The sequence below is a fragment of the Cololabis saira genome, chromosome 13 (assembly GCF_033807715.1).
Source record: "Cololabis saira isolate AMF1-May2022 chromosome 13, fColSai1.1, whole genome shotgun sequence".
NCBI classification, from domain to species: Eukaryota; Metazoa; Chordata; class Actinopteri; order Beloniformes; family Belonidae; genus Cololabis; species Cololabis saira.
In genome coordinates this window covers 38,874,016-39,098,608 of record NC_084599.1, presented here as the reverse complement: position 1 = coordinate 39,098,608, position 224,593 = coordinate 38,874,016, and the positions used below count along the sequence as shown (strand labels likewise).

At 43.2% G+C, this 224,593-nt stretch overlaps 3 protein-coding genes across 7 annotated transcripts; 2 read left to right on the top strand and 1 right to left on the bottom strand.

Annotated features, from left to right (window-relative positions):
• Positions 1–3,085: 3,085 nt before the first annotated feature.
• Positions 3,086–6,163, bottom strand: LOC133457907 (uncharacterized). Its single transcript, XM_061737287.1, has 4 exons — positions 6,078–6,163; positions 4,744–4,837; positions 4,425–4,512; positions 3,086–3,600 (listed from the first exon to the last, which is right to left on the bottom strand). The coding sequence occupies exons 1-4, from the start codon at positions 6,130–6,132 to the stop codon at positions 3,232–3,234; spliced, it is 606 nt and encodes a 201-aa protein (XP_061593271.1). The 5' UTR covers positions 6,133–6,163; the 3' UTR covers positions 3,086–3,231.
• Positions 6,164–14,924: 8,761 nt separating this feature from the next.
• Positions 14,925–55,367, top strand: ptbp1b (polypyrimidine tract binding protein 1b). 5 transcript variants are annotated; one of them, XM_061738863.1, is made up of 15 exons: positions 14,925–14,970; positions 19,726–19,759; positions 34,186–34,246; positions 35,516–35,688; positions 37,149–37,295; positions 37,415–37,543; positions 39,426–39,536; positions 39,620–39,794; positions 41,701–41,778; positions 41,870–41,994; positions 43,993–44,026; positions 46,516–46,608; positions 48,429–48,645; positions 48,755–48,832; positions 49,976–55,367. In XM_061738863.1, exons 1-15 carry the CDS (start codon positions 14,963–14,965, stop codon positions 50,106–50,108), a joined length of 1,596 nt encoding a protein of 531 aa, XP_061594847.1. In that variant the 5' UTR covers positions 14,925–14,962; the 3' UTR covers positions 50,109–55,367. The 5 variants fall into 5 exon arrangements, with proteins under 5 accessions (XP_061594847.1, XP_061594849.1, XP_061594848.1 ...); XM_061738864.1 differs by having other exon boundaries at positions 14,938–14,970; positions 19,729–19,759; XM_061738862.1 differs by lacking the exon at positions 14,925–14,970 and adding an exon at positions 18,332–18,406.
• A 21,524-nt stretch (positions 55,368–76,891) lies between these two features.
• Positions 76,892–208,659, top strand: LOC133457906 (ephrin-A2-like). The gene is made up of 4 exons (XM_061737286.1): positions 76,892–77,688; positions 178,181–178,473; positions 207,809–207,874; positions 208,232–208,659. The coding sequence occupies exons 1-4, from the start codon at positions 77,525–77,527 to the stop codon at positions 208,351–208,353; spliced, it is 645 nt and encodes a 214-aa protein (XP_061593270.1). The 5' UTR covers positions 76,892–77,524; the 3' UTR covers positions 208,354–208,659.
• The last annotated feature ends 15,934 nt before the right edge of the window (positions 208,660–224,593 follow it).

Below are 224,593 nucleotides of genomic sequence, written 5' to 3'. Positions count from 1 at the left end.
ATCTATACATTAGTTTTCGCAACAGAGCATGAAAAGTGTTTATACGCATTTGACAGAATAACTCACTCGCACTACACCACCTGGGTTTTCCCATCAAAATACGTAGGCAATCATTATAGGCAACCTGCAGTTTGCGGATGCTCGCCTTTTTGAACTTAACCCACAAGGGGGCAGTGTAGAGTGGGGTACAGTATGCTCTGAAGAGATTCATTTTAACTTCATCAGAACACCAGGAAAATTTACTTTTCAGCACATTTGCTTGTGTATATAAAACACGCCGTTGCCTATACATATCCTCATCATCCGAAAAATCATCAGTGATGATGTGGCCCAAATACTTGGCAGTGTGACAAAAAGGTAACACATTCCCTGACAAATAAAATGATGGGAACACCAGTTCCTTATCACCATTGGTTCTAAAAATCATAACAGAGCTCTTTTTAGCATTATAGCTAACCAGTGGTGGACAGTAACGCAGTAAATTTACTTGAGTACTGTACTTAAGTACATATCCAGAGGATTTGTACTTTACTTGAGTACTAGATTTATTTGGTACTTATTACTCTTACTTGAATACATTTCCAAGACAAATATTTTTACTTTTACTCGAGTAAATTTCTAGGAAGGCTGAAAAGTACTCGTTACTTTCAGGTCTGCTCTTTTTTCTTCTTCCCTAAAATCCTATTGGACACAAGCTGTTTTTGTCAAAGGAGGAGACCTATCCAAGTGCACGCTCTCCACTGGGATGTACGTAAAGCGGAAATACGTCAAGCCTCCTCAAAACGATACCGCCAAAGTAGCCTGCGTTTGTCAAGACAGAGCTGCAACAAGTCAAGACAGAGCCGCAACAATGGCTACGCCTGCGTCAGGAGAAGAAAGACAATCCGCTGAGTCGTCTGAGTCTGATAATGAGCCGGACTCGGAGCAGGGACTTTCACAAAATCCTTGGCCGTATCTTAACTCAATGTTTGAGTTCGACCGAGTAAAAAACGAGGTATTTTCAAATGTTTATTGTGTCTGCCGAAGCAGAACTACCTCTCTGCTTTCAACAACTCAACATCGAATTCTCAGAAACAAGAGTTAAAAGATCCTTAAATTAATTTAGAAAAAATATAGTAATTTACTGATGTGGAAAATAAGAAATGTACTCTTACTCTTACTCTTACTTAAAGTAAATTTAAAAGCATTTACTTTTGGATACTTAAGTACCTTTAAAAGCAAGTACTTTTCTACTCTTACTCAAATAATATTTTGACTGAGCTACTTTTACTTGTAACGGAGTAAATTTTGACCAGTAGTATTTGTACTCTTACTCAAGTACTGGGGTCGAGTACTCTGTCCACCTCTGTAGCTAACATTGAATTCCCCCCCATATTCAGAACATATATTGAGCAGCTCCTGAAACCCAGCACTAGAAGGCGAAATGATTGCCAGATCATCCGCATACATAAGATGATTAATAATAGTATTTCCTATCACACAACCTGTTTTACAGCTTTTCAACTGGTCTGATAGAGCATCCATATGCACATTAAATACAGGGGGAAAGTAAGCCGCCCTGACGGACTCCATTACTCACCCCAAATGGAGCAGAGACTACATTCCCCCATTTTATTTGCATGCACTGATTGGCATACCAAAAAACCAGAATCCTAAGGATACTGTCAGGCACGGTATTATTAGGCACGGTACTATTATTCCTATTTAAATTGTTTTGTAGACAGATTTGTTTGTTGAAATAATTTGTGATGGGATTTCTTTTATGTAAATATAGTCAGGGGGCAAACCCTAAGATTGATAACTATGCTCACGCTTCTGGGTAAAGTTTGACAACCTTATTTTTTTGTTAGAAGGAACCCCTAGGAGGAATAATAGGGGTTTTGTCATCTTGGATTTTTTTGCTGATGACCACTGGAGGCGCTGTAACATTCAAATACTCAATTCATGCATATGGTCACAATAATGGTCAAAATGTACAGTTTATATGCAAAATCTTCAATGTTCAAGATTTTATATTTAGGGAAATGGATAAAACATCAATTGAAAAACGTTTTTTTTTTTTTAAATTGTATTGCTATATTTTGTCCAATATTGGTTAAAAAATGACTTTTTTATAGGCGTTTTTAACACACACATAATACGCAGGTTTTTTTTTTTTTTACAGTGAAACACATTTTCTATGAAATCCTGTGTCAAAAACGTCTATAAAAAAGTGATATTTTGTATCCAATATTGGCTAAAATATTACAATATGATTCATAAAGGCTTTTTCAGTATTGTTTTATCTATTTCCTTAGATATACAATGTTTTAATCTTGACAATTATGCATACCAATTGTACACGTTGACCAAAACTGACCATATGCCTGAATTGAGAACTTGAATATTCTAGCGCCTCTAGTGGTCACCAGCTAAAAAATTCAAGATGACAACACCCCTAAAATTCCTTCTATAGATTTGTTCTAACAAAAAAAATAGGTTGTCAAACTTTACCCAGACATGTGAGCTAAAGTCTTAACGGAGGCTCTTTTCTAAAGTTGCCCCTTGACTAATAAGGTTGTGAAGTAGTATTTTGTATGCCTGGTCTCTTATTCTCGCCTCTTTCTGAAAAAAATCTCAGTGACATGGCAGCCGTCGATTGAGTCAGCCCTGCAAACCCAGTTGATGGACGATGCGGTGGACAGTGGAGACATGCACCCCCAAACACTCTGGAGATGATGTCCCACTGCCAGCAGAAGACACCAGGTCATTGTGGCCTCCCATCAAGCCCATCAAGCCCAGCAGCACTGTCAGGGACTCCTGCTCAGCAACAACATTCAGATTATATTAATTTTCTTTATATATTATTTTTTGTATTTGTATTTATTCATTTATATTTGTTTTTTTTTTTTGTTGTAAATAGTTGTTTTAATAGTACTTTTGTAAATAGTTGTGAATGTTCAGACAAATCTAATCAAACAAAGTAAATCTATTGTTAATTGTAAATAGTTGGTCTCTACTGTTGTGCTTTATCTGTAAATAGTAAAAAATAAAGTGTACAATTATATTTTTAACAACAATATTTTTATTCAATTTCTTCTCAATAAACACAGTAAACTTCTCTTAAATGTATTAGGTAATAACTTAAATTGGAAAAATAAAATTCTTATATAAAAACTATGTACAAAATTAACATGTAAAAAGTAAACAGTATGATTAACAAATTAACAAAAAAATTTACATTTACAACAACTATTTATCTACAAATCTCTCGAGCAGGGAAAAGAGTCTGTCCATCCTTTCCCTGCTCTCCTGCGCTCTCCTCTCTTCTGTTTCCCTCTGGAACCTCATGTCCTCTTTGAGTAGATGTAACAGTTCATCCTCTCTATCTCTCCTTCTCTTCCTCCCTGCTGCTGCTGCTGGCATTGGCCGGCTCTCATCCTCTTCCTCTTCCTCTTCCTCCTCCTGGTCACCCACCGCTGCACTTGGCCCCGGTGTGTCCTCAGGGATGGAGGCAATTAGGAAAAGGGGGGCCACAGGGGGGGCCACAGAAGGCCTCTGTCTCAATAACTCATCCATGAGGTCAAACCAGGGCCAAGACCCTGGACACTTCTTGCAATCCTAATATGGAGAACAACATCATCATGTGAACAGCAGCAAAACTTTTCAGCAAAGTGTTTATTAAGGCCCCGTTTACACGGAGCAAAAACGGAGGCGTTTTCATGCGTTTTGGCCGTTCGTTTACACGAAAACGGAGCTCAAAGTCACCAAAAACTATCATTTCTGAAAACTCCGGCCAAAGTGGAGATTTTCAAAAACTCTGTTTTCACGTTTGCGTCTAAACAGAGGAAAACGGAGATTTAGGCTTCAGGACGTCACATTATGCAACAGAAACTCACCAGCGTCATGTGTGCGACCTGTGTTTACAATTTGTTTGGCCACCGTCAATATTTTCTTGTATTTTACCTGTTTTATATTCTAAAGTCACACTTAAAAGTAACTCCACTTCTCTGTCACTCCAAACGAAAGACTCTCGTTCCGTCTTGGAAGTAAAGCCTGAATTATGGTCCCGCGTTAAATCGATGCAGAGCCTACGGCGTAAGGTACGCGGCGATGCGCGCCGTACGGTGTGCGTCGACGCGTACCTTACGCCGTAAGCTCTGCGTTGGTGTAACGCGGAACCATAAATCAGCCTTAACTGGAAGTTACACGTGTCATTTGTTGATGTTTTTTTCCAGGATTCTGATTGGCTGGCATGACGTTAATAGCGTATTTATGCGGATCCGTGTAAACGAAGAGATTTTGAAAACGATCTCGTGTAAACGATGGAATTTTTCAAAACGTAGAGGGGGAAATATCCATTTTTGTAAATACCCATGTGTAAACGGGGGCCTTACTTGCATGGGTAAAACAAATAATTAAATTTCCAGATCACATGTACATACTTTATATTTTTTTTTCAGGTTGTCCCACTTCTTCTTTGCCTGCGGGGTAGTCACCTTCTCCTGCAGGCCCATTTTCTCCAGAATAGTCCTCAACACAGAGAGAAACGAGAACATAAGGGAAACACAAATCAATCATGTTAACACAAGGACACAAATATTGGAAAAGGTGACAGCAAGACAGACACAAAATCCCCCAAATAATCATTGGATGCGTTTTTTTCTCTACTGGATTGTCTTTTTATTTTAGCCTTTGTATAGGATTCGGGCTAATTAAACTAACTTTTAAATACAAGATGTAAATATTTGTTTATTGTCTTACCTCCATGCCACACTGGCACTGTTCTTTGCCCCTGTGAACATGTTCTCATGCTCTGTTCTGAGCCTGATGAAATTCTCTGTATGCTCCTTGCTCCCTAAAACAAAATTGAAATGTTCAGGTTTTGTTGTTGTTTCATGTCAACAGACAAGATGGTTCTTCAACAGCAAAATAATACTAATAATCCTCAGGTTAGTACGACGGAGTACTAGGGCCAAACTAATACAAAAACATTTTTGAAATTACGAGAATAAAGTCATAATATGATGAGAATAAAGTCGTAAAATTACGAGAATAAAGTCGTAATAGAATAAAGTCGTAATATAATGAGAATAAAGTCGTAAAATTACGAGAATGAAGTCCTAATAGAATAAAGTCCTAATAGAATAAAGTCGTAATATTATGAGAATAAAGTCGTAACATTACGATAATAAAATCGTAACATTACGATAATAAAATCGTAACATTACGAGAAAAAAGTCATCATATTACGATTTACGAGAATAAAGTCGTAATATTACAAGAATAAAGTCATAATATAATGAGAAAAAAGTCGTAAAATTACGAGAATAAAGTCATAATATTGAGAGAATAAAGTCGTAATCGAATATAGTCGTAATATTATGAGAATAAAGTCGTAATAGAATAAAGTCGTAATATTACGAGAATAAAGTCGTAATAGAATAAAGTCGTAATATTACAAGAATAAAGTGTTAATTTATGAGAACTCTTAACAGGAAGAGTGTGTTAAAATGTTGAATATTGAGCATCTTGTGAAGTTATATTTATATATTTATAATATATTTAATATTACGACTTTATTCTCGTAATATTACGACTTTAAATTCTCAAAATATTACGACTTTATTCTTGCAACATTATGAGTTTATTCTCATAATTTTACGACTTTATTCTCATATTATTATGACTTTATTTTCGTAATTTCCTTTTTTTTTTTCTTAGTTTGGCCCTAGTTATAATAATACTACCTAATACTCCGTCGTACGTTAGCAATGTAATCAATACAAACATTTTACTGGACTTAGAGATACTCAACAGTCAACCAGGGTTCACAACCTAAATTTATTCATCTTGGTCCATTTATGTACGTAATATTAAGGATAAAAAATAATAAAAGTCCACAGTAACGATAAAATATATGTCAATCTCTTAAATGCTGTGAGGAATGTGGAGGCAGCAGAGCCTCTCAACTAGTTAGATGGTTATCAGCAACACTAACGCCACGTGTTTGAACTGATTTTTTTATGTTTTAAAGTCCCTTAGACTTTAATATATCTACCGTTACCTATTGGAGCGATGTGAAACCCAATACTTACATTTAAAAGTATCATTTTCTCCGCTTCTCCCGTTTCCCGCTTCTCCGTCCGCCATTGTAGCTGTGTCCCAATTCAGGGGCTGCTCCTTCGAGGGCTGGATTTGAAGCATGGATGTATTATGATTTGAAGGCCGATTACGTCACAGCGGCGCGCCGAAGGCTGTCCCGTTTCGAAGACTCCTTTTTTTTTTTTTTTAACAAACTTTATTCAACATTTCAAAAGTACAAAATTCCTTTGAGGAAACATTAGTTTGCAACTGAAACATAAGTTCACAACGATTTTATTAATAGATCCATGTTCACAACACACAAGCGAATATGTATATTCAGTACTCGAGTTGAGGGGGGAATGAGGGGGGAATGAGGGGGGATGGCATCCCCCCTGAAATAAAAACGGTCAAAATCATCCCCCCTGTAAAACTGCCATCTCCCCTTTCCATCCCTTATTTCATTTCATCAATGAATGTGGTTTTACTGCTATTTCAACATTTAGAGTCATCACCAGAAAAATAACTTATTTGACAATTTTCCCCTGTTTCAAGTAAATTTTCACTTGAAATAAGTAGGAAAAATCTGCCAATGGGACAAGATTTATCTTCTCATTACAAGCAATAAAATCTTGTTCCACATGCAGATTTTATTTACTTATTTTAAGTGAAAATCTACTTGAAACAGGTGAAAATTGTTGTTTTTTTTCCAGTGATGAGTCTTGTTTTTAAGTGTAATGAGATTTTTTTACTAAAATGAGACATTTTAACTAGAAATAAGACAAATATTCTAGTTCATATTTTTAGTTTTTGCAGTGATCCATTTTACTTATCCTGTGAAGGACAGAGGCATATTGATAAGTTCAGAAAACTGTTTTTTATTGTTGTGTTTTGATGTATTTGATGTAAGCCCAGTGGATATTTAAAGCTTACAGAAGGCTGCATTTAACTGCTGTATTTCTGCAGGTGTTTTGGTCAGTGCTATTATTTGTAATATATTATATTATTTGTAATCAGCACAAATTATCTGTCCCCATATGATAAAATCCACCATCCCCCCTGATTTTTTTTTTACAACTCGAGTACTGTGTATATCTATACATTTTTTTCCAAGATAATCTTCTAGATTAAATAAAAAAAATAAAATAAAATAAAATATAATAATCACAAAATAAAATAATCACAGGGGTTGACATTTCAACAAAAGTGTTTAAGCGTAGCAAAATCTGTAAATTAAAGAGCAAGAGACTTTAACATGGTTTCATATAAATCATGTATAGACTGATTTTCTTTTGATAGTACCTTTATAGATGTTATATCATTTTTTATTTCGTTTTTAAAACATACTATGGAGGGTTTGCTGTTTTTCCATTTATTTTTATGTATATGATATTTACCCAAAATGGGAATTATGTTCACCATCTTGGAGACCTTCTTTGGCATACCATCCATATAAATTATGACCTGAAGCTTGCTAAACAAACAGTTGTTGATCCCAATATTTAACCACCGATAAACATCTTGCCAAAAAAGCTTTGTGACCGAACAAGAAAAGAATAAGTGTTCAATTGTTTCGCGTTCTGTTTTACAAAATACACACGGATCTACTTCAAAATTGAACCTTCTCCTTAGGGTTTCAGCAGCAGGATAAATATTGTTTATTATTTTAAACTGAATTTCTTTTGCTTTGGGTGAAATTGGCCATTTAATGTAGCTGCTGTATGTCTTTGTTAATGTTACTTCATTATCTGTTACCTTTATTTTTGTTGATTTTTTGATATCATTATAGCTTTTCTTTAAACACATTTCCAAGTATTTTGTTATTACACTTTCTTTCACTCAATTTCAATTCACCGACTTTTAAATCAGGCACTTTGACAATCATATTTGAGTATGTAAGAATATTTTTTATCATGTATTTAAAGGGAAGTGGAATAGCTCTACAGATTTGATTGAATTCTCTAAAAGAGAATTTTAAACTAAACTTTTTACAAATATATTAAATTGCAATAAATTGCCATTTACATCCAACAAGTCAGTAACATATAGGACTTTTTTATCATACCATTCTTGTTTAAATAAGGTCTTCCTGTTAATAGTGATGGTTCTAATTTCAAAGGCTCCTTCAAATGCAGCCCACAAATGCAGCCTTCTTTTCCCGCTGTTTGAAGGATCCATCGGTTGTATCCTCCGCGGTCCACCATATCCCAAGATTCATTACGCACAGTCAGAAAAATATTTATTTCCAGAAAAATATTTTCAGATTCAAATTTTTTCAGAAAAATATATTATTTCCGCCGGCGCCGGCGGACACGCTTCTCTTCCTCCTCCGACAAAATTTCATTTCATTTTTATTTATTCCATATCATGGAAATAGTTCACATATGTTCCATTCCATGATGGAAATGGAAATGGAAATGGAAATGGAAATGGAAAATGAAAAACAAAAAAAACAAAAACAAAACTTCTGGCTCCATTTCTTTTTTTTTTGGTTCTTTCTTTCTTTACTATCGTGTTTCTTTCTTTCTGTCTATCTTGCTGTCTGTCTATCTTGCTGTCTGTCTATCTTTCTTTCTTTCTACCGTACTTTGTTTAGTAACGTAGGACAAGGGCGGGAACAGCTGGTGACGCAACCAGGAAATCCCCCACAGGCTAGACCGTCTCATTCATGGATGTATTAAATAACGGTCTCATTTCACTAGCGTCCGTCCAGCCTTCGGTATGGCCTTCGCGGTCTTCGAAGGCGTGGCCTACGAAGACCACGTCCTCAGAAGGACGAAGCCCCTGAATTGGGACACACCTATTGTTAAATATTTTTCTGACTGTGCGCAATGAATCTTGGGATATGGTGGGCCGCGGAGGATACAACCGATGGATCCTTCAAACAGCGGGAAAAGAAGGCTGCCTTCGTGGGCTGCATTTGAAGGAGCCTTCGAAATGGGACAGCCTTTGGCGCGCCGCTGTGACGTAATCGGCCTTCAAATCCAGCCCCCTGAATAGGGCTTGGTCGTCTTGACGTCATCACCTGGCAGAGCCATCCTGTTGGATGCTACCTTAGCTGCTCTTCAGGCCACTGAGCACTGTGTACAGACGTGCTCCCTCTTCGTTTTGTCTTAGCCTACCGGTACTTGTAATCGTTACTTTCCGTTATTCTGTAAACCATGGTAACCCGTTGCTGTGTTGTGGGGTGCAGCCACATAACAGACGTGGGGAAAAGATCGCTAATGGTTTAACTTTTCACCGCTTTCCTGCTCGGAGGCAGAACCACGGAAGCCAAGTATCTGAGATAACAGAGTAAAAGAGTCGTCGGCTTGATTGGATCGCAGCTGTAAGACGACCAAACATAACCTTCCACAGTAAACCACAAACAAACACTCACACAGACCGGGGTCGGATCATTCACACAGGTTTTATTCCCCACTTCTCCAGCTAAATGCAGTTGCTGGCAAGCTCTCTGCGCTGCGATTAACCCCAATCTTCAGATAAAACTAGTTTATTGAGGAAAAAATATTAACTCTATTTGCAGAGGAAAAAAATAATCCCACAAGGAAAACAAAAATATTGCTCATGCCTTGGAGCCTCTTCCGCATAATGTAGCGGTCAAAAAAGAAAAGAAAAAAGTAAGAGTAATACAAAACATGTACTGTATGTTGTACTATTATACTAATTTATTGAAACACATGGCGAGTCAAACATTTACCAAAGCAGCTGACAAACACTCGCAAACAAGGTAGCCGAAGACGTGGGTTGTGCAGAACTGCGGTAGTTAGTCCTTACTAAAGAGTGGAGCTCCGACGAGGAGCTCCATTCTTTAGTAGGGATTTCATGTGGATCCAAACCGTTAATAATCATTATTTTCTCCATATACCGCTCCCTGGCTTCCTTGTTTAAGGTATCCCGGTAAATTCCAGTTGCTTTTCGGCATTTTAACATCTTTTTTTGCGTTCCGTCTGTTCACTTGGTGCTACTACACTGCTACTACACTGCTGTTTGTTTACACTCACGAGGCTGCCAACATGGCCGCCGCGTCCCAGAATGCACCTTGGTGACCAAGCCCTACTGGGACACCCCTATAGAGTAGGTAGATATAGGATTATAGAGTACTGACTTGCACTGGACGAGGATGTGTCTCACTGTTTCTCTGCCTCCACACTCACATTTACCATCCGGGTGTTTCCCAATCAGAGCCAGCCCACTCCTCAGCCCACAATGCCCAAGCCTCAACCTGGAAATAACAACTGAGTCTTTCCTTTTACAGTTAAAGGTGCATTTTCCTTTTTCCACTGAGCTCTGTATAGCAAAATAAGACTTCCCTTTCTTTTCAGTTCCCCATGCCCTCTGCCACATTTCTTTTGTTGACTTATTTATGATTTCAGTGTATTCTGACAATCCATATTGTAAAGTGATTTCTATACTTTCCTCCTGTACTGCCTTTTTTGCCAACTCATCTGCCACCTCATTACCCTCCACACCCATATGCGCTGAAAACCCACCTCACACCCTGCTCTGTGAATTCTGTACAAGCTCTGGAAGATTTCTGACAGTAAGTCAGGTCTAGACTTGGATTTGGTTTCTTTTATTGTTGTTAATACTGCTGCTGAATCACTGCATATAATTGATTGCCCTTGTTTGTTATCCTCAACCCACCTAAGTGCCCATAATACTGCCATCATTTCTGCTGTGAATACTGACATGTGATCTGAAATCCTACATCCCTTTTTAAATCTTAATTTAGGTATAAAAACACCAAATGCCACTAACCCGCTCCCTGGGTCCTTTGACCCATCAGTGTATATTTGCAAATAGTCTCCCCATTCCTGTTGCAGGCGACTATTAACTTCCCTTATTATATCCCCTGATATATTTTTCTTGCCTTCATTCAGTATGTGCAGGTCAACCTGGGGATCTGGAATCAACCACGGTGATACTACTGACCAGCATATTGGAGGGCACAAATCAAGACAGGCAACACCAATTTTCTCCATAATAGATTTTAATGTTTCTCCAAAGTTTGTTTTAACCTTTCTTGCTATTCCCATACATTCCCAATGATGGTTCAGCAATCTTTTTGTAGGAAATGTTTCATTCTGCCCTTTTACTTTCATTAAATACTTCAGACCAAGTTTTTGTCTCCTGATTCTTCTTCTTCTTCTCAGTTTTATTGGCGGATCGCAAACAACTTTAAGGTGCATACCACCACCTACTGTACAAGAGTGTGTAAAATCATTTCATTTAGCCTGTTTTAAATTCTATTTATCAGCCTAGTGTCTTTTAAGAAATTAATTAGTGCATTTTTGGTGATTTCGACCCCCTCTTCCTATGTTCCCAGTATTCCCCTCAAATTCCACTCACGTCCTGCCTCTCCCACTTTTTCCTGTAGCCTTTCTCTTTCTATTTCATACCTGTTACAATACATTAGAATATGTTCACTGTTTTCTTTTACTCCACAGTTCTCACACTTATTACTATCCCTTTTTCCCATAACATACAAGGTGCCATTTAATCCTATGTGATCCAGTCTGAGTCTTGTTATGACTATTTCCTCCCTTCTGTTCCTTTCTGTATAATTCTTTGTTATGATAGACTTTTGTATTTTGTGATATCCCTGTCCTTTCTGATCTTCCTCCCACCTTTTCTGCCATATTTCCATTTCTTTCTTCTTTATTACTGCTTTACCTTCTCCTTTTCCTAGTGGAACTGGTATTGTTATTTCCTTTTGCAGAGCCATTTTTGCTAATTTATCAGCACCCTCATTCCCTGTTACTCCCTCATGTGCTGGTACCCAACAGAACTGTACATCTATGCCACATCTGTGTATTCTGAATAAACTATGATAAATATCTATGAGTAAGTCTTCTCTGCAAAGGAAAACATATGTCATTGATTTTGGAATTGTACCTACTCTCATGTCTTTTGGATTGATCTAAATAATTTCATAAATAACCAAATTGACTATTCTTGTAAATTGAACATCCAACATGTTTTATTTGGTCTGTCACAAAATGAGGAAATAAGTTCAGATAAATTATATGTTATCAACTTTCTAATACTATTTGCTAAATTTCATATTCATTGTACCAAATTTGCACACCAATGCCCGAATTTTATAGTATTTAAAGCACTTTTTTCATCCTATTTAAAATCTTTGAAAGAAAGTATGAATCCTAAAGCCAGCAAAACTAGAAGACTGTGTGAAGAATACAATTTAATATAAATCTTGTATCTCGAGCTTCTTTATTTTCTTTATTTTTATTTTTTGTTCTTTTACTTTATTGTTTTTCATGGATATGTAAATTTGAAATGTGAAATATTCTATATTTGTGTATCTACATTTTGTCCTACAGTGATGTAACATTTTCCTGTGCATATATTTCAATTAAAAAAAAAAAAGTCTTCTCTGCAAGTTGTTATTGATTGTATACTTCAGGACTAACCTCTTCCATCCACTGTAATCCAATAAAGACTGCCACCATTTCTGCTGTATATACTGATACGATTAGATAATATTTTGGAGATATTTACATCGATGCACCGTTTCCTGCTTCTTCTTCTTGAGTTTTATTGAGGACCCATTACCGCCACCTAGTGGTTTAAACTCCACATAACATTTAAAATACATTAAATAATTTAGTTGTAAGTAAAGTTGTAAATTGTGTATTCCCTTAGAAGGGGGTCTCTATTATTGATCACCTTTAGCTTTGATTATAGCACATATTGGCTCACTGTGGAAGCTTGAACATAAACTTATGTAATGACAGAACATTTATTATCTTCCAGGGGTGCACTTTTGTCTCTGCCAAGATCTTGTTAACTGTAGAATAAGATGACTGTCGTCAGTGTTTCTTCACCAGTCCACCCCTCAGACTTCCAGTGGGGGTGACATCTGGCATACGTGGTTTACGATCCGCATGTGGACATGATGTACTTTTGTTTCCCGAACACCACTCTTTCATAACAAGAGCCTGATGAATCCTGACAAGGTCGTATGCTGGCAAGGCAAGTTTATTTGTTTAGCACAATTCAACACAAGGTAATTCAAAGTGCTTTACATCAACATTAAAAGCGGCAAGACACAATTAAACAGTAAATAACAAATAAAATGAAATAAAATGATAAGAAAAGAGGTAAAATAATAAGAAGCACAAGTTGTTAAAAAGTAAGGGCAGTAGAGTACAGCAGGTAAGTATTTAATTTAAGAGTACGCCTCAGTAAACTAATGTTTTTAGGCCTGATTTGAAGGATCTACAGTTGGAGCAGACCTCAGGTCTACAGGAAGTTTGTTCCACCGGTGAGGAGCAGAATAACTGAACAACAAATCATACCTGAATCACCTGACCTTCTTTGCTCCAAAGTTTCTGAACAATCAGGAATTTTATAAATATAAACAAGGACGATTCTGTTATTATCATTCAACAAATCCACTTACAATAAACCTTCTGTCTGCTGAATTATTTGTGTGAGCAGCTGAACCATCCTCCAGCACACACAGTCACTTCCTGAAAAGCAACGCAGTGAGGAATAATTTATCAGGATGTTACGTGACACGAGTCCATCTGAGGAAAAAACAAAAAAACAGCTTCTGAGAGGGAAATGGAGCAGTGGAAGAGCTCAATGGGAATCATTGTTATACCGCCGGTTGATTTTGATATTAACATATGTATTTATTTTTTAATCAGGTAGAAATACAGAAAATACAGTATGCGTGTGTGTATGTATGTATATGTGTAGGTATGTATGTCAGAATCAGAATCAGAATCAGAATCATCTTTATTGGCCAGGTTCGAACATTGTCCAACAAGGAATTTGACTCTGGTAATTTTGCTCTTTAGGCAGTAAATAAACAAATGTGGTACTTGTTGACATATATATAAATAAACAACTAAGGTGCAGCAGTTTTAGGTAGAGAAAAATGACAGCTCTGAATAAAATAACATATGTTCTTATTTATATACTGTATGGAATGATATTTAGTAATCACATGTGGAATATGCTGTATGTTTGGGTACAGTTATTTTGTTTATACCCCGCAACTTCTCATATAGATTTATTTATGTATTTTGTTTCATTCACTAAATCCTAAATGCACTAGTTCATAAAAGCTAACTTTTTTTTGTGAAAAGGGTAGGCGTCATAAGCTTAGGCTTCAGTCTACACCTTTTGGTCCTTGGTTTTTTCAGTTAAAATTGTATATATATTATATATTTTTTTGTTTTACACTGACGATTTAAACGTGTACCTTGGCTTATTTGTGTTGTGGGAATTGTAAGGACCAATAAACCAAACTAAACTAAAAAAAAATGAATTAAACTTAGCCTGCCAGTATGCCAGTTTTAAAGTTATAAATTATAGCTCAGATTTAATCTTTTCTGCTCAGTTTTTCCATTTTTTTTTAACTGGAGTGTCGTTTAAAGACTTTAGAGGTATGATGTTGAACCTGGTACAAAAGGATCCAATCTCCACGTTACAATGTCAAACTTTACAGCAGTGGGATCCAGTAGTTTAACAAACGGGGCAGAATATTTATTTTGTCCACATTGGCCTCGATACAGAACATATCAAAACATCTCTTCAGAAAACGTGTGTGTGACGTCACGCAGGTTTGTCCGGTAATTTACGATCTTTGTTCGAGGCAGCGTTGCTCCGTCGGCTCGGGACAACGCCCACTTGGTATGAGTGAAAAACCTCTACATCTTCCCAGATTGTCGCGGTGCATCTTCTGTATAGACGATCTTCGGCGTGGAATCCCAGGTCTTTGTTGATACGCTGCAGCCAATCAGCGGCCGGAACGCTGACGGACGTGTCGATCCGACCAATCAGAGCGCGCCTCTGCGGACGAACGCCATTTTGTGGGTTTATGAGCCGCGGAGGGACCTGTTGCTCCGCAGTTCCGTGTTGTGCAATGGACGGGTGAGTTCTCCCGTCTAACCCTCTAAACACACGCTTTCCGACCGGTCCACATGCGTGTTAGAGCCGCAAACCCAGGCCATGCCCCCCTCCCCGTGAAGATCCAGCGGGTTTGCTGCTGCCAACGCTGCTCTCGGTGAAGTTTTAATGCTCGTGTCGGAGCCCGGAAGCTGAACTAGCCGCGTTAGCTGAAGGTTAGCCTCCGAAAAAAGGCCGTTTTTCTGCGGCCAAAACTCGGATTAAACGCCTCGTCCGCGAGGTTAGGCTTTATCATTTCCTCCCCAGGGAAGTGGGGAGGGAAAGGCGGCTGGTATCGTGCTGTGTGAGTGAGTTTTAGGGGGAGAAAGAAGAGCTGAGCGCTTGTTCTCACGCCCACTGCGGCGTGTTGTCACCTTTTATAAGCTGCACTTTCTGCACTTTCTGGGGTTGCTGGTGCAAAATCCCTGCAACTTTTCGATGGGTTAATGGTGCCGAATTGTATATTGGATTCAAAATATCAATTTTAATGCGTTTGCTGCTCGTTTTATTGTTTTTTTGTCTGAGCAAAAGGAAGAAACTTGAAAATTGTGGTATTTTCCTACGGAGTTCTGTTTCCTCAACGGAAATGCCTTGCGTGTAATCCGGGCTGCTCCTCGATTGAAACCACCTTCTGATTTATTTACTTCCCTTCCGCGGGATTTGCCGAGATCAATAAGATAAATACATTACAGGACTGTCTCAGAAAATTAAAATATTGTGATTTTCATTACAAATCAACTGAAATATTGCAAACCTTTTATTATTTTAATATTGCTGATCATGGCTTACAGCTTAAGAAAACTCAAATGTCCTATCTCAAAAAATTTGAATATTCTGGGAATCTTAATCTTAAACTGTAAGCCATAATCAGCAATATTAAAATAATAAAAGGCTTGCAATATTTCAGTTGATTTGTAATGAATCCAGAATGTATGACATTTTAGTTTTTTTTTAATTGCATTACAGAAAATAAATAACTTTATCACAATATTCTAATTATCTGAGACAGTCCTGTATTTTAAACCAACGTGTCGAGTTGAAACACATGGAAGATATCTTTAAAACGTTTTTCATCCAGAGCTTTTCTCTTAACATTGCACTTATGTGATGCAACTAGTGGTTAAACTTTATAAAACCCAGCCTGACTTGATTATATTAAAAATTATAGAGATCTAAGTCACATTAAACGCAGTTGATTTTTCCAGGGGGATTTTCAGCAAAAAAGGCAGGAAACATCAGCTGGATATTGAAGCCATCTGTTGATGTGATCACAGATAAACTGCTGAAGACGAACCACCACGTTTACTTCACCTTGATTAAAGTGTTACTTGATCCGGTCAGTGAATAATCTGTCAGGAGACATGTGAGGGTTTTGTGCCTCGTCAGGTCTCACGGATGCCCCGAGGGGTCCTGCAGCTCCGCAGCCCGACCAGCCGGTTTCTCACCAAGTTTGGTAGCGTGAGACTTTTGTTCGACGTTCTCACATGGGAAGCATGAATGTACTCTAACAGATTGCTGCATTTTCCCTCTTCTTGTGGAGGTGATGCTCTGTCGTTCTTGTCCGCCACATTGCGCAGCTCCAGATGTGCTGGGCGGGTGCTGTGGTTTTACACCCAGATTTTGACGAATGCGGGTTGTTTTCCTTGCCAGTCGATGATTTGAAACATTTTGAATGTTCTTGACTTTTTAGCAGAACTGTATCTTGAATGAAGAGATTGATTCCCATCGTTTGTCAGAGCTGCAGCACACGAAGCCTCTCGCGTGCCTTTGCCTGCTTGTACCAGGGATTTGTTGTCTTGGTGGTGTTGGACGTCTCTCCCGTTTGCTATTATCAAAGGTCAGGGTGGATCTGCGCTGGCGGGAGGCGGAGCCTGTTTTCAGCTTGCAGTCGTGAGTGATGTGTTCAGATCCAGCGAGACGTGTACATCCCTCCGGCACGTGGTGAATGCAACCAGAACCTTTTAGATCCACGGGAACAAAGTTGCTGGGGAAGGTTTTACATTCCTGCCTCAGAGCGAGGAACCTGCCCTCACACCTGGTCACGAATTGCGTGTGAGAAGAGCCTAAAATGAGCCTGGGGTCTCCGTTAGAGACGGGGGAGAACCTCCGTTGGCTGAGGAGGGAGAGTAGTGTTCCTCCACGTTAAAGAGTCGGCTACGGGGGTTCGGGCATCGGGTTAGGGAGGTGTCTCAGGCATCTCCGCGTGGGAGGAAGCTCGAGGCAGACCCAGGACGCTAGAGAGATTATATTTCTCACCTCTCCTCCCGGAAGAGCTGGAGGAGGTCTGGAGGTCTGCCTGGACTGCTGCCCCCGTGACCTGAACCGAGATAAGAGCAGGACCATGGATGGTTTTCCTGCCATTTAAAGGAGATAATAAATCCCCCCACCCACCCGATTCACCCTTCAAAAAAACCAAACAACTAACATGAGTTCTTTATACAATATTGGATGTATTTATGATCAAAAGAGCTACATTTTGAGCCATGGCTTCACAGCTTTGTCCAGAGCAGCAGGATTAGGGAGTCAGACACAACATGACAACGCCCCCTTTCTACTGCAGGTCAGGCTTTATATGTTTTATAAGTATGAAATCTGGTTTAAGGTTACGGTCCTCATGACCTCCAACACATACACAAATGAAATACTTTTCATTCATTTACTTTTCCTCTATTTATTTTAGGGCTGGGCGATTTTGGACAAAAATAAAATCCTGATTTTTTTATTTATTTATTTATTTATTTTTTTTTCTCTGAAAAACCGATTGTCGATTTTTTTTTTTTTTTTTTTGGTAAAACTACAAAAGACATTGGAATAAATTGTTTCAAATATTTTATCTTTATTTTTAAAGAAAAATAGCAAACACATTTCCCTATTGGGAATGAAGTGCAATTGAAAGATACTGTAAATCCTCCTTGAGTTTAGTAAAGTGACATTTACAATTTTCTTGACCAAACAAAGATGACTAGACAGGCTCTGTCTGTAATGCAGCCAGCTGCAAAAAAGGAAAATCGAATTTTCCGATTTTCCATTTTTTAACATCGATTGTGATTAATAAATCCGATTTTAGATTTAAAATCGATTAATCGCACAGCCCTAATTTATTTCATTTAAATTGGATTTTAAAAGCTGAAAATGCCTTTTTTTTGCGCACAAGTCTTCCCTCCAAAAGACATTATGAAAGCAGGATTTAAATACTTTATTATTTATTTCAGACTACAAGGTCCATATTGACAAAGATGATACAACAGAAGTACAAAACATAAAATAAATTAATTATTAATTAATAATTAATTTACATTTAATTCATTAAATGTTTTCAGAAAATGTAATAAAGTCAGCAGTCACACAGCCGTGTTTCATACTGGCGGTCTGAAGAGGCTGAAATGTTGGACGGTTTCGGGATTGTTTTCGTTGACTCTCGGTAAGAAATATTCCCCATTTTTCATCTTAAATTTCAAGAGACGTGTAGAACCAGGAATTTTTATAGTTTATGATCTGGAATTTGTGGTTTTCATAATAATTTGAGCAATAATATTGTTCAATAGTGGTCTGAGACTAGTTAATAAATCTCCTGGGATGAATGTGACATATTTGGGTCGAAGGTACGATGAGACGGCTCCCTGTTCAACGGCGTCTTCACCGCTCTGTCCAAAGCAGCTGGTTTTAGGGGCGGGACGTTCTTTTGGAGGGCGTTTCCTCTCTGGACTGCTGACAGACCGTGAAATAACGCGTCAAACCCTCTGTGATGGCATCCGCAGGTTTACCGATGGATCTGTTTCTGGGCCTCTGGATGATGCCGTATTGGGTGGAGTTGACTCCGCCCACTCTGCTGGTGAATCCAAAAAGTGACAAGTGACGGGGAAAAGAAAGATAGAAATAATTAAATTTTTCAATTTTATTTGTATAGCGTCTAATAAAACAGATGTTGTCTCTAGACGCTTTCCAGAACATGACCCCCGAGCAAATACAAGGTATTATTGTCTGTAGGGTCTTGATTCACTTCATTCACTAAATAAAACCTCCAATTAGATGTAATTTATTGCTCATGATTTTAACAAAGTTAAGGATGTGGGCCGTAACTATGGAGACAAACTGTGTTTGTACCAGACTGTAAATGTGTTTATTTCTGCTGTAAAGATGGACATTTGAACCTGGAGGTGAATTCACTGTTGGATCCAGACCCTGGTGGTCGGTAGAGGAACTGCAACGTTAGAAATCCCAGTGAAGCCTCTTTCAACATGGTGTTGTATTTTTAATGTTACGTTTTTATTCATTTAAAAAAAATAATAAGTTAAATTGTGATTTCAGGTGATTTTTATTTTCAAATGGCAATTTAAAGATGGAAGCTTTTAGTTTTTTTCCATCTTGTTGAGCTAAAAGTCAGAAGAGCATATTTCTTAATGTTGCCTATTTTTTAAATGTCAGAGTTAGCTTTTATTCAGGAGTATGCGTTTGTGAGAAATCGTGCCGTGGCTCATCGTGAAAGTGTCCTGTCTGCCGGCGGGATCATGTGACCGGAGCACCCAGGAAGTGGTGCAGGTCTGGGAGCTTGTCCGCTGCAGCCCTGCTTTGTTTGACCATCTGTAGATCTTTGTCCTCCGCTGGGTTCCTCTCGCCTCTCCCTCCATCTCCTCAAACATCTCTTTAACCTCGTTATTTTCTCCTCTTTCTTTTTTTTTTGATGTTGTCTTTGAGTTTATTCCTCCTTGCTGCTTCTAACACGCTCTCTTTTCTTCACAGCAGTGTCCACCACGATATAACAGTTGGTACTAAGGTAGGCACCTCTGCTTCGTCTCCTTTCCCCTCATCCTCCTCCTCCACCTCCTCTTTTTTTTCTGACTGGTTTGTTGCTTTGTTTGCTGCTGTGACCATCGCTGAGCGTGTCCGACAGACAGAGACGCTGCCATCTGGGAGCAATTCAGGGCTCCCTGATGAAATCGCTCTGTGCCGAAGGCCCAAACTCCAGCACTAATTTGTCTTTGAATCACATTCCACAATGAGTCTGAGGATAATCACATTATTCAACAACAGGCCCAATAGACTCTTAAAGAGGCATGCCGCTGCTTTTACGCCGCCCAGGCCAACGTGCAGAAATCCTGAGCCCGTCTGCTTTAAAACGACTAACCGTTCGGAGATCCAAACGGTCCTAAACGTCCACTTCTGGAGTTAATTCAGGGTTTCCAACGTCATGAAAAACACGCAGAGTGACCCGGAGAAGCCGGGAGGACGGGTCGAGTCCGTGGAGAGCTCTGCAGTGGACCCGCCGGCCGTCCGCTAGCTTCGGGTTTGCAGCACGTTTTCTGCAGCTGTTTGAGGGAGAACAACAACTCTGGAGCTCGATGGGTTCAGCATTTATTTGCAAATGCTGGTTCTGTAAATATTTGTTGCATTCTTGAACGTGTTGGAGCCGTTAAACATGCAGAGAAGTTATTGATTGATTACAGCTGTACATCCCTGATGAGTCATTCACTTGATCAGCAGTTTGACTTTGCTTTTGTTTGAATTAGAATAGATTTGAACACAACTGCTAAATATCTATTTCTACAACAGATTCCCAATTCTTCTTTGTTGCTTCACAAGGCGGTAAACCTGCTGCTGCCGTAGGGTTTCCTGGGTCAGTTAGGGCTGCAGCTATCGAATATTTTAGTAATCGAGTATTCTACTGAAAATTCCATCGATTAATCGGATAAAACATATTTTTGTTTAGTCAAAGAGCAATTATAAATATACATAAGATGTTAGATGTTAATTGACATTACTAAGACTAAATTATATAATCCAGTAGGTTCGTGGCTGTGCATTTAAAAACCCTGAACTTACACCAGTTGACCAAATTCACTGCCTTCACTCATAAAACTAAGGATCTTACCAAGAAATTTTCTTATTTCTAACCTAAAAATGCCATTGCACCTGATAACACACATAACTTAGGTGTTTTTCCCACGTGTTTCAATTGAACTTTCATTTGTGCCAAGCAAATTTTAAGTTCTAGTTAAGTTTTAAGTTAAAGTCTTGATAAGATTTTGAGTTTTGGCAGTGTTCAAAATAAAATGATGAGACCTGCTGTATTGGAGCACATTAGCCACCAGCGCTACTTGATGATTTATCCATCAATGACTACAGAGCTACAGTTGAAAACTACCCAGTTAACTTTATTGCGTTTTTATTTTTCACCCTCATCACTCTCCAGCTCTGTTTTTTACAGATTAAATGCGTTAGCCGCATCGACAGTAGTCATAATTAATAGAAACCTCGCCCTCCACAGGGCTAACGTTATGTTAGCAAGGTACCGTAACGTAAATCTCATTAATTAGGGCTACGTTAAATTAATTTTATCTTTTCTCGGGTGACGGTCCTCCGCTCTCGGAGTAACCAGGGTGTTGGTGGAGATGCTGCAGCATTGAGGACGTACTGTTGTGGTATCAGCTCTGTCTTACAGTGAAACATGCAACAGTGTTCACTTGGTTTTTTTATTTTGGATCCCCATTAGCGGACGCAAAACGCCAGCTAGTCTTCCTGGGGTCTATGAAGTCTAGCTTGAAACGCTCCCACGCTTTTGACATTTTCTGCCTATTCTTTTAGTTAAAACTAAACATATCCGCCGCCTCTTTCTTCTTTTGCGTGCGTGACGTCAGCGCGTTGTGCCGCATTAAACGTAGTCCGGGCGAAATACCTGCTTTTAGCTGCAAAATTAAACGATTCCTCGAGGCAGAGAAAATTCCTTGATCATTTTTTGTAATCTAATTATTCGAGGAATCGTTTCAGCCCTAGTCAGAATAACCCCTTCCTCTCCTCCCCTTGGCCCTGATTGGACACCAGCCCTCCTGCTCTGTGATTGGCCGGTGCCGTGTTTGTCGTGGTTTGGGCGTCAGGCCGGCCTCGGCCTTCGTCTCTATTTTCGGGGCACCAGGGCCGTGGACGATGTCGTGACCTTATGTGATGGACCACTAACGAATTGGGAAAGATTTATCTAGAATTCGTGACGTTTCTGGTTTTGTTGGCTGCTGCGTGGATTGGGTGCAGATGTTTTCACCGTGACTCTTTAACCGCAGGGTCTCCAGATGTGAACCTGGAGGCGAGGCTTAGTCTTGAGTCTTGAACCCTGCAGCTTTATGAAACAATGCTGCTAATTTACATATTTTTACGGGCTAACGAGCTTCACGCCAAGGAAAACGTTTATCCTCGTCACATCCGACCAGTATATTCACCGATCAGGTCACAGTGGACCAATGAAACCCATATGTACAAACATGTCTTTCTTTTTAAATATAGTGGGTGTGGCTTATATTGGCGAGCACTCAATAGTCTGGGTATTATGGTATTCTGAGTGTGAACGGGTTGTCTTCCCGATGTGCAGGTTGCAGTACGGCCCCCTCAGCCCGCTGCAGCTTCACACATCAAACACACCAGGTCCGTACTTGTTTGGAAACGATGAGTTCTGTCCTCCGTAAACAGTGTTTTGCTCTCAGGCAGCCGAGGCGGCCGCCTCACATTTTTCTGTGCAGATAAAACTCCCAACACGTCGCACCATCTTTGTTTACGGCGTTCCCACCCTCACCCATGGTCACCAGCTGCGACCGAGCGAAGGAGACGGAGGATACGAGCGGCCCACGGCAGGGCGGCTGGGGGGGTTTAGTCGGGCCGGAGAGGCGTGGGGTCGAGTCCCTGCCCCTCCACACTGAAAAAAATAAATCTAAGCGCATGTAAATTAGGGCTGTTCGATTAATCGATTTTAAATCGTAATCGCGAGATAAAACTTTATATTTTATTATATTTTTTAAAACTTTTTTTCAACTTATTTTACAGAGTTTTGCACTTTATTCATTCATTTTTGGTTTAATAAGAGCAAAGTTTGCACTTAAAGCCCAATGGGGCAAATGTTCAATAAAAAAACAGCATATTTGAAATAATTTCTTTGCCTTTTGTCAATTCACAAAATAATCGTAATCGGATTTTGAGAGAAAAAAATCGAGATTTTATTTTTGGGCAAAATCGAACAGCCCTAATGTAAATATAACATATTTAAATCTGTGATATTAACAATTAAAAATGAAGTTTGTTGCTTTACATGAATACATCTAGTGTTGAACTTAATCTGCATTGGTTCAAAAAACAAGACATTGCGCATTTTTTCCTTAACCAGCAGTATTTCTGTAATCCCAGGCAATCTTTTAATTTACACACAAACAACAAGCAATGATCTATTTACTTTTAACAATTTTAATCTATTGGGCAGATTGACCAGCGTTTAGATGAAACATGCTTTATTTGTTTAAGTAGAACACCACAGTAAAATCTTGATCTACTTTTAAAAATTAAGGCAACTTTTTCGCATGAGATTTTTATGTAGATCAAGAAAGACTAGTCTTTGTATAAACGACTCAATTTTTAGTATGTACAAAATTAATTTGCAAGTAAAGTCAACTTAATTTTGATAAATAAAGTTAACTTAACACAATTAAGTTGACTTGCAAAATGTATTTACATACAAAAAATTAAGTAGTTTATACAAAGACTAGTCTTTCTTGATCTACATAATAATCTCATGCAAAAAGTTTCCTTAATTTTTTTTTTTAAGTAGATCAAGCAGAATATTTGTAACAGTGCAGAGGAGCCAGCTGAGGCGCTCCATCTCGTGAGGAAGGCTCGTCTCTAACCAGAGGACGTTCCAGAGGCCGGTCCAGAACATGCTGGAGAGACCGCATCCCTCCACCGTAAACATCTTCTGCTTCTGGAGGATCTGGAGGAGGTGTCTGGGGGGGCGGGGCCGAGACTGCCGCCCCCGCAGCTCAAACCTCGATTATAGAGACGGATATTTCAACATGGGGAAAATGAGTTTTTCCTGGTTTAACCGCGAACACGAAGCTGGTTGCCATGGTAACCACATGCATTCAGGTGGTGATGCGTAAATGTGTGAACGGGCGCACAAAGGTCACCAAACCTGGATACACGTTGCTGCACCTGTGCAGCTCTTCCACCTCTGGTGGGCGTGTGTGATGACCGCTCGGCGCGTTGAAGCGTTCAGATTAAACGCTTCGTCTCATTCATTAAGTCGGTGTAACGTTTCCATGTGAGTCCCAGCAGCCTCGCCTCACATTCCTCAGCTCTCCTCCGCTGTAATCATGTTTGGTATGTGTCCGGCGGCAGAATGGTGAATGCCGCCGCCGGTTTCAGGACAAAAACTAGAATCTGAGCCAAAACCACATGAAGGCAGAGAGCGGCTGTGATCAGAGAGCAGGAAGTGATGGGAGGGGAGTGGGGGGGGCGGTGATGTCCTCTGATGATCACAGCTCTCCCGTTTCCTCCTCCGGCCTCTGGTGAGTCATCTGAAACCACGCTGACCGTCGGGGCTGGCTCCCGTGGACGAGGCAGATGCGCCTCAGATAGTCGGAGCTGGAGGTTTTGGCCCGCGCTGCTCTGGAAGTTTCCCAGGCCCGAATCGATGTGGAAAATTGGGCTGGAAAACCCTCTTAAATGCATAAAATGAGAGCAGCAGGTGCGTAATGATGCCACGCTGCGCCCATCGGTGCCGCGCCAAGTCTTTTCCAGGAAACGATAATTCAACTCGGAGCAGATGACTGCAAATTAAAGGTTGTTTAAAGGAAAAGATTGATTGTCTGACGAGCTTCTCGTCCTTCCACCGCCGTTGGTGGAGGAATGATAATCTATAGTGTCACATAGCAGGGATGGGCGATATTTTACCGATATACCGTCCAAAAAATTCTCCACGGTAAGAATGTGTCATCTCGCGGTAAAAATGATAGAAAGATATGAGCCAGAAAGAAAGAAATGAGCCTGAAAGAAAGAAAGAAAGAAAGAAAGAAAGAAGGATAAATTCTCATTGACGTTTTGGCGGAAGGCAGATCTGAGAGCGAGGAGCTTGAGTCATTACAGTTTTGCAGTACAGGTGTACTAATTTAATTGGTTTTTATTAATTCAATTTAATTGGTGTAGTTTAGTAGCATTTAGTATCTTTTAGAGAAGTGTTTTGGGGGCTCCAAAGACTGAATGTGGTGATGGATTTATAGTTACAAAGGTGGAGTTGAATTGGTATTTTTTTAATCGTCATTTTTATCGTTATCGGGATAAATGCCAGAAATTATCGTGATACATTTTTTTTTAGTCCACACCGCCCATCCCCAGTGTCACAACTAAAATGGCGCCTAGCAGGAGCGCTGCAGGGCTCGGACCCACGGTCTCTGGTACAGAGGTAGACCCGGGGTCCTGCAGCTGATCCATGATGGAGGACCCCCGGGGCCGGCAGGAGCGCTGGTGAATGACTGGTGTTGGTTTCACAGTGAAAACAGACCAAGATCAACGGTGCCGGGAGAGAGAACTCGCCTGAAGTGAGTGAATGTGACGAGTGCTGCTTCTCCCTTCACGAGTCCAGGGTCGCCAGCGTGTCTGAGGATCGTGATTTGGTTGGAAGCTTCACGGGCAGCAGATGGTTCTGACCCGTAACCAGGACACGTGCTGCACCTGCTCAAGCCGGGCAAGTGTTTGGGTCTGGGTCGGCACCGATGACCTGCTGTACAGAAGCGTAGTGCCTGAAACAAGGGGATGATTGGTAGGGGTGTAACAATATATCATGCCACGAAATTTTGCTATACAAAAACGTCACAATACGTCGTGGAGGTGACAAACTATATCGCAATATTGGATTATTAATATTAATCTATTGTGTTGACTAGTATAATAAACACAGGGACAACTTCTGCTGAGTTCCAGTTACTTTAATGTCCCTCAACAGTGTAGGATTTTAGAACATCAACACAGCACCTAGTGCCGTACTGTGGCGTATCACTCCGCCCAATCTAAAACAGACTAATCACTACAGATAAACTGACTAGTGTAATTATAATCCCTGATTTACATCAGAATATAAAGAATATATTTATAAAATAATGAACCCTGAATTACCAAAATAACCTTCTTAACAAAAATAAATCTCCTCTTACACTTATAAGGTGAGCCTGAATCAATCTTTTTTATGATGTAAAATTGTATGTATTTATTTACTTTTATTTATTTCATTTTAGTTGTTAAATTTCTGGAAAAGAAAAAAGTAAAATCATACATGAGAGAAACTATTCAGTTTGTGGTAAAATATCTTTACTTGTATGAAACTGAAGATCATAATGCAAACCTGAAATTTACTTTTAGTTCAGTTTGTGGAAAATGTTTGGCCTGGCTTTCTCTTTAAAACTTAAACAGTTATAAAGCATTACAAACTGTAACAATAGGGCAAACGTACAGCATTGTTTTGTATTTTGTGTCTTTCAAATAAAAGACCATTTTTTTCCAGTCATATGTTCCTCATTGAAGGTTGTTAAAAAAAATACTGCTATAATATCGTATCGTTATCGTGACCTCAATATCGTGTATCATACCGTATCGTGAGATTAGTGTATCGTTACACCCCTAATGCTTGGACACATCGCAGTCAGACGTCACGGCCGTTCAGACGTGCCAGAGCTCTGGAAAACGAGGTGGGGGGGCAGATCTCCGCCAGACTTTCTCAGTCAAGATCTTCCCTTTTCAGGTTTCAAAGATTCAAGGCCTTTTTCCAGAAGTACATGCAGTATTTTCAGATCAGCACAAGGTTCTCGAGCTGGGAACACAAACTGCTGCTGAACAAGGCCAAGCGTGGGGGGGGGGTGCAGGTGAAAAACAGAACATCAGTTAGTACGGTTACCTGCACTAACAGAAAGTGGAATTGTTGTCTTAATCCGACCGATATCGAAGTTTTAAAAGCCGTGTATAAACCTTAGCCGGCTGTAGTGGAACCGAGCTGAAGCTCTTGAGATGGAGCTTTTAGTGCCAGATAATGCGTCCTAATCCGAGTTATTCCAGCATGTATACAAACCCACGCTTAGCCGAGCTACTGACCGCCCCTGGTCCCCCTTCCAGAGGTGACGACGCCCTGAAAGCCAGAATATCAACACGGTAGAGGAACAACGACAACAAAGAAGGTACTGGAAGAACTCAAAAGTGTGTGGCACGGAGTGGAATGCACTTCAATCAATAATCGATCATCTTCTCGTACATGTTTACTTGGATTTCTCTAAACCTCCAGTTTAATCCTGAGTTAGATTGTTGCCAACAGCTGGATTTAGATGGGCATGAAACCACACGGACTGAAACTCAAAGCAGAGCTTGAAATGGAAAATGTCGGGGAAACTGTTTTTTAAAGGGGGAAAAAAAGCCTGCATGTGTGAAGGATAATGAACTGATGAGGTGGGAAGAAGTGTATTTTAGAGTCTCTGAGGAGGAAGGAAGGACTTTGTTTCGTTGGTCGGTGGAAGAACTGTCCAGAAAACCTTTACCGTGTCAAAATCTAGAGTACACATGATGAGACGGGGGATGACCAGTGACCTTTAGGGTCTCGGGTGTAAATGACTGGATGGACTTGCGTGTCTGCTCCACAAATACAGGTTTAAACTCGCCACGCCCGAACACGACCCAGAAACACCAGCGCCGTTTCGTGACCCAAGATCATCTAACACGGCGGAGGAAACCAAGGCCGTGCAGACGTCAGTAAGACGAGTCAGGCTGGAAAGAACTGGCCTTTATTTCCTTCCTACTGGAACGGTCACGCCCTCTCGTGTCAGTCAGTCAGATGTCTTAACAAACTGATATTAATTCATGCTGATTCTGATCAAACCCGCCCCGGCCTCCAACTGCTGCTGCAGTTGTAAACATCTCCCTGAACCCCCCTTCCTGCTGCCATCAAACTCTTAAGTTACTTTCCTAACTTTAAACGTTTGTTCTTTCATATTCAACCGAGTTTTTAGGAAATCTTTGCAGCATTATGATGATTTTTAACCTCTAATCCGGTTTATTCTGGTCATAGGAGAACAGTCTGGATGAGCCGGCTCCGGCCGGGTTGTCGGTCGGTCATCTGAGCGCCGGCGAGCAGAAATGCAGCTCTTTTGTGTCGTCCAGCGCCGGAGGGAGGGAGGGGTCAGTCGGCCGGTCAGCAGCTGTCAAACGCAGGCAGAGATGGAGGTGGAGATAGAGCGGCAGGGCGGGGAGGGTTGGAGCGCCCGGTGGCACTCGGCTTTCTGCCGCCTCCATTATTCATGCCGGGATCGGTAAGGAGACCCGAGCTGCTTTGTCCCGGTGAAAAATGACGCCGGCTCGGGTTCCACGCGACAGAAACCGCGGCGGCTGAACGTGAGACGCAGCTGTGGAAACGTGCAAACGTGTGAACGTCAGCCCGGCTGCTGCCGGCGCCCCCTGCTGTCTCCACCTGAACGAGACTCAACTCTTCAAATCAGCCTGAAAGTTATTGCAGGCAGGGGCGAAAATCCCGGGGGGGACAGGGGGGGACAAGTCCCCCCCATTAGTAAAGCTGTCCCCCCCCCTAGAATAATTTGAGACAGAATTAATAATTTTGGAACAATGCAGTAGTATTTAGTAGTGATGCACCAACATGAAAATTGTGGCCGAAACCGAAATCGAAAATAATAATAAACAGTAAAATCTCATTACACTTAAAACAAGAGTCATCACCAGAAAAATAACTTGACAATTTTCACCTGTTTCAAGTAAATTTTCACTTGAAATAAGTAGAAGAATCTGCCAGTGCGACAAGATTTATCTTCTTATTACAAGCAAAAAAATCTTGTTCCACTGGCAGATTTTTCTACTTATTTTAAGTGAAAATCTACTTGAAACAGGTGAAAATTGTTGTTTTTTTCCAGTGATGAGTCTTGTTTTATGAGATTTTTTACTAAAAATGAGACAATTTAACTTGAAATAAGACAAATATTCTTGTTAAGATTTTGGGTTTTTGCAGTGTATTATTGCCACCTTCCACCTTATACCATTGTTTTGTATTGCTCTAAGAAAGGTCTTCTGCCTGTTTGCGAGATAGAGATGAAAATTTCAAAATGCTGTATTAAAGGAAGGCTAAAACTTTTATTCCTTGTCCCCCCCTGGATTTATTCTCTAAAATTTTACTGTTTATTGTCCCCCCCAACTATGAAATGGGATTTTCGCCCCTGATTGCAGGTTCACTCTTTAAAATCAGGTTTTCAGATGGTTCATAGTTTTAAAGAATCAACTTTATTATTATTAATGGATGTAAAGACTGAATGACACCGCCGAAGCCTCCCACAACTATCCGGGGTCTGCTTGACTTCTCCTGCACGTTGAAGTCGTAAAATAACAATATTTGATTATGACGAAGCCCGAGAGCGCCAGACGCTGCAGCCGAGTCGAGGAGAGTCCAGACCGCCGGACTCGGCTTATCAGTCTCGCCGCTGCAGCGACTCGGCCTCCCAGCGTCCCCCTACATCAAGCAGATTTGATTATAATTACACTATTGAATAAATATTAATGTCATTCATCCTCGTGGCTCGCCGGGTGGCTTCAGCTGCACCGCCGCCGATATTAAAAGCCGCTGGTAGCAAATAAATACCCAATATCTTCCAGAAAATGTTAAGAAACATCAATCCTAGGTCTATTAAAAGGTCAACAGGAAGCTCCTCTCCCTTATTTTATCATTTGAATATCTAAGTACTGATCCAGTTCTACGGAAGAAATTATCCTTTTTGTACAAACACAAAGCTAAAATGACCCGTATAAGAAGAACTGGACAATCTCCTGTGATGTCAAATGTAATTTTAAAGCCTCTTTTTTCAGTTTTATCTCGTACCGCACAGTGGCATGCTGGGAAACGCAGAACCAACGCTAATTCATGTTAAACGTAGATGAGCCAATGGCTGTTCCACAGGGACCACAACTTGGACATCTGTAGATTTCAGATCCTGAGCTCTCACCTGTTTTTTTTTTTTTTAAGTTTATGCTGCAAAATTTAAATATAAATGATGTCTGTATCCAGAGAACATGGACTTTATTTTATTTCCAAAATACAAACAAAACGGAGCTTAAACGTCTGATCGGATTAAATTGCCGAGTTAATGTCCAGCAGATCAACAAGGACGTCGACATAAAATAAATCTAATCAACAACAGTTTCAACTCTGCTGACGTTACATAAACTTATTTAATCAGTTGTTTTGTGGACCCAGGCTTTGTCTCCGAGAAGTTGATGCCCACGTTAGCTCATCTTATCTCCACCAGCCCCATGAGTCTCCGTCTGCCGCTGAGCAGCTGCGTAATCTGAGTTATTACTTTACATGAGCTGTTGTGGAGCGAGCAGTGCAGGTTCCTCATAACTTCAGACCTCGTGAGAGGTGGCGACCTCGTAAAGCTGTAAACAATTCTGGTGGCTTTAACTAAGGGGGGCGGGGCTTACAGATGGGTCTGCTGCATCTGCTAGTAGGTCCTTTTTATATACCCCTTTTCCACCAAACTGGTTCCAGGGCTGGTTCTGGACCAGTGCTGAGTTTGATTTGATTGAATTGTTTATTTCGAACACATAAGGAAAAAAATATAAAATTTTAAAACAAATTCAAAACATACAGGAAAAAAAGCAACAACAAAAACGTAATACTAACAGGGGAAAAAAAAAACAGTGTCCGAAAAGGAGCAGGTAGAAGTAAAACTTATTTAACCCTGGCCCTTTGTTACCTCTATTATAAATTAAACATAAATATTAATAATAAAAAGCTGCTAATTTACCTATTAGGCTACAGATTTTCCCATTGGTTGAGCCTTTGCACCAAACCAGCTAACAAACACAATCTTTCCTTAACATAACTCCTCCTCAATCAAATAACTTCCTAGAACTTCCTTTTTGTACCGTTTTTTTTAAATTGATTTATATTTGTACAAACCGGGCTTTCTGTTTCCACTGACAAAGAACTGGCTCCGGGCCAGAAGAACCGGTTCCAAAGCAGCTCCAACTCTTTGCTGGGTTTAGAGGAAAGAACCGCTTTCGTCGGCGGAGGAGCTGGAGTTATTAAGACCAACGGCAACAGCAAGACTGGGAGACGGAGACATTTTCAAATCAGAATGAATCTGGATGCAGCAAAGCATCATGGGAGGAGGAGGAGACAACCTGTCTTTTAGAGATGTGTCCACGGAGGAGCTACGTGGACCAAGTCCTGTTAGAGCAGATACCTGGTTGTTGCTGCAACTTTCACGCAAACGCAGCAACGTAATTGACGTTTGCAGCTACGTAATGACATGGCTCCCCTTAGCACCCGAGCTGTGGAAAACAAACCGGTTCTCAGCTGGTTCCTAGTTGAACGAGTTTTGAACCAGAAGCAGCACTGAAACCGGTTTGGTGGAAAAGGGGAATTAGACTCCAAGTGGGGTCGGCCCGGCTCCCTTAGACCAGGTTATATATATATATATATATATAATATAAAATAAAAAAATCTGTATCTGTGACGGCTGTCCCCACTTTGGGAAGAATAAAGGGTCATCTCATCTGCTCCTCTCTGATTGGTCCAGAAAGGTAACGAATGACAGCAGAGTGAGCGGGGAGCACTGGGTTTATTGACATTGATTGTAAATCCATGGCAATTGGAAAAAAATTTACCACCATTAATTGCTGTTTTTTATTTATGTATACTGATGCAACACATCTCATGTTGCGATGATGCAGGGTTGCATCAGGAGGCAGTCTGGATGTTTTTATTTCCATTGGTGGGAAAATGTTTGAAATCCTTTATAGTTAAGGTGCAGGGATTAGTTTTAGATACTGGTGAGGGGAAGCATCTCTGACTCCATCGTCACAGTATTTATTTATTTAATTGCTTTTAAATCTATCTGATCCCGAGGCGGTCGGTCCGTCCACCACCTCCAGACGTCCGGTGAGTTGATCTCTTATCGTGACGCCGACCTGCACACGGCAGCTTGGGTTTCCTGCTCGCGTTGCCATGGTGACCCCCAGCGGTCGGGGCTGAGCCGCCTCGGAGAGAACGTTACCTCTCTGAGCCGCTAATCCTGCTGCAGGATACAGGCCGCTGCTCGAGTTACCGTTGAGTTTCCAGATGAGGAAAATGGAAATGTGTATCCGTCCACAACCCGCAATGCACTGGTCAGCAGTCTGGAGGCCGCTGAGCTACATGTGTAGGACTACACGTGTATTTGGGTTGCTTCGTTCCCCACCCTCATACCCAGGGTTCCTTTGGTCAGACTCTGTTACTGCTAGGCCTGTGTTGAAAAGATCGATTCTCCGATTTTAAATCGATTCTCATATTAATTCCTAAAAATCGATTCATATGTCTAAAGATCGATTTTAAAAAAAAAAAAAAAAAAAAAAAAAAAGTTTCCATCATTACATTACAACTTTTGGTACTTTTTTGTTTATGCCCAAAAAAGGAATATTTTGTTGGACACGAGAATAACTGGTGCCATGTTTTTGCCTTTAATTATGTTTAAAGGTATGAAAACATTAAAGTTTTCAGTTATAATTGCATCAATCAATCAATCAATCAATGACTTTATTTGTCCCCAAGGGGGCGATTAGTTTCGCGACAAGAGAAGCAAAATTGTCTATATTTCTTTGCTTTATATACTGTCTTGGGGTTACATTTGCATAAATGTTAAAAACCAAATTCTCATAAATGGGGAAAAATTAAAACCGATTTCATCCGTCTCTGTTTCCTCCCTGGATCTGTTTGGTAATTCTGCCCCACGATGTTTCTGAAAGCAGTTCTATCAGCATTTTGGGAGCTGATTGGTCCTTACAGCATCATTAGCTGCAATACTTGCTGTTTAATCTCAATATAATACTAGTAGTAATATGTTGCATAACTACAGTCATATAATTCATGCAACAGCTCAAAAAACTGTTTTCTTAACAGTAACCCAAATCAATATCGGATCAAAATGGATCGAATCAAAGCGTGATAATCGATTCTGAATCGGAATCGATTCTTGACATTTGAAATCGATCCCCAGCCCTAGTTACTGCTGGTGTAAAACCACCCTGAAGGTCCCACCTCAGCCCCCAGGTTCAGGTCTGAACTTTGACCCAGTCCAAAACCACAATTCTTTTATTTTCCGTTGGTCTTTTCCTGTCATGTGACTCAGTTTTGGTCTTTACCTGTCAGACAGATGTCCTCATATTTGTCTCTCGAAGACTCTGGTCTACAATCCAGACCATTATCCCTCCACCACCGTGCTTGACAGTGGGTACAAGGTGTTTCTGCTCAAACGTTGTTTTTTTTTATCCAAACGTGTTTCTGGACGTGGTTCCAGAAGTCTGCTGGTTTGTTCAGGTGCAGGTTTGTGAACATCTTCCCAATGAACCTTCCTGGTCCCGTCTTCTTCTGCTGTCATGGACCTTAACATCTAAGTGAGGCCTGCAGACTCTTGGGATTTATTTATTTACTGTGCATCCTTGACCATCGCAATACAAATTATTAATCTTGGAAACTGTTGTACTTCCTTTTTAAAAAGCACAGTGTCCACCAGGGGGCACTGTTCCATTAATAACTTATCTAGCGTCTTCTGTTCAGTATTAATGTTAATACTGGAAATTGTTTTCTAAAACATTTAGTCTCAGCATGTGATAAACTGCAGTCAGAGGCTTTTATTGTGAAAGCGTATCGCAGGGCTTTTTTTCATCATGCATGTTCACATGAAGTGGATCGGGTTTACGTCGTTCAGTGGGAGAGGAGATCCAGTGTGGACGGATCCGTCTGTTTCTCTGCATCTGGTTTTCATCGAGCTCCCCGGCTCAGGAATTCAGGCCGGCTCCCCACCGAGGGGCGAGGGAGGGACGGAGGACGGTTCGCAGGCTGCAGCTGATGTTCATGTTGAGTGTGACATAACCGTGTTGTTTTTGTTGTATCAGCTTTCCTTCCAGGGAAGGGTGTTGCAGTGTCATTTAGATTTACATGGAAGCATGACGACGCCGAACAGCGGCGACTCTTTAGTGACATCTAGTGGTGGGAGAGAGGGCTCAGCGTTGGTGTTCACCCTGATACCTGTCTGATTAATGACTCATGCAATTAACCAATTAGTGAAGTCAGTCATTTCTCTGACTCTGAGATTGGTTTGACAACCGGTCCAGGCGGGATATAGTTTTATTCACGAAGTGAGGCGCATCGGTGGGGCGTCGGCAGTCATGTGGTCCGTTGTGGCGCGAAGACTTTTGTTGTGATTTGGCGCGATGCAATTAAACTAAACTGAAGGAATCCTCCTTCCTCACGACACTTTTCTCGTTTCCTCTCTGCTGGTTTTTGTCTTTCTTTCAGCACAAATGCTCCACGTTAACTGTCCGAGGGGAGTCTTAGTTCCTGTTTTTTGATTATCTGTTTTTCTTCTTCCCCAGAGAGGATCTGACGAGCTTGTCTCCAGCGTCTCCAGCGGCCCGTATATCATGAGCACCACAGGTCAGAACCAGAATAACTTCTCCTTATTTACTTACTGAACAGACTGTTCATGTTCGGCTGCATTCATTTAAGACTGTTTAGTCATTTTGAAAACGTGGTGATTTCTCATCAACCAGGATGCTTAAGAATGAATTAAGATCCAATGACTATGAATATTGAGAGATACTGGCTAGAGATATTCTGCTCACCTCCACACCTCGGGCTCCGAAACCCGGCTTGTTTGTGCAACCGAGGTCAAGTATTACATTTTTTGAGACAGGTTTACAAGAACACTAAAATAACTTGCCTCTCAACCACACTACAATTATGTGCACAGAATCTGATAATCTTACCTTTGTTGACACTGAAATGCTGTGGACATTCCTATGTACAGGACTGTCTCAGAAAATTAGAATATTGTGCCTTTCTGTAATGCAATTACAAAAACGTCATACATTCTGGATTCATTACAAATCAACTGAAATATTGCAAGCCTTTTATTATTTTAATATTGCTGATCATGGTTTACAGCTTAAGAAAACTCAAATATCCTATCTCAAAAAATTAGAATATTCTGGGAATCTTAATCTTAGGCTGTAAGCCATAATCAGCAATATTAAAATAATAAAAGGCTTAAAATATTTCAGTTGATTTGTAATGAATCCAGAATGTATGACATTTTTGTTTTTTTAATTGCATTACAGAAAATAAAGAACTTTATCACAATATTCAAATTTTCTGAGACAGTCCTGTAATTCCTATAATGAAAACGCAAAGGGGAATTAAAGCACATTTATTTATTTTAAATATTTTCAGTTTATATACCCATTGATTGTCTTGAACTGAAATATTAACATTTTCTTTTAATTTGAGACAATAAAATCGCAGTTACGAATCTGTCGCAACACGTAACTAAGCCCGTCCTGCTCCTCCTTTAGGAAAATAAATTTTTCTATCCCATTTTTAGAGATATTTAAACGAAGTCTTCACTTTTTTGGCCAGAAATGTCTTCTCTCTCGTTACATCCATCCATCTCTGATTTGTTGTTCAGAGTTTGCTCCCGTTGTTGCCGCTAACCTCGCGGGAACTGCCACCCAGGCTACAGCAAGCAGCAGTTCTCGCGAGGCTAGTCACAATTCAGTTCACTGTTTAAAAATGATTATATTATAAAACGGGAAATTTACAGGAGGATGGCGGGAAAGAGGTAAAATATAGTTTCCTGGTCAAAACGGGAGACTTGACGGGTATACAAACCTGCTCCTAAATCCTTCTGTTTCCTTGCTTGTTCAGCCAATGGCAACGACAGCAAGAAGTTCAAAGGTGACATAAGGGGTCCCAGCGTGCCATCCAGGGTCCTCCACATCCGCAAGCTCCCCATCGACATCACAGAGGCCGAAGTGATCAGTCTGGGCCTGCCCTTCGGAGACGTCACCAACCTGTTGATGCTCAAAGCCAAGAACCAGGTACGACCTCCACCCGCCTGCCCGTTTCCTCCTTCCACACATACGTTATTCATGAGGGTAACGAGGGCCGATCTGATCTCATGTTGGAGGTCCAAATACCTTCTTCTTTTAGCTTTCTCTCTTTTTTTAAATCTCTTATTTGGAAAAGCCTTGATTTTACAGATGCAGATTTACATAGCGTCAACATCACTTAAATTAAGTTAACATAACATTTGCATGACATTTTGTAGAACTTCTGATGTCCAATTTGCCTCCTGGCTCTTCCCAGAATTTTCTTTTGTAAAATATTTACATGGAAAGCTTCTCATCTAAAATATTACACACAGAAGATTACACACAAAGCAGAATGAGTAAAGATCGTACTGTAGATTATATCATATTATAAAAACACATTTTGATCCCACTCCTTATTTTTGTCAAGTTAGCAAAAGTCAGACCTAATGGGTTTTATTAAGGCTGGGGATCGATTCAAATGTCAAGATTCCGATTCTTAAGATTCAGAATCGATTATCAAGATTTGATTGATTCCGATATTGATTTTGGTTCATGTTATTAAAACTGTTTTTTGAGCTGTTGCATGAATTATATGACTGTAGTTATGCAAAATATTACTACTAGTATTATATTGAGATTCAACAGCAAGTATTGCAGCTAATGATGCTGTAAGGACCAATCAGCTCCCAGAATGCTGATAGAACTGCTTTCAGAAACATCGTGGGTCAGAATTACCAAACAGATCCAGGGAGGAAACAGACGGATGAAATCGGTTTTATTTTTTCCCACATTCCGTTTTTATTTGTTCCATCTTCGGTCTATTTTGGTTTTTAATTTTTGAGCATTTGGTTTTTAGCATTTTTTGCAAATGTAACCCCAAGACAGTATATAAAGTAATGAAATATAGACAATTTATGCAATTATAACCTAACACTTTAATGTTTTCATACCTTTAAACATATTTAAAGGCAAAAACATGGCACCAGTTATTCTCGTGTCCAACAAAACATTCCTTTTTTGGGGATAAACAAAAAAATAACCAACAGTTGTAATGTTATGATGAAAAAAAACCAAAACATAATTAAATAAAAGAAAGAAACCCCCCCCCCCCCCAAAAAAAAAAAAAAAAAATTAAAAAAAATCGATCTTTAGACATATGAATTGATTTTTAGGAATTAATATGAGAATCAATTTAGAATTGGGAAATCGATTTTTTTCAACACAGGCCTAGGTTTTATGTAATCATTCCACTTAGACCACATCTGGTAAAATTTGTCCTTCTCGATTTTTAGAGAGAGTGACTCTTTTAGCTTTCATGAAACATGTTCAGTCTTGGGCAGTTTGGGGAAACTGGACCTTCACGCTGCCCGTGGCAGTGAACTCTGTTTCTGGGTAGCTAATGCAGAAGTGAACTTTGATTCTGCTCAGAGTTTAAAGAGTTAAGTTGTGGACGTTTGTGTCGTCAGGCCTTCTTGGAGATGAACTCGGAGGAAGCGGCTCAGAACATGGTGGGGTATTACTCCACGGTGATGCCCGTCATCAGACACCAACCCGTCTACGTCCAGTTCTCCAACCACAAGGAGCTCAAGACGGACAACTCCCCCAACCAGGAGGTAGCAGCTACACACACACACACACACACACACACACACACACACACACACACACACACACACACACACGTAAACGTAGGCTGGTCCAGCCCTCACCTCCGTGTCTCTGTCTCCCCCAGAGAGCCCAGGCAGCTCTCCGGGCCCTCAGCTCGTCTCACATGGACATGGCGGTGCCGGCTCCCAGCTCAGTGCTGCGGGTCGTGGTGGAGAACCTGATCTACCACGTCGGGCTGGACGCGCTCTGCCAGGTAACATCTGCGGTGTAACTGCATACTACGGTAAACTATACTACAATAATGGCGTTTTTCCACTAGCACCTACTCAGCCCGACTCCACTCGCCTTCCCTCGTTTCTTTTCAATAGCCAGATCAGAAGTAGGAGGTTAAAGAGAAGCTGCTGTGATGTATTTGATTGTGTGATCTAAACGGAGAAGACAACAACACTAAAGATGTAGAACCTGGAGGAGATGATAGATGTGCTGCTGGGTTTGTGGCTTGTGTTCGATATAAAGTTTAAAAAAATGAGAGTGAGAGAAGCTTAAGCGGCGACGCTTTTTAATTTTTTTTAGTTTGGCTCGGCGCTGCTGAAAAGTCAGTCGCGAGCAGCTATGAAGTGACAGAGCTCTTGGTGGATCTGGTCGTTCCTTGTCTAGACCCTCCAGGAATCCGCGATTCCGTGATCGCAGAATTTTTCGCGGATTTCACGGCTGTCCGTGGATTTACAGACCTTCCGTGGATTTCAATGTCTGGTGCAGAAAAATCACTTTTACTGGGGTTAATATTGCATATGTCCGCGCTGACTATGTGAATTATGCGGGGCTCGCTTGATTTCACCGCATCATCGCCGACATTTTCGCATAAAGTTTGGAAAAAGGGGGGAGTGTTGTGAGTGACATGTCGGACCCGCCCGGGGACCTCCGCACCCCTCACAGAAACCGCCACCCCCCCAAACAGCAGCTCTCACCCGCGGGGGTGAGAGGAAAAAGAGAGACGTCTCCGCCGAGCCCCCCGCTTGCGCGGGGGTGCGGCCGCCGGGGGACTCAGGATCCGCGCTGACCGCGTACCACTGCGCCTGCGAGGGCCGGCGGAGGCGGGCGGACGCGTGGGGTGACGGAGCTCTGTCTCGTCCCCTCGTCGCGCCGGTGCGCCCGGCAATCACCCGAGCACTGAGCCGCGGGCTGGAGGGAGAGAGACTGCCGGCCCCCGGGCTGCGACCGCCCCTCTCCTCTCCTCTCCACCTGCTCTCCTTTTTTTTTTTTTTCTCTTACGACCTCAGATCAGACGAGACAGCCCGCTGAATTTAAGAGGGAAGAGCCGAATCCGCAACTTCCTGCATATTTAGCATATTTTGCAACTTTCCGCATATTCCACGAGTTCCCGCATATTCCGCAATTTCACCGCATAAAAGCACATAAAAAACCTGCACATTTAATCGCATAATCAATGATTTTAGCCCGCAAAATCAAGGATTTTAGCCCGCAAAATCAAGGATTTTAGCCCGCAAAATAAAGGATTTTAGCCCGCGGAATCAAGGATTTTTGCCCGCGTTTTTCTGGAGGGTCTACTTATCGCCCGTCTAGATCCCTTTTTAATTCTCTCCTCAGCCACCAGGTTTATGAACATCTGCACCTCAGAGTTGGATCACCAAACAGACTTCTGCTGCCGTTGCTAACGGAATAAAATGAACAAGAAGCAACAAGAGTTGCTCTTTCGCTGATTTCCGCCTCCTGACTCAGACGTCTGACTCCAACCCCCGACCAATCGGTGGCCTGTAGTGTGATTACATCAGATTCAGCCGCTTAGAACCTCTGCAGAATAGATACAGAAACTCGGCACGTTAGACCCCTAGTGGGAAAGAACCGAGGCGAGTCGGGCTGAGTAGGTACTAGTGGAAAAGCGCCATAACTGTACTTCCTGATACTATAGTATAACTGTACTATTAAAGTCTACCCTCGGAGGTACGTTTAAAACTATTTCACAAATACGTCACCTGGAGAAGATTTGGCCCAGTTTTTGTGCGATTGATGACCTGTTTCGTTTGTCGGGACATCCCAGATACGAGTACCGGGGCCACTGTTATAAAATTAAATATAAACCAACAGCAGCCGTCACAGCCTTGTTTCCCTCCCAGATCTTCTCAAAGTTCGGGACGGTGCTGAGGATCATCGTCTTCACCAAGAACAGCCAGTTCCAGGCGCTGCTGCAGTACGCAGACGGGGCATCGGCCCAGGCGGCCAAACTGGTGAGCAGAGCCGGACCCGCCGAACCTCCCGGAGTCCTCCTGGGGAGCAGGACCCGGTGTCCTGACGCTGTGCTGTGTTTCAGTCTCTGGACGGGCAGAACATCTACAACGGCTGCTGCACCCTGAGGATCAGCTTCTCCAAGCTCAACAGCCTCAACGTCAAGTACAACAACGAGAAGAGCCGGGACTTCACCCGGCCGGACCTGCCCTCCGGGGACAACCAGCACCTGGACCACCAGGCCATGGCCGCCGCCTTCAGTGAGTTCTGCTGAGACACGGCCGCGTCGTGGACGCACGCGCTGGTCCAGGCTAACGCCTGCTTGAAACATGTCTTTTATTAGATTTTCCAAATAATACCCAATGATACAAAAACCCCATTTGGCAGCACAACACAAAAACAAGACAAGGGAGAGGACATTAACAAAATGAAAACAAGCTCGTAACAGAAATCATAATAACAATAACAAAATAAATAGAAAACATTTATAAAATAAAAATAAAAGACATAGTAAGTTAAAATGTAAGTATTAGTGCTGTCAGGCGATTTAAAAAAGTTAATCTAATTAATTACAGGATTTATAATGAATTAATCTAATTAATCACATTTTAATCTCACATTTGCTAAAGGTCCCCAAATAAAGAATTCGAATTCTAGGACATTACAAAATTGCAGTGCATGACTAATCAATTGAATAAACTGAGAAGAGAAGATTTGAAATCCACATTTTTATTGATTAAGTGTTTTTCATAAAAGAAAAAGCTCAAGCACATCAGAAAACCAATTAGGCCAGGTGCATTATTCAAAAATGCAATACAAATGCAGTTAAATAAATAACATTCAGAAATAAAATAAGGCTGAGTCTCAAATAGGCACTTAAGCAGACTCTTAATTCAAAATGAAAACTAAAGCTGACTCAGTACAGCGATTCAAGCACTAGTAGCTGTAACGTTTACAGTGGAACTTGTCCGGACATGTTTAGCGTTTAAATGATAATTCAGGCTGGAGCAGCTCCGGTGGTAGGAACATTCATTTTTACAAAATGTACAAATCACCGTGTTCTTGTTGATAGTCCGGTTTTCTTTTTTTTAATAAATAAACTTGCCGTTCAAAGGCCCTAGCAAAGATTTGCTGGCCTCGCTCCCCTGAGTCGCGTCCAGGTCTGTCACTGCTTTGTTTGTTTGACTAGCAACGCAGAAGTGACCTGCCAAGTGGCCTACGGGTCCCTCAATGGGCCAAATTTCAAATACTCGTGCATTTTGCCACTCGCAATTAATTGCATACATTTTCATAATGCATTAATTAGCAGTGTAATTAATTAATCTAATTAACTCGCTAAACTGACAAACCTAATATAAAGTATAAATTATCTCCACGATGCCTCTTCAGGTCACCTCACCGTATATTCATGCTTACAAGGCCTCATCAATATCACCATTTTTAAGAAAAACTAAGAACTTTCCCCATATATCATCAAATTCAAAGGGCTTTTTCTTGAAACAGTAGGTGAGGTTTTCTAGAGACAGGCATGATGTTAGATGTCTCAGCCAGAGGCCTAAAGTTGGACCCTTAACATTTTTCCAGCACAAGGCTATTGATCGTCCAGCTTGTAGTAAGCATAAGTCAACCATTTTTTTTTTCTCTTATTGGACAAAGCGCAATTGTCCGGGTAGCAACTCAAAACACAGAATTTAGGGCTTAGAGGAAGCGGGGTGGAAATAATTTGTGAGATATATTGCGTCACCATCCATTTTTTTTACATTCCCATAGACAGTGATTATAAAGTACTTTGATAATCATTGCATTTAGGCAAGGCAACTTTATTTGTATAGCACAATTCAACACAAGGTAACTCAAAGTGCTTTACATCAACATTAAAAGTGGCAAGACACAATTAAACAGTAAATACATAAAATGATAAGAAAAGAGTAAGGGCAGTAGAGTACAGCAGGTACATCTCATTCTTAAAATGGCAAGAATTACGTTTCTATACGGTCAAAACGTACCATGACCGGGTTAAATACAGTATTACAAAAGTAATCTGTAACAATTTGTACGGTGAATTAAACCAATTTGACAATTCTATGCCACAATGGCTGTTTCCAGGTCTTGTTTCACACAACTGACGAGCATTTATAGCAGACTAACGCGGTGCTTCTCCTGCAGCTCCAGGCCTCATCTCGGCTGCCCCGTACCCCGGAGCCACGCACGCCTTCCCACAGGCCTTCACCATCCAGCACGCAGGTGAGTCCTAGCTGGGACCGGCGGACCCGACGCACGTCCTCGCTTTCACCTGTAAATAACTCTGTTGTCATGGATACCCCCCCCCCTCCAGGCCTGACGGTCCCACAAATCCCCGGAGGCCTGGCGTCCCTGGCCCTCCCCGCCGCCGCCAGGATGGGTTTCCCCGCCATCCCGGCGGGTCACTGCGTCCTGCTGGTCAGCAACCTCAACCCCGAGGTGAGTCCTCGTGATCAATCGCTCCGATCGTCGTCTAATCAAACCTGTGCACCAGTCCGACTTCAGAATTACTTTTGTGTTTCACAAATCACACACAGACGGGGTTCATGTGTCAGTGGGGGGGTCAGGAGGTCAAACTTTCATTCAGGAATTTAAATTATCTCAGCATCTCGACAATCCGTCTATTTAAATCCATGACTGCGTTTCCATGGACACCAATACTTGATCAGATCAACCTGATGTTCTGATTCTGAAACGACGATGTGAACCGCGACCTCCGCTTTTGGTCTGAGGAGGAAACGTCTGCCGTGATCTCCTCAAACAGGGATGGTGACGTCTTTAAATGGCAGTGAATTTAGTTTGAGGCTCCGTCAGTAAATGATTTCATTAAATTTGTTTGAACTTTTTAGATGTCAGTTATTTAGCCCAAATGTGTCACGGCCTGCGGTACGTCAGCCTTTAAGATTAAAGTATTGATCCGGTTATTTGTGGATGTGATGTTCCATATCTGTACCGTAAAACACCAAACAAAGGCCTGGATGTTCATTTGCTCAAATCAACAGGTGTTTATTTGGGACCTGCCTTTTATTAATTGTGTGGCCATTTAACCCAAATCTTATTGTGCGTCTTCGATCTAGCCGTGATTTAATTTAAGCGGCTTCTCGTTGTCAGCTATGGTCCGATACAACTCTTTTCCTGTTACTCGTATAATCTTCCGCGACTCGCGCTGGTGTCTGGCTCGCTTGTGAAGTATCCAGGCTAAAGAAAAAAGGAGAGGAAAAGAAGTGAGTGACGAGCTAGAGGCTACGAGTTCACCTCGTTTCCCCACCTTTTGTTTTACACCAGCCACTCAACTTCATAACACGTCATCAGTGAGGTCTCTCTAAGATTAAATAGTCACACACTTTTCAATTCCCTTTAAGGTTATTTGTTTAGTTCAGCTATATTTTACGGTGGCCGAGACCCGCCATTGCTGAAAATTAAAGAAATGCTGCAAATAAAAATAAACGCTGCTGCAAATAAAATAAACACTTTGCAAGTAAAATAAACGCTGCAAATAAAATCAAAGGCCGCTTCAAATAAAAGAAACGCTGCAAATATAAAGAAACGCCGCTGCAAATAAAAGAAAAACGACGCAAATAACAAAGCCACAACGGAAGTGAATTACCGGGGACTATTTTTGCTGATGCACCAGTGTTTTTTACGTGAGAGGAGGAGAAGAAGAAGACAAAGAGGACGTAAGATAAAAGGAATAAATAAGAAGAGAATTTGCGTTGTTTTTTTTATTTTATTTGCAGCGGGGTTTCTTTATATTTGCAGCATTTCTTTTATTTGCAGCGGCGTTTCTTTTTGTTTGCAGCGTTACTTTTATTTTCAGCAATGGCGGGTCTCGGCCACCGTAATATTTGCGTACGGTAGAACGTTTCTGTAAACGCGTCTCCTCCGGCGGCGGCATGATGATGAGCGAGAAAGGCCAGAACGCGATCTGAAGCACTCGGGGGTTTGAGGACCGATGCTCTGATTATTCTAAATTCTGGAAAGAACGGCAGACGTGAAACGAGTCAGTTATGCTCTTTAACCTGATTAAAAGGAGAGAACTTTAAAATGAAGTCTGGTAAACACTTTTAATCAGAATATTCTCTTAACTAGATTCAGGTCAAGATTATTGGCGTCCATGAAAACGGAGTCTTTCAGCTTTATTACTTTATATTTTATTTATTCATGTCAAATTTTCACATGAAACTCGCCTCCCCCCCTGTACCTACACACACACACACACACCTGTACAGTCATGATTAGAATAATCTTGTCATTTTGACCTTAATTTGACCCCTCTTCTCCAAAGGTAATTAACCTTCTGATTGACCCCTCACCTGTCTTTTTATTTTTGTTTTCCTTTGATTTGTTGCCATGGAAACGCCTCGGACCCTCCACCTGTCCTGCCCTCCCACCTTTACCTGTCCTGTCCCTCCGCTGCCTTCTCTGCTGTCTTTAAAGAGAGTTACGCCCCACTGCCTATTTATTCTCTTCGGTATGTTGTCACTAGCTTCTTATTTTGAATTATGAGTACTACCTGGTTGTTCTGAGTTTTGATTTTGATTTTATTTTTGACTTTGTCTGTTTTTTGTTATTTTTCTTCCTTCATTTGTTCTGTATGAGAAACGCGTGTCTGCTTGTTGTGTTGGGTTTGGATTTGAGTTTATTGGCAGTAAGTGCAGCTCTTCCTCAGAGTTAAAGATGCTCCAACTCCAGGTTCTGATTGTGTGATGAGTTCAGGTACCCGGGCTCCGGAGTCCTGCTCCAATAACAGGAATACTTTTATTCATCGTGTTTTAAAATGACAAACTAGGTCATTTTTACTATAAAATCAACACCAGGGAAAGAATAGCTATTAAATAAAGAGCAGTTCCAGATGTTGTGGTCTGCAGACTCCAACATCTGGTCGTCCACAGTGACGACTTTCACAGTTTTGAATGTTCAAATCTGTTTAGACTCCGGTACAGGACCAGCTTTGGTCTCCATCTTTGGATTTCTCATCATGTCCCGCAGGTGAAGATTAGATCAATGAACTTTACATAATTTAATTTGGAAAACTGTAACTTCAGATCTATTCTCAGCTACCCAACGTGAGATTTAAAGCTAGAACGTTCCATAGATCCATAATCTGAGATGAACTCACGATACGAGTGGAGATTAATGTTAACTATCAGACACGAAGGTTGTTGGAGGTGAAACACATTGCAGTCCATCCTCTCTGGAAACTTGCAATCAGCATGACGAGTCCTCCAGACACCCCGTCTGGTTATTTTTTTTGTTGATTTAGTATCAACAGAAGGGCTGCAACTAACGACTATTTTAATAGTCGACTAGTCACCGACTATTGAAACGATTAGTCGACTAATCGGATTATTAGTCTTTTTTTTTTAAATTTAGCATGAGGTTGCTTTTAAATATGTGGCAAATGGTAATAAACACCAGAAAGATGGTACTAGAGCCCTGATATAGCAGGACTGTTTTCTTCATCCTGCTCCCGCATCCGCAAAACTCTGAGAATTCATGCCGCACAATAATAGAGATGCATTGATTTAGTGTCTTCTCCCGTCCCGCAAGAGAAATGTCCAGACAAATCTATCTGATTTAATGTTAACATGATCATTGTGGAGTTTGATGGATAATTGAGAGTTCATAGGTATCATAGGTACCTGACTGAAAGTTAGAAGCAAATCCATCATCGTCATCGTCACACAAGCTTTTTCCCCTTTCGCGCAGCATTAATTATGATTTGAGATTTTAACAACGAGAGTAGCTGTGAGTGGCTCAAATAATACTAATAAATAACATGAAATAAACAAAGTTAACGAATTAATTTAACAAATGAAAATAGGCTTAATATCTTACCAAGGCGAGTCCGTTTCGTTCAACAGTCCGACGTGCTTTCTCTTCAAATGCATTACCGACTTTTGAAGTTTTATTCCCCGCAGCTGCAGAGACGCAATCGTGCATGCGCGACTCTCGGCAGAGATTGTATTAAAGTGAGACGCCTCACTCTGTTGGAAAAACACGTTTGTCGACAATGGAATTCATTGTCGACAATTTAGATTATCGATTTTTGTCGACAACATCGACGAATCGTTGCAGCCCTAATCCTCTAAGTTCCTCTGTGGAGCTGGAAGCTGCAGGAGTCTGAATTCTGGTCCCTGAGGAACTGATGCTCAGCAGCCATTGGGTATCATTGGTGTTTGGGGGGCAGGGCTTACTGAGGTCATTTAAGGTGAGCAGCAGCGTGGAGCCAAACGTGGACCGCTAACAATCTGTCGGCTGGTTCTGGTGCCGTGTCTTGTTGAAAACCGTCACCAGGTTTCTGATGCAAGTGTAGGACGTTACAGGAGGTTCGAGCCTCATTGAACTCTGGGGGAGCTGCGTTTATTGTGCGAGCGTGTGTGTGTGTGTGTGTGTTTGTGTGCGTGTGTGTGTATTTAAAAAAAAAAAAGAAAATGTAACTAATGTCAATGAGAATCTTATTTTTTATTTTTTAAGTTTGCATGCTAAGTTTCTTTTAGTTTGCATGTCTAAGTGCTGAATCAGCTGCTCTTATTTATTTTATTTCCCCCAACTCCCATAATTCATAGCACCCACATGGTGTAATCTGCCATTTTTAATTTTCTCTGACCCTTAACCTCAATTTCCTCACTTGCATTACCTTGCATTTCTGCCCAAAATTAAATGAACTTTAAATTAAATTTGGATCCCATGGCTGACGGCAGTATCGCACCGAAGCTCCTCCCCTCACATGCCGGTTATTTGGCAATTCACTCAAAGTCACCTCATAATTATTCCTCTAATGTTACAAATCAGAGCATGGGTCAGTGTTGTGGCAGGCTGCAGTCAGATCTGCTTCATTCGCAGCTATTTGTTGGATTTATGAGAGTAGCTTCACATTTAGACGAGTGTGTGTTTTGCATGAGCCGCTCTGCAACATCCGTTTCACCTGCTCTCTTTTATTTCTCACTGTGTGTAAAGGTGTCTATGGAGACGTAATGAGAGTGAAGATTCTGTTCAACAAGAAGGAAAACGCTCTGGTTCAGATGAGCGACAGCACTCAAGCTCAGCTAGGTAACAGCCCGCACGTGCTCAGTGCGGTCCTCCGGTGTCGCTCTGTCAGAATGAAAGCCCTCATGAGTAGGACCACCGACACACACTTTTCTACGAACGTCTACACGTGTTTAACATTTACTCCTTCAGAGCATTTGGTTTCCACACGTCTGTCGCTGATGAGCCAAAATGTCCGAACTACTTCCACGGCGGTTCGTGTTCCTCTAACACAGCGGCGACGGGTTTCCCTCGTAAATACAGCACAAAGTGCAGATTAAAACATCAGAGATGATATACAGTAAAAATAATATGTAGACAATTTTCGAACCAGATAAAGATACCAGGACGACTGGTGACTGTGTTCACGTAGGCACTGAGAGTGATTGGTTTTTATAGCCTTCGGATTGAGGCGATTACTGATCATTAATCCTCCTTTCTTCTTCTCCTTGTTTAATTGAAGCACGTTTTGTTTGCAGTCATTTGGTGAGAGTTCTGGATAGATCTGGGTGTCATCTGCATAAACCATGACGAGTAAATCCAGTGTGTGTAGTGTTGGGGATTAAGGAAGAGGGGGGTCCAAGAATGGATCTTTGTGGGACTCCATATGTCATGATGGTTCTTATAACCTGAATAATAAGCAAATCTCACGGTGTGCCTTCTGTCCTCTTACCCCTGGGTCCCACTGGGGGCAGATGTACCGTTAGACGGCTGGAAAGCACGACAGCAACCTCTCTCGTCAGTGAGTGGTCCCACCAGAGCCACCACTGCATGAGAAGCGAGCAAATTTTCAAAATAAGACACATTAGCATCTCTGACTTGTACATCGACTTCACGTTGTCCTGCGGAAGACGTGGGTCAACTATTCAGAGGGCTTTTGGAGGAATTTGAAGAACTCCCATACGGGGAGAGGTTCAAGATTCCCATTTTATTTTACCCTCTTTATCTGTATCTTCAGAGAGAGGAAGACCTGGGAGTTATGTATTTAAACAAGCAAGCTTCCACTTGATTCTCTATAGGGCTGGGGATCGATTCAAATGTCAAGATTCGATTACGATTCTAAAGATTCAGAATCGATTATCAATATTTGATTCGATCCGATTCCGATATTGATTTGGGTTACTGTTCTTAAAACTGTTTTTTGAGCTGAACAGATCCAGGGCAGCAAACGGAGGCCGTATGAAATCGGTTTTATTTTTTCCCACATTCCGTTTCCCTATTTTGGTTCCTATTTCAGTTTTTAATTTTTGAGAATTTGGTTTTTAGCATTTTATGCAAATGTAACGCCAAGACAGTATATAAAGTAATGAAATATAGACAATTTATGCAATTATAACTGAAAACTGTAATATTTTCATACCTTATTCTCGTGTCCAACAAAACATTCCTTTTTTGGGCATAAACAAAAAAAATATCAAAAGTTGTAATGTGATGATGAAAAAAGAAAAAGAAAAAAATCGATCTTTAGACATACAAATCGATTTTTAGGAATTAATATGAGAATCGATTTTGAATCAGAAAATCAAATTTTTTCAACACAGGCCTAATTCTCTAGTAATAAACTCCTTATGCCATGGAACCCCCCCAAAGCTGGCAAGCACTTCTGGAGTCAGTATAGTAAAACTGGTCCGTGGCGCTCCCGGTCCCAGTGGGACCTTGTGGTCAGGGTGAGTCACATTAAGGTGTCCTGTGGTAATAAACATTATTTCGTTGTCCTGGAAGTATTGGTGATGTTTTGGCTCATCCTTGTACTTGATTCATCTTTACGCTCATGGGGGGTGGTTAGCTTGTACGATCTCTTAAGCTTGGCAGAACGTTGAGAAGCATTTCTGCTCGTGTTGCAGCCATGAGTCACCTCAACGGCCAGCGGCTGCACGGGAAGTCTCTTCGCATCACGTTGTCCAAACACACGAGTGTCCAGCTGCCCCGCGAAGGCCACGAGGACCAAGGTCTGACCAAAGACTACAGCAACTCGCCCCTGCACCGCTTCAAGAAGCCAGGCTCCAAAAACTATTCCAACATCTTCCCGCCTTCCGCCACCTTGCACCTCTCCAACATCCCGTACGTCCCTCAGTTACCCTTCATCTTGTCCACCTGAGGACTGAACATTCAAGACACGACGGCATAACAGAACAAACCCTAACATCTTTCATGTCTGGTGTGTTTTCAGCCCTTCTGTGGTTGAAGACGATCTGAAGCTGCTGTTTTCCAGTTCAGGAGCCGTTGTCAAGGCCTTCAAGTTCTTTCAGTAAGTCATTCATTTACTTGTACTAACAAACTGAAAGTACAAACCTCAGGCCTACGAATTACAGCTCGGCAAATGTGAAACTTTCAGATGTTCCTACCAAACATCTGAAACAAGGACTCTTGGGGCTCCGGCTGAACTCCTGCCTCCTAATAAAATAATGGAAGAGAAGCTCTGTTTTTAAGTTAAAAGTCCAATATTTGTCCTCTAACCCAGAGGTTTTCAACTGGTTTTGTCCCAGGGACCACCGTTATAATCAAGAAGCAACTCGGGGACCAACTGCTTTTGGGGATGTTTGGTTTATTTTGCACCTTGCTTTTAAATAATAGTATGGGCCTATATAGGCTATTTATTTGCATCAGTGTCTATTTTTATTTGCACCTTTTTGCTATAAAACAAAACAAAAAAACAGTCAATGAAAAATGAACAATAGGACGCCAATAGGGCTTATTACGGAGCCCCTAAAGGGACATGGGATTTTTTTTTTTTTTTTTTTTAAATGAGTTTTACGTGCGCGTGAAACCTTTAACGCGCACGAGTACAACCTTTAAGTGAGCATGTAAAGTTGTTTACGTGAGCATGTAAAACGTTTATGCACTCACTAAAAAGTTTCACGCACTCTCCCAAAACTTGTAAGTGAGCGCCTAAAAGTTGTTCTACGTGAGCGCGTAAAAACAAGTACATAGGGAGTATTGCTGGAACAGGAGACCATCCAGTTGCTGCTCTGTTTATGAATGGAAATGACATTACAGGATTTAGCTGAGCTATATTTTAACCTGGGACTCCATTATAAGGACATTACCACTTTGCTTGCAAGTAAACAACTTTACGTACTCACTTAAAGGTTTTACGCGCACGTCAAACTCATTATTTACAAAAAAAAAATTTGTGTCCCTTTTAGGGGCTCCGTAGCTTATAATATTACAAAGTTCACTCACTCATTTGACATAATTTGGATGGGTAAATTATTCACAAAAATGAATAGTAAATGGAAAATAAATTGAGCCTAAAGAATAAATATTTTTTTAATTATAATTGTTTTCCATTTACAATTTCACGGATCACCTGCAATACCGCCGCGGACCACCAGAGGGCGGCGGACCACCAGTTGACAATCCCTGCTCTAACCTGTTGTGTCTCTCTCAGGAAGGACCACAAGATGGCTCTGATCCAGATGGCCTCTGTGGAAGAGGCCATCGAGTGCCTGGTCCAGTTCCACAACCACGACTTGGGAGAGAACCACCACCTGCGCGTCTCCTTCTCCAAGTCCAGCATCTGAGCCTCCGACTGCCATCTGGATCCTCTCGGCTCGTCGGCGCTCCGACCCGACGGTGTCCACTACACTCCGATCATTCCAACGCACGTCTGCAGAAACAACCGTGAAGTCTGTTGTAATGTTAAATTATTTTTAAAACCTTTTTTTAGATTCTTTACTTTCAGAGGGGATTAGGGATTGTAGAGAAAATACAAACAAGTCCCGGATTAGTCGGAGACTAGAGTCAGTGTTCTGAGTTTTCAGCATTTTTACGACAAAGCCAGAATTCTTCGGTGATAGTCGGAGTTCAGACGATGAAGTTGGAACCGTTTTCAGACTCTTGCCTTGTGACTTTAATCCCACGTTCAGAGTTAAAGTCGGCCTTTTAAATTTGTTATTGAGGAACTCTGACTGAAATGTTTGAATTCTAGCTTGATTAACTCAGAACGATCACTTTAATCTCAGATTCCCGGTTCACATGTGGCCCTAATCCGTTTCCCGCCCGCCGTAGCAGCGTTCGGGAAGTTGTAGCTTTATCCTCCACCAGTCAGATCTCAGCCCGGCGTCGCCCGCAGAGGCCTGGAGAGACCTGCAGAGGATCCCTGTGCCTTATTCCTGGAGTCAGCGAGACTTCCACTTTAACAAAAACAGCCTCTGTGAATTGGCAAACGCAGGTTTACAGTTGAAAAAGGTTTACTGTTGAGATGTATTACAGATATATTCATATTTTATGTGTATTTTATTGGCGTTGTCGGTTGTCGTTAGTGTTTTGTACTGCTGGTTATCATAGCGTGAAACATGTGAATTGATTGTTTTAGCGGGTTTGCTGGATCTTTAGTCCTAGATGCAATTTTGTTTTCTACTTCTCTTTGACTTCTTCTTCTTTATTTTCACATATGCAATCATTTTGTAATCAAATATCGTAGCAATATTTTAATCATTCCTGTACTCGTGTTTTTCTGGTGTCTCTGCGCTCGGCTGCTTCCTCTGTCTCTGAATGTTTCGTTTGCTTTTCCCCGTCTGTCGCACTGCCTCCCCTGAAGTTTTATTTATATATATTTGTGATCCACTACAGCTGAAACCAAAAACGGCCTTCTAGATGCAAACAAATCCGCATGCCTCAGGTTTCTGGTTTTAAGGACTTAAAGCCACTCCGTGTAGCGATACCACCCCTGACCACATGGGGGCAGCACATCGCCAGAAAGTTTGTTACAACCCCTTTACACAGAGTGAAGAGAACTGGACACACCGCAAGTCTTTCCAACGCTGGTTAATCCAAACATTGCAAATGGGCGGCGCAAGCAGGCCTGGGAGCCGACTGAGACACACCCACTTCAGCTCAGTAACCACAAGTTCCACGCTTAGCTTGGCTGGAGTAGCTGGTGCTAATTATTGATGTTTACTAATTCTCAAAGGTTTGAATCAAGGGGGTTTCCTTTTGTTGAAGACGTTTCCTGCTCCGTCCAGAAAGCATCTCAAGTTGATGCTTTCTGGGAGGAAGATGAAAGAAAACTGGGTCCAGGGTCCGTGTACTTCGCGGCCATCTGTTTTTTATTTTGAAATGACAAAATAAAAATAGAGAAATAATCCAAAATAATCCGACTCCCATCTTTTTTTTGATAATGGAAAACGGATCGTTATCCGTTATCCGATTTCATTGATGTGTTTGAAAATCGAAATTGGGAATTGGGGGAGGGGGCAGTATGTTAGAGTTCAGTACATGTTATTGATTGGACGCTGCTTTTTTTTTTACGCTGCAGCTGAACAGACTGTCACAACGTCACTGCAGTTTCATGACGGAGTGAAGACAGATTACAGATTAAACTCATGTTTCACTCCCAGGTTTCATATTTGATTTATTTTCTGTTTCAACATTAAAAAAAATCTAAAACTGTTAATTTTCAATCTGATCAACAAAAGAACCAGAAACAACTTTCTTCATTTATTACTGCGCATGTGCAATCCCCCCATTTGTCCAATCCTTGTTTTCAGTATCCTTGGAACGAATAGGAAATAGCGAAAAGAGTTTTCCACTCGCTGTTTTAATTCCCAATTTCGATTTTCAAACGCATCAATGAAATCGGATAACGGATAATGGATAACGATCCGTTTTCCGTTTTTTTTATTATCAAAACAAAAGATGGGGAACGGATTATTTTGGATTATTTCTCTATTTTTATTTTGTCATTTCAAAACAAACGGATGGCCGCCAAGTACGCGGACCGTCCAGTTGCCTTGATTCAACCCTCCTTGAGTTGACGGGACCTGGAAGACTTTACACCAATTAACCAATGTTGCCCTGCATTCAGTCTGATCGGTTCTGTCCGCCCATCCTCTTTCCAGATGTCGCTAACAAGCAGCATCCCAAACGGGTGCAGACAGAGCTGAAATGAGGACTAGCCCTGGGACCCGCCGTGGCTCGGCCTCGCCGGGCAACGGCCACCCGCAACCCGTTTGCTAGTGATCCGTTTCATCAACTTAAACGGTTCTGGAATGGTCCTCCTCGATGCTCGATCAGGACCAGTAGATGAGTCGGCCCCGGCTAGCAGGGCTGATAACGAGCGCTTCAGGCCGCTTGGCTAAGCTTCCCCTCCGAACCCTGTCAGAGGTCGTGTCCCACGCTCCTAACCATGCATTCATTTTCTGGGTTCATGCTCTGATTTTAGTTATGAACTCGAGGTACAGAGACCAAGACAGGTTTTATTATCCTGGCTACAAGAATATTTATTTTCAGACATTTTAACATGAAGGTCAACAGAGAGGAACTTGCTTTCGGAGCCAAACCTTAGTGGTCGTTTGAATTTAAACTAAAGAACTGACCCGACACGCCGCCTTTCCCCGCTCACTAGCGCAGCATTGCTGACGTTGTCATGGCAGCGGATCTGCGAGCCGCCAGGTGGTCGGGAGTGGTATTGCTGCATAGAGTCACTTTACAAAACAAAAAGGTGAGTTGATTGAAGCTTTCTTGGTGTTTTCCTGTGGGAATGTTTTTATTGATGTCTCAGCCGCCTCACTGGATTCGGGCGCCGGTGCGACTGGTTTCTTTTTGCAAAACAAGATGTTATTTGGAGTGCCTTCAACGCAGCACCGAGTCGTTCGTCAGGCCTACGTTCCCTCTTTATTCGGAGATAAAAGTTTGACGGGAGAACTCCCGCAGCGCTCTTCACGAAACCAGAAGATGCTGCTCTGACTTATTTGTGTCCTTTTTATTTTAATTCTAGTCATTTTTTTGTTATAATGTCGACATTCCAGATGCTCAGAATTCCACCCCGTCTTCAGAAAGACCACGACCCCATCACTGCTTGAACCAAATGTTTCCTCTAATTGAGCCGCTGATTTCTACAGTTGTGATGCGTTCAGTACACCTGGGAAGAGTTTAGTAGCTGAAAGTTTGACACCACGCGGAAAGAAAAACAAACGGTCGTGGTGTTCGGGTGCTGGTCCGACCTCATGGCATCCACAGAGGAAGCAGAGCGGCGGTCACGTGTCGCCTGGATCTGCACACCGTCGGCTCTTTCTGCTTAGATTCGCTCGTTTTCTGATCCATTCGGTCCTGGTTTCAGATGTTCCTACTAAATATCTGAAACCAGGACTCTTGGGGCTCCTCATATTACTTTGTCACAGGACTTAACCTGCGCTGAGCTTAACCGCTCTTCTCCCAACGCACAAAGAAATAAGTTAAATGCATTTACTGCTGTAAAATACTGGCTTTGTTAAGTCTCTGATTCTTCCGTTTCACAATCAAATGTTGTTTTTCCTCCTTAAAACCAAAGTAAAATAATGTAAGAGAAGCTCTGTTTTTGAACAAAAAACCAAGATTATTAGTTGTGTTCATGTGATGGAGATAAACACAACAAATAACACGTTTTTAGGTGATAAAACTGATCAGATGTTTCCTTAGAAGAACCAGTGGGTTTTAATGGATCAGCACCAGTGCTCGCAGTTTTGGTGCAGAGATTTTTAAAAAGTATAAAAAGGCCTTTTAACCTAAACTAAATGCATGATGAAATGGTGTCTGAATCAGGTCCAGCATGGCTTCCAAAGCTGGATCAATAGACGTTTTTATTTTTATGGAGGATCGTGGGGTCGTCGTTAGTAAGAGTTAAAGGCAGGGTAAGTGTTTCTGTGCCGGTTCAGACCCACAACAGTATTTGTCACATTCAGGGAATATGGAGATCCACTTGATTTAAATAAATCCACTTACAACATGGCTCTGAAAACACCCCGTCATGAACTTGGTAGAGGTCATGAATGGGGCCTTTTCTCAGTGGAGGGAGGAGGTACTTCTGTGTTTAGAGAAATCACTTACCCTACCTTTAATGGAATACCTGCTTGATCAGTTTAAAGATACTTTATTGATCCCCAAAGGGAATTAATCAGTCCTGAAGCAGCGTCCCGGTTCAGGGGCTGCATCAGTGGATGGTGCGGCCAAATGAGTGTTGGTAGGAGGAGGCGGCCTTAACTTGATTTAAATCACTGGCATCAGGACCGTTTTTCATCCGTCTTGTGAGACGGAGGCAGGAAATCGTGATTTTACTTCCGCTCTTATTATGAAAATTATGAGATGAAATTTAAACTTAATCTTAATTTCTTGCTGCTGTTCTCCCAAATGTAACTGCTGGTGTTTGACAAAGCGCGACACTTTGAAGGAAGCAGCTCCTGAACAGGGATTTTGTCCGCCTGGCTACAGCGCTGAAAAAATGAAAAAGGTGATCTTGTGTCCTTTACCTGGCCAAGAGTTTTTTTGCGTGTTATTAGATGCCTCAGATCTTTCCAGAATGACATTCCTTTAAAGTAGTGGACCACCGCTTCCTTCCAGCTTTCTCCAAGTCTGCATTAAAGCAGCAGGTTCAGAATTAAACCTCCGACCCATCAGCGCGTTTTCCTCAGCACGAATCAAAGTTTGCTCGGGAAGGTTACCGAGTGACAAAACGGTTACAGATTATATCACTGGGTGGGAGGAGCCTTAAACACTAGTTCCTACATAAATGTACTTGCTCACATGCTGCGTTAGATTCCCGTCACATGACTCTCCTAGGTTTCTCCCAGGTGTCCTCGAACGCATCACAAGCCTTTGGCGTCAGGTGAGGCGGGAATGGGACCCGGTGAGAGGAGGGAGGGAGGTGATCAACTGTACATACGTGTTTTATACGCAGTTGTCTGAGAGGTGATTGTCGGTTTTATATCTGATGTATATTTTGATTAAAGTGTGCGATCGGTTCTGAGCCTTACACTGTTTGTGTCACAAAGAAAAAAAACAGATTAAATCACTTTTTATCTAAAGCAGACTCCTGTCTTTTATTCTTTTAAAAGCAGCTATTAGAGGCTGTGACCCAGTTTCAGGTAAGACCTGTTCAGGTGGGTGCTGGGGAGGGGGGTCGGTCCAGGTTCAGTCCTGGCCAAGGAACACGGGACCAATTCCAGTTCTGCTGCACCTTTCTTTAATCGTATATATGTTAATAAGTGCCACGTTTGTTTATTTACTGTTTGCTACTTTTTAAATCTGGGTACAGTGAGCGAAATGACCGGAGTCAAATTCCTTGTCGGGCATGTTCAAACTTGGCCAATAAAGCTAATTCTGATTCTGAGACCGTCACTAGGAACCTGAAGGGAACTCAGGACTTTACCGGACCGGTTCATGCGGTTCTCATTTGACTGTTCGGTCCGACTGTCCGGTGCTACGACCCGGTATAATCTGATGAGTGGGTTCTCTGCCTCAATAAGGACTGTGGTTGGAATCACAAGGGGGTTTGAACCAGGGGCGCCTCCAAAAACCTCTCATGGGGGGGCCAGATGGGGCCACTTAAAATTTTTGGGGTGGACACCAAAACTAAAAGCCATCATTACAGGATTTTATTGTACTGTTGTAGTATACAGGCTCAAATACTTAAACGCCTACTGATATGCATTTGGCCCAAGTGATTTGGGGTGAAACGCATAACTGACGATAGAATCTGTGACCAGCAAGTGTTTATTTATTTTTATTGAGGCCTGTGGGGTGGTTAGCAAATTTGTAGGGGACGCCCCTGGCCCCCCCTGGTTGTGCCACTGTTTTTTTTTTTTTGTTTTTGTCCAAAAAAAGGTAAACGAACCGTTCCTGAAGTTAAATGTGCTTCAGTTGGTTATTTCTGCTTTAAAACGAAGTGTTTGGAAACACATCAGCCGCTGATGCCGGGGTGGCTCCAGCAGGAGTAAGTAGAGGTGGGGGTGGAAGGTGTGCTGCAGGATCTGCACCAGCAGATGGCAGCAAAGTTCAGACCTGCAGCCCCCGGACTAACTAAACTAGTACCACCACAACTGGGCTTTAGTGGACTTTTTTTTTTACTAAAATCTTTGAATCCCGGTTTAGACTGAGGTGTGAACATAAAGAAAGCCAAAAAAAGTTATTTCTCAGACCGTGTCACAACAACCAACTGCAGATCTCCCAGAACCAGGAATCTCCCCTGTAGTCGTCCTCTCCTCCTCAGGTGGTCAGGGACCGGTCCAGCCCAACGGAGGGTGAGTCTCAGCACAGCTCTGCACGGGCCAGTGGTCTGGTTAGTCATCTGGACGGGTCCTGAGATGATCCGAGGTGAAGGTCACCCGTTGGAGGATCCATCTGCTGCAACGTGTAGACGATACGATGTAGTCCGGCTGGCGTCCTCCAGATAGACTCGTGGTCTTTGATGAATTGGACCACAGAATCCTTCCAGACCGACCCAGAACCAGTCACAGCGGTCTCTTCGTACAGTTACCGGCAGAGTTTTCACCTGCCATTGTTTATGTAATAATTGCTCGGAGGGTCATGATCTGGGTCTCTGGAAAGATCCTAGAGACAACTTCTGTTGTAATAGACTTTATATAAATAAAATTGAATTGAGTTAGCCACATCATCTTTTGTAGAAAAAAGCAAACTCCCTTATTAGTCCATGGGCCAGGCCAGATATCAGTCTCACTCAAGGTGACAAAACTTGCTTATAATTTTTGAAAAGACCCATGTCTGTAGATGATATTCTGGTATGATAACCTTCCTGAGTGGCAGCTGGATCATAGTTATCAGCTCATGAAGTTCAGAAAATTACATTTTAGATGCTGGTGCATTTCTTGTACAGGATATCTGCCAATGTTTCACAATATTGTCTTTGGTATCATTTTAAGCTTTCATTCAAGCTAAGATGTAAATCGTTCTGACCAACATAGAGGTCACTGCAGCTCTTTAAACTATAAACAACACACATTTTTACACCATTTTCACCTAAATGATATACTATATTTTAGCCCTGTGTCATCTAGGAACAACAGAGACAAAATACAAACACTGGAATACTCACAGGACCATAAGGATTCAGGAAATGTATCACATCTTAGTTTGAATGAATGCTTAAAAGGCCCCCTTTAAAAAGATACCAAAGACAATATAGTGAAACATTGACAGATTTCCTGTACATGAGTCTAAACCAGGATATGCAGCAGCATCTAAAATGTAATTTTCTGAAGGGGGTGGGTAACTTCATGAGCTGATAACTATGATCCAGCTGCCACTCAGGAAGGTTATCATACCAAAATATAATCTATAGACATGGATCTTTTCAAAAATCATAAGCAAGTTTTGTCACCTTGAGTGGTGCTGACCAGTGAAATTTTGGGCTCTGGCCCATGGACTATATTTGGAGCTGCTGGATCGTTTCATTCCCCGCTGACGAATGTTGTGAGTGAGGACTTGTGACAATCGTTCATCATAGTTACCTGTTGAGAAGTCAGGCGATATGGAGATAAATGAGACATTACCTGCACATGAATGTCAGGTGAGGAGGCTGTTGCTCAGGCCGAGAGCTCGACAGCAAAACGTGGCGTCACATTTACCGTTAAAGGGTTGGTGTTTTGATTAAAGGCCCCGATGTTCTTCATCCATCTCAGATTGAGAGGCCGACACTGGGAACGGACTCAGAAATAACTGTCCATGACCTGGGAGGTCTACACAAGTCTGCGTTTCCAGCAGAAACCAAGCTCCCTGTTCTCACCAAAGACCTGTACGTTTCCCGGCTCGTGTTACGGCACATTCATCACCGACCCGGTCATGCTGGGAGGAACCACACGCCGTACAGGCTTCGGCAGCGGGGCTGGGTAATTAAAGCTGATCCGGCTGCAGGGAGGACTGTTGCAGAGCGTGTGATGTGCAGACGGCACAGAGGGAGACGGAGGAGGGCAAGCCGAGAGGGGAGAGAGGTGCGAGGGAGGATCCTCCACCAGCGTGGGAGCTGATTTATTTCTGGCCCGTAGAAGTGAAAAAGATGAAGGAAGAAGCCTCCTGAAAAGGTCTGGACAGGTGAAGCGACAGACCCCTCACCAAAGTGTGTGATGACCCTAATGACCCCAAACCTGCTGAAAGGAAACCTCATATCTCCCCAGGGCTGTTTGAAAAGAGTGACTTGTACGTCTGTTGTATATCCTGTGGTTCCCCGGCCTTCCTGGCGCCCAAGGCCGCCCCTGACCGGATTGGGGCCCTAAGTGAAATGTTATTTGGAGGCCCCCACAGCCTCGCACCTCTCCCCTCTCCCTATAGAAAATGACTGTATAATAACATACCATTTAACTTGATAAATGTACTGTCAGTATATGTACAGTAGTTTGACTGTATCCGTCAAATAAATAAAAAAATTGACCTGAAATAAATAAATAAATATTAAATGACCAAACTCCAACCTGAAATAAATAAATATTAAATACATTTCAACCTGACATAAATAAATATTAAATCAAAATAATTCCACCTGAAATAAATAAAAATAATTTAAATTAAAAAAAAAAAAGGCAGCAAGGTGGCTTAGTGGTTAGCACTGTTGCCTCACAGCAAGAAGGTCCCCGGTTCGACTCCCAGGCCCGGCAGGGGCCTTTCTGTGTGGAGTTTGCATGTTCTCCCCGTGCTTGCGTGGGTTTTCTCCGGGTACTCCGGCTTCCTCCCACAGTCCAAAAACATGCATATTAGGTTAATTGGTGATTATAAATTGTCCGTAGGTGTGAGTGTGATTGTGAGCATGGTTTGTGTGTTTACATGTGGCCCTGTGATGGACTGGTGACCTGTCCAGGGTGTAGCCCCTGCCTCTCACCTAAAATAAGCTGGGATAGGCTCCAGCAGACCCCCGTGACCCCGCAAGGGATAAAGCGGGTAAGATAATGAATGAATGAATGAATAAATTAAAAAAAAAATTCTACCTGAATTAAATAAATATTAAATTTCAACCTGGACTAAATAAATAAATATTAAATAAAAAAACTTAAATCTGAAATAAATATTGAATAAAAAATGTAACCTGAAATAAATAAAAAATAGTAAATTAAAAACTTCAACCTGAAATAATTAAATATTGAATTAAAAAAATTTAACCTGAAATAAAACATTTTAAATGGAAAAACCTTCAACGTGAAATAAATAAACATTAAATACATTTCAACCTGAACTCAATAAATAAATATTAAATTAAAGAAATTCAACCTGAAATAATAAAAAATAAAAATAAAAAAACTTCAATTTGAAATAAATAAATGAATATTAAATAAAAACTTCACCCTGAAATAATGAATAAATATTGAATAAAATACTTAAAACTGAAATAAATAAACAAAGTCAGACTGCCCTCTCTGATTGGTCAGAGGTCGAGCCGTCAATCATTGGTCTCGTTTCTCTCCTCCGCCTCACGGTAGCGCGCATGCGCACTCTTCTCCACCCACACCATCCCGCCTACTCTCTCTTCTGGCAAGATATTTGTAATTAAATTCATGAAAATATTTAAACAACTGTAATTTCCTTTGTAAAGTGTGCTGTTTGGTATCCTTCAGAAAAGGAAAAATCTATATTTTCATAAACATGATCAATATTTTATATTCGCTGAAGTAAAGTTTTTAATTTTTTTTAAAAAGAGATAAAATAATAAATGTGTCAATATTTATCGAATTTTTGTTTGTGCTCTTTTTAATTTATTTTAGTGAAGAATTTTTTATCTTAATTGAAAACAGAAAAGCCGCTGACGTCACTGCTGAGAAGCGTAAACTTCACGGGTTTAACGAGAGAAGGACCGTTAAAACCGTTAAACCGCAAACGGATCACCGGGTCGATTTTACTGTAAAAAAAGCTGCGCCTCTGAAGGTGCTGGTGTCGTTCTGACGTTGTTCTAGAGAGAAGCGACTTCTGTTACCTGATTAACGTCGAGAAAAGGAAAAGAAAAGCCTTCGCTGGACGTTAACGATGCGCGGGAAAAAAGCTCCGGGTTGCCATGGCAACTCCTCTCGGCTTCACCGCCGAGCGGCGACCTTTGTGTTCTAGAAGCGGCCGAGAAAATCCTCAAAAAGACCCAAAAATCAGGTGAGGAGTTAGAGCCACACGCGTTGCAATGTTGTTTTTGACATATTTACGCTTTAGTTTGTGATTTGTGAAATGTGGATGAGAATGTGCGTTACACATTTGCTGGCGCCGTTTCGGGAGGTCTGAGTTTTTAAAATCGACCATAAAGTAGCATTTCTCGGCAGGTAGCAAAAATCGGCAGAACACCGAGAATGTTGCACTGGACAAACCCTCGGAAACGTCCACAGGTGTTCTGAAGAGTGTTGAACGGCCCGGACTAACACCTGGAACACACTTGCAGTTAACATACGGGTCTGGGCTAAGACCTGGAACGAAAGCTGCTTTCGTCAATGAAAATTATGACTAAATATCGTCGTCAACGAACCTTTATCACCTGAGGAAAACGAGACGAACATGCTGGTCATGTGACGATAACGATAATTAAATATATGATGCAATATTGTAGAGGAATAAAAAACAGACTAAAATGTACATTGCAAAATTAAAACTCTGCTAAAATGTGTCTTTATTTTCGTTGACCAAAACGAGACAAAATGTTCTACCAAAGATCCTTAATGTCCATGTTTTCAGTAGTTTCCTCTGGTTTAGTTCTGCAACAAAATTGGGATCAGACTGTATAGTTTATTTATTACAAGGAGAAATAAAATCAGTAAGATGAAACATAACTAGATGTTTACAGCACGATACAATCTACATAATTGTGATAAAAAGCGGAAAAAATAATTATGAGTATATATATTCCTATAGATATTTTACCCCAGCAATAAGGTGCTTGAAGATTTTGAAAATTACCCTTGAAAGTGCTTGAATTTGACCTTGAAAAATGTGTAGGAGGAACCCTGTGGATGACGTCACGTCCTCAATCCCAGTCGCTACAGCGGGGAATCAGATCCAGAAGATGCAGCTGCAGAGTTAGAGGCTGATGCTGTTAACGCAGAGCTCTAGTTAACGTCCATTAAAAACAAAGTTACATTGAGAAACGCGGGGATCTGCTCTGGGGCTGGAGAAGAAGAAGAAGAGAACATCTTTGGATACACTTTCCTAAATAGACGTGGAAAAGAAAACCCAATGTGTCGTCGAAAAAGAAAAAGATGGAGAAAAATGCAGAAAAATAAATATGTTGTAAACTGTAAATTAGAGCCTTCTGTATTGTACAGTATGTAATTAATGTATTCTTGATTCTATAAGGTAACAATAATATAATAATAAGATAACCTTGTTTGAATTGTAAAATGGGTTTGGCTAAAATCTTTGACTAAAACTAGACTAAAATGGTTCTGGACAATTCTGACTAAAATAAGACTAAAATGCTCAGACTTAGTCGACTGAAACTTGACACGACTAAAAGGAGAATGAACGTCACTAAAACTAATAAAAACTAAAATGATAGCTTGTCCCAAAGACTAGACTACAACTAGAATTGAAGCAGGCTGACAAAAAGAAGAAGAAAGAAAGCTTCCCTTAGTACTCCCACAATGGGGAAATTATTTCTCTGCATTTAACCCATTTTCAAGTTGAACTAGTAGCAGTGGTCTGCCATGCAATGGCACGGCGCCCGGGGAGCAGTAAGGGTTAAGGGCCTTGCTCAGGGTCCCAAGGTGGTTGACTTTTGGTTGCAATCCAGGGGCTTGAACCTGGGTCCTCCAGACTCCAGCCCTCCTCTGTATGTGCTGATATAACATGAATTACTCCTATGTGGGATCAATAAAGTTCTTATTTTTTCCATCTGAAAAAATTAAATATATTATATTTGGTGCCTAACTGTTTCCCAAGTTTATTAGTGCGTGTGTGAATGAATAAATGAGACGTATTGCCACATCCAATATGGCAGTGTCGTTGACGTATCAGCAGCAGCTCGATGGGGCGTCTATGTACAGTATATATGTCTATGGTCATGACCGCCTGGACAAACTGAAAGAATAATCCAGCCCTCAAACACGCCCACCATCCATCACCTACGATGTTAATTAATACCATTTAACCTTCATTCTGATCACATCTGTCCGAACATCCTCGTTTCAAGTGTCGCTGTTGAACATCTGGAACCAGAAAGCTCCGCCTAAGTATAACCTTTTAATCTAAAACTTTTAAATGCTGTAATTCTTACAAATGTCTCTTCCTGGATTGCATGTTGGTCTCCAGCTAATGAGACAGCCTTGAAACTCCTTGAATCCCAATAGACAAGCCCTTGGAAAGTCAAACCATCGTTGTATATTCACCTGTCATATGTTCATCTTTAAAAAACAATCGTTTTTAACACTTGATTGTCATTGTTTCAGTGGCGACCCTGGGACCTGGTCCTCAGATCCTTGCAGACCAACCAGGTGGAACCAGGTAACAAACTGTATTTGCTTCAAAATATTGATCATTATCAAAATATTGATCATTATGTTCTGTTGAAACTTTTTTCACAGCTCAAAACCTACGCTTTACGACCACAAGGTTTAAAATGGAAAGATGCAATAACATTGTGTAAATTTGGAGTCTGGACTTGTGATTGGTGGCTGGCATGGCCAATGGCTGTCATCGCTTTTGCTACTTAGTGCTTGGTACTGTTTTGACTTCGAAGCATTTAAAAAAAGAGGAAAAAAAAGACCATTAAGAATTTCTAGTGGACTTTGGTTTGCTCTTTTTTTTTTTACAACTTTTTTTTAAATCAGAACTGTTGTTGAGGACAAATGCACCGATTTTCTTTCCTGTCTGCGGATGCAACCTTCTTCAAAATGCGATTTATCTGAGAGTATGATCAAAGCCTTGATTCGTATTCGTCTGAGATGAGGACAGAAGGAGGGAGGGATCAGGGAGATAATAAAACAGAAGAAAAAGAGAAGCCAAGCGTTCACTTACACACTCAGTCCTGTGGAAAGGACAAGAGAAGATCTGAGGCTTTACAGACTGGAGGAAGTTCATATCCGTGTCTTCTTATTCTCACCAGCGCCATGCTGGACCGGCGACACGCAGCCGAACAAAGAGGGATTGTGGGGAGAGGAAAAAAAAAATGCCGGCACGCCAGCTTGCTCTCACACGGCTGTCAAACAGAAATCCTTCCAGTCCGAGAAGAGTTAGCATAATCCCCCAAAATACTCGGCGACGCACACAGACACACATGTGTACATCCAGAAATACGTGCTGGAGGGTGGACAGAGGACGAGGAACGCCAGGAACAAGATGGAGAGCTGTTTCACTGCAGTAAAACATGCAGAACTTTGACCTGAGGCCTCCAGGATAAGACCTCTGGAATCATGGAGGGATTAATGAAGGGCCCCCTGGGGATGAGGGCCCCCCGAGCCACAAGGTGCCAAAGAAATAACTGCTAAGAAGTGAACACAAAGCCGACAAATGTAGTGTTTCAAGTCTCTTTAGTTTGAGGGCTCATGCTGTCCTGTGGGAGGAGTGGGGGGGTTCCTGGGGGGATTCCTGGGGGCCGTCTCACATATCTGTCTGTAGCTGGAAGGATCTTTACCATGTCTGCAACCTCTGCAGGGCTGCTGTCCTCTGTTGATCACCAAAAGCAGTATCTGCCCATCCCGATATTTCCGATCACAGCATGAAATCCATAAATTCTTCAATATTGTTGTTTCAAGTACACAACACTGACATTATATTGTTAGGTATAAAAATTAGGAGATGAAAAAGTATCATGAATTGACTGTTTTATTGAAGGCTGGTGTGCAAAATGTCACTCCAGAGACTCATAGAGACGACTTGGACTCGCTTACAAAGATGCACAAACACAGAAAAACAGAAAAACGGTTTGTTGTTGTAAACATCATCTGATCAACCTGCTCTGAACTATTATTTTGAGAACATTGATGAAAACCGATAAGGGCATTATCTGCTGATATATCGGTGCATCTCTACACAAAATGCAGCTCATGTTTGAAAGCGTCACACGAAACATCAAGACTGGGCTGAACCGGACGTCCCGGAGCCCTCGGTCCGCGGTGAAACACCTTTGCAAGATCTCAAACATGCACAACCAGCTTCACAGCAACGTGTGTGAGGAGACAGAGCCACATCTGGCTGAAAACATCAGGACGTGAGGTTTGGTGGTGGAGGCCACGCCATGTGATCTCTGTGTTTCCAGGTCTGGCAGATCCCTAAGCCCCGCCCCTCAAACGCAGATGAGCCAATGGCAGTTGAGTATCAGTTCTGCAGGGACCAGAAGTCGGACATCTGTAATTTTCAGCTCCACAGAAAAACCCTGGACTCTCACCTGTTTTATCCCAAAAAGACTTAAACTGGTTTGTCTGGAGTATTTTTACTAATTTATTTTATTCCATTTTCTAAATCCAAACAGAACAGAGCTAAATGTCTGATTCGGATTAATCTGGGAACTAAAACATCCACAAGATCAGCAAGGATGTCTACATTTGTTTGAAGATGGATTAAATGTACTATTTCCAGTACGACACCAGCATCAGAAATACTTGCTGATACTTCTGAAAATACATGTATCTGTGAGAATTTACGTCATAACAACATCTGATACTAGAAAATGTTATGAAAAAAGTCCCAGTTTTTCATCATTTCGCCATCCAGCGTTTACACACGTGGGGTTCAATACGGACTTATTTTAGGCGGGAAAACTGCAACATGAGGGCTAATCCAGGCTGAGGTTTCCAGAGGTGGGACCAGTGTGGAAGCTTGTAGACATTTAGAGATCTGTCTTGGGAAGAAACACAAGTTTATCAAGTTACAAAGTTAAAGATGGACGATGTGCAGCAACAAAGCAGAGCGAGGACGGACGGAGCATGGACGTTTGTCCTGGTTCCAGGTCACAAATACACGTGTGAAACTGACCATGTCAGTCGCTGCCAGACAAATTTTGTTAATAATAAATATCACGGCCTGGAACAGTTTGTTTATAATTTTTCAAGTTTATACAAAAGGGAGCTCTGTAAAGCTGATGTCCAGTTGCTTTTTAAAGCTTGTTATGGTGTCAGAAAACTAGTGCATGTTGGATAGGGGTGTAACGATACACTAATCTCACGATACGGTACGATACACGATATTGAGGTCACGATAACGATACGATACGATATTAGAGCAGTATTTTTTTAACAACTTGAATGAGGAACATATGACTGGAAAAAAATATCTTTTATTTGAAAGACACAAAATACAAAACAATGCTGTGCATGTACCCTATTGTTACAGTTTGTAATGCTTTATAACTGTTTAAGTTTTAAAGAGAAAGCCAGGACAACCATTTTCCACAAACTGAAATAAAAGTAAATGTCAGGTTTGCATTAGGCATCTTCAGTTTCATACAAGTACAAATATTTTGCCACAAACTGAATAGTTTCTCTTATGTATGATTTGACTTTTTTCTTTTCCAGAAATTTAACAACTAAAATTAAATAAATAAATAAAAGTAAATAAATACATACAATTTTACATCATAAAAAAGATTGATTCATGCTCACCTTATAAGTGTAAGAGGAGATTTATTTTAGTTAAGAAGGTTATTTTGGTAATTCAGGGTTCATTATTTTATAAATATATTCTTTATATTCTGATGTAAATCAGGGACTATAATGACACTGGTCAGTTTATCCGTAGTTAGTATGTTTTAGATTGGGCGGAGTGATACGCCACAGTACGGCAATAGGTGCTGTGTTGATGTTCTAAAATCCTACACTGTTGAGGGACATTAAAGTACACTGGAACTCAGCAGAAGTTGTCCCCGTGTTTATCCTACTCACGACCCCAAAAAGGTTTAATTTAATAAGGTAAGGCTTAACTCTACACCAGCCTTACATAAGTAAAGGCTCAGAGCTCAAAACCCTGCAGGAGTCCCGTGATCGGGACGTAAAACGGGACTAGTTTCTTCTGAGCGGAGGAAAATTTTGGTCCGCGGGTCGAGGCGCGGTCGGTACCAATACACTGCGCGTTACTAGTCAACACAATAGATTAATATTAATAACCCAATATCGCGATACACTTTGTCACCTCCACGACACGTATCGTGATGTTTTTGTATCGCGAAATTTCGTGGCGCGATATATTGTTACACCCCTAATGTTGGACATCTGAAACTGTCTGGTTGTCCTCTGCCTGCGTCTCTGATTGGTTGCATGTCTGTCCTGTGGCGTCCACAGGAAGTGTCTTCTTCGTCTGTTGGTTTGGTGAGGCGGCGTGGCGTCCAACCAAGAGTGGTCGACCCTCAAGTTGACCGTTTCCAGTTTTTGCCCAACGTCACTGTTAAAACCTTCTTAGTCAAGACGCTGAAGCCTCACGGTGACTGATGTGCCGTAATGGTAAATGGTAAATGTCTTACACTTGTAAAGAGCCACCTCCTCTATGTAATATAATAGAATGATGGGATGGTACAGCCTCCTCCGTGCTTCACTGATGCTGCTCCTCTCTGCACCGCACAAGTCAGAAAAACCAAAGTAATCTGAGTAGGGTTGTAGTACGACTCTTTCGTATTGATGAGGACAAAAACAGCTGGAAACTAGAATTCATGACTTCATTGACCGACGACGTCACATCCAGCGCTGCCACAGACCTGGAAATGTGGATAAGTGTTCCTCCTCTTCTCAGGATGAGGAGGAGAGACTGACGTTAATCTGAGCTGCTGTCCTCCTCCTCCTCTTCTTCCTCCTCAGGAGGAGAGACTGACGTGGTTAATCTGAGTTTCTTTCCTCCTCTTCCCCCTCTCCTCAGGATGAGGAGGAGAGGCTGACGTGGTTAATCTGAGCTGTGGTCTTCCTCCTCCTCTTCTTCTTCCTCCTCCTCCTCTACTCAGGATGACAGACAGTTCAGAGGACTTGCAGAGACACGGCCAGACTCAATACTTTTTAAGATGCTGATTTAAAAATTTCGGTATTCAGTCCATCTTTGATTCTTTTTTCCTCCTTCCTCCTCCTCCTCCACCTCCTCTTCCTCACACAACAGGATTATTTATTGCCCTCTGTTCTCTTTGCTTTGTGTTCCTTCTTTCTTTTCTCTTCTTGTCAGAAAACTTCATCTCTGTCCGTGCACCTGCTCTTCCTTTCTGTCTCTCTGCCCTCCCTCCATCTTTTCCTCCTCTTTTGTCTGCCTTTTGTTGTCCTGACACCAGCGTTTTCCCTCCTCGTCCTCGTCCCAGACTGAGCTGAAGCTCCGTCGTCCCGGCTGGACGTTGAATCTATTGTGATTTGTGTTTTTTTGTGTTTCTTTTGTTCCTCTGATACAGAATCTGCTGGCAGGTCAACAACGGTCCACTCATACTTTACGTTATCTCACGCGTATTCTCTTCTTTTTTGCGCCATGTGCTCCAACACTTTTATAAACCATCGTGAACGTAGTTAGACTCATTTCATTCAGTCCTCAAACATGTTGTTGCTCTGTGAAATCCCATCTCAGATTTTTGTTGTTTGAGACAAAGAAATAAAAAAATATAAATCAATAAGATAACATTAGTTTTTATGAGGAAGCTTATCCATGTCTTTTCATAGATTTTTATATCTGAACTCTTGTTTTTGATCATCATGAATCTCCTTTTAATAACCTGTCCAGGTGTAACCCCACCTTTCAGAGCCGTCTGGGAGATTTGCGAGGCCCTGTGCGAAATGGTTGGGGGGGGGCCCTCGAATCTTTTTTTGTTTTTTTCGGTTTGGATCGGGTGTCTATATGCGCATTTAACTGCTTCAGACACTGCTTCAGACACGGTCGGATCGGTGATTTTTGTAACAAATTTATCAAACGAGCCTTTCAGAGAGGCATTAAACTCTTCCATTTTCTTTAGTTTGTTTCTTTTTTCATTCCCTGATGGAAATTTCCTGAATCTGTCTCGTTCTCTCGACATTGTGTGATAGTTTGTTAAACACTCCACCTGTCTCGATCAGAGCACCTTGTGTCTGCGCTTGGTCTGACGCAGTTGTATTGAACAACAGACACGCGCAGCGACATCAATCAGCAACATCATTGCACATATATTTATTGATACGCACAGACTAGTACACATTTAGGTCTGTAATGGAATGTGACTGTTGATATTTATAAGGGAAAGAAGGAAAAAAAAAAAGGAAAAAAAAAAAACGGCCCATAGAGCGAGGCCCTTGGGGCGCGAGGCCCTGCCGCCTCTCAACTGATCACAGCTACAACAGGCTCCACCCCCTGCCACCTGAAGCAGGTAACGAAAATAGGTCTGGATATTTCTCCCTTTTTCTCTTCTATTGGTTTATTTCTAGTTTAGTTTCTCAGGTTTTATGTTTGAGATCTTAATAATAAACTTTGACCAAAGCTGACACCTCCGGCTGCTCGTGTCTGTGGTCTGGTGCACAGGTGACCGCCGGTGACACGAGTCGTGCCTTTCAGCTTGAATCCCTCGTAACCGGTACCGCTGAGAGACGAACCGGTCCCAAAAAACCACAGGACAACAAACGTGGGGCGGCTCGGTATCTCTGCAGCCAACACTTGACCTCCGTTGACCTCCGTTGACCTCCGTTGACCTCCGTTGACCACGCTGGGACAGGTGACGTAGACGCCGTGACCTTGACCGGGATTAAGTTCTTAATTTCACCCAAGACCTTAATAGCTTGAACTTCGGTTCTTGCTGAGGTCGGACCAAGACCAGGACCAGGTCGTGGTTGTGGTTGTGGGTTCAGATCCATCTGATAGTTCCTAAAGGAAGGAAGAAGCATCTCATCTGCACGCCAATCATAGACGTGTAACCGTGTTGTGATGCTGCTGCGGTTCCTTCGCTGAATGATTTGAATTCTTGAGGTGAAATGATTTTACTTTGGTTCTTCTTTCATAGTTGTGTGGTTTCGGAGGCCAGCAGGGAGCATATTGGCTGAGCTCACCAAGGTGTGCTAATGCCTGGTGGGCAAGTACTTTAAATGCTAATTCTCCCCGGCTTCCGTCCTGCACTCAGAAACATCAGCCGGCCCGCTAACTACCTCCGAGCCAATCTCTTCCTCCACATTTCCTCGTCCGCCCGCGCCGCCCGGCCGTTTCCCGCCGAGTTACCGCCGCAAACAAACACAAGCGGCCTGTCAAACTGCTAATTCAGCCGCCAGCCGCTCAAACGGGCTGTTTGCCTCACGTGCCGCTGCCGCCACTCGATGAGCAGTCACGCATGTTTTGACATGTTCGGGGGGGCAGAGAAAGAGAAAAGCAGCCAGAAAGTAAAAAGGAAAAAAAAAAAAACGTGAGCGGCTCAGCGTGCAGCTAATGGCCGTCCGGCTGACGGGTCCATCACGGATTTAAGCGGCCACTTCGGCTGCTACGCATCCGTCTGACAGCTTCGCCAGTTTTGCCTAAAAGGTAGATTATGCAAACGTCCGGTTCACTGGCCGCCATCACCGGCAGCACCTCCCCGATGCCCCTCCAAACCCCCCCCAGGCCGCGCCCTCCTGGTGTTTCTGTGATTGGAGGCCATCCTGCAGGGAGCCGGCAGGTAATTCTGTCCTCGTGTGATGAGACGTGAATAATCGGCCATTTTCACTCGTCCTCTGGCTGATAATTAACCCCTTAATTCTTTTGGTTTGCTGGAAACTTCTCCGAGTGCCGGCGCCGCCTGGAACACACACACACACTGGTCTTTAGGCGTCTGCGAGGACCAACAACCCTCACGCTGTGTGAACGAGCAGCCGCACGTCCCCACAACGCGGGCGATACAGTAGCCAGTTCGCTCGCGCGCACAGCCTGCAGGTCAATTAAAGGCTGACGGGCGAATCAGCAGACAGTCCATTAAGTCGTCTTCGTGTCTGATTTGGAGGTTGGACCCCCGTGGAGATACTCGTCTCCTTCAGCAAGGACGAACGCACGACCGCAGTTCAGATTCAGCCGGGTTCTGCTGAGCTGTGCGGTTCTGGGTGGAACCGGCACACAGAACCTGGACAACAGCACGAGAGATGAGGCCCAAACCGAGATGGAGAATAGAGATAAAGAGGAGGGAGAGAAGGACAGAAGTCCAAGGATATTGAGCCACAAATGTTAATTATATAATTAATTATGGCTGTTTTTTATTTTTAGTTTTGAGTGACAGCTCAACACTTGATGTCTCAGGTGTGAATTGAGCCGTAAGAGAGTAGAATAACTATTTTTTTCTCATTCAAGTTTTTATTTGTATTTTTTAGATGTAAACATAAACAGAAAGTATGTTTTCAATCATAAAATAGCCCATAACAAATGCTCATGTTTGAAACAACCAACCAGACATTCAATTACATTCATATCAGTGCAGTCGCAACACCATTACATGTGAGAAACGGTCCCATGACCTCTTGAAATTACCAACATCATCGAATAACTCTTATTTTAAAGTTTATGCTGTTAATTGTATAAACAGACCACTGAGAGGACTTGGTCACAGGACCACATGGAGGATTATATGGACTACATGTAGGACTACATGGGCAGGATACATAATTAGGGGCATAATTAACCTGTAATTAACCTGCAATAATTAAGCAGGTAATAATTAAACTTGAATCATTAAGCAGGTAATAAGTAAACTAATAATTAACCCGTAATAATTAACCTGCAATAATTAACGAGGTCATTATTAAGCAGTAATAATTCACCTATAATAATTAAGCAGGTAATAATTATGCAGTAATTCTGATGAGGTTTTTAGGGACATTTCCATGTAATGATGGACGTCCAGAGGAGGTCCAGAGGAGCGCTCCCGGATGAGGTCCATTCCAGTCCTTGTGCTCCTCCTCCTCTGACTCAGACCAGCAGGGGGCGCTGTCAGCTGTGTAGCGTCACTTGAAGCAGCTTCATGGCTGCTGAAGAGGTGGAAGTTTAGTTTTCAGGGTAGAAATGTGAAAAAGTAAAGGTGAAACCTGCTCCTGAGGACATCCTGCTGCACGGGGGCTCGTGGAACGCTGTCATGTACCTGAAAATGACGTCATGTGACGTGACCTTCAGTCACCTCAGTCCACCTGGATTTATTTATGAGTTTAATAAGCAAAAATATATCCTTGCTCTGATCAAGCCAATCAGAAGCCTCCTTGTGTGACGCGGAACGACAGGACCACAGCAGGAGTTGGTGTTTTCCGGGTCGATACCTGGATTACGTTCCTCCTCCTCCTCCCGGTACATGGACCGTTGCTGTCCAACGCTCCGTCTCTGCATTTATTCATGGGAGCCTCTGAAAGTTTAATACTGCAGCTCCATTAATCTGTGGCTTTATTTTAAAAGCAAGAATTAAAGATTCATCTTTATTCCTCCCCCTCTCTTTCTCTCTCTCTCTCTCTGCCCTCCTTCCACTCGTTTCCCTTTGCTTTCCCTCCAAAGCTGACACTCTGAAATATTTATGAGTGCTGAATCACTGGATGCGAGGAGGAAACTCCTCTCTGCATCAGAGGGCAGTCGCAGCTCCAGCGCCGGCTGCAGGCCGCCAATACTGGCGCCGACGGGCGCTCCCAGATACGAGGCTCCCAGATACGAGGCTCCCAGATACGAGGCTCCCAGATACGAGGCTCCCAGATACGAGGCTCCCAGATACGAGGCTCCCAGATACGAGGCTCCCAGATACGAGGCTCCCAGATACGAGGCTCTCAGATACGAGGCTCTCTTCACATAACGGCTGGCCGTCCAAGAGCCCACGAGAAGCTGCAGCCCCAAAAGACAGATTTCAGGTGGTCTCAAAGACGATCCTGCAGAGACTTTGTATCAGAGCAGTTGGCCCACAGTTCAGCCCGTATATATGGAGACCCTGAAGACGCAGCGAGGGCCTGTGATCACTAGGGGGCACTCAGGCTTCAGGGTCAGCACTTTGGAAGAGTTAAACTCGCCTAAATGTGGAGATATAAGTACTTAAGTTGGACAGGGCTTTCTCTTCTGTGTTTGCAATGATGAATTCTGACCTTAGATGTCATTTTAGGCTCAAAAACAAGATGCACAAGTAGTTGTATCTGTGTAAAGTCTCTGGTATGAGACTTCCCCTGGCCATGATACGGGTGGTGATGCCTTAACTGGCCAGAGACGAGCGGGTCCGGAGGTCATCTGGAGCTCAGCCACCTGAGCTCGTTACTGCTGAAATCAGGACTGGTGGAGATTCTCCGTGACTTGGGCCTCTTGGTTGCAGGTCAACCAAGCCGAGGGCCACGATGGGCTTCCTGTTAAAAGTCTGCTGAGTCGCCCTGGGAGGGTCCTGACGCGGTCCAAGGAGGACTTGGCTGCTCCGGGGGCTGCTAATGGCGTAGATTAGAAGATGCTCCCAGCTGCTCGGCGGAGCTCCGCCTCCAGATAACAGCCACGCCCCACGAGGATGTGTTCGCCCGGGACACTCGGAGAGCAGCCGTCGCTTCGGTCTGTGAGTACAGTTAACAGCACAAGCCACATGTTTAAAATCAGGCCGTTCGCACGCCACATATTGCTGATCACATGGCTCTTTGTTGTCACGTCTGACCAAGGCCCAGTCCCAATACTCCCACTACCCCTACTTTTCAGCACTACCCCTACATTTTGCGCGTTCCCGTGAGGGTAGTGGTGTCCAAATTCATCTTTTCATCTAGGGCTAGTGGCTTAAACGAGGGCTAGTGGTTATCAATCTAGCCCTTCAGAGCGAGGGTTTTCAGATGCTCACTAGCTGACCTAGGGCCAGAAAAATTTCCCAGAATGCTTTAAGTCGTCATTTGCAGACTGAATTAAAAAAAAAAACATGGCGGACATTTCTTATTTTTTAGTGAATAAAATCAAAATTTTGAGTTAATTTCTGCATAAAAATGCATTTTGATTACATTTCTAGCAAGACTATTTATTTTACTATTTTACTTTCATAATATTCACTCAGTGAATGTACATAATCACCCGTTTGCCCGTTGTGCGAAGATCACGCCAGAATAAAGGCTGATTTATGGTTCTGCGTTACACCAACGCCGTACGGTGCGCGTCGCCGCATACCCTACGCCGTAGGTTCTGCGTCGATTTAACGTGGAACCATAAATCAGCTCCCGAGCCGGCAGGCTGTTCTCATCTCGAAAACGTCGGGTCAAATTTCTTAACAGGCGTTATTTGGATAAACTGAGCCCAGGTTGGGGATCTTAACGGTTACTTTTACGCCTGAAAAAATATTTGGTCGTCACACCATATCAGGAAACCCAGAGCTAAAAGCTGTTTTAATTTCCGCTGTAGCGCTGTGACGTATGTGCAAACGTAACTACGCAGTCGCTTACGTACCCGAACGTAAACCACGCAGTGACGTAGCACGCAAAATTTAGGGATGGTGCTGAAGGGTAGGGGTAGTGGGAGTATTGGGACTGGCCCTTGGAAGATTTCAAGGGCCCTAACATTTACGGCTTAATTTTTAGGGCTAGTGGTAGAAAGTAGGGGGTGTATTGGGATTGGGCCCAAGAATGAATGATGCGATGACGCGTCATGCAGCCAGTTCAGGGCCTTCAGGTGGAGATGGAGAGAATCTGATGTGAGCTCAGACATGCAGCTGGCCGCTGCTCGGGTCAGAACTGCTCGGGTCAGAACTGCCTTGAAGTTTCTCTGTTTCCTGAAACTAAGGTTCTTGCAACTGTCCAGCTGACGTGTTGACGTCGGTCTCCGAGCAGCTGTTGCTCAGTCTGAGCTCCCGAACCCATCAGGGAGGAAACTTCTCTCTTCCCGGGATGAACCGGGCCTTTCTGTTTTACTCTGTTCTTTCTAGCGACATCAAATCATCTTTTCTCCCGGCTGAGATCTTTTCATTTACTTAATATTATCTTTCCAAACTTGTGTTATGCATGATGTGAATAAACAAGTATGTGGATATTCAGCAGAAGCTAAAAAGTCAATCAGACAGTTACAGCTGGTCCAGAACGCTGCTGCCCGGGTTCCCACCAGAACCAAGAACATGGACCACATCAGTCTGGTTCTGAGGTCCTTACACCGGCTCCCCGAACCTCAGAGAATAAACTCTAAAATATTTCTGTCAGTTTCTAAATCACTGAATGGTTCAGGACCGAGATACATCAGAGACTTTGTTGTTGCCGTAGCAACCATCCAGACCTCTCCGGTCTTCTGGTCCAGGTCTGCTCTGTGTCCCCAGAACCAGAACCAGAACATGGAGAAGCAGCATTCAGCTTTGATGCTCCACAGATCTGGAACTGGAACTATTCTGAATTTAATTTCATTATTACTCCGTAACTCTGGCTTAACTCTAACTCTCCTTTATTACGCCGCCGCTCCGTAACTACAGAAATAAACGTTCCTGAATATAATTTACCTGGCTGGTCCATAACAGTCCCCCGTACAGTCGTCATGAGACACGTAACCATAGAGACCAAAACGTTTTCTGTACCAAACATGTTTGTTTCTGCTCTGAAGTTCTGGACCCTAGTGGTCTGTAGAGGAACTGCAGGTCTGGATCTGGACCCTAGTGGTCTGTAGAGGACCTGCAGGTCTGGATCTGGACCCTAGTGGTCTGTAGAGGACCTGCAGGTCTGGATCTGGACCCTAGTGGTCTGTAGAGGACCTGCAGGTCTGGATCTGGACCCTAGTGGTCAGTAGAGGAACTGCAGGTCTGGATCTGGACCCTAGTGGTCTGTAGAGGACCTGCAGGTCTGGATCTGGACCCTAGTGGTCTGTAGAGGACCTGCAGGTCTGGATCTGGACCCTAGTGGTCTGTAGAGGACCTGCAGGTCTGGATCTGGACCCTAGTGGTCTGTAGAGGACCTGCAGGTCTGGATCTGGACCCTAGTGGTCTGTAGAGGACCTGCAGGTCTGGATCTGGATCCCAGTGGTCTGTAGAGGACCTGCAGGTCTGGATCTGGATCCCAGTGGTCGGTGGAGGAACTGCAGGTCTGGATCTGGACTTATGGGTCTGTAGAGGACCTGCAGGTCTGGATCTAGAACCTAGTGGTCTGTAGAGGACCTGCAGGTCTGGATCTGGACCCTAGTGGTCTGTAGAGGACCTGCAGGTCTGGATCTAGAACCTAGCTCGTTCTGGTGCTCCCTGAATGGTTTTGTTCCAGCGAACTGGATTTAAGCCCTTGCTATAGATGAAAGGGTCTGTGCACATTCGTTAGGACTACGTCACGATGTCACAGCCCACAAAACAGTGATGTCACCGAGTTTTTGACAAAACACTGGAAGAGGAGTAAACAGCTTCTGTTTGGTTGTTAATGTACGTGAAGAGACATACATGAGGTTGTGATGCAGCATCTGCTGCTGGGAAACCTCTGGTGTACCCCCATATGAAAACACGCAGATCAAACAGAGATGATGGCGGGAAATCTTCGTTGCCGTGGTTACTCTGGTTCTTGTTCAGAGGCGTCCCGCTGCAGTTCTGGACTGGTTGGATGTGTAACTAGTCTCTCTGTTTTGTTTATTGTAGCTTCGTTCGGAGCTCCATGTTGCTGACTGTCAACAGTGGTTTAAGAGGAAGCCCCGCCCCTCCCCATCTGACCAATCAGAGCTCCCACACATTTGACCAGCCAGAATTCATCATATTAATGTATATTACATATCGTACTTGGACAGTTTTTTTTCTTTTTTGTTCTAAAGTAATTATTAGGAGGTCTGACTGTCACAGCTACAGATTTACCCAAAATAAGGCAAAACCGTCTGGAACTGATCGTTTGATGTCAACTTTAACTGTAAAGCACTTTAATTAAGCCTCAGATGTGAACCATTAGAGTCATTCAGTCTTAGTTCTCTAACAAACCTTACAAACGTATAAACTGATACAGTATTTTTCTTGGAATTGACCCTGTTGTGCTAGCTCGCCTAGCCTCAGCAAACTTGGTTATCTAGCCAGGTGTAATTCGGCCTCACCTGCCGCCCCAACCCTGGGAGTTAGCTATGACTGATTTCCAGGAGGCCGGGCCAACGGACGGAGAAGGAGCGGCCTCAGGAAGCCATTGGATAGACGGAAACCAATCAGAGAGAGGGCGGAGCTAACAGGACTATCGACCACAAACATCCACCCTAATACATCCATGCATCCACCACTGCAGCAGGAACCAATGTCGTTGCTTCTGCAGTACAAACTTGATGTTGGCAGTTGGGCTGCCATCTCGCTGGTTCTGAGTGGTGGAGGCTCCTGTGAGTCATCACACAAACCCATGGCCCCATTAACAGATTAATGCATCATCACAAATCATCTTTAAGGATTTGAACTCCTCCGTTGTAATGCAGGTTTATAGAACCCCCCCCCCCCCCAACACAAACTGCTAGGGCCCCCAAAAAGCTGGAACTGGTCCTGCTTTTGAACTAGACCACCAATGGATTCAGGAATTTAGGGTCTAAATTAGCAGAAAGGTGCGAAAAGTGTTGCTCTGTGCAGCCCAGGTCAACAGATTCTGACGAATATTCGGGGGGGTTTGGACTTGCAGGGGCTGCACTGAGTGTGTGTGAGTGTGTGTGAGTGCTGTGTGTGTGTGTGTGTGTGTGTGTGTGTGTGTGTGTGTGTGTGTGTGTGTGTGTGTGTGTGTGTGTGTGTGTGTGTGTGTGTTGGGGGGGCACCGAGCAGCAGAGGCCCCGCCCACCGGGGCGCACCGGGACCAGCACTTTGGAGCAGAGCCGGTCACCCAACTGAACACTCCTCCTACAGCTGCAGCTCAACTTTCTCCTTTGTTCCCGTCCCTGCTGGTTCTGGTCCTGGTCCTGGTTCTGGTCCTGGTTCTGGTCCTCCTGGTCCTGGTCCTGGTCTTAATCCTGGTCTTAATCCTGGTCCTGGTTCGGTTCCGTCCACAGAGAGGAGAAAGTACCGGAGTGAGCAGATCTCCGGGTTCCGAGCGGCTCCACAAACCCCCGGCCCGCGGGGAGAGTTCGGGGCTGGAAAGTGTGGAGCTCTTACATAAGAGACCCGGGGACATAAATGCTGAATGAGCTCGGTTCTGACCCGCTCCGCGCTCCGCGCGTAATTGTGCCACTGAGTTGAGTTTGCAGCAGGACGCACATGGACGCACGGACCATTTGGACTGGGGGAACATGAAACTTGGAGACGGGTTCTTTTGGAAGAGCAGCCCGCAGCTTGAGGACGAGCCAGCAGAGGTTCGGATGGATTATTGCCGCTGCGCCTGCGGGAGCATGAAGTGTTGATCTGCCTGGATCTGAAGTGAAGAGAGACTCGCTCCTCTGGGTCCTGGTCCCCGGATCAGGCCGGGTTTGGATGAGCTGCAGCGCCGGTTCCCCCCGCGCTCACACCTGAAGAGAAGAGCCGCGGATGATCGCCGGGACGCCGCGCGCCGCGCAGCCGCGCATGGAGCCCTGCGGGCGGCCACTGCTGCTGCTGCTGCTCGGCCTGCTGCCGAGACTCTGCTCCGCCGTCACCGACGACCGGATCATCTCCGACCGGTACGGGGTCTACTGGAACAGCTCCAACCCCAGGTGAGACCCGCGCCGCGGTGCGAGGACATAAACATGTCAGGAAAAAATAGATAATTAAAAAAAAACACAGTAATGCTCCTTTATTCCAAACTTTTCCTGGGCAAAATTGACCCAGTAAATAAAGTTTTAGAATAGAATAGAATAGAAAGCCTTTATTATCATTATACTGGTACAATGAGATTAGGCAGCAGCTCCGTAAAAGTGCACACATGCAAAGACTATGTAAAAAAAAGTACTGTAAACAACAAAATGAAAAACAGGAAAAATATATAAATATATATACACACTATAAAAAGGAGTGAATAGGAGGATAAAAATGTACATGAATGAGTGGAAGAATAATTGCACTTGAATGGATGGAAGAGTATTGCACATAGATAAGTAAGGAATATTGGAACATTATGAATAGAAAATAGAAAATATTGCACAGTGTGAGGTAGTTTACTGGTTAAGAAAGTTCACAGCTTTGGGGAAGAAGCGGTCCCTGAGTCTTTTTGTTTGGGTTCGTATGGACCTGAAGCGCCTCCCAGTTAAATAATAGTAATAATAACATTTATTAAATAATAAATGTCAGCTGCAAGATGGAGAGGTGCGCTCTGATCTGCTGGAGGTGCTCAACTTCAGTCTCTAGTGAGCAAACTTGCTGGGTGCTGCTGTGTTCATGGGCTGCTCTTGTAAATTTGAGCTAAAATTCTGGAAGCAAGGTCTGAGTCAGGCGGAGGGACAGAAAATAGGACTCAGCTGCTCCAGATCTCAAACACAGGACCTCTGTGTCCAGGATGTCTCCACGGTCTGGATTTGAAGGAGAGACGAAACCTTAAATTACAGAGCTGAGGGACGAGGTTTTAACAGTCCGACAGGAGATCCAGCCGACAAAGTCCCTACGTTCAGTCTACAGCAGAAACATCCTGAAAAAGTGGGAGAAAACGGCGGCCGAGGACCAGATTCCTCTCCGTTTTACTATCACTACACCACTGTGTGTGTGAGTGTGTGTAAAACGATCCTGCGTGGGCCAACTAGACACAATGACGGGATCAGGGGTAGAAAACAACCCTTAGATGAGAGATTAAAAAAATCTATTCTATTCTCACACATTATTGTGGTGTAGCTTTGTGTGGAGGAAGGACTCGGGCCTCGGAACCTCATCAGGGACTGTTTTCTGGGTTTTCAGGTGTCAGTTTGTGTATGTAAATATATATATATTATATATACAATATTATATTATATATACAAACTATGTATATGTGTGTGTGTGTATGTAAATATATATATATATATATATATATTCTTTTTTTTTAAATTTCTTAGACTTTTATACACAAAATTTTGCAAGTTAATTGGTGGTGAGACAAACAAATTAAGAAATGATAATAAAATAAATTTGTAATCTACCACCAACCAGTTGGTTCCCTTTTAAAACGGTGTTCCTAAAGATTGCACGCGTGAAACCTAAATTACAACTTCACTGCAGCTTCCCTTCGTAGCTTCAAATATTCAACATTTCAGTCTTGAGTGAATCAGAAAATGTTTTGGGAAAATTTCACATTTTTCTGCCTGAAATAGGAAATGAAACCATGAATCAATGACAAAAATGATTTTCTGTTAATTATTTAGTCGTTCAGATAACATTTGTAGTCCAATATTTGCAGTTCTCAGCTGCTCGTGTGTCGGTTGGAGGCTCGTCTTGGCTGCACGACCTGAAACTGAGATCAGGTTTCAGGACGTCCATCTCAGCATATGTCAAGATTTCCCTCTGGACAATCTTTTTATTTATTTTTTTAACTTTTACAAGCATTTAAAAGGCTGAATCAGTTCACCAGTGGGATAATAAAGATGTTGGATTATTGAGGTTTTGGCCTCGCGGTTTCGCAGAGCTGGTTGTGGCTTCTCGTTTGGTTCAACCAGGAGGCTCAAATTCAAAAAATTTAAAAATGTAAAAATTCTTTACTAAATTTGCTGTGAAAAAAAATTAGTAGATAACTAAGATGCATGGATAACTTTTACCAATTTTTTCACTTTTTTTATTTTGTGGGAAACATTTTAAAAGAAAAGAAACAATGAAGTGATTAGAATAGTGTCCCAGTTGGTTCAGTGATCTGGACCTTGATTGCAGGACGAGGCATCTGAACCCTCCTCCTTGGATGTTTTAATTTTACACACCTTTTCAAGAGCAAATCTGTTTTTTTTTTCTCCCTTTTTTGGAGAAAATGATACATTTTCTATCAGTTGTCCAAGAAGAGGAGAATAGGTGACTCTCGGTGGCCCCCCCGACTCTGAGTGACCTTTTGTTTGGTCCACAAGCCAGAAATTCAAAAATATTCCACTTTTGATGAAAATTTATAGAAAAGCAGCCAAAGTCAACGATAAAAATATATATTTTTTATCTTTTTTTATTTCTTCTTTGTTGAAAAAAAATCTAAAAATTGAAATGACTAAAAGACTAAAAATAGGGGCCAAATATTCTTGTGCCAGTAAATTTGTTTATTGAGCAGAAATATAAACTATTTGCAGCTTCCAGCCTTTTAACTGTCATTTGAAGCTTTTCTTTGTTTTCTTCGTCTGAATCTCTGGGTTTAAAGACGTGAGTCAAGCAGACCAGAATATCTCATGGCATCTTGTAGGATTTGGGGAAGTTTCATCTCGTATGCAGCGACATTTTCTGTCTTTTCTTTGGAAACGGGCCCGGTGAGTCTGGGCTCGGCTCAGGCTGAGTCGTCTGAAGGTTCGACGGGGAGGTGGCACCGTCCCGGGTGTTTGCTGACTGCAGCAGCACAAACGACAAACAGGACTGAGATTTCATTGGTTAAAAATGTCCGTATACGTCCGTGACCTCTGACCGTGGCTGTACACTCAAAGCTCAGCTTTTCTGCGCTTGGCAGCAGCGTTCACGGCTCTGCGTCCTGTCGTCTGATTGGCCGACTGGAATCCGAACTGTCCAATAGGAGGCTCCGGTGTTTGCACTTAATTGTGATGTGCAGGGTTTCAACGTGGACGCGTTACAGAGGGAGATGAGAAAACAAAATCTGATGATTTTCTCTTCACGCACGACTGTTTCAAAATAAAAGCACATTAAAGACACTCGGGAGAAACCCCACTGTTTCAATGAAGAAAAAAAAAAATCCCATTCAGAGGCTTCGGTCCTCGGAGAGACTTTGGAGCAGCAAGCGCTGCTACGTGCCGGCCTCATAAAGAGTTTCAGAGTGTGTCTGAGTGTGTGTGTGTGGTCCTCCAGATGTGAGGAGCAGCATCCTGCGTTTCCAGCTGCCTGATCATTAGTGACCCCGCCGGGTTCCTGCAATAATACTGCAGGAGTCCCGCTGCAGGTCAGAGCTGTTCATTTTTCATCTCTGCGTCCGTGTGGAGCCCAAACTGATGCTTCCACGTGGAAACGATGCCAGATTTCCCTGAAACTTAAGAAGCAGCTTGCAGCAGGAAATGCTTTGATCTGATATCGGTTTTACTTGAATTGACTTTTGTTGCGATACGCATCGCATTTATTGTGCGGGCGCCATCTTCCTGAACGTTACGGGAAGACGAGTTCAGACGCCATCAGAGATGTTGGCTCCTCCTGCAGAGGAAGTAGAGCGCCCTCACATGCAGCGTTGTGTGATGTTTTTGGTGTTATGTGTAAAAATAAGTGCATGAACACATAAAATCAGCAAACTCGACGCTGTTACGTGTTTGTTCTGAAACGCTCGTGAGACACACCTCAGATGTTTTTCACCGAGAAGAATCAAAGACAGACTTCATCATATTCAGTTTACAGTGAAATGATACTGCAGCAAACCCCGAGTGAAGGTCACACGTACACGATGAAAACGTGATCAAAAATCACTTTATATTTTTTTTTTTTAGTATTCCCTGAAATTTACGCAGCTGGATTTAATCTGTTGGTAAGAAAGCAGAAGAAATAAGGAGATTGTAATATATTATTTTCCAGTGACGAAGATGCCGCCGCACTCGCCAAGCCGACACTGACGGCGTCCAGCATCATTCACTTTACAGCCAATCAGGGAATTTGTGCCCAATTATTTTTACTTTCTTTTCAAAGACTGCAGTTGTTCCTCTGTAGACCTGTTTTGTTCATTAAAGGATGTTGGAAGTTTTCTTAGTTTTTTTTTTTTTTTTTTTTTGAGAATTTATTTCTCTGAAAGCAGTCAACTGCAAAATTCGTTCCTCCGTGCGTGAATCCCTCCTCCGTCAGCGCTTCAGTTTGTTTTAGCCGTTGAAGGCTTGGCGGCGTGTTGAAGACCTCAGCTGTGTGGCTCCTCTTCAAATTCACAGATTTAGAAGCTTATTAACTCTTTCCCTGCCGCGTTCATTCCCAGGCAGGAATTTCTCTTCTTTTTTTTCTTCCACTGTTGCACAAGTCACATCTGATCTTACATACTTACTACTGTTACGCGGCCTTCCGTTTTGGACAAGTCAACCGGTAACTCATTCGTTGTAAAAAGCGCTCTGGTCGGGGTACGGGCATAAATGTCCAGAGCTTCATAAATGGAAAACTTAACAAACTGGAAAGATTTTGAGACTTTATTCAGAAAGTTCTTTTCCTGAAAACTATTTTTGCCTTGAAAACCCCCAAAACAGATGAAATAGTGAATTGATTTTTGTTTTGAAGTTCTGAAATCAGAGCAGATTTTACATCAGTGAGGCAAACAAGAGTCCTGCTCACAACCGTGAGGAGCAGCAGATGTTGTACCGTCCATGGATCTATGTTTGAGACGGGATCGATCGGTACAAGCAGCAGATATAAGACCATATCAGACGTGTAGTTAATGACCTGAGCAGAGCCGCGCTCCAGAAACCCAAACTCAGATGGTCAGGTGCTTTTTCAAAGTCATCCAAACAGAAAAGTTTCCATCTGAGTGTTGAGACGTTCCGGTGCTGCCGCACTCACACCACCGGCTAACGGAAGACTGCATCTAACGTGAAATGATTCTGACAGCATTAAAGGATCATTTCACTCTTTCGCTGGAGTCGGAGCTTTCTGTCCTCGTTTTCCCGCGGGACTCAAAGAAGTCCCCTCTGAAAGAAGTTTTCATGGTTCCTGTTTCAGTCTGAAACTTTGTAAAAGGAGAAGCTGCATCTGAAAAGAGCAGCGTTAATTACGTTTCTGCCTCTGGACAGCTGCTGTTGCACATCTGTCAAGAAATTATCACGCCGCTGCAGACGGCAGTGAGATCTTAGCTGCTTTCTGGCGTTTTCCCGTTTAAATGGAGGCATTTAGAGAAATAACCATCAATGAGCAGCAATATTGATCTGCCCTTCACCACGGCGATGCTGATCGGCTGCTTTGGTAAACAGCTGCCACAGCAGCATGTTTTCACGTTGAATTGATTAAAAACCAAATCCATCGTTCTGGTGCAGGTTTTTCTAGTTGTGGAATGTTTTTAGTCCAGAACCTGAACATTGATCGTAAAGGAGCAAATTATCACACTCACGCGGCTCAAACAATTAAAATTTAAACATTTAGGTCGAAAAAATGTTGTATTTGTATTGTGAGATTTTTTTCTTCATCAATGGATCAATGACCTGATAAATGAACGATGTAGAAGCTTCTACAGTTATAAGTCTGCAGAAATCTGAGTTTCCTGTCATTAAATCCTTCATTTTTGTCTTGTAATGACCTCTTTCAATAAAAGGGTTTTTAGTATTTTTGTTGAATTTTTCTCTTCATCGTGCATTCAGAACCGGCCCAAATTCTTTATTTGCGTTTTGATTTATTATTTTTGGGATCTGCTTTGACCTCGTCTTTCTTCACGATTAGCCGCCTCTGTGGCGCCTTAGTGGTCGGCTGTTTTTTTTGCCCCGATCTTTGATCAGTTCACAGTTTTCTAAGACGTTTCCCCCCAACATGCTGGTCCTGTATGTCCCAGCAGACTGTCACCGTGGAAACGTACAGAAACACTGCAGCGTGGCTTCGTATGAGAAGCTACTGGCGCCATCAAATCACCAAACACGTTACCAGAGGGGGCTGTAATGTTTCCTCTCTTCTGCAGAGGTCCGGGTCCCCTGGACTGGACCCCCGGTGCCAGCAGAACTGTCTCAGGACTGGAGATGTTCTGGCACAATTTTTTTCTTTCCGATACTGATTCCGATACCTGGACTCTGGGTTTCCATCTGAGTCCCGATCTGATACCAGGGCTATTTTAAATTCTTCCTCTATTTCTTCTAACAATAAATTGTTAACATCAAATCAAATAAAGGATATCTATTAAATCAGGAAATCCAGGAATTTGTCTCAAAGTGCCGCCACAAATAGGTAAAATAAAAAACACTAGTATTTGCCGTTTAGACGTAACAGAGGTCCAAATGTCCGTCACAAATCTGATCTGCAGTTCTGAATCTGGTAACTCACTCTTGTAGAGTTTCAGTGATGCATTCTGACCTGGAGACGGTACCGCGGCTCCAGAAGTCCAATCAGGCGGTAAAACTAAACCTTGAGTTAGCACCGACGGCGGCTGGGGTTCCTACACCACATCCTTGTTCCGGTTTCTGACTTTCTCTCATTTCTGGAAAGTCCAGAGTTTGTTGCTGTGTATCGTCCTGCTGTCCCTCGACTTTGATAAAGTCATATTTCCTGACGTGATGCCTCCTTAATTGTTTTATAAGGTGGCTCGTGTTGTCTTTACATTTCTGCCCCCTCTGGAAACCCCAGCCTGGAGTAACGATCGTGTTGAAGTTTGTGGGATTTTCCAGCTGAGAATATCGTTGAACCCCACGCTGCTCATATGTTAGCTGGCTAGCTGCTGGAGGGCTAGCTGCCGCCGTCCCACCACTCCTCCGCCCGGAGACTCGAAACAGGAAGTTTGAAGGCAGTAATTGCCTAACTTCCTGTACTAACTTTTAGAGCAACCATGAAGGGCTAGGGTTAGGGGTTCGAGCTCCTTACACGCTCACCGTTACCCACGTCTGTATTTTCATCAGTACCAGTAGCAGAACTTCTCTACTCTGCACACCATCGGACAGAACCACGTCGCTTTCATGCCGCAGCCGCAGGAAGGTGTTTTTTAAGTGATTAATTAGAGACACGCATCAGCAAGGCCTGTATCCGTCTCCAAACGTGTGGATTTGACTTGAACACATCGTGTTCCACTCGTGTTTCGCTTCGTTCAGCGCCGCTCTTCTTCTCTGATATCTATTACCACTTTAAGCTCCTTTTTGGGCCTTGAAGCGACACAATGAGATGTCTGCGCCTCCCCTGCCGTCCACGCAGGTTTTAATGCTGTGTTCTCTGCAGGAGGCCTGCTGCTACTACACCTGATCTCACTGGTAAAGCTTCCCGGAGGTGTGTGTGTGTGCGTGTGTGTGTAGCAGCTTCCTCCTGCCGACAGGAGACGAATTACAAATGTTTTTATTCCAGTTTGATGTCAGTCAGTCAGCTGATTGGTTAAAATGAGCTCCTGGAGAAATGGCTGAGGATTAACAGGAAACTGAATTGAAGACACAGAGGTGAAGAGCAGTGAAACTGCTGGATTCCTTTGTAAAATACTCTTCCAATCATATGTTTATTCACTAGTAAATGTTTTACCTTCAAAATACCTGAAAATGGTTCAGTGGAACAGATTTATGAAGAGATGTGTTTATTGTTCAGACTCAGAGACTCAAGTTCACGTTAGAAAACAAAGAGGCGTCAAATTCACCACAGCTTGTGGAAATTATTTGATTAAGTTTTGAAAAAGAGGCTGGTAATCGGATTATTTCTGGAGAAAAAGACCAAAAGAACTTCATATTACAGTGAAAATGAGGTCCAGAGAATTTGTGGTGTCAGTTTAACCAAAGTGATGAAAACTGCGACAAAATGGCTTCAGATGAGGCCGTAAGAACCTGCTTCCTGAATGCAGGTTTGGTTTTGTAAAGGCGTCTTTTTCTTCTGTAACGTTAAACATCAGCAGCTTCCCATTGGACAGTTGAGATACCAGCAGCCAATCAGAGGACAGAACACAGCTGTAACGCTCCGCTGCCAGGTGCAGAAGTCAGAGGTCACAGATGAGGTTTATACATTTACGCCGTAACAAAATCTCCTTGTTCCTCATGTTGCAGAGGAAGGAGTCAGATGTGTTACGATATGATTCTCTGTGATAGCTGGAACGATCATCGTTAACGCGACTAAACGCTTCATGTCGCGGTTCTTATCAGGCAGCGGAGCAGCCTTTTCTTATGTGGAGGCTTCCAGAAATGAAACTCTACGTCTGGTAAAACCCAAGCTACCAAATCAAAACTCAGGGCTCCAGAGCAGCTCCAAGAAAAAGGTTCAGCTCTTCAAGCTTCAAGAGCTGAACTACGGCTCATGGAACCCCCCCATTCATTTGTAAAGGGTTTATATTGTCTTTTGTTTTCTTTTCTTGCTGTAACAGTGTAGCTTACATCCCAGAAAAGTCGTAGCGTGCGTCACGGGACCGAGCCCCTCGTTTTTAGTGTCTGAATCAGGTTTCAAGCGGCTGTTGTGGTTTGATTACTTTAATTGTATCAGTGACTCCCAGACGTCCCTCATGAAGATCCTGACGTTTGGTCCGAGCTGCCGCGTTGGTTCTTATTCACGCTCACAGATGTGGACGCGGCGGGTGAAATCAGAGCCTCTGAAAGCATCGTCAGAGGCCCGGTGGCGCGTTGCCGGCCCGTCGGACCAGATGTAACTCAGGATGTGATGAACTCTGTTCCTCGGGGAGGCAGGAGCCCCTCCAGGTTCCTGCTCTGACACCATGTGTCAGGCTCTTTTTATTTTCATTTTGGTGCTGCGTCCTTCACTGATGAGGAGGGTCATGGGAATCGTGATTTAATAAAAGACGACGGCTGTAATTGGGGTCAGCATTGTCCTTGCAGGACTCGCAGCATTTCACAGGTCTGATCCGGGCTGCATCGGCGTAACTGAGCTGCAGCCGACACGTCTTCGTTTAGCACCGACACCTGTTCCAATCTATTATTCAGTCAGATAGAAAAATCATGTTAGATGGTACATTTGAGACATTATGCAAAACAAAATAACTTGAGGTCAGATTTTTATGATTTTGGGGGCGTTTGGGCTCAGGTGACTTTCTGGATCTCCTGACACGACAGCGTGAAATGGCTAAACTGCACAGATGTTGCATTTTCTCAGTAAAAACTCAGAAATGGTTAGTTGGCAGGCCATTTAAATTATTTTTGATGCAAAGAATACAATTACCGTAACTCTGCTAACGTTACCTAAACTTATTTAATCACAATCGTTATGTAAAAACACAGACTTTGACTCTGATAAGTTAACTAACGCGTGCTTAAATTAGTTAACGTTAATCTCTACCGGCGTTTTCCTCAGATTATTGAGCTACTGGGTTATATTTTAATCTAGTGTTATGTAGTAAAGTTGTACTTAATCTAGTGTTAGGTAGTAAAGTTATTCTTTAATCTAGTGTTACGTAGTAAAATTATAGTTTAATCTAGCGTTGGGTAGCAAAAGTATACTTTAATCTAGTGTTGGGTAGTAAAGTTATACTTTAATCTAGTGTTAGGTAGTAAAGTTGTACTTTAATCTTGTATTGGGTAGTAAAGTTGTACTTTAATCTAGTGTTCGCTAGGTTAATTGTACTTTAAAGAAAAAACTTTACTACCTAAAAATAAATGAATCTAGTGTTAGGTAGTAAAGTTGTACTTTAATCTAGTGTTGGGTATTAGGTACTAGGTAATTTATTTTTAGGCAGTAAAGTTCTACTTTACTCTAGTGTTAGGTAGTAAAATTATACTTTAATCTAGCGTTAGGTAGTAAAGTTGTACTTTAATCTAGTGTTCGGTAGGTTAATTGTACTTTAAAGTAAAACCTTACTACCTAAAAATAAATGAATCTAGTATTAGGTAGTAAAGTTGTACTTTAATCTAGTGTTAGTTATTAAAGTTGTACCTTAATCTAGTGTTAGGTATTAAAGTTGTACCTTAATCTAGTGTTAGGTATTAAAGTTGTACTTTAATCTAGTGTTAGGTATTAAAGTTGTACTTTAATCTAGTGTTAGGTAGTAAAGTTGTACTTTAATCTAGTGTTAGGTAGTAAAGTTGTACTTTAATCTAGTGTTAGGTGGTAATGTTTTCATACACACAGTCATCGTTGTAGAACTGTACATAACTTGGTTGTCCAGGTTGCCAACGGTAACTAAGAGGGGCGGAGCTTTCCAACGGGCCAGTTTTGTGTTTTGTCTGTTTTGCATTGCGGTTTTTCTTGCATTTTTCTCCTTCACTTGCAAAATTCGCTCTTCTACTGTTTTGTCCTTAAATATGATTAAAAGTGATTCGTTTGACCAAGATGTTAAGCATATATGAGTAGACAGCTAAAAATAAACTCTGTGGCCTGAACATTTAACTTTTTATAGGTTAGAATTCCCGTCACGTGGTGGGAACAACATCCTCGGGATACGTGTCACGTCCCGGTTTACAGCTGTGGACCGGGACACGACTGCGTTCACACATGTGGACAACTGTGAGACGTCGTCTGCAGAGGCCGGGTCGTCTGCAGGACCAGCAGCCTGCCTGTTGTTAATTTACAAAAGGTTTAAATTCACTCTGTAAGTCGGTTCTGTTCCTGCAGCAGGGACAATAAAAGGCAGCTGCGCGGTTAAACGTCCCCCAGAAACAGAGTTCAAGCAAGTTTAGTCCAAACAAATGAGGCAGTTGGAGGTGTGAATCAGGAGGGAGGTGTGAAGTTGTTGTGGCTCAGGTTCAGATTGAATTTGATCCGCGGAGCTGCAGTTCTTCAACAACGGCGATGTTTGTTGACTTTCAGCTGTTTTCTATCAGCAGAGCTGCTCGGACCGACCGCAGATCGGCTGCAGTTTGGAGGTCAAGTCAAACATTTCTGAGCTGTGACTGGACTCGCCCGCGCTAAATGAAATTAGGAGGAAATGAAGTGTTCCTCTGTGGCCGTGGAGTGTCTCTCTGCTCCTTCCCCAAAGCCAAAAACACAAAAACCCCAAAAATGTTAACTTCATTAAGGTTTCCTGAAAGCTGAAAACCTCCCGAAAAGTCCCGCGGCCACTGGCGAGCCGACGAAGACGCTCCTGATGGAGTTAATAAAAACCAACGTGTGAGGCAGAAAAACAGCGGAAAACATGAGTTCACCCTCAGCGAACCCGACCTCAGTCTGCAGAGCAATCTGGACACTTTTACTACGAGTTGAACCCTTAAAGATGGTTTCTGTGTGTGTTTGTCTGCTTGGTAGGAAGTCCTGGAAGAGCTGTGGTGGGTGGGAATGTTTCCTTCAGGGTTTAAGCGCTTAAAGCAAGCGTTTGAAGCCAGAAGTCGAGTGTTGGCTTTCAGAAACAAACAAAGTTTTAGCAGCCAGAGGAGTGGAAGGCCACGGTTCGGTTTCACGCCGTCCTCACATCCCCTCCGGGACGAGGTCAAAACATTTACCTGAAGGTTTGGAGATCATGTGGAGGTTTCTCAGTGATCTGGTTGTTTGGAAAGGGTTCCTGGACGGTCTTCACTCATAGTTCAGATCTCTCCTCAGTAGGGATGGGCAGTATGGACTAAAAAATGTATCCCGATAACGATAAAAATGACGATAAAAAAAATACCAATTCAACTCCACCTTTTTAACTATAAATCTATCACCACATTCAGTCTTTGGAGCCCCCAAATCACTGCTCTAAAAGATACTAAATGCTACTAAACGTCATCAATGGGAATTTATCTTTCTTTCTTTCTTTCTTTCTTTCTTTCTTTCTTTCTTTCTTTCTTTCTTTCTTTCTTTCTTTCTTTCTTTCTTTCTTTCTTTCTTTCTTTCTTTCTTTCTTTCTTTCTAGCTCATTTCCTTCCTTCCTTCCTTCCTTCCTTCCTTCCTTCCTTCCTTCCTTCCTTCCTTCCTTCCTTCCTTCCTTCCTTCCTTCCTTCCTTCCTTCCTTCCTTCACATACGTTGTGCGTCGATTTAACACAGAACCATAAATCAGGCTTTACACAAAAATATCATCAACGGGAATTTATCATTACCGCGAGATGACAAATTCTTATCTACGGTATATCGTGAACGGTAAAATATCGCCCATTCCTACTCCTCAGGGTTTTTTTTAAAACTGAAGACTTTTACCTAAAGTCTCCACAGTTTTACATTACAAGCCTGCTCGTGGTGTTTTATTTTGAAAATCCCACTGGCCATGATCCCTTCCTAACCCTAACTCCCCTCCACAATAGTTGAGAGCCGAGTGTGTTTATGAGAAAACCCCAACCCAGCGGCGTCGGTTAGCACAAGCGGCCCGCTGTGATCCGGGCCTCAAACCCCCGACCCGTCCAGACCAACCCACAGCCAGTCACGGCTCTCTGCCGGTGAAATGAACTCCACATGTGGACGTCCTGTCTCTGGATATGAAGGATGGTGTTCTGGTTCTTATCCGCGGCTCAGAAGTCGGTCCAGCGCTACGTCGCTGACGGCCAACATTTGGCTGAATTACACAAAAATGATTTTCACCTGATGAGGTTCATAAAGTTCAGCCCTGGAATACAAGTGCACGCGTCCGCGGCCCCGTGGGTCTGTCGGGGGGGGTCTGGGAGGCCGGCAGAACCGGTTTAGGGGTTCTCATAGGGCAGGGGAGGGCAACCCAAAATGTTGAAAGAGCCATATTAGACCAAAAACACAAAAAACAAATATGTCTGGAGCCGCAAAAAATGAAAAGTCTTGTATAAGCCTTAGAATGAAGACAACACATGCTGCATGTATCTATATTAGTTAGAACTTCGGGAAGATTTATTTTCCATTATGTACTTTGAGAAAAAAGTCAAAATTTCGAGAAACAAATCAAAATGTCGAGAAAAAAGTCAAAATGTCGAGAAAAAAGTCAAAATGTCGAGAAAAAAGTCGAAATGTCGAGAAAAAAGTAAAAATGTTGAGAAAAAAAGTTGAAATGTTGAGAAAAAAGTCAAAATGTCAAGAAAAAAGTCAAAATTTTGGGAAAAAAGTCGAAATGTTGAGACAAAAGTCAAAATTTTGATAAAAAAGTTGAAATGTCGAGATTAAAAAAGAATTGAATTTGATTTCCACCTCCATGAAGTTGGCCTGCGGTGGCCGAGGCCACTTCAGAACCCTCTTCATCACCGTCATCCTCACCTCAGCTCTCCGTCCCCCGTTAATCAGCAGATAACGGCCCGTCGCGCCTCACAGACAGAAGGACTGGTGGCCACCCCCGTACCCTCTCCTCTTGTGGGGCTTTTCTTTTCCTTCTTAGATTGGCGCCCGTTGGCCCGCCGCCTCTCTGCACCGCTGGAGGAGAAAATGGCGGCTGAGGGGGAAAAAAAGGAGGAAAAAAAACCCGGTAACGCACCACTGCAGCCGCCATTTTGTTCTGGCTCTTAACTCAGGGGGGTCCCCCCCCCCGCCTCCCTCTCTCTCCTCCTGCCTCCCCTAACCTTCACCCCGACTGGAGGACTGGAACCACACAGGATTCATTTATTAAGAACTCTACGATACGTTAGACTACGACAAATGTTCCCGACTTGATTTGAGGTTGATCAGCGATCTCGTTTGGTTTCATCTTTCATTCTGCGTCTCGTTTCCTCCCCAAGATTTGATTTTAACTGCAAAATGGAGGTGAAGTGCTCAGCGGCACGTTAGTTTGAAGCAGCAGAGTTTACGGCCTCCGTCCTGTGAGCCAAACCGGTCCCACAGACTCTCAAAAAGGGGGCCGGAGGACTCGAGGGTTGTAATCTCCTTCAGCTGCTCCAGGAAGTGGAAAAGTCCGTGTTTCACCCGGAACAGCAGAAAATCCCCAAATGTTACTGTTCACACAAGGATAAATGTGTTCATTTGGTTTAATGATTTACAGACGTACTATGATCTGAGGGGAGGATTTAGTTGTGATTATAAAAATCATTTGACCACATGTGGATCTGCTGCAGCCGTACTTCAGATGGAGTTTCCTCTTGGTTTGTTATAAACAAGTTCCCCCTGGTCTCATGTGTCCAGAGGACCTGATTCCTGGACCTTATAGCTTCTTGTTAGACGTTAGAAGAGGTTTTATCCTGGAAAGTGTCCTGGTTCTGTCTGTTCTGGTTGTGTTTCATGGACTTTAGCATCCAGCATGTTCAGTGAGGCCTGTAGAGTCTTAGTGTAGCTTTTTGTCTTTCCTTTGTTTCTCTGAGCATCGCATGGTTTGACCTTGAGGTGAATCTGCCGGGACGTCCACTCCTGGGAAGATGTGGAGCAACAGTTGCTTCTCTATGAGCATTGATGTCTTTCCTTCTTGGCATTGTGTTAACACACACTTGAATACTCCAGAACAGCAACGTACCGAAACATCTGCTTTTATAGAGGTCTGCACACCTGCTGGTGATCCACCGATCAGTGCTGGTGATCCGTTCGTCAATGACGGAGGCCCGTTACGATCAGAAGGGTTTTATTTTATTGTTTGTCTGAGGTTTTGTTTGCTTCATACTAAAACCACTACGATCAGCTGATTTCTGTTCTTCTCAGGCAAAGTTAGCAGGATTAAAACAAGCGTTTGTAACTCCTGCAGACGGCCGTACCTCCTGCCGGGCTGTGATTGGACAGTTAAGCATTGGGACTGACGTGGTTGCGGCTCGTCTTCCTGGAAGAGCGTCACCGTGTTTCAGATAATTGTAGATTTCTGTCAGCGGTGATGGGAGCTCCGCAGCTCGTCCAGGCAGCGGGAAGCATGCCTCCGTCTTCCCTTTCTCTCCTCTCTTTTCTTTTTTCCGTGGCTTGCATGGACCAATAGTTTGTCAGCGTGGCGTCACGAGGGAGAGGTTTCTGTCAGAGCCGCTCCTCCAGTTATTTTTACATTCTCTCCTCCTCGTGTCTCAGCACTTCATCATGCTTTCTGCTCCCCACTCATGCATTTTAATGTTTGACCCACATTTCACTAGATACACACACACACACACACACACACACACACACACACACACACACACACACACACACACACACACACACACACACACACACACACACACACACACACACACACACACACACCAGGGGAACTTTGAAGTCCTGGCTCAAGCTCACAGGGGTGGAGGAGGAGGGTGGAAAGCTGCAACCTTTCACTGTTTTCTGATGAAATTTGCCCCGAGAAGCATCAGAAAGAGCGGAGCGGGTCACGTCAGGATACGAGCGACGCGGCGCCAGATTTCAGCTCAGGCTTTAGTTCCCCGCATCCGTGCAGCGTGCGTGCCTCTAGGGTCGTCTGGTGGCCGAGGCAGGTATCGGTTTCACCCGTGTGTGTGTGTCCGGCACTACGATGGCCAAAAAACAAAAAAAAACAAATCCCCGGGAACAGCTGGGTCGTCTTTGAACAAGACGCTAGCGAGCAGGACACACAAGATCAGTTATAGATGAATTATTTGTCTGATTTTGTCACGTTTGTGGATACTGGAGCCACGGTGCTTCATGAATAAAAGTGAAAGTGATCTGAGAGCAGCTTCAGACGGATGCTCGGCTCCTGCTTGAACAAAGACCGCTGGGATTACAGCGGGGCAGACCGACCTCCGAAAAACTGTTTAAAACTAATTAATGCACTTATGTACGCCAGCAGTCGGAGGAGCGTTTTCTCTGGCATTGCCTTGAGTTTCACGTTCACCCAGTCAGACCTCAGGGCCTCTTTCAGAAACCAGGACTGTGTTTAGAGACGGCCTCCTAAACCCGAGCTGGCAGTGATCCCCGAACCGTTGCTTCAGCTTCCGAAGCAGAAACAAACCCCAAATGAAATCCACCTCAAACGTTTGGCTTTTCCCAGACTGCAGGCTGTTCGGACGCCTTAAAAAAATAAAAGAAATCATTTAAAAAATACTGGACTTAGATGAAGCCCAGGACAGAATCAGGTGCACTTTGTGTTGAACTGAATTTCTCTAAATCCAAGTAAAAGCAAAGCAGCGTCTTTTCACTTTCCTCAGATTCACTGCTGCAGATCGCCATGTCTGCCGATGATTTGATTTGGCGTAGGGTTTTCTTTTCTTTTTCTTTTTAAAGCTGGACGCCGACCAGGCAAACCTTGCCCTTTTATCGGGGCTTAGGAGCCGGTCTATGAGTGGCTCGGCTGATCTGGGCCGTCCGGGTTCAGGTCCTGCGAGGGACGGTTCAGCACACGATGGATCTGGGGGTTTGACCTTCAGGCTGGAGGCAGACGTCTCTACCAAAGCTGCCACCGCCACCGTACCGGCATTAATAAACACCCGTGAACCGGGAACTACATTTAACCAGGAACCGTGAAACGAGAACATTTCTGTTTCATTACCTGCAGAAAGGTTCCTTAACCGGACCGAGACGTTCATAGAGGCTCTCTAAACACCGTCAAATCAGTTGAATATTTATATATAATTTGGGTCTGATGGAATTTTTACACAAATAAACATTTTGACGCCTGTTAATGAAACACTTTATCATTCACACCATCAGCAGGTGATTAAAACCTGCTGGTCTTTAAAGCTCCGGAACCTCCAGCCTCGCGTTTGTAGGCAAATTCTTTATGTTTAACGCAAATTCTTCGTGTTTAACGTAAATATTCTTTGTGTTTAACGTAAATATTCTTCTATTTGTACGTAAATATTATTTTATTTGTATGTAAATATTCTTCTATTTGTACGTAAATATTCTTCGTGTTTAACGTAAATATTCTTCTATTTGTACTTTTTTTTTTACTTTTTTTTTTTTTTTTTTTACATATTTTGGAATTTGGGATTTGGACATGATTTAATCATGCAACCTTTGGCGTTCAATATAATGTCTATCTGCCTCTGTGTGTGTGTGTGCGTGTTGCTTAACACTTGGTTTTTGTATATAACGTCAACAGAATTTGTCGTATTTATTATATTTAAAATTACTTCTATCTATAAAGCCGCCCGATGTTGGAGAATGTTGGCGATGATGACGAAATACATAAACAAATATTTAAACGGAGGATGTAAATGGCTTCCTGCTTTGCCGCCAACGTTGATCCCCAGACAGTGAAACGATTATTTTGACTTAAAAAAAAAAAAATGTATTAATTCCCTACGTAGACATGATTTTATTTAAAAACTAAATAAAAATTAATTTCAAAAATAGGTTCCCTGGCAACAACTGCTGTTTAATTGTTTTAGCAGAACATCTTCCTGCTTCCTGAAAATATTTTCTGCAATATTAACAAGTATGTATTAAATACATATCACAAAATAGGAGAACATCATTATTAAATAACAAAACTACAAAGAAGAATAGGACACTGAGTTCATCTGATTGGTCGAAAGGCAATTAGAACTATAATAGAGCACCTTTTATCGTGATGGATGTTGTTGCGATATTGATAACGACTTTGGGATAGTGATCGATGGCACATATTGATATCATAATGATGACACATTATCAATACAATTTGCAGCCCTTGCATCAATTTTCAAATAATTAATTTCATCAGTCTGTGGTAGATGACTCTGGAAAAAGGTTTTACTACCTTTTTATGTTTTAGCTGTTGTGAACTAACGAAAAGTTTTCACAAGGTTCAGTGTGGTGAAAGTTCAAAAGGGAGAGTAAAAAGATCGATCATCAACTCGCGGGTTCGTAAAGTCAGTTTCATTAGCAAATTTTATTCCTTTAGTTAATCAGATTCTGCAGGATTCTGCTGTTTTCCGCGCATCTTTCTTGGTTTCGCTTCTGCGAGCAGCTTTGGTTTGATTTAAGACGTCGTCAGCAGCGCCGCTCCGGGGCTCAGCTCAGTTCACGTTTATCCTGCAGGAATGACGCCTCAGACGGGACTTTAATGATGCTGTGCAGATCAATTTTTATCGATTACTCCATTATATGCTTTTATGAATGTATGGCAACAGCAGAGGGAAAACCGAAGGAAGCAATAAAAGATATTGAAAATGCAACAAATCCCCTATGTCAAACAGATTTGAGGAAACTGAATTCCTCCACTAAATTATACTTTAATCTGTTCTGTATTTAAAAAGCTTGCACTCGAGACAAATTTTCAGATAATTGAAATTAAGGTTAATATTTAAATTTTAAATCTTGATTCATTAATTCAGTTTTCACTCAGGTAACTAAGGGATGGATTTAGATAAGAATATGAAGCTGAATCTCTCCTAAAAGTGACTTGCATCACATTTAAATGTTGATTATTGTCTATAATTCCCCATAAATAGATTATAAATACAGTATAATGTTTGAAGATGTTCATTTTGGAAAATTCAATTTTTCAGATGAAACCTCATCATTGAGCACCACCCCAAACTCGTTATCCGTCCCTACCCCAACCTCGTTATCAGTCACTACCCCAACCCTGTCATCATCATCATCCGTCACTACCCCAACCTCGTTATCCATCACTACCCCAACCTCGTTATCCGTCACAACCCCAACCTCATTATCCGTCACCACCCCAACCTCGTTATCCGTCAATACTGCAACCTCATTATCCGTCACTACCCCAACCTCGTTATCCGTCACTACCCCAACCTCGTTATCCGTCACTACCCCAACCTCGTTATCCGTCACTACCCCAACCTCGTTATCCGTCACTACCCCAACCTCGTTATCCATCACTACCCCAACCTCGTTATCCGTCACTACCCCAACCTCGTTATCCGTCACTACCCCAACCTCGTTATCCATCACTACTGCAACCTCGTCAGCCGTTGCCACCCCAACTTCTTCATCCGTCACTACCCCAACCTCGTTATCCGTCACTACCCCAACCTCGTTATCCGTCACTACCACAACCTCGTTATCCGCCACTACCCCAACCTCGTTATCCGTCACTACCACAACCTTGTTATCCGCCACTACCCCAACCTCGTTATCCGTCACTACCGCAACCTCGTTATCCGTCACTACCACAACCTCGTTATCCGTCACTACCCCAACCTCGTTATCCGTCACTACCGCAACCTCGTTATCCGTCACTACCGCAACCTCGTTATCCGTCACTACCCCAACCTCGTTATCCGTCACTACCACAACCTCGTTATCCGTCACTACCCCAACCTCGTTATCCGTCACTACCGCAACCTCGTTATCCGTCACTACCCCAACCTCGTTATCCGTCACTACCGCAACCTTGTTATCCGTCACTACCGCAACCTCATTATCCATCACTGCCCCAACCTCTTATTCCAGCACTATCCCAACTTCATCATCCGTCACCACCCCAACCTCGTTATCCGTCACTACCCCAACCTCATTATCCATCACTACCCCAACCTCATTATCCATCACTACCCCAACCTCATTATCCATCACTACTGCAACCTCGTCAGCCGTTGCCACCCAAACTTCATCATCCGTCACTACCCCAACCTCGTTATCAGTCATTACCCCAACCTCGTTATCAGTCATTACCCCAACCTCGTTATCCGTCACTACCCCAACTTCATCATCCGTCACTACCCCAACCTCGTTATCAGTCACTACCCCAACCTCGTTATCAGTCACTACCACAACCTCTTTTTTTTGTAAAGATTTTTTGGGCTCTAGTGGCCCTTTATTCAAGTTGCAGACAGGAAGGGGGTAGAGAGAGAGAATGGGGATCACTGCAGGAGGACTGTAGCCTCAGTATATGAGCCGCTTGCTTAACCCACTGCGCGACCGAGCCAACCTCTTATTCCAGCATTACCCCAACCTTGTTATCAGTCACTACCCCAACCTCGTTATCAGTCACTACCCCAACCTCGTTTTCCGTTGCCACCCCAACTTTGTCATCCATTGCAACACTAACCTCGTTATCCATCACTACTCCAACCTCGTCCTCTGTCACCTCTAACCTCAGCAGGATTGTTAGAGGAACAATATTTTTGCATGTAACTAAATTAAGTGAAAAATTGTTTTTTAAATCTTTTTATTCCTTTCTCTTCCACTAATAATTCTGCTTGTTGATGTAAAATCCTTTCTGGGATGCTTTGCCGTCTGAAGTCTACAATAATCTCAACTGGAAGGATTCTTGATAAAATGGACGGCTCCAAAACACATGTGGATTTGGACCGTACCGGACTAGAAGCAGATGTTTAGCTGGACCAGAACTTTGGCTGTGGTTGATGACGTTTCATCAGAGCAGTACAAGTAACCACGTTCCCTGGTAGTTGGTTTGAGCTACGTGGCATTAGCATTATGTCAGCAATATGGTGTTATTTTGCACAGGAATGTTCATGATTCAGAGGCGGCACAAATGTCGCTGAATGAAACACTTTATTTAGCACTAAGGGAGGAATCAAGTGAGAAGGTACAAAGACAGAAATGAGAGAAAAGTCACAGCAAAAGTGACTTATAGAAGTCAATGTTCTGGATGACCAGCCTGATGGCCTTAATAACGCTAACACGTGAGTTTCCCCATTGAGGGAGTAATAAAGGACTATCTTATCTTATCTTATCTTAATTAAACATTTGGAGAAAACCGTATAGCTGAGTGGAGCCTTGCCGTTTGCAGAGAAGCCGAGTGACAATAATCAAGATTAATCAGTTAACATATATTTAAAAAAACTAAAATAAGGTTGGATTGGTACTCAGTGTGGGCTGATACCAAAGGCCCGAGTACTGGAATCAGTGTTTGACATCTCTGTGATGTAAAAACAGTTTCCTGTTACATGTTTAGTCCCCCTTTCATTTCTGATAAAAATATAAAAAAATAATAATAAAAAGACGAATAGAGAAGTAGAGAAACTGCAGGTCCTGACCGAGAAGAGTGCAGTCGAAGCCTCTCATGTTAGACAAGACATGTTGGCTGTGGGAAGCTGTGAACGTTTAAGTCCAAGATCCAGCTCCTCGGGTTTAAATCGGAAACCGATCTGGTCATCCTGAATACCGTCCGGCTCCAGACACCTGCCAATCAATCGGAGCATCTGGAGTGTTGAATGGTCGTCTTAAAGTGGCCGGTCTGTGTGACGGTCTGGACTCGAAGCGTGGAGGTCGTACGCTGTGATTCGGAGGTTCGGCAGTGACGTGTCCACATGTTGCCATGGGTAATCTGATACTTGCACGGCTTCTGCTGGCGTCTTGACCTGCTTGCTTCATCCTGTCTGCTGATTGGTCCGCTGGGTCCTCTCGGAGGGATGTGGAGGTTTCTGGAGCTCCGAGCAGATGGCGACTTTTGACCTCCCTGGGATCTCGTGAGTTGAGGAAGGGAAAGAAAAGCAGAGTAACGTTACATGTGAGATCTCTGAGGAGTGAGCAGCAGACTGTCAACACTGTCAGTCACATGCTCCCTGAAAGGTTTTCTTTAAGGTTTATTTTCTTCTTTGGGGGTTTAAAGGTAGACGTGATGCTGTCTGAGGTTATGGCTGAACTAACAGCCGTCATCCTGAAGCCAAAGACGGAGAACGAAATCTGTTTTCTTTTCTCTCGCAGGTCTGTTTCTGCTCAAATCAGACATTTTGCTGGGTCTTTGCTGAATATTTGTTCTAGTCTAAATTAGTGATCGTAATCAATGCTGCAATAATTCACTTCTGATATAGTTGCAGATGATGAGATTAAATAAATAATGTTTGCTGTCGCAGTTTGGATTTCTTCTTGCGGGTTTGGATTGTTTGTGTCAGCTGGTTTTGATTTCCATCCCTGACAGAGATTCTTTGCACGGCTGTGATGACAAAGATCGGTTTGTTTCTGGGATCAAACTCACTTTGAAACATAAACTATCAAATATAAAGCCAGCTTATCCAGATTTTTGTGCTTTGGTGGGTTTTTGTGGAGCAGAGGGGCGTCGGAAGAAAACAGAGTTCAAGACAGTGGAAACTCTCAGCTTTTCGACCGTATTTGTGTTTGGAGTTGAGGTTTATGTTGGGACTGTTTCGTAACTGGAGTCTCTGACAGCTTTTATTTATGAACTTGGACTGATCGGGTCATTGATCAGAACTGGGTGGTTCCTCTGGATTGGACTTTGATTTCCAGGAGGTGATGCCTCGGAATGCTGTTGGATTGACAAACAACCAATCAGAGAAAGGACCTCCAACATGTCTGCAGTGCAGCCACCAACCCCACCCTGCAGTCATTGCATAAGGCCCACCCACACCCCGTTGAAGTGTGGTGTGTTCTGTACCGGGGGGAATGGATGGGAATGGGCCGGGCCGGGCGAGCATCCATCCCTTATCCTTACGTGTTACAGCTGGAGCCTTTCTCAGCTGTCAGAGACGGCTGACAGAGGTCAGTAGAGGTCCGGATCCAGACGCTGGTGGTCGTTAGAGCAACCGGTGTCTTCACTTCCTGGCTTGAATCAGACTCGGAGCTCAGCGTGGCCCCGTGGCGTTTACACGGGTGACCAGCGGTGGAAACATGCGAGATAGAGACTTGAAGGAGGAGCAACGAGGGACCAACACCAGCCTCCTCAATGAATGCAGGTCTGACAGAAGATGTAGTTGATAAACACATCAACACGCCTGCTCAGTGCTCCACAGTATGTGGACATTCATACCAGGATGTTGGAGCTGAAGCGTTGGTTGTAGTCGTTGTAGTCGTTTACTGAACCAAGTCCGCCTTGTCGTTCTTCAAGAGAGCCGGTTATCTGAGCTGCCTTCTGAAGCATTTTCAAGGTCAGCGAAGGATTAAACATGTTTTGTAGCAGACAAGAAAGACGAGACTTGAATCTCAGTCGAGTTTAGGCCGTACTCACGTACTTGTCCCTGGTCCTCCAACATGACGAGGCCGTTTCTGTGGTCACCACTCACACGTGAGACGATGGGAACAGCCTTAAACCGTAAACCTCAAAACAACACTTGCTGATGTCACTACGTAGAAATAAAGACACCTTTGTGCCAACGTGAAAAATAATAAAACAGTAGCTGTAACTCAGTGTTGCCGCCGAAAGAGGAGAGACCGTTGTAGGTACCGGCCTCCGTCACCGGGAGGAGAGACCGGTGTAAATCTTATTTTAAAAGACAACTTCAGGGAACTGGTTCTTTAATGTTTGTTCAGACACAGTTATGGGATATAAGATAAGATAAGATAAATCTTTATTGTCTCCCTTAGGAGAAATTTGTCTTGGACACGAGAGGCACAGGCCTATCTACCTATATCTTATGGTTCTGGCTTTCATCTCGAGTAGTCGTCCCGTACGGTCGTTATGGCGACTGGGAGACACTTTAATGTGTTTTCTGTGGGAAATGAGGTCAGACGTGGCCTTCGTTCTTTGTTCAGGTGAAATCAGAAGAGTTCAAACGTGAGGACTGTTTTCAGATCCCTCGTGACTTCAGGAGGTTTAGCAGAGCGAGTTTTGGTGAATAAAAGTGAGTTTCTTTACTTTAGTGTTGGATTCTGTCAACTGACAACATGCACATGGCGATTTGTGAAGATCCTGACGTGTGCGTGGAAAATGGCGTACGCTCTTTTTCTGTGCGCCACGGAGCCTCTGATCTGCTGGAAAAGACAAACGGCGTGTGAGGCGTTTAGGTGCTCATGAACGCACCACCAGCTGTCTGGTACCGTCACTGATAGCGTGATGCACTCGGTGGAAAAACCGACCGAACGATGCAGCGACGCTCCATCTGGCATCTGTGAAGCTTCGGTTTGTGACTGTATATAAACGAAGATCGAAGATCCTCCCATGTTGCTCAGGGATCCTGACTGATGGCCGTTAAATAACATTAATCCCCCTGCATGTCTCAGACTCTCAAACAAAGCAACTGGACTTCTTTTCTTCCTCAAGAAACTGTGGTATTTGGGGGGCGGGGCCTATCGACAGGTCGGCCGAGGTCAGGGTTGTTTTTGAGGATTATTTGGTTGGCAGATGTCCTGTGTTTACTCTTAAAATCTTATTTTTACTATTTCCCCTCCACACAACCAGTTGGTAAAAATATCAGCCCACTGCGAGGAAAAATAACAGAGTCCAAGTTTATTATAAATCCCACGTTTGTGGAAAACTCAAACAGGCATGCAGCGTTTGTGTAACGCTGTTAGCAGGAACCAGACGGGTCGGATTCTGCAGGGATTAGACCTTTAGTTCATTCGCTCTGGTCTGAATTACTTGATGAGTAAAGTTGCAGCGTTTTCTGACCCGAAACATTTATAAGAAAAGCTAAAAGTGTTGCTTCAACGCAGAGAGGAAACAAAAAACCCAAACTCCTGGTACGACTGCTCGTTCAAGACTGCAGTTTACTGCTTAATCAGTTGTGCACCTTTAAACTGATGGCTGAAAGTGAAGTCCATTTGGACCTTTTAAACATCAGGACAAGTATAATGTGGGACCTTTTACAGGTTCTGCTGCTGGAAGGGAACACCTGACCCGGTGGCGTCGGCGCTGGCGTCGGTGCTGGCCCGTAGCGGTGCAGGAGGTTGCTGCACTAATTCATGCCGTAGTTCAGTGAAAAAATCCAGCCGACGATAAAATCTACCCAAATCCCAATCATGTCGTTTTACGGTTCAGGTCCTGTTTTGGTTCTGGATGCCTTCAAACCAGGAGGTTCACACGAGGGATGGGCGGTATGGACTAAAACATTTATCACGATAATTTCTGACATTTATCCCGATAACGATAAAAATGACGATAAAAAAAATAGCAATTCAACTCCACCTTTGTAACTATAAATCTATCACCACATTCAGTCTTTGGAGCCAAATCACTGCTCTAAAAGATACTAAATACTAAACTACACCAATGAAATTGAATTAATAAAAACAATTAAATGAGTCCACCTGTACTGCAAAACTGTAATGACTCAGATCCTCCATGTTTGTTACACAAACACCTCATCAACGGGAATTTATCTTTCTTTCTTTCTTTCTTTCTTTCTTTCTTTCTTTCTTTCTTTCTTTCTTTCTTTCTTTCTTTCTTTCTTTCTTTCTTTCTTTCTTTCTTTCTTTCTTTCTTTCTTTCCTTCCTTCCTTCCTTCCTTCCTTCCTTCCTTCCTTCCTTCCTTCCTTCCTTCCTTCCTTCCTTCCTTCCTTCCTTCCTTCCTTCCTTCCTTCCTTCCTTCCTTCCTTCCTTCCTTCCTTCCTTCCTTCCTTCCTTCCTTCCTTCCTTCCTTCCTTCCTTCCTTCCTTCCTTCCTTCCTTCCTTCCTTCCTTCCTTCCTTCCTTCCTTCCTTCCTTCACGTACGTGGTGCGTGGATTTAACGCAGAACCATAAATCAGCTTTACACAAAAACGGGAATTTATCGTTTTTACCACGAGATGACAAATTCTTACCGTGAGGAATTTTTTTGACCGTTTATCGTGAACGGTAAAATATCGCCCATTCCTAGTTCACACCAGGTAGTTTGATCGAGACGACCTCCCCTAACGGTCCTGAACTCTAACGTATTCAGTGACGTCTGCAGGCTCTGAGATGGAGTGATCTTGACCTTGGGGGTCCGGTCCCGGTCCAGTCCAGGGAAGACTGACGGCGGCCTTGAACGAGTTCCACTTGTAGAAAAACAGAAAAAGAACACGGTATATAATGATGTAATGAAAAAGAACGTTGAACCTGACTTCCTCTGATGTCCATGTTTAGATTTGATGGACACAGGAGACGATGATCCTCATAAAATGTCACCTTTTAATTAAAAACCCCAGCAGGTGTGGATGTAATCCACGGTCCCAGCAGATGACCATGTGAACCCAGGTGGCAGCACTCGGGCGCTAAAGTGTCCTCCGGGGATGTGAGATGTTGGTGCTGCAGATCACCTGATGCACAGGTGGGATCTCTCTCCTCCCATCTCTCCCAAAATCTCAAACCTCTGGGACGCAAAACAACCGGTGAAGGAAGCTGGAAAAGCTGCTAATGTTCTAAAAAAAGTCGCCCAAATGACAGAAACCCCCCAGATGACTTAAAATCTGTCCGATGAAAGATAAAAGTCTCTGTCCAGGTGTCCTCGGCGAGAGTGGAGGCTCAGCGGCCCGGTTGCTGTGTGTGTGTGTGTGCGTGTGCATGTGTGTGTGTGTAAACAGGATTAGCCTGCAGCTCAGGTGTTCCTCTAACAGGATTATTGAGTCCTCCCGAGTGTTCAGGGGGTGTTAATCCCAATTATCGGCTGCTCCAAACAAAAGGTGTGTTTGTGGACGTAGCTGAGACACACGGGGGAGGGAGGGCTGCCCCCCCCTCAGGTGTTCAGGCTCCTGCTGGTCCTCCTGGACCGGTGGGCTGCAGGCCCCGGTTCAGGCCTCGGCGCCGAGAGACGAGACGTGCTGCCTCCGTGCTGCCGACGTGCCCTCTGGCAAACTGCAGAGTTTAACCCCTCCACCTCCCGTGAAGGCCGAGTCTCGCCTGCGGGATTCAAACCGGCCGCCGCCCGAATTGATTTCCTCCCAGATTCTTCTGCAGCTTTTCTCCAAATCTCTGGCAGCCGTTTGGTCGTGTGATGAGAAGATTTAAATCTTAAAAAGAATCTGTTCAAATAGTAATAAACTTTTATCTGAATTTAGTTACCTAGATGCACCTTCAGGTAATTTATTACAGTTTTCACCTTGATAATTAGTTTTTCACTTTCTCTGAACTGGTGACGTTCCCAGTCCCATCGGTGGGCACACCGAGGGTGGGAATACTGGTGATGGGAATGATGATGGTGGGAACGCCGAGGCCCAAGCCTCCTGGTCTGGCTCCTCCCCAGGACTGGGAAACCCAATGAGGGGCAGTTGCCCCAATAAACCCCCCCCCCACCACGATAAGGTGGAGATTCAGTGAAGCTGCAGAAACGGTTTCCTCTGCTCGTACGTAGAGATGTGAGAGGATTCAGTCATCCGGGAGAAACTTAGTCGCTACTTCTCCTTATCCGGAGGAGACGGGTTCATCTGCTCGGCCTCCTGGACTTCTCCTCGAGGAGATTCAGGGAGTCCAGGCAGGGCGCTGTGAGCGATAATAACAATCGCTTATCTAATGACCTCCATCTGAAATACGTCATGTGACCTCTTGGAAAACAATATCAGTGTAACGGAAATGTGAGATAAAGTCTGTTTACATGAAAATAATCCTCCAACTGTCTGTTTTCAGCAGATTTAATCCCAGAAACAGACTTCAGTTTGAAGATAAAAGCTCGGATGTTGATTTTAACTTGAACAAGATTCAGCGGCGGCGTGGGAGAGGAGTGACTGACACTGCGGCACGTTACATTTTAAAGGGGTGCGTTTGGATTCGTCTTGGTGGCAGCTCAGCGGGGCGGGTGGAGTGAAGGAGGCGGGGGGTGGAGCGACTCATGAAGCAGCTTCCTCATCCTCCTCTTCCTCCTTCAGCCTGAAGGTTGCTGACCTGCAGCCGTCGTGATGATGGAGCTGATGAGGTGGATGTTTCCAACAAAGTAGAATTTTAATTTGAGGTTAAATTCTGAGAAATTTAAATACAATCACACGAACTAAACTCAAACAGTCATCTCACATTTACAAAATTTTTGATTTAAAGTAAATAAAGAATGTTTTGGTTCACTCACGCTCCTCCAGAAAAACCTAAATCTGAGTATTTAAACATGAGTTATTATGATTACGTCTGTTATTAGATGGTAAAAGCTGCATTTGTTGTTCGGGGCGTGAACTGAAGCAGTTCTGAGTTTGAATATTTGCAGTAAAATGACAATTAATTTTAGCCTGGAGGTGATGAAACCAGACGGGTCGCTGAGGTCATGACTTTGATCAGGACCTTTCCCCTGCTCTTTCATTTTCTGGTGGCGGGACGCGAGATTTGAGATTTGAGATTTGACGTGTTCTGAAGTGATTTTATCATCAATCTTGTTATTGGTGTCGTTGACTTAACGATCTTTGGCTCAAACCTGGACGTGTCTTCGGCTAAAGGACCGCTGCGGAGACGGCAGGCGTCTGGACTCGGGGCTGAGGCCCGACCTACCAGTCAGGCCGCAGCAACATACGTTTATTTTTATAATCATAAAGGAAACTGCAGACTTCTGTTACCTTTCATGAAAAACTGAAGAAATCTTTCCAAGTAAAGATGCTTTTATCTGTATTTAACAATCCACAGTGATCGTAGATCGTAGACCGGGTTTCTCTCTGTTTCTCACCACTTCGGCGGACGTTACCTCAAAAAGGAACCAAATATTTCTTTTAGTGACAGAAAATGATACAAAAAGAAGAAAAAGCTGGATTTGCGGGCCGTCGGCATCGAGGACTCTGGACCGGCGCCGGTAGTCAGAGAACCGCTTGAACGGTGTCGGAGTTAGGGAATCAGGGCAACACTGAGCTGAGGCTGTCAGCATCTGGGCAGGTGTTAGCCCCCTACACACACACACACACACACACACACACACACACACACACACACACACACACACACACACACACACACACACACACACACACACACACACACACACACACACGCCCTTAACAAAAGAGAGAAACAAGGGAAACGTGATGAAAGCAGTCAGGACTCTAAACGCTGCTGCCGAGGACAAAACCCCCAAAAACATTTCATCGTTATTTGAGGTATAAAATTTAATATTAATCATTTGACTTTTAGAAATCTTTTAATCTTATTTCTGTAATTTAAGTTTTGTATTTAAATAGAAAGAAAAATAAAACAAAAGGACCACATTTAAGATAAGATTTATCTTATCTTATCTAAATGTGGTCCTTTTTGTTTTATTTTTCTGCAAGTTTGTATTATCTTTATGATTTCTTTTCATCCATTTAAACACATTTATTTACCAGTTTTAATATAATAATTAAGGTTTTTAAGGTGTGTATCGTTATGGCGGCGTGTGGATGAGATCTGTCATCATTAAAGCGCTGCCGTGGCGACGGCAGACTTTCTGCCTCTGCGTCGCCGCCGCCACGCTACTGCCACCGAGACACATGTCTCCAGCTCGTCCCGGCTCGTCCTGGGCCCGGTTGGACACCTCCAGGACACGTCTTCACCAGCTGGACCTCAGCTGGTTCCTGGTGGACCTGCGACACGACTCCGATTCTCTGCTGGAGGACTGAACTTCTGCTTCTACATTCACCCGGCAGTTCCTTCATCACTACCCACAGTTCCATGGGTGAAGGTGGGAACGTGGATCCGTTCACCACCTCGGACCAGAGACCACCTGATTTCAGAGCTGGTCCTGCTGTACGTCTCCTGGTCCAAGACCCTGAGACACCTGAGGCAGAACCTCACTCCCGACCCAGAGAGGACTTTCTATCCTTCTCTGACGGAGAACCACGGTCTCGGGTTTGGAGGTTCCTGGATGACGAGCAGGACCACGACATGCAGGAAGCAGAGATGAAGCCCCGATTTTGATTTTTGTATGGCGACCTTGAGTGCCATGAAAGGCGCATAACAAAAAAAAGTATTATTATTATAATTATATAAGATAAGATAATCCTTTATTTCTCCCTCAATGGGGAAACTCACATTGTTCAGCAGCAGTACACTTAACACACACATGCAGGGAAGGGGTAAAAAATATATATAATAATTACGAAATTGTGTGTGTGTGTGTGTGTGTGTGTGTGTGTGTGTGTTTATATACACGTGTGTGTACTAGGATCTGTACCGAATTTTGGTTCTTTTATGGCACCAACTGAAATCTGTCGGCACCACCTTGTATTGTAACATGCCTGTTTTTCGGTACCTCGGGTGTGCAAAGTGCTGCCTGTGATTGGTTGTAATGTTACACGTGTGTTAGTCGTGTTTACGCCCGCAGATGGGTTCACATGTGAGTTGTGTTGTTGTCCAGGCCGTTAAACATGCCACTAGTGCGCGATGGAATATTTGCAAAAAGCATAATTGCTAGGGACGGAAACACGTCTGAAGTGCACGGGATCAGTTTACCAGCGTTGTTGTTCCGTGTTTGAATGTAAGAAGACCGAACTCCATCCATCTTCCTCTGGGCGTGCAGCTCCGCCCCAGCGTTACCGGGCCGGAGCGGCCTCTCAGAATCTCCGTCACCAGTACCGCTTCATCCAGTACCGAGGTCGGTACCGTGTCTGAGATTTCAGCTGGCAGCTCATGTCGGTGTACGGAGGTCCACGTTGCTGCAACTAAAGACTTGAATGGTGACTTGAGATGTGAACAATGTAACGTTAACTAACGGTTATATTGTTGCGTAGATTCAGTGTATTATTGTTATTATATGTGTGTGTATACATATGTGTGTGTGTACATATACGTACCTGTGTGTGTGTACATGTACATTATTATCTTAGAGGTTGTCATGTTGTACGTTCTTCCCGTCTCTGTGTGACCACGCCCACCACACCGTGGTCGTTACTACACCGTTATTTACTATTATTATCATCAGCAGGGAGGTAGAAGTACTTGCGTACTGACGACGTCAAAGACGCCACGTTTCAGTTTCCTTCTCTCTTTAAGCTCACCACGCTCGTGATCCTCCTCGCCGGCGCACCAAATTTCTCTTTTCAGCCACAAAAGAGAGAAATAAGTGAACAGCTCCCATGATGGGATGTTTGTGGACCGAGGCTCGTCATCAGTCCGGTTCCTGCTGGTTCTTGTCGGATGAGGTCGAGACACATTTAACGTGGATCTCATGAGACCTGCTCTCACCGTGAATCTGACCCGTACCAGGTAGACGTCGGTTGTAAGGGCAGGTCGCCACGGTAACCGGGTGGACCACATGCTCCGAAGCATGTTCACGTCAGTGACTACGTTTACATGCAGTCAAAATTCGGGTTATTGCTAATATTCCGGTTACTGAAACATTCGGAATATTCCGTTTCCATGGTAATTAATCATTCGGGATATCTGGATCAAACCAGCGACGCACGGAGAACATCATGACGCAATTCCCGTCATTTCCTCTTCTTCTTCCTGTATCCAAATTCAAAACAAATGCTGCTTCGCGCAACTTTTCACTCACCTTCTTTTAAATCTTCTATCCCCGTACTTTCTACCGTCTACAAATGCAGAAATGTTCATATCCTTCATTCCATTTATGAAGTGATTAGTCTCCTCCTCACTCCAAAAGTGTGGCGTGGTCTTGCGTTTCTCCGTGTTTATAAGAACTTCCTGGACTCAAAAGACCAGGATTCCTTGTGAACAGAGCATGTGCAGAAAACAAATTCCTGTTCCGTTTGATGGGGATATTCTGTTTGGTGTTTACATGACCCAATATTCAGGTTTTAAAAGGAGTAACCCAGGGGTCATATTGGGGTTTTTAAAAACCCGAATATGAGCAAATTCGGGTTATTCAAAGGGGTTATTGGTGTTTACATGGCCGTGCAAATTTGGGTTATTGCCAATATTCGGGTTGTAAAAGGGTTATTGATGCATGGAAACGCAGTCAGTGTCTCACAGGAACATCGGCCTGCTGGTCCAGGTGTTCCAGGTGTTTCCTGCTCTCTGGGTGGAGACGTCTCTGCAGTACAAATACTTATGATTTGTTTTGAATTTCAATCCTTTGTGTTGGTCTTGAGGGTCCGGTTCTAGTCAGGGTCCGGCTCCCTGAGGCTGACAGAGGTTCATGTATCGTCCGGAGCAACCAGGCGTCAGTAGCTGTTAGTTGCAGGTCCTCGTCGTCCACACATGAAGACCTCAGACGTCCTCAGCTGCGGCTGTTCCTGGTCTGTCAATCATACGTCTTTGTTCTTCGTGGTTTTCGGTGCTTGGAAGTCTTTGTGGTCATAAATGAGCTGGAACTGGTTCCTTCTGTCAGGTCGAACGTCTCCACCTGGTTTTTATCTGGAAATCAGAGTTTTAACAGTTTTAATAAACTTGGCTGCTTCAGCCTGGTTTTACTTTTCCCGTCTGATCTTCGCTGCTTTTGTCCACTCGTCTGTCCCTCCGTCCATTTGTACCCAGTCAGTCTTACTGGTTCCAGCTGGTTCTGTCCAGCTCAGCCAGAGGTCCGGTGGTCTCTGACCGGTTTATTTGCAGACAGCCACTTATCAGGACAGGTTTTTATTTCAGTTCTTTGTTCTTCCTCTCGCTCAGGTCACTTTATATTTATTTATTTAATTTGAGTGTTTTTTGTCAGAAAGCTGTGTGAGGGACCGCGCAGCCCGACGCTTTCATGTTGCTGGTATTCATTATGAATGACCTGGAATTCCTCTTGGAGACGCTCATGAATCATTGAGACCCCACCAATCAGACCAGGAACCGCACCGCTCCTTTCTTCTTTTCAATGTCCTCCTGGCCTGGACCGGACCTGGGCCCGCTAACATGAATGGTTGTACGGTGTTAGGATTTTATGAAATTGTTTAAAGGGGACCTATTATGAAAAACAGGTTTTCTTTTGCTTTAACATATATAAAGTGGTCTCCCCTCAGCCTGCCAACTCAGAGAAGGAGGAAAGCAACCAAATTCTGTCTGTACAGCCGCCCGGATGAGCCGTCTAGTCTGATGTGGATCTACGAGCCAATAAGATTCTGCTTCTGTCGTGACGTAACGGACAGGAGCGATGCGTGAAACCACGGCCACAACTAACTGTGCCGGCCGGAGCTTCCGCCATTTTTTCGTAGCGGTGTATCGCGTCATTCAGGCAGCCAATCAGCACAGAGCCTCATTATCATAGCCCCGCCCACTCAGAATCCTGCATAGATAATGAGGTTACAGAATGGGAAGATAAAGACATGGTTTAGAGGCTGAATTTCTAATTTATTTAGCAAAAACAATCAAAAGCTTGTTTTTAAGACATTCAAGGCCTGTTTAAAATAGGTATTAGATGCCATAATAGGTCCCCTTTAAGAGTTTGAAGGGTTTTTCTATAAGATTCTACACTGGTGGTTTTTCTCTGTTTGCCTGTTCAGGAGTTCAGCTATAGTTTAGGCTGTTTTCTCTAGTTTCAGGGTTTATGACTAGGCTGTTAAAATAGTTCAGATATTTACTCTTCGTTAAGTGAAGACAATGAAGAGAAACAGATCTTTTAACACTGGTGGTTCTTATCCGTTATCTGGGTTGAGATCCTAAGTAGGAAGCAATAAACAGGGACACTGAAGGTCTGATATGTAAGTTTGGTAGATGGAGTTTACGTACAAAGAACACCTCCCTTTTTAGTATAAATCCGCTTGGATCGATGACCACTGCGTGCATTTCTCTCCTGCCTATGGGGTTTGAGAGAAGTGTACCTTCGGCCGGAAAACATTGTGCATGATATAATAAAAGCTTGTATTAACTTTGATTCTATTTCACTGGTTTTCTTATGGTGCACCAGACAAACGAACACAACGATCTTTCAACGGTAACAATCACAGTCTCGGGTTTGAGTCTCTGCTGGGTTTTATTTGACTTGTGTGACTCGTACAGATAAAACTCGATCTTTAAACCAAACTTTCCGATTTTTTCACTTTCAGAATTTCTTGCAACAAAGTGCGGTTTGGATAAAAGACCAAACGGTGCCTGTACATCAGCTATAAAGTAATTACACAGGTATAACGCTATTGTAAGTATGATATTTGGGTTTGGAGGATCCAGCAGCTGATACCCACTGAGCTACACTTTAGTTAGCGGTTAGTCGACCTCGAGAGCTCCTGAAACGATCTGAGGTGACGATCGATCGGCCACAAGAGCCAGAAGCTAGTAGAAAGTGTGGTAATAATAATAATAATAATAATAATAATAATAATGGATTAGATTTTTATTGCACTTCTCTAAGGACACTCATCGGCTGGGCGTAAACGATTATTTTTAAAACGATTAATCAGACGATTATTTTATCCATTAGTCGACTAAACAATTATTTTTCTGTTATTCGATTAATAAAAACCATAATGTATCAAATAAATATAAAAAATCATAATAATATAGTTTATTAAACAGTTTTAGACAGCAAAATAAAAATATAGAATAAAACTAACCAAAATAAAAAACAACCTGTTTACCTGTTTTTTATTTTTTTAATTTTTAATCAAGGTCTTTTCATTGTATTTTCAAGTTTAACAGAATAATTACATACAAGAGAATTAGAATTAACATAGTAAATATGATAAACACTTATAACCCCCACACGTCTTGCTCCAACGGAGCCCCATCCCTACAACTAAATTATTGTTCCATTCAGAGATAAAATAAAAATAGACTATAAAGTTAAAAAACAAAACAAAAAAAACATACAAAGATATATAAATAGAAATAAATAAATAAAAATAAACATTACAGATAACAAATAAGTAAATTATACAATATAAGGGTCAGTGTCACACACCTGCAATCTCAGTGGCGTCCAGTTTTCCTATATACTGTAGGTTAAGAAAGGTTGCCAGATATCATAGAATGTCTGGGCACACCCTCTTGTGGAGTAACGAATGATCTCCAGTGCCAAATGACGTGCAAGATCCTTAACCCATAATTTAAAAGTTGGAGGGAGTTTGTCCTTCCACTTTAACAAAATAAGTCGTCTGATGCAAACGCTATCATATTTTTTGCCTGGCGACTAAGGTGTACATCTCGTGGAGCTACTCCGAATAGTGCAATGGCAGCGGAAGGTCCTATGGGAACCTCTAAAACGTCTGAGAATGTTTTAAATATTGATTGCCAGAAATTATTTAGTTTCGAACAAAACCAAAACATATGTGCAAGGGTGGCTGGTGTTTGTCCACAACGATCACACATACGATTGATATTGGGCACAAACCTAGCTAACTTTGATTTGGACCAGTGGAGACGATATAAAACCTTAAACTGGATGACCGTATGTCGAAGGCAAATTGACGAGGAATGAATTCTATCCAGAGCTTTCAACCAAATTTCATCAGAACAACTTGTTTTACAGTCCAACAAAAATCTCTCCTGTACAAAATTACAAAAGAAAATAAAGCAGTGCAATGTAAATTATCCAAATGTAAATTATCCACATTTGGATAAAACAGCCCTGTTTCACACTAAATAACATATTTTTTATTACATTAAAGTCTAATCATGAAAGGAACCTTTCTATGGCGGATGGAATTAAAAAAACAAGTTGTTTTTGGTAGAAATAATTTTCTGGTGGCACTTTAGTTTCTGCTAACTGGAAATTAAAATGTTTTTTTTTATGCCAGTAAACAGAGTTATGACAAGAAAACATCAAGTAGGAGCTGATGCAGACTATAATTTGATCATGTGACGTTAGTTTTTATAATTATTATTGTCCTGCCCACAAGAGACGGGGAGGGGGGGCTCCTTTTGATGATTTAGGGCTGTTTTTTGGGGCTTTTTGCAGGACTTTGTTGGGCTTTGAGGAGGTCCCGGTTTCGGTCTCATTCTGCAAAGTGCCAGTTGTTTGTTTTGTGGACCTCGTTTCAGCCCCGCAGATCTGGTTTCAGCCCCCCCAGGTCTGGTTTCATCCCCGTAGGTCTCGTTTCAGTCCTAGCAGATCTTGTTTCAGCCCCCCAGATCTTGTTTCAGCCCCGTAGGTCTCGTTTCAGTTGTAGCAGGTCCGGTTTCAGCCCCCAAAGTCTCATTTCAACCCCCCAGGTCTCATTTCAACCCCCCAGGTCTGGTTTCAACCCCCCCAGGTCTGGTTTCAGCCCCTCGGGTCTCGTTTCAGCGTACCGTTTCAGCATCCTAGCTGAGCTGAGGCCCCCAGAACTAACCGGGTTCAGACGGAGCCAGATCCGGCCACTACGGCGCTGCTGAGCGGTCTGACACGAAGCGTTTAAAGACCTAAGGAACCACTGATGGATGCCACAGGAGGTTTGTCCATATCTGGGATCAGGGTTAGGATCCGTCTTCACTCTGACGGCCGCGGTCCTGCGTGATTGCTGTGGATTTGGACCGTGTGGGATCCAGTTCCTCCAGAACCTCTGAAGTGCAGCGAGCGTATAAAAGCCTGGCCTCGCCGTGTTGACGGAGCGGAGCCACCAGACCTGCAGGGTCCGCCCTGAAGATCCACAAACGTGAATCCCTGTGAGGTTGATTCTCTGCTGGGAGCGCCGGCCCGTTGTGTCTGTGTCTTGTTGCTCCACGTGGTTCTGTTCAGACGCATTAAAATTCCTGGTCCGTGTTCAGGAAACATGACGCCTGAATTCAGAGGAAAGACCGCATTGGAGTTGAGTTTTCAGCGTTTTACAGAAACCAGAAGACAGAAGTTATGTTTCCTGCTCAGCATGTTTAGACTAAATGAGTCACGTTCTTCGGGGAAAGGATTGTTTTCCACATACTTCCACCTTTTTCTCCACCTTGTCGTCTGTCTGCAGAACAGAGCAGAGAAACAGATCCAGGTTTTCTCCTCTGTGGTTCATTAGCGTTTCCCTCAGGAGGCCCATGTGGTTAATTAATCAGCAAACCACTTTCCTGCTTTTTTATCGACCTTTTGATCTGTGATGGATGTTTCATTTCCGCTGTCGTCTCTGAGCTCGCAGCTCTCTGGATCCACTCTGATGGTAAAAGGATCAGTTCTGGAGGTTTCAGGTTTTCCTCCCTTTGAGGTCGGGCCTGTGCAGCCAGCCGGCGTTTTACGACCCGGATCGGGTCTGAATTTAAATCTGACCTACTTTTTTTGTCATCAGAAAGCGTGAATCTGTTCTTCTTCTCTTTCGTCTGAGAAGGAGGAGGAGGAGGAGTGGGAGGGGCGGAGACGGAGGGGGAGACAGGAAACTCTGTAAGTGGACTTTCCCCCAGACGCAGGGGAAGCACCAACAGATTTACACCAGGATGAAGCTTCACACTAAAAAGATTTTTCTTCTGTCTCCTCGGAGCGGCTTGGGCTCGGTTGCCATCGCCGCCCCAAACTGTCAGGCCTCTCCTTGTCCTCCGCTTTCACTCATTCAGAAACCTGACGCAAGCTAAATCTGCCTTTTCTTCGCCGCTCTTCTTCCACCTGAGCTGCAGCTTGTGGCGGCTGCGGCGCTGCAGCTCCAGAGTTAATGGGATTATGCAGATGACAGCGCTCTTAAAGCGTCCATTTGAAGTGTTTAATGGAGATTATGGAAATGGCTGAGCGGCTCAGACCTTCTCCCGCTGAATGAAAAGACGACACAATGACGAGAAAGAAGCAGCGCTGCAGCTGCCGAGAGCGCCGACCCCGGGAAGTCGGGGTGAAAGGTCGGCCGGCTGACTGACAGCTCAGTGCCCGGCTCTGAAGCGCGGCAGCGGGGCGTTTGTGGGTTTGTGGGTTTGTGGGTACCGTCCCAAAGAAATCCTCATTTCTCAGTAATGAGGACGGCAGGCAGGAACAACCAGCTGCACGCACTGATAATAATAATAATACGTTTGATTTGTAGGCTCCCCGTATAACATAACACTTTTTTTATTGCAGCATTAAACAAAAACGCCAGTCCAGCAAAGAGTTGGTGCTACCTTGGAACCGGTTTTTCCTGGCCCGGAGCCAGTTCTTTGTCAGTGGAAACAGAAAGCCCGGGTCCAAACTCAGCACTGGCCCAGAACCAGAACCAGCCCTGGAACCGGTTTGGTGGAAAAGGAGTATTAGAGGAGCATGAGGTCCACAAACCTGCATCTGACCACAACAGCAGACTTCTGGGCCGATGTCCTCTGGACATGAGACCGGGGTGGAGATGTTTGGTCTCAACATCTAGAACCACGTTTAAAAAAAAGTCTAGTTTAGTTCAGATAAATATAGAAATGGATCATAAACCTTTTTTGGACTGAAAATTCTGCAAACTGGTTCAGTTCTGGATCTGATCCGACGTAACGTGCATCCAGAGTACCCGGCTGGTTCACTGATTTAACAACACAAGTACAAAAACGTGACTGCGTGAGTGTTTCAAGACTCCTTGAATCATTTATTCAGGTGTAACAATGACGTCCCCCCGACCCATGAGGGAACCAGAACCACCACAAAAGGCCTGAACGGTTCACATCACAGTCCTGACAGCTCCAGATGTGTCTCCTGATGTTTTCCACCTGAAGGCAGCGTCTCAAACTCACCTCCAGCCTCGTTTCCTCCCCCAGCAACCAAACGCTGGGTTGTGATTGGTCGATGTGGAGAAGGGGTTTCTATTCTTTACCTTCGCTTGCTTTCCTGAGAATGGCCCCTTTTTTACCGTTTCTTCCTTCATTTATCATAACTCTGATTTTTACTTGGCCTAGTAACAAGATTTTAAGTTCTGGTATTTAGTTTAAAGTTTGCTCTCTTGAAACTTGAAACCGCAGCTGGAGACCAGAGACGGTATAAAACAACGCAGTCACGTGACCCATGGACTTGTGAAGAGTGGTTCTGTTTCTCTTCGTACGGGGCGTAACGATGCCGAGAGGAACACGCCCACTAGAAATCAAATCTTTTAAATCTTTTATTTACATTTTTCTTTCTTTTTTTTTTCTTTTTTTTTATATCCCTGATTTTTTTTCCCATTTTTATCACCCAGTGCTCTCTAAGTGACAGTCCTGGGCATTGCTCCCTCTACCAACCCCTGCCCTGCACTGAGCACATTTTTATTTCTAAACCCGGGCCTGATGTCAGAGGTCCAAATGTCCATCGTGAGTTGACAATCTGCACTTCTCTTCGCCTACGTGACAGATGTGGGGTCACCCACTCAGTTACAGATGTGTGTTTCTCACCGACGCCACCACGGTCCAAACTCTGACAGGAAACAGTCCCGAACACGGCAGCAGATCTACATCAGAATGATGAATAATAAAAGAATCCGGGTTCTGGGAGGAATCAAAGAAGCAAACTCTGGTCCATCTCAAAATGTACGCCTCTGTCCGCTTGAAGCAGAGCAAATACAGGAAGTGGACGACAACCAGGAGGTGCACGTGGAGCCCGATTGTCGGTGGAATGTCTCGCGCTCAGATGTGAAGTGAGGACGAGGTAAAAGCTCTGATAGTCGTGCGTGCAGACGAACATTCATCACTGTTGCCGGTAAACACTCTACCTTAACCCCAATGGAACCAAGTCCCCAATGAAATCAAGTCCCCAATGGAATCAAGTCCCCCGACGAACTGAGTCCCCAATGGAGCCGACTCTCCAACCGAATCGAGTCATTAATGGAACAGAGTCCCCAATGGAACCAAGTCCCAAATGAAACCAAGTCCCCCGATGAACTGAGTCCCCAATGGAACCGACTCTCCAGTCGAACCCAGTCCCCAATGGAACCGACTCTCCAGTCGAACCGAGTCCCCAGTCGAACAGAGTTATTAATGGAACCGAGTCATTAATGGAACCGAGTCCCCAGTTAAACCTAGTCCCCAATGGAATTGACTCCCCAGACGAACTGAGTCATTAATGGAACAGAGTCCCCAGTCGAACCCGACTCCCCAATGGAGCCGAGTCAACCAGAATGTTCTGTAAACCGTCTAAACTCTACAGTATGTGGTCGACCAGGGAGCTCCCTGGAGCACACAGGAAATGGAGAACAGAGGATCTAGTGAGTTTTTGAGTCCCGATCAAAGAAAAAGGGCTCATTGTGTCGGATCATCATTAACTGGGATCAGAGTTGCAGAACTTGGGCTCTTTGATGGGGACACACTTCCAACCGCCGGCCTCATACCGACCCTGTTGCTTCGTGCTGGACTTTCTCTCTGCCATTGTTTCCTTTGAGAGTTTTTGTTTGGAGTCAAGAACCGGTGCAGAGCCTTCGTCAGGTCCAGTTTTAAACCCCCCAAAGCTTACTCATTCATGAAAAATGCTGTGTGTTAATAATAAAACCTAATATTTCTGTGGGTTGAGCGGTGGGGATAAACATGGCGGGAGAAAAAAGGGCCGCCGATGGTGTTCCGCGCTCTGATTACCGCGACACGTTAACGAGGTTTACATTGATGGAGCTCGGAGCTGGCGGACCGGAACCGGGTCAGGCCAGCACAATCACGGACATGTTATTCTCATGTTGGGAAAACAATGTTAAATGGTCCCGTTTGCCCGCTGGCCCGTGAGAAAAAGCATGATTTATCCCCAGTTTTCATCACATCATCATCATCATCGTGGTCCTGAACTTTCCCTCCTTCTGGCTTCTGGCTCCACTTCACCTCTTTGAAAGTAATACTGCAGGAACAAGTTTGGGTTTTCTGGTGGAGGCTGATCCACTCGTCCGGAGCTCAGCTCTGACACCACCGGTCACGTGATGCAACAGACCCCAGAGCTGGACACGCCCCCTGTGACATCACCCACAACATTCTCAAGCCCCCCCCGAACCAGTTGCAGCTAGGGATGGGCGGTATGGAATAAAAAATGTATCACGATCATTTCTGGCATTTATCCCGATAACGATAAAAATACCAACTCAACTCCACCTTTTTAACTATAAATCTATTAGATCCGCAATGTCTTTCTTTCTTTCTTTCTTTCTTTCTTTCTTTCTTTCTTTCTTTCTTTCTTTCTTTCTTTCTTTCTTTCTTTCTTTCTTTCTTTCTTTCTTTCTTTCTTTCTTTCTTTCTTTCTTTCTTTCTTTCTTTCTTTCTTTCTTTCAGGCTCATATCCTTCCCCCCCTTCCTTCCTCCCTCCCTCCCTCCCTCCCTCGCTCCCTCCCTCCCTCACTTCCTTCCTCCCTCCTTCCATCCTTCCCTCCCTCCCTTCCTTCCTTCCTTCCTTCCTTCCTTCCTTCCTTCCTTCCTTCCTTCCTTCCTTCCTTCCTTCCTTCCTTCCTTCCTTCCTTCCTTCCTTCCTTCCTTCCTTCCTTCCTTCACCTATGTTGTGCGTGGATTTAATGCAGAACCATAAATCAGCTTTACACAAAAACGTCACCAACGGGAATTTATCGTTTTTACCGCGAGATGACAAATTCTTACCGTGCGTACCGAATGTTTTTGACGGTATATCGTGAACGGTAAAATATCGCCCATTCCTAGTTGCAGCCATATCCTAATAGATCACAGTTTAAAAGTCTCTGAAGGAATAGCTGGACGCCATAGGCGTGAACTGTTACCATGGAGACCAGAACTGTTTTGTACCAGGCTCTGAATATTTTTATTTCTGCTGTAAAGTTGGACATGTCAACATGCAGGTCTGGATCCCCGGTGGGTAATAGAGGAACCGCGGGTCCGGATCCAGATATATAATCAGCTTGATGTGAAACCAGAACCGCAGCAGAAGGAGGACTGAAGTGAATAAACTAAAGAAGTGATGCCAGGGCTCCAGACTAACTTTTTCACAGGTAGCACTGGTGCCACCTAGTTTTTCATTTAGTAGCACCAAAACAAATTAGGTAGCACCATATTTTTCATTGCTAACATTAGTTAAATTATTAAGCATTAATTACCTGTTTACAGATTAACAATCATTATGTATAGGAAACACATATAGCCTACAGTTAGGCTAATTAATGTTTACTACTCAGAGTTAGTTAATAAATTAAAAGTTGGATAATATAATTTATATAAATGCTTAGTAATGTTAATGTACTAACTAATGTTAGGCTAATTAAGGTGACTTTATGGTAAAGTGTTACCTCTGTGTGTTTTTATAAGATACCTGATCATTTACCTACAAAAATGAGACACACTCCTTACCTTCTGCATGAGCGTGTTCAACCTCAATATGGCCAATAAGCAAATTGCAGATTAAGCAAAAATAAGCAGAAAATTAGAATATTGTGATAAAGTCCTTTATTTTCTGTAATGCAAAAATGTCATACATTCTGGATTCATTAAAAATCGACTGAAATATTTCAAGCCTTTTATTATTTTAATATTGCTGATCATGGCTTACAGCTTAAGAAAACTCAAATATCCTATCTCAAAAAATTAGAATATTCTGGGAATCTTAATCTTAAACTTTAAACCATAATCAGCAATATTAAAATAATAAAAAGCTTGCAATATTTCAGTTGATTTGTAATGAATCCAGAATGTATGACATTTTTGTTTTTTTAATTGCATTACAGAAAATAAAGGACTTTATCACAATATTCTAATTTTCTGAGACAGTCCTGTAAACTTGCTTGCGTCGTTGTGCTTGAACCACTTCTGAATATCCATGTTACTTTGTGTTAACGGAGCAGCAGAGAGCAGCGTCTTGCTGGTGCAGGAAGCAGATCAGTGACGTAAACTGGCTGATTTATGGTTCCGCGTTGCACCAACGCAGATCTTACGGCGTAGGATACGCGGGGACGCGAAAGTATGGTGCGCGTCGCCGAGTACATACACCGTAGGCTACGCCGTCGATTTAACGCGGAACCATAAATGAGGCTTAACGCGCGCGCATTAAGTTTTCTTTTCGTCTTTTCAACTGAGCAAACACATAAACTGAGGGTGCAATGCTTATGCACCCTCGTAGAACCGGGCCTGGGCCTGTCCCTCGTATCTTAACCACGGGAACTGGCCAGAAAGCTGTACTTTTTTTTCTTCTCCCCACTCTCCCCCGCCTCTTTCTCCAACCTGTCACTCGCTTCATCAGAAGAAGAAGAATCCATGATTATTGTCGTTCCCTCTGCTGACCCTTCTTCTCCTCCTCCTCCACCAGCCTCGTTTGTTTCCTCCGGCACATTTTTTTTCTTAAAAGAATCGACTATAGACCGCTTCATACTGCATCTGCTTTGTTTACCTTTTTGAGCGCGCTGCGTGTACGCGCGCCTGCACTGCTGTGCACGTAACGTGCGCAGACCGTACCAGGTGCAGTCAGACAGGTATAGGACTCGCAGGAATGAGCCAGAAAGTAAGATTGTATTATCAACCACTCCATTAATGCACTAACACAGCCGAGTGAAAAAATAAAAAATAAAATGTTTTTTTTTTTCCACTAGTCCTCTTGCAAGTAGCACCGGAGCGACCTCATTAAATTTTAACTCGCACCTTAATAAATTAGGTCGCATATGCGACCTAATAGGTCGCACTCTGGAGCCCTGGATGCGGAGCGGTGGGAATAAAGTGAAGTGAGGAGGGAAAGGAGACTGTATAGGTGTTTATGTTGCTCCCGGTTACTGTAATCCTGGCCCTCTGATTGGCCAGCAGTGACGCAGTTGTGTGATTGGCTCTCAGCCTGCAGAACATTTCCAGCTGTCAGTAATAATTGATGAGCCTATGTTCCCATAAATATCAAGCTCAGCAGCTATTCTTGCTACTTCTTCTGGTTTTGTAACCGTTGGTTCTAAATTTTTTTTTTTGTAAACTCGTGTTTTCTCCTGCAGTGAGTTGAGCTTTAACCCGAGTTCCCAGTGCAGCATCCTGACTCTGAAAAGTCCGGTTTTTGGACGAATGTGACCTTAAGTCTAGACTCGTGTCGTCCTCCCTGCTGCCTCTGGGACGTGTCTACTTCCTGCACACAGGTATTCTTCAGGAGAACAGACGAACAGTACATGACTCTCTCCTTCCCAGAGTCTGACACTGCGTCCTCAGCAGACCGGGGACTCTGGAGGATGTTGCCATGGCGACGTCGTCTCCAGCTGCTGTGGCAGTGGGAACCAGGAAGCTCTCCCTCTCTCTGCTCCCTGGCTGCCTTTCAGAGCCCTGAGGCATGCTGGGAGCTGTAGTTCTCTGAGCTTGTAGTAATGACCTGGAGTTTTAATCTCTTAGTCAGCACATCTAACTTTTTATTTTACAGAAATGTTTAAAAAACCGTGGGCTGTACTAAATACCTCCTGGATTCAGCTGCTTGTAGATCAGAGGTGTCAAAAGTATTCACATTCATTACTCAGGTAGAAGTATAGATACTAGAGTTTAAAAATACTCCTGTAGAAGTTGAAGTATCAACTCAAGTTTTTTTACTCAAGTAAAAGTATAAAAGTACTGGTTTCAAAACTACTTAAAGTATAAAAGTAAAAGTAATGTAAGGGGGAAAAAGCCATGAAGGACAAAAGCCATTGAAAATGAATGCATCTTAGTATAATGCAAATATATTAAAGAAGCATATATGTGTACTATTGAGCATTAACATGTTTCAGAGAGCAGAAGATATGATGACTAGTTGCCTATAAGTATTGTAATGGTGCAAAAAGTCAAACTTCAGAGGCATGTTATCATTTATCCTAACCTTTATTGGAATGTACATCCAAGTTTAGTTGCAGGAATCTGAGGGAACGGATGTAAGAACAAAACTGGACAAGAACATCTGAAACAACCACAACCAAATTCACTCTATCCGGATGGAGCAATTTAACTGGATAGTTTTTATTAAAGGCCGAAATGAAATAGAGTAACGAGGCTGTTTTTAAAATGTAAGGAGTAAAAAGTACAGATAATTACGTGAAAATGTAAGGAGTAAAAGTAAAAAGTCATCTGAAAAATAATTACTCCAGTGAAGTATAGTTAACCAAAATTTCTACTTAAGTAAGGTAACTAAGTATTTGTACTTCGTTACTTGACACCTCTGTTGTAGATCTACTTTTGGCAGCAAAAACCCTCCAAACCTGGTTCTGGACGTGAAGACATGTCCAGGCTGGTCTAATGTCCCAGAAGTCTGCTGGTTTTTCCTGACCCCCCTCAGAAACGGGTGGATTTTCCCTTTAACAGTCAGACTGCTGTGTTTCTGTGTCACCAGCCCCTGAAAGCTCAGAGATGAGGCGTCAGCGGTCGGACCGGATCGTGGTTCTGTACAAACCCGTGATTCTGCTGCATTTTCCATGAATAGGAAAGGAGCTCCTGTGATCCGCATGAATATCAAACACGTCCTGCTCTCCGTTTTTATCCTCCTCTTCCCTCCTTTAAGCTGATTGCTGCAGCAGGAGGCGGACTGATGCTGCTACTACCCACAATGCTCCTGGGGAGCGTTTGCTCTCACTGTTTCTTGTCATGGACGAGTTGGGTTCAGAAGTGTTTTCACATGTGTTTCCCTGCTCAGAACCGGTCCTCCTTTTTCTGGATCCACCGTGGCTGGAGCAGTTTCAGCCTGCACCTTTCCAGGTCCTGGTTTCAGCTCCCGTTCCGGTTTTCAGTTCTATTAGTCCTGGTTTCAGATCTACTAGTCCTGGTTTCAGATCTACTAGTCCTGGTTTCTGTTCTACTAGTCCTGGTTTCAGATCTACTAGTCCTGGTTTCAGATCTACTAGTCCTGGTTTTTGTTCTACTAGTCCTGGTTTTTGTTCTACTAGTCCTGGTTTCAGTTCTACTAGTCCTGGTTTCAGTTCTACTAGTCCTGGTTTCTACTAGTCCTGGTTTCAGATCTACTAGTCCTGGTTTCAGATCTACTAGTCCTGGTTTCAGATCTACTAGTCCTGGTTTCAGATCTACTAGTCCTGGTTTTTGTTCTACTAGTCCTGGTTTCAGTTCTACTAGTCCTGTTTTTTGTTCTACTAGTCCTGGTTTCAGCTCTACTAGTCCTGGTTTCATCTCTACTAGTCCTGGTTTCAGTTCTACTAGTCCTGGTTTCAGATCTACTAGTCGTGGTTTCAGTTCTACTAGTCCTGGTTTCAGTTCTACTAGTCCTGGTTTCAGATCTACTAGTCGTGGTTTCAGTTCTACTAGTCCTGGTTTCAGGTCTACTAGTCCTGGTTTCAGTTCTACTAGTCCTGGTTTCAGATCTACTAGTCCTGGTTTCAGATCTACTAGTCCTGGTTTCAGATCTACTAGTCCTGGTTTCAGTGTTTTCAGGGTGGCAACATTTGTTTCAGATGTTGTTTCCGTAGCAAACATTGAAATGAGGACGTTTGGACAGAGTTGATCAGAATGAATATTAATTAGCATCGCGGGTAAAACGGCTAACTGTGATTGACATGAGGTGGGCGTGTCCCTGCAGGCGTCTGTTTGGTGCTGCCGGTTCTTATTCTGCAGTGGAGGACCTGAGTCGGTGTTACAGTAGAAACTGGATCAAAGGTGCCGCCATCGGATGCTCCTGTAAGAGTCGTCTGCTAAAGCTGTGATTGGTTTGGAACGTTCTGTACCGGTGGGAGTAGGAGGGTACCAGTCAGCACAGTAACGTTTCCCTCTGAGCCGTTACGTGACTGTTAGACGTCACGTACCGTCACATGTGACGACGCAGCAGACTCGTCCCTGGATCAGCTCAGGAGTGGCGCTCCCATCATGCTCAGCTGCAAGCCGACGTCAGCGGAGTCGTGCCGACATGTCAAAGAAAATCACTTCAGTCTTCAATGAATACATAAACAGGCCCCCCGTCACTCCGCCCCCCCCCCATCCTGAGAACACACCTTCATCTCATCATTCTGCACCCCCCCTTTATCGTCCCTCGCCACCCCCCGCCCTCGTGATGAGGTTGTTTATGGAGCTCCGACGGCTGAACATCGTTGTTTCCTGGAAGTTTCCACCTGGAAGTCCTCAGGTTTTCACTTCCTCCATCCTCAGGGAGCCGGGTCATAATTAGTCCCGCATTAATCACCCCCTCCCCCGTGCCGCTGCATCACCACAGCAGGTGACGGGTGTTTGGACGGGAAACACACACCGTTAATTAATCAGTCAGCCGTCAGAGTCTGCAGGACGCCGCGAGGCCGCTCGTGATTCGCCGCCCGCCATCGATGGTTTAAAGTCTGTGTTCAGCGGTTTGAGTGGCGGTGACGAGCGCGTCGCCGCGCCCCTCTGTGCGTCCTTGTCCTTCCCCTCATTAATTCGTGCCCACGCCGCCCCCTCCCTGCCCTCTGATTGGCCGCCGGCTGGGCCCGCTGAGGTAAGACGCCACATTTATACGGGCCGGTTTCCGACAAACAGATTCACCGCAGCGGGTCGCTGATGAACTCAGGAGATTAGAGGACTCCGACCCGAACTCAAACCATCGCACTTCCCATGATGCAGCTGTGAGCTAGAAGTTCACGATACTTATTTCTCTCTAACTGCACCACATTTATCCGTTCGACCGGACCGGACCAGCGGCCCATGAGCCTCGTGGGATTACGGCGCCACCAGATGTATATCGAGTAGTGATGCACCGAAATGAAAATTTGTGGCCGAAACCGAAACTGAAAATAATAATAAACACTTGGCCGAATACCGAACAATACCGAACATGGTTCTTCGCAGTTTTTCATTTATTTTACCAATTTTGTCACCATTGCATAAATCAAATACATTTGATTTAGGCATGCTTTTCAAAGAAAAAAATCTTTTACAAAATTACAAAGTAGAAAATATTTACTGAACGTAAAAAACTGAACATTTTTTAATTTCCCAGCATTATGTTGTTTTGGTTCCACCTCCTGGTGAATGTTAGGTCAAATTCTTATGTGGTTACTTTTTGGTTGGCCAACGATTTATGTTTGTGGTGCGCAACCGTTACGGGAGCGGCCAGTCTATTTCCTTATTTTACAACGCCGTTATTAATTGTTCAGTTTTTTCCCCACTTATTCCACCGAACCCCGAAAGTGTTTTTTTTGCCATTTTCGGCCGAACAATTTCGGTTACCGAACAAGCGGTGCATCACTAATATCCAGTGTTAAGTTCAGTTCTACTGGGAAACCGGGACCACAGAACTGGCTCGGTTCTGGAACAGCAGAGTCCGCCACTGGAGCGCGGGACCCTCCCACTTCTCCCAGCAGCCCCGGCTCCTGCAGCTTCTGTCGTCACCGATCAGCTCCAGGTCCGTCTGCTCGCTGGGTCGGAGGGAACCACCTTCTCTTGTGTTTTTCTGGCGCTGACGCTGGTCCGAGGGTTTTTCCTCCCTTACACACCCCCCCCCCCCCCCCCCCACACACACACACACATACACACACACACACGCTCAGCGGGCCTGCGGCAGAACCTCCCTCTGTAAACCAGGTTTCTCCTCCAGAAACCTCGGGATAATAAAAATAACGGGGCACGAAGTCAAGCGTTTGACCAGCAGCCGCCTGAGGAGGTTCTGGCTCCAGTACCGGCCAGGGCCGCTCACAGCAGGTCCTTCTGTCTCCCTCTCATCTGGGCTTTGAACCGGTACCATGAGTGGCCGGGTCGACGGATCTGGGGTTCCTTGTCCTCCTGGGGACGGATCCGGGCTGCAGACAAACCGGTCCGGTGTCGTACCCTCGTCTTCCTCGCTAACGACTTTGTTAAAAATACAGAGAAGCGGTTTATTGTCTCATTGAGACGTTCAGCCGGGTCAGAAGCGTCCCGAAGGCAGCAGGTGTCGCCCTGAACGCTCGGAGCCTGTTTTCTGGATTAACGCTGCTCTGGACCCGGTAGAACCTGGTAGAACCCCAGACCTTCAGAGTCTGGTTCTGGACGGGTTTGTGAACTGGAGCGCGAGACACATTTCTACGTGTCTAACAGATCTGGAACCAAAACCTGATTATCTGGATCTGAACTGACATTTGTACACGATGACGCCGAGTCTGGGTCACACACACACACACACACACACACACACACACACACACACACACACACACACACACACACACACACACACACACACACACACACACACACACACACACACAGTATGAACATACATGAATGGGCAATATTTTACCGTTCACGATGTACCGTCAAAGAAATTCCCCAATTCCCCACGGTAAGAATTTGTCATCTCGCGGTAAAAAGGATAAATTCCCGTTGATGACGTTTTTTTGTAACAAACATGGCGGAAGGCGGATCTGAGAGCGAAGAGCTCGTTGTTAAACGAGACTCCGGCTCTGGAACTGGTTTGGATTTAAAAAGAGTGACGAGGAGCAAACATCATCTATTATATGCAGAGTCTGCAAAAACAGAAGGAAATGGTTGTTACATTTTGATATAACGTTTGACTATTTACGAAAAAAAATTGCAATAGTATCTAATTTGTGGCATGTTCCAACCACAGGTTAATTTGCACATTTTATTTATATTAGAAGAGGGCATCACTGATAGGATTTTATTTTCAGTGAACTTTTATTTATTTGTCCCGTTTCTTTATTTATCAGGTTGTATTTTTTTCTACTTTGTGATTTCATAAGCTAAGACAACTTGAAGGACAATAGTACTTTTGCTGTTTGCACTGTTATCCCACTGTTTAAGCCATACAGTTTGAATAAATGTTGAATCTGTTCTTACATTTCAAACTTGTTTCATTTGAGTCATTACAGTTTTGCAGTACAGGTGCACTAATTTAATTGGTTTTTATTAATTCAATTTAATTGGTGTAGTTTAGTAGCATTTAGTATCTTTTAGAGCAGTGATTTGGCTCCAAAGACTGAATGTGGTGATAGATTTATAGTTACAAAGGTGGAGTTGAATTGGTATTTTATTTATCGTCATTTTTATCGTTATCAGGATAAATGCCAGAAATTATCATGATAAATCTTTTAGTCTATACCGCCCATCCCTAACACACACACACTTATACATGCACACACACACACCTCTAATCCCTGCAGCCGTCTGGTTTTCATTGCTGCTCTCTGACTTTTCTTCTTCAGTTTCTGAATGTGTTGTTTGTGTTGGAGGTCAAAGGTCGTAGGTCTGTTTTGGACCTGACAGACCTCAGAAACCGGGTCTGACCAGAACCGGAGGATCAGTATCACACAGGTCGGTGGGAGCGGGCGACAGGTCCCGGGTCCAGAAGAACGTGGACCCGGACCTCCGAGTCCTCTCCGCCGCCGTAACTCATTCTGCTGAGCTCTCCACAGGAAGCAGTGCATCATGGGTTAAACAGGTCCTGGATTTACGGCTGAAGGATGAGGTTTTACCTCAGGATAAAACCTTTCACCCCGAACAGGAAATGACCCGTCTCAGAGGACTTCATCTGCTGAGTTATAGTCGGGCCGCGCGGCTCGGAGGCCCCGCTGGAGAAGAGGAGGAGGAGCTGCAACGGAGAGAAGAAGAAGAAGAAAACCACGACAACGACGCAAAGAAGGCAAAGATACAGCAACCAAACGCAAAACTATTTTAATCCTGAACAAACGAACCAAAACCGACAATAAATAAACATCCAGGACGCTGCCGTGACCTCTGACCCGCAGCCCAGAACTGAGCGCGCTCAGGAGCGAGCGACTGGATCACGTGTGAAGTCTGTTTTCTTTGGCGCTTTACGAGTGACGTGACCCGAATCAGCCCGGTTCTTCGGCCGTGACCTTGTTGTTGGTTTCAAACAGAAGCTGCTCTCGGCGGCCCGATCTGACCAAGCGGCAGTAAAACGGCCTCCGTGGAGGCGGGATACGTGACGAAGGACGGGAGGAAGGCCGAGGACCCGCGGCAGACTCGTAGACGAGACTGAAGGACGGGGATTTAAATGATCGTCCACTGAAGAACAGCAGCGGCTTTCAGCGGGGATGAAAAACGACCCGATACGCGCCGGACGGCCCGTAAATCTCGGCGTCGAGCAGGTAGAACCTCCTCCGTGCTGACGGGAGTCTAAACGGGGATTCAGGAGTCGGTTAACTCGTCACAGGCTCAGCAGCAGCTCCTCGGGGAGCCGTTACTGTCACAGACGACACGAGGCGTCACTGAACACTCCCGAGCCTGGACCGGCGCCGGCTCCTCGCGCTACGTAACAACACCATCGACAGCCAGAAGGTCTGAGGATCTGGAGACGTCCAATCAGAGCGCAGGGGAGGGAACATCTGCATCTCGTTAGAGCATCTTCATCATCCTGGTTTCAGCAGCTGTCATTACTCTGCTGAGTCACGACCTAAGTTATGTTCTTCCCACATCAGATCAGAAGTTTTATGAAGCCGCAAATGTGTGCATCATTAGGGGCGGGGCGTTTTGATTGACAGCTTCCCATGGTTGATGGGTTTCTGTTCTCACTTTAGCTGCTTCATGGTGACTGTCTTCTCTGTTGGGGATGAAGACCTGAAAACATCATTCTTGTTCTGAAGATGTCTTTTTTTTCTTTTTTTTTATTGTATTTTTATATTTTCAACCATAAAAAGAGGGGTATACCTTAGATACATAGAACACAAAACCCCCACAACTCAACTTCCAAAAAAAAAAGTCAAAGTCCATACATACCAAAACATATTTCATAGTGCTATAATCATGCCAAATATACTAACCAAAAATTCTACTCATTGCACTAATTGAAAATACCAGATAGTACTACCATATCTGTCCTATCAATGACTCTAAAATAATAATTAAATAGTTAAATAATATTCGTACCCTACTTCATGATGAAGGGGACTTATCAAAAAAAAAAAAAAAAGTAGGAAACACTTGATGTCATTACTTTCTTATCCTAAGTTGGGGCTGGTCCGTTAAAGAACCAAAATGATATCCAAATATATACCCTCAAAACACAACGAAAACAAAACCAAAAAACCTAACAAAACAAACAGACATAAACGGTGGGAAAACCCCACTTAAAACAAACACGACAACAAAACAACAAATCATTGCTCTCAGGTCTTATCATTGTCACTATGCCTTACATTGACCTACGGAATTCTTAAAGGAGCCGTCTGTAAGAAATGTCCAAAACTGGTACTGCAGTCACTTTCAAAATATTGTTGAGCGGCGTGTACCCTCCCCCTCCTCCCCCGACCAGAGGTTGCCAGGTAGGCTGCAGAATGCAGCAGGAACGTAGGCTGCCATGGCTGCGATAATTAGAGCCGAGCTGGCAACCCGGATGCCGAAACAATACTGACTTGGTGATTGGGAGATAGGTGGAGGTTGGAGCTTCAGAAACAATACTGACTTGGTGATTGGGAGATAGGTGGAGGGTGGAGCTTCAGGCCAAAACAAAAAATGACAACATAAACATCAGTTGAGGGCTGCAACTCCTCTTTTTAAACGGGAATATCCTGGCTTGAGTGCTGTTGTCAGTGACATAAGTATTTGAAATGAACATGATTTTTAAATGTCTGTTGACATATCGGGGTCATTTTATGATTCATTTTATTATTGCTCTTACATACAGCTCCTTTAAAGTTCAAATTCACTTCAAATTCTGTATGAGAAGAATTTGAAGACGTCTCTTTTGTGCCACTGACGGTACCAAGAGGCTGCGGCCGGTTCTGGGGGAGGGTTTGGTGAAGCCAGCAGCCTTCACCCTGGTTGGTCCTGGTTACGCTGCTGTTCTCCAGTGGTGACATCTGAAAGAGACTTGATCAGGAGTGTGTCAGCAGTTCATGTGCACAAACACAGACAACTGTGGTGACTCACCTCAGGTGGGCGTGTTGGTCTGTTTTTGCCTGTTTTTGGGTGAACCAGGGTTGGTTGGTGTTACGGCTGCAAGACGAAGGGCTCTCACTGCGCACCCTAGAGGCTGAAGACCTCTTTATAAGCTGCTGCGTTATAGTTTAGATGGCAACCAGTTTGTTGGGAATTGACCCTTTCTCAGCCTTCTGATCGGTCCCTGACTGAACAATCAGAAAAATCGTCCTCCGTTGCTACATCCGGTTTATGCGGTTGGACAAAACAATCGTCTCTCTCGTTCACATCAATGGAAAAAGCCTAGTTTTTACTTGTCTTGTATTCAAATTTAAATCACTGGATTAATTTTTGTATTAGTAAAAGGAACACTTAGTAGTGTTGTGAGGGAGCAGCGTATTTTTATCCCCAAACTGGCAGAAATCAGATCCGTACTTCAACAACAAAGTCGGCTCGGCAGGAGGTACAACCCATAGCTACGACCGCAGAAGTGTTTTATTTATTTATCTTAAAATGGTTAAGCTACCCAGAGAGAATCACAGGAATACATCTCATCCCAAAACCAACTGTAAATTACAAAAAATGTCTGCTATTGGTAAAGCAATGTGGACGGCCACAACTTCCACCGTGCTATCAGCTAAACTCCTCAAAATATCTTGTTTTTTTAAACTCACTCCACGGTACCTGAAGTGTTCTTTTTTATTTATATCTAGTTGCTGTTGATTTTCTTTGGTGCAATAATTAGAAATAAAGTGATGTGAAACCCGGTTTTTACAATGGAAGTGGACCTAGCAACGGGGGCGGGGGCTTGACAAAGGGCCAATTATGAGGAACCTTTGCAGATGATGGTCTGGAATTATGTAAAGCATTTTTGTTGCTAATGAGACGAAACAACGAACAAAAACGAAAAAGTTGAGATAAAGATGAAAGTTTTTGTTGCCATGCATTAATTCTTCTTCCTTTCTTCTCTTTTTCCGGTGGCCTCGTTCCTCCTGCTGCTGCTGCTTCCTCCTCTGAAGGTGAGTGACTTCATGTTTCATTCTTTGTCCTCGTCAGATGAAGCGTACGTTTCTCTCAGAGATGAAATCATGAAACCCGTTGCAGCTGCTGGTTCTGGTTCTGGTTCTGAGTGAGAACAACTTGGTTTAGTTTGCGATATCAGGTTTCAGTGTGGAGAAACTGGCGGTGAAACACGACAGAAACCTGCTGGTGGACCTTGAACCCGGTCTGTTTTTACACCAAACACTCGGGTTCAGCTTCTGGCTGCAGCTCTGAAATGTTAGATGTTTTCACAGGAACTACAAAAGTCGTCAGGTTTCTGGTGACGACACGCTTGTTTTTAAAGAGGTGTAATTCAGTTTGAATAACCATAACTTATCAGGAAGAAGCTGCAGAAGCCATAGATGATAGAAAGATGACAGTTGAGCAGGTATTCCCTCATTCAGGTCCCCGCAGAGCTCAGCTCAGCCGCCCGTCACACCCCACCTCCACCAGCCCACTCAGGATGGAAATCCACTTGGTCTTGGATTACGGAGGCGGCGGAGCGTGGGGCGTGTCAGAGCGTTAAATCCCGTGAAGGTCGCCAGCTGACTGAGAGTCAGTCTATCAAACAGAAACGAGTCGGCGTGACCGGATCGCCGACAGCAGCTCCTCTGTGGAGGAATCCGAGCCCCAGATTCATGAACTGTGACAGGATCAGCGTGTGACAGAGGTCAGAGGTCACGCAGACAGCAAACACAGGGAGGTTGCAGGTTTCCCCGCGGCAGTAGGAAACAGATCCACGACTCGCAGGAGGTGCATGTTCCCGACCCGGGACGACCTTCAGCTGATCCGCCTCGTGGATGCAGGAGAGGAGGTGCTTCAACTTCAGCTTTCAACTAGCCGCCTTTAAGCATCTCCTCGCAGTTTTACTTGTTTTCGTGGTGAAGTCAAAGACTGTATAAAAGGAACTGGAAAGGTCCTCCAAGACCCGCCCGCAGGTTTCTGAAGAGTGTTTTCAGGCCTCTTTCTCCTTCTGCCATGTTGAAAATGGGGCAAATAATGCAGCCAGCTGGAACACGCCCACATTCTGTCAATCACAGTTGGCTCTTTTAGCTGCATCGACCTAGCTTCTACACGGCTATGATGCTAATTAATATACTTTACATTAATTTTTTTTTTTTTTTAAACTTTTTATTTATGAATTTTTTTTACATTACAAGAAAAAACATTACAAAACAAACATGTGAGGTCATGGGATGATTAGTAACTCAAGTCAACTTTAACAACTTCACAGTGTAATGTCACACATGAGGTGCCTGTCTCATCGCCTAAATAAATACACCATTTTGCCCACCGATTTTCTCCCAGTTCTTTTTGGAGTCGTATGGAATAGGTCATCTTTTCTAAGAGATGTAGTTGTTTAACAATATTAATAAAGAGATCAGCAGTAGGACTGTTTTTTTGGAGCCAACATTTTGTAATGGCCTTTTTACTTGCTGCCAGCAAGATCTTCAATAGATAAGTGTCTTCCTTGTTCAGTCCGTCAGGAAAAAGACAAAAATAGAGAGATGTGAAGGTTGAGCTGATACTAAAACCCAGTGTATCTGAAATTATTGTTCCAACATCCACTTTACATTCATTCTGATCAAATCAGTCCCAACATCTTCATCTCAGGTTAAGCGGTTGGTGCCAGAGATGAAATGAGGACTAACGACTGTCACGATCGTTTTACTCGTTTTATACCTGCCTGTAGAGGAAGTGGTGTTGAGATCTCTGACGATGGCTCCGTTACACCGTGTAACACCTGTCTACAGTCTCGTTCTTTATTAGATGGCTTCTTCTCGGCTTTGTCGTTGGAGACGTTCTGTGGCTCTTTCTGTAAAATCTGGTATAAAAACCTGCTTTTTAAGTTGTTTCAGTTGAAAATGACAAAGTTGTTCAAACATCACACATGTGTCGTAAAGAGGAGTTACCTTGACTAAACCTGAACACGCTGGTAGAGTATTTAGTATTTTCTGTTCTAGCAGAGAGAGTCATCACATGACACCTGTACGGAGCTGATCGGGGGGGTCTGCTGGAGCGGAGGTGCAGATGTTGCTGCTTGTTTGTTCAAGTCTTTGAACTTGTACAGTCAGGTCAGTCTGCGGTCACCGGCGTCCCTGCGCTCTGACTGACAGGCTCAGCAGCGCGGGCCACCAAACGCAGCAGCTGGTTGGTCCCACGCAGCAGCCAACTGGTAACAATGGTGGCTCCCAGCCAACCAGGGCGCAGCGCGGCAGCTCGCCGTCCCCTCGTACCGTCTCCTGGCAGGATTTGTGTTAAATATTAATGAGCGGCCCGATTAGCAGCACTCCCAGCAGCCACTGGGGCCATGTAATCCAGGCCATGTCAGGGTGCTGATAAGACGGGGCCGGGGCGGGGCCCGGGCCTGGGGGGGTGGCAGCTGCTCTCCTCCCTGTGGGTTGAAGAACGGGACTCGGACCGGCAGATGTTGGTAAAACACATTCACCCCAAGAATATTCTCCGTCATGAAATAGTCCCGAACCAAAACCAGCAACGTGCTCATCCAGGACCGTTCTAGACCAAAAACCAATCACAGCAGGGCGGAGGGGCTTTATGACCCAAACAGGACCGTCCAAGATCCTCTCCTCAAGTGAACCCAGATGGCTGCAGAACCACTAATAACACCTCGGATCATCAGCCTCCACCTCAGACATTCCTGTTAGATCTTGATGATGCTGGTCTGGTTGTATCTGGCTACAACGCATGTTTGAGTCCCTGATTGATCAGCAGTCAGACCAGGGCGGCCGCGGCTCCTTAAAAAGTCTTAAATTCCATTTTTGCTCAAACAAGGCCTTCAAATGTCTTAATTTGTCTTAAATCTCAATCCAAGGGTCTTAATTTTTGAATCTTAATTTTAGAGGGAATTTTTCCGGTCATCATTAAAAAATGTATTTCATCGTTTTGAGGAGAATCTCCTCGGAGGTTTTAAATCTGTTTTGCCAGTTTGGGCAAGTTTCAGCCCAGTTGGACTGAAAAATATATATTTGGAGTAATTATTAACAAAAAAGTTGCCATTATGGCAGATAAAAGTAGAAACTTACATAACACTGATATTTGATTTCCTTTAATCTACTCAATTTAATTGTAGTCTTTGTCTGGAGCCTGAACTTTTTGGGGCTGTTTAGTGGTGTTGTGAAGCTTGAAATATGACGCATTTAATAATTTAGAGTTTTAACATAGAGAATGTCTGATTCGAGCTGGTTTTTCATAATTTCGGCGGGTTTTACGTTGCGTCTGGGCTGGAAACTGTCAGCTAGATCTGGCAACCTCGACCTCAGCGCTGGATTTCATAATGACTTGTCATTTTTGGGCCAATCCCAATACACCCCCTACTTTCTACCACTAGCCCTAAAAATTAAGACACAGGCGAAGGGCCCTTGTAATCTTCCCTAGGGATTGGGACACCACTTGCTACGTCACTGCGTGGTTTACGTTTGGGTACGTAAGCGACTGCGTAGTTACGTTTGCACATACGTCACACCATATCAGGAAGCCGAGAGATAAAAGCTGTTTTAATTTCCCCTGTAGCGCTGTTAATATGCCACTTTATTAAGTTTAAATATTTTTTCAGGCGTAAAAGTAAACGTTAAGATCGCCAACCTGGGCTCAGTTTATCCAAATTACGCCTGTTAAGAAATTTGCTCCGATGTTTTCGGGATGAGAAGAGCCGCCGGCTCGGGAGATGATTTATGGTTCCGCGTTAAATCGACGCAGACCCTACGGCGTAGGGTACGAGCAAGCGAGTGATTATGTACATTCACTGAGTGAGTATTATAAAAGTAAAATATATATTTCTCGCTAGAAATGTAATCAAAACGCATTTTTATGCAGAAACTAACTCAAAATATTGATTTTATTCACTAAAAATTAGAAATGACCGCCATGTTTTTTTGTTTGATTCAGTCTGCAAATGATGACGTAAAGCATTCTGGGAAATTTTTCTGGCCCTCGGTCGCGAAGTCAGCATCTGAAATCCCTCGCTGTGAAGGGCTAGATTCTAGATGCAAAGAGGAATTGGGACACCACTACCCTCACAGGAACGTGCAAAATTTAGGGGTAGGACTGAAAAGTAGGACTAGGGGGGGGATTGGGACTGACCCTTGTTCTTAAATTTGGTTTGAAACTGGTATTAAAAAGTCTTAAATTGACCTTGGTCAAACCTGTAGACGCCCTGCAGATGGAGCATCGGTAAACCCTAATCTCCTACTGTTGTCATCTGTAACCATGACAACAGTGAGATGAAGCTTCCGTAAACCCTGATAGGCCAGGACTCTGCATGAACGGGCAGGTTTGTTCCTCATCCTGCTGGAGTCAGCGTTGTTCCTCCTCATTCCTCCTGTGGACGAGACCTTGCCATGTTTGTCACCTCAGGGTGGAACGTTGGACCGGAGCTCGACCCCGAACCTGTTGTTTTCTTTCTCTGCGCAGCTATTCCTCATGTCCAAAGTGAGTTCTGCGGCTGGAAGGGGAGTGGTGGTTGTAACGGGGCTGGTTTGTGGATCAGGCCGAGGATCCGGATCCCCTTTCTCCAGTCTGATCTCCTCCAGAAACATGAAGATCAGGAGGATCAGGGAGGTTTCATGGTAGCAGCTGTGTCCAGAGACGAGGGGCCTCAGGTTTCATTAAGCATAGCAGGACGTGGGGGCAGGGTGGGGCTGCAGCGAAGACGAATGGAAATGGATGGAAATGACATCCTCGTCCGCTGGAGGAATGTTCAGCGTTGGTCTGACGGCGGCTCCTCGATCAGCAGGAGGTCTGGACCTGCTGAACTGATCATGTATGTTTCTGTTGGATTCCCAGCCTCTGCCCCGTCAGGAGGTACCAGGGTAACAACGGCATGTCCATGACCAATCAGTGGCCCCGCCCAGCCCCACAGACGTGGGGGTGAGGGAGAGGACACGCCGTTCCCACTGAAAACGTCTGCTGGTGAAAGTCCTGCAGGAGACAGTTGAGGAAACTGGACTGCTAATCAGCTAACGGCCCCCTAATGACTTGTGGGAAAAATGTGTGAACCTTGCATCAGAGTTGATGTAGAACCTGGAATCTTCTTATTAGTCCCATAAGAAAACCTATATTTCACCAAGATAGTCCTCCATGGACGGGAGTGATGGAAGCCTCCCACACCTCCACAAACCCGCCCAAACTCAAACAGATTATTTCTCTACCTTCTCGGATGTTTTGCTCATCGCCGTCAGAAACATGATGGTTGAGAATGAGATTAACTTGAAAAGGAACCAAGGAAAAACTCACAATATCCAAGTCTTAGTTTTTCCACTTAGCTTTTTCCCAGAAGTGTTAAACTCTGCAGGATGGGATAAAAAAAAAGCAAAAAGCAAACTGAAATGTAAGACAGTTAACTTAAAGGTAGAGAAAACAATTCTACATGATTTCTATCCCAGAATACTTATAATAATAATTAGTGAGTTTTTCCTCGTCCCCCAAAACAAAACAGGCCGAGCTTCAGCCAGTTCTCAGTGTTGATGTGGCCTCATTCAGATATCGCTTACCTGACCTTTAAGCCATTTTCCATCCAAGCAGAAATGTTCTCACTCCATCATGTATTAAATGTGAATATTTGTAGTTTACTTTTCTCTCACAGATAATTGCTCTCATCCATTACGTCCTAATTAACTTTATTGTGTTTCACAGTGAAACTAAACACACGGCTCTATGATGTCATAACGGATGTGACCTCAGTAAAATGCTTCAGTCTTCCCCCCCGCTTTTATTTCCTTGCCTGGACCCATGTGTCGTCGTTAAAGGGGCCTGAACTGGTCCCGGTCTGTCGCTCTGGTCCAGTATTCTAACTAGTGCTGCATCTCCAAATAACTGTGGCGTGCCACAAGGCTCTCTTTTGGGCCCCATTGTTTTTGCATCTTGCGTGCGTCCTCTGGACTTCCAGTCGCGTAGCCACGGCAACGGAGACGGCTGGAGTGTTTCTTCTTGATCTGAATCTCCCGTCTGGGATATCCTACATGCACAACCAGCTGGGACATGCATGTTTTTTGCTTCAGTTCCACCGTACAGTGAACAAAACACGGAAACACTGCTAGAGGAGACAGATTTAACAAATACAAATAAAAACATAAATAATACAAATGTTTATTATATAAATATTATATTAAAATGTCTCAAACTAGGAAAAGCTAAATGGTCATTGTTGCTTTGACTTCCTTCAAAAACAGATAAATGAATCTGCTAGAAATTATACACGTGTGGGTGTGGATATATATATAATATATATGTATATATATGTATGTGTGTATGTATGTATATATATATATATGTGTGTGTGTGTGTGTGTGTGTGTGTGTGTGTGTGTGTGTGTGTGTGTGTGTGTGTGTGTGTATATATATATATATATAAATAGATATGTATGTGTATATCTACATATATATGTGTGTATATATATATATATATATATATATATGTGTGTATGTGTGTATATATATGTATGTGTGTGTATGTATATATATATATATATATATATATATATATAAATAAGAAATTTGGCTAACAGGTAAAAGGTTATTCAAGAGTAGAAATTCAGCTTTTTTTGAGTTATTATCAATGTTCTGATACTGTTCAGTCCAAAAGTCCTCCAGTCTGATCTGGTTCTGGTCGTAGACAACTGGAGTCCACGTCTGGACTGAACTGGTTTGGTTGTGGTGGTGTTGTGTGTGTGGGAAAATGAAAGGTTGAGAGATCGGAGTTTGTTTCTCTGCTTTTACCGATGCGAGAAATCGATGACGTGAAGCTCCAATGGGACATTTGAACCTTTTCTGCCAGGTTTGACCTTAAACTGTAAAATCACACGCAAGTGAAGTCCAGCAGCCTGCAGATCTTCCTGAGCGTCACCTGCAGCCTTCGTACCTGCGGTTGTCGTACCTGCGATCTTCGTAGCCGTGGTGGTCGTACCTGCGATCTTCGGACCTGCAGTCTTCGAGTTTAGAGGAACTGATACTTGTGGAAGCAGAAAGTCTTTTAAACACCTTTTTTCTGGATTGTGTTGTTTGACTGTATCTTAGAAAGAATCAGCTCCATCGTTTGCGTTCATGACGGAGAAGAACCACCCTGAACACTTTCCTCCAGCCAGGCCTTCCTTCACGGGCTTCCGGTCCAGTTCAGGAGGTTTAGATTCCAGGTTTAGATTCCAGGTTTAGTCAATGGCACCATCGTTCTTGTCTGAGCTGCTCCAGTGTCACGGTCCAGCAGAGACCTGCGGGCGACCGACCGGGACCGACCGGGTCTGTCCGGGTCCGTCTGGAGAACCGCCTCCGTTCTAGATCGGCGCCTTTAATCCGGTTAAAACCCTCGTCCCTGCTCGCTGGCTTTTCAGCCCGTTTCCTTCATCTTCACGCATCGTTCATCTTTTTAATTCCGTTGTTTTTATTATTTTATAATCTTAAACTTATTGATAATTTAGGGACTTTTTTTCTTTTAGCTGATACAAAATGTTCCAGAAATAAATCTGAACTCAACAGAGTTTTAATTTTAAGAAATTTAAATCTAGAATTTTTTTTAAATATCCTGCATAATTACCCAGTCTGGATTCAATAAATATAAATCTTCAGAACACAACAATAGTTTTTTAAAATGTTGTATGTTTTGTAATTTAACCAGAATTATTTCTTCTTTATTTACATTTTCATGTAAATATCAGACAGCGATGAACCTGTTTTCAATTTATTAATTTGATCATTGCTAGCGTCGTCTAACGTGTTTGTGTGTGTTATTCTGTATACTTTATATTTCATTTATTTCTTATTCATTTATTATTTCATTCATTTATTATATAATACATATATGTTATGTATTTATTTATAGATATAATTTCATGTTTTTTGATATTACTCCTTTTATTATTGATTTATTTTATGTCCTGCGCTCTTCCTGTCGACCCTCGCCGTTTATCCGGGCCCGGGACTAGTGGGACAGCGAGGGGTCTGGTCTGTGACGGGTCGGGGCCGCAGACCCGTCCAGGGTGAACCGGCATTCACCCGTGGAGGTCTGGGATCGGCTCCAGCAGACTCCAAGACCCTGGGGGGGGTAAAAGAGGCTGGACGGGATTATAAATGGAAGCAATTTTAGGACGTTGTAATGGTGAGACGATAAAAAACTGGAAAAGCGTCAACTGTGAGATCTGAACCATTTTTTAGATTTGTTAAAATAATGGAAGGTATTAATGAACGTGAATGTGTTTGAGATTCTGCGGGTTTGTGTTTGAGGCTGGAATCTGGTTCAGTTCTTCTTTGTGACCCTCCTGCCCTGCAGAACCAGCGGGGGCTCGGAGGTGGGGTGGGGGGTCTGGGGGAGTCCGGGGAGGAGGGTGAGGAAGGGGTGGATTAGTTCTACTTGGTCGGCCACGACTCCCCCGTCTCATTGTCCCGGCTGTCAGCGGTGGAAACGCTCCACCAATCACACGCCGCCGCCAACAATGGCTGCCATCATTCCCAAAATTCCTGGAGAAGATGGAGACTCTTCCCTCAGAGCCGGACGACTCGCATGCTTCACCTCCTTAAAAGCGTTTACACGACGCTGACAAATACTCAGTTACAAGTAAAGGTTCTGCCCGGAAATTAGTTCAGTAAAAGTATGTAAGTAATTCTAAAATACTTTTTAAAGTACTTAGGAAGTGACCCATGTGACTTATTGGTGGTGAATTGGGACATGGATGGATGGATGGATGGATGGATGGATGAACAGATCGATGGATGGATGGACAGATGAACGAATGGAGGAGCGGGTGGAGGGATGGATGGTTGGATGGATAGATGGACAGGTTTGTGGTGTTTAAAAGCATCATGGGTTACAACCACGTTTTAGAACCAACTTCATCAACCTTTATTTGAATTGGGAGAAATGATTGAGAGCAAGCCCTCATTTACAATGATGCCGAATGTACAACAACCATATAAAAAGAATAATACAATAAAAATAAAAGAGAAAAATTGAAAACAATTACAAACATGAGTAAAATGGTCAGCAATTAAGGATTTGAATTGACCAAGCTGCACAAACGTTTCCAACTTTGCATGTTCCAACTGTGAGCCGTGCAGTAGCTAAATGCAGTTTTTCCCAATTCAGTCCGTGGACATGACACTTCCAGCATAAGAAAATCAGAGGAGCGGGTTGAGTATCTGCCATTATGCCAACTCAGTGAGGAGCTAAGGTAATGAACCCTTCCAATTAGGGCTTTATAAACAAAGAGAAATAATGCCTATCACGTCTGACAGAAACGGGAGTCCACCCAAGTTTTTCCTATAAGATGCAGTGATGAGTAGAATAACAGTGATGAATCTTAGAGCTGAGTGATAAACAGCATCAAGTGATTTTAGGTTAGAAGCAGATGTGTGTTGATAAATAACATCACCATAATCCAGAACTGACAGGAAGATCTGCCTCAATAACCCGCTTTCTGCAGGACATAGGAAACTTTTCTCTGTATTTATAAAAATACCCAATTTTCTGATGCAGCTTTGTAACAAGTATGGTGATATGATGCTTGAAAGTAAGTTTTTGATCCAGCCAAATACCAAGATATTTATATTCTGGAACCCTTTCAATATTTTGACCCTCCTGGGGCTTAAACTTAAAACTATTAACAGATTATTTCAGGAACATGTGCAGCAGAACTCCTCTAAAGATTTGCTAGTCTGTAGATTTATAGAAAACAGTTGGAATAACAAAGAATGAGGAAGAACTTCTGATTTAAAATAATACACCAGAATTGATGTGAATACAAAGAAAACACACATTCATGCGGGTCACTGGGGGGTGCGATGCAGATACATGGACCGTTTCAGGACCAGAATCACCTGGCACCTGAACGCCGTTCGGCAGGAACCGGGATCGTGACTGTTGCTAACTCATACAATTAGTTTCTCTGAGTTGTTAACAGTTTTACAGATTAACGAGATGTTTAAGACACGTTTTTGACATTAAAGGAGCTCGTCTGACGGGGGTCGTCAGATGGAGTTACAGACGTCCTGGAGGGAAATGTAGAGCATCTAAAAATAGATCTGGTTGGTAATCAGGCTAAACTGGAGGTGAGGGGTTACAGAAGCTTCATCTTACTGTCGTCATGACAACAGATGACAACATCCAGCATCAACACTGCTCACGTACCACCGGGAAGTATAGTAGAAGTTATAGTACCACATCTACTACAATCTAGCAGTAGATCTAAATTTATGATACTGATAACTACTTAATACTAGATTCAAGTATAACTTTACTACCTAATACTAGATTAAAGTATAACTTTACTACCTAATACTAGATTAAAGTATAACTTTACTACCTAACACTAGATCAAAGTATAACTTTACTACCTAACACTAGATCAAAGTATAACTTTACTACCTAACACTAGATTAAAGTATAACTTTACTACCTAATACTAGATTAAAGTATAATTTTACTACCTAACTCCAGATTAAAGTATAACTTTACTACCTAACACTAGATTAAAGTATAACTTTACTACCTAATACTAGATTCAAGTATAACTTTACTAAATAACACTAGATTCAAGTATAACTTTACTAAATAACACTAGATTAAAGTATAACTTTACTACCTGAGTTAAAATAATTGATCTTAGAACAAATGTAGACGTCCTTGTTGATCTTCAGTTATTAGATTATTAATTTATTTAGTTATTTAGTACTCCTGACACTTTGTTTTCCATTTTTAGTCATAAACTACACAAACCTGATGAGTTCAGGGTCTTCAGGGTTTTTCTGACGCTGAAAGCTGCAGACGTCTGAGTTCTGGTCCCTGAGGAACTTCCTCTGCAGCCATTGGCTCATCTGCGTTTGAGGGGCGGGGCTTACTGACAGGTCAATGGAGGAAGTCTGTTTGTGTGTGATTGGCAGATCTGTGATCGGTGTTTAGGGATCAATCTTCAGACAGAACCAATTAATTCCAATCGATGAATCAAGTGATTTTGAGAAAAGTGTTTATAAATCTGTACGTCTGTCAGACTCCAGCCAACACCTGCGACGGAGGTTTAGGCCCCGCCCCCTCAGCAGGTGGAGGTTTTCCTCAGCATGAGGACAATTACCAGCCCAGCTTGACAAAGGACCCCCCCCCCCCCCCCCCCACACACACACACACACACACACACTCACACACACACACACTCTCTCAAACCGCTGAACCACAACACCCCCCTCCTCCCGAGGTCGGACCGTCTCCACGTTTAAGAGCCGTCTGGAGTCTTTGTGTCTTCAGAGACGCGGCGCAGAGCTGCTGGTTCTGGACCAGGGGCCGGATTCACAAAACATTCTTAAGAAGAAAAATCTTCTTAAGTGGAATTTTTTTTCTTAAATTCAGTCTTAAGAAGAAAAAAGAGAAGAAGTCATATTCTCCAAAAAAGTTCTTAAGTATTTTCTCAACTTTCTTCTTAAGTTTCTTCTTAAGAAAAAACTTAAGAATAAATGGTATTCTTGAAATAAAAGTTCTCAAATTTGTTCTTGACTTTTTTCAACACATTTTAGACAAGTTTAGACTAGTAGGTCATAGTTTGAGGGTATACTTTGTAATTAATTACACAAAGAGCCTGTTAACTGTTAGTTAGCATGTTAGTTAACTGTTAGTTAACTGTCAGTTCCTTAAACTTTAACCGTCATCACGTCATCACAAGCCTTGCCATGAAAAGTTCCTATATCTCTTTTTCTTCTTCTCCATGTTTAGTGAGTGACTGACGGTTAAGACCAAACTACCTATAAATGTTGTTTGTTGGCGCGTGCAATGCAATGACATATTTTAAGAAGTTCTTAAGTAGGAAAAATAAGAAATTCGTAAGAAATGACAGTTCTTAAGACGGTTCTTAAGAAAATATTGAGGCATTTCACTTGAGAACTTTCTTATGAACTTTTTAATTTGAGATCTTAAGACATTTCTTAAGATCCAAAGATCTTCTGTACCATTTCTTAAGATCCAAAGATCTTCTGTACCTCTGTTTTTTAGCTGTAATCACGTTTGTCAGAGTTAGTTTGCGATCAGCGCTGCTGATAACGATAACAGAACCGTCCTGAAGCAGCAGACACGTCTTAACCTCTGCTCGGCTCCCAGACCAGCGCTGAAGGTCGGGGGTGAAGACTCCGGCTGGAGACGAGGAGGAAGAGGAGGAAGAGTTCAGGAAACATGTAGTAAAACCATCTGGGACTGATTTGAGCTGCTGGAGGAGGATTTGGTCTGAGACTCAAAGCCGACTTTAACGTCAGTTCTGCTGAACAGCAGCACATGTGACCCGGAGACAAACGAAACATCTGTCCCGCTGGTTGCTGCAGATTAAAATGTCCACTTGAGTTGTGGTGACGTGGACATGAAGGACAGTTCAGGTCGGCCCACGTTTCAGCCGCCTCTCACTGACCTTTCCCCCTAGTGAAAACCCTCTGAGAGTGGAGTCCCTCCCACTCAGCCACGCCCACCGGTACAGAACATACCGACCCAATCACAGCAGGCCGGGGGCCGGCTCTCTGTCATGACTGTGATGCTGCTCCAACGAGATGACCTGAGGTGGACTTACCGTTACCGCAAGCTAATTTTAGTCTGAGAGGGTTAATTTATCAGAGTCAGCCTGCATTTCTACATCACCACTGTGATTTAATAAGTTTAAAGCTGTTGCTTTCATTTATTTCGTCCTTGTTGATCTTTTGGACATCAATTTTAATCCAAGCAGACATTTAACTGTCTAGTTTGGATTTAAGAAGTTGAATAAAATCTTAGAATTTATCTTAGAATTTATTAAAGGACAGCCCCTTGAGATGTAACATCTCATTTTCAAGGGGGTCCCATAAAACATACAACGTTACAATATATTACATCAAAACAAATTAATAAAACAAACACAGACATCTTGCTCACCCCCTCCCACACACAACCCCTACCCACATAAGTCTAGTTACAAAGTAGACTAATTGAATAACCGAAACAATGAGATAAATATAACATAACAGAGAAAAATATATATAAATAAAAATAAATAAATAAATAGAAAAAAGGACAAAAAATACATAAATAAATTAAAAACATAGGCAATTTGTTTTAAGATGAGAATATGACAACTTAAAACAATGAAAAGAGGTAATAGAACGCAAAAAGAGAGGAAGATTATTCCAATCTGATGAAGCTTTAAAATAAAATGATCTTTTACAAAATAAACTCCATCATCTCTGATACCTGGAGTTAGTAGTACCTACAGATATATCATTTTAAGCTTGTTTTTCCTCTCTTTCTTTGTTTTTATCATAAACTCTAGTTCTGGTCTCCGTGGAACTGATGCTCCACAGCCATTGGCTCATCTGCCTGTGAGGGCGGGGCTTGTGATTACGGCAAAGCTAATCAGTCAGCTGCTATGCAGGAAGGTTAAACCTAATTTATGAAGAATATTAGTTTCAGTGGTGAAGTCGGTGCCTCAGTTCTGATTCCTCAGCTGGATCCACCAGAACTTCCTGTCACCTTTTTTATTACATCAAAAGAAGCGTAACAATCCACCACGTGGTGTAAAGAGTTTTATCTCCATTCAGAGGCAGAAACGGCTTCAGCAGAAAGTCACTACGAGGAAATCCTCGTGTTCTCGACACGGAGGAGCGCAGATGGCAGCAGGTGAAGTGAGGCTCTGATGACAAGAGCTGAGGGACACGCACACAGTCCCATCTGCTGGTGTGTGTGTGTGTGTGTGTGTGTGTGTGTGTGTGTGTGTGTGTGTGTGTGTGTGTGTGTGTGTGTGTGTGTGTGTGTGCGTGCGTGTGCGTGTCTTATTAGCTCAGCAGTTGCCAACCACGCACACATGATCAGGAGCTCGTGTTACGAACAGCAGCAGCTCCGACAGATGTTTCCTCCCTGGTCTACAGGCTCCACACGGCCCGTTTGAAGGCTAGTGTCTGCTGAAACTTGTGTTTGGGCTTTTAAAAACAATGTTGTTTTATGGTGGTAAGCTAATACCTTAAAGGTATGCACACAGCGATCTTAGAGGCGGCCCCGCTCCACGTGGTTTATGGGAGTTTTGCTTCAAAGCTCCAGAACTTGTGGAGTGATTGAAAGGGAGGTTTACTGAGTTTAAATAAACGACGTGATGTCCAGCGTGTCTGCTTTCTAATCCACAGGATAACTTCAGCTGTTCCTGGTTGCTTGAGTACAACCCCCCCCTCCTCCCCAAATGTTTGATCTGAAGGAAATAATAGTCCCAGATACGACAGGACAGTGTGAAACGAGGGGGTATCTGCCCTGGAAACCCGGCCTGCCTCTCTCTCCTCGTACCCGCTTCTGTTGTTGCTGTTTCTTCCTGTTACAAGTTACAAGTGGGAGGAACCGGTTTGACCACGCCCACCTCATGTCAATCACAGCTAGCTAGTTAGCTTGGTTGATTTCGCTTATGCTAAACTAATTTGCTACTTGATATAACTTTACAATAATTCTGATAACATCCAGGACTAGTAGATCTGAAACCAGGACTAGTAGATCTGAAACCAGGACTAGTAGATCTGAAACCAGGACTAGTAGAAACCAGGACTAGTAGAACTGAAACCAGGACTAGTAGAACTGAAACCAGGACTAGTAGAACTGAAACCAGGACTAGTAGATCTGAAACCAGGACTAGTAGAACTGAAACCAGGACTAGTAGAACTGAAACCAGGACTAGTAGAACTGAAACCAGGACTAGTAGATCTGAAACCAGGACTAGTAGATCTGAAACCAGGACTAGTAGATCTGAAACCAGGACTAGGAGAACTGAAACCAGGACTAGTAGAACTGAAACCAGGACTAGTAGATCTGAAACCAGGACTAGTAGATCTGAAACCAGGACTAGGAGAACTGAAACCAGGACTAGTAGAACTGAAACCAGGACTAGTAGAACTGAAACCAGGACTAGTAAAGCTGAAACCAGGACTAGTAGAACTGAAATCAGGACTAGTAGATCTGAAACCAGGACTAGTAGAACTGAAACCAGGACTAGTAGATCTGAAACCAGGACTAGGAGAACTGAAACCAGGACTAGTAAAGCTGAAACCAGGACTAGTAGAACTGAAACCAGGACTAGTAGAACTGAAACCAGGACTAGTAGAACTGAAACCAGGACTAATAAAGCTGAAACCAGGACTAGTAGAACTGAAATCAGGACTAGTAGATCTGAAACCAGGACTAGTAGAACTGAAACCAGGACTAGTAGATCTGAAACCAGGACTAGGAGAACTGAAACCAGGACTAGTAAAGCTGAAACCAGGACTAGTAGAACTGAGACCAGGACTAGTAGAACTGAAACCAGGACTAGTAAAGCTGAAACCAGGACTAGTAGAACTGAAACCAGGACTAATAAAGCTGAAACCAGGACTAGTAGAACTGAAACCAGGACTAGTAGAACTGAAACCAGGACTAGTAGAACTGAAACCAGGACTAGTAAAGCTGAAACCAGGACTAGTAGAACTGAAACCAGGACTAGTAGATCTGAAACCAGGACTAGTAGAGCTGAAACCAGGACTAGTAGAACTGAAACCAGGACTAGTAGAACTGAAACCAGGACTAGTAGAGCTGAAACCAGGACTAGTAGAACTGAAACCAGGACTAGTAGACCTGAAACCAGGACTAGTAGAACTGAAACCAGGACTAGTAGAACTGAAACCAGGACTAGTAGAGCTGAAAACAGGACTAGTAGAACTGAAACCAGGACTAGTGGATCTAAAACCAGGACTAGTAGAACTGAAACCAGGACTAGTAGAACTGAAAACAGGACTAGTAGAACTGAAAACAGGACTAGTAGAACTGAAACCAGGACTAGTAGAACTGAAACCAGGACTAGTAGAACTGAAAACAGGACTAGTAGAACTGAAACCAGGACTAGTAGAGCTGAAACCAGGACTAGTAGAACTGAAACCAGGACTAGTAGAACTGAAAACAGGACTAGTAGAACTGAAACCAGGACTAGTAGAACTGAAACCAGGACTAGTAGAGCTGAAACCAGGACTAGTAAAGCTGAAACCAGGACTAGTAGAGCTGAAACCAGGACTAGTAACTGAAACCAGGACTAGTAGATCTGAAACAAGGACTAGTAGATCTGAAACCAGGACTAGTAGAACTGAAACCAGGACTAGTAGAGCTGAAACCAGGACTAGTAAAGCTGAAACCAGGACTAGTAGAACTGAAACCAGGACTAGTAGACCTGAAACCAGGACTAGTAACTGAAACCAGGACTAGTAGACCTGAAACCAGGACTAGTAGAGCTGAAACCAGGACTAGTAGAACTGAAACCAGGACTAGTAGAACTGAAACCAGGACTAGTAGAACTGAAACCAGGACTAGTAGAACTGAAACCAGGACTAGTAGAACTGAAACCAGGACTAGTAACTGAAACCAGGACTAGTAGAAGTGAAACCAGGACTAGTAGAGCTGAAACCAGGACTAGTAACTGAAACCAGGACTAGTAGAACTGAAACCAGGACTAGTAGATCTGAAACCAGGACTAGTAGAACTGAAACCAGGACTAGTAACTGAAACCAGGACTAGTAGAAGTGAAACCAGGACTAGTAGAGCTGAAACCAGGACTAGTAGATCTGAAACCAGGACTAGTAGAACTGAAACCAGGACTAGTGGAGCTGAAACCAGGACTAGTAGAGCTGAAACCCGGACTAGTAGATCTGAAACCAGGACTAGTGGAGCTGAAACCAGGACTAGTAGACCTGAAACCAGGACTAGTAGAGCTGAAACCAGGACTAGTAGATCTGTAACCAGGACTAGTAAAGCTGAAACCAGGACTAGTAGATCTAAAACCAGGACTAGTAGAACTGAAACCAGGACTAGTAGATCTGAAACCAGGACTAATAGATCTGAAACCAGGACTAGTAGAGCTGAAACCAGGAGCCGCTGATACCATCTCAAAGTATAATACACCACATCGTATAAAAGTCTTTTCAGTTTTTTCCTTTGTAAAATTGTCCCTGAACGTTTCCTGGATGAATGAATGTCTGTGATTGTGTTGATGTTTATCTGTTGTAGTTTGTGTGTCTCTGATGATTTAAACTGTTCCCTCTTAACGAGGTCATGAGCGATGCAGATTGATTTGATTGGTTGATTTGTTTAATGAGCGAAAAACAAGACGCTAATTATCCTGGCGAGCGTTTGACTACGTGTCATGGGACGAGAGACGTTTCTGTTTCTCTTCATGAGGCTTTGGAGACGCGTGTGCGTGTGTGTGTGTGTGTGTGTGTGTGTGTGTGTGTGTGTACTGCGTGTGTGTGTGTGTGTGTGTGTACTGTATATGTGTGTGTGTGTGTGTGTGTGTGTGTGTGTGTGTGTGTGTGTGTGTGTGTGTGTATGCGTGTGTGTGTGTACTGCGTGTGTGTGTGTGTGTGTGTGTGTGTACTGTATATGTGTGTGTGTGTGTGTGTGTGTGTGTGTGTGTGTGTGTGTGTGTGTGTGTGTGTGTGTGTGTGTATGCGTGTGTGTGTGTGTGTGTGTGTGTACTGTATATGTGTGTGTGTGTGTGTGTGTGTGTGTGTGTGTGTGTGTGTGTGTGTGTGTGTGTGTGTGTGTGTGTGTGTGTGTGTGTGTGTGTGTGTGTGTGTGTGTGTGTGTGCGTGTGTGCGTGTGTACTGTATGTGTGTGTGTGTGTGTGTGTGTGTGTGTGTGTGTCTCATGGTGGTCGTTACATCTCTCAGCAGCTGCTTCAGTGCTTCAGGTGAATGTACCTGAAAACAAAGGTGTTTCTCTGGTTTCTGGTGGCGTAAACAGGACAGCGGCAGCTAGCTGCCGACTCGGGTATCAGACGGACCAGATGTGCGGCTGCAACACCACAACATCTGGACTGAAGCCATTCTGGATATACCAAAAACTTCCAGTTCCTCTACTGACCACCAGGGTCTGGATCATTTGACCTGCATGTTCAAATCTCTTTCTCTAGAGCAGAAATAAGGCGTGTTTCCTCCGGCAGGGTTGTGGCCCAGAACTCCTGCTGGTGGAAACGGCCTCATGACGACTGTACAGGACGACTGTACAGGACGACTGTACAGGACGGTTCCTCCTCAGGTAGAAGTCTGACTGTAACAGGTCCGGGGGGGTGCTCAGGTGGTGAAAATGTGAACAAAAAGCAGTGGACAACAGACCCTTTTACTCTAGAAATGTTACAATAGTCAGCAGCTGCTTGAACTGGTTTCCTTTGTCAGAAAAAGTCCAAAAAAGTCCAAAAATACGTTTTTCCGGTCTGGCGCCCGTTTCCCACTCGTTTGGACGTACAGTAGCTACAGCTCGGTTTGCAAAAGCTCTCTACCACTACCAAAAGTTTTCTACCACTTTTAAACACACCTGGTTTGCCCAAATTGTGGGAGATTTCTCTCCTTTTGTCCCTTTTTATTGAGGTCACGATAGTCCTGCAGTCTCGTATCCCACAACTCCTCAGATACTCACAGCCAAAATGATTTTTTCTTCCTTCTTGATCGTCTCTGATCTACAACCCGCTACATACAAGAGTGAAAGAGAAGGGCCCAGTGCATCATGGGAGGTCGTCCAGCCGTCCAGGCCTGTAGCAGCAGTCAAGCCAACTCTGACGACAAGCTTCATGGAAGAGGAAACTTTTAAGCTCGATTTTAAAATGCACAAGGGTAGGGATGGGAATTGATAAGATTTCTCCAATTCCGATTCCATTTTCGATTCGATTCTTTATCGATTCTCATTTGGAAAAAAGGAGAAACAAACAGGTTGATTAGCATCAACTTTGTTTTATATCTTTGAACAAAAAAGTACAAGTGAGGTCAACAGTGAGGTCTTAAGACGCCCCCAGCCTTGGGCTAGCGGTAGCGGTAGCCCCTGAGCCGGTCAGACTATGTCATTATCTAAATGTAATGTATGAGAAGGGATTCATTTAACGCTAGTAGTTAGTAATAGCAGGTTTTACAATAAGGAAAATGGCGCTAACATGATAGGCAGTGTGAGGCCCCGTTTACACATGCCGGGTATTTACAAAAACGGATATTTCCCCCTCTACGTTTTGAAAAATGACATCGTTTACACGAATCTGCATAAATACGCTGTTGACGTCATGACAGCCAATCAGAATCCTGGAAAAAACATCAACAAATGACACGTGTAAATTCCAGTTAAGGCTGATTTATGGTTCCTTTCTGTTGCATAATGTGACGTTCTGAAGCCCAAATCTCCGTTTCCCTCTGTTTAGACGCAAACGTGAAAACGGAGTTTTTGAAAATCTCCACTTTGGCCGGAGTTTTCAGAAATGATCGTTTTTGGTGACTTTGAGCTCCGTTTTCGTGTAAACGAACGGCCAAAACGCATGAAAACGCCTCTGTTTTTGCTCCGTGTAAACAGGGCCTTAGTTTGTTAGTTACCTGCAGTATCAACAGCAGAGGACTAGCTAACGTCGTCGCTGCTGCAGGTTGAGAAGATTCACTCCGGACTCTGAAAAGTTTTTTTTCACCCTCCACCACCTTCTCTCCTATTGGAGGCGCCGAGATGGCGCCGTGCCTGCCTGCCCGAATTGGACATTTAGACCAGACGATTTTATTTTTATTTTTTTCAGATCCGGGGCTTTTGGAAAAACATTCGGGGCTTGAGCCCAAGTAGCCACTCCCTAGATCCGCCTCTGAACAGGTCTAAGTGAGGACGGTTCAGCGGGTCTTCAGTCCAGACTGGGTTTGAGTTTCACGTGAGGATCCGGTTCAGGTTTTTATGTTAACGAAGGTCCTCACAAAGATGGACTATCAGTCCACATCAGTTCTGACTGACAGGTGACTGGCAGGTGTGAACTGATGATGTGCTGAGAGGTGCATCATGGGAGAGAAAGCCATGCTCCAAAAATCAGTCCTGACAGAGATCGACACACTCACTTAGGCACACACACACACACACACACACACACACACACACACACACACACTAGAGTAGGAGTTTGGAGGATTTGTCCCGGAGTCAGGACCAGTCCAAATGTCCTCACAGAGCTGATAAAACGTGTCCACACACACAGATCGACACACACTGGTTTTGATTGACAGCTCTGATAGTTCCACTCCCGGTCACCCCGGCGACCACGTCCCGCTCCGTTAGTTCGTCTCAAATGGACGGACTTGCCTGTCAATCACGCAGACCTGCAGCCGAATGTATGGCTCCTCATCCTCCTCTTCCACTCCTCCTTTCTTCTACAACACTTCCCGCTGTTGTCTTCCTCCTCTTCATCAGCTCACTGCACATCGCTGTTCATGGTTCCCGCGGCGACAACAGCCAGGAGCCGATTGGTGCTGATGTGGCCGACCGATCAAGAATAAACAGAGGGACAGAGGGAAAGGAGGGAAGGAGGGAGGGCAGGAAGGATGCGAAGAGGAAAAGAGAGATTAAAAATGAAGTGGAGGAAGAAGGAAGTGAGCATGGGTAGAAGAATCTACAAAAAAGGATTGAAAAAGAAGAAAAGGGGAGAAGAAGTGAAGACAAGTTATTTTCTGTTTGCAGACAAAAACCACCAAGTTTGTCCAGATGTGACGTTGTTTACGTTCAGTCCGGTTGGTCGGGTTCTCCTGCCGCAGCCGCTCGGGTCAGATTAACGGAACATGGAAAACCCGGTGGATCCAAGGACATCCTCCGTGGAGGGTGAAATGGCTTCAAAAACAAAAGAAAAGGAAATCTTGTGCCTTTGAGAGTTACCCTGACCTGGATGATTGAGGGTCTAAACCAGCATGAAGCAGGAAAAGGGAAAGAGGAAAAGAAAAGACTAAACATTCTGTAAAGGAAGGGTTGGAAGAAAAAGAAAGAGGTGAAAGAGAAGGAATGCTAACCAAACAGGCCGCGGTGAACCTTGCAGCTTCTCACACTTGGAGACGGGAGTGGAGTCGGGTGAGGATGAAGATGAGGATGAGGATGGTTCCTGGACACGTCACACTGGGAGACGTCCCGGGTACGTCCAATCAGGTGAACGCCCAGGAGATGATGGAGGGATGATATCTCTCCGCTGGTCTAGGAACATGATGGGGATGGGGAGAGAGGTCTGGGGCCTCATTTATAAAAGAGTGTGTAGGATCCACACTAAAAGTGCACATGCTCCCAAAAGCCGAAAATGGCGGGCGCACAAAAAAATCCTGATTTATAAAACCGTGTGCACGCAAACTTGCACGCAATGTTCGCTTTATAAATCACAGTCCAGCTGGAAGGTTGCGCAGGTGAATTCGCCTCATATCCCGCCCTCTACATGCCCACTTCATACCATATATGGGCAATGCAAACTACATGATGACTGTATTTGCATATGAATGAGCCTGCTGAGCATGTGCAGCAGCTTCCTGCAGCCTGTTTCTGCTGCGGGTCAGGATGACTGAGACGTGTCGAGCAACCGTGCCACTACATTTCACGGAGACTGAGATCGAGATGTTGTGGATGAGGTGGAGGCAGGAAAACTACATTATTTGGTGGTCACAGTAAAATTTTAAATAGTATATAAATAGTATAAAATAAAGCGAGTGAGTGGCAGCACGTCGAGTGCCACGGACGTGGTGTGATTTGAAGGTGGAGGCCAAGAGGTACGGAGCCCCTAAAGGGACACGGATTTTTTAAATATATATGAGTTTTAGGTGCGCGCGTGAAACCTTTAAGGCTGATTTATGGTTCCGCTTTACACCAACGCAGACCCTACGGCGTAGGCTCTGCGTCGTTTTAACGCGGAACCATAATTTAGGCTTTACGTGCGCGCGTAAAGGTTTTACGTACCCGTAAAACTCATTATATATATTTAAAAAATCTGAGTCCCTTTAGGGGGTCCGTAGAGTGGCCCGGCACTCATTTGTTATGTCCTAAGTCACCTTTTTTTAAATCCCAACCTTTGCATAGAAGGTGGCTTGCGCATCTTTCAAGCCCTGTTTTGTGCGCAAGCGGGCTTTATAAATGAGGCCCCTGATCCTCTCTGCTGAAACTGCTGCTCCTGCAATCCGAACCCAGTAAACGAGGGGATGGATGGATGGATGGATGGATGGATGGATGGATGGATGGATGGATGGATGGATGGATGGATGGATGGATGGATGGATGGATGGATGGAAGAAAAACAATGGGACTGGGTTTGGAGGAGAAGAAAGGAGGGTGGTGGATGAAAGTTTACTGGACTCTGGTGGAATGAAATGAGAATGAAAGCAGATGAAAAGACGAGTGAACTGAGGGAAAACGGATCATTAGAGGATAAAATGATAAAAAGCTGCAGCAGGTTTCAGTTCCCCTCTGAGTCGACAACAAACTAGTTGAAGGTCATTGACATGAGCGTTTGTACTCTCTCCCCGCTGCAGTTTAACCTACAACCACCTGATGAGCTTTGAAGTGCTAACGAGCTGCTAGATTTCACACAAAGAGAGAGAAAGAGGGCGAGACCGCCGCGCTGCGTTCATTAGAGCCGCCGCGGGGCAGAACCCAGAGGAGGACCGGTCCGTGCTCAGATCTGCTCTGGTCCGGACCGGTCGGGGCTGCCCCCCCTTCACAGCTTTATCTCAGCCGGGGTCCCTTGTTAAGGCCCAGGTTGCCATGGTGATTGAGGAAGCGGCTCACCCGCAGCTTGAGAGGGTTTCCCCTCACTAGTGTACCCATGAGTCTCTGCTGCTGTTGCCATGGCAGCGGGCAGGTTTCCACCAGGTGTCTTCAGCTTCAATTAAGCTCTGCAGACACTCAAAGGTGCTATTATGATTAATCACTCGTCTGGTTCTGCATGAGTCGGACCCAAACCTCGATGTTTGGCTACCATTAGTGTTGTCCCGATCGATCGGCCACCGGGCCCGATAACGTCATTTTCAAAATAATAATAATAAATAATAACTTTTCAGTTATTAAGTTTTGTTTTAATAACAAAAGATCGGGATCGGCCAAAAAAGTATTGGGACATACTGTTATGGCTTGGCCGGCTGGTCTCCGACTCCGAGACCCGGGAGCGCGGAGTCGGCGCAGCGGCCAGAAGAGCCGGGCGGCTCCGCTCTGAGCTGCAGCTGCAGCAGCTCCAGGCGACTTCGTCTTATTTGTTTGCTTGTTGCTCTGTTCCTATGTTTTAACATATATTAATCATTAAATCGTTTTATAATTCTATTTAACAATACAGACAGTTGATGTGTGTTTATTATAAGATTTTGGGCGGCACCGGCAGCTGGAAGAGACTGGAGGGAAAGAAGCGCGGCTAACACAAAGCTAACAACAGCTAGTCTACGCTCAGATAAACGGTCTGAAAGTTTTAAAAACAAAGAAAAGCTGTGGGAGAAAAGTGACTGTAGTGTTATGTAAATGATTATCCGTCACTCGTAAATCATCTTTTGGTCCACTTTATTGACCCGGTAACAACACAACGGATGACGGACTGCTATTTTGCAGGACCGGTGTTACGGTCTAAACCGTCCGTCTCTGAACAACCACACTTGGTTCCTACACTCTGCGTGACATCTTAACAACACAGTGACAGAAAACTTTAACAGCCGCGATGAATATCTGCTGCTATTCATTTCATGCTGTTGAGAATTCTGCACTAAGGTTAAGCCAAAATGTATTTTAATTTTTATTACTGATTGTGAGTTTGACTGGATGTCATTCAACTTTTGAACCTAGTAGGTAAACTACCTCCTTTTGAAGTGAAATTGATTAATTTTTGTTATTGCACTATTCTGCACTTTTTGTTTTAGTATCGGAAATGTATCGGGAGCCAAAAAAAGTGATCGGATCGGGAAAAATCGGGATCGGGAGCTAAAAAATCCTGATCGGGACAACCCTAGCCACCATGCTCATGGTTACCTGCCGGTTCTCCTCAGAACCCTGGATGCAGCTTTTACAGGAGAAAGGAACCGGTCCAAACACTGAACCATGCAGAACTCCGTGGTGGACCAGAAGCCCGGCCGCTGTGGTCCATCACCTTTGTCCTAGCCTGACCTGGAACTGGAACTCCGGGTCGGGTCAGCTCGGCTCAGCAAACGCCAGGCGTCCACTTGGGGGCGTTTCATCTCCTTCTACGTATTTTACAGCCGCTGTTTCCTGCTGTTATCCAACATAAAGGATGTAAAGAACCGCCACCTGGTCTGGTGGCTTCATTACAACATCCTGGTATTCAGGAGTCCTCGGTGTACACAGGGTATTTGTTGATTAGATGGAGATCCGGGTTACGGTTCGGTTCTCCAGACGGCTCAGTTCAACTTTTGACTCCAGGAGTGAAGATCAGTATCAGCTGATTTAACAGTTTTGACCTCCCGGCAGAAGCAGGTAGCCGTCGAGTTCTCAGGCATAAAGGGAGGATGGACGGGGAGTTTACGTTGTTCCAGTTTAATCTGGAGGTATTTTATTATCTCATCTCCCAGGGGTCACTGGGGGTTGTTGGACCGGCCTCAGATGTTGGTGCGAAGAAAAACCACCAACATCAGCAAAGCTTTAAATAACCTTCTAACAGTGTTTTGGAAAACAGATGGTAGGAAAGGTGTGTGTGTGTGTGTGTGTGTGTGTGTGTGTGTGTGTGTGTGTGTGTGTGTGTGTGTGTGTGTGTGTGTGTGTGTGTGTGTGTGTGTGTGTGTGTGTGTGTGTGTGTGTGTGTCATAGGGCTGAAACGATTCCTCGAATAATTCGAGTAATTCGATTACAAAAAATGATCGAGGAATTTTCTCTGCCTTTGAGGAATTGTTTAATTTTGCAGCTCAAAGCAGGTATTTCGGACTACATTTAATGCGGCACAACGCGCTGACGCGCACGTTAAAGGAAGAAGAAAGAGGCAACGGATATGTTTGGTTTTTGTAACATTTCATGCTCAGGCAGTCTGCAATGGCCCAGACGGGAGACACATGTAGCTCAGCTCTTTTATTTTAGATCCACGCTATATTCTTGTGGTCCGTTCTCCTATATGTTTCCCCTCTAACCCGGTACATACATAGGTTCCTCTAAACATCTGTTCCAGCTACAGTTTTAACTAAAATAAAATGTGCTCCAATCCAGCAGGTCTCAGAATTTTATTTTGAACACTGCCAAAACTCAAAATCTTATACTTTAACCTAAAACTTAACTAGAACTTAAAATTAGCTTGACACAAATGAAAGTTCAATTGAAACACGTGGGAAAAACACCTAACCTTTTAAGTGATGTGTGTTATTAGCTGTAATGGCATTTTTAGGTTAGAAATAAGAACATTTCTTGGTAAGATCCTTAGTTTTTTGAGTGAAGGCGATTCATTTGGTCGACTGGTGTAAGTTCAGGGTTTTTAAATGCACAGCCATGAACCTACTGGATTACCGTATTTTCGCGACCATAAGGCGCAACTTTTTTTTTTTTTTTTTTTTCTTTAATGTGCCGGGCGCCTTAAGAAACGGTGCGCCGTGTCTATTACCTGAATTACGGTAATGTCAGGCCGGCCACCATGAGAACGGTAAAGGGAGAAGGGGGCGGGTGAAGCCCCCGTGAGTTACGACGTGAATGAGACTCCACTGAGCTGATTAATGCGAAACAGATGATGAAGACTTTTAAGGATTTGCTTGATGTGTAAAGTGAAATAAAATACAATCAAACTAAGTTTTGCTCCGCTCTATTTAAATAAGCACACTTGTGTGTGAGTGTTCTTGTGTGTGAGTGTTCTAAAGCAGCGGCTGGAGCAGCGCGGTGATGGGCGCTGCTGCAGCCGACTTCCTGGTTCCCAAAGCGGTCCGATCGACCTGGTTCCTGGCCGCTTTGGGAGCAGAGATTTCTGGGGTACGTCTTAGGTTGGATCAGCTTCACCCTCCGAAATTTGCAGCCAAATCTGTCGGTTACAAACCCGGTACCGGATCCCGACATGCGCGGGTGTGTTCGCGGCGCGACGCGACACACACTTACTGGTTTATGTGGCGCTTGCCTGGCGCAGCTGATGGACAGAAACCTATGGTGATTTTTAAAAGAAAAACTTTACATAAGACGTTTCCAGCCGGAGTCATTATAAGGACGAATGAAAAGAGGGGGCTGCATGAAGGGATGATGATCAACAAGCTGAGACAGGTTTGGAAATTCGGACTGGCGCAGCTGAATTAACGGAGCTCAGTCGGATACAAACCCCGGTACCGGCTCCCCGACAGCTCGTGTGTGAGCGGGTCTAGCGCGAGGGTCCCGGGTCCCGGGACCCGGGACCGCCGCGCTACCAGCGCGGGGGGGGGGGGGCGGACCGGGACCCGGGACCCGGTCCAGCGCGAGGGAGCAGACGGGGAGCGGACCCGGTCCAGCGCGAGGGAGCAGACGGGGAGCGGGACCCGGGACCGCCGCGGTCGGGATTTTTAAAAGAAAAGCGTTCCCTAAAGAGACTTTTCCAGCCAGAGTGAAATGAAGGGCTGGATGGATGAGGAGATGATCAGTGGCTGAGACAGGTTTATGTGCAGCAACCCGGTGGTTTTTTTTAATTCTTTAATGCAGAAACAGAATATGAACCTTTGAAGGGTTTGATTGATGTGAAAAGTGAAATAAAATATCAAACTAAGTTTTGCTTCCGCTGTATTTTTAGCGCGTGTGTGTTCTGCAGCGCGTGTGTGTGCAGGTCCGTCCCCGTAGACGGCGCCTTTTGGGTCGGTGCGCCATATGTGTGTTTTAAAACCAAAAATGACACACAAAACTGAGGGTGCGCCTTTCCACACAGTGCGCCATATGGTCGCGAAAATACGGTATATAATTTAGTTTTAGTAATGTCAATTAACATCTAACATCTTATTTATATTTATAATTGCTCTTTAACTAAACAAAAATATATTTTATCCGATTTCTCGATTAATTGATGGAATTTTCAGTAGAATACTCGATTACTAAAATATTCGATAGCTGCAGAACTAGTGTGTCAGCAGTCTTAACCGTCCAGCTGATGATCCTCCGAGCTTCTTCCTCTGCTGTTTCCCCGACAACTGTAGAGGAGAAGTTATCTCCTGAGCTCAGACCCAGCAGGGACGCCGGCCTTCGCCGCGGTCGGGGTTCGGGTCAGGGTTGGGGTCGGGGTAACCGCGGCGACATGTCACGGTCTTCCTCCCTGCTGGAGCTCCTGCTGCTGCGGCTCATGTCGGTGTTTTCATTCCTGGCGTTGGTGTAAATCCCTCGCTCGCATCGTGTTACTGGGACTCCGGCAGCAGCCGCAGGAAGACCAGAAGAAGAAGGATCAGCAGCGGAGGAAAGGTCAGCGGGTCAGAGACGCCTCGCCGCTCTTCTGGCGCAGCGCGGCGTGGCGGTCATCAGCCTCCAAGACGTCACAAACCGCTTGTGTTTGCTTCATAACGTGTTCACACATCAGAAGGTTGGTGGCCGCTCATGAGGAAGCAAACGTTCAGGAACGATGGCTCGCCGTCGGCCGCAGCGCAACAAGTAACCCGGATTAGTTCGTTGCCTCTAATTAGCTGATGGCTGACAGAAGCTCCGCCTCCCCGTTGCTGTGGACATCCAGAAATGTCTTAAGATCTAAAATTAAGAAGTTCATAAGAAAGTTCTTAAGTGCAATTCCTCAATATTTTCTTAAGAACCCTCTTAAGAACTGTAATTTCTTACGAATTTCTTATTTTTCCTACTTAAGAACTTCTTAAAATATGTCATTGCATTGCACGCGCCAACAAACAACATTTATACAGGTAGTTTGGTCTTAACCGTCAGTCACTCACTAAACATGGAGAAGGAGAAAAAGAGATGCATGAACTTTTCAAGGCAGGAGCTTGTGATGACGGTTAAAGTTTAAGGAACTGACAGTTAACTAACAGTTAACTAACATGCTAACAAACAGTTAACAGGCTCTTTGTGTAATTAATTACAAAGTATATCCTCAAACTATGACCTACTAGTCTAAACTTAGTCTAAAATGTGTTGAAAAAGGTGATATTAGAGTCTTTACCTTTTCACAGAAGACATTTAAAGACAGGTCAAGGTTGTCTTAAAGTTAAGAAAAAAGTCAAGAACAAATTTGAGAACTTTTATTTCAAGAATACCATTTAGTCTTAAGTTTTTTCTTAAGAAGAAACTTTAGAAGAAAGTTGAGAAAATACTTAGAACTTTTTTGGAGAATATGACTTCTTCTCTTTTTTCTTCTTCAGACGGAACTTAAGAAAAAATGACACTTAAGAAGATTTTTTTTCTTAAGAATGTTTTGTGAATCCGGCCCCAGGTTCTAAAACCCGGTATAAAGCTCTGTAACACATTTGTTGCGCTGTTTAGTGTTGTTCCAGCTACGATGCGATTAAACGACATTCAGCATAAATAACTCGTAACTCAGGAGAAGCACAACGTTTAGCTTCAGGTCCTCGTGACCTACGACCCCTGGGGGCCCGGCCGTCTTCTCTGGCGGCCGTTAGTGGAACTATTGATTAGTGTTTTGATGCTGCACTACACAGCCGGTGGGGTGGGGGGGTCCACCAGGACCTGAATCAATCTGGGCTCCAAACACGACAACCAATGAAAATAAACAGCAGTAACTCCCATCTGCAGAGCAGTGACATGTTTAACTCTGTGCTGGATGGTTTATCGTGGTGCGGACGGAGAGGTGTGGGTGATGGGGGAGGGTGACGGGGTCACATTTCCTCCGGCTCACGTATCGCTGCACTAACTCTCTGAAATGAGTCTAAACTGGCATCGGTGAGCGGACCTGGTTGGACCTGGCCGTCCTGGTCAGGGCGGGTCTGTAAGTCCGGGACTTTCTGCAGCACAAGTGTGAAGCGCAGCGGCAGCCGGCCGGGCCGGCGCCGAGCCAGCACCGGCCGGAGTTAATAGCAGTGATAAAGAGGCGGCCAGCTGCCAGGAAAACCTCCTGGTTCTCCTCCTCCGTAGCGCTGAAGGCTCTGAAATCCTCCAGAGACCTGCGGAGGGGCCCGGGAGAGGATCAGAACCTCTCCAGGATCACAGCAGGTTCTCCAGGATTCTGTACCCACTTTGTGGAGGACTTGAACCTCTTCAACTTTTCCAGATTTAGTTTTGTTCTCTTGTTCTTTTCTATATCCTTTATTTAACCAGGTAAAAAACTCATTGAGATTAAAACCTCTTTTTCAAGAGTGACCTGGCCAAAATGGCAGCAAAACAATACAACAATACATACAAACACAGACAGTCAGTCACACATTCCGGGGAAACAATAGTCAAATTTACACAACGGGGCAGTCACAAGAACCGAGAGAGCTAATTTCTCTGTCTTTTAAAATGGATTTGAATTTACCCAAGGACACAAGCTCAACCAATTTCCAGTCCTTCTCTCATCATTCCAGGTTGACGGGGCAGAAAACTTGAACGCCTTTTTACCCAGTTCAGTTCTGGCTCTCGGGACCTGCATTTGAATAAAGTTCTGTGAGCGCAGGTTCATAATGGCTGACGTTTCTACACATGTGCACGCACAAATATGTAGGGAGACGTCCCAAAATGGATTTATAAATAAAAGTCGGCCAGTGGGAGAGTCTACGGAGGCAAAGAAGGACAATTGGCAGCAGCAACAAAAAACAGTGATGTACCTGAAAGCTGCAACCGGTGATAAAACGCAAAGTACAATGATACACAGTATCTAATTTCTTTAAATACTGCTCAGGAGCGTTCATAAAAAGCAGATCCCCACAGTCCAACTTTTGTTGATCGATGTGCAAATCACTGATGTCTGTTTGGTTTTATCACTCAAACTCCTGCAAACTCTGACTCCGCCCACTCTCAAAAGGGACGGGAACTTTTTAATGACAACTTTTCCAGCTCGCTTTAATAACCGGTGAAACGCTTCCCCCCGTCCCTCCGTCCCCCCCGTCCCTCCACCAGGACCCGGAGAAGCGTCTCCCGTCCCCCCTTCAGGATCTGTGAGCGACGCTCCACCGTCTCTTTCATGTCACCTGTTTGAGTGCATCTTCCTCATCCTCCTCATCCTCACTCTGAATTGTTCTGCTGAAAAAAGCCTGATTGACAGGAGCAGAGATAATGCTGGGCCGGGCCGGGGGCCGGGTCCCGGGGCCACCAGGGGCCACCGGACCCTCATGACAGAGGGGGTGGGGGGTCCTCGTGTGTGAGTGTTTGTTATTATCTGACAGGCTTCACCTCTCAGATCAGGAGACACAAAGCAGCAGCAGCTTTGTGTTGTTTATATTGTCTCTGAAGGGGTGGATGGGGGTACTGGGTCAACAATATGGATCAGCCCCCCCTTTCCTCTTCCTCCCCTCGACACTCCAATTCTCAGCCCCTCTTTCCTTGTGTGTGTTTGAAAGCTTTAACCTCGACCTCACCTCACACACTGAGGCATTCTGGGTAATCTGTCGGCCACGGCCGGCTCCGTGGAGTCGGAGGTGGAGCTGGACGTCGTTTGTCTTTCCCGGCGGGTTCGACGGGGAAATCTGGCAGCTCGGATCCGTTTCCATCATGTGGAGTTTCTTTGTGCTGAGCGGCAACAGACCCCGCACATGGGTCGCCGTGGCAACCGCAGCCCAGAGGCCGGGTCGTGTTACACCGAACATGTGGCTGCTGCGTGTAACATGCTGGCTTAACATGATCCGGCACTTTCAGGAATCTGTGAGGCCGCACGGCCCTCCGGGACCAGAGTCCTGCTGCAACGTCCCAGCGAGCTGCTGGAGCTGCTGGAGCTGCTGGAGCTGCTGGAGCTGCTGGAGCTGCTGGAGCTGCTGGAGCCGCAGCCACGGCGTTTAGTGACTCCTGTGAGAATAAACCTGTTCGTGAGTTGACACCAGTAGGTCCTCCGGCCGCTCAAAGGCAAGCCAAACCGACGTTACCTTCCTGCAGGCGTCTCTCTAACGACGGCCGTCCAGAAAGCTCGTTGGCAACAGTGGGAACAGCCAGGATCTCCAGAGGTCAGCAGGACGGGGGTCTCGGTGGAGCAGACCAGGGGCCAGATTCACCAATATGTTCTTAAGAACGATCTTAAGAAATGTCTTAAGATCTAAAATTAAGAAGTTCATAAGAAAGTTCTTAAGTGCAATTCCTCAATATTTTCTTAAGAACTGTCTTAAGAACTGTCATTTCTTACGAATTTCTTATTTTTCCTACTTAAGAACTTCTTAAAATATGTCAAACATTGCACGCGCCAACAAACAACATTTATAGGTAGTTTGCGTCTTAACCGTCAGTCTCTCACTAAACATGGAGAAGGAGAAAAAGAGATGCAGGAACTTTTCAAGGTTATGGTGGATGAGATTAATGTGTGAAAAAAAAATACTATTGGGGAAAATTAATAATAATTAACTACCACGCTAACTAACATGCTAACAAACAGTTAACAGGCTCTTTGTGTAATTAATTACAAAGTATATCCTCAAACTATGACCTACTAGTCTAAACTTGTCTAAAATGTGTTGAAAAAGGTGATATTAGAGTCTTATTATTATTATTATTATTATTATTATTATTATTATTATTATTATTATTATTATTATTATTATTATTATTATTATCACCTTTTCATAGAAGACATTTTAAGACAGGTCAAGGTTGTCTTAAAGTTAAGAAAAAAAGAAGAAACTTAAGAAGAAAGTTGAGAAAATACTTAAGAACTTTTTTGGAGAATATGACTTCTTCTCTTTTTTCTTCTTAAGACTGAACTTAAGAAAAAAATGACACTTAAGAAGATTTTTTTTCTTAAGAATGTTTTGTGAATCCGGCCCGTGGTTTCAGTAACGAGGCGATAAACGAGGGATGGACAGATTAGTCCAGTATAAAGTCTCGGGGCAGGTGTGGGCGGAGCTTCCAGGTGAACTCGTCGGAGTCTCAGACCAGATTCAGTTTCAGAGGTGAAGTTGGTCTGAATGAAGTTTCACCTCCTTTTCTTCTGGTTTGTTTGAATTGTTCAGTCTTTAAAGCAGCGAGGGTGTGTGTGTGTGTGTGTGTGTGTGTGTGTGTGTGTGTGTGTGTGTGTGTGTGTGTGTGTGTGTGTGTGTGTGTGTGTGTGTGTGTAGCGGGTGTCTGGGCCTGAAGGGAACAGCGCGGGTCTTGTCAGGACGGAGTCGTGTTACATTAACACACACGAGCACAAAGGACGACAGATTATCTCCGGAGGCATCGGTCATGTGACTCGGGGACCCAAATAATAAAGCTGTCGTTAGCTGTGATTCAGTTACCGCGGAAACGTGTTTGCATGTCGTCCTACATCAGAGTCGGACTCGGGTTTCCTCCGGCTGGTTGGGACGGCAGCGCTGGTCGTCTCCGTGTCCTGGTGGTTGGTCAAGTTCAAGAACTGGACCCCCCTGTGATGTCACTCAGGTCTTCTGGAGAGAAGTTTGGGTTCTGGTTCTGGTTCTGGTCGTGCCGTGTGGTAGAGAGTAGGGCTGGGGATCCATTCAAATGTCAAGAATCGATTCGATTCCGATTCTTAAGTTTCAGAATCGATTATCAAGATTTGATTCGATTCCGATATTGATTTGGGTTAGTGTTATTAAAACTGTTTGCATGAATTATATGACTGTAGTTATGCAAAATATTACTACTAGTATTATATTGAGATTCAACAGCAAGTATTGGCAGCTAATGATGCTGTAAGGACCAATCAGCTCCCAGAATGCTGATAGAACTGCTTTCAGAAACATCGTGGGTCAGAATTACCAAACAGATCCAGGGAGGAAACAGAGACGGATGAAATCGCTTTTATTTTTTCCCACTTTCCGTTTTTATTTGTTCCATTTTCGGTCTATTTTGGTTTTTAATTTTTGAGCATTTGGTTTTTATCATTTTTTGCAAATGTAACCCCAAGACACTATATAAAGTATTGAAATATAGACAATTTATGCAATTATAACCTAACACTTTAATGCTTTCATACCTTTAAACATAATTAAAGGCAAAAACATGGCACCAGTTATTCTCGTGTCCAACAAAACATTCCTTCTTTGGGGATAAACAAAAAAATAACCAAAAGTTGTAATGTCATGATGACAAAAAAAAACCTAAATAAATAAAAGAAAAAAAAGAAAGAAAAAAATCGATCTTTAGACATATGAATCGATTTTTAGGAATTAATATGAGAATCGATTTAGAATTGGGAAATCGATTTTTTCAACACAGGCCTAGTAGAGAGGAAGACTTGTAAAGGAGGTGATTGAGCTCCGGTGTAGCGTTAAACGGGTCGATCAGTCCGATCCAACAAGTCGTCAGACTCTCACAGAGGACGTTCAAATATACCGTCAGTGTTTCCTGCAGCGGTAAAACCGGAGAAACGGACATGGATTCCACCGGCGTTTAATGTCCGAAGAAGAACCGTCCGTAATGCACCGCTGGTCTCTCTGCTGCGACTGCAACAGAACCAGTTCAGTCCAGACCTGGATCCCGGCTGAGAGAACTCTGAAAACCAACATTTGTTCAGAGGAAACTGGAGGGTTTTTGTTCATCTGTCGTCCTTCGGAGTAAGTTCACCAAGTTGTGGATTCCTGATCAGTCTCTTGCTCTCGTCAACCAACCGTTTTTGTTTTTGCTGGGAGTCAAAGAGATAACTCAACTGAAACCACGTTTTCAGATAAATCCCCCCCCCCTTCATCGTCTCCCAACTAAACAGGACCGTGTGTGTTTTGTTCTACGTGTAGTTCATATTTCACCTTCTCTACGTTCATATTTGCTCCATAAATTTAATTAAGACTTCCTCTTCCAGGCCTTATTTTCTAAACTGAGGTCAAACTCCGCCCCCTGGTGGAGGCCGCCGGTTTCACACGTACCAGAACCTGCAGAGGTCCTGGTCCCTCAGGACCGGCAGGTGTCCAGGTCCAGACCAGCATCCCTCCTCCCCCGTGCTTGATGCTGGGTCCCAGGTGGTTCTGCTGGTTTCCTCCAAACATGGTTCTGGACATTTAGACGGGAACCGGGTCCACACGTCACCTGGACCTGACCCAGCTGACCGTCACACAAAGATTAACCAGTTAATGACATTAAGCCATTCTGGGAGATCTGACAGCTCAGGTGTGGATGGAAATTATAAGTGTCGTTCTGGGTCGGCCCGGTTCAGCTGTACCGTTGTTCACCTTCAGACGTGTTTGCAGGATGAAGCTGAAAATCTTGGGTGTCGTAGCGTCTCTGGAGGGTTGAGAGGAAACGGGTTGCAGGTCTGAAACACAGAAACGGATTTAGATCCACAGATGAAGAATTTGGGTTTATGTCGTTTGTAAAGAAGTAAAAGTAAAAGTTCTTTATTTTATTTCCTGTCATTTCAGCTCTGGTTACTTCTGTGTTCGGTCCAGGATCTGTGGTTTCCTGCTGACTTGTTTCCCTAAAGCCGGGCAGACACTGTGCGATTAGTCGCTCGTTTTGAGCCGATTTGCCAGCCTTGCGACTATTTTTTGGATCGGACCAGATTTCGACCCAATCGTTGCTCGTGCCTCGTGCAGTAAACGTGGGGAAACGACTAGAGATTAACACCTCACGACGAGAGATTAACACCTCGCGACGAGCTCCCGATCACAAATCGTGTGCTCTCGAGAAAATCAAACGTGTTTGAAATCCTGGTCGCTCCTCGTGAAGGAATCACACAGTTGAAGCAGCTACGACCCGATTTGCCTCATCCTTTCACAGAGAGCATGCGCAATATCTGATGTTACGTCAAAAAACTATTATTTGTAGTTTAAAGTGTTGCAAATTCACATTACAAATCATGTTTTAATAGCAGAAAAAAAAGACCGTATTTCCCACGTCTGCCCAGCCAATTCCTTGTCCAATCACAACGTTGTCTAATCTTTTTTCATTTATCGCCACACAGAATGGCACAAATTGCTAAAGGCTGATTTATGGTTCCGCGTTACACCAACGCAGAGCCTACGGCGTAGGGTACGGCGGCGATTTAACGCGGAACCATAATTCAGGCTTAGGGCAGCGCGTTTGTTTTTGCTGAGCATCTTCGGTGTCTCCCACTTCGGGGTTCCTCCTATTCCACTTCTTTTTGACGTTGCAGTTCCAGTAACAGAAGTCCGACGGGAGGATTATGATCGTATAGTGTGAGCAGACGGAGCATCAGAGCATTGTGTCGTACAGTGTGAGAACATAAATCGTGGGCTGTGAACTTTTGAACTCAGCGATCTAGTCGTGCAGTTTGAGATGGGGCTGAATCAAACGATTTAAAATATCGCCCAGTGTATGCCCAGCTTTACCGTGTCACAGTCACGCCGGTCCCAGTCAGAGACTCTGACTGGTACCGGCTCCAGGGTAGGAGCTCAGTTTGCTCCAACATTCATAGGAACGTTAGTTCTTCTTTGACCAACAGTTTCTTTATGTTCCCGGTTTAAGTCCCGGTTTGAAATCGGGTCTTCAGTCTTCTGACGCCCTGGTTCGTGAAGTTCTTGACGTCTTGAGTCCTCACTTTCCTCACTTCTCTGTCAGTCTTCCAATCAATTAATCAACACATTTCATCTAAATCTGATGCTAATGTTGATGGAGGTGGTGACCCGGGTCGCCCATCTGGGACGGACGGAGAGCCGCTGTCCATTAGAGTGATGAGTGATGATGTGAGAGCCGAGGGGACAGGGGTCAGTGAACGCATCGCCCGCTCTCCGAGCTGTTAGCGTCACTCGATCCCTCAGCTAACTGAGTTAGCATGCACTTTGCTAATGGTGTTAGAAAAGACAAAGAGGGCGAGGCGGAGGAGAGCGCTCCTCTCCGTCCTCCCTCATCACCCGGATCGTTTTCCTTCGGCAGGACGTTTCCTCCGTGATGCTCCAGCAGCTCCCATCCACCAACCCCAAACTCAATCAGCACCACACTCATGCTGCGTTCAGGTCAGATGGGAACAATCAGCGCTGCGGCAACCGACAACCTCTGAGGAGAAGCTGGGAGTGATATCACGCTGCCATGGTTACGGGGCCCCGTTGGACCAGAACATTTATTTCTTTGTGCATTTGTCAGGATATCGATGGTAACGGCCCAGAAATAATTCAGTATTTCATTTTTGTTAAGCTGCTAGAAGTGAATATGTCTTGAGAGGAGGATCAGGTGTTCAGACTGGTGATGTCAGGCTGACGTCTGAGTCGTCTGCATATTTACTCACGCAGCTTCATCAAAGATAAGATCAGTGGTCACTTTGACTCATTGATCGCTTTACAAATACACACTTAAGTACTTCTGGCCCTTCGTTGTGACCTCACGGTGGTGACTCGTCACACCTTAGGTAGAGTAGCCAAAAACTGTACTCAGGTAAAAGTACTGTTACTTCAGAATAATATGACTCAAGTAGAAGTAAAAAGTAGTCATCCAAATAATTACTTGAGTAAAAGTAAAAAGGTACTTGGTGAAAAAACTACTCAAGTACTGAGTAACTGTTGAGTAACGTCTGATTTATTTTTTTAACACAACCATTCAAACAGACAAAAGTACAAAATAATCATCTTCAGGCAAATTAAATCAATAAAATAATCAAATAAATAATAAAAAATAGCTTAAATTAAAATAAGCTTAAAGTAAATTCAACTACTTTAATAAATAATAAAATAACAGAATAAGAAAATAAATTAAGCACAAGTAGCACAAAATTTCCAGCCTTTGTACTTTTCTTTTTTAACCAGAACTAGAACAAACATGAACTCATAGAAACTCTGTGTGTGTTTGAGTCTGTGTAAATGTGACAAAACATGCAAAAACAAACATTTTCCCCAAAGAATCACCCAGTGATGTCATGAGATTGACGCGTACGCGGATAAAAGGGATAAAAGAAAAGTAACAGCTCAACGTAGCCTAATGTAGCGGAGTAAGAGGAACAGTTTCTTCTTCACAAATCTACTCAAGTAAAAGTAAAAGAATAGTGATTCATAACTACTACAACATTTCCCAAAACTTACTCAAGTAAATGTAACGGAGTAAATGTAACTCGCTACTACCCAACTCTGCCCACCTGTGACGGTGGAGCAGAGAGGTCCGTGCTAGCAGGACTTCGTACTTTCCACAAAACCGTTCATTTTTGCGAACAATTTAAAACCATTTTCAAGCACAAACACCTTTTTTTTTTTCAAACTTCCCTAAAAGAACAGGTTGATTCACAAACGGTGTCTTATTTTCACCAATAATTATGGACCTGAGATGAAAAAGCTCATTAACGTCATGTTAGTGACATTCTCGTTAACTTGTATCTGAGCAGTCGGCGCACCTGAATCTGTAAAATGACAAAATGAAAATCATTAAAAGAGAAATGTTTAGTGTGAGTAAACATCAAACCAAAGTAAAAGCAGCTGCTAATGTTCCCCTGATGTTTCCTCCTTACCCAGCAGGACTCGTCTGATTTGACAGAGTTTAATTTGAGGCTGCAGTCCCAGCTCCTCCTGTCAGATACGTCAATCACGCCTCTCAGATCTGTAACCGGTCCTGCAGCTGGACCTGAACGAGCTGTGATTAACCAGACCGGCTCGGCCAATCACGACGCACCACCAGAAACCAAATCAGTCAGTTAGAACCTGATTGCAAAACCCAAATTAGCTGCTGTAACCCCCCCCACGCAGGATTCAGGACTTTAACTGTTGCTCCTCAGACTCTATAAATATTCAGAGACATGAAGTTTGATTAGTTTGTTTTGTCAGGACAATAGTTTCATCTGTCAGAACGTGACGGGCTGCGTGTTTTTGCTAAATTAAAATATGTAAATTGCAGTAACAGTGCGATGAGGCAGCTGTGAGGACGTTTGTGGAGGAAAATGGAGATTTGACAACTGAAAGTGTCTCTGTTGGGTTGGAGGGAGCCTGAGCAGAGGCTGCTGGGAAACCGTCATAGCTGCAGGTTTGCAGAGCGTGGTTGTGGATCAGCGGTTCAGCTCCCCGCCGAGTCGGACGTTCAAGTGTTCAGGTGTCTAGTCATCACGGAGTCTAGACGTCCAGGTGTTCAGGAACAAGATACCAACCCCCGATATGTCAATCAGGGTGTGACAGTTCCTGCTGAAATGCTGTTTAGTTTCCTCCAAACCTGGGGCCGGATTCACCAATATGTTCTTAAGAACGATCTTAAGAAATGTCTTAAGATCTAAAATTAAGAAGATCATAAGAAAGTTCTTAAGTGCAATTCCTCAATATTTTCTTAAAAACCGTCTTAAGAACTGTCATTTCTTACGAATTTCTTATTTTTCCTACTTAAGATCTTCTTAAAATATGGCTGTATCCGAAATGGCATACTAAGTACTACCTGCTACATACTGCATCAGTATGTACTGTATACTGCATACTAAATGAAGGATTCAGTAGCCGCTCCAGCAGACCGTTCACACAGCAGTAGCAGCCAAGTATCCCAGAATTATATTATATTATATTATTATTATTCATTTCATTATATTCAGTCGATGCACCTGAAGCGAGACTTCACTACAGCGATGCATCGCTCCACAATATTGCGAGGTGATATTAGAGTCTTACCTTTTCACAGAAGAAATTTAAGACAGGTCAAGGTTGTCTTAAAGTTAAGAAAAAAGTCAAGAACAAATTTGAGAACTTTTATTTCAAGAATACCATTTATTCTTAAATTTTTTCTTAAGAAGAAAGTTGAGAAAATACTTAAGAACTTTTTTGGAGAATATGACTTCTTCTCTTTTTTCTTCTTAAAGGAGCATGAGGCAGGATTTATGAAAAAGATTTGTATACGTTTTAAGTTTTCTAGTAATAATGTCAGATGAAGCGTTCTAAACCAAAAAGAATGAGCCCTCTAGTGTATCTCTCCTTTGCCTTGAACAGGCTGTGTGCTGCAAAATGTGCTGCAATTCGGTCCCGAATTTCCCGCGCTGTCCTGTGGATGTGACGTCACATGACGCTGCATGTGCGTTCTCCCCGTTCTCCCGTGCCGGCTTCACTGTTGGCTGCAGTACCCCCAACGGCCGTCGTGGTGAAGGGTGGCGCTAATGAGTCTCATTTCTTAAAAGGAGCCTCATGCTCCTTTAAGACTGAACTTAAGAAAAAAATGATGATTTTTTCTTAAGAATGTTTTGTGAATCCGGCCCCTGGTTCTGGACATAAAGACCAAACATGTCCACGTTGGTCTCACCGGCCCAGAGGACCTGGTCCCAGAAGTCTGCTGGTTGGTTCAGACGCTGGTTTGTGGACCTCAGTCCTGCTTCCAGGTTCTTGACAGAAGAGGTTTCTGGAGACTCTTCTGGACAAACGTCCTGGTTCGGTCTTATTTGACTGGACTTAAACCTCTAACCGGCTCAGGGAGGTCTGGAGGCTCTGAGATGGGTTTTATTGGGTTTTATTGGGTTTTCTGGGCGCTGCGATGGTCTGACCCCGGGACACACCTGCTGGGAGAAAGACTGATGACTGTTTTGATTACATGTGTGAAGAATCTTTCTCACTGGAGAACGTTGAACTTCAGATTGTTTGGAAATAGTTTTATAACCTCCGTTAAAACCGTTGCTGATGTCTTTCCCTATTGGCTTTGTGATAACACTCACCTGCTCCACACCTGCCACTGATCAGTTATCAATCACCTGGCTGCAGCTCTTCATCCTGGAAGAGAAGTAGGAGGCGAGTCAGGTGACTCAGGTGTGTTCAGGTTCATACGCAGCGACTGTAATCGCTGCAGCCTGCTGAATATCAGCGATAGACGCTGCAAATATTATTGAACTTTATTATTTATTATTATTAAATATTAAAGTGTAAAAGTCTTTATTGAAACAGTTTCTGTTGCAGTAATTATGGTTCTTGAATTATTGATTATCGGTTACTGGGTTTACCGGGACGCGTCTGTTTGGCCTCATCCTCTCTAGTTAAATGATTTAAGGAGGAAAGTAAACAGAAACGGGAGCAGCTGCAGCCGACGAGGATCATCGTAAAAGTTTAGTCAGAATCAGTGTTGATGTATTTATTTATTTATTTTTCTAATACTCAGAGGTGCCAGCAAGAACAGGCCAGAAGCCTATAAGCCAGTTTTCTCATCATTGTTTGAAGCTTTTCTTCTTTTTTTTCCAAACACATATATCTGGGGGGTGGGAGGGCTCTGGAATCTGCAAGAGAGAAAACAAACAGAAATGGGAACAGGCAGAGACACAAACAGCAACCATTCCAGAGGGGTATTCCAGGAAGCGAGTTAAGTGAAAAGTCTGAGTTTGTTAAGCCTGAGATGAGGGAAATCTGGAGTTTTCAGTTCCAGAAAGCGATTTAACTCAAACTCTGAGTCAGTTACCATGGCAACTGACCCTCTGAACCTAACCTGCTCGCTAGCAGGTTTACTTCAATAAAGCCTGAGTTTCTCTCTGTCTCCTCCCTCAGTGGCGTCAATTCAGCCGATGGGCCTTTACGCAATAATACGCATCTGTTTTCTGCCCCACGGACAGCAAGCGGCAGAGAGAGCAGAAAAGGCTTATCTAACAAACGCAACGTATTTTATTCACTATGTCAGTGCAACAATATCACAGGAACATCCGAGTTTAATCAAACAGTTAAAGTCTAAATGCAAAAAGGAGACGGAGGGAGCAGAAGACATAGAGAGAGAGTAAAAAAAAAAGGAAAATATTTTAAAAGGAAGGAAAGGAAAATCTTTAAACAGATTTATAAGAGGGTAGGGTGATTTAATATCTTACCTTAAAATGAACTTGCATAATTAATCCATCAGTGGCTAACAGCCTCGCTAATATCTTCTGCTGCTGGGGCAACATTGGACTCATCACTTGCCTTCTTTCTTTTTTTTAAAATTGCGTGGTTGTCTGCTTCCTTTTCCTTTTTGTAAGTTAGTAACACTGCAGAGCGCACTAAAAACCAGATTGATAGCAACCACTGTCTTCAGGGACACTGGTGTGTGTAAGATTGCAACACATTTGTATTTATATTTCCATCATAATTTACAAACAAAGTTTGACTGATAACGGTCGGTGGCGCAGTGGGTTAAGCAGCGGCTCATATACTGAGGCTACAGTCCTCCTGCAGCGGTCGCAGGTTCAAATCCCAGCCTGCGCACCTTTGCTGCATGTCATCCCCGATCTCTCTCTCTACCCCTTTCATATCTGCATCTTGAATAAAGAGCCACTAGAGCCCAAAAAAATCTTTAAAAAAAAAAAAAAATTTGTATAATACTGAAAACTTGTAAAAACAAGATGTCAAGATGTTAAGGAAATTAATTTATTTTAATATGAATCATGGTTGCACCACATGACCTTTTTTAAGGCTAGTGCCAATTTATCTTGACAAAAAACTCTGAAATCACTTCATTTAAAATGTTTATATGAATTTATGTGTACACAACATTCTTAATGTTTGAACTACTGCAATAGATATTCTGTTTTTTATTATTTTAAAATTGACCTGTTGAAAATCCTTATTCGTCATTGACCCAACTGTGTGTGTGCAAAGTGGAAACAATGATTTACCTGAAGCAGATGCGTTGAGTTTCTGGGGGAACACCAAACGGTTCTGGTTCTAAAAGGCTTGTTAGTGCTGGAAGTTTACCGGCAGGTTGTTGGGCCGGTTCCTGGTCCCGGGACGGGAGACCGAGCCCCCCCCCCACCTTCACTGAGACGACAGGTGTCCCGGCGTGAGGGGATGAAAACGCCACGGCCTCGTCTCCCCCCGTCCGCCGGGGCCGACCTGCTGCTGAGGGAGCGCTTGCTTCCTGCTCCAGTCACTCCCAGGCGGGCGGGGTGTTGTTTTCCAGATCAGCCTCATTAGTTTCTGTCTCTCTGGAGATTAGCAACAGTTAAAACTCCACAGCCAACATCCACCTCCATTTCTGAGTAGATCCCGTTAGAGAACCATCCGCATGAACGCTTTGAAGATTTTCCCTCGCATGTGTCCGGTCCTGCCGGAGTTTAGAAAAACATTTTTGTGTGTGTGGATCAGCGCCATGACATATTTTCTGGGTTTCCACAAAAATGCATCAAAGAGTGATTCTGTGATGGAAACCAGCTGAAGCTCACCGGAGGAGCCGTTAGAGGACGTCCACTTGCACGTATCGGGGGGGGGACATCGGCAGCTCGGGTTGGGCGTATTCGGTAACAGAAAGACGGCAGTCAGAAGTTTCCATGATTGTATTTACCAGTATTTGTTTGTGGCTGTGATCCTCCTCTTCGTGAACCCAAAGACGATAAAGTTCTCCAGAAACCAGAACATGACCCCGATCAATTATTACATAATCAATAACAAGTAAAAACTCCCCTTTAGGGGGACAGGAACCTGGACCAGGACCTGGATCATCAGGGGGGTAGAGCAAGAAAAGAGAGACAGGAAAGAGAGGATGAAGAACGGAGAGAGGAGAGACACAGATATTGTCAAAAGTACAAAAGACCAGATATATTAGTATTGCTTATCCACAAATATGCTAATGAGATGCCTCTAATTAATAACTGAGAATTACTTGGACATCCTGCTAATAACACATTACAGTAATCTCGCCTAGAAGATACAAATGAATTAGTTTTTCTGCATCACTCCGGGAGAGGATGTTCCTAATCTTGGTGATATTACGGAGATGGAAAAACGCTGTTCTTCAAACCTGATTAAAATACAGTTTAAACCACAAATCCTGATTAAAACAACACCAAGGCTTCTCACAGTTGTAGTGGAGGCCATCGCCGCACCATCTAATCCAGGGGTGTCGGACTCCAGTCCTCGAGGGCCGGTGTCCTGCATGTTTTAGATGTTTCACTGCTTTAACACACCTGATTCTAATTAATCATCGTCACCAGCTTGTCATCAAAGTCTGGATAGTTCTGTTGATGACACAGCTCCTTGTATCACGGTTTGATTAAAAAAGGGACACATGTAAAACATGCAGGACACCGGCCCTCGAGGACTGGAGTCCGACAGCCCTGATCTAATCCCTTCCTGAGGGGTTTGGGACCAAAAAACAGGATTTAGAAGTAAAACATTTCTGGACATCGAGTCCTTGATTTCCCTAAGACAAATGCCTGAAGTTTAGCTAAGGATTCTGTTTCATCTTCATGGACAAATAGAGCTCCGTATCATCAGCATAGCGATGAACATTGATGCTGTGACTCTGGATTAAACTTCCCAAGGGCTGCATGTATAAACTGAACAAGACTGGTCCTAGTACTGAACCCTGCGGGACACCATAACATACGCTCGACTGTTCTGAAGAAACCTCATGGACATGAACAAACTGTCCCTTTAATCCCAACAACCTGCTCTAACCCGTGCAGCGCTGAGGTCCAGTAGAACCAGTACGGACACTAATCTAGGGCTGCAACTATTTTAATAGTCGACTAGTCACCGACTATTGAAACGATTAGTCAACTAATCGGATAATTAGTAATTTTCTTTAAATTTAGTATGAGGTTGCTTTAATTATGTGGCAAATTATAATACATACAAGAAAGATGCACTAGATGCACTAGAGCCCTGCTGTAGCGGGACTGTTTCCTTCATCCTGCTATAGCGGGACTGTTTCCTTCATCCTGCTCCCGCATCCGCAAAACTCTGAGAATTCATGCCCGCACGGCGCACAATAATAGAGATGCATTGATTTAGTGTCTTCTCCCGTCCCGCAAGAGAAAAGTCCAGACAAATCTATCTGATTTAATGTTAACATGATCATTGTGGAGCTTGATGGATAATTGACAGTTCATAGGCACCTGACTGAAAGTCAGATGTAAATCCATCGTCATCATCACACAAGCTTTTTTGCCTTTCACGCTGCATCAATTATGTTATTGAGGTTTTAGCAACGAGAGTAGCTGTGAGTGGCTCAAATAACACTAATAAATAACATGAAATAAAAAAGTTAACGAATGAAACAAATTAATTTAACAAATGAAAATAGGCTTAATATTTTACCAAGGCGAGTCCGTTTCGTTCAACACTCCGACGTGCTTTCTCTTCAAATGCGTTACCGACGTGCTCCCGTGAAAACCAAGGTCAGCTTTGCAAACCTTGCAAGTATCTTTTTATTCACCGTATCGAGGCTAAAACGCTCCAGAACTTTTGAAGTTTTATTACCCGCAGCTGCTGAGACGCTAACGTGCTGCGCGACTCTCGGCAGAGATTGTATTGTGTGAGACGCTTCACTCCGTTGGAAAAACACGTCTGGCGACAATGGAATTCATTGTCGACAACGTCGACGAATCGTTGCAGCCCTACACTAATCCCTTATCTGAGGCCATAACAAGGTCATTCGTGACCCGAACCAGTGCTGTCTCTGTGCTAGGAATGGGTGATATTTTACCGTTCACGATAAACCGTCAAAAACATTCCCCACGGTAAGAGTTTGTCATCTCGCTGTAAAACGTATGTGAAGGAAGGAAGGAAGGAAGGAAGGAAGGAAGGAAGGAAGGAAGGAAGGAAGGAAGGAAGGAAGGAAGGAAGGAAGTAAATGAGCCAGAAAGAAAGAAAGAAAGAAAGAAAGAAAGAAAGAAAGAAAGAAAGAAAGAAAGAAAGAAAGAAAGAAAGAAAGAAAGATAAATTCCCGTTGAGGTTTTTGTGTAACAAACATGGCGGATCTGAGTCATTCCAGTTTTGCAGGTGTAACTCATTTAATTGTTTTTATTAATTCAATTTAATTGGTGTAGTTTAGTAGTATTTAGTATCTTTTAGAGCAGTGTTTTGGCTCCAAAGACTGAATGTGGTGATAGATTTATAGTTACAAAGGTGGAGTTGAATTGGTATTTTTTTTGGTCGTCATTTTTATCGTTATCGGGATAAATGCCAGAAATTATCGTGATACATTTTCCATGTCCATACCGCCCATCCCTACTCTGTGCTATGATGCATTCTGAACCCGCACTGAAACACTTCAAATCGATTATTTCTACACAGATGGTCACATAACGGGCTGCAACGACCTTTTCCATAGTTTTAGATACAAATGAAGTTCCTCATGAGCGTCTTTGCGAGCAGAGCTGCTCTGCTAAGCTCCTGACGTCCTCAGACCGACCCAGAACCGCTCCCAGAACCGCTCTGAGAGGGAAACCACTGTGTATCCAGCACTCACGCTGCACTAGCCGCAGGGCTGTTTCTGCTCAGACTTGGAGCGTTAACATTTGCTGAGACACAAGAATGTTTCCCAATTAGAGATAAATAGTCCCTGAGGGCGAGCATCATGACAGAAATGTTTAAACCACCCACCTGGACGAGACAAGCAGACGTCTTTGGCCCGGACCCGGCCCACATCTGCAGATTCTGGGCCCGCCAGGTTCTTCTGTTTGTAAACTTGGGACCTGAAGACGGTGACGTTAACGAGTCGCGCTCCAGATTCAGAGATTAATTAATGAATTAATTGCAAATAAGTGTAAAAGCAGTTTTTAGCAGTGGTGGGAGCGGCGGCGAGGCGGGTCCAGCTGGTCCCTGTTGTAAACACCACGACGCTCCGATAAACAGTTAGCTTTGATTAATTGAAGCCTCGGGGGGGTTGGAGGGAAACGCAGGCGGACGGGCCGTGATCAATGGTTTCCATGTGTCGGGGCTTCGGCGCTGACCGACAGGCCTGAAAACGCTTAGCGCTGACAGCACCGTGACACCAGGAAGCTCTTCATTTCCCGCTTCGCTCTCCTGCTTCCTGTCATCATCAGGGAGATGAACCTGTGACAGTTCCTTACCGTAATGAGGTTGGGGGTTAAATCTCCGACGTTTGTAGCGTCGGCCCTCAAATGTTTCCATGTGTTTTTCCTCCACCTGGACCTCCGTCAGTCATCATCCTTACCTGTAATCACTGCAACTAAAAGAGCCACAAAGGTCGGGAGGTTGTATTTCACAGTAATGATGCAGCGAATGTTCGGTAACCGAAATTGTTTGGCCGAAAATAGTAAAAAAACACTTTCGGTGTTCGGTGGAATAAGTGGGGAAAAAAACGAACAATAAAAAAACGGCGTGTTTAGATGACGCAAAAGAAGTGGATAAAACAAAATAAATAAAAAGGAAATCAATCCCTTTCCCATATTAATAATAATTTTTCTTTATTTTGTTTTATCCACTTCTTTTTCACTTTTTTTTTTACAATGCACTTTAATGCATTTTTTTTTGTTTTCAAGGCCTATGTTACAATTTTTCAGCAGTCAGTTACAGGCCTAATGTAAGTTATTGTGCTTTGTTGGTATAATGTCTGCTGTAATATTTTAAAAAATGCTGGGAAATGTCCAGTTGATATATGCAATGGTGAAAAAATTGGCAAAATAAATGGAAAAACTGCGAAGAACCATGTTCGGTATGTTATTCGGTATTCGGCCAAGTGTTTATTATTAGTTTCGGTTTCGGCCACAAATTTTCATTTTGGTGCATCACTATTTCACAGAAATTAAAATGTGGTAGCCGAGCTGCGTTTATTTAATGAAGCACTTTAAGAAATAAAGGGCAGCTGGTCGGGGTGTAACAATATATCGTGCCACGAAATTTCGCGATACAAAAACGTCACGATACGTGTCGTGGAGGTGACAAACTGTAGCGCGATATTGGGTTATTAATTATATATATAATATTAATTAATATATTGTGTTTTCTAGTAACTGCATCCTATTGGTGCAGCGGGATCACGTGACGACCGCGCCTCGACACGCGGACCAAAATCTGACTACACCTAGGAGAAACTAGTACCGTTTTGCGGTCCCGATTACGGGACTCTTGGGGGGTTTTGAGCTCTGAACTTTTACTTATGTAAGGCTGGTGTAGAGTTAAGCCTTACGTTATTAAATTAAACCTTTTTCAGGTCGTGAGTAGGATAAACACGGGGACAACTTCTGCTGAGTTCCAGTGTAGCGGGGTGGGAGCTGGATGAAACGATACCGGGGTTCACCTTACGGCCGAAGGCTGGGAGCATGTGGCTGAAGCTCTAAGCTCTGGCAGAAGATCAATAACAGTCATGTTGCATTTGGAGTTTGGGACTGTTCATAGTTTATTTATTTATTTAATTTTAGTTGTTAAATTTCTGGAAAAGAAAAAAGTCAAGTCATACATGAGAGAAACTATTCAGTTTGCGGCAAAATATTTGTACTTGTATGAAACTGAAGATGCATAATGTAAACCTGACATTTACTTTAAGTTCAGTTTGTGGAAAATGGTTGGCCTGGCTTTCTCTTTAAAACTTAAACAGTTATAAAGCATTACAAACTGTAACAATAGAGCAAATGCACAGTATTGTTTTGTATTTTCTGTCTTTCAAATAAAAGACAATTTTTTCCAGTCATTTGTTCCTCATTCAAGGTTTTTAAAAAAATACTGCTATAATATCGTATTGTATCGTTATCGTGACCTCAATATCGTGTATCGTACCGTATCCTGAGATTAGTGTAGCGTTACACCCAGTACTCGAGTTGTAAAAAAAAATCAGGGGGGATGGTGGATTTTATCATATGGGGACAGATAATTTGTGCTGATTACAAATAATATAATATATTACAAATAATAGCAGTGACCAAAACACCTGCAGAAATACTGCAGGAATGACATAGCAGCAGTTAAATGCAGCCTTCTGTAAGCTTTAAATATCCACTGGGCTTACATCAAATACATCAAAACACAACAATAAAAAACACTTTTCTGAACTTATCAATATGACTCTGTCCTTCACAGGATAAGTAAAATGGATCACTGCAAAAACTCTAAATCTTAACAAGAATATTTGTCTTATTTCTAGTTAAAATGTCTCATTTTAGTAAAAAAAATCTCATTACACTTAAAACAAGACTCATCACTGGAAAAAACAAGAATTTTCATCTGTTTCAAGTAGATTTTCACTTGAAATAAGTAGAAAAATCTGCCAGTGGAACAAGATTTTTTTGCTTGTAATGAGAAGATAAATCTTGTCCCACTGGCAGATTTTTCTACTTATTTCAAGTGAAAATTTACTTTACACAGGTGAAAATGGTCAAATAAGTTATTTTTCTGGTGTTATTTTTCTGGTGATGATTCTAAATGTTGAAATAGCAGTAAAACCACATTCATTGATGAAATGACATAAGGGATGGAAAGGGGGGATGGCAGTTTTACTGGGGGGGATGATTTGGACCGTTTTTATTTATTTCATCCCCCCCTCAACTCCAGTACTGGTTACACCCCTAGCAGCTGTTGACACCAGGACCAGAACCGACACCCGCAGCGGTGACAGTTGTTGCAGCTTCTTCTCCAGGAGAAACTCACGGCCTCCTCTGTTTCAGGTTCTTCCGGGGCGACTACACGGTGGAGGTGGCCATCAACGACTACCTGGACATCTACTGCCCCCACTACGAGGGGGCGGAGTCGGCCGAGCGCATGGAGCACTACGTGCTGTACATGGTGAACTACGACGGCTACACCACCTGCGACCACCACCGCAAGGGCTTCAAGCGCTGGGAGTGCAACCGGCCGCAGAGCCCCGGCGGGCCGCTCAAGTTCTCCGAGAAGTTCCAGCTTTTCACGCCCTTCAGCCTGGGCTTCGAGTTCCGGCCGGGACACGAGTACTACTACATCTGTGAGTACCGCACGCCCGGGTCCGGTTCCTGGAGCACCGTCTGGGTCCACCCGCCTCACAAGTTCAGACTCAGATTCAGACGACTTTATTAATCCCTTTGGGAAACTGACATCTCCATCTCACTCACTCAGCACTGTCATGTACAAATCAAACACTCCAAAATCCAAACACCCATATAAAGATAAAAAAGTAAAAAAGTAAAGATAAAATAAAAACAAAAATAGAAATAAAAAATTAAAAGTGCGGTGCCATAAATAGAATTACAGGACTGTCTCAGAAAATTTGAATATTGTGATAAAGCTCTTTATTTTCTGTAATGCAATTAAAAAAACAAAAATGTCATACATTCTGGATTCATCACAAATCAACTGAAATATTGCAATCCTTTTATTATTTTAATATTGCTGATTATGGTTTACAGTTTAAGATTAAGATTCCCAGAATATTCAAATTTTTTGAGATACGATATTTGAGTTTTCTTAAACTGTAAGCCATGATCAGCAATATTAAAATAATAAAAGGCTTGCAATATTTCAGTTGATTTGTAATGAATCCAGAATGTATGACATTTTTGTTTTTGTAATTGCATTACAGAAAATCACAATATTCTAATTTTCTGAGACAGTCCTGTAAGTGTTTTTACGTTAATATGGACCCCTGTGAGCTCGGGGCCGAGCGGCGCTAGTTACAGGTTCCAGTCCCACGAAACATCACAAAATCTTTTAAAAAAAATTATAATTACATTACCTTGTACGTATAGAGCACAAATGGGGCAGGGGTCATTTGATTGATTTGATTGACAGTTGTCTTCAGGTTTAGTGCTGAGCTTCATCCTTTCAGCTCTGGCAGCGGATCTCGTTTTGGTACCGACATCTGAAATTAGGACGATTGCACCGTAGCTAGCGTCGTAGGTTAGCCGAAATGAAGCCAGACTAGCTTTGATGGTAACCGTGGTGACTGAGGTGGGCGTGTCCAGCGAGAACAGGTCAACATTTCTCTCCCAGAGCTTCATAAGCTGGTCTCCTGTTTCTACGATGAACAGCGGATGTTCTAAACTGACCTGTCAGTAAGCCCCGCCCCTCAAACACGGCTGAGCCAATGGCTGTTGAGTATCAGTTCCACAGGGACCAGAACTCAGACATCTGCAGTTTTCAGATCCACTAGAAAAAACTCAGAAAGGTCCTGAACTCATCAGTTTTATGGGGTTTGTACCAAAAAATAACATTTGTACTGAGATAATGACTGCGTTTACATGCAGTCAAAATTCGGGTTATTGCTAATATTCCGGTTACTGAAACATTCGGAATATTCCGTTTCCATGGTAATTAATCATTTGGGATATCTGATCAAACGTCATGACGCAATTCCCCTAATTTCCGCTTCTTCTTCCTGTATCCAAATTCAAAACAAATGCTGCTTCGCGCAACTTTTCTCTCACCTTCTTGTATCCACATACTTTCTACCGTCTACAAATGCAGAAATGTTCATATCCTTCATTACATTTATGAAGTGATTAGTCTCCTCCTGGTCTTGGTTTCTCCGTGTTTATAAGAATTTCCTGGACTCAAAAGACCAGGATTCCTTGTGAACAGAGCATGCACAGAAAACAAATTCCTGTTCCGTTTGATGGGGATATTCCATTTGGCGTTTACATGACCGAATATTCGGGTTTTAAAAGGAGTAACCCAAATTCAGGTTATTCAAAGGGGTTATTGGTGTTTACATGGCCGTGCAAATTCGGGTTATTGCCAATATTCGGGTTTTAAAAGGGTTATTGATGCATGGAAACGCAGTCATTGATATTAACCCTGCTAACGTTAATGTATTTAATCACAATGGTGACGTAGAAACACAGACTTTAACTAGTTAACTAACGTTAATCCCCAGCAGCGGTTCTGTTGTGTCTAACTCCAGCGTTAGCGCCTGTAAGTGAGGGGGCGGGGCTTAACGACCTGTAAGTGAGGGGGCGGGGCTTAGCGACCCGTTTATCTGACATCAGCAGATGAGGCAGCAGTCCACATTTGGATTCTCCTCTCTGATGACCTGATATCTGCCACAATTACCATCTAATCACCCTCAAAGATCGCCGTCTGAACCCGACATCAAGGGCCCGGCGGCCTAACCAGCACGGGCCGTCATGTGGAGTGAAAGTGGGTCCAAAACCCACTCAGACTGCTTTCATTCTGCTCTGTCTGGACCTAATTTGCCCTCCAAGCTGGAAAACATTTCCCAAATTGTGGCTCGTTTGGACTGAAAGGCTCCCAGCAGGGACGGAGTTTGTTTTAAATGACACTTAATTACTCTGCATCTGCGTGTGCGGAACGAATGCACCGGGTTCAGAGCAGAACCATGAATAAAACATCTCTGCGGGTCAAACCGGAGAACAAAGGAACTCAAACATGAGCTCTGAGGCAAACCAGGACTTTAATGGCTTTTTATTCAGCCCAACGCCGATCCCAAACCTAAAACCCAACCCCGGTCTGGAACCCAGACTCTCTCTCCGTCTCTACACAGACCAGAACCACCTCCGGACTCTGATGTCACCGGGTCAGGACGGGGCTGGTAACACGAACCAGGCAGCACCGCGCTGCAACGATGGGAGGAACAGCTAAAATAACTTCTTCATTTGATCACAAAGAAGAAACCTGTGTAATATTAAAATCAGCTGATGGATTAGTAACATAAACATGGATAAAAATAACCTCATCTTCACACCCTCCGTTACATCCAGGGGTTTTTGAGGTTTTGAGTGCACGTTGCTGATAGGTGGAGCAGGCAGACCTGAAATCAGCTGGACACGTCCACCTTATGTCAGGTGACCTCATTAATATCAGATTCACTCTGATTGAATCAAGTGTTGCTACGGAAACAACGAGGGCTGCTACCGCTGAAACGGCTAGCACTAGGACCCGCGGTGTCCCAACGATGGCCTGATATACAGCCGGTACCGGTGGACCTGTTAGGTCCTGATTCACACCTCCTGATGATGATAATGGATCAGATCTTTATTGGTGGTGGTGACTGGGGGAGGAGCCACAGCTGCCTGGCAGAGACGTGGAGGCCAATACTCTCCGACCGACTGGGACATTCACACACCAGCGATGCCTCACTGTGGGGGGTTCAAACCACCAATCCTTGGATCATTGGACAACCCGCTCCACCACCTGAGGTTCATAGAAACTAGGGCTGAACGATTTTTGAAAATAATCTAATTGCGATTTTTTTCCTCAATATTGCGATTGTGATTTAATATGCAATTATTTTTTCAAGGTCCTGTTCTCATGTATTTTTCAACTACACAAGCAATAAATCAGTCTGTTTTATAATAAACAATGTCAGATTTATTTAAAGCACAGATTACAACAATAAAGAAAACAAATCTGTGGCTTTACCTCTTTAACACGTCTACACACGTCTGAACACACGAATGTTATGGGTCGTTCTCTGAACTCAATCACACGACACCAAACCGGGTTAAACTCAAAAATCACAGGGAGAAAAAAAAAACCACCAGCAAACTAACAAACAAACCAACAAAGCTGAGAGTTAACAAAATGAACCAGCACTGAACAACTGGCAGCCCGTTCTTTAAACTCTCTTCCTGATGAGCTGACGAGCTGCAGGTGTGGCTCACAGCGACTCCACTGTCCGCCGGCGCCCGGCTCGTGCTCCTCACCACGCCGACTCCGCGCTCATATATTTCCTCATATATTTCCTCCGCAGAGGAAAGCCGCACCAGGCCGAGCCCTAACACTGAGGCCATGGTAGATTTAGGTTACGCGGCACTGTTGACTGTTTCCCTGCCGACTCTGCTCTTCCCGCTCTGCTCACTCGCACATTACGTGACCAGATCACGTGACTGGTCAAATCGCCTTTGCGGTTAGAAAATCTTGTTTTATCACATAATTGTTCAGCCCTAATAAAAACTCCCTCCAACAGCTGGAGGTGAAACCTAAACATGGAGACAAGTGGATCCGGACGCTGGTGGTCAGTAGAGGAACTGCAGATAAAAGCACAGTTCATCTTTCATTTCTCAGTTTTATACTCATAGGTGTATGAATTCCTGGTTTGAAGCTTTTTAACTTCTTTGGACCTCTAGACGGCGTTATATTAGTCTGAGATGGCTCCACCCACTCCCAGTTCTCTATAATAATAATAATAACAATAATAACAACAATAATTAAAGCTGCAAGCAGCGATGAACGGGCCCTCGCACTCACGGCCACCGCCCCCCATAAGCATATCAGAAAAGACACCACCCACGAGTCTCTATGTCAAACCATTCAAAAGTTATAGCAGAAAAAAGGGACAACCAATCAGAAGAAGGGGCGGGGCTAATTAAGGCCAACGAAGCTTAAGGACTCATTACAGAGTCCCATGACACCACCCACAACTTCCTATGTCAAACCATTCAAAAGTTATGGCAGAGAAAAGTTTTCCGGGGGGCGCTGTTGAGCCATTTTACCACGGCCATTAATGCAAACCATGTAATATCAAATTTATCACCAGGCCTAGCTTGCATGCAAAATTTGGTGCCTTTTGGAGAACTATCAAATATGGACTAATCAGATGAAGGGGGGGTGCGCTTGATGGCGTCTAGCGTCGCCACGGTAACACTTTTGAAAGAGAAAAGTAATGCGCGTAGTCGCAGGATGGAGACGCACATTTTGATGTATAACACATCTGGGTTTACGAAACGGTTCGGGCTGAATTAATTCTCGAAGGAATGGCTCATATTGCTCCAAAATTACGTGATTAATTCAGAATGTTCAAAATGGCCGACTTCCTGTTCGGTTTCGGCCATGGCACCAAGAGACTTTTCTTTAAGTTGCGACATGATACAGGTGTGTACCGATTTTCGTTCATGTACGTCAAACCGTATTATGGGGCTTGAGGCGCAAAGTTTTTTCTGTCTGAACCAATCAGATGAAGGGGAGGCGCGCTTTTTGGCGTCTAGCGTCGCCACGGTAACGCTTTTGAAAGAGAAAAGTAATGCGTGGTGTCGGAGGATGGAGACGCACATTTTTATGTATAACACACCTGGGTGCACGTTACGGTTCGGGCCGTATTAACTGCCGAAGGAATGGCATAAATTTCGCCAAAATGACACGATTAATTCAAAATGGCCGACATCCGGTTCGGTTTCGGGCATGACGCCAAGAGACATTTCTTTAAGTTGCGACATGATACAGGTGTGTACCGATTTTCGTGCATGTACGTCAAACCGTATCGTGGGGCTTGAGGCACAAAGTTTTCTAGGGGGCGCTGTTGAGCCATTTTGCCACGCCCATTAATGCAAACCATTAAATATCAAATTTTTCGCCAGGCCTGACTTGGGTGCAAAATTTGGTGACTTTTTGGGCACGTTTAGGGGGGCAAAAAGGCCATCACTTTGTCAGAAGAAAAATAATAATAATAACTAGACCAAAATTCCCGGGAAATTTTGAAGTGCCACGGACTACTGCCAGATGATCGCGGGATGCACCCATGAAGGTCAAGGACATTTGATACCACCCATGACTCTCTATGTCAAACCATTCAAAAGATATTGGACTATAACGTATCGGCCAATCAGAAGAAGGGGCGTGGCTAATTTGCACCAATGAGGGTCAGGGACTCGATACTTGGTCATTTGACACCACCCATGTCTCTGTATGTCAAACCATTCAAAAGATATTGGACTATAACGTATCGGCCAATCAGAAGAAGGGGCGTGGCTAATTTGCACCAATGAGGGTCAGGGACTCGATACTTGGTCATTTGACACCACCCATGTCTCTGTATGTCAAACCATTCAAAAGATATTGGACTATAACGTATCGGCCAATCAGAAGAAGGGGCGTGGCTAATTTGCACCAATGAGGGTGAGGGACTCCATACTTAGTCATTTGACACCACCCATGTCTCTGTATGTCAAACCATTCAAAAGATATTGGACTTTAACGTATCAGCCAATCAGAAGAAGGGGCGGGGCTAATTTGCACCAATGAGGGTCAGGGACTCGATACTTAGTCATTTGACACCACCCATGTCTCTGTATGTCAAACCATTCAAAAGATATTGGACTTTAACGTATCAGCCAATCAGAAGAAGGGGCGTGGCTAATTTGCACCAATGAGGGTCAGGGACTCGATACTTAGTCATTTGACACCACCCATGTCTCTGTATGTCAAACCATTCAAAAGATATTGGACTATAACGTATCGGCCAATCAGAAGAAGGGGCGTGGCTAATTTGCACCAATGAGGGTCAGGGACTCGATACTTAGTCATTTGACACCACCCATGTCTCTGTATGTCAAACCATTCAAAAGATATTGGACTTTAACGTATCAGCCAATCAGAAGAAGGGGCGGGGCTAATTTGCACCAATGAGTGTCAGGGGCTCGATACTTAGTCATTTGATACCACCCGTGAGTCTCTATGTCAAACCATTCAAAAGATATTGGACTATAACGTATCGGCCAATCAGAAGAAGGGGCGGGGCTAATATGTATATATAATATACAAATGTAAATATTTATATGTATAATAATAATAATATACATATATATCCCATGAACCTGTCCCCAGCAGGACTGGGGATCATGTAAGGTCAAAAGGTCAGGGTTCAGATTCCTCCATTATCCAAGGTAAAGTATTATGAAGTCTGCATTGAGTGGGTCATGTGACTAGTTCTGGGTCACATGACCCGGAAGTATGGTAGTGTATATTGTATTGGAATGACTCAGCTAGTTCTTCGGATTTGACAAGCCTCAAATAACTTCACCTTGTAATCAAACTGTAGCTCCTAGCAGAAAAACAAAGACATCGTGAGAGAGACAGAACCCGGAAGATTCTGACAATCTTAATTTTATTCAGATATTCCTTAAAATGTGTTAGTAACGGCAATTCGAAAACAAAAATGAGATTTTTTTGAAGAAAACGTTATTTAACATGGGAGTCAATGGAGAGAAAGACAGGATTTGGCATGGCTGTTAGTCTCCCCGTTCAAATTTTGTGCACACCACGCCTGTCAAAGTCACATTTTATGAATCACAAAACCTATGTCTATATTCTGACCAAAAATGATCTGTCTACCTTTTACGGTTTGGCCGTGAGGTCGAGTTACAAATAAAAATTATGATCATTTTTTTAAAGTCTCTCGCACTCTGATCAATTAGAACCGCACTGAAGATTTGACAAAAAAGTGATTTCCAGTCCTCGCTTGAGCGCTCATATCTTGATAAGTGTACATTTTAGGAAAAAACAGTCCGGGGTTTAGAGAGAGAAGAGAAGTTTTCCTCCGTTTTGAAGTTTGAATGACCTTTCTACGTGCAAGTATGAGAAAGATAGGTGACTCAGAAAAAAGGTGATTTTTTTTTTTTTAACCTCATCCCACACACAGTGTGAAATGCTGCCCCATACAAATACATGGTCTCCATTAGTTTGGAAATTTGGAAATGTTTTTGCACTTCGTGCAAAAACTATTCGTGCCATCGTTCTGAAAATCCACAGGAATGTAGTTAAATTCAGGGCCTACAACTTTCTAAATCGGTTCATAATTTTTCGAGTAACGGTGTGCGAGTGGTGAGGCCCCAAAGTTGACGCAATGCGTTCCGGATGGGGCAAAAAGTGCACGTTTGTGCACGTTGCGCAAAAACGTGCACGCCAATCGCTAATAAAAGTCATACCAATCGATTCCCGATTAAGGCGCACGTTTCTACATTTTTACTTTTTGAGTTTTCTCAAAGCTGCGCAACTAGTTACGCGCCGAAGTTTATACGGAAGAATATGGAATAAATAAATAATAAATAACTAGACCAAAATTCCCGGGAAATTTTGAAGTGCCACGGACTACTGCCGGATGATCGCGGGATGCACCCATGAAGGTCAAGGACTCGATACTTAGTCATTTGACACCACCCATGACTCTCTATGTCAAACCATTCAAAAGATATTGGACTATAACGTATCGGCCAATCAGAAGAAGGGGCGTGGCTAATTTGCACCAATGAGGGTCAGGGACTCGATACTTAGTCATTTGACACCACCCATGTCTCTGTATGTCAAACCATTCAAAAGATATTGGACTTTAACGTATCAGCCAATCAGAAGAAGGGGCGTGGCTAATTTGCACCAATGAGGGTCAGGGACTCGATACTTAGTCATTTGACACCACCCATGTCTCTGTATGTCAAACCATTTAAAAGATATTGGACTATAACGTATCAGCCAATCAGAAGAAGGGGCGTGGCTAATTTGCACCAATGAGGGTCAGGGACTCGATACTTAGTCATTTGACACCACCCATGTCTCTGTATGTCAAACCATTCAAAAGATATTGGACTTTAACGTATCAGCCAATCAGAAGAAGGGGCGGGGCTAATTTGTACCAATGAGGGTCAGGGACTCGATACTTAGTCATTTGACACCACCCATGTCTCTGTATGTCAAACCATTCAAAAGATATTGGACTATAACGTATCGGCCAATCAGAAGAAGGGGCGTGGCTAATTTGCACCAATGAGGGTCAGGGACTCCATACTTAGTCATTTGACACCACCCATGTCTCTGTATGTCAAACCATTCAAAAGATATTGGACTTTAACGTATCAGCCAATCAGAAGAAGGGGCGGGGCTAATTTGCACCAATGAGGGTCAGGGACTCGATACTTAGTCATTTGACACCACCCATGTCTCTGTATGTCAAACCATTCAAAAGATATTGGACTTTAACGTATCAGCCAATCAGAAGAAGGGGCGGGGCTAATTTGAACCAATGAGGGTCAGGGACTCGATACTTAGTCATTTGACACCACCCATGTCTCTGTATGTCAAACCATTCAAAAGATATTGGACTTTAACGTATCAGCCAATCAGAAGAAGGGGCGTGGCTAATTTGCACCAATGAGGGTCAGGGACTCGATAGTTAGTCATTTGACACCACCCATGTCTCTGTATGTCAAACCATTCAAAAGATATTGGACTATAACGTATCGGCCAATCAGAAGAAGGGGCGTGGCTAATTTGCACCAATGAGGGTCAGGGCCTCGATACTTAGTCATTTGACACCACCCATGCCTCTGTATGTCAAACCATTCAAAAGATATTGGACTTTAACGTTTCGGCCAATCACAAGAAGGGGCGGGGCTAATATGTATATATAATATACAAATGTAAATATTTATATGTATAATAATAATAATATACATATATATCCAATGAACCTGTTCCCAGCAGGACTGGGGATCATGTAAGGTCAAAAGGTCAGGGTTCAGATTCCTCCATTTTCCAGGTTATATTACATGAAGTCTGTAATGACTGTGTCATGTGACCAGGTCTGGGTCAGTCTAATCAGTACACCTGAGCTCTGGTTGTTAGGGGCAACAAGAACCTGATACCGAGGGAGCGGGAATGACAGCTAGATTTTCTGTTGTGACAAACCTGAAATCACTCCACCTTGCGGTCAAACCGTAGCTCTTAGCAGAAATATGAAAACATCGTGAGAGACGGAGAACCCAGAACATTCTGTCAATCTTATTTTCATTCAGATATTCCTTAAAATGTGTTAGTAACGGCAATTCGAAAACAAAAATGAGATTTTTTTTAAGAAAATGTTTTTTAACATGGGAGTCAATGAACAGCGAGACAGGAATTGGCGCGTCTGTTGGGCCCCCCGTTAAAATTTTGTGCACACCACGCCTGTCAAAGTCACATTTTATAAATCACAACACCTATGTCTATATTCTGACCAAAAATGATCTGTCTACCTTTTACGGTTTGGCCGTGACCTCGAGTTACAAATAAGAAATCATGTTTTTTTTTCAGTGTAACTACACTCTAGCAAACTGACTCCCGTGCTCTAGATTTGAAAAAAAGTGATTTCCAAACCTCGCTTGAGCGCTCATATCTTGAAAAGTGTACATTTTAGGAAAAAACAGTCCGGGGTTTGGAGAGAGAAGAGAAGTTTTCCTCCGTTTTGAAGTTTGAATGACGTTTCTACGTCCAAGTATGAGAAAGATACGTGACTTGGAAAAAAGGTGAATTTTGTATTTTTTTTCTCAACATTTTCCCATCCGCTTATAATGGCGCCATTGAAATGCATGGGAAAATCTTCCCCATTAGTTTGGAAATTTGGAAATGTTTTTGCACTTCGTGCAAAAACTATTCTTGCCATCGTTCTGAAAATCCACAGGACTGTAGTTAAATTCAGGGCCTACAACTTTCTAAATCGGTTCAGAATTTTTCGAGTAACGGTGTGCGAGTGGTGAGGCCCCAAAGTTCACGCAATGCGTTCCGGATGGGGCAAAAAGCGCACGTTTGTGCACGTTGCGCAAAAACGTGCACGCCAATCGCTAATAAAAGTCATACCAATCGATTCCCGATTAAGCCGCACGTTTCTACGTTTTTACTTTTCGCGTTTTCTCAAAGCTGTGGGACTAGTTACGCGCCGAAGTTTATACGGAAGAATATGGAATAATAAATAAATAACTAGACCAAAATTCCCGGGAAATTTTGAAGTGCCACGGACTACTGCCGGATGATCGCGGGATGCACCCATGAAGGTCAAGGACTCGATACTTTGTCATTTGACACCACCCATGACTCTCTATGTCAAACCATTCAAAAGATATTGGACTATAACGTATCGGCCAATCAGAAGAAGGGGCGTGGCTAATTTGCACCAATGAGGGTCAGGGACTCGATACTTAGTCATTTGACACCACCCATGTCTCTGTATGTCAAACCATTCAAAAGATATTGGACTTTAACGTATCAGCCAATCAGAAGAAGGGGCGTGGCTAATTTGCACCAATGAGGGTCAGGGACTCGATACTTAGTCATTTGACACCACCCATGTCTCTGTATGTTAAACCATTCAAAAGATATTGGAATATAACGTATCGGCCAATCAGAAGAAGGGGCGTGGCTAATTTGCACCAATGAGGGTCAGGGACTCGATACTTAGTCATTTGACACCACCCATGTCTCTGTATGTCAAACCATTCAAAAGATATTGGACTTTAACGTATCAGCCAATCAGAAGAAGGGGCGGGGCTAATTTGCACCAATGAGGGTCAGGGACTCGATACTTAGTCATTAGACACCACCCATGTCTCTGTATGTCAAACCATTCAAAAGATATTGGACTTTAACGTATCAGCCAATCAGAAGAAGGGGCGTGGCTAATTTGCACCAATGAGGGTCAGGGACTCGATACTTAGTCATTTGACACCACCCATGTCTCTGTATGTCAAACCATTCAAAAGATATTGGACTATAACGTATCGGCCAATCAGAAGAAGGGGCGTGGCTAATTTGCACCAATGAGGGTCAGGGACTCGATACTTAGTCATTTGACACCACCCATGTCTCTGTATGTCAAACCATTCAAAAGATATTGGACTTTAACGTATCAGCCAATCAGAAGAAGGGGCGGGGCTAATTTGCACCAATGAGGGTCAGGGGCTCGATACTTAGTCATTTGATACCACCCGTGAGTCTCTATGTCAAACCATTCAAAAGATATTGGACTATAACGTATCGGCCAATCAGAAGAAGGGGCGGGGCTAATATGTATATATAATATACAAATGTAAATATTTATATGTATAATAATAATAATATACATATATATCCCATGAACCTGTCCCCAGCAGGACTGGGGATCATGTAAGGTCAGGGTTCAGATTCCTCCATTATCCAAGGTAAAGTATTATGAAGTCTGCATTGAGTGGGTCATGTGACTAGTTCTGGGTCACATGACCCGGAAGTATGGTAGTGTATATTGTATTGGAATGACTCAGCTAGTTCTTCGGATTTGACAAGCCTCAAATAACTTCACCTTGTAATCAAACTGTAGCTCCTAGCAGAAAAACAAAGACATCGTGAGAGAGACAGAACCAGGAAGATTCTGACAATCTTAATTTTATTCAGATATTCCTTAAAATGTGTTAGTAACGGCAATTCGAAAACAAAAATGAGATTTTTTTGAAGAAAACGTTATTTATTATGGGAGTCAATGGAGAAAAAGACAGGATTTGGCATGGCTGTTAGTCTCCCCGTTCAAATTTTGTGCACACCACGCCTGTCAAAGTCACATTTTATGAATCACAAAACCTATGTCTATATTCTGACCAAAAATGATCTGTCTAGCTTTTACGGTTTGGCCGTGAGGTCGAATTACAAATAAAAATTATGATCATTTTTTTAAAGTCTCTCGCACTCTGATCAATTAGAACCGCACTGTAGATTTGACAAAAAAGTGATTTCCAGTCCTCGCTTGAGCGCTCATATCTTGAAAAGTGTACATTTTAGGAAAAAACAGTCCGGGGTTTGGAGAGAGAAGAGAAGTTTTCCTCCGTTTTGAAGTTTGAATGACGTTTCTACGTCCAAGTATGAGAAAGATACGTGACTCGGAAAAAAGGTGAATTTTGTCTTTTTTTTCTCAACATTTTCCCATCCGCTTATAATGGCGCCATTGAAATGCATGGGAAAATCTTCCCCATTAGTTTGGAAATTTGGAAATGTTTTTGCACTTCGTGCAAAAACTATTATTGCCATCGTTCTGAAAATCCACAGGACTGTAGTTAAATTCAGGGCCTACAACTTTCTAAATCGGTTCAGAATTTTTCGAGTAACGGTGTGCGAGTGGTGAGGCCCCAAAGTTCACGCAATGCGTTCCGGATGGGGCAAAAAGCGCACGTTTGTGCACGTTGCGCAAAAACGTGCACGCCAATCGCTTATAAAAGTCATACCAATTGATTCCCGATTAAGTCGCACGTTTCTACGTTTTTACTTTTTGAGTTTTCTCAAAGCTGTGCGACTAGTTACGCGCCGAAGTTTATACGGAAGAATATGGAATAAATAATAAATAATAATAAGCCTGAGCAATAGTATTAGTGCCTCGTGCTGCGCACGAGGCACTCCTCCTCCATTGAGCTTGCGCATCTCAATGGAGGAGGCGTGCCACGTGGCGCAGCCGTGGCACTAACTAGACAAAATTCCCGGGAAATTTTGAAGTGCCACGGACTACTGCCGGATGATCGCGGGGCTTATTTGCACCCATGAAGGTCAAGGACTCGATACAGATTCCAATGACACCACCCATGACTCTCTATGTCAAACCATTCAAAAGTTATTACAGAAAATATAGAACCGCTAACTGAACCGCTAACGGGATCGCTAACGGGATCGCTAACGGGATCGCTAACGGGACCGCTAACGGGACCGCTAACCGAGCCGCTAACGGGATCGCTAACCGAGCCGCTAACAACCGCTAACGGAACCACTAACGGGACCGCTAACGGAACCGCTAACGGGACCGCTAACGGGACCGCTAATGGGACCGCTAACGGGATCGCTAACGGGATCGCTAACGGGATCGCTAACGGGATCGCTAACGGGACCGCTAACCGAGCCGCTAATGGGATCGCTAACGGGACCGCTAACAACCGCTAACAGAACCGCTAACGGGACCGCTAACAGAACCGCTAACAGAACCGTTAACGGGATCGCTAACAACCGCTAGCGGAACCGCTAACGGGACCGCTAATGGGATTGCTAACGGGACCGCTAACGGGGTCGCTAACTGGACCGCTAACGGGATCGCTAACTGGACTGCTAACGGTACCGCTAACGGGATCGCTAACGGAATCGCTAACTGAACCGCTAACGGGACCGCTAACCGAGCCGCTAACGGGATTGCTAACCGAGCCGCTAATGGGATCACTAACGGGACCGCTAACAACCGCTAACGGAACCGCTAACAGAACCGCTAACGGGACCGCTAACGGGATCGCTAACAACCGCTAGCGGAACCGCTAACGGGACCGCTAACGGGGTCGCTAACTGGACCGCTAACGGGATCGCTAACTGGACCGCTAACGGGACCGCTAACGGGATCGCTAACGGAATCGCTAACTGAACCGCTAACAGGACCGCTAACGGGATCGCTAACAACCGCTAGCGGAACCGCTAACGGGGTCGCTAACTGGACCGCTAACGGGATCGCTAACTGGACCGCTAACGGGACCGCTAACGGGATCGCTAACGGAATCGCTAACTGACCGCTAACGGGACCGCTAACCGAGCCGCTAACGGGATCGCTAACCAAGCCGCTAACGGGATCGCTAACGGGATCGCTAACAACCGCTAACGGGGCCGCTAACGGGATTGCTAACGGGACCGCTAACGGGGTCGCTAACTGGACCGCTAACGGGATCGCTAACTGGACTGCTAACGGGACCGCTAACGGGATCGCTAACAGGACCGCTAACAGAACCGCTAACGGGACCGCTAACACCAATAACACTACCATCCCATAATAAACACCTACCATCCCATAATAACACTAACATCCCATAATAACACTAACATCCTATAAAAACACCTGCCATCCCATAATAACACTAACATCCTATAAAAACACCTGCCATCCCATAATAACACTAACATCCTATAAAAACACCTGACATCCCATAATAACACTAACATCCTATAAAAACACCTGTCATCCCATAATAACACTAACATCCTATAAAAACACCTGACATCCCATAATAACACTAACATCCTATAAAAACACCTGACATCCCATAATAACACCTATCGTGTGTGTGTGTGTGTGTGTGTGTGTGTGTGTGTGTGTGTGTGTGTGTGTGTGTGTGTGTGTGTGTGTGTTCATCTAAGGTTAAAAGGTCAGGGTTCAGATTTCTCCATTTTCCAGGTTATACTATGAAGTCTGTACTGAGTGAGTCATGTGACCAGTTCTGGGTCAGTCTAATCAGTACAGCTGAGCTCTGGTTGCTAGGGGCAACAAGAACCTGATACAGAGGGAGCGGGAATGACTCAGCTGGATTTTTGGTTGTGACAAACCTGAAATCACTCCACTTTGCGCTCAAACCGTAGCTCTTAGCAGAAAAACGAAAACATTTTGAGAAACAGAGAACCTACCAGATTATCTAAATGTTATTTTCATACAGATATTCCTTAAAATGTGTTAGTAACGGCAATTCGAAAACAAAAATGAGATTTTTTTTAAGAAAACTTCATTTAACATGGGAGTCAATGAAGAGAGAGACAGGAACTGGCGTGTCTGTTGGCTCCCCCGTTAAAATTTTGTGCACACCACGCCTGTCAAAGTCACATTTTATAAATCACAACACCTATGTCTATATTCTGACCAAAAATTATCTGTCTACCTTTTACGGTTTGGCCGTGACCTCGAGTTACAAATAAGAAATCATGTTTTTTTTTCAGTGTAACTACACTCTAGCAAACTGACTCCCGTGCTCTAGATTTGAAAAAAAGTGATTTCCAGTCCTCGCTTGAGGGCTCATATCTTGAAAAGTGTACATTTTAGGAAAAAACTGTTTCGGGTTTGGAGAGAGAAGAGAAGTTTTCCTCCGTTTTGAAGTTTGAATGACGTTTCTACGTGCAAGTATGAGAAAGATACGTGACTCAGAAAAAAGGTGAATTTTGTCTTTTTTCTCGACATTTTCCCATCCGCTTTGAATGGCGCCATAGGAATACATAGGGAAAATGAGCTCCCCATTAGTTTGGAAATTTGGAAATGTTTTTGCACTTCGTGCAAAAACTATTCGTGCCATCGTTCTGAAAATCCACAGGACTGTAGTTAAATTCAGGGCCTACAACTTTCTAAATCGGTTCATAATTTTTCGAGTAACGGTGTGCGAGTGGTGAGGCCCCAAAGTTCACGCAATGCGTTCCGGATGGGGCAAAAAGCGCACGTTTGTGCACGTTGCGCAAAAACGTGCACGCCAATCGCTAATAAAAGTCATACCCATCGATTCCCGATTAAGGCGCACGTTTCTACGTTTTTACTTTTCGCGTTTTCTCAAAGCTGTAGGAGGAGTAGCCGGACAAAGTTTTTACGGAAGAATATATAATAAACTAGACCAAAATTCCCGGGAAATTTTGAAGTGCCACGGACTACTGCCGGATGATCGCGGGATGCACCCATGAAGGTCAAGGACTCGATACTTTGTCATTTGACACCACCCATGACTCTCTATGTCAAACCATTCAAAAGATATTGGACTATAACGTATCGGCCAATCAGAAGAAGGGGCGTGGCTAATTTGCACCAATGAGGGTCAGGGACTCGATACTTAGTCATTTGACACCACCCATGTCTCTGTATGTCAAACCATTCAAAAGATATTGGACTTTAACGTATCAGCCAATCAGAAGAAGGGGCGTGGCTAATTTGCACCAATGAGGGTCAGGGACTCGATACTTAGTCATTTGACACCACCCATGTCTCTGTATGTTAAACCATTCAAAAGATATTGGACTATAACGTATCGGCCAATCAGAAGAAGGGGCGTGGCTAATTTGCACCAATGAGGGTCAGGGACTCGATACTTAGTCATTTGACACCACCCATGTCTCTGTATGTCAAACCATTCAAAAGATATTGGACTTTAACGTATCAGCCAATCAGAAGAAGGGGCGGGGCTAATTTGCACCAATGAGGGTCAGGGACTCGATACTTAGTCATTTGACACCAACCATGTCTCTGTATGTCAAACCATTCAAAAGATATTGGACTTTAACGTATCAGCCAATCAGAAGAAGGGGCGTGGCTAATTTGCACCAATGAGGGTCAGGGACTCGATACTTAGTCATTTGACACCACCCATGTCTCTGTATGTCAAACCATTCAAAAGATATTGGACTATAACGTATCGGCCAATCAGAAGAAGGGGCGTGGCTAATTTGCACCAATGAGGGTCAGGGACTCGATACTTAGTCATTTGACACCACCCATGTCTCTGTATGTCAAACCATTCAAAAGATATTGGACTTTAACGTATCAGCCAATCAGAAGAAGGGGCGGGGCTAATTTGCACCAATGAGGGTCAGGGGCTCGATACTTAGTCATTTGATACCACCCGTGAGTCTCTATGTCAAACCATTCAAAAGATATTGGACTATAACGTATCGGCCAATCAGAAGAAGGGGCGGGGCTAATATGTATATATAATATACAAATGTAAATATTTATATGTATAATAATAATAATATACATATATATCCCATGAACCTGTCCCCAGCAGGACTGGGGATCATGTAAGGTCAAAAGGTCAGGGTTCAGATTCCTCCATTATCCAAGGTAAAGTATTATGAAGTCTGCATTGAGTGGGTCATGTGACTAGTTCTGGGTCACATGACCCGGAAGTATGGTAGTGTATATTGTATTGGAATGACTCAGCTAGTTCTTCGGATTTGACAAGCCTCAAATAACTTCACCTTGTAATCAAACTGTAGCTCCTAGCAGAAAAACAAAGACATCGTGAGAGAGACAGAACCCGGAAGATTCTGACAATCTTAATTTTATTCAGATATTCCTTAAAATGTGTTAGTAACGGCAATTCGAAAACAAAAATGAGATTTTTTTGAAGAAATTTTTTTTTAACATTGCAGTCAATGAAGAGAGAGACAGGAACTGGCGTGTCTGTTGGCTCCCCCGTTAAAATTTTGTGCACACCACGCCTGTCAAAGTCACATTTTATAAATCACAACACCTATGTCTATATTCTGACCAAAAATTATCTGTCTACCTTTTACGGTTTGGCCGTGACCTCGAGTTACAAATAAGAAATCATGTTTTTTTTTCAGTGTAACTACACTCTAGCAAACTGACTCCCGTGCTCTAGATTTGAAAAAAAGTGATTTCCAGTCCTCGCTTGAGGGCTCATATCTTGAAAAGTGTACATTTTAGGAAAAAACTGTTTCGGGTTTGGAGAGAGAAGAGAAGTTTTCCTCCGTTTTGAAGTTTGAATGACGTTTCTACGTGCAAGTATGAGAAAGATACGTGACTCAGAAAAAAGGTGAATTTTGTCTTTTTTCTCGACATTTTCCCATCCGCTTTGAATGGCGCCATAGGAATACATAGGGAAAATGAGCTCCCCATTAGTTTGGAAATTTGGAAATGTTTTTGCACTTCGTGCAAAAACTATTCGTGCCATCGTTCTGAAAATCCACAGGACTGTAGTTAAATTCAGGGCCTACAACTTTCTAAATCGGTTCATAATTTTTCGAGTAACGGTGTGCGAGTGGTGAGGCCCCAAAGTTCACGCAATGCGTTCCGGATGGGGCAAAAAGCGCACGTTTGTGCACGTTGCGCAAAAACGTGCACGCCAATCGCTAATAAAAGTCATACCCATCGATTCCCGATTAAGGCGCACGTTTCTACGTTTTTACTTTTCGCGTTTTCTCAAAGCTGTAGGAGGAGTAGCCGGACAAAGTTTTTACGGAAGAATATATAATAAACTAGACCAAAATTCCCGGGAAATTTTGAAGTGCCACGGACTACTGCCGGATGATCGCGGGATGCACCCATGAAGGTCAAGGACTCGATACTTTGTCATTTGACACCACCCATGACTCTCTATGTCAAACCATTCAAAAGATATTGGACTATAACGTATCGGCCAATCAGAAGAAGGGGCGTGGCTAATTTGCACCAATGAGGGTCAGGGACTCGATACTTAGTCATTTGACACCACCCATGTCTCTGTATGTCAAACCATTCAAAAGATATTGGACTTTAACGTATCAGCCAATCAGAAGAAGGGGCGTGGCTAATTTGCACCAATGAGGGTCAGGGACTCGATACTTAGTCATTTGACACCACCCATGTCTCTGTATGTTAAACCATTCAAAAGATATTGGACTATAACGTATCGGCCAATCAGAAGAAGGGGCGTGGCTAATTTGCACCAATGAGGGTCAGGGACTCGATACTTAGTCATTTGACACCACCCATGTCTCTGTATGTCAAACCATTCAAAAGATATTGGACTTTAACGTATCAGCCAATCAGAAGAAGGGGCGGGGCTAATTTGCACCAATGAGGGTCAGGGACTCGATACTTAGTCATTTGACACCAACCATGTCTCTGTATGTCAAACCATTCAAAAGATATTGGACTTTAACGTATCAGCCAATCAGAAGAAGGGGCGTGGCTAATTTGCACCAATGAGGGTCAGGGACTCGATACTTAGTCATTTGACACCACCCATGTCTCTGTATGTCAAACCATTCAAAAGATATTGGACTATAACGTATCGGCCAATCAGAAGAAGGGGCGTGGCTAATTTGCACCAATGAGGGTCAGGGACTCGATACTTAGTCATTTGACACCACCCATGTCTCTGTATGTCAAACCATTCAAAAGATATTGGACTTTAACGTATCAGCCAATCAGAAGAAGGGGCGGGGCTAATTTGCACCAATGAGGGTCAGGGGCTCGATACTTAGTCATTTGATACCACCCGTGAGTCTCTATGTCAAACCATTCAAAAGATATTGGACTATAACGTATCGGCCAATCAGAAGAAGGGGCGGGGCTAATATGTATATATAATATACAAATGTAAATATTTATATGTATAATAATAATAATATACATATATATCCCATGAACCTGTCCCCAGCAGGACTGGGGATCATGTAAGGTCAAAAGGTCAGGGTTCAGATTCCTCCATTATCCAAGGTAAAGTATTATGAAGTCTGCATTGAGTGGGTCATGTGACTAGTTCTGGGTCACATGACCCGGAAGTATGGTAGTGTATATTGTATTGGAATGACTCAGCTAGTTCTTCGGATTTGACAAGCCTCAAATAACTTCACCTTGTAATCAAACTGTAGCTCCTAGCAGAAAAACAAAGACATCGTGAGAGAGACAGAACCCGGAAGATTCTGACAATCTTAATTTTATTCAGATATTCCTTAAAATGTGTTAGTAACGGCAATTCGAAAACAAAAATGAGATTTTTTTGAAGAAATTTTTTTTTAACATTGCAGTGAATGAAGAGAGAGACAGGAATTGGCATGGCTCTTAGTCTCCCCGTTTAAATTTTGTGCACACCACGCCTGTCAAAGTCACATTTTAAGAATACCAAAATGTATGTCTACATTCTGACCAAAAATTATCTGTCCAGCTTTTACGGTTCGGCCGTGAGGTCGAGTTACAAATAAAAATTATGGTCATTTTTTCAGGGTTCTGCTCACTCTGATCAATTAAAACCTCCACTCTAGATTTGAAAAAGGGGGTTTTTTAGTCCTCGCTTGAAGGCTCATATCTTGAAAAGTGTACATTTTAGGAAAAAACAGTCCGGGGTTTGGAGAGAGAAGAGAAGTTTTCCTCCGTTTTGAAGTTTGAATGACGTTTCTACGTCCAAGTATGAGAAAGATACGTGACTCGGAAAAAAGGTGAATTTTGTCTTTTTTTTCTCAACATTTTCCCATCCGCTTTGAATGGCGCCATTGAAATGCATGGGAAAACCGTTCCCCATTAGTTTGGAAATTTGGAAATGTTTTTGCACTTCGTGCAAAAACTATTCGTGCCATCGTTCTGAAAATCCAGAGGACTGTAGTTAAATTCAGGGCCTACAACTTTCTAAATCGGTTCAGAATTTTTCGAGTAACGGTATGCGAGTGGTGAGGCCCCAAAGTTCACGCAATGCGTTCCGGATGGGGCAAAAAGCGCACGTTTGTGCACGTTGCGCAAAAACGTGCACGCCAATCGCTTATAAAAGTCATACCAATTGATTCCCGATTAAGTCGCACGTTTCTACGTTTTTACTTTTTGAGTTTTCTCAAAGCTGTGCGACTAGTTACGCGCCAAAGTTTATACGGAAGAATATGGAATAAATAATAATAAATAATAAGCCTGAGCAATAGTATTAGTGCCTCGTGCTGCGCACGAGGCACTCCTCCTCCATTGAGCTTGCGCATCTCAATGGAGGAGGCGTGCCACGTGGCGCAGCCGTGGCACTAACTAGACCAAAATTCCCGGGAAATTTTGAAGTGCCACGGACTACTGCCGAATGATCGCGGGATGCACCCATGAAGGTCAAGGACTCGATACTTAGTCATTTGACACCACCCATGTCTCTGTATGTCAAACCATTCAAAAGATATTGGACTATAACGTATCGGCCAATCAGAAGAAGGGGCGGGGCTAATTTGCACCAATGAGGGTCAGGGACTCCATACTTGGTCATTTGACACCACCCATGTCTCTGTATGTCAAACCATTCAAAAGATATTGGACTATAACGTATTGGCCAATCAGAAGAAGGGGCGTGGCTAATTTGCACCAATGAGGGTCAGGGACTCCATACTTAGTCATTTGACACCACCCATGTCTCTGTATGTCAAACCATTCAAAAGATATTGGACTATAACGTATCGGCCAATCAGAAGAAGGGGCGGGGCTAATTTGCACCAATGAGGGTCAGGGACTCGATACTTAGTCATTTGACACCACCCATGTCTCTGTATGTCAAACCATTCAAAAGGTATTGGACTTTAACGTATCAGCCAATCAGAAGAAGGGGCGTGGCTAATTTGCACCAATGAGGGTCAGGGACTCGATACTTAGTCATTTGACACCACCCATGTCTCTGTATGTCAAACCATTCAAAAGATATTGGACTATAACGTATCGGCCAATCAGAAGAAGGGGCGTGGCTAATTTGCACCAATGAGGGTCAGGGACTCGATACTTAGTCATTTGACACCACCCATGTCTCTGTATGTCAAACCATTCAAAAGATATTGGACTATAACGTATCGGCCAATCAGAAGAAGGGGCGTGGCTAATTTGCACCAATGAGGGTCAGGGACTCGATACTTAGTCATTTGACACCACCCATGTCTCTGTATGTCAAACCATTCAAAAGATATTGGACTTTAACGTATCAGCCAATCAGAAGAAGGGGCGGCGCTAATTTGCACCAATGAGGGTCAGGGGCTCGATACTTAGTCATTTGACACCACCCATTACTCTGTATGTCAAACCATTCAAAAGATATTGGACTATAACGTATCGGCCAATCAGAAGAAGGGGCGGGGCTAATATGTATATATAATATACAAATGTAAATATTTATATGTATAATAATAATAATATACATATATATCCCATGAACCTGTCCCCAGCAGGACTGGGGATCATGTAAGGTCAGGGTTCAGATTCCTCCATTATCCAAGGTAAAGTATTATGAAGTCTGCATTGAGTGGGTCATGTGACTAGTTCTGGGTCACATGACCCGGAAGTATGGTAGTGTATATTGTATTGGAATGACTCAGCTAGTTCTTCGGATTTGACAAGCCTCAAATAACTTCACCTTGTAATCAAACTGTAGCTCCTAGCAGAAAAACAAAGACATCGTGAGAGAGACAGAACCCGGAAGATTCTGACAATCTTAATTTTATTCAGATATTCCTTAAAATGTGTTAGTAACGGCAATTCGAAAACAAAAATGAGATTTTTTTGAAGAAATTTTTTTTTAACATTGCAGTGAATGGAGAGAAAGACAGGAATTGGCATGGCTCTTAGTCTCCCCGTTTTAATTTGGTTCACACAACACCTGTCAAAGTCACATTTTATGAATACCAAAATGTATGTCTACATTCTGACCAAAAATTATCTGTCCAGCTTTTACGGTTCGGCCGTGAGGTCGAGTTACAAATAAAAATTATGGTCATTTTTTCAGGGTTCTGCTCACTCTGATCAATTAGAACGTCCACTCTAGATTTGAAAAAGGGGGTTTTTTAGTCCTCGCTTGAAGGCTCATATCTTGAAAAGTGTACATTTTAGGAAAAAACAGTCCGGGGTTTAGAGAGAGAAGAGAAGTTTTCCTCCGTTTTGAAGTTTGAATGACGTTTCTACGTGCAAGTATGAGAAAGATAGGTGACTCAGAAAAAAGGTGATTTTTTTTTTTTTAACCTCATCCCACACACAGTGTGAAATGCTGCCCCATACAAATACATGGTCCCCATTAGTTTGGAAATTTGGAAATGTTTTTGCACTTCGTGCAAAAACTATTCGTGCCATCGTTCTGAAAATCCATAGGAATGTAGTTAAATTCAGGGCCTACAACTTTCTAAATCGGTTCATAATTTTTCGAGTAACGGTGTGCGAGTGGTGAGGCCCCAAAGTTCACGCAATGCGTTCCGGATGGGGCAAAAAGCGCACGTTTGTGCACGTTGCGCAAAAACGTGCACGCCAATCGCTAATAAAAGTCATACCAATCGATTCCCGATTAAGGCGCACGTTTCTACGTTTTTACTTTTCGCGTTTTCTCAAAGCTGTGGGACTAGTTACGCGCCAAAGTTTATACGGAAGAATATGGAATAATAATAAATATACTAGACAAAATTCCCGGGAAATTTTGAAGTGCCACGGACTACTGCCGGATGATCGCGGGATGCACCCATGAAGGTCAAGGACTCGATACTTAGTCATTTGACACCACCCATGACTCTCTATGTCAAACCATTCAAAAGATATTGGACTTTAACGTATCAGCCAATCAGAAGAAGGGGCGTGGCTAATTTGCACCAATGAGGGTCAGGGACTCGATACTTGGTCATTTGACACCACCCATGTCTCTGTATGTCAAACCATTCAAAAGATATTGGACTATAACGTATCGGCCAATCAGAAGAAGGGGCGTGGCTAATTTGCACCAATGAGGGTCAGGGACTCCATACTTAGTCATTTGACACCACCCATGTCTCTGTATGTCAAACCATTCAAAAGATATTGGACTTTAACGTATCAGCCAATCAGAAGAAGGGGCGGGGCTAATTTGCACCAATGAGGGTCAGGGACTCGATACTTAGTCATTTGACACCACCCATGTCTCTGTATGTCAAACCATTCAAAAGATATTGGACTTTAACGTATCAGCCAATCAGAAGAAGGGGCGTGGCTAATTTGCACCAATGAGGGTCAGGGACTCGATACTTAGTCATTTGACACCACCCATGTCTCTGTATGTCAAACCATTCAAAAGATATTGGACTATAACGTATCGGCCAATCAGAAGAAGGGGCGTGGCTAATTTGCACCAATGAGGGTCAGGGACTCGATACTTAGTCATTTGACACCACCCATGTCTCTGTATGTCAAACCATTCAAAAGATATTGGACTTTAACGTATCAGCCAATCAGAAGAAGGGGCGTGGCTAATTTGCACCAATGAGGGTCAGGGGCTCGATACTTAGTCATTTGATACCACCCGTGAGTCTCTATGTCAAACCATTCAAAAGATATTGGACTATAACGTATCGGCCAATCAGAAGAAGGGGCGGGGCTAATATGTATATATAATATACAAATGTAAATATTTATATGTATAATAATAATAATATACATATATATCCCATGAACCTGTCCCCAGCAGGACTGGGGATCATGTAAGGTCAAAAGGTCAGGGTTCAGATTCCTCCATTATCCAAGGTAAAGTATTATGAAGTCTGCATTGAGTGGGTCATGTGACTAGTTCTGGGTCACATGACCCGGAAGTATGGTAGTGTATATTGTATTGGAATGACTCAGCTAGTTCTTCGGATTTGACAAGCCTCAAATAACTTCACCTTGTAATCAAACTGTAGCTCCTAGCAGAAAAACAAAGACATCGTGAGAGAGACAGAACCCGGAAGATTCTGACAATCTTAATTTTATTCAGATATTCCTTAAAATGTGTTAGTAACGGCAATTCGAAAACAAAAATGAGATTTTTTTGAAGAAAACGTTATTTAACATGGGAGTCAATGGAGAGAAAGACAGGATTTGGCGTGTCTGTTGGGCCTCCCGGTCAAATTTTGTGCACACCACGCCTGTCAAAGTCACATTTTATAAATCACAACACCTATGTCTATATTCTGACCAAAGATTATCTTTCTAGCTTTTACGGTTCGGCCGTGAGCTCAAGTTACAAATAAAAATTATGGTCATTTTTTCAAAGTCTCTCGCACTCTGATCAATTAGAACCGCACTGTAGATTTGACAAAAAAGTGATTTCCAGTCCTCGCTTGAGCGCTCATATCTTGAAAAGTGTACATTTTAGGAAAAAACAGTCCGGGGTTTGGAGAGAGAAGAGAAGTTTTCCTCCGTTTTGAAGTCTGAATGACGTTTCTACGTCCAAGTATGAGAAAGATACGTGACTCGGAAAAAAGGTGAATTTTGTCTTTTTTTTCTCAACATTTTCCCATCCGCTTATAATGGCGCCATTGAAATGCATGGGAAAATCTTCCCCATTAGTTTGGAAATTTGGAAATGTTTTTGCACTTCGTGCAAAAACTATTCTTGCCATCGTTCTGAAAATCCACAGGACTGTAGTTAAATTCAGGGCCTACAACTTTCTAAATCGGTTCAGAATTTTTCGAGTAACGGTGTGCGAGTGGTGAGGCCCCAAAGTTCACGCAATGCGTTCCGGATGGGGCAAAAAGCGCACGTTTGTGCACGTTGCGCAAAAACGTGCACGCCAATCGCTAATAAAAGTCATACCAATCGATTCCCGATTAAGTCGCACGTTTCTACGTTTTTACTTTTCGCGTTTTCTCAAAGCTGTGGGACTAGTTACGCGCCGAAGTTTATACGGAAGAATATGGAATAAATAATAAGCCTGAGCAATAGTAAGAGTGCCTCGTGCTGCGCACGAGGCACTCCTCCTCCATTGAGCTTGCGCATCTCAATGGAGGAGGAGTGCCACGTGGCGCAGCCGTGGCACTAATAATAAGCCTGAGCAATAGTATGAGTGCCTCGTGCTGCGCACGAGGCACTCCTCCTCCATTGAGCTTGCGCATCTCAATGGAGGAGGAGTGCCACGTGGCGCAGCCGTGGCACTAATAACTAGACAATTTCTTGCAGAAATTTTGAGAGTGCCACGGCGGGCTGCTGCAAATTGGTGTACATTTTACAAGCAATAAAGGTGAAGGACTCAATACCGAGTCCAATGACACCACCCATGACTCTCTATGTCAAACCATTCAAAAGATATTGGACTTTAACGTATCAGCCAATCAGAAGAAGGGGCGTGGCTAATTTGCACCAATGAGGGTCAGGGACTCCATACTTAGTCATTTGACACCACCCATAAATCTGTATGTCAAACCATTCAAAAGATATTGGACTTTAACGTATCAGCCAATCAGAAGAAGGGGTGGGGCTAATGTGCATTCCCTGGGTCATGTGACCAGTTCTGGGTCACATGACCCGGAAGTGTATACTGTATTATGCTGTATATACTGTGGATGGATGGATGATGGATGATGGATGATGGATGGATGATGGATGGATGGATGATGGATGGATGATGGATGGATGATGGATGGATGGATGGATGGATGGATGATGGATGGATGGATGGATGATGGATGGATGATTGATTGATGGATGGAGGGATGGATGGATGATGGATGGATGATGGATGGATGGATGATGGATGATGGATGGATGGATGATGGATGGATGGATGATGGATGGATGATGGATGGATGGATGATTGATGGATGATGGATGGATGGATGATGGATGGATGATGGATGGATGGATGATGGATGGATGGATGATGGATGGATGATGGATGGATGATTGATGGATGGATGGATGATGGATGGATGGATGGATGGAGGGATGGATGGATGATGGATGGATGATGGATGATGATGGATGGATGGATGATGGAGGGATGATGGATGGAGGGATGATGGATGGATGGAGGGATGGATGGATGATGGATGGATGATGGATGGATGGATGGATGATGGATGGATGATCGATGGATGGATGGATGATTGATGGATGATGGATGGATGGATGATGGATGGATGATGGATGGATGGATGATGGATGGATGGATGATGGATGGATGATGGATGGATGGATGGATGATTGATGGATGGATGGATGATGGATGGATGGATGGATGGAGGGATGGATGGATGATGGATGGATGATGGATGGATGATGGATGGATGGATGATGGAGGGATGATGGATGGAGGGATGATGGATGGATGGAGGGATGGATGGATGATGGATGGATGATGGATGGATGATGGATGGATGGATGGATGATGGGTGGATGATGGATGGATGGATGGATGATGGATGGATGATGATGGATGATGGATGGATGATGGATGGATGGATGGATGATGGATGGATGGATGGATGATGGATGATGGATGGATGATGGATGGATGGATGGATGATTGATGGATGATGGATGGATGGATGGATGATGGATGGATGGATGGATGATGGATGGATGGATGATGGATGGATGATGGATGGATGGATGGATGATGGATGGATGGATGGATGATGGATGGATGATGGATGGATGGATGGATGGATGGATGGATGGATGGATGATTGATGGATGTATGGATGATGGATGGATGATGGATGGATGATGGATGGATGGATGAATGGATGGATGATGGATGGATGGATGGATGGATGGATGATTGATGGATGTATGGATGATGGATGGATGATGGATGGATGATGGATGGATGGATGATGGATGGATGATGGATGGATGGAGGGATGGATGGATGATGGATGGATGATGGATGGATGATGGATGGATGGAGGGATGGATGGATGATGGATGGATGATGGATGGATGATGGATGGAGGGATGATGGATGGATGGAGGGATGGATGGATGATGGATGGTAGAGGAGGATGATGAAGGTAGAGGATGGTGAAGGTAGAGGATGATGAAGGTAGAGGAGGATGATGAATGTAGAGGATGATGAAGGTAGAGGATGATGAAGGTAGAGGATGATGAAGGTAGAGGATGATGAAGGTCAGGGTTCAGATTTCTCCATTTTCCAGGTTATATTATATTAAGTCTGTACTGACTGAGTCATGTGACCAGTCCTGGGTCACATGACCCAGAAGCCTGCGGGGGGGATGAGTCATCAGAACAGAGAAGCTTCTAGAAACTTCAGAAGCTTACTAGTATATATACAGAGGTAATGATTCAGCTATATTTTCGGTTGTGACAAACCTCAAATCACTCCACTTTGTCATCAAACCGTAGCTCTTAGCAGAAAAATGAAGACATTGTGAGCGACGGAGAACCCAGCAGATTCCGGAAATGTTATTTTCATACAGATATTCCTTAAAATGTGTTAGTAACGGCAATTCGAAAACAAAAATGAGATTTTTTTGAAGAAAACCTTTTTTAACATGGGTCTCAATGGAGATCGAGACAGGATTTGGCGTGTCTGTTGGGCCCCCTGTTAAAATTTTGTGCACACCACGCCTGTCAAAGTCACATTATTTGAATCTCAACATGTATGTCTATATTCTGACCAAAAATTATCTGTCTACCTTTTACGGTTTGGCCGTGACCTCGAGTTACAAATAAGAAATCATGTTTTTTTTTCAGTGTAACTACACTCTAGCGAACTGACTCCCGTGCTCTAGATTTGAAAAAAAGTGATTTCCAGTCCTCGCTTGAGCGCTCATATCTTGAAAAGTGTACATTTGAGGAAAAAACTGTTCCAGGTTCAGAGAGAGAAGAGAAGTTTTCCTCCGTTTTGAAGTTTGAATGACGTTTCTACGTGCAAGTATGACAAAGATACGTGACTCAGAAAAAATGTGAATTTGGAGTTTTTCCAACCTCCTCCCATCCACAGTGTGACATTCTGCCCCATTCACTTACATGGGAAAATCTCCCCATTAGTTTGGGAAATTTGAAAATGTTTTTGCACTTCGTGCAAAAACTATTTGTGCCATCGCTCTGAAAATCCAGAGGACTGTAGTTAAATTCAGGGCCTACAACTTTCTAATTTGGTTCAGAATTTTTCGAGTAACGGTGTGCGAGTGGTGAGGCCCCAAACTTCTCCCAATGCATTCCGGATGGGATTTAGCGCGCACGTTTGTGCACGTTGCGCAAAAACGTGCACGCCAATTGCTTATAAAAGTCATAGCACACGATTCCCGATTAACGCGCACGTTTCTACGTTTTTACTTTTCGCGTTTTCTCAAAGCTCTAGGAGGAGTAGCGAACCGAAATCTGTCCGGAAGAGGAATCAGAAGAATAATAAACCCGCAGAATAACAATAGTGCCTCTGGCCTCCGGCCAGAGGCCTACTCCTCCTTGCTATTGCATAGCTTTGGAGGAGTCGTGCCTCTGGCCGGGGGCCGTGGCACTAATAAGCCTGAGCAATATTAAGAGTGCCTCGTGCTGCGCACGAGGCACTCCTCCTCCATTGCGAAGCTCAATGGAGGAGGAGTGCCACGTGGCGCAGCCGTGGCACTAATAATAATAAAAATTCCTGCAAATACAATAGGGCCTTCGCACTGAAGGTGCTCGGGCCCTAATAAATGCTGGAGGCCTGGAGCCGTCTGGACCAGGCCCGGCTGAGCCCGGTCACCATGAACAGCTACTTCTGGTCAGATCCGTCCGTCCATCCTTGGTTCTGTTTTCCTGTTGTGCAGTTTAGATGTGTCTTCTGCTCCTGGGCTGCTGTGGCTCTAATAACATTCTCTTTCTTCTGCAGCGTCGCCGCACCCGAACCTGGCCGGGAAACCGTGTCTGAAGCTCAAGATCTACGTCAAACCCACCAGTGAGTCTCTGTTGCAGCTCCTTCACCAGCAGCTGAAACTCCTTCTAACATTCACACCATCAGGGCTGGAGTTCCTCCGTCAGCGCTGCTGGAAACACCACAACAATAATCTGCCCTTTCACAATAAAAGAACTGGAACTATTCAACCATAATGTCACAAAAGACAATTGTTCATTAAATTATAACTTGTAAGGACTCCTGAAACGCTCATGCAACATTGAAATGTTTGTACGCATGTAGAATGAACTCGGATCTGACCTTTAATTTTACCTTTAATCTGACCTCTGACATGATTAATCTGACCTTTAATCTGACCCCTGATGTGCCCTCTGATCTGACCTTTAATCTTTCTTCCAGACGACTCCGTGTACGAGTCTCCGGAGCCGTTCCTGACGGACGAGACCGGCGGCTGCAGCCTGGCCCTGCCGTCGGCCATCTTGCTCTCCCTCCTCCTCATCCTCGTCTTCGCCTCCTCGTAGCGACTTCTCATCCTTCCCCTCCCCCGCTCGGCTCCTGGACGACCTGAGGACGTCGACCCGGCTCCCTCCCCGTGACCTCTGACCCCCAGTCCAGACGCCAATCAGAGGAGTCGGCGGTGGGAGGAGCTTGTGGAGTTTCTGCAAACATCTCTGATCCGCGACGTTTGGAGATCCACCACGTTGCTGACGTCCTTCATCCTCCAGACTTTCACTCGACGGCTCCTCTAGTTCCTGGACTCGAGTCTTCCTGACTGAAGCTGAACCCAAAGACCACAGCAGTGCTTTAACGGGCTCTCGGGGGGGCTGGGGGAGGAGCTAACGCTGGGGGAGGAGCTAACGCTGGGGGAGGAGCTAGTGTTGGGGGGAGGGGCCAGTGCTCCAGATCTTCGTTTTCCTCAAACTTCAACAGATGAAACGTCATCAGAAATGGCTTACCCCGCCTTTAAAGGGGCGAGGACACATAAAGGTCCAACAGCTGCCCAGATTATCAGATTCTTGCTTCCTTTTCTCCTGGTGCCAAATAAACCGCAGAAATAGATCGTCTTGTTGATAAGATAAATACGAGAAAAACAGCCATTTGTAGGATTTTAGGGGTCGAGCTAAAGCACTGATGTGGTCTCCCTGGAGCCGTCAGAGCCAATCAGTGACGAGGACGGCCGTCATGTGACCTGGAGCTGAGGGAGGAGTCATGTGACCCGAACACGTGAAGACCCAGCAACGCTAATCACGCCGTTTCCTTTAGAGCTGCGGTTCCACATCAGACCAGTCTGGTACCGAGACCAGAACCAGACTCTGGTAGGACCAGGTCTGACCACGTGGGGGCCGGCACGTCTGCTCATGTGCTGCCCCCATGTGGTCAGGGGGTGTTACTACATACCGTGGCTTTAAACAGGTGATGAATCAGTTCAGTTTTTGTTTGGAGACTAAATCAGATAAAAATATGAGGTTATTTCCAGCCTGGATGAATATTTATGAGTATTTCACCTGTCGTCGTTGTACAGCATCAAAGTTGAGCCGATAACATTTAGATTTTGTTTTGTAAATTAAAAGTTTATCGACATTTTTTAAATGAATCCGGCTGGAAAATTTAAGCTGGTTTGAACATTTCACGTCTTAACGGAGCGGCGAGGGCGGGGCTGAAGCTGCGATCCTGCGGCACCAACTGTCCAATCAGGGAACTTCTGGACACGGCCGAGAACTGAGACGCCACATGGAAACGCCGTCTTTAAACAGCTGAGGTTTCAGCCGTCTAGACGGACCCGGAACCAAAACCACATCCAGATATCCGAGAGTTCGGGTTCGGCTCGACCTCGAAGGCGGATGGTGAAGTTCAGCTTCCAGGTCGTTGGTCCAAAACGCCGTCAGCGCCAGAATTGTCCTTTTCTATCACCACGGTTACGGTGGGACGGGAGCCACAGCCGCCACAGCCGCCGCCTGAGTCGGTTATTAATGAAGTTTTTACCGGTTTTTCAGTCACTCGGAGGAAAAATCACGTTCATCAGCGACGTTTTCAGAAACGTCAAACTGGAACCGACGAACGCTGCAGAACTCTCGTTCTCTGGAGAGTCCAGTTCATCGCAGGAACACGGATCAGAGAGGGAAGTCCGTCAAAGACTCTCGTTAAACTTTTGTACTGGAAGCTTCTCCGGGTCGGGCCACTCGGCAGCTCATCCCGCCTGCTCCGTGGGAAGGGGGCGGGGCCAATTCAAGGGGAGGAGCCAAGCTTCCTCGGTTTTGTTTTCCTAAATTTTGTTGTTTCAGAACATAAAACTGAATGTGCTCAAACGTCAAACGAACAAATCAGAAATGGCCTTTATTCCCCGTCTGGTGCTGAATTTTTAACGACTGAACCGGCGCCGCCGCGTCGTCGTGGTGACGCCATCAACCCCCCCCCCCACCTCCTTTCTTCACGAGCAGGGCATGCTGGGAAATGCAGTATCTAAAACGACCGCACTGTGAGGAGCGAGCGGCGCGGCGACACGTCTGGAAACGGCGGCCGAAGGAAACACGTGAAACTGCAGTTTTCTATTCTGTTTGTGCCATTTTTACTTCAGAAAGGAGAAGATTCGGTGGAAATGAAGTCTGATGTTTGTTGTTGTTGTGGTTGTAGTTTTCTTTCGTGCTTGCATCACAATGCATTCTGGTCCCTGTAGTCCTGTGAGTCCTGGTTCTGTGGGCGAGTAACGGTTCAGTGGGTTTTCCGGCTCCATGATTTTTGTGTTTTTCGTGGCATTAATTGATCTTAGAGGAAAATGTACAGAACAAACTCCCCGCCATCTTTGGGTTACGTGTCTGAGAAGAAAATGTTTTCTACATCCAAACGTCTGCATATTCTATTCTTTCAAAGACAAAAAAATAAGTCTGCTTTTGTATATTTTCTTATTGGATGCTTATAAAGTCCTGTTGTAAAGAATGCTTTGACCTGATTGGCCGAGGAGCCGGCGGGGAGTCGGGGGCCGTCGGGCCTCTTCTTCACCTGCGCTGCATGAGCAGGAAAAACTAAACTTCCAGATATATTTAGTGAATTTACTCTGAAGACTCCAGAGAGGAAATGTTAAAGATATAAATCTGTGTTTGATAAATTCACCATGAATAAATAAAAGTTCCACTAAAGACGGTTTTCCTGCTCTGATTTATTTCAGTCCGTCTCAGAAAACACAACGGTGGTTTTACGTCCTGTTACAGAAACCAAACCTGCAGGAGAGAGAGGAGCCGGTATTGACCCGGACCGATCGGCACCAATCACACAACGATTGATAAAGCTCACCGACACCGAGACCGGCCACCTCGCACTGATTTTATTGGACTAAAACTAATTACACCCCCACTAATTACTGTGGAAGTAAGAGGTCTGATGAGCAGCCGGGTGCTGATAATTAATCAAACCATTGATCGGGACGGGTGACGTCTCTGTGAGACGTTTTTGAAGTCACTTTTACCAACCAGAGAAGGAAATTAAAGGAAGCAACTGCTGAGCAATCACTTCCTGTCACATGACCCTGTTGTGATGTACTTTAGAACTCCTGGTCCGTCAGTTCATCCACGTCTTTAACCCTCGTACCGTCTTTGGGTCAAAATGACCTAATTCTCCTGTTCCTTCTTCCCTTCCTCTTTTCTCCCTTCCTTCCTTCCTTCCTTCCTTCCTTCCTTCCTTCCTTCCTTCCTTCCTTCCTTCCTTCCTTCCTTCCTTCCTTCCTTCCTTCCTTCCTTCTTTCTCCCTTCCTTCCTTCTTTTCTCCCTTCCTTCATTCCTTCCTCCCTTCCTTATTTCCTCTCTTCCTCCCTCCCTTCTTCTCTTCCTCCTTCCTTGACCTGAAGACAGCACAAGGGTTAAGAAAATCTGAATACTTTTGTTCATAAATGATCTCCAAAAAAAGATGCTACTCCGAATACACGAACACTTGAAGGTTTGTTTGTAAGAACACGTCCATCTTCATGATTAACTAAATCAGGGATTTCATGTGGGACCCTCAACCCCGCCCCTGCTCGTAGCCACGCCCCCCGAAGACAGTTAGGTCAAAGTTTAAACTAGTACGAGACACAAATAGAGGGAATGCACACGACGTCACAGATGCAACTTCACAGCGGGTTACGCCCACTGTGTCAGAAAGACTGAGTGTCAGAAAGACTGAGTGTCAGAAAGACTGAGTGTCAGAAAGACTGAGTGGCAGAAAGACTGAGTGTCAGAAAGACTGAGTGGCAGAAAGACTGAGTGTCAGAAAGACTGAGTGTCAGCGTAAACTTTCAGTTTGAGCAACTGGAAAACATCTAAAATGGGAAAGAGCTGTTGTGCGATCGACTGTTCTCATAGATTTAGCAAGAAATCTGAGTTATCATTTACAGACTGATGAAAAATAAGCTTAAGAGAGACAAATGCATCGCTGCAATTCACAGAAACAACTGGATTCCAGGCACCGAAACGTGGATTTGTGGTTCCCATTTTGTATCAGGTAATGTTGGATTTTTGGGTAGCTAACGTTAAACGGTCAAATCATAAAGTTCGGTGTCCTCGTCATCACTTTAATTTCACCAACAAATCCTGGCTTGAAGTCGGACCAAGCGTCAAGACTTTTGTAAGCCTTCAAGCTTTGCTTCGTGTATTTCCCCGGCGTAGAAATTAAGTACATATAAATATCAGGAAACTGGATTCGTGGCCAAATATTAATGTCCATGGACCACTGGTTCTTGAGGTAACTGTACCAAATATTAATGTCCATGGACCACTGGTTCTTGGTAATTGTACCAAATATTCATGTCCATGGACCACTGGTTCTTGGTAACTGTACCAAATATTAATGTCCATGGACCACTGGTTCTTGGTAACTGTACGGGTCACTGTCAAGTCCAACTGACGCTAATTTAAGCCGATAATCGTCTGTTATCCCGTCTTCTCCACTAGTTGCAGCAGTTTTTGCCACTCAGTGCGAGTAAGGGGGCTGGTCCAGTGGGGAAGTGACGTCAATGCAGACCCTCTATTCAGAAAATGAAATAATATTTTTTTTAAACAGATCAAACCTGACATCAAGCCTCCCCCCTCCTGCTGCAGATGTCTGGACGGTCTGGATGCAGCACAAAAGTATAAAATAAGTAATTACTTCCAAAGTGACTAAAATAAGCTACATCCACCTCACTGGTCTGAACAAATCCAGGACGTAAGGAAGACTGGAGGTCTTCTAGTGACCACATGACCCTGTTGTTGTGAGGGACTTTAGAACTCCTGGTCCGTCTGTCCATCCACGTCTTTAACCCTGGTACTGTCTCTGGGTCAAAATTACCTCATTCTCCTGTTCCTTCTTTCCTCCTGCTTTCTCCTTCCTTCTTCCCTTCCTCTTTTCTCCCCTCGTACATTCTTTCATTGTTTTCTCCTTTCCTTCCTTCCATCTTTTTTTCCCTTTTTTCCTCCCTTACTTCTTTCCTTCCTTCCTTTTTTCCTCCCTTACTTTCATTCCTTCCTTCTTTTCTCCGGTCCTTCTTTTCTCCCTTCCTTCCTTCCTTCCTTCCTTCATTCCTTCCTTCCTTTTTTCCTCCCTTACTTCCTTCCTTCCTTCTTTCCTTCCTTCTTTTCTTCTTTCCTTACTTCTTTTCTCTCGTCCTTCTTTTCTCCCTTCTTTCCTTCTGTCCTTCCTTCCTTCGTTCTTTCCTCCTTTCTTTCCTTCCTTCTTTTCTCCATTCCTTCCTTCCTTTTTTCCCCCCTTACTTCTTTCCTTCCTTCCTTCCTTCCTTCCTTCCTTCCTTCCTTCCTTCCTTCCTTCCTTCCTTCCTTCTTTTCTCCGGTCCTTCTTTCCTTCCTTCCTTCCTTCCTTCTTTCCTTCCTTCTTTTCTCCCTTCTTTCCTTCCTTCCTTCCTTCCTTCTCTTCCTCCTTCCTTGACCTGAAGACAGCACAAGGGTTAAGAAAATCTGAATACTTTTGTCAATAAATGATCTCCAAAAAAAGAGACTACTCCGAATACACGAACGCTTGAAGGTTTGTTTGTAAGAACACGTCCATCTTCATGATTAACACAAATCAGGGATTTCATGTGGGACCCTCAACCCCGTCCCTGCTCGTAGCCACGCCCCCCGAAGACAGTTAGGTCAAAGTTTAAACTAGTACGAGACACAAATAGAGGGAATGCACACGACGTCACAGATGCAACTTCACAGCGGGTTACGCCCACTGTGTCAGAAAGACTGAGTGTCAGAAAGACTGAGTGTCAGAAAGACTGAGTGTCAGAAAGACTGAGTGTCAGAAAGACTGAGTGTCAGAAAGACTGAGTTTCAGAAAGACTGAGTGTCAGAAAGACTGAGTGAATAAAGACTGAGTGTCAGAAAGACTGAGTGTCAGAAAGACTGAGTGTCAGAAAGACTGAGTGAATAAAGACTGAGTGTCAGAAAGACTGAGTGTCAGAAAGACTGAGAGTCAGAAAGACTGAGTGAATAAAGACTGAGTGTCAGAAAGACTGAGTGTCAGAAAGACTGAGAGTCAGAAAGACTGAGTGTCAGCGTAAACTTTCAGTTTGAGCAACTGGAAAACATCTAAAATGGGAAAGAGCTGTTGTGCGATCGACTGTACTCATAGATTTAGCAAGAAATCAGAGTTATCGTTTTACAGACTGATGAAAAATAAGCTTAAGAGAGACAAATGGATCTCTGTAATTCACAGAAACAACTGGATTCCAGACCCCGAAACGTGGATTTGTGGTTCCCATTTTGTATCAGGTAATGTTGGATTTTTGGGTAGCTAACGTTAAACGGTCAAATCATAAAGTTCGGTGTCCTCATCACTTTAATTTCTACAACAAATCCTGCCTTGAAGTCGGACCAAGCGTCAAGACTTTTGTAAGCCTTCAAGCTTTGCTTCGTGTATTTCCCCGGCGTAGAAATTAAGTTCATATAAATATCAGGAAACTGGATTCGTGGCCAAATATTAATGTCCATGGACCACTGGTTCTTGGTAACTGTACCAAATATTAATGTCCATGGACCACTGGTTCTTGGTAACTGTACCAAATATTAATGTCCATGGACCACTGGTTCTTGGGGTAACTGTACGTGTCACTGTCAAGTCCAACTGACGCTAATTTAAGCTGATAATCGGCTGTTATCCCGTCTTCTCCACTAGTTGCAGATGTTTTTGCCACTCAGTGCAGTAAGGGGGCTGGTCCAGTGGGGAAGTGACGTCAATGCATATCCTCTATTCAAAAAATGAATTTTTTTTTTTAAACAGATCAAACCTGACATCAAGCCTCCCCCCCTCCTGCTGCAGACGTCTGGATGATCTGGATGCAGCACAAAAGTAGAAAATAAAAGTAATTTCTTCCAAAGTGACTAAAAGAAACTACATCTACCTCACTGGTCTGAACAAATCCAGGACGTAAGTAAGACTGGAGGTCTTCTAGTGACACCAGGGTCCAGATCCAGACCTGCGGCTCCTTTACAAACCACCAGGACCTGAATATGAGACTTTCAAACGTAACTCAGTTTACTTCTGAAAAGACTGAACAGGAAAGCCACAAGAAATACAATAAACCTTAAAATGTCACAAATGCAGTGACCAAAGTATATAACTTCTTTTTTTTTTTTTAAAAACACTTAGAGGATTTTCTACTTCCAGGACAGTAAACACTGATTCTGAATCTAAAGTTTGAAGAAACTCGAGTTTCAGTCAGTGGCAGCTTCAGTGATTCTCAGGGAAACAGCGACATCTGGCGGCCAGTCTACGCAACTACACCTGATCGACCTGCAGGTAAACATTACACACTATGATCAATAAGATTCCAGTCTTTGATGGCTAACTTTCTATTAATGTTTGAATATTTTGTGTGTGTGTGTGTGTGTGTGTGTGTGTGTGTGTGTGTGTGTGTGTGTGTGTGTGTGTGTGTGTGTGTGTGTGTGTGTGTGAAGTCTGCAAAATCACCAGTAGGGGTCAGTGTCGGGTCATAAATGATAAAGGTAAAAACATTTAGTTCAGATAGAGAAAATTTAGTTCAGGTAAAAACATTTAGTTCAGGTGGAAAAATGTAGTTCAGGTAAAAACATCAGTCAAATCAGCAAAAATGTCAGTTTTCTAGTTAAATAATTGAATTCCTGATAAAATAAGTGTGTTAGTGCAGCTATGCTCATGTGTGCATGTGAACGAGTGTACAGTAAGTTTGTACACTAATTAGCATTTTACCCTGATAATATTAATAGTTCTCGTCACATATGACATATAAACAACATCCACTCATCAATAACTTACATCATCACCGACGAACACTGTTGAACAAAGAAATTAGGACGCTGACAACGGTCGAAGATTAAACTCGACTAATTAACTACCAAGTTCCCTCGAACACACTGCGCATGCGTCAATCAGCTGTAACGTGTCCTCTCAGCAGGGAATTCAACAATAACACCTGAGATCTAACCTGCATTTATTTAATCAGTTTATTTGTTTTTAAATTATATTTTTAATTGGTTTTTTATCTCGATTTTTCCGTCTGATATAATAAATGATTGCTATTTCTAATAAATACAAATCAAAAGTCCTCATTCAGAAGTAAAATAATAATAATGATAATAATCTTTTTTCAGTTTTCTGTCTAGTTTTAACTGTTTTTCTCTCTTTGTCTTTTGGGTTCAGGTCTATTGATCTTCAGTTTTTCAGTTCTTTCATTGATCAGAAATTCTTCGGACTAAAGTGAAAAGGTGGCAAACAGCTTCTGTTGTTCAGATATTGTTTCATTTATTCTGTTAAACAAAGAAAAGTACAGAATGTTAAGGTCAGAAAAATTAGAAATGTCAAACAAATGATTATTGATCATATCTGTTTATCCTGTCTGACCCGATCCTCCGATCGATCTGAACCTCAGCTGGTCTTCTATGCAGCTGTCAGGATTCATTGATCCTGCCTCCGTTCATCTGTCAACGTCATCAGAACCAGATTCAACAGGTATCCATGATCTTCCTCATTTTCATCAACCCAAAACAACATTTTACAGATACATTTAACCTATTTTTTAATCATCTTTTTATGAACTTTACGTAGACATGTCTGAAGTATTTCTGCAGTTGATGAGATGATGGAAACAGGTGAGGCTGCACAGGTGATGAGCATGAAGCTCATTATCAACCAGAGTTCAGGTCTTCTATCTGCTGCTGGACTAACATTTTAGAAGATGGGTTGGTGTAGTTCAGGTGTAGTTCAGGTGTATTTCAGGTATATTTCAGATGTATTTCAGGTGTATTTCAGGTGTATTTCAGGTGTATTTCAGGTGTATTTCAGATGTATTTCAGGTGTATTTCAGGTATATTTCAGGTATATTTCAGATGTATTTCAGGTGTATTTCAGATGTATTTCAGGTGTATTTCAGGTATATTTCAGGTGTATTTCAGGTATATTTCAGGTGTGTTTCAGGTGTAGTTCAGGTGTATTTCAGATGTATTTCAGGTGTATTTCAGGTATATTTCAGGTGTATTTCAGGTGTATTTCAGGTGTATTTCAGGTGTATTTCAGGTATATTTCAGATGTATTTCAGGTGTATTTCAGGTGTATTTCAGGTATATTTCAGGTGTATTTCAGGTATATTTCAGATGTATTTCAGGTGTATTTCAGGTATATTTCAGGTATATTTCAGATGTATTTCAGGTGTATTTCAGGTGTAGATCAGGTGTATTTCAGGTGTAGTTCAGGTGTATTTCAGGTGTATTTCAGGTGTAGATCAGGTGTATTTCAGGTGTATTTCAGGTGTATTTCAGGTGTATTTCAGGTGTGGTTCAGGTGTAGATCAGGTGTATTTCAGGTGTAGTTCAGGTGTATTTCAGGTGTAGATCAGGTGTATTTCAGATGTATTTCAGATGTATTTCAGGTGTATTTCAGGTGTAGATCAGGTGTATTTCAGGTGTAGTTCAGGTGTATTTCAGGTGTATTTCAGGTGTAGTTCAGGTGTATTTCAGGTATATTTCAGGTGTGTTTCAGGTGTATTTCAGGTATATTTCAGGTATGTTTCAGGTGTGTTTCAGGTGTGTTTCAGGTGTATTTCAGGTGTATTTCAGGTATATTTCAGGTATATTTCAGGTGTATTTCAGGTGTATTTCAGGTATATTTCAGGTGTAGTTCAGGTGTATTTCAGGTGTATTTCAGGTATATTTCAGGTGTATTTCAGGTGTATTTCAGGTATATTTCAGATGTATTTCAGGTATATTTCAGATGTATTTCAGGTGTATTTCAGGTGTATTTCAGGTGTATTTCAGGTGTATTTCAGATGTATTTCAGGTGTATTTCAGGTATATTTCAGGTATATTTCAGATGTATTTCAGGTGTATTTCAGATGTATTTCAGGTGTATTTCAGGTATATTTCAGGTGTATTTCAGGTATATTTCAGGTGTGTTTCAGGTGTAGTTCAGGTGTATTTCAGATGTATTTCAGGTGTATTTCAGGTATATTTCAGGTGTATTTCAGGTGTATTTCAGGTGTATTTCAGGTGTATTTCAGGTATATTTCAGATGTATTTCAGGTGTATTTCAGGTGTATTTCAGGTATATTTCAGGTGTATTTCAGGTATATTTCAGATGTATTTCAGGTGTATTTCAGGTATATTTCAGGTATATTTCAGATGTATTTCAGGTGTATTTCAGGTGTAGATCAGGTGTATTTCAGGTGTAGTTCAGGTGTATTTCAGGTGTATTTCAGGTGTAGATCAGGTGTATTTCAGGTGTATTTCAGGTGTATTTCAGGTGTATTTCAGGTGTGGTTCAGGTGTAGATCAGGTGTATTTCAGGTGTAGTTCAGGTGTATTTCAGGTGTAGATCAGGTGTATTTCAGATGTATTTCAGATGTATTTCAGGTGTATTTCAGGTGTAGATCAGGTGTATTTCAGGTGTAGTTCAGGTGTATTTCAGGTGTATTTCAGGTGTAGTTCAGGTGTATTTCAGGTATATTTCAGGTGTGTTTCAGGTGTATTTCAGGTATATTTCAGGTATGTTTCAGGTGTGTTTCAGGTGTGTTTCAGGTGTATTTCAGGTGTATTTCAGGTATATTTCAGGTATATTTCAGGTGTATTTCAGGTGTATTTCAGGTATATTTCAGGTGTAGTTCAGGTGTATTTCAGGTGTATTTCAGGTATATTTCAGGTGTATTTCAGGTGTATTTCAGGTATATTTCAGGTGTATTTCAGGTGTATTTCAGATGTATTTCAGGTGTATTTCAGGTATATTTCAGGTGTATTTCAATTGTATTTCAGGTATATTTCAGGTGTATTTCAGGTATATTTCATATGTGCCGGCTGGTTCTGCTCCGAGTCGAAGGAGGAGAACTTGCTGCCACTTTGAATCTTTAATTCGTGAAGCCAGTTCAGGCATTATTACGTTTCCTGAATGATTCCAGATTAATAAATTGACATAAATTGAGACTGAAAGTTCACCTGTTGAATCAAGACTCTTAATAGTTTATTTTCCAGTCGTCATTAGACTATTATCTTTTATACATGCTCTTACACTCAATTATTTTAGGTTTATAAATAACTATCTTTATTTCAAACTTTTTGTGTGTCTGCTTTAAAACGACACATTGTTGTTGTTTGGGGGAGGTGCTTTTTATTACCCTATATCAGGTTTTTAACCTCTCCCCCATCTACTATTCTTGTTTTATTTCTCTTTTTTAAAAATTGTGTTGTCTTATGTGCAAATTACAAAAAAAAATAATAAAAAAAGTCCTCTTTAAGGGGAGGAAGTGTTTAATAAAAACACCTGAGCAGCATCAGTGTACACGTCCATCACACCAAGAGGTCGGCCGGCGGCCGGCGGCCGCCTCAGGTCCTGAATCAGGATCTAATGACAAACCCACTTAAATATATCAATTTTACCATTTCATCAATACAATTACTCAGGAATATAAAGTGCAGTCGGATTTCCAGGTCACCTGAGGACAGTGGTGCCACCAGGGGTGGCCATGGCCTCCCCTACAAATTTGCTCACTGGCCTCAATAAAAAAAAAAAAAAAAAAACACTTGGCGGTCACATAGATTCTATCGTCAGTTATGCGTTTCATCCCAAATCATTTGGGCAAAATGCATAGTAGGCGTTTCTTTAAGTATTTCTGAGCCTAATAATAAAATATATAAATATATATATATATATATATATATATATATATATATATATATATATATATATATATATATATATATATATATATATATATATATATATATATATATATATATATTACTAAAATAAATATATGATACATTAAAATATATATGATATGTATTTATATATTAAAAAGGCATATATACAGGACTGTCTCCGAAAATTAGAATATTGTGATAAAGTTCTTTATTTTCTGTAATGCAATTAAAAAAACAAAAATGTCATACATTTTGGATTCATTACAAATCAACTGAAATATTGCAAGCCTTTTATTATTTTAATATTGCTGATTGTGGCTTACAGTTTAAGATTAAGATTCCCAGAATATTCTAATTTTTTGAGATAGGATATTTGAGTTTTCTTAAGCTGTAAACCATGATCAGCAATATTAAAATAATAAAAGGCTTGCAATATTTCAGTTGATTTGTAATAAATCCAGAATGTACGACATTTTTGTTTTTGTAATTGCATTACAGAAAATCACAATATTCTAATTTTCTGAGACAGTCCTGTATATATACCTTAGGTTTTTACCAACATGGTATTAACCATTATATGCAGACAAGTTAGAAAGTAAAAAATAAATTAAAAAAAGTATTTCTGAGCCTGTATACTACAACAGTATAATAAAGTCCTGTAATGAGGGATTTTAGTTTTGGTGTCCCCAACAATTTAACCAGGGGGTGTGGCCAACAGTGTGTGGAATTAAATCAATTATGTTTTATTTATAACGCGTCTATTAAACCACAAGTGGTCTCCAGAGACCAGGACCCCCATCAATTATTACATAAACAGATGAAAACTCCCCCTTATGGGGGAAGAAAGCTGGACCAGGACCAGGACCAGGACCAGGAGGGGGGGGGCTCCTGCTGAAGACCAGAGCACACTGAAAAAAATAAATCTAAGCGCATGTAAATATAACATATTTAAATCTATGATATTAACAATTAAAAGTGAGGTTTGTTGCTTTACATGAATAAATCTAGTGTTGAACTTAATCTGCATTTGTTCAAAAAACAAGACATTGTGCATGTTTTCCTTAACCAGCAGTATTTATGTAATCCCAGTAATCTTTTCATTTACACACAAACAACAAGCAATGATCTTGTTATATTTACTTTTCCTTTAACAATTTTAATCTATTGGGCAGATTGACCAACGTTTAGATGAAAAATGCTTTATTTGTTTAAGTAGAACAACCACAGTAAAAAATATCTTGCTTGATCTACTTTAAAAAAATTAAGGCAACTTTTTCGCATGAGATTTTTATGTAGATCAAGAAAGATTTAGTCTTAATTAATTTTTAGTATGTACAAAATTCATTTGCAAGTAAAGTCAACTTAATTTTTGCAAGTAAAGTCAACTTTTGATAAACTTTTTTGATAAATAAAGTAAACTTAACACAATTAAGTTGACTGTACTCGCAAGCAGTGGCGTCTATTCAGTCCAAGCTAAGGTATGTCAAGGTTACGAGTCACAGAACTTAACTAGAGTATCAATCAACACGCCCAGCAAATAATCATCACAGAAGTCTGCTATGTAGCTTATCTGTGTGGTCAAGAAAATTGGAACTTTTTCAAATGCAGTCTCACTCACTGCAAAAACTCAAAATCTTACCAGGAATATTTGTCTTATTTCTAGTTAAAATGTCTAATTTTTAGTCAAAAAAATCTCATTGCACTTAAAACAAGAGTCATCACCAAAAAAATAACTTGTTATTTGACTATTTTCACCTCTTTCAAGTAGATTTTCACTTGAAATAAGTAGAAAAATCTGCCAGTGGGACAAGATTTATCTTCTCATTACAAGCAAAACAATCTTGTTCCACTGGCAGATTTTTCTACTTATTTTAAGTGAAAATCTACTTGAAACAGGTGAAAATGGTTGTTTTTGAGTCTTGTCTTAAATGTAATGAGATTTTTTTTGACTAAAAATTTGACATTTTAACTAGAAATAAAACAAATATTCTTGTTAAGATTTTGAGTTTTTGCAGTGTATAATAACTAGTGAAATCGATCATGTTGTTCTGATTTGCATTTGTAGTTATTCTATGGCCCGGTTTCACAGACAAGGCTTATATCAAGCCAGGAGTAGGCTTAAGTCAGACTAGTAAAGCTAGGTCATTTAAGTGGCTTGCATGAGCGTGGCTTACATTTGTCTTAGTTAGTCCCAGACTGTGGAGTCCTGGAGTAAGCTTAAATGAGAACACCTCATTAGCTTAAGTGGGAGCACAGTCTGTTAGCTTAATGGTGCTCACAAAAACCTGGAATGGAATTGAGGACAGTTTTGCTGGAGGGAATTTTGACACCAAACATGGCTGAAGCTAAAAGAACACGCTCATAGAACTATACTGAGTATGAAAAAACTCTACTTAAACAAATTGTGGGAAATCATGCTGTTATTGAAAGTAAAGGTCATAGTGCTGCTATTGAACATAAGAAGAAGAGTGCTTGGGCTGCCATTTGCAGTGAATTCAACTCAAATGAAAATGAAAGTCTAATGAAATTAGAAGAGAGAGCTGTTCAAAGAAAGATGCAAGGGATAGCTATGTAATGTAATGAAATATGTTATGAAAATAAATGTTTTCTCACTTGACAAGAGTGTGAGTATTTTAGTCACCACAACCTACATTTTAGAACAACCTTGGTTGAGTTTCTCATTTAATTTTTCAGCACACTATTTATATATGTTGTACACAACAAACACTATTAAGGCAAAAACAAGCCATAATCAATACATTCCATGGTTAAATGTATCTTTTTTCTAACTGAAGTGCTGCAATGTGAAAGCAGCTCTGAGTGCAAGTCCTCGTTGGTTATTTTCTGCCACCGGCATGGGCACATCTGGATCATTCTGGTCTTCCATTGGAGGGTCAGGACAATTATGCTGCTTCAGGTAGTTGTGCAGCACAGCTGTGGCAATGATCACCTTGCAGCATCTTCTTGGCTCAAAACGAAGTGTATTGCGTAAACACTGGAATTGATTTTTCCATACTCCAAACATACGCTCGACCATCCCTCTAGTGCGAATATGAGCTCTGTTGTATCTTTGCTGCTCAGTTGTTGTAGGATGTGGCCAAAGCGTGAATAAATAGGAGCATATCCACTGTCACCAAGTAGTATTCCACTATGTTGCCCTCTCTCAAACTGAGCACACAATGAAGAGTTGTGAAAAATCCTTGAATCATGTGTTGCTCTTTTCCAACGGGCAACAATGTTTGAAAACTCTAAATTGGGAGTGCATACAGCCTGAACATTGATGGAAAACCAGTTCTTACGGTTCCTGTGCTCCTCAGCATCAGGAGTTGATGGACACTTGATTTCAACATGACATCCATCTATACAGCCAATCACTCCTGGGAAGTTCCATAGTCCATATTCCATATTCGTAGAATCCCACTTTATAGTTGGCTTGCTCAGCAACATCAGGGAACTTAATGTACAGATTTCTCAGTTCACAAATGGCACTGCAGACATTGTGAACTATTCTACACACTGTTGCTTCACTGACACCACACAAATCCCCAGTTTCACGATGAAAGGTTCCAGATGCCAAGAATCTCAAAGTGATCAGAACTGGGTACAGGCCTTCCTCTTTGAGACATGGAGGAAAGTCTAGGCTCAAGCAAAGTAATTATCTCCAGTACATCTTCTTTGTACATACGAAAGCAGTCTCGAAAGTTATTTCATCAAACTGATTCAATGGATTACTCCTATCCACAAGTATTTTTCTGGCTGGCCTCTGTAGCGAATATTGGTCTCCATTTAGATATTCCAAATACTCCATGCTCCCAAACCATCTGTGCTCCCTTTCACAAACAGTACTAAGCTGAAGTTAAACCTGCCTCTTTGCAGGATTAATATAAACTTAAATTTAGTCCTAGAGTAGCTCTAATCCACCCTCTTGCAATTGGCTTTGTTAAATCCAGAACAGACTAAATCTATGACTATTTTAAGATATGTCTGTGCAAGTGACTTAAAGTTAAGCCAGCTCAAACAGCATTTTAGTCTGAGACTAGGCTTAAGCCTTGTCTGTGAAACCGGGCCATGTATTAAGTAATAGAATAATCAATACAAGTAGACACAGAGTAATTCCATAAATGTATTTAAAAAACAAACATTTACATTTTCCCTTGAAGCAAAGGTGTGGCGGCTGCCAGACCTTCATACCCAACTGACGCCACTGCTTGCAAGATGTATTATTTACATACACAAAATTAAGTACCGGTAGTTTATACAAAGACTAGTCTTTCTTGATCTACATAATAATCTCATGCAAAAAGTTGACTTATTTTTTTTAAGTAGATCAAGCACAATATTTGTATCAGTGCAGGAAGAGAGATATAAAGAGAGGAAGAAGAGGAGGAAGAGGAGGAAGAAGAGTACATTTACAACTAGCCTACTCTCCATAAAATCTTAATTCTCCAGAACCGTTTTGTAAGACTTGCATCTCGATCTGCTACTGCTGCTCCCTTATTTAAAAATCTACAGATCCTTACTATTTATGACATCAACAGTTACCAAATATGCATTTTTCTTTACAAAATATTTTCCTCAGAAGGAAATGTTCCTGAGCACTTTAGGTCATACTTTGCCACTAACTCTCAATTTCATTCCGACTCAACACGGC

What these genes read in the sequence shown, in the direction of transcription:
- LOC133457907 (XM_061737287.1), bottom strand. Translation starts at nt 6,132, where the DNA reads ATGGCGGACGGAGAAGCGGGAAACGGGAGAAGCGGAGAAAATGATACT. An exon ending in AGAAAATGATACTTTTAAAT is followed by an intron (nt 4,838 to 6,077) that starts GTAAGTATTGGG and finishes ATTTTGTTTTAG; the next exon opens with GGAGCAAGGAGCATACAGAG. An exon ending in AGTGCCAGTGTGGCATGGAG is followed by an intron (nt 4,513 to 4,743) that starts GTAAGACAATAA and finishes CTCTGTGTTGAG; the next exon opens with GACTATTCTGGAGAAAATGG.
- ptbp1b (XM_061738862.1), top strand. Translation starts at nt 18,369, where the DNA reads ATGTTGGACGGTTTCGGGATTGTTTTCGTTGACTCTCG. An exon ending in ATTGTTTTCGTTGACTCTCG is followed by an intron (nt 18,407 to 19,725) that starts GTAAGAAATATT and finishes TTTTCTTCACAG; the next exon opens with CAGTGTCCACCACGATATAA. An exon ending in CGGCCCAGGCGGCCAAACTG is followed by an intron (nt 39,537 to 39,619) that starts GTGAGCAGAGCC and finishes GCTGTGTTTCAG; the next exon opens with TCTCTGGACGGGCAGAACAT.
- LOC133457906 (XM_061737286.1), top strand. Translation starts at nt 77,525, where the DNA reads ATGATCGCCGGGACGCCGCGCGCCGCGCAGCCGCGCATGGAGCCCTGC. An exon ending in ACACGAGTACTACTACATCT is followed by an intron (nt 178,474 to 207,808) that starts GTGAGTACCGCA and finishes TTTCTTCTGCAG; the next exon opens with CGTCGCCGCACCCGAACCTG. An exon ending in GATCTACGTCAAACCCACCA is followed by an intron (nt 207,875 to 208,231) that starts GTGAGTCTCTGT and finishes TCTTTCTTCCAG; the next exon opens with ACGACTCCGTGTACGAGTCT.